At 37.1% G+C, this 288,358-nt stretch overlaps 3 protein-coding genes and 2 long non-coding RNA genes across 6 annotated transcripts; 2 read left to right on the top strand and 3 right to left on the bottom strand.

Moving 5' to 3' along the window:
* The first annotated feature begins 701 nt into the window (after window positions 1-701).
* On the top strand, window positions 702-75,103 carry REEP5 (receptor accessory protein 5). The gene is made up of 5 exons (XM_081289134.1): window positions 702-979; window positions 1,786-1,879; window positions 24,907-25,045; window positions 64,574-64,742; window positions 74,726-75,103. The coding sequence occupies exons 1-5, from the start codon at window positions 862-864 to the stop codon at window positions 74,773-74,775; spliced, it is 570 nt and encodes a 189-aa protein (XP_081145260.1). The 5' UTR covers window positions 702-861; the 3' UTR covers window positions 74,776-75,103.
* Window positions 74,925-77,334, bottom strand: LOC308646361. The gene is made up of 2 exons (XR_014021366.1): window positions 76,311-77,334; window positions 74,925-76,268 (listed from the first exon to the last, which is right to left on the bottom strand). It is a non-coding gene; the product is annotated as an uncharacterized lncRNA (long non-coding RNA).
* Window positions 77,335-100,004: 22,670 nt separating this feature from the next.
* Window positions 100,005-106,512, bottom strand: SRP19 (signal recognition particle 19). The gene is made up of 5 exons (XM_081297786.1): window positions 106,391-106,512; window positions 105,723-105,798; window positions 102,934-103,005; window positions 102,730-102,841; window positions 100,005-100,552 (listed from the first exon to the last, which is right to left on the bottom strand). The coding sequence occupies exons 1-5, from the start codon at window positions 106,429-106,431 to the stop codon at window positions 100,419-100,421; spliced, it is 435 nt and encodes a 144-aa protein (XP_081153912.1). The 5' UTR covers window positions 106,432-106,512; the 3' UTR covers window positions 100,005-100,418.
* Window positions 106,513-106,626: 114 nt separating this feature from the next.
* On the top strand, window positions 106,627-193,589 carry LOC308651072. Of its 2 annotated transcripts, XR_014022482.1 has the most exons (5): window positions 106,627-106,831; window positions 107,595-107,646; window positions 120,012-120,128; window positions 168,944-169,056; window positions 193,388-193,589. It is a non-coding gene; the product is annotated as an uncharacterized lncRNA (long non-coding RNA). The 2 variants fall into 2 exon arrangements; XR_014022483.1 differs by lacking the exon at window positions 120,012-120,128.
* APC (APC regulator of WNT signaling pathway) lies at window positions 111,169-242,652 on the bottom strand. The gene is given in 18 exon segments (XM_081297773.1): window positions 111,169-121,956; window positions 123,478-123,692; window positions 129,188-129,304; window positions 129,845-129,922; window positions 130,487-130,626; window positions 134,175-134,228; window positions 135,483-135,578; window positions 137,990-138,368; window positions 141,050-141,148; window positions 150,194-150,298; window positions 155,237-155,320; window positions 160,747-160,860; window positions 163,396-163,504; window positions 168,862-169,063; window positions 170,265-170,349; window positions 242,242-242,283; window positions 242,285-242,325; window positions 242,328-242,652. Coding segments are annotated over 18 exon segments (8,595 nt in total). The 5' UTR covers window positions 242,389-242,652; the 3' UTR covers window positions 111,169-115,382.
* Between the last annotated feature and the right edge of the window lie 45,706 nt (window positions 242,653-288,358).

Genomic DNA, 288,358 nt, shown 5'->3' on the forward strand with positions numbered 1-288,358 from the left:
AGGTATATCCTAAATAATATGGGTGAGAGACCCCAAGAGCTGAGATGTGGGTAGAATAAGAATATGGCACCACACCATGAAGGAAGCAAAGGAGGTCCTAAAGTTTAGACCTTACAATCTTTTTATTCTTCAGGGTAATTGTGTTTGTAAGAGGTGCAGACTTTTGTTTCCACTGAGAGGGTTTGTAATCATTTCCAGGATATCTGATATCAAGCCAAAGCAAGCCCACCAAGAGGTTTCAGAAGTGTAGTACTTGGGAAAGGGATGCCTTAGAGGAGAGTGTGTTAGCTTTCACCAAAGGTCTTTTCAAGCAGACTAGCAATTGTAGGTGAGAAAACTGTGCCGAATCCTGGCACAGGGAGAGAACAGGCCTGCATCCGGAGTTCTTTCAGGATGGTCTTACATTTCCATTTTTAAATTAAAAATACCTTAGCAGGTTTAGCAGGGCCGTGTAGGTACGCCAAACCAGTCCCACTAAATCACAGGCAGGCTCAACAAGGACCTCTGCCTCCTTTAGGTCTTTTTGTACTAACCGGACTTCAGAAATGAACCCACAAAAGACACAAAATACGCCTCCTTTCCCTCACTCGTTTTATGCCCAGTTGGTTTAAGGCTGTAACAGCTGGGTTCCACCGGGAGAGATGCTGGCCTGGCGTGTCCAGGGCGTGGCGCTTGCGGTCGAGAGCCGGACGGGGGAGGGAGAGGGGCCGTACCGGCCGGGCGGGGCGAGCAGGGCACGCGCCCGGAGACGCGTTTACGCGCAGCGGTTCCCCGCCCGCCGCCGCCCCCGCCCCAGTCTGCTTCGTTCTGCGTCCACCCGGCACTCGGAGCAACCCCGGTGGCTGCGCGACAGTCCCCGCCATGTCTGCAGCCATGAGGGAGAGGTTCGACCGGTTCTTGCATGAGAAGAATTGCATGACCGACCTCCTAGCCAAGTTGGAGGCCAAGACCGGAGTGAACCGGAGCTTCATAGCGCTCGGTGGGTGGTTGGGCCCCCGAGGGTCGCTGCTTCTGGCCTGGCACTGAACTCGCCCTGCACCAGCTGCTGGGAAAAGACGCGGGGCGAGTGCTCCCAAAGGCAGACGGGGCGAGCAGCGTCCTTGGGGACCGAGCTGGTCTAGAAAGCACTGGGCAGCTCGGGCTGCGGGGTCGTGGGCCTTTGCCTGGGACCAGGTAGCGGGGCAGGAAGGGTGGCGTCTGTTCCCGGGGAGCGGGAAAGGGCCAGCGCTGACGTGTCTGTCCCCGCGGCTGGGCGAGTGTCTCGGTGGACCTGCGCGGGTTTCGCGCCGAGCGCCGGGGCCCTGCGAGCTGGCTCGTTATCGGAAGTAAATGGTAGTGTCCAGACCTTAACCAGAGCTCCGCGGTAGGGGCAGTCTCCGGTTTGGGAGGGCGGGACCGCGAGCAGGTGAGGGAAACCCAGTCTCTCGACCCTCCGCAAAGCGGGCTTCTCGCTGCTGCGCAGCGCGGCGGAGCTCCAGCAGGACGGCCGGCGGGGTGCTTCTCCGGGCCCTCTCGGGCCCCCAGGGTGGGTACGCGGAGAGGCAGGAACATCCCGAGGGAGGGAGGAAAGGCACGGAGGTGGGGGTTGCCCGGGATCCCTAGAACCGAGGCAGCGCCCCACGGAGGCGCAGGCCCAACCTTCGTGTGGTTTGTTTTTCTCGTTTAATCGAGTGTGGAGCCAAACGCCTAGAATAGGCCAAGTCCGGTGGTTTGGACAGGGGCTGCCCCGCTTGAACGCGCCTCTTGCCATCCGACCCACTTTTCTTATCGTATGTCTCCCTCAAGGTGTCATCGGGCTGGTGGCCTTGTACCTGGTGTTCGGTTATGGAGCCTCTCTCCTCTGCAACCTGATAGGATTTGGCTACCCAGCTTATGTCTCGTAAGTGGCTCACCCTTGCAAACATCCCTTCCTGTCCACTTCCCTCTCTCCATTTAAGACTGCTGTAGTAGAATACCTATGTATCTCTGTCTGTCTGTCTATCCCCATTTTCCAAGAGAGCAGTAAAAAAGTGCCAGAGGTAGTACCTACTGCTTAAGGTTACACATTTTGGAGCCTTAACTTGGTTCTTGATCAGGCGACTATAGGAAAGGTATTTTTTCATCAGGTTATATTGGGAGGGTGTATACACGCTCATGCATGTACAAATGGGTGTGTTAGATAGATCTCAGACATCCTACTTTTTCTAATGGGGAGATCGAAACAGGTATAGGGAGCTGATTGCTTTTCCCCAACAATTATTTTCATGGACATTTCACCACATGTCTATGTAAATAGACTGCAAAACCCATCAATTAGGACTTTCTTCATAGAGAATTATTAATTCAGACAAGAGGGAGAATTTTAACTTTTTGATTTTATAAAAGGCCAGTATTACCAGTAAACTTGGGAAATGCTTAATCTAACAAACCTTATAAAATGCATCCATAATGTAACTCCTTGATTGTATAAATGACTCATTTTTGTAATTAAACTAAATTAAAAATTAATCTTATAAGGTTGGAAACTAATGAGGTTTTTATTTTATAATGTGTTTATTTTGAAAATGCTCTACATTTCATTATCGCCACTTATTCAAATAGGAATTATTCCTCTCCACAAATGCTTTATTCTGTAAGAAAGCTGGTTGGCTTTTATCTTCATTCAGCTGATTTCTGGAACTTTTCCCTATCTGTAGGGATAAAAGTAAAGAGAAAAAATTTTCAGCTGAGAAGCTGAGACAGATAACACATTATTATACATTGTGTCTATTGTTGGTCAGGCTAGAATTTAATATATGACTAGAAGGGAGGAAACATTTTAGAAATAGGTCTGATTTGAACTAATAAACTGCAGTTGCATAAGTAGTTGTTAGTGTATTAGACTGGTATAGACAATTAGTCATATAATAGAAACTCTTACTTTCAGGACACTGCTTGCTGGTAAAACTAGAGATCCTTAATTTTTAAACTGAGTAGAGCTTTTATCCTCTACAGCATTATCTACTAATGCACAAACCAGGTTTTCCACATATACTGAGTTCCTGAAATCAGATAAGGAAAACTGGTTTTGCTTTCAATTAGGTAAAAGATACAATAATGACAATTTTCCTTAAAAGTTAATCTCCTGTTAGATGGTGTATTGAAAGTGTGTAGGCAACTGATTCAAAATGGCTTGCACGTTGCTATGACTGTAACAGACAAAATAATCCTGTAGTGTACTCCTTTACCACCTTCTTTTTGTTTGTGCTACTTGTAGTTCTTCTGGTTTTATTTTTTGGTACTGGGGATTGAACTCAGTAGCACTCTACCACTGAGTTACATCCCCAGCCCTTTTTATTTTGAGACAGGGTCTCACTAAGTTGCTTAGAACCTTGCTAAATTGCTGACGCTGTCCTTGAATTTTATCCTCTTGCCTCAGCCTCCTGAGTTGCTGGAATTATAGGCTTCAGCCATCAAGTCTGACTTCTACTTGCAGTTCTTTTAAAAAAGATTTTGAAGCATTGTCAGGTGTGTGCTTTAGATGTTATGGATCACATGTGGAACAAATCTTGAGTGGTAGTTTAGTAACTGCCTTTTTGTTTGATATTCAACGAGCAAAGAATGTGAACTTTTAAAAATACTAAATAACATAATAATTTTTTTTCCCTATATCAGTGCCATTTGGTACCTAATTATGTGAGAAACATTAGTTTCTCTTTTGGTGTGATTAGTTTATCTGTGTGAGCTGTAGAAAAATCAAAAATCTCTTTCTATATGGGACATATATATTTGTGGATGTATATTTGTGTCTCAAAATTTAAAAAATGCTGGGGTTGTGGCTCAATGATAGAGTGTCCCTGGGTTCAGTACTCAGTATTGGGGGGGGGGGAAACGTAGTAAAGGGAACTTAGTAATTTAAGAAAATTCAGGAAAAAAATATTTTTTAAGAGAGAGAGAATTTTTTTTAAATATTTATTTTTTAGTTTTTGGTGGACACAACATCTTTATTTATTTTTTTATTTTTATGTGGTGCTGAGGATCGAATCCAGCGCCCCTCGCATGCCAGGTGAGTGTGTTACCACTTGAGCCACATCCCCAGCCCAGGAAATTATATTTAATGAGTATTTTTTGATTGTTATTTATGAATGCCTGAATCATAACCCCTATAGATTCTTGTATCATTAGTCTGAGGTATGTCCTAAGTTTTGGGGGTTTTAAAAGTTCCTCAAGCTTTTATAATTTTTAAAGCATTCTAATATTCAGTCAATGTTGAGAGCCCCTGGCATTCAATGGTGGTAATAACCTGTGCTTTTTGCATGTGAAGAGGAATGGCTTACTGACCCTGTGAATAATCCAGAAGCCTACCTGGGATTCTTTTGTGCAGGAAACTCAAGGAAAACTGGGAGTGTATGCACAATAAGAGTACTCCTAGTTAGTAAATTTTCAGGCCGTTAGAATCATTATAAGTAGCTCTATTCGTTGCTTGTTGCTTAATCAGTGTGATTGTATAATTGTCCAGAAGAAAGAAAGTCCTTGAAAATGGTGGTTTCTAGTAGCACTCAAATCATTGATGCTTAAAACATGACCTGTAATCACTTTCTTAGTCTGGTTGGGCTACTCTAACAAAATACCTTAGTTTGGGTGACTTTAAAAAAAAAATTTTTTTTTTTTTTTAGTTATAGATGGGTACAATACTTTTATTTTATTTATTTATTTATTTTTATGTGGTGCTGAGGATCAAATCCAGTGCTTCACATGTACTAGGCAAATGTTCTACCTCTGAGTTACACCCCAGCCCCAATCTGGGTAATTTTTAGTTTTTTTTTTTTTTTTAAAGAGAGAGTGAGAGAGGGGAGAGAGAATTTTTTTAATATTTATTTTTTAGTTCTCGGCGGACACAACATCTTTGTTTGTATGTGGTGCTGAGGATCGAACCCGGGCCGCACGCATGCCAGGCGAGCGCGCTACCGCTTGAGCCACATCCCCAGCCCCTGGGTAATTTTTAAACAACCGAAATTATTTGCTCACTATTCTGTAGGCTGGGAAGTCAAGACCCATGTTCCCGCTGATTTGGTATCTGTTGAGGGCTTGTTTCCTGTTTCAAAGATGACACTTTCTTGCTGCATCCTCACATGCAGAAGTGGCAAATAGTTCCTTTTATAATGGCACTAATCTCATGAGGGCTCAGCCCTCATGACTTAATCACCTCCTAACAGGCCCATTTCTTCATATGAACACATTGGGTGTTGGATTCCAACATATGAATTGAGAGAGAAAACAACATTCAGACTTTAGCAGTTATCTTTACTCTAATTATATTCTCCGCGCTTTTCATAATTCCCATTATGCTGCCCAGCCAGTTATTTTTGTTCTTTTTTCATTTTAATTTTTTGATGCTAGGAATTGAATCCGGGAGTGCTTTACCACTAACTACATCCCCAGTCCTTTTTATTTTTTTGAGACAGGGTCTTACTAAGTTGCTGAGGGTCTCACTAAATTGCTGAGGCTGTCCTTGAACTTGTGATCTTCCTGCCTGAGCCTCCTGAGTTGCTGGGATTACAGGCATGTGCCACTGTACCCAGTTATTTTAAAAAATACAGTTTATTTATTTAACAAATATCAAGTGCCAGCACCGTAGTAATAGCACTTCAGATGTGGCAGGGAGTGTGCTTTCTCTCTCTCTCTCTCTCTTTTTTTTTTTTTTTGGTGGTGGTGGGGATTGAACTCAAATTTTTATACATGCGAGGCAAGTGCTCTACTACTGAGCTACAGGTTCCCAGCCTCTGTCTTGAATAATCTGCTTGGATAAATAGTGACAATGTGGTAAGCCCCTCAAAGAAAATGAATAGGGAGTTTTGTGGTAGAGGATGACAGGAAGACTCTCTTTGGATATTTATGTGAGGTACTGTTTGAGTTCTAAAGGGGCCAGCTAAGGGGAGAGCCAGGCAGAGGAAGTGAAGTGGGCCAGGCCCTGAGGCAGCAGGTCTATGACTGGGAAGAGTGGGGAGGGAGGTGCCACGGAGATATAGGTGTATCAGTAGGGAGGGCTGGGACAGAGAACCAGGTGTAGCACATTTCATTCCAGATGGTTGTACGGAATTTGCATTTTTCTTGATTGCCTCAGATGGGTATTAAATAGGAGGTAATGTGACATGATTTACATTTTAGGTAAGGTAAAATGTAAGTGACTGCTATAATTTCTGGAAGGAGTTGGTATTCCTGTCAAACTAATTTTTTTTTTTTTTTTTTTAAAGTACAAGGGATTGAACCCAGAGCTTCATGCATGTTAGGCATGTTGGGGGCGTATCACTGAGCTACTCCCCCAGCCCTATCCTGTTAAATTCTTGCCAGAAGTGTATTTCCTTCTTTCCTCACCTTTCATCTTTTATTCTTGCTGTTTCTTCTCTTTGGACCATCATAGGGAGCAGTACACAGATTGTGTACAATGGTTGATACTGGGCCCAGAGCCTGCAGAAATGAAATTCAGAAAAGCTGATTTGACTTCCTAACTTCTCATCACTCACCCTCATGGGAAATGCATGGGTGAGACTCAGGTGTACCTGGCTCCAGGGCAGTCCTCACTCAATATTGGAGCAGGTAGACAGTTAAAGACTTTTTCAGTGATCACTGGGGAAAACAAGTGCCTTATTTGTTTATTTACTTGCTTACTGGGGATTGAACCCAGGAGCACTTTACCACTGGGCTACATCCTCAGTCCTTTTTATTTTTTATTCTGAGACAGGGTCCCACTAAGTTGCCAAGGGTCTCAATAAATTGCTGAGGCTGGTTCAAACTTGCAATTTTTCTGCCTCAGCCTCCTGAGTTGCAGGGATTACAGGCATGTGCCACTGCAGTTGGCCAACCAGGGCCTTATTGTTCATGTCCTTCCTACTGGTTATTCCTATTTTCCATGTATATAATTTCTCTTTGAGCTCCTTGAGTATAGGGCCTTTACTCCCCAACCGCTGTGTTTCCAGACTTCTTGATCATCCTCTATAGGCAATTGGAAATCTAATTCCAGCCTTGTCATTATCAAGAGTTGTTGACAGAAATTACTTTTACTTACTTACTGATAAGAGAAGGCACACTACTGGATAACAATAGGTTCCCTCTGTTGTAAAGATAGACCTGCCCTTTCCCTATTACTGAGCTATAATTTACATACTATCCTTTTAAAGTATACAGTTCATTGGCCATTATGTTTACACAGTTGTGTAAACATCATCACTATTTAATTCTAAAACATTTTCATCACCTTAAAAGGAAACCATCAACAATTTTACCATTTCTCTTATCCCAGGTCCTGGAAACCTCTAGTTTACTTCCTGCTTGTATGGATCTGCCTATTTTCGACATTTCACATAAATGGAATCACATACTTTGTGGCCTTTCAAAAGAGGTGCAGCCCTCTTTTGAATGGCATTGCTCAAATAAGTGTCTTTTATCTGAGATCTCTAGGGAACGTGTTGCTGTGATGTACCTATGTCTACAAAGTCTTTTGCCTAAGACAGAGATAACCCAATGGTAGTCATCTTTCTGTCACAGTGACAAAATGCCTGAGAAAACTAACTTAAAAGTGAAAGGATTTATTTTGCTCAAGAGTTTCAGAGGTTTCAGTCTGTGGTCCCTTGGTAGAACACAGCTACTCACTTGATGGTGGCCAGGAAGCAGAGAGAGAGAAAAGAGAAAAGAAAAAGGGTCCAGGACAAGATACAGCCTTCAAGGACATATGCCCAGGTACCTGCTTCCTCCACCTAGGCCCTATCTCCTGAAGTTTCCACCTTGAATAATCTGCTTGGGTAAATCTCCCAGCTGTGCCACAGCTGGGAACCAAAACTTCAACATATAGCCTTTGGGGGACATTCCAGATCCAAATTGTAATACCCCCCACTCCAGGAGACAGTCCTTGAGTGTGAGTGCCGGATCAACCAGGGAACATTAGTTCTGTCCCTGCTTCTTTGTTCAAGTAAAATTGTGAGGCAGTGTCCACTAATGATTTGATTTTCTATTTTTATTTTTGCCCTGCAATGAGAGGAAAGGGAGATTTGCTTTCTGTATTACCTAGCAACCTTGTTTAAAATTCTGCAAAATCATCTATCGCTCTTCATTTTTTATCTCATATTTTTCTTATGAATCAGATTGCTGCCTTCCTGGGCCTTAGAGGTCAGATGTGTATTTTCATTCCTTTTGTTTTTTTGCTATGATGGAGATTTAACCCAGGGACTTGCACATGCCAGGCAAGTGCTCTACCACTGAGCTACATCCCCAGCCCCCTTTTAGTTTTGAATGACAATAACTGGGACAGAAAGGTGAAGTGTGTTTCCCAAGGTCACTCATAGGCCAGACTTGGTTTGGAGTCCACAGTAACTACACAGGAATGTAGAAGCATATTTCGGCATATTTTATTGAAAATCTTGGAAAAATCACATTTGTTTAGAGTCCAACACTGTAGAATCTACATTTAATTTAATGTTTGGAAACATTTGAAACTCATACCCACTTCAGTGATGAGTTATTTTGTGTGTGCCTTTCACCAGCCCATTTTATTTTTATTATTTTTTGTACCTTTATTTTGTTTATTTTTATGTGGTGCTGAGATAGAACCCAGGGACCTACATGTGCTAGGTGAGCGCTCTACCGCTGAGCCACACCTCAGCTCCTCACCAGCCCATTTTAAACCCAGCCACCAGTACAAAGGATTTTATTGCTTTTAACTCTTTACATGGCTGCTGGACATGTGTGCCAGCATATTATTTAAAAGACACATATATCCTGTGTAAGGACTTTACAACTATAGCTCATTTAGTGTTTGTATCAATCCTATTGTAAGTGCTATGATTATTCCCACTTTTATAGGCAAGGAAACAAGTAAATTGATCAAGATCTCACAGTTAGTTGATGGTGGAACTTGTATTTGAACCCAAGAAGACTGGATCCCAAGTTTTTTTTTTTTTTTTGTATTGGTGATTGAACCCAGGGCACCCTACAAATGAGCTATGTCCCCAGCCCCCTTTATTTTATTTTAAGACCAGGTGTCACTAAATTGCTGAGTCTGGCCTCAAACCTGTATCCTCCTGCCTAATTTCCCAAGTCACTGGGGTGATAGGGGTATACCAGCATGCCGGTTCCAAAGTCAGTATTTTTAGTTTTTAAGTTATATGATTTCCCACATGGCTCTTTGTCTTGCAGATACATGCCATAACCTTTCATAGAGGAGAAAATTAAACTGTTGATGTTAAGTTTTTCTTTTGTCAGATGACTGTGTCAACACATTACCTTCCTGCACCATATTTTCCTCTCAAATGAGGTGTTGCCCTTCCAAATCACATATGTGCCTACAAAAACATATGCAGTGTTTTGTGAACATTAGCAATGTTACTAATAATTTACTTCTGTTGTTGGATGTTATGTAGCTCTGATTTATGATGGCAGCAATCTGTATAGTTATTTGCAGAGACTTGCTCTGATTTACTAGTTCAAGTCTATCTGAAATGAAAATGGCACATGGAGTTGGATTTCTTAAAAGGATGCAGCCTTGCCTTTAGTTTTGTGTCAAGAGGTAACATATGTCAATGGGAGCTATTTGGTCAGATCAGAAAGGGGATTTGAGGGGGTAATTTAAAAAAAACACTGTCAGAATATTTATAAGAGTTATAATGCAAAAATTTTTTAAAAAAGAGTTGTAATATAGTAACCGTAAATAAAAGTTACATCACCTTTTTAGCTAGTGATGCATAGCAGTTAAAGTGAGAATACATTTTAGGGAACATATGTTAAACAGAGTGGCCATCTACTTGTTTATTGTTTGCAATGACAGAGTCCTCAATAGGTTCATTACCCAGAGGAGTGTTTGAGATGGCAGCACCGTGGTGTGACTGACACTTGTGAATCAGACACTTTCTGTTTGCAGCCAGTCCTCTGAAACAGAACTAAGCTTCTTCCTGGTACTGAAGGATGTGCATTTGTAGCTTTTTCTTGGAGTCATTAGTAAGGGGTGTATTTGTTTTTTTGTGTGTGTTTTCTGAGAACCTGTAATGAACTTATGTTTTCTTCTTTTTCACGCATGAGAACTTGGGAACAGATATGTTTTCTACTTAAGTTGCTATGTTCCTTTTACACTAACTTTTCTCTCTGTATGTTCTTTGCTAAAGTGCTTAAGAGCAGAGCAAAGCATGTCCATGTTTTGCCTTAGAGATGACAAAGCACATTATGAAACACAAGCAAACGTGGCCTTCTGGCTGACTGTGTACTTTGATCAAAAATATATTTTGGCATTCTGCAAATTGTACCCTTAAGCAATACTGAAATCCTAAACATTTCACTTTTGTCATTTTCCTCCTGGCTGTATTTTCACTTGGTATTACTGCTAATTATTGCTGAACTATTTTAAGATAAAGGTGTTGTGGAGAAAACTAAAAATAATAAGATGTTCTTATGATAAATAATTTGTGGCCTTTTTTAAAAAAGATTAATTGTAGTCAATAATTTGGGACTTTTTTTCTTCCTGGCCTGTGTCATAAAGAAAAGAAAGTGTTGAGAAGCAAATAAAATGATTTAAATTATTTATTCATGATCTGAGTTTCTGGGTTCTCAAGAAGCTATGGAAAGAATCCCATTTTTTATACTCTGTTCTAGAATGTTCCCTATGAACTTTTTTTTTTTTTAGTTTATTTTTAAATTTTATTTATATGTGGTGCTGAGAATTGAAACCAGTGCCTCACACATGCTAGGCAAGCATTCTACCACTGAGCCCCAGCCCCACTATCAACTTATGGAAATTTGGTTCATTTGTCCTTCCTTCCATCTTCTCATTTCCCCTCTGTCCTGAAGTTATCTTTCTCAGGGCTGACTTTGCATGAGATTTCACTTTTCAACTTAATCTCATCATACAGCATTTGAAACAAGTACAAATATGATCTTAAGGTATTTAAAGACTATTGACAACATTAGCAATGAATTAATTTTGAGGAATAAGGAATTACTGTAACAGAAATTTAAGAACAATTTTAAAATTGCTAATGAAATTAATTTTTGTAGCAGTTAAAAAATAGAAACCTGCCCTGAGTTCATTCTGTCACTAGCTCATTCTTCTGATTCCTGGGTGTAGAGCTTATTATCAGTCCCTCTTAGTCACATGGCAAAAAATAAATAAAAATAAAATAATATATCCTGCAGCTTCTGATAGTTAGGCTGGGTGATCGAGTTAAGGGATCACTTACATGTCAGAAGTAACTCTAGACTGCCTCTTGATGTGGCCCTCTTACCTAGGAAAAGGTAGAATAAATTGTTTCCCACTTAAGTTGTGAGATACTTAAGTTAAATTTTATAATACCATACTTAATATAGATAATATATTTATAGAGCAATTAACTTTATTGACACAGGGTTGTCCTAGTAGAATTCTACTAACTAGGTTGTCTTAGAATTTGTGAATTTAACTTACTGTATAGTATGCTTATTATTTTGTTGGTCATTGGATATTATGGGAAAATACTATATTAAAAAGTAAAGAAGTGGGGCTGGGTTGTAGCTCAGTGGTAGAGTGCTTGCTTAGCATTTGTGAGGCCCTGCGTTCAATCCTCAGCACCACATAAAGATAAATAAATAAAAACAAAGATATTGTATCCATCTACAACTACAAAAATATATTTTTTAAAAAAGGAGGATGGTATGTGCTCCTTGTAGTTACATAATCATCTTAGAAGATATTTTTTATTTATCTTTTTATTTTTCTGTATTGAGAATTAAACCCAGGAGTGCTTAACCACTGAACTGTAACCCCAGTCTTTTTTTTTTTTTAATTTTTAAAATTTTGAGACGGGGTCTTGCTAAATTGGGGAGGCTGGCTTCAAACTTGTGATCTTCTTACCTCAGCTTCCCAAGTCTCTGGAATTACAGGTGTGTGTCACTGTGCCTGGCCATTATTTTCTAGATATTGAAAAATCATATTGACCTCTAGCTGTCTCATGGGTTTGTTTTTGTTTGGTGTGGGAGCCCATGGTATAAACAGTAAATAAGCATTGTTTCAGTATTTTATGATCCGTATTCTTTCCTTTATCTCTCTAGCTCTTTTGGTCTTCTCCCTTGCTTTGAAAGCACACATACTCTACAGTGAAGAAGGTGAAGAAATACACGTAACTTTCAGATTACCCAAAGTTTTCTACCTTTTTTTCTACGAAGAAGAAATTTATTGGCATAGAAGCAAACTAGTTTTTATGTTTTAAAATGTGTGATTCTCCCTCTTCTTATGTGAAGCACTGATAATAGGAAAACCATTTTTAATTATAAAAAATCCCTATATCTGGTAAATTCAGGCAAAAACAGTCCTGTACATGGTGGATATCACAGTGGTTGTGTTACACATCTGCTGTAACGAAAGGATAATAAACATTATGATCCATATACTTCAAAGACTATACCTTGAACTCTGGAATATTTGTTATTTAAACATTACTTATCACATTAAAAATAAAAAAGCAGATGGACCAGAAGTAGATTTCTTTGTTCTTTACCAATCATACATACCTTTCTTTTTCTTCTTTTTTTGTTTGAACTGCTTTTTTGGATACACTGTCAGTCTCTGGCAATATAATTGACTTATTTATATTTTATAATATATACATAGTATATATTATAATATATACAATATATTAAATATATTTTATATAAATATAAATTATATTTATAATTAAAATTAAAATACTTACTGATGGGTACAGTTAGTTTTAATAGTAAAGTCAGTGCTTTGAAGACATATTACTTAGTTTTATGTGAATTACAGGAACTGAGCTGTTGATGAACCACGTCCAGTATGCAAAGTGTCTTGGGTGTGAGTGTTCGGGAGCATATTTTTATGGAGCTGATAATTACTAGTTGTAGCAACCCTTGAACTTAGCTTTTATAAGACTCCATTTCTCATATGTTGAAGCAGGGAGGATTGCATGTTAAACTGCACAGAATCAGGTGTTCTGTAAGTGTTTAATTAAATGTGGTTACTTTTATTAATATATCAAGGACAAAAAAATGAAGTTAATCATAGTCATGATTGTCTAACTTTATGTCATTGAACTCTTAAGAACATAAGGAAAAATTTCTCCAAATAGTATTTTCTTTAATTTATTTTCCCCTCATTCTTTTTTTTCTTTGATTGTTGTTGTTCCTAGTCCTATTGGTTTTTTCTGTATTTAAATTAGTAGTTTAAGGCATTATTATTCAAAGAACAATAAAACAACAAAGTTTTATTCTTCAGAGTTGCAAGTATGTGGTTTTCTTGTTTTGGTACAACAGAGTATATGTTCCTAAGCAATGGGTATAATTCAGACTAATGATTTTTTTAATATTTAATTCTTTTTTAAATTTTTTACTTAGTTTTGTTTCCATCAAGGTTCTAGTTTTCCATGTCTCTGTTAACTCTTCTTTGTAGGACTCCCTCCTCAAGCACACAGGTGCTGGTGAGTTAGGAGTAGAACTATTGTTTTACTTGATTTTAGTTCCTTGAATGTCATTTAGGTCCTTGGACCCACGGGTTAAGTACAGTGTCAAGGGTGTTGAAAATTCTGGGTATGTACCAGCACTGATGTTCTGTAGTGAGTTACCCCGAGTTCCCATTTCTCTCTGGGAAAGAACCTGTTAGGAACTACCTTTCAAGTGTATCAAGGATGTAGGAATTAATATTTACAAAACTTCTGAAGTGAATTTTTTTGATGTATCTTCTGTATTACGGTCACCTTTTCATTATATACAACATATACATATTATATACGTATATATGTATATATTTACACATACACATAACTACTCCATTCTAATGTAGGAAATTGACATTTTCAAATTTAATGACCTGAATGAAAGTGTTGAAATATCTACTAAGCCGAAATAACCTTTTGAGTCGGAGTTAATGCAGCATCAGAAATGCTTAATTTATAGCTGTATTTAAGTAAGACAACGTAATGTCTGTCCTCAAAATACAGCTTAGTTGAATTATCATTGTTGGAAGAAGAAAATCTCAGTTGAAACTAGACAGAAATAGCTTAAAGACAGTTAAGTTTGCCAGGCACAGAGGTGCATATCTGTAATCCCAGCGGCTTGGGACGCTGAGGCAGGAGGATGGTGAGTTCAAAGCCAGCCTCTGCAGCTTAGTGAGTCCTAAGCAACTTAGCAAGACCCTGTCTCTAAATAAAATATATAAAAAAGGGCTGGAGATGTGGTTTGGTTCAGTGATTAAGTGCCCTGGAGTTTAAGTCTTAGTACAAAAAAAAAAAAAAGTTATTTTCTCCCACTGCTTTTCCTATTTGCTAGTTTTCATTTTTCAATGCTATAATAATAGAATACTTACCATAATCAATATAAAAGTTGGGTAGTGTATTTTTTAGCATAGTATTTATCATACTTTGTAAATTACTTAAACAACTTTTTTTTTTTTCTTTTTGTGGAACTGGAGATAGAACCCAGGGCTTTGTGCATGCTGGGCAATTGAGCTCTACCCTACATCTTCAGCCTCTGCTTTTCTTTTGAATGCTGCTGTTACACTTCAGAAACAGAGACTCTGTCCTAAAAAAGACAAAAACTGAGCACAGAAATTTTAAATAGGTTGTATGATACATATATGAAAAACATTTTTATCTCTTGCTTACCAAGAACAAAATAGATCTGAATTAAGAGTATGTAGAAATGGACCATTTCTCAGATGGATCTGTTCTATCTAATCTTTGAAATATGAAGCATTCTTGTCTCTTTCCGGTTCTTTCAGTAGTTGTAAACATCTGGATATCTTAACTGGTAGGTGAAGCCTTAGGAAGAGAAGAGCTGTTCTGAGAACAAGCTGTAGCAAGAAGCAGCAGCTTTTGGTGACACAGCACACCATTTATACCAGGAGTCATTAAGAGTGGCCTAAGTAATAATGACCTTGAATTGTCTAGTGTAGGAAGTCTGGAGGTTGGTATTTTAGGGCTGATGCAGCAGAGATCCAGGCTCTTTTCCAGCAGCAGTGGAATTCTTGCTTTTCTTGGGCTATTTCCTCAGTGCACAACATAGTCCATAATGGTGTAGCTCTTTTTTTTTGGGTACTAGAGATTGAACCCAGGGGTGCTTAAACACTGAACCACATACCCAGCCCTTTTTATTTTTTATTTATTTTTAATTTTTTTAAATTGATTTTGTATTAGTTTTAACCAGTTATATATGACAGCAGAAAGTTTTTCAATTCATTGTACACAAATGGAGCACAACTTTTCTTTTATCTGGTTGTACATGATGTACAGTCGCACCACATGTGCAGTCATACATGTACCTAGGAAAATGACATTAGTCTCATTCTACCATCTTTTCTACCTTCATGCCCCCTCCCCTCCCCTTCCCTTCCTTTCCTCTCCTTGGTCCAATCAACATTCCTCTGTTCTCTCTATACCCCACCCCCCATTATGGATCAGCATCCACTTATCAAAGAAAACATTTGGCCTTTGGTTTTGGGAGATTGGCTAAGGCTTAGCATGATATTCTCCAATTCCATCCATTTACCTACAAATTCCATGATTTTATTCTCTTTTTATGCTGAGTAATATTCAGTTGTGTATATATACTATAGTTTCTTTATACATTCATCTATTGAAGGGCATCTGGGTTTTATTTTTTATTTTGAGACAGAGTCTCGCTAAGTTGCTGAGGTTGACTTTGAACTCACAATCCTGCTTCAGCCTCCTAGCTGCTAGGATTACAGGTGTGCACTACCATGCCCACCCCTCCAAGTCTTTGGCAAGCAGGAAGCTGCAAGATCAAGAACAAAACAACAACAACAGAAAAAGGAAAAACATTTACAAAATATTTTACTTGTAAGCCTTTTTAATATTATCAACAGAGGAAAAATATATACCAAAGTCTTCCTGCCTATTTCCATCTCTGTTTCATTGGAGAACTTTGTCACATTGACATTCCTAACAGCAGAGGAAAAAAAAAAAAGAGCTATACAGTCAGTTAGTAGTAGGCAAAGACATTAGGATTACCAAAACAGGTTTAGACTAACCTAATTCATTGCCTGTGGCAGGAGCCTAGCTTCCCTGAGTCAAGGCATCTCCGATTTGTACACACACACAAAATCAGAGCCCTGAGAGTGAGTAAGAGGAGGAAGAAATGGCTGGTAGTGAACAATGTCTGATACACATATGAAGTGAGCCTTCATTGGGCAATGATATCGATTCACTGCTTTATTAAAGGATGCCTGAAGCAGCAGTGTTACTGCAAAAATCAAATGAGGATGGGGATTGTCATTTAGCAGTGAATACTTAACTGAGCACTTGTGTGCTAAGAAGAGATTTGAGCTGCAGATACAAATTTGGAAGTTATTAGTATATATGTAGTGTCTAGGTTAATGGGAAGACATAAACTCCGTTTCTATCAAAACAGCTGGGCATAATGGTAATATAAGAATAAAAAATCTGGGGCTGGGGTTGTGGCTCAGTGGTAGAGCGCTTGCCTCACATGTGTAAGACACTGGGTTCGATTCTCAGTACCGCATATAAGTAAATGAATAAAATAAAGGCCCATCAACTACTAAAAAAAACAATTTTAAAAAAGTATTAAAAACCTGGTCTTATAAGATGCCTAATTGGTAAGTATTTTTTAAAGTAGATTATTGTTTAAAGCAATTTTAGATTCACAGCAAAATTGAGCAGAAGGTACAAGGTTTCTCATGCCCCTTGCCCCCTTTTGCATGGCCTCTCCTACTATCACCATCCCTACCAGATGTTTGCTCAGTTGATGAACTTGAATATTACTAAAGTCCTTAGGTGAATATTGGTAGCCCAGGACATCTTGACTCAACTTGTGTTTTCTTCACATATGTTTAATGCTATCCTTGGGCTAAAATGATTTTGCCCTGTCAGAAAATAGCAGCCAAGATGTGAACAAGCAGATGGTCAACAAAAGTAGAATCAGCTGGTAACAATTACTGGGGCCCAGTGGCTGGAAGAGGGTTGGCCAATGAGTCATGGGCATATCAGTAACAATTCAGTACCAAAGAAAAGACTTTTTGCCAGTACATCTTTTTGTTTTTTTAATTTTTAATTTTTTTAGTTGAACATGGACACAGTACCTTTGTTTTACTTACTTATTTACTTTATGTGGTGCTGAGGATCAAACCCAGTGCCTCACATGTGCAAGGCAAGCGCTCTGCCACTGAGCCACAACCTCAGCCCCTGCAAGTACATCTTTTAGGGTGGGCCTGAAAAAATGTTTTCACCAGCATCTGAATTTTTTTTCAAACAGGATTTTTTTTTTCCAGCTCTTACTGTTATATCATTTGGGATTTGAAACATTTGAGATTTGGAGTATAATTAAAATCCATGGCTAATGCTCTAATCCCCTTTTAGCCTTATTAACTGATAATGAACCTTCTACCAGCTATGCTTAGCTAGAGGGACTAGAGTCTTCTTGTTTTTAATCTCTTACCTTCCTGTGATAATAATAAATTATTACCATGCTATAATTATTGCCTAATTTTTATGAAGAACAGAGATTTATTTAAATTATTACCTATTAATAGAATAGTTACCGAGTGCTTACTTATGCCATTCAGTGTTTCTAAGTGCTTTTCATGTATTAGCTACTTTAATCTTCATTATCAGCACAATGAGGTTTATAATCCTACTTGACAGATGAGCAAGCTAAGGCTTAGAGAGATTGAACAGCTTGCCCAAGGTTAGTTATTTCTTTTTTTTTTAAATTAAAAAAAATTTTTAAATTATTTACTCTTTTTTGTGTGGTTCTGGGAATTTAACCCAGGGGCGCTCTACCACTGAGCTACCCCCCCCCCCAACCCCTTTTAATTTTTATTTTGTGGCAGGGTTTGGCTAAATGCCCAGTCTGGCCTCAAACTTGCAATTCTCATGTCTCAGGCTCCTGAACATCTGAGGTCTATAGGTGCATGCCACTGCACCTGGCTCTTGAAGGCTTCTACCCACCCACACACCACTCGTGCCCCCTCAGTACTTGGAATGAACCTAGGGCTTCAAATATGCTAGGCAAGTGTTCTACCATTGAGCCACATCCCCAGCCCTTGAAGACCTTTTTTTTATTCTTTTTTTTGTACTGGTTATTGAACCTAGTGGTGCTTGCTTTACCACCAAGTTACATCTCCAGCCCCTTTTTATTTTTTTGAGACAGGTCTTGCTAAGTTACTGAGGCTGGCCTTGAACTTGGATCTTCTTGCCTCAGCCTTTCATTGGGATTACAGGTATCTGTCACAGTTCCCAGCCTTTGAAGACCTTTAAAACTTTGAAACACAAGAGATTCTGTCTGACTGTTGTTAGAGAAGTTTGTTTGTAAGAAAATCACTAGTTGTTTCCTCAAGAGAGAAATTAAATGAAATTGTTTGATGTTCACTTAGTGTTTAATAAAGCCCTAAAGAGATCTAGTCTCATAGGAGGAAGTAGTTATAGAAAGTTTAGTGCCTTTTTTTCTTCCTAAATATAAATCTCCCTTGCTCTTTCATTATTGAAAAATAGTACATACTCATTGCTCAGACCTTTAAAAAAAAAAAAAAGAAAAAGAAAAATTCTATCATCCTACCACTCAGGATTAACTTTGAAGTATATCTTTCCGAATACCTGATGGATCCCTGAGATATCTCCAACTCAGTATTCTATCTTTTTTTCCTTGATCTTTAAAAAAAAAATAGATTCTTTTAAAAAAATGTTTTAGTTGTCAATGTACCTTTATTTTATTTATTTATATGTGGTGCTAAGAATTGAACCCAGTGTCTCTCACATGCTCAGCAAGCGCTCTACCACTGAGTTACAACCCCAGCCCCCATTCTTGATCTTTCAACATAAACACATCTGCTTTCACACAAAATTAGAATCTACTTTTTTTTAATATTTATTTTTTAGTTGTAGTTGGACACAATATCTTTATTTTATTTATTTATTTTTATGTGGTGCTGAGGATCAAACCCAGAGCCTCGCACGTGCTAGGCAAGGGCTGTATTGCTGAGCCACAATCCCTAGAATCTACCTTTCTTTTAAAAAATTTTAATGCATTATAGTTATACATAATAGTAGGGTTCATTTTGGCATTCATAAATGCATATAATGTAGTTTTCTCCATTTCCATGCCTAGTACTATCCACTTCCCTCTCCTCTTTCTCCCTTTTACCCCTGATCCCCTTCTACTGTCTTGGTCTTTATTTATTTGCTTTTAATTGATGCATTATGGTTATATATAAAATTGGAATGCATATATACACCTAGTATGATTTGGTAAACTTTATTTCTTAGTTTTTTTCCCATTCCCTCCCCTCCTCCTTTCCCCTTGGTACAGTGCACTGTTTCTGCTGGTCTGATCTTCTTTCTATTTTCATAAGATTCCCTTAAAATTTTTTTTTTTTAGTTGTAGATGGACACAATACTTTCATTTTATTTATTTATTTATTATTTTTAGAGAGAATTTTTTAATATTTTTTTTTTTAGTTTTCGGTGGACACAACATCTTTATTTTTATGTGGTGCTGAGGATCGAACCCAGGGCCTTGCACATGCTAGGTGAACGCTCTACTGCTGAGCCACAACCCCAGTTCCCCCTTTTTTTAATATTTATTTTTTAATTGTAGTTGGACACAATATTTTATTTATTTATTTTATGTGGTGCTGAGGATAAGACCCAGGGCCTTCACACACTAGTTGAGCACTCTATTGCTGAGCCACAACCCCAGCCCCAAGATTCTCTTTTTTTATTCCTTTTTTTCTATCTTAAGCATATGAAAGAAAATATTTGAGTCTGACTTTTTGGATCTGGCTTATCTCACTTAGCATGATGTTCCCCAGTTCTATCCATTTATCATAATTTCATTCTTTATGGCTGAATAGAACTCCATTGTGTGGGCTGGGGATGTGGCTCAAGTGGTAGCGCGCTCGCCTGGCATACACGAGGCACTGGGTTCAATCCTCAGCACCACATAAAAATAAAATTAAAAAAAAATGTTGTGTCCACCAAAAACTAAAAAATAAATATTAAAATTTTTTTTTAAAATAAAGAACTCCATTGTGTATAAGAATCTACTTTTACACTCAACACTATATCTTGATCATCTTTCCCCGTTATCTTTTTTAAAGGCTTCAGAATATTTAAATAGTACATTGCCCATAAAATGTATAAATATATGGCCTCTATAATCTCTTAGTTTGATGAATTAGAATTTGATACCACTCTTTCTTTGAACTTGTTCATTCCTGAGATATCTCCAACTCAGTATCCTATGATTCCTGATTCTGCTCCATGAAATTTTAGACCTGCTAACCATTTCATAGAGAAGCAAAGCCCTGGTAGGTGGCTTAGGAAAGAGAAAAAGGAAGCCGCAGCACTGAGCCTAGGTGGTCAGGCTTTGGGTCAGTGGTGAGAATATAACAGTAAGGGTCTGCAGAGAAAAATGGACTTGTAAACCATGGTGTTTGTCCAGAGAAGCAGTATGTGATGTGTAGCCCTAGAGTTCAGAGCTAAGGATCAGTGCCTGCCACTTGAGGATGATATGGCCCTAGAGAGAGGGGACCCATATAATGACAGTAGTCCAGGCCTGAGGAGAGCATGGCTGCAGTCTGCCAGCTGGCAGCTCCAGAACTCCTCTGAGGTTTAGCTAGGGACTGAAAGCCCTGGAGAGGTTGATGTTCCAGCAATGCAAGTATAGGGCTTTTAGGTACAGTTTTTGTAAACAACATGTTTTTTAAAAAAATATTTTTTAGTTGTTGATGTACCTTTATTTTTTATTTATTTATACCTGGTGCTGAGGATCAAGCTCAGTGCCTCACACATGCCAGGCGAGTGCTCTGCTACTGAGCCACAACCTCAGCCCCTTTGTTTAAATAAATGTTTTTATCTTGAATTCTTTCACAAATTTGAGAATGTTCAGGTGAATGTTCTAGGTCATATTGACTTATTCTAATTGTAGTAGAGACATTATTCAGTTTGCTTTGTACACATAGCTTTTCTCTCTCCACCTCTCACTCATTGTTGGAAAGGTGTAGCCCGCCTCCAGACTGCAGCCCATTCATCCCATATGGGTCATTTAGATTTTCTTTCCTAGAAATGAGTAGGGTTGGTGCTGTTAAGATTGAAATTTGAGCTGATGGTTCTCAAGTTTTGTTCTGCATTGTTTGTTCTGATCACCTGCACAACTTTCTAAGAGCACAAGCCTGTTGGAGAACTTAGATCATTCACATCCACCTAGGAAACAGTAAAAATATATGATTCAGTATATGTACCAGGTAGTATAATGTGTTGTTGGAGAATCACCTCTGTCCCTTCACTTGGACAAGGAAGTCTGTTCAGAATCTAGATAAATAAATAGCATTTGGGTAACTCCATTTTTAAGCTCTTTATTTCTTTTACCATGACTGTGTTAGAGAACCTTATCCTATTGTGTGTGTGGTAAGGTAAGGTGATGTGATATGATTATTGAATCCAGGATTCACACAGGTAGGCAAGTCCCCCACCCCAGCCTAGCACCTCCCCTTGCTGCATCTCAGGTTCCCGAGTGGCTAGACTATCTCTTAGTGTCTTTCTTCTATTGGCTTATGATGTTAGGATACTGGAGATGCATTTTTAAAACAACTGTTTTGTTTAAAACAATAATTAAATGCTTTAACATTATGAAGTTCTGTGAAACTTTTTTTAGCTTAGTAAGACTTTTTTTCCCCCTTTCTCCTTTCATGTTCCTTGGATTTCAACAAAGTTATGATCAATGTGTGTGTTCAGTTTTGAGTTATTTTACTTCCATTATGGTATTCCTATATAGGGTTCCAATGTACTCACACAGAAACTTTTGAATTCAAATTGTTGATAGTTTAATCATGGAATAGCTTAAGACCTTAAGTGAAATATAATTATGAATCCGATCTGCCCAGGGTGAATATGTAAAAAACACATTTTTATTATAGTCATGACTTAAAACTCCAACTAAGTATAAATAGATAAGCCATACAAAACCAAATAAAGCACAAAGGAAAAATAATCTCACACATGTTCATTCTTTGGTTAACCCACTTGCCTGTGCTTTTCCTTTGGCCTTCTGTTATATTGATTTGGTTCACATGTCACAAGCTACGAACCATGCTATAATCGGCTTTCTTAAGTTCATTTAATGTGATTTTTTTGCTTAAAGTGAATAAAGGGAAAAGTTGGGTGTGTTTTTTTTTTTTTTTTTTTTTTGGTACCAGGGATTGAACCCAGGGGTGCTTAACCACTGAGCCACATTTAATTTTTTTTTTTTTTTTTTTTTTTAGATTTTCAGATCAGGGGCTGGGGATGTGGCTCAAGCGGTAGCGCGCTCGCCTGGCGTGCGTGCGACCCGGGTTCGATCCTCAGCACCACATACCAACAAAGATGTTGTGTCCGCCGAGAACTAAAAAATAAAAAAAATTCTCTCTCACTCTCTCTTAAAAAAAAAAAAAAAGATTTTCAGATCATTTATTTCAGAAATACAATTCCACTGCCCCTTTTTTAAAGTGTGGCCCCTCCCACCACCAAATCACTGGAAGGTTTATTTCTGCCCCACTTACTCTATTAGTAAGAGAGTCTATATTTCTAGCTCAATCCTAAATCATTAGTGTAGTATAAGAGTTCTATTTCCAGGCAGTTTTAAAGCAGAACTATGTCCTTCCTTCTCGTAATTGTAGTGTTCATATTTGAAAATCACTTTAATTGTTGAATAACAGCTGAAAAATAATTATGTTGGTATTTGTCTTTGTCACGTTGGTGAGGATTTGCAGTAAATACAATGTAGATTATTTTTCCTGTAAAACAGTTGCTAGATATTGGAGTACATTAATTAGCTGGGACCATTGTTAGCTAATGGAATGTCCTAATAATTTCTTTGGAGAAGATGTGAGCTGAGTTTGGGTGAGAGGCAAAAACCGGTTTGTTTCTCAGCAGGGAACAACATTTGGAGGACATCAGTTAGGATGGCTTGGGAAGCTCATTTTGGAAACCAGACACATAACTATATAAATTATAACAAGATACAGAATAGAGGTCTTCAAACACTGCTGGGCTAATCAGACATTTTTTCTAAGGAATACAATTAGGATCACATTCCAGAGTAGGCTGGGGATGGGCAACCTATAGATACAGAAATAATTTAAGACCATGCTACAATGCAATGGGAAGAGATTTGTGAATTGCTGTATTGACTTTTGTGTATGTTGTTGGACAAACCACAAAAAGTTCACTGGTTCAGGATGTCTGGAAGGTTTCTTGCTTCTCATCTGAGCAAACTAAAGAGGAAATTATGGATAAACCCTTGTGAAAACTTTCTTATGGGATTTCAGATTCTTACTGTACTCTTCGTGTACAGTAAGAATGTGAAAAGTCCCTTATACTTCTGAGTGAGAATAAGCAGCATTGGAATTGTCTTGGTTAACCAAGGCACATTTATTTTTTAAAATATCTTGAGGAGGAGTCTTGGTAAGTTGCTTAGGATCTTGCTAAATTGTTGAGGCTGGCCTTGAACCTGCCTCAGCCTCCCAAATTGCTGGGATTATAGGCATGCACCACCATGTCTGCTTTTGCACAATCTCTAAGTTCAAAACAGCACTTACTTCATCACTTCTGCCTCTTCATCCATTCCACATTAGCAGTCATCTCATTCAGCTGTAATCTTTCCCCCTTAGGTTACTTTTTAAAAACACAACCATGTACACGGTCACATGCACATGGTCACATGCACATGGTCACATGCACACAGGCACATGCGCACACACAGCTGCTCCTAATTAACTTCACAAGCTCTTTCTTAGTGGATGACTCATCATGATTCAGCAGCCTGTCTTTGGGAAGCTGATTTTTGCAGAGTAACCATATCTTTTTTTTTAGTAGTTAATCTCTCTTAAAGGCTAAACAGAGTTCAGATTTCTTTCAATTTATGATTTTAGTCCAGCTTAGTTATGATAAATGTACAGATATCTGTTAGGATAGTATAAGATGTTTTGGAGCTTCAGGTTTAGAATATGGATATTCCTAGAACTGAAGGAAATTCCTGTGATTCAAAAGTAAAAGAAAATTATTATTTTTTAAATTTTCCCATCCATTCACTGAATTAATTTTGTCTAAGTGGAAATGTTATTAATTGACAAGGGGAGGAGAGTCCACAGCCTGAGAGTCCATAGCCTGAGAACCCAAGGAAGTCTGAACTAAATACTGTGAGGGTGGTTTTCACCTATTTATTAGGCAGTGTGCTGTGGACTTTGAACAGTGCCTAACCTGTGTTCCATGAGTTTGTTTATGAGAAACTCCTACGCCCCCATGATGTACGTCAGCTATTAAAAGTGCATAAGGGGGCTGGGGTTGTAGCTCAGTGGTGGGGTGCTTGTCTAGCATATGTGAGTCACTGGGTTCAATCCTCAGCACCATGTAAAAATAAATAAGAATTGTAATGCATTCCACTGTCATGTATTTAAAAAAATAAAATCAACTAAAAAAAAAAGAAAATGGCTTATGAAATATTAATTTAAAAAAATAAAAATAAATAAGTAAAATAAAGGTATTGTGTCCATCTACAACTAAAATAAATATTTTTTTTAAAAAAGTGCAAAAGAACTTAATTACCATGAGAGAATTCTTCCCGATATATCCTTGGTGGCAGGAGCCAACCTGGGAATGGGGTTGCCTTAGTAGCCTATCACTAGTAGTACATCTTAGGGCATGGTGGCAGCTCTAGCAGGCTGGATATGTGTGGGCAGCAACAGCTAGTGCTGATTTCTCTGGTAACCAAAAGACTGGGAACAAGTGGTGATAACAATTCTCCTGACTTCACATTGTCTTTATATTGTACTCTTGCAGTTGGTGCTGCAGTGCATACATACATTTGCCTGAGTTTCTCATCGGTGCTGGAGAACAAGCTGTGAAAGTATATTTGTAAATGCTTCTTGAGATCTTACTAAATGTTGTTTTCTCTTGTATTACCTTTCAGAATGAAAGCCATAGAGAGTCCTAACAAGGATGATGATACCCAGTGGCTGACCTACTGGGTAGTGTATGGTGTGTTCAGCATTGCTGAATTCTTCTCTGATCTCTTCCTGTCATGGTTCCCCTTCTACTATATGCTTAAGGTATGTTAACTTCTAGATCTGTTTTCTTCCCTAAAGCTTCAGCCTAGGACCTGTAGACGAGGTATAGGAACAAATGCTTTAATGTTGGATATCTGTGGTTATGTCTCAGATTGTAAATAAGAAGATAAAATTCAACGTCTGACTTTCTTTGGATGCTGTCTTGGAAACAGCCAGAGCAGTAATTACAAAGGATGGAAATACTATAACCTAGCACAAGTATTGCTGTTGATTTGCTAAGATCCTGACTTCACGCAGTATTGTCTACGTTCAATGTGGAAGCATTGTAGTTTTTAGCAGGTCATCAATTATTTATATTGGCAAGCAGGAGTCATTTATTTATGGAAGGAAAAATGCTTATTTTTTATATAGGTTTGGAGAAAGAAGATGTGCAGATGGCTGTTTGAGAAAGTCATTTTAATGAGGTGGGCAAGAGCAATAGTCAGGAGTTGGCCCTGCCAAACCTTGTGTGAGACATAGGACTAACCTTAGTTACCAGCAGTTGGGGAATAGGGACATGAAGTCGAAACTTATTCCTGTGAGACTTCTGTGAACTCCTGACTTGCACTAGAGGTGAGTGAAAGTGAAAAAGTTCACACTTTTAATAAGCAGAGTAGTCCTCTTTTCACTAAAAGGGACAGTCTGTCTTCAGTGAATCTTCAGGTGTCTTCCACAAGAAGTTAGTAGATGTGATATGAACAGTGCTTCTGGTCCTCAGAGCCACAGTCACAAACCGAATAAGCAGGAGCGGTGGTATGTCTAGCCCTTAGGATTTCTGGGTTGTCTTCTTTTTATTAGTGTTCATTTTAATAAAAGCTACACATGACATAGTATAAAGGTTCAAATAGTTCTATAAGATTTTGAAGAAAAACACCATTTTTGCACCTTCCAATCACTATCATTTCATTTGTGGCAATTTGTCACTTACCTGTATGTCTCTAAAGAATATGCTTGGTTTAGTTACCTTCTACTGTTTTATACATTAGCTGTTTGGGGTGAGGGTACTGGGAATTCAACTCCGGGATGCTTTACCACTAAGCTACATCCCCATCCCTTTTTATTTTTTAATTTTGAGACAAAGTCTTACCAGGTTAGAGGCTGGCCTGAAACTTGGGACTCCTGCCTCAGCCTCCTAAGTTATTGAGATTATAGGCGTGCACCACCACACCCAACTTTTAGTCTCATTTTATAGTCTCCCTCACCATTATATTGACATTATCTTGATTTTTAATTCTCAGTAGGTGTGTGTGTGTGTACGTCTGTTTTAAATCTATTTGTGCTTTCCTTCTTTCTGGGAGATTTCTCAATCTGACCTTCCAGTTTTCAAATTTATTCCATGGATATACTATAACCATTCTGTAATTGATTCCATATATTCCGATTTTGGTTTCAGCAACTATATTTTTCAAACCTAATTATTTTTGCTTGGTTGTTCTTAGGGTTTTCTTGTTCTTATTTTATGTTGTTAATATTTTCTTTTGTTTCATTTAGTGTAGTTAAAAATCTATTTAAATTATTGGTTAGTTGTTTTTTGCTTCTAACAGAATCTGTAGTTGATTATATTGTTTTTTTTTTTTTGAAATGGTTGTACTCATTAAAATACCATATTATCTTGGACTGCAAACTCATTTTCCTCTAGGGGTTTCAGATGCTGTCAGGCACTGGAGGAAGGCCGCACCCAGTCGATGCTGGTCTTAGCTCTGGGTAAGGGGTGGGTGAGATCTGAGGTTAGGCAGCAGAGGAACCAGTTACTGACTCTTTACCCACAAGGCAGCTCCTCAAGCCTAGGCTTTACCCTCCCTGCTGCCATCCTGAAGCAGCATTAGAGATGGTCCTGAATTGTAATTCACAGGTCCAGAAGCTGGAGTAGGAGGGGTGGCAAAGAAGCGGTTTGTTAGTCTCTTCCTGTTTTCCTCAACACCTCACAGGTCATCTATTCCTGAATACCTCAGAGTTAGAAAAGAGTATAGGAGATGTGTGTGTGTGTGTGTAATTTTTTAAATTTCAAGGTATGGAAGCCAGACAATGCAAAAATCACAAAGAGAAATATTTGATAAATTTGACTAAAATTTAAAAAAATTAAGTTTCTTTATGAAATGGGCAGCATAAATAAAATTAAAATAATGATACATTAGGAGGATGTATTTACAACATTTACACCAAGTAAGGAAACTAATACCCAGAGTATATAAAAATTTCTGCAAGTTAAGGGGCTGGAATATAGCTCAGTTGAAAGAGTGCTTGCCTCGTATGCACAAGGCCCTGGGTTCAATCCCCAGCACCACTAAAAAAAATTTTGCAAATTAAAAAGAACGAATGAAGGTTCTATATAGATATTTATATAAAGAAAAAATATGATTTGCCAAGGGAACATGTAACTAGTGATCTGGGAAGTGATGTCATTTAAAATAGAGAAATCCCATATTTTGTTTATTAAATTAGCAGATTTTTTTTTTTTTTTTTTTTTTTTTTTGGTGCTGGGGTTTGAACCCAAGGCTTTGTGCATGTGAGGTAAGAACTCTACCAACTGAACTATATCAAACTGGCACTTTTTTTTGAATTTTTAATATTTATTTTTTAGTTTTCGGTGGACACAATATCTTTGTTTGTATGTGGTGCTGAGGATCGGGCCGCACGCATGCCAGGCGAGCACGCTACCACTTGAGCCACATCCCCAGCCCCAATTGGCATATATTTTAAAGATTGAAAATACTTGGTATTGATGAATATGTAGGGAAATGGATATGGTTGTGTTATTGTGAAAGCCCGATTTTCTGCTGCTGCCTGAGAGAGCCAATAACTCGAGAGACAGTGGTGGGAGAAGTTTTTAGCAACAAGCTGGCATGTTGGAAGACAACCAGCTAGCTCCTGGGTTGTTCTTGTTGAATACCAAGACAAAGTTTATGTAGATTCTTTTGTGGGGATGTTATCTCAGTCTCAGGCAGGCGGACACCAGAGTAGTTCATTAGTTCTGAGGAATGAGGCAGCTCTAGAATGTGGGTTGTGAGTGAGTGATGTGGTTCTGAGGTCACCGTGTCATCCTGGATCTGTGAATCCAAGACAATAAGGTTGTTTCAAGGTTTGCCACTTGAAGGTCCGTATACCTGCTCTCCGTCACAGCCAGTCTCTTGTATGACTACCTTTTTATTGGAATCATTACTGTAACCTGGGAAGAGGGAGTGTGCATGAAAGGGTAACTCTTTTAACTGTATCAACTGCTAGTCTAGTCGGCTAGTCGTTAAGATGTGGAGCAGGATGTGGGGAAAAAACAGCCACGCTTATAATTTGAAAAGAAGGAAGAGAGGAAAAACACTTTAGCTCAGAGTGCAGCTTCAGTAATAGTGGTTCTGGTTAATAGGTAGTGGTATAAATTAGAATAGTTTTTTGTTTGTTTGTTTGTTTTTGGTATTGAACCCAGTGTAAGCTCCAGCACTTTTTTAAAAATTTTGAGACAGGGTCTCACTTAGTTGCTGAGGGTCTTGCTAAGTTGCTTGCGATCCTCCTTCCTCAGCCTCCCAAGATGCTGGCATTATAAGCATGAGGTACCACTCCTGGCTTAGAATGGCCTTTTTATGGAACCATTTGACAGTTTTTTAAAATAATACTTAATTCAATTCTAAGGAAATATTCACAGTGCATAATGGTTGTGCAGAGATATTAATTGCAGAAACTTGTTAAAACTAAAAATTATGAACTGGTAAGTCTATTGATAGGTATATAATTAATAGAATATCTGTACCATTAAGTGGAATAATGTGGACTGAAATAGATCCATGTGTATAAATAAATAAATTTCTACATAATTCATTCATTTTGAAAAATTATAAAACATTACATATAGTACAACACTGTTTTAAAAAGATAAGGTAAATAAAGTTTAAAAGATTAAATGAAAACATGATCTGTATAGATTGTGTTCATTTTTAATGACATTATCATAGAACACTTGATAAGAATTTCCTCTCAAAAGAAACAGAAGAAAATTGGTCTGTGGAAAGATTTAAGATTTCAAAGATTGCTGGATTTTTGTGTGTTTTTGTTATTCAAAGATATTTAGCATTTGTAAAAATATTTTTATAAACTGAGTGTGATGGCACATGCCTGTAATCTCAGCAGCTTTTGGAGGCTGAGGCAGGAGAATCTCAAGTTCAAAGCCAGCCTCAGCAACTTAGTGAGGCTGTAAGCAACTGTCTCAAAAAATGAAGAAGAAGGGCTGGAGATGTGGCTCAGTAGGTAAGTGCCTCTGAGTTTGAGTTTAATCCCTGATACCAAAAATATATATATGTATATGTATTTATAATCTTTAATTTACATGTGGCATATTTTAAATTTAAGATAATTTTGAAGCCTTCAATAAGATCCATCTCATGGCATTAACCTCACAGTACAATTATCTAATGGAAAGAAACTTTTTTCCAACAACCTTTCTGCTTTCTGCAGCATCTAGGATCCTGTCTGCAAAACCACTTCCAGCAGCAGTATCTGACCTCAAGCTTCCAAATATGAACAAGCATTACTTCTGGTCTGCTCCTGATCACCTTTACTAATGGAAACCACAGAGACAGGGACAAAGTCCAGAATAAGAGATAGTCACTAGAGGCCTATGGAGTAGCTCAGTAGCAGAGTGCTTTCCTAGCATTCACAAGGCCCTGGGTCCAATACTTAGCACCCCCCACTCCCCAAAAGAGAGACAATCACTGAATCATCTATATCTAATTTGGAAGTACATTTAAAAAGTTGCTTTGTAGCAAATTTTCTTTCTTAATAGTAAAATGAATGTGCATCCATTAGTTTCCAGCTGCATGGCATTATGATGTCGATGAGAGTGAATTTACTGTATGTTCCAAATAGATAATATAGTTGAGATGATTAAAAATTGATGCTGGCAATCAAAATGCTTTCTTCCTGAGGTAATGGCATATTCTGAGTGGCTTCAGTGAACAGATTGAGAAAAAGCTTGAATTATAAAGTCTATAGTCGTTTTTGGACAATTTCACATTTTAAGAACTAGCATATACCTTATCTATGCCATACAACAATTACCAGGTGAAAAAGAGATCTTCAAGTGAGGATGTTTAATATTTTATCTTTTGCAAAATTAATGTGGTTGGTTTTTTTTTTTTTAATTTATAAAGCAGCCTTTATAAGATTGGGTGAAAATCGGAGGAACCAGTGGCTAGGCATAAAAGCTTGTTTGAAGAAACTAGCTAAAAACTGGATCATGCATGTCCCAAGCTTTGCTGTGATATTTGTCCTTGAGGAGGGGTGTTGAAAATCCCCCCCCCACCACCACCACATACATGGATGGTGCTGGGGATTGAATCCAAGGCCACTCTTCCACTAAGCTATATCTTTAGCCCTTTTTATTTTTTATTTTGAGACAGGGTCTTGAACTTGCAATCTTCCTGCCTCATCCTCCCAAGTTACTGGGATTACAAGGGTGTCCCACCATGCCCAGTGAAAAATAAATTAAAAGACCTCTTTTCTCTGATTAGGAAATTCATGTTTATTCCTTTATTCAGCAGATATTTATTTAGAACCCATATGTGCCAGATTCTGTTCTAAGTCTAGGGGACACTTGGTGACCTTGCTGCCATATTATTTCATTAAGGCAGGGCATGTTTTAGGGAAGAAAATAACATGTAATCCTATCACTGTTAATATCTCGGGATAGTCCTTTTTTTTTTTTAAGTGTACAAGTGTATTGGTATGGGTATGTAAGTTTATACTCAGAACATATATATTTGTCTTAACCACTTACATGTGATTGAGACCACATATATGTGATTTTGTATCTCTCATTTTCAATTGACACAATATTAAAGAGTTTTTTCATGTTATTCAGTATTCTTTGATATAGCTCTGTAATCTATTATAGCTAATTTACCCATTTCCTTAATGAGAGTCATTTGTCTTGCTATTATAAATAATGTTGCAATAAATATTCTTGTGCCTCATATTTACCCATTACCTTAATTTACCCATTTCTAGATTTATTTCTAGAAACAAGATTGGGTAACATGTTAGTCAGCTCTGTGTGCTGTGACCAAAATACACAACAAGAACAACTTAGAGGAGGAGAATTTTATTTGGGGCTTACAGTTTCAGAGGTCTGGGTCCATAGATGGTTGATTCCATTGCTGTGGGCCCAAGGTAAGGCAGCACATCATGGTGGAAATGTCCAGTGGGGAAAACTCTTCAGCTCATGGCAGGGTCAGGAAGCTGAGAGAGGCAGGGGAAGTGCCAAGGGGAAGAATAAACCTTCTAGGACATATCAGCAATGACCTGTCTCTTCCAGCCACACCCCATCTGCCCACAGTCACCAGTCTATTCAAATTAGGATGGATGAATTAGGCTACAGCTCTCATAGTTCAATCACTTTACCTCTGAACATTGCTGCATTAACACAGGAGTTTTAGGGGATACCTCATATCCAAGTATACTCGGGAAGATTTTTTTTAATATTTTTTAGTTGTAGTTGGACACAATACCTTTATTTATTTTTATGTAGTGCTGAGGATTGAACCCAGGACCTCACATGTGCTAGGCGAGCGCTATATGGCTGAGCCACAACCCCAGCCCAAACTCAGGAAGATTTAAGTCCTAATCCAGATAGTCACCCATGCTATTCCTCCCACTGACAGTATAACATTTCTCATTTATTCTTTGTGAGAGGCCATACAGGGAAAACTTCCCCTTAACATTTTCTTTTTTAGTTTTTGTGCAGCTGAGCAATTTTTCCCCCTTGAGATAGAATTTTGCTATGTTGCCCATGCTGATCTGGAATCTTTTTTTTTCCCCCAATATTTTTTTAGTGGTCAAGTGGACCTTTATTTTATTTATATGTGGTGCTGAGAGTCGAACCCAGTACCCCATACTTGCTATGCAAGCACTGTTCCACTGAGCTATAACTCCACCCCTGGCCTGGAACACTTGAGCTCAATTGGTTTTCTTGCCTTAGCCTTCCGAGTAGCTAGGATTACAGACATGCAGCACCTCACTCATCTTGAGCAATTACTTTTAAATTTAGCCTGTTGCTAGTCTTGTGACAACATTGCAAAGGCTTTCTAAGACTTAGGTTTCTGATCAAGTCATTGCAAAATATTAGGAAATAAGTGTTGTAATATATATATATTTTTTGTGACATGAACTCTGTTCTGACTAGGATAGTCCCTGCATGTGATAAGTATATCTCTATCTTGGATATATCTCTTCTGGAGGAAAACTGGATGGTGCTAGCATTGGAATCACAGACATAATTGTCTGGTGTATTGTACTTTGAGTTCATTGTGCAGTGCTGGTAGTCAAAAGGATCCAGTTAAAATCACATTTGCTCTTTGTCTGAGCTGCAGGCAAGAGTGGGCATGTGGTTGTCCTTGGGAGAATTGAAGGCTGGCATTCTGGGGAAGCTTGGTGAAAAGAACAGCCAGATCTACGTGGGTGATTCTAATAAACTCAGGGTGTTCCTGGGCTGTAGAAGAGTTGTATAGATTAAGAAGAGGGAGTCATAAAAGCTGGCTTCTGAATATCACTTTGAGAGTTTTGTAGTAATTAACTTCATTTTTAATATGATTTCATTTGAGAACTAGAAAATGTTAAGGAGGTAGGTAGAGAGCAGTAATTATTTTACTGTCTCTAGAGAATAGCTAGAGGATACCAGAAAGTACTGAATTAAATCTGGAGTGTGGCCTACAAAGTAATCACAAAGGAGAGGTACAAAAATACAGATTCTTGACTCTGGTGATCTTGCTTTACTTCACTCAGAAAAGATAATCAGCCTCGCTGGATTGCGGAAGGGTTGGCCTCTCCTACAGAGGTTGATAATGTTTCAGAGATACTCAACCATAGTTAAGAACTTTAAGACTTGGTACTACTCCTCCTCTCTAATATACTTTCATCAATTTGTGACTCCCCTGAAACCCTATTGAAGAGAAATTTGACTCAAAAGAAAAAGACCCTGCCTCTCCGATCCTTAAACCAGGGAGTCATTTTCACTTCACCTTGAAGCTGTGGTTCTGATGTGGGCGTAATTCATTCCTGAAAATCTGACATTCTGTGTAGGAATACCATCCAGGAGCCTCTTTTCTGTTTTTGATGTGTCTTCTTGCTATTTTGCCTATGCTGGCTGGTCTTAAACTCCTGGGCTCAAGCAATCCTCTTGCCTTAACCTCTGGAGTAGCTGGAACCACAGGCTCACATCACTCTACCTGACTCCATTATTTTAATTGAGAAAAATTTAAATATATTACATGTCATCTAAAACACTCAACTAGTTTCCAGCATATTAATACAACACAGCAAAATATCTACCTACAAGTAGCAAATACAACATTACAATATTAGATGCTAAAAACAATTCCTATTTTTCAAATAATAAATATAGTTCGTAAGAAACGATTGCTTGGTGTATAATATCGTGTAGCACATCCCCTTTGACACTCTGCATGCACTTCTTTGGGGGGAGAGGGGTTTACAAGGGACTGAACTCGGGGGTACTCAACCACTGAGCCCTATCACCAGCCCTATTTTGTATTTTATTTAGAGACAGAATCTCACTGAGTTGCTTGGTGCTCTGCTTTTGCTGAGGTTGGCTTTGAATTTGTGATCCTCTTGCCTCAGCCTCCAAAGCTACTGTGACTATAGGCATGCGCCAGTGTGCCCAGCTGCAAGCTCTTTTTCATGTTCACAAGAAATTCTAACATTCTGTCAAAAATACAACTCAGGACTTTCATTGTACACCATTTTGTTTAGTTATTGTATTGAGTTTTGCTTATGTATGTACTAGGGTTTTCTGTATAAGCACACAGGAAAACATTATATGAAGCTTGGACATTAAAAATGTAAAGGCTTCCACAGGGAAATGTTAACTGGAGAGATGGTCTGCAGGATCTGCTGTAATTAACCCAGCACTAAGCAGAGGAAACAAAGCTATATATAGCCAGTGAAAAATGCAGTCACTTGCCTGGAGTGATAGCACATGCCTGTAATTCCAGGTATTCAGGAGACTGAGGCAGAAGGATTGCAGGTTCAAGGCCAGTAAGACCCTGTCTCAAAAAAAAAAAAAATGCTGGGGGTGTAGCCCAGTGGTAGAGTGCTTGCCTAGCATATGTGAGGCTGGGAGGGATGGGGGTGGCGGGGAAGTAGTCACTTAGTTCTCCATTTTGGATTAATGTAAATGTGTACTTCAGAAAAATAGTTTTCTCTGGCAGAATTCTTAAAATTCACTGAGATCTGCTGCTGGCCAAGCCTAGGGATACTGGAGCAGAGTTGCTAGAAAAAACAGTGAAGGAACTACCCATGGCTTCATTGGAGTGGTTGGACCTTTAACAAAAGAAAGTCCTAGTTTGGGGGCTGGAATTGTGGCTCAGTGGTGGAGCACTTGCCTGATACGTATGAGGCACTGGGTTCGATTCTCAGCACCACATATAAGTAAATGAATAAAATAGAGGTCTATCAACAACTAAAAAAATATTTAAAAAGAAAGTCCTATTTTGCCATTGAATATCAGGGCGAATTGACATTTTTTTCCTGATATATTTTTTTTCTTTTTTTTAAAATTTTTTTATTGGTTGTTCAAAACATTACATAGTTCTTTTTTTTTAAAATTTTTTTTAATTAAGAAATCCTTGAACATTAGATGTTCACTAAGATCCCTTCTTTCTTTTTTTTTTTTAAAGAGAGTGAGAGAGGAGAGAGAGAGAGAGAGAGAGAGAGAGAGAGAGAATTTTTAATATTTATTTTTTAGTTCTCGGCGGACACAACATCTTTGTTGGTATGTGGTGCTGAGGATCGAACCCGGGCCGCACGCATGCCAGGCGAGCACGCTACCGCTTGAGCCACATCCCCAGCCCCATTACATAGTTCTTGATATATCATATTTCACACTTTGATTCAAGTGGGTTATGAACTCCCACTTTTACCCCGTATACAGATTGCAGAGTCACATCAGTTACACTTCCACTGATTTATATATTGCCATACTAGTGTCTGTTGTATTCTGCTGCCTTTCCTATCCTCTACTATCCCCCCTCCCCTCCACTCTTCTCTCTCTACCCCCTCTACTGTAAAGCATTTCTCCCCCTTGTATAATTTTTCCCTTTCCCCTCACTTCCTCTTGTATATAATTTTGTATAACCCTGAGGGTCTCCTTCCATTTCCAAGCAATTTCCCTTCTCTCTCCCTGTCCCTCCCACCTCTCATCCCTGTTTAATATTAGTCATTTTCTCATGCTCTTCTTCCCTACTCTGTTCTTAGTTACTCTCCTTATATCAAAGAGGACATTTGGCATTTGTTTTTTAGGGATTGGCTAGCTTCACTTAGCATAATCTGCTCTAATGCCATCCATTTCCCTCCAAATTCTATAATTTTGTCATTTTTTAATGCAGAGTAATACTCCATTGTGTATAAATGCCACATTTTTTTTATCCATTCATCTATTGAAGGGCATCTAGGTTGCTTCCACAGTCTTGCTATTGTGAATTGTACTGCTATGAACATCGATGTAGCAGTGTCCCTGTAGCATGCTGTTTTTAGGTCTTCAGGGAATAGACCCAGAAGGGGAATAGCTGGATCAAATGGTGGTTCCATTCCCAGCTTTCCAAGAAATCTCCATACTGCTTTCCAAATTGGTTGCACCAATTTGCAGTCCCACCAACAATGTACAAGTGTACCCTTTTTCCCACATCCTCGCCAGCACTTGTTGTTGTTTGACTTCTTAATGGCTGCCAATCTTACTGGAGTGAGATGATATCTTAGGGTGGTTTTGATTTGCATTTCTCTGACTGCTAGCGATGGTGAGCATTTTTTCATGTACTTGTTGATTGATTGTATGTCCTCCTCTGAGAAGTGTCTGTTCAGGTCCTTGGCCCATTTGTTGATTGGGTTATTTGTTATCTTATTGTCTAATTTTTTGAGTTCTTTGTATACTCTGGATATTAGGGCTCTATCTGAAGTGTGAGGAGTAAAAATTTGTTCCCATGATGTTGGCTCCCTATTTACCTCTCTTATTGTTTCTTTTGCTGAGAAAAAACTTTTTAGTTTGAGCAAGTCCCATTTGTTGATTCTAGATATTAATTCTTGTGCTATGGGTGTCCTATTGAGGAATTTGGAGCCCGACCCCACAGTGTGTAGGTCGTAGCCAACTTTTTCTTCTATCAGATGCCTTGTCTCTGGTTTGATATCAAGCTCCTTGATCCATTTTGAGTTAACTTTTGTGCATGGCGAGAGAAAGGGATTCAGTTTCATTTTGTTGCATATGGATTTCCAGTTTTCCCAGCACCATTTGTTGAAGATGCTATCCTTCCTCCATTGCATGCTTTTAGCCCCTTTATCAAATATAAGAAAGTTGTAGTTTTGTGGGTTGGTTTCTGTGTCCTCTATTCTGTACCATTGGTCCACCCGCCTGTTTTGGTACCAATACCATGCTGTTTTTGTTACTATTGCTCTGTAGTATAGTTTGAAGTCTGGTATCGCTATACCACCTGATTCACACTTCCTGCTTAGCATTGTTTTTGCTATTCTGGGTCTTTTATTTTTCCATATGAATTTCATGATTGCTTTCTCTATTTCTACAAGAAATGCCATTGGGATTTTGATTGGCATTGCATTAAACCTATAGAGAACTTTTGGTAATATCGCCATTTTGATGATGTCAGTTCTGCCTATCCATGAACAGGGTATATTTTTCCATCTTCTAAGATCTTCTTCAATTTCTCTCTTTAGGGTTCTGTAGTTTTCATTGTATAAGTCTTTTACCTCTTTTGTTAGGTTGATTCCCAAGTATTTTATTGTTTTTCAGGATATTGTGAATGGAGTGGTTGTCCTCATTTCCATTTCAGAGGGTTTGTCGCTGATATACAGGAATGCCTTTGATTTATGCGTGTTGATTTTATATCCTGCCACTTTGCTGAATTCATTTATTAGCTCTAATAGTTTCTTTGTAGACCCTTTTGGGTCTGCTAGGTATAGAATCATGTCATCTGCAAATAGTGATAATTTAAGTTCTTCTTTTCCTATTTTTATGCCTTTAATTTCTTTCGTCTAATTGCTCTGGCCAGTGTTTCGAGAACTATGTTGAACAGAAGTGGTGAGAGAGGGCATCCCTGTCTTGTTCCAGAATTTAGAGGGAATGCCTTCAATTTTTCTCCATTCAGAATGATGCTATCCTGGGGCTCAGCGTAGATTGCTTTTACAATGTTGAGGTATGTTCCTGTTATCCCTATTTTTTCGAGAGTTTTGAACAAAAAGGGATGCTGTACTTTGTCGAATGCTTTTTCTGCATCTATTGAGATGATCATATGGTTCTTATTTTTAATTCTATTGATGTGGTGGATAACATTTATTGATTTCCGTATATTGAACCAGCCTTGCATCCCAGGGATGAATCCTACTTGATCATGGTGTACAATTTTTTTGATATGTTTTTGTATCCGATTTGCCAGAATTTTATTGAGGATTTTTGCGTCTAGGTTCATTATAGATATAGGTCTGTAGTTTTCTTTCTTTTCTTTTTTTTTTTTTTTAATTTTTATTTATTTTTTAGTTTTCGGCGGACACAACATCTTTGTTGGTATGTGGTGCTGAGGATCGAACCCAGGCCGCACGCATGCCAGGCGAGCGCGCTACCGCTTGAGCCACATCTCCAGCCCCTGTAGTTTTCTCTCTTTGAAGTATCTTTGTCTGGTTTAGGAATCAGTGTGATGTTGGCCTCGTAGAATGAATTTGGAAGTTCTCCCTCTTTTTCTATTTCCTGAAATAGCTTGAAAAGTATTGGTATTAGTTCCTCTTTAAAGGTTTTGTAAAACTCTGCTGTATACCCATCCGGTCCTGGGCTTTTCTTGGTTGGTAGTCTTTTGATGGTTTCTTCTATTTCCTCAATTGATATTGGTCTGTTTAGGTTGTCTATATCCTCCGGTCTCAATCTGGGCAGATCGTATGACTTAAGAAATTTATCGATGCCTTCACTATCTTCTATTTTATTGGAGTATAAGGATTCAAAATAATTTCTGATTATCTTCTGTATTTCTGAAGTGTCTGTTGTGATATTGCCTTTTTCATCCTGTATGCTAGTAATTTGAGTTCTCTCTCTTCTTCTCTTCGTTAGCATGGCTAAGGGTGTGTCGATCTTATTTATTTTTTCAAAGAACCAACTTTTAGTTTTATCAATTTTTTCAATTGTTTATTTTGTTTTGATTTCATTAATTTCAGCTCTGATTTTAATTATTTCTTGCCTTCTACTTCTTTTGCTGTTATTTTGCTCTTCTTTTTCTAGGATTTTGAGATGAAGTATGAGATCATTTATTTGTTGGTTTTTTCTTTTTTTAAGGAATGAACTCCATGCAATGAATTTTCCTCTTAGAACTGCTTTCAGTGTGTCCCATAGATTCTGATATGTTGTGCCTGTGTTTTCATTTATCTCTAAGAATTTTTTAATTTTCTCCTTAATGTCTTCTATGACCCATTGATCATTCAGTAACCTGTTGTTCATTCTCCAAGTGATGCATGATTTTTCCTTCCTTCTTTTATCGTTGATTTTCAGTTTCATTCCATCATGATCAGATAAGATGCATGGTATTATCTCTACTCGTTTATATTGTCTAAGAGTTGCCTTGTGGCATAATATATGATGTATTTTTGAGAAGGATCCATGTGCTGCTGAGAAAAAAGTGTAACTGCTTGATGTTGGGTGGTATATTCTATATATGTCGATTAAGTCTAGGTTGTTAATTGTGTTATTGAGTTCTATAGTTTCCTTATTCAACTTTTGTTTGGAGGATCTGTCCAGTGGTGAGAGAGGTGTGTTGAAGTCTCCCATGATTATTGTATGGTGGTCTATTAGACTCTTGAACTTGAGAAGAGTTTGTTTGATGAACATAGCTGCACCATTGTTTGGGGCATATATATTTATGATTGTTATGTCTTGTTGGTGTATGGTTCCCTTGAGCAGTATGCAGTGTCCTTCTTTATCCCTTTTGATTAACTTTGGCTTGAAATCTATTTTATTTGATATGAGTATGGACACTCCTGCTTGTTTCCGAAGTCCATATGAGTGGAATGATTTTTCCCAACCTTTCACCTTCAGTCTATGTATGTCTTTTCCTATCAAATGCGTCTCCTCTAGGCAGCATATTGTTGGGTCATGTTTTGTGATCCATTCTACTAGCCCGTGTCTCTTAATTGGTGAGTTTAAGCCATTAACATTTAGGGTTATTATTGAGATATGGGTTATCCTTCCAGCCATATTTGTTTATTTATGTTACTGAATATGGTTTGTTTTCCTCTTTGATTATTTTCCCCCCTTTACTGTCCCACCTCCCACTGTTGGTTTTCATTGTTATTTTCCATTTCCTCTTCCTGTAATGTTTTGCTGAGGATTTTTTGAAGAGATGGTTTTCTAGCTGCAAATTCTTTTAATTTTTGTTTATCATGGAAGGTTTTAATTTCATCTTCCATCTTGAAGCTCAATTTTGCTGGATACACAATTCTTGGTTGGAACCCATTTTCTTTCAGTGTTTGACATATGTTATTCCAGGATCTTCTAGCTTTCAAAGTCTGTGTTGAGAGATCAGCTGTTATCCTGATTGGTTTACCCCTAAATGTAATCTGTTTCCTTTCTCTTGTAGCTTTTAAAATTCTCTCCTTATTCTGTATGTTGGGCATCTTCATTACAATGTGTCTAGGTGTGGATCTCTTATGATTTTGCACATTCGGCGTCCTGTAGGCTTCTAGGATTTGGGATTCTGTCTCATTCTTCACGTCTGGGAAGTTTTCTCGTATTATTTCATTGAATAGATTGTTTATTCCTTTGGTTTGGAGCTCTGTGCCTTCCTGTATCCCAATGACTCTTAAGTTTGGTCTCTTTATGTTATCCCATATCTCTTGGATGTTCTGCTCATGGTTTCTTAACTGTCTTGCTGAGCTGTCTATGTTCTTTTCAAGTTGAAATACTTTGTCTTCATTGTCTGATGTTCTATCTTCTAAGTGTTCTACTCTGGTGGTAGTATTGTCAATTGAGTTTTTAAGTTGGTTTATTGCTTCCTGCCTTTCTAGGATTTCTGTTTGTTATTTATAACTTCTATCTCCTTGTATAATTGATCTTTTGCTTCCTGGATTTGTTTGTGTATTTCATTGTTGAAGAGATCTTTCATTGTCTGATTTTGCTGTCTAATGTCTTCCTTGAGACTCCAGATCATCTGAAGCATGTATCTCCTGAATTATTTATCTGACATTCCATCTGCTGCAGAAATTACCTCTTCTAACGTTTAGTTGACCTGCATTGCTTGTGGTCCTTTCTTTCCTTGTCTCTTCATACTGTTCGCGTTTCTTTCTGCTTACTGAGACTGTTGTGTTGTTGAATTTTCCCCCTATATATTTATATTACTCTTGTATAGTTGCTAAGTCTCCCGCGCAGGCGCGGGCAGGGGCTCTGCTCCTCTTCCAATTGGGGTGCTGTGCCTACCACATCGGCAGGCCGCTGGGCCTGTTCTGCTGGTTGGTAGCAGGTGTGCCTACCTTGCAGGCGCATGGGGCGGCTCTGCCACTCCCAGGTTGCTGGGCCTGACCTGCTGGTGGGTTGCAGGTCCGGCTACCTTGCAGGCACGGGGGAAGGGCGCACACCTATTTGTATTTAGACCGTTATGCGAAATGGATGACGTAATGCTTGGGATGAAAGTTGGGGGGAAGGGGAAGGTAGGTGCTCTTGAAAGGAAAGAAGGAGAGGGAGATAGATAGCATAGAGGAGAATGGAAAGAGCCGTAAGACTTGGAAGGGGAGAGAGAGAGGGAAAAGGGAGAGAAAAAGTTAAAATGAAATAGGAAATAAAATTAGGTCTTAGAGATCCATTTTCTTCTCTTCCCATAGGCAAAGCTGTGCCCTCCGGGCTGAGTTTTGCCCTCAATGTGTCAACAGCAATCCCTGTAAGGCGGTTCCTGGGAGTCTCTCAATCCTGTTGGTCCAGAGCCGTTTCACTTCTACGGCCCCTCCTCCCCTTCCTCCTGCCAGCCAGCCAGGTCCTGCTCACCGGAGGCAGTTCCCCAAGGATTTGGTTACACTTTCAGCCCCACCGAGTGCTCTATTTCCCTAACTACTGAGCACTCTCGGTGTCATTCATCTAAGCCCCAGTGCTGTGGAGCTGTGGTCTGGGAGTCAATTGTTTAATTTTTCCGGACCCCTTTGGTGGGCACACCTTCGGAATCTGGCAGCTAAGACCATTGGTGTCGCTACTGGTGGTAATAGGAGTTGGGGGTCTAGGATCCCCTCTGCTTCCCTCAGCCCCTACAGTCACAACCACACTGCTGGCGGTAGGAGGAGTTGGGGGTCTGGAGTGTCCTCTGTTTCCCTCCACCCCTACCGTCACACCCTCTCAGTTTTCGGTTGGGGGATTTGGGGGTGGGGAGTCTTCTCTGCTTCCCTCTGCCCCTGCAGTCACGCCCACGTCACTGGCAGTAGGGGGAGTTGGGGGTTGAGAGTCCTTTGGCCCTTATGGTCACGCCCACGGAGAGATTTTGAAGTTTCCCGGTTGTTTGTATCTGATGTGGGTGGGAGTCACACACCTGCTAAAGTAGATTCCGCTGGGAAGGAATCTCTTTGGCCGAAATTTGGTGACTTGCCCTCTCTGCTATGGTGGGCCCCTGGCTCCTTGCCGGAGTGTCCGAAGGGACAGGTGGAACTGGCTTGTCTCTGGTCTGACACAATCTCTGGTTTTAGCTCCCAGTTCGCTATCTCGTAAAGGGTTGGTTATATTCCCTTCACGCTGTCTCAGGGTGGGGAGCCGTTCGCCGGGAGGGCATGGGCTATCTGCTGGGCCAGGTGGGGACACTTCTCGCTGCGCCGGGCTGCCGGTAGAGCCGGGCAGCTGCGGCTGCGTGGCTAAGATCCGGGCGGGTGGAGTGGCCGTTCGCTGAGCGAGAGCAGGGCCTCTTGGGACGGCGAGGTGTCGGGTGCTGTCTGCGGGTTCGGGAGGGCCGCGCTGCTCGGGGCCTCCGGCTGCTTTCTGAAGCGGCTGGTGGCTGTGGGACTTGACCTTCGCGCCCACGTGGCCGGTCAAGATCCACTTGTCTGGGACAAACTGACACTTCTAATAAACCTACCAATTCCCGGCAGGTCCCCTCTTCACGGAATTTTGCTAGAAGTTCCTCAGTAGGTAGACTGCCGCTGTTCCAATGGGTCTTTCTGATCCCGTTAATGTGGAGACATTGGAATCGCTGCTTCCTCGCCGGCGGCCATGTTGGATCCCCCTCCTGATATTTTTTTATTGGTGCTTTATAATTATGCTGAATGGGATCATTAGTACATGCACACAATATAATAATATAATTCGGTCCATAACATTCCCAAATATTTCCCCTTTCTCTTTGCTCTTCCCACCCCCTGGTTCCTTTCCCCGATTCTACTGGTCTCCCTTCTATTTTCACACTTTTTCCCCATTTTTTCCTCTCTAGCTTCCACATATAAGAAAAAAACATGCAACCTTGACTTTCTGAGTTTGGCTTATTTTACTTATAGTGTCCTCTAGTTCCATCTATTTATCAGAAAATGACATTTTATTCTTCTTTATGGCTGAATAAAGCTCCAATGTTTATAAAAATGACATTCACTTCTTAATTTTATTTCTTTTTAGATATACATGACAGAGTATATTTACACAAAAGTGGAGTATATCTTATTCTATTTAGGATCCCAGTCTTGTGGTTGTACAGGATGTGGAGATTCATTGTGGTTTATTCACAAACGTACATAGGAAAGTTTTGTCTGATTCATTCCACTCTTTCCTTTTCCTATCCCATTTCCCTTCCCTTCATTCTCCTTTGTCTAATCCAGTGAATTTCCATTCCTCCCACTCACACTTGTTGTGTGTTAACATCCACATATCAGAGAAAACATTCGCCCATTGGTTTTTTTGGGATTGGCTTATTTCACTTATCATGATAGTCTCCAGATCCATTTCTTTATCCAGATGTGTTGAAGTTTTGGCTATTGTGAATTGTGCTGCCATAAACATGGTATAGTATGCTGCCTTTAATTAATTAGAATAATTAATTATTTGGATAATTACCAAGGAGTAATATAGCTGGGTTATATGGTGGTTCCATTCCTAGTCTCTTGAGGAACCTTCATATTGATTTCCATAATGGCTTTAGTAATTTACAATCCCACCAACAATGTAAAAGTGTTCCTATTCCCCCCCCCATCCTTGCCATTATTTATTGTTATTTGTATTGCTGATGGCTGTTCTTATAGGAGTGAGATAAAAAGCTCAATGCAGTTTTGGGTTTTTGGGTTTTCTTTTTGTACTGGGGATTGAACTCGGGGTCACTCAACCACTGAGCCACATTCCTAGTCCTGTTTTGTATTTTATTTAGAGACAGAGTCTCACTGAGTTGCTTAGTGCCTCTCTCCATTGCTGAGGCTGGCTTTGAACTCTAGATCCTCTTGTCTCAGCCTCTGAGCTGCAGGGATGCCACTGCACCTGGCTCTCAGTGCAGTTATGGTGCATTTCCCTAATTGCTAAAGGTATAGAACAGTTTGTCATATATTTGTTGGCTATATCTATTTTCTTCTTTTTTTTTTTTTGGCACCCGGGATTGAACTCACGGGTGCTTAACCACTGAGCCACATCCCCAGCCTATTCTTTTATTATTATTATTTTTTTGTTTTGCGACAAGACCTCTCTAAGTTGCTGAGGCTGGCCTTGAACCTGTGATCCTCCTGCCTCAGCCTCCTGAGTCTCTGGGATTATAGGCGTGTGCCACTATGCCTGGTTCTATTTTTTTTCTTTTTGAGAATTGTATGTTTAGTTCATTTGCCCATTTATTGATTGGGTCATATTTTTTTTTTTTTTGGTGGTGTTTTGACAGTTCTTTATATGTTGTGGATATTAATCCTCTGTCAGAAGAGTAGCTAGCAAGGATTTTTTTTCCCATTCTGTAGGTTCTCTCTTCATACTCCTTTTGCTGTGCAGAAGTTTTCTAATTTGATGACATTTATTAATTCTTAGTGTTATTTCCTGAGGGTTAGTGGTCCTATTGAGGAAGTCATTACTTGTGCCTATATGTTGGAGTGTTGGCTTTACATTTTCTTAGGACTTTGATCCATTTTGCGTTGACATTTGTGAAGAGAGTGTGATAGGAATCTAGTTTCATTCTTCTACATGTGGATGTACAATTTTCTTAGAACCATTTGTTTAAAAGGTTGTCTTTTTTTCCAATATGTATTTTTGGCACGTTTGTCAAGGATCAGATGACTGTGTCTGTGTGGTTTGTCTCTGTGTCTCCTGTTTTGTACGGTTGGTCTATGTATGTTTTTATGCCAGTATCATGCAGTTTGTCTCATATAGCTCTGTAGTATAATTTGAAGTGAGATATTGTAATAACTCCAGCATTAGTTTTTGGCTTAGAATTGTTTTGGGTATTCTGGGTATTTTATTTTCCCCAATGGATTTTAGGACTGTTTTCTAGTTTTATGAAGAATATCATTGGTATCTTGATGGGGATTGCATTGAATCTGTATACTGCTTTCAATAATATAGTCATTCAAATATTAACTTTTACCTATTCGTGAACATGGGAAGCCTTTCCATCTTCTGGTATCTTCTTCAATTTCTTTCCTTTTTTTATTTTTTAAAATTTATTATTTTTTTTAATTGGTTATTCAAAACATTACAAAGATTGCAGAATCACATTGGTTACACATCCACATTTTTACATAATGCCATAATAGTAACTGTTGTATTCTGCTATCTTTCCTATCCTCTACTATCCCCCCTCCCCTCCCCTCCCATCTTCTCTCTCTGCCCCATCTACTGTAATTCATTTCTCTCCTTATTTTTTTCCCATTCCCCTCACAACCTCTTATATGTAATTCTGTATAACAGTGAGGGTCTCCCTCCATTTCCATGCAATTTCCCTTGTGTCTCCCTTTCCCTCCCACCTTATGACTCTATTTAATGTTAATCTTTTCCTCCTGCTCTCATTATATCAAAGAAGACATTTGGCATTTGGATTTTAGGGATTGGCTAGCTTCACTTAGCATAATCTGCTCTAATGCCATCCATTTCCCTGCAAATTCCATGATTTTGGCATTTTTTAGTGCTGCGTAGTACTCCATGGTGTATAAATGCCACATTTTTTTTATCCATTCATCTATTGAGGGGCATCGGGGTTGGTTCCACAGTCTAGCTATTGTGAATTGTGCTGCTATGAACATCGATGTAGCAATATCCCTGTAGTACGCTCTTTTAAGGTCTTCAGGGAATAGTCCGAGAAGGGCGATAGCTGGGTCAAATGGTGGTTCCATTCCCAGCTTTCCCAGGAATCTCCATACTGCTTTCCAAATTGGCCACACCAATTTGCAGTCCCACCAGCAATGTACAAGAGTACCCTTTTCCCCACATCCTCGCCAGCACTTGTTGTTGTTTGACTTCATAATGGCTGCCAATCTTACTGGAGTGAGATGGTATCTTAGGGTGGTTTTGATTTGCATTTCTCTGACTGCTAGAGATGGTGAGCATTTTTTCATGTACTTGTTGATTGATTGTATGTCCTCCTCTGAGAAGTGTCTGTTCAGGTCCTTGGCCCATTTGTTGATTGGGTTATTTGTTATCTTATTGTCTAATTTTTTGAGTTCTTTGTATACTCTGGATATTAGGGCTCTATCTGAAGTGTGAGGGGTAAAAATTTGTTCCCAGGATGTAGGCTCTCTACTTACCTCTCTTATTGTTTCTCTTGCTGAGAAAAAACTTTTTAGTTTAAGTAAGTTCCATTTGTTGATTCTTGTTATTAACTCTTCGGCTATGGGCGTCCTATTAAGGAATTTGGAGCCCGACCCCACAATATGTAGATCGTAGCTAACTTTTTCTTCTATCAGACGCAGTGTCTCTGATTTGATATCAAGCTCCTTGATCCATTTTGAGTTAACTTTTGTGCATAGCGAGAGAAAGGGATTCAGTTTCATTTTGTTGCATATGGATTTCCAGTTTTCCCAGCACCATTTGTTGAAGATGCTATCCTTCCTCCATTGCATGTTTTTAGCCCCTTTATCAAATATAAGATAGTTGTAGTTTTGTGGATTGGTTTCTGTGTCCTCTATTCTGTACCATTGGTCTGCCTGCCTGTTTTGGTACCAGTACCATGCTGTTCTTGTTACTATTGCTCTGTAGTACAGTTTGAAATCTGGTATCGCTACACCTCCTTATTCTTTGGTACCAGTACCATGCTGTTTTTGTTACTATTGCTCTGTAGTACAGTTTGAAATCTGGTATCGCCACACTTCCTGCTTAGAATTGCTTTTGCTATTCTGGGTCTTTTATTTTTCCATATGAATTTCATGATTGCTTTATCTATTTCTACAAGAAATGCCGTTGGGATTTTGGTTGGCATTGCATTAAACCTATAGAGAACTTTTGGTAATATCGCGATTTTGATGATGTTAGTTCTGCCTATCCATGAACAGGGTATATTTTTCCATCTTCTAAGTTCTTCTTCTATTTCTCTCTTTAGGGTTCTGTAGTTTTCATTGTATAAATCTTTCACCTCTTTTGTTAGGTTGATTCCCAAGTATTTTATTTTTTTTGAGGATATTGTGAATGGGGTGGTTTTCCTCATTTCCATTTCAGAGGATTTGTTGCTGATATACAGGAATGCCTTTGATTTATGAGTGTTGATTTTATATCCTGCCATTTTGCTGAATTCATTTATTAGCTCTAGTAGTTTCTTTGTAGACCCTTTTGGGTCTTCTAGGTATAAAATCATATCATCCGCAAATAGTGATAATTTAAGTTCTTCTTTTCCTATCTTAATGCCTTTAACTTCTTTTGTCTGTCTAATTGCTCTGGACAGTATTTCGAGAACTATATTGAATAGAAATGGTGATAGAGGGCGGCATCCCTGTCTTGTTCCAGATTTTAGAGGGAATGCCTTTAGTTTTTTTCCATTTAGAATGATGCTAGCCTGAGGCTTAGCATAGATTGCTTTTACAATGTTGAGGTAAGTTCCTGTTATCCCTAGTTTTTCTAGAGTTTTGAACATAAAGGGATGCTGTACTTTGTCGAATGCTTTTTCTGCATCTATCGAGATGATCATATGGTTCTTATCTTTAAGTCTGTTGATGTGGTGAATAACGTTTATTGATTTCCGTATATTGAACCAGCCTTGCATCCCAGGGATGAATCCTACTTGATCATGGTGCACGATCTTTTTGATATGTTTTTGTATACGATTTGCCAGAATTTTATTGAGGATTTTTGCATCTAAATTCATTAGGGATATTGGTCTGTAGTTTTCTTTCTTTGAGGTGTCTTTATCTGGTTTTGGAATCAGGGTGATATTGGCCTCATAGAATGAATTTGGAAGTTCTCCCTCTTTTTCTATCTCCTGAAATAGATTGTGGAGTATTGGTATTAGTTCTTCTTTAAAGTTCTTGTAAAACTCTGCTGTATACCCATCTGGTCCTGGGCTTTTGTTGGTTTGTAGTCTTTTGATGGCTGCTTCTATTTACTCAGTTGATATTGGTCTGTTTAGGTTCTTTATATCCTCCTGACTCAATCTGGGTAGATCATATGTCTTAAGGAATTTATCGATGCCTTCACTATCTTCTATTTTATTAGAGTATAGGGTTTCAAAATAATTTCTGATTATCTTCTGTATTTCTGAAGTGTCTGTTGTGATGTTGCCTTTTTCATCCCGTAAGCTAGTAATTTGGGTTCTCTCTCTTCTTCTCTTTCTTACAGTGGCTAGTGGTCTATCAATCTTATTTATTTTTTCGAAGAACCAACTTTTAGTTTTGTCAATTTTTTTCAATTGTTTCTTTTGTTTCGATTTCATTGATTTCAGCTCTAATTTTAATTATTTCTTGTCTTCTACTGTATTTGCTGCTGATTTGTTCTTCTTTTTCTAAGGCCTCGAGGTGTAGTGTGAGGTCATTTATTTGTTGGCTTTTCTTTCTTTTAAGGAATGAACTCTATGAAATGAATTTTCCTCTTAGTACTGCTTTCATAGTGTCCCAGAGATTTCGATATGTTGTATTTGAGTTTTCGTTTACCTCTAAGAATTTTTTAATTTCCTCTTTGATGTCTTCTGTAACCCTTTGTTCATTCAGTAGCATATTGTTTAATCTCCATGTGATGTAGGATTTTTCCTTTCTCACGTTATTATTGATTTCCAATTTCATTCCATTATGATCAGATAAAATGCATGGTAGTATTTCAACTCCTTTGTAATTGCTAAGATTTGCCCTGTGACATAATATATGGTCTATTTTTGAGAAGGATCCATGTGCTGCTGAGAAGAAAGTGTATCCGCTTGATGTTGGGTGGTATATTCTGTATGTATCAATTAAGTCTAAGTTATTAATTATATTATTGAGCTCTATGGTTTCTTTATTCAACTTTTGTTTGGAAGATCTGTCCATTGGTGAGAGAGGTGTGTTAAAATCTCTCATGATTATTGTGTTGTGGTCTATTAGACTCTTGAACTTGAGAAGTTTGTTTGATGAACGTAGCTGCACCATTGTTTGGGGCATATATATTAATGATTGTTATGTCTTGTTGATATATGGTTCCCTTGAGCAGTATGTAGTGTCCTTGTTTATCCCTTTTGATTAACTTTGGCTTGAAGTCTATGATACAAGTATGGACACCCTTGCTTGCTTCTGGGGTCCGTATGAGTGATATGATTTTTCCCAACCTTTCACCTTCAGTCTGTGTATGTCTTTTCCTATCAGATGAGTCTCCTATAGGCAGCATATTGTTGGATCTTTTTTTTTAATCCAGTCTACTAGCTTATGTCTTTTGATTGGTGCATTTAAGCCATTAACATTTAGGGTTACTATTGAGATATGGTTTGTATTTCCAGCCATATTTGGTTATGTATGATACTTAACATGATTTGTTTTTCCTCTATGCTTAGTTTTTCCTTTACTGTACTACCTCCCGCTGTTGGTTTTCATTGTTATTTTTCATTTCCTCTTCCTGTAATGTTTTGCCAAGGATGTTTTGAAGAGCTGGTTTTCTAGCTGCAAATTCTTTTAACTTTTGTTTATCGTGTAAGATTTTTATTTCATTTTCAATCCTGAAGCTTAATTTCGCTGGATACATGATTCTTGGTTGGAACCCTTTTTTCTTTCACCGTTTGAAATATGTTGTTCCAGGATCTTCTAGCTTTCAGAGTCTGTGTTGAAAGATCAGCAGTTATCCTGGTTGGTTTACTCCTAAATGTAATCTGCTTCCTCTTGTGACTTTTAAGATTCTCTCCTTATTCTGTATGTTGGGTATCTTCATTATTATGTGTCTTGGTGTGGATCTCTTATGATTTTGTACATTCGGTGTCCTGTAGGCTTCTAGTATTTGGATTTCTTTTTCATTCTTTAAGTCTGGGAAGTTTTCTAGTATTATTTCATTGAATAGATTGCTCATTCCCTTGGTTTGGACCTCTGTACCCTCTTGTATCCCAATAACTCTTAGGTTTGGTTTCTTTTTTTTTTTTTAAGAGAGAGGGGGGAGAGAGAATTTTTTTAATATTTATTTTTTAGTTCTCGGCGGACACAACATCTTTGTTGGTATGTGGTGCTGAGGATCGAACCCGGGCCGCATCCATGCCAGGCGAGCGCGCTACCGCTTGAGCCACATCCCCAGCCCAGGTTTTGTTTCTTGATGTTATCCCATAATTCTTGGATGTTCTGCTCATGATTTCTTAACATTCTCGCTGAGCTGTCTATGTTCTTTTCAAGTTGAAAAACTTTGTCTTCGTTGTCTGAAGTTCTATCTTCTAAGTGTTCTACTCTGCTGGTAATACTCTCATTTGAGTTTTTAATTTGGTTTATTGTTTCCTGTATTTCCAGGATTTCTGTTTGTTTGTTTTTTATATCCTCTATCTCCCTATAGAGTTGATCTTTTGCTTCTTGGATTTGTTTATGTAATTCATTGTCAAAGCTATTTTTCATTGTCTGAATTTGATGTATAATGTCTTCCTTGAGACTCCAGATCATCTGAAGCATGTATATCCTGAACTCTTTGTCTGACATTCCATCAGCTGCAGATATTACCTCATCTAATGTTGAATTGACCTGTATTGTTTGTGGTCCTTTCTTTCCTTGTCTTTTCATACTGCTCATGATTCTTTCTAGCTTTGTGAAACTGTTGTACTGATGTTTTTCCCCTTATATATTTGTATTATTCTTGTATAGCTCCAAAATCCCTCTTTTGCGGAGAAAGACAATGTTAACAGATCCCAGTATCAACAGTACATTATCTAAGCACAAGTTTTCATTGTTAATACATTTATAGTTAGATTCTGAGACTATAGATATTGGTTTTAATTATTACTTCAGAATATATTCATTAGTTTCATAAAAGGTGTACCATATCTGGTGGCATATAGAAAACTTAATTTCAGACGAAGGATGTTATACTTAGAGGGAAAGGAGTGAGGGTATGAGGTTAAACTAACTTAGCACCTTTGGAGAACTCTAACCACTAGACTGGTAATTTATGGAAGAATGTATAGACTGAACCTCCTATCTATTTAGATAGTTACCCTATGTATAGATAGCAAAGGTTAGGAGATTGAAAGTGGGATAGAGAGAATACGAATTGAAAGAAAATAAATAACAAGGTAGAAAAGAGAAATAAGAGAAGGAAAAGGGAAGTAAGATAGAAATAAAGAAAAAAATGGGGGGGAGGCGGGGTATATGCAATTCCTCTATATTATATTACTTTGGTAATTCAGTTGTTCATGCACAGTTCTTGGTTTCACATATGCTGAAGTTGTGGAAGAGAGAGAAGAAAAGAAAGAAAAAAAAAAGAGTCTCTTAGAACACTGTTTTCCTTCTTTCCAGTAGGTGGCGTTGTCTATTCCTAGCTTGAGCCTCTGTATTCAGGGTGGTGGGTATAGCCAGTGTGAAAGGAAATGAGCTTCCACCTGTATCTTCCCTACTCTAGTCTCTGAGGTAGAAACCAGGTGCCTGTACAGTTGTTGTTTTGCGTTGATAGCTACAACCCCCAAAAGCTTGTGGGAAATATTTTGAGTTATCGCAGCTAAGGGTGGGGGAGTTGGAAACCGGGTACCTGGATCAGCTGCAGAACCGTGCTGGTAGCCACACCCTCTTTGATGGGTTTTAAGTGTTGATGGGCTTCCTCTGGACTAGCACTCGGGGCGGGGCCGGACTTCCTCCTCCGGTCTGGCTGGGCGCCTGGCGTCTTCCTCCTCTGGTCTGGCTGGGCACCTGGCACGTCTTCCAATTTCTTTCCTCAGTGTTCTATAATTTTCATTGTAGAGGTCTTTCACCTCCTTGGTAGGATTTATTCCTAGGTATTTTATTTTGGTGGGGGCTATTGTGAATGAAATTATTTTCCTGATTTCTTTTTCAGTAAATATGTTATTGGTTTATAGAAAAACCATTGATTTTTGTATGTTAATTTTATATCTTGACTTCACCAGGTTTTTGTTTGTTGGGGTACCAGGTATTAAATCCAGGGGTGCTTACAATTGATCCACATCCCCAGCCCTTTTTTTTTTTTTAATTTTGAGACAGGGTCTTGCTAAGTAATTTAGGATCTTGTTAAGTTGCTGAGCCTGGCCTCAAACTTAGAATCTTCCTGCCTCAGCCTTCCAAGTTGCTGGGATTACAGGCCTGAAAACCACCTAATCTGACACCACTAGTTTTTTTTTTTTAATAAATCCCTGTGACTCAGTTGCCCTGTCAGTCAGCTCTATGTCCTTTCCCCCCTCCTTTTATCTATTTGTTATTCTTTCTTTCATTCTCTTCCTTTCAAACAGGATTGTTTTCCTGATTTCTTTCCTTAGCTTTCCTATACATCAGTAATGAATCTGCTATTTATTTTTATATGTTGATTTTGCATCCTGCTACTTTGTTCAGTTCATTAGCTCTAGCAGTCTTGAGTGGAACTTTTTGGATCTTCTAGTATAGGATCATACCATCTGTAAAAAGTAATAATTTGACTTCTTTCTTTCCTATTTGTATCCCTTTTACCTTCCTTCTCTTGCCTAATTGTTCTGGCCAGAATTTCTAGGAGTATAATAAATAAAGCTGGTAAGAGTGAACATCCTTGTCTTGTTCCAGATTTTTTTTTAAATTTTATTTATTTTTTAAATTTTTTATTTATTTTTTTATTGTTGGTCGTTCAAAACATTACAAAGTTCTTAATATATCATATTTCACAATTTGATTCAAGTGGGTTATGAACTCCCATTTTTACCCCGTATACCGATTGCTGTATCACATCAGTTACACTTCCATTGATTTACATATTGCCATTCTAGTGACTGATGTATTCTGCTGTTTATCCTATTCTCTACTATTCCCCTTCCCCTCCCCTCCCCTCCCCTCCCCTTTTCTCTCTCTACTGTAAATCATTTCTTCACTTGTATTATTTTTCTCTTACCCCTCCTTTCCTCTTATATGTAATTGTGTATGACCCTGAGGCTCACCTTCCAATTCCATGCGATTTCCCTTCTCTCTCCCTTTCCCTCCCGCCTATCATCCCTGTTTAATGTTAATCTTCTTCTCAAGCTCTTCGTCCCTACCCTGTCATTGGTTACTCCCCTTATATCAAAGAAGTCATTTGGCATTTGTTTTTTAAGGATTGGCCAACTTCGCTTAGCATAATCTGCTATAATGCCATCCATTTCCCTCCAAATTCTATGATTTTGTCATTTTTTAATACAGAGTAATACTCCATTGTGTATAAATGCCACATTTTTTTATCCATTCATCTATTGAAGGGCATCTAGGTTGGTTCCACAATCTTGCTATCATGAATTGTGCTGCTATGAATATCGATGTAGCAGTGTCCCTGTAGCATGCTCTTATTAGGTCTTTAGGGAATAGACCGAGAAGGGGAATAGCTGGGTCAAATGGTGGTTCCGTTCCCAGATTTCCAAGAAATCTCCATACTGCTTTCCAAATTGGTTGCACCAATTTGCAGTCCCACCAACAATGAACAAGTGTACCCTTTTCCCCGCATCCTCTCCAGCACTTGTTGTTGTTGGACTTCATAATGGCTGCCAATCTTACTGGAGTGAGATGGTATCTTAGGGTGGTTTTGATTTGCATTTCTCTGACTGCTAGCGATGGTGAGCATTTTTTCATGTACTTGTTAATTGATTGTATGTCCTCCTCTGAGAAGTGTCTGTTCAGGTCCTTGGCCCATTTGTTGATTGGGTTGTTTGTTATCTTATTGTCTAATTTTTTGAGTTCTTTGTATACTCTGGATATTAGGGCTCTATCTGACGTGTGTGGAGTAAAGATTTGTTCCCAGGATGTAGGCTCCCTGTTTATCTCTCTTATTGTTTCTTTTGCTGAGAAAAAACTTTTTAGTTTGAGTAAGTCCCATTTGTTGATTCTAGTTGTTAACTCTTGCGCTATGGGTGTCCTATTGAGGAATTTGGAGCCCTACCCCACAGTATGTAGATCATAGCCAACTTTTTCTTCTATCAGACCCCGTGTCTCTGATTTAATATCAAGCTCCTTAATCCATTTTGAGTTAACTTTTGTGCATGGCGAGAGAAAGGGATTCAGTTTCATTTTGATGCAAATAGATGTCCAGTTTTCCCAGCACCATTTGTTGAAGATGCTATCCTTTCTCCATTGCATGCTTTTAGCCCCTTTATCAAATATAAGAGAGTTGTAGTTTTGTGGATTGGTTACTGTGTCCTCTATTCTGTACCATTGGTCCACCCGCCTGTTTTGGTACCAGTACCATGCTGTTTTTGTTACTATTGCTCTGTAGTATAGTTTGAAGTCTGGTATCGCTATACCGCCTGATTCACACTTCCTATAGCATTGTTTTTGCTATTCTGGGTCTTTTATTATTCCATATGAATTTCATGATTGTTTTATCTATTTCTACAAGAAATGCTGTTGGGATTTTGATTGGGATAGCATTGAACTTATAGAGAACTTTTGGTAATATCGCCATTTTGATGATGATAGTTCTGCCTATCCATGAACAGGGAATATTTTTCCATCTTCTGAGGTCTTCTTCTATATCTCTTTAGGGTTCTGTAGTTTTCATTGTATAGGTCTTTCACCTCTTTTGTTAGGTTAATTCCCAAGTATTTTATTTTTTTGGAGGATATTGTGAATGGAGTAGTTGTCCTCATTTCCATTTCAGAGGATTTGTCGCTGATATACAAGAATGAATTTGATTTATGCGTGTTGATTTTATATCCTGCCACTTTGCTGAATTCATTTATTAGCTCTAATAGTTTCTTTGTAGACCCTTTTGGGTCTGTTAGGTATAGAATCATATCGTCTGCAAATAGTGATAATTTAAGTTATTCTTTTCCTATTTTTATGCCTTTAATTTCTTTCGTCTGTCTAATTGCTCTGGCCAGAATTTCGAGGACTATGTTGAACAGAAGTGGTGAGAGAGGGCATCCCTGTCTTGCACCAGATCTTAGAGGGAATGCCTTCAATTTTTCTCCATTCAGAATGATGCTGGCCTGTGGCTTATCATAGATTGCTTTTACAATGTTGAGGTATGATCCTGTTATCCCTAATTTTTCTAGAGTTTTGAACATAAAGGGATGCTGTACTTTGTCGAATGCTTTTTCTGCATCTATCAAGATGATCATATGGTTCTTATTTTTAAGTCTATTGATGTGGTGAATAACATTTATTGATTTCCGTATATTGAACCAGCCTTGCATCCCAGGGATGAATCCTACTTGATCATGGTGTATAATTTTTTTGATATGATTTTGAATCTGATTCGCCAGAATTTTATTGAGGATTTTTGCATCTAGGTTCATTAGAGATGTTGGTCTGTAGTTTTCTTTCTTTGAAGTGTCTCTGTCTGGTTTAGGCATCAGCATGATGTTGGCCTCGTAGAATGTATTTGGACGTTCTCCCTCTTTTTCTATTTCCTGAAATAGCTTGAAAAGTATTGGTATTAGTTCTTCTTTAAAGGTTTTGTAAAACTCTGCTGTATACCCATCCGGTCCTGGGCTTTTCTTAGTTGGTAGTCTTTTGATGGTTTCTTCTATTTCCTTTATTGTTATTGGTCTGTTTAGGTTGTCTATATCTTCCTGACTCAATCTGGGCAGATCATATGACTTAAGAAATTTATCGATGCCTTCACTATCTTCTATTTTATTGGAGTATAAGGATTCAAAATAATTTCTGATTATCTTCTGTATTTCTGAAGTGTCTGTTGTGATATTGCCTTTTTCATCCCATATGCTAGTAATTTGGGTTCTCTCTCTTCTTCTCTTCCTTAGCATGGCTAAGGGTCTGTCGATTTTACTTATTTTTTCAAAGAACCAACTTTTGGTTTTGTCAATTTTTTCAATTGTTTCTTTTGTTTCGATTTCATTAATTTCCGCTCTGATTTTAATTATTTCTTGCCTTCTACTTCTTTTGCTATTGTTTTGCTCTTTTTGTAGGATTTTGAGATGAAATATGAGATCATTTATTTGTTGGTTTTTTCTTTTTTTAAGGAATGAGCTCCAAGCAATGAATTTTCCTCTTAGAACTGCTTTCATTGTGTCCCATAGATTCCAATATGTTGTGTCTGTGTTTTCATTTATCTCTAAGAATTTTTTAATTTCCTCCTTAATGTCTTCTATAACCCATTGATCATTCAGTAACCTATTGTTCATTCTCCAAGTGATGCATGATTTTTCCTTCCTTCTTTTATCGTTGATTTTCAGTTTCATTCCATCATGATCAGATAAGATGCATGGTATTATCTCTACTCGTTTATATTGTCTAAGAGTTGCCTTGTGACATCATATATGATCTATTTTTGAGAAGGATCCATGTGCTGCTGAGAAAAAAGTGTAACTGCTTGATGTTGGGTGGTATATTCTATATATGTCGATTAAGTCTAGGTTGTTAATTGTGTTATTGAGTTCTATAGTTTCCTTATTCAACTTTTGTTTGGAGGATCTGTCCAGTGGTGAGAGAGGTGTGTTGAAGTCTCCCATGATTATTGTATGGTGGTCTATTAGACTCTTGAACTTGAGAAGAGTTTGTTTGATGAACATAGCTGCACCATTGTTTGGGGCATATATATTTATGATTGTTATGTCTTGTTGGTGTATGGTTCCCTTGAGCAGTATGCAGTGTCCTTCTTTATCCCTTTTGATTAACTTTGGCTTGAAATCTATTTTATTTGATATGAGTATGGACACTCCTGCTTGTTTCTGCAGTCCCTATGAGTGGAATGATTTTTCCCAGCCTTTCACCTTCAGTCTATGTATATCTTTTCCTATCAGATGCGTCTCCTGTAGGCAGCATATTGTTGGGTCATGTTTTGTGATCCATTCAACTAGCCTGTGTCTCTTAATTAGTGAGTTTAAGCCATTAAAATTTAGGGTTATTATTGAGATATGGTTTGTTCCTCCAGCCATATTTGTTTATTAATGTTACTAAACCTGATTTGTTTTCCTCTTTGATTACTTTCCCCGCTTTACTGTCCTACCTCCCACTGATAGTTTTCCATGTTGTTTTCGATTTCCTCTTCCTGTAATGTTTTGCCAAGGATTTTTTGAAGAGATGGTTTTCTAGCTGCAAATTCTTTTAACTTTTGTTTATCGTGGAAGGTTTTAATTTCATCATCCATCCTGAAGCTTAATTTCGCCGGATACACGATTCTTGGTTGGAACCCATTTTCTTTCAGTGTTTGAAATATGTTATTCCAGGATCTTCTAGCTTTCAGAGTCTGTGTTGAGAGATCAGCTGTTCTCCTGATTGGTTTACCCCTAAATGTAATCTGCTTCCTTTCTCTTGTAGCTTTTAAAATTCTCTCCTTATTCTGTATGTTGGGCATCTTCATTATAATGTGTCTTGGTGTGGATCTCTTATGATTATGCACTTTCGGCGTCCTGTAGGCTTCTAGGATTTGGGATTCTGTCTCATTCTTCACGTCTGGGAAGTTTTCTCGTATTATTTCATTGAATAGATTGTTTATTCCTTTGGTTTGGAGCTCTGTGCCTTCCTGTATCCCAATGACTCTTAAGTTTGGTCTCTTTATGTTATCCCATATCTCTTGGATGTTCTGCTCATGGTTTCTTAACAGTCTTGCTGAGCTGTCTATGTTCTTTTCAAGTTGAAATACTTTGTCTTCATTGTCTGATGTTCTATCTTCTAAGTGATCTACTCTGCTGGTAGTATTGTCAATTGAGGTTTTAAGTTGGTTTTTTGCTTCCTGCATTTCTAGGATTTCTATTTGTTTGTTTTTTATTACCTCTATCTCCCTGTGAAATTGGTCTTTTACTTCCTGGATTTGTTTATGTAGTTCCTTGTCAAAGTGATCTTTCATTGTCTGGTTTTGCTGTCTCATGTCTTCCTTGAGACTCCAGATCATCTGAAGCATGTATATCCTGAACTCTTTATCAGACATTCCATCTGTTGCAGCTATTTCCTCTTCTAGAGTTGAGTTGACCTGCATTGCTTGTGGTCCTTTCTTTCCTTGTCGTTTCATACTGCTCATGTTTCTTTCTGCTTGGTGAAACTGTTGTGTTTTGAAATTTTCCCCATATTTATTTATATTGCTCTTGTATAGTTGGGAGATCTCTCTTGCAGGGCAGGTAGTAGCTGTGCTCCTCCTCTAATTAGGGTGATCTATCTACCACGCTGGTTGGTCGCAGGTCTGCCCACCCTGCGGGTGGCGGCTGTACTCTGTCCCCACTCCAATTGTGGTGACGTACCTACCATGCCCTCGGGTCGTTGGACCTGATCCGGATGTGGGCGGCAGCTTTGCTCCGCCCCTACTCCAATTGGTGTGACGTGTCTACCACGCTGGTCGGCCTCTAAGCCTGTTCTGCCTGTGGGTCGCAGATCTGCCTACCTTGCGGGCTCGGGCGGCATTTTTGCTCAACCCCCACTCCCAGTGGGGGTACCTAACTGCCTCTCCAACGGGTCGCTGGGCCTTTTCCGGACACGGGCGGCGGCTCTGCTCAACTCCCACTCCAACCAGTGTGACTTGACTGCCTCGATGCTACTTGTCCACCACACTGGCAGGCTGCCGGGCCTGTCCTGCCAGTGGGTCGCAGGTCTTCTTACCTTGCAGGCTCAGACGGCGGCTCTTCACAGCCCCCACTCCAAATGGGGTGACTTGGCTACCGCGCAGTCGGGTCACTGGTCCTCTTCCAGGCGTGGGCGGCTACTCTCCTCGGCCTCAGCTGCAGTTGGGGTGTCGTGATACCACGCCGGCGGGTCACTTGGCCTGCTCTGGGCGCAGGTGGCAGTTCCACTCTGCCCCCCAGGCCCCCACAGCACCCAGCAGGACCCGGACCGAGAAGCAGTCCCTGTAGGTTCCCCCGCCCTGGGCCAAAGCAGCTTCGGGAGCCCGAACCCGGCCTCTCCGATCCCAGCCACGCTCTGCTAGGAGCAGGCTCCACAGAGCAACCGCCGCGGATTCCCCAGCCCCAGGCCAAAGCAGCCCGAGCCTGGCCGCTCCAAACTCTCCCAGCTCGGTCCACACTCCGCTAGGAGCAGGGTCAAAGACGCAGTCCCCACGGACTCCACAGCCCCAGGCCAAAACTGTTCCGGGAGTCAGAGCACCGCCGCCCCTCAGCGCACGTTCCACTTGGAGCTGGCGTCCACTCGCAGTCCCCGCAGGTTCCCCAGCCCTGGGCCAAAGCAGCCTGGGGAACCAGAATCCGGCCACTCACAGTCCGGCGCACACCTTGCCAGGAGTGAGCCCCGAAGAGTATTCTCCTCAGGTTCTCCAGTCCCGAGCCTGAGCGATCTGTCTGCGAGACGCAGGCAAATACCAGCCTGGAATCACCTGTTACGTAGTTGAATGAGCTGAGATCAGTAGAAAACAGGGATCATTACATCATCTCTCCAAGATGGCAGCTGCTGTCCTCCTCCGTGGTCTGACCGGTGTCTAGAATCAAACTGGACCGCTTCTCTCCTCTGTCTCAAAGCCGGAACTCAGCACTAAGCACGGCCAGTGCACCGCTGGCAGGAGCCCCCAGAATCCGCATCGCTGTACTCCCGCTCCGGTACCTCGGTACCTCGCCCCTACTCAGTGCGCGCCCCAGACTCCATCCGCGGGGCGGTCCGCTGAGCAGGTTCTGCTACCCTCTGTGCGGAGAAATCGCCCGCGACCGATCCCCCGCAGTCGAATCCCGCACACTGGAAATCCGTCCTTTAGCTTCTGGAGCACCTCAATTTCACTGGAAATTCCCAACAAGGTAGCCTTCAGCCGTTTCACCTCGTCTTTCTCCCGCACAGTGACGTGGCGCACTGGGGTGATGCGCTCCCATCGCCGCCATCTTCTCCCCCCCTTGTTCCAGATTTTAAAGGAAATATTTTCAGTCTTTCCCCTTCACTATGATGTTGGCTTTAGGTTTTTCATATATAACCTTTTTTAAAAAATTCGTGTATTTATTTGTTCTAATTTGTTATACATAACAGCAGAGTGCATTTCAGTTCATAGTATACAAATGGAGCATAATTTTTCATTTCTCTGGTTGTACACAAAGTAGAGTCACATCATTCATATCTTTATACATGTACTTAGGATAATGATGTCCATTTCATTCCATCATCTTTCCTACCCTCATCCCTTCTCCCCTTTGCCCTATTCAAAGTTCCTCCTCCACCCCCATTATGAATCACTATCCACTTATCAGATAAACATTTGACCTTTGGTTTTTTGAGATTGGCTTACTTCACTTAGCATTATATCCTCCAACTTCATCCATTTACCTGCAAATGCCATGATTTTATTCTCTTTTATTGCTGAGTAATATTCCATTGTGTATATGTACCACAGTTTCTTTCTCCATTCATCTACTGAAGGGCATCTAGGTAGGTTGGTTCTACATTTTGGCTATTTTGAATTGTGCTGCTATAATCATTGATGTGGCTGTGTCCCTGTAGTATGCTGTTTTTAAGCCCTTTGGGGCTTAAAATCGAGGAGTGGGATAGCTGAGTCTAATGGTGGTTCCATTGTAAGTTTTCTAAGGAATCTCCATACTGCTTTCCAGCTTGGTTGCACCAATTTGCAGTCCCACCAGCAATGTAAGAGTGTACCTTTCCCCCTACATCCTCGCCAACACTTGTTGTTGCTTGTATTCTTAATAACTGCTCTTCTGACTGGAGTGAGATGAAATCTTAGTGTAGTTTTGATTTGCATTTCTTTAATTACTAGAGATGTTGAAAATTTCATATATTTGTTGATTGATCATATATCTTCTGAGAAGTCTGTTCAGTTCATTGACCCATTTATTGATTGGGTTATTTTTTTAGTGTTAATCTTTTTGCGTTCTATATATATCCTAGAGATTAGTGTTCTGATGTGCATGTGGTAAAAATTTGCTCCCATTCTATAGGCTTTCTATTCACCTCACTGATTGTTTCTTTTGCTAAGAAGCTTTTTATAGTTTGAAACGTATCCCATTTGATTCTTGATTTTATTTCTTGCACTTTAGGGGTCTTATTAAGGAAGTAAGGGCCTACTTTTTCTTCTATTAGGCACAAGGTCTCTGGTCTAATTCCAAAGTCTTTGATCCACTTTGAATTGAGTTTTGTGCATGGTGAGATAGGTGTTTAATTTCATTTTCTACACATGGATTTCCAGTCCTCCCAGTACCATTTGTTGAAGAGGCTGTCTTTTCTCCAAAATGTTTTTGGCACCTTTTTAAAAAAAATGTTTTTATTAGATGTTGATGGAACTTTATTTTATTCATTTATTTATATGCTATACTGAGATTCGAACGCAGTGCCTCACACATGCTAGGGCAGCAGTCTACCATTGAGCCACAACCCCAGCCCTGGCACCTTTGTCTAATATGAGAAAACTGTATTTCTGTGTGTCCTCTATTTAGTACCATTGGTCTACCAATCCATTTTGGTGCCAATACCATGGTGTTTTTGTTACTATTGCTCTGTAGTATAGTTTAAGGTCTTGTATAGTGATGCCACCTGCTTCACTCTTCCTGCTAAGGATTGCTTTAGCTCTTCTGGGTCTCTTATTTTTCCAGATGAATTTCATGACTGCTTTTTCTATTTCTATGAGGAATGTCATTGGGATTTTGATCAGAATTGCATTAAATCTGTGTAGTGCTGTTGGTAGTATGGTCATTGTCATATATACCCTTTATGATGTTGAGGTAAGTCGCATCTGTCCCTAGTTTCTTCAGTATTTTTATCATGAACGGGTGCTGAATTTTGTTGAAGGGTTTTTCTGCAACTATTGATAAACAGATAAACAAAAATCATAGTTATGTGGTGAATTACACTTATTGATTTGCATATGTTATGTTAAATCATCGTGCATCCCTAGAATGAAACCAACTTGGTCAAAATATATATATATATTATATATAAATTTTTTTTTTTTTTTTTTTTTTTTTTTTTTTTGCTACTGGGGATTGAACTCAGGGCTGGGGATGTGGCTGAGTGTACCTATTTTTTATTTAGAGACAGTGTCTCACTGAGTTGCTTAGTACCTTGCTATTACTGATCCTCATGTCTCAGCCTCCTGAGCTGCTGGGATTACAGGCATGTACCACCCTGCCAAGCTCACTTTGTCTTCCAGCTCCGAGATTCCTTCTGCATGGTCTACTCTATTAGAGACTTTTATTTGAACTTTTTGATTTATTATGGCTTTTCTATTCAAGATTTGTTTGGTTCCTTTTCAATATCTCCATCTCCTTATTGAATTTCTCATTCATATCCTATACAAACTTCATTCAGTTGTTTTTCTGTGTTCTCTTGGAATTCATTGGTAACTTATGTAATCATTATTTTGAATTCTTTATCTGGTATTTCATTCAGTTGAGTATCTATGTAGTCAGTTGTTGGTGAATCTTGAGCTTTAGGAGATGTTATGACCTTGTTTCCTCCGTATTTTCTGTATTCCTGTTGATTTCTCTTCCACTCTTACGTGTGGACCATTTTAGGGCACAGTCTTCTCTTGGCAAATTGTTCTGGGATATCAGGTTGTTGTGACTTTTTTCAGTATTGTTTCCCTGCTAGTTCTTTGGTGAAGAGTGGTGTATTTCGATACTGCATATATTGTGTCAGAGCTTGAGGATCTCACTTTTCCTATAGGTCTTGCAAGAGTGGGGTCATTCTCGTAGATCAGTTAGTTTTGTATATAGCAGAGGATGTGTGGTACTCCCTCTGTGATTGCTCTTGTAGACTTAAAAACTCAATATTCTGAAGGGGTATGGCTACAGTCCCAAAAGAGACCCCTCATTGGTGTTATAGACACCGACTCCTTCCGCAAAAATAGAGACATGAGTGGGACCTTGGTGCCTGGTTGTTTGGGGGTTTTTATCTGTTATTTGTACTAAAGTATTGTTTGAGCATCATTAGTTTGGATGTGGAGCAAGGCACACTGTCTCTTGGCTGGGTGCTGTGTAGCTATATACTTAGTGTCACAGTAAAGTCCCAACACGGAGTGGCCTGGAACTGAAGCTGGTTGAAATAGTTCTCAGCTTTCCTTCTCATCAATATAAAGTAAATGGAATGGGAAGCACTGTGGATTGGAGTTTCGTCTGTACAGAGGACATCAGTGCATTCCCGGGTGGGGCTGATACATGGTTCTAACTGGAAAATTCTAGCAGCTGGGGTTTAGCTCTCATCATAGGGACTTCGTTGGGTGGTATCTCACTGAGAAGCAGTACTCCTGCTGCTTGAGTCATGGAACAACTAGAAGATGCAGCTTTCCTCTAATCCACTACCTTGAACCTGTCTGGATTGGCGTTTTTGTGGGCTTGCCTGGTCACATATGTAGTATTATTATGCACGGGTAGAGAATCTTTACCCTTAGCTCACCTATGGCCACACCTTCCTTTGCTTTCTTGACTGAGAACATTCTAGTTTCTATTATCTGTACTCAATAAATGAGCTTTGGAATCTGATGGGGAAGAGGAAGGGAGAACTGACTTAAAATCCTGACTTGGAGAGAATGGTAGTAAATTGCTTTTGTTGAGTGCTCTGATAAGGTAGGCAGTGTAGTTCCTTTAGTCCAGAAATTTCAACCTTTTGGGAATATATGGAGGAAGCTAATTCTACTTATGGTATTGTCATAATTTTGCTTGTATATTTACATTTTTGAAATAGTTTTATTAGATATCTTTTATTTTAATTATGTGTATACATCTAGCATTACTTTGAACTTCATTTCAGGTACTTACAGAACATTTGTTTAAAGATTATTGGTTCTAGGATTTGCTTTTATTCCATTTAAGGCTAACAAATTAAAACACAGGTATTCTTGCAACAGAGACAAAGCTCTTAATATGCTAACACACACCCCAAATGCTTTTTATTTTCTTATAAGAGGTAGATTTTTTAAAAATCTCAATACTTGCTTCATACAGGAAAAAACTGAGTTAAGCAGTTAAGTAATTTGCTCAGGGTTTGCCAGGTGAGTAAGTGGTACAACCAGGATTAGAACTCACTTTGTCTGAGCCTGTCCTCTTATCCACTATATACTACACAACCGTTAGGATCCCTGTTTGTAGCTGGATGCAGTGGTGTGTGCCTATAGTCCTAGCTTCTCGGGAAACTGAGTCAGGAGCATCACTTGAGGCCAGCCTGGGCAACATAGCAAGACCTTAGTGTGAGCTGCCAGTTCTGCATCTCTAGAGCAAACTTAAAACACTATTTTAGAAAGGCATTGTAACTTCTCAATCATTTTAATGCATTCATTGGTTTGGAATAATGATGACTAATCCCATAGAGTTTTGATTTAAGACATAAGAAGTTGAGAGATATTTACTTTAAGAAACTGATAAAAATACAGATTCTGCTATCCCTGGAAGTGATTTCTGTTTTATGATGAGTCATCTGGACTGTGTGGAATATAATTTGGCCAGTATCTTTTAAATAAAAATAACTCAGTATGGTGTTTATTAAACTTTCTAGGGAAATTAGCAAATCTCTGAATATTTCCTCTTAGAGGGATAAATTGCTTAGATGACTTAAAGTGCACAGTTGGTATTTATTTAAATGGTAATTTTTTTAAAGTAATTAGGGTATAAGTCTTATCTTCTTTTATCTCAGTCTAAAGGAATAGGGGTTGGGGCTCAGTGGTGGAGTGCTTGCCTAGCATGTTCGAGACGAGGCCTTGCGTTTGACTGCATATAAATACATACAATAAAGGTCTATCAACAACTGAAACTAAGAGAAGAATCTGAGGTTAGGCAGAATATTTATTCTGTGGTAGAACAAATTACTATAACTAACTTAAGCTTAATATCCATGAAGCTTGTTCTCACTAGGCTTATCTGTACAGGGCTTGACACATGTAGATAAAAATCAGTGTAAGAAAATGTAATGTTTAAGAGTTGTATAATAAAGTCTCTTATAGCTACTGTAAATTAAAATCCTGAATCTGGTGTGTCTTATCCTTCTCTTTCTTTACTACCCCATTAGTGGTCATGTTTTTCCAAGAAGATCCTCCCATTAGTTTGCAGAAAACACTGGGAATACCATTGGAGAAAATGTCGGACGGAGGCAGTACACACCTTGGGAGTGGTGGAGGTGGGGGGTGTCCTCAGAATGCCCTCGCCCTCCTCTTACCATGCTGCTTCTCATTCTGCGCAGTGTGGCTTCCTGTTGTGGTGCATGGCCCCGAGTCCTTCTAATGGGGCTGAATTTCTCTACAAGCGCATCATTCGTCCTTTCTTCCTGAAGCACCAGTCTCAGGTGGACAGTATGGTGAAGGACCTGAAGGACAAAGCCAAAGAGACTGCAGATGCCATCACTAAAGAAGGTAAGAGTCAGGGACAACTTGGTTCAACACATGGAGGAGATGTGATACAATGGGCTTCATGGCCTTCTTGTCCTCTCAGCTTTCCTTAGTTAAATGCAAAGACCACTAAATGGATTTCTTTAGGACAAGTTTGCCCATTGCCCTTTACCTTTTTTTTGGTGGTGGTGGGGGGGGGGACCAGGGATGCTTAGCCAGAGCCACATTCCAAACCCTTTTTGAAACAGATTTTCCCAAAGTTGTTGAGACTGGCCTCCAATTTGCAATCTTTCTGCCTCAGCCTCATGAGTTGCTGGGATTATAGAGACACCACTGTGCCTGGCTTGCCCTTTACTTTTCCCAAGATCCTTTGTGACGCATTCAGTAGCCTTCCATAGGCAAAGATTTTAGACATTCATCTACATGTAGCCTCTTGCACTCGGTTCCTGACCTGTTTAGTGTGCTGTTCAGACTGTTTTTGTTCTTGGTCCCAGAGAATGCCTTTTCTCAGCTCCCCTGATGGAGTTATTCAGATGCTTTTTTGTTGAGATGTTGCATGTGTCCCTAGACTAGTAATGAACCAGTGAACCCAAGAGACTATAATCCTTGAATCTGACAGTTTAATTGAAAGACAATAAAATTAAAAGGTTGTATGATAATGCGGAAGAAAATTAAGCAGCTAGAAAGATAGGGAGTACCAGGCACAGGAGGGATGTTTACAGTTTTAAGTAGGAAAATCAGGAGATCCTTACCAAGAGGGATATATTGAGTCAGACTTGGACATAGTAAAGGAGGGAACCATGGGACTAGTGCTCCAGAAGGAGCTGCATGTGCAAAAGCCCTAAAGTAGGAACAGTAAAGGAGGTGACCTAGAGGGGTAAGGGATAGCAGGAGGGGACACCGTCAGAAATGTCTGCATGGAGACAGGATGACAAATCACAGAATAGCTTTATAGGCCAGTGGGAAGGCTTTGGTTTTTAGTCTGTGTAAGAAAGATAAGGTGCTATTAGAAGATTTTGAGCACAGGATCAACATGATCTCTGGTCTGTGTATTAAGATGACTGTGGCTCTTGCATTAAGAATGGATTAGATGGGGGCCAGGGTTGTGTCTCAGTGGTATATAGCGCTTGCCTAGCATGCATGAAGCACTAGGTTCAATCCCCTGTTCCACATAAAAATAAAAAGGATAAAATGAAGGTATTGTGTCCACATATAACTAAAAAAAAATGAATTGGAGGGAGAAAGGGAAGGAAACTGGGAGACTAGCTAAAAGGTTATTGCAGTGATCTGTTTGAGATGATGGTAGTATCTTGGTTTGTACTAGCAGCAGTAGTGGGTAAGAAGTAACCTACTTCTGAAGTAGAGCCAATAGGATCTGCTTAAAATCAGGCATGAAGACAGAAGTCAAGGCCAAACTTTTCAACCTGATCAGGTGGAAGGAGAGAATTGCCACTGAGCTGGGAAAGACTGGATAGTACAGATTTAGGTGGGGAGAAATAAGATAACTCCAGAAGAAAAGTCCTTCTCAGCCAGTTGGATGCAGATGTTGAGAGTTCAGAAAACAAGTGTGGATTGTGGGTAGAAGGGAGATGAGAAACAATCAACTAAATAGACCAGTAGGGAAAAGGAAGGCAAGGTGGGGTCCTTGGGCCAAGCAAAAAGATGTTTCGGAGGAGGAAATGTGATCCATTGTCACGTGCTGTAGACAAGTTAAACTAGGTGAAGAGGAACCACTGGACTTAGCCATGGGGAAGGCACTAGTGATCTTGAGAAAACAGATTTTTGTAGAATGCTGGGAACGAAACGCTGATTGGAAGAGATGGGGAAAGGCATGAGGAATATGGACAGCTGTTTTGAGACAGTCCCTGTGAAGGGGAGTAGAAGAATGGGCTGTAACTAGAATATGGATCACAGGTCCTGGGAAATTTAAAAGTCTTTAAGGTAGGAGAAATAATACATGTCTGAAAATTAATGAGAATGCTTCAGTAGAGAGCAATTGCTGAGCCCTTGAGTAGACCAGAAATAGGATTGAAAATACAGAGAGGCATTGGGCAGAGGAGCCGCAACATTTTATAACAGAAATCAAGGTTTTTGTTGGTAGAGGTTTTAAGTAGGAAAATTTAGAAGATATTTTCTGATTACTTCAACTTCCTCAGGAAAGAAGGCCAACTGAGAAGTGATGGGAAGGGGACAGGTGTGAGCAGTTGTCTAGGACAGGGTTAACAGACTGTTCCTAAAGGGCCAGATGATACACATTTCAGGTTTTGTGGGCCATCCGGTCTCTGTTGTGATGCTCAACTCTGCCATTATGCTGTGACAGCAGCCCAAAAAAGCAATGAAAGGAGTGTGGCTGTAGTCTCATGGCCTCTCTAGGACACTGCCAGAGTAAATGGACTGAGACACTGTCATGTGATTCCAGGCAGTGTGAAAGGCTCACCTGAGACTTGTGTTTGCTTTTCTACAGCCACACTCACCTGCAGAGTAGGTGGAGAGCTGTGGTTTAAAAAAATTTTTATAGGTGTACACAATACCTTTACTTATTTCTACGTGGGTGCTAAGGATTGAACCCAGTGCCTTCCACATGCTAAGCAAATGCTCTTATCACTAAGCTACAACTCCAGCCCCAAGAGGGGTGATGTTAAGAGTTGCGAGGTCAGAGTGGGACTGTGGCTGATGTTGGTGACAGTTAAGCTGGTGAAGAGGGAAATAACAGGAGGACGCCTCTGAGTGAGGGAGTGAGCTACAGAGGTAAGTTTGTTCTGACTTGCAGCCTTCCTGTTCTCTCACTTGTGGATTGTACCCTGGGGAGCTCTAACACTGAGCTATATACCCTCGGCCCTTTTTAAAAAGTTTTTGGGCCGGCATGGTATCACGTCACCCCAACTGGAGTAGGGGCCGAGCAGAGCCGCTGCCCGCGCCTGGAACAGGCCCAGCGACCCGCTGGCGTGGTACTCACGTCACCCCAATTGGAGTAGGGGCAGAGTAGAGCCGCCACCCGCGCCCAGAACAGGCCCAGCGATCCGCCGGCGTGGTAGACACGTCACCCCAATTGGAGTAGGGGCAGAGCAGAGCCACCACCCGCGCCCGCAAGGTAGGCAGGCCTGCAACTGACCAGCAGCACAGGCCCAGTGGTCTGTGGGCGTGGTAGACACGTCACACCAATTGGAGGAGGGGCAGAGCAGAGCCGCTGCCCGTGCCTGCAAGGTAGGCAGACCTGCGACTGACCGACAGAACAGACCCAGCGGCCCGCCAGCGTGGTAGACAGATCACCCCAATTGGAGGAGGAGCACAGCCGCTGCCCGCCCCTGTAAGGGAGACTTTTCAACTATACAAGAGCAATATAAATATGTAGGGGGAAAATTTCAAAAACACAACAGTTTCACCAAGCAGAAAGAAACGCGAGCAGTATGAAACGACAAGGAAAGAAAGGACCACAAGCAATGCAGGTCAACTCAACTTTAGAAGAGGTAATAGCTGCAGCAGATGGAATGTCAGATAAAGAATTCAGGATATGCATGCTTCAGATGATCTGGAGTCTCAAGGAAGACATTATACAGCAAATTCAGACAATGAAAGATCACTTCGACAATGAATTACATAAACAAATCCAAGAAGCAAAAGATCGACTATACAGGGAGATAGAGGTTATAAAAAACAAACAAATCCTAGAAATGCAGGAAGCAATAAACCAACTTAAAAACTCAATTGAGAATACTACCAGCAGAGTTGAACACTTAGAACATCAGACAATGAAGACAAAGTATTTCGACTTGAAAAGAACATAGACAGCTCAGCAAGACTGTTAAGAAACCATGAGCAGAACATCCAAGAAATATGGGATAACATCAAGAAACCAAACTTAAGAGTCATTGGGATACAGGAAGGTATAGAGGTCCAAACCAAAGGAATGAGCAATCTATTCAATGAAATAATACGAGAAAACTTCCCAGACTTGAAGAATGAGACAGAATCCCAAATCCTGGAAGCCTACAGGACGCCGAATGTGCATAATCATAAGAGATCCACAACAAGACACATTATAATGAAGATGCCCAACATACAGAATAAGGAGAGAATTTTAAAAGCTACAAGAGAAAGGAAACAGATTACATTTAGGGGTAAACCAATCAGGATAACAGCTGATCTCTCAACACAGACTCTGAAAGCAAGAAGATCCTGTAACAACATATTTCAAACACTGAAAGAAAATGGGTTCCAACCAAGAATCGTGTATCCAGTGAAATTAAGCTTCAGGATGGAAGATGAAATTTAAACTTTTGTTTATCATGGAAGGTTTTAAGAATTTGCAGCTAGAAAACCATCTCTTCAAAACATCCTTGGCAAAACATTACAGGAAGAGGAAATGGAAAATAACAATGAAAACCAACAGTGGGAGGTAGGACAGTAAAGCGGGAAAAATAATCAAAGAGGAAAACAAACCATGTTTAGTAACATAAATAAACAAATATGGCTGGAAGAACAAACCATATCTCACTAATAACCCTAAATGTTAATGGCTTAAACTCACCAATAAAGAGACACAGGCTAGTAGAATGGATCACAAAACAAGACCCAACAATATGCTGCCTACAGGAGACACATTTGATAGGAAAAGACATACATAGACTGAAGGTGAAAGGTTGGGAAAAATCATATCACTCATATGGACTTCGGAAACAAGCAGGAGTGTCCATACTCATATCAAATAAAATAGATTTCAAGCCAAAGTTAATCAAAAGGGATAAAGAAGGACACTGCATACTGCTCAAGGGAACCATACACCAACAAGACATAACAATCATAAATATATATGCCCCAAACAATGGTGCAGCTATGTTCATCAAACAAACTCTTCTCAAGTTCAAGAGTCTAATAGACCACCATACAATAATCATGGGAGACTTCAACACACCTCTCTCACCACTGGACAGATCCTCCAAACAAAAGTTGAATAAGGAAACTATAGAACTCAATAACACAATTAACAACCTAGACTTAATCGACATATATAGAATATACCACCCAACATCAAGCAGTTACACTTTTTTCTCAGCAGCACATGGATCCTTCTCAAAAATAGATCATATATGATGTCACAAGGCAACTCTTAGACAATATAAAGGAGTAGAGATAATACCATGCATCTTATCTGATCATAATGGAATGAAACTGAAAATCAATGATATAAGAAGGAAGGAAAAATTATGCATCACTTGGAGAATGAACAATAGGTTACTGAATGATCAGTGGGTTATAGAAGACATCAAGGAGGAAATTAAAAAATTCTTAGAGTTAAATGAAAACACAGACACAACATATCGGAATCTATGGGACACATTGAAAGCAGTTCTAAGAGGAAAATTCATTGCTTGGAGTGCATTCCTTAAAAAAAAAAACTAACAAATAAATGATCTCATACTTCATCTCAAAATCTTAGAAAAAGCAAAATAACAGCAAAAGAAGTAGAAGGCAAGAAATAATTAAAATCAGAGCTGAAATTAATGAAATCGAAACAAAAGAAACAATTGAAAAAATTGACAAAACCAAAAGTTGGTTCTTTGAAAAAATAAATAAAATTGACAGACCCTTAGCCATGCTAACGAAGAGAAGAAGAGAGAGAACTCAAATTACTAGCATACGGGATGAAAAAGGCAATATCACAACAGACACTTCAGAAATACAGAAGATAATCAGAAATTATTTTGAATCCTTATACTCCAATAAAATAGAAGATAGTGAAGGCATCGATAAATTCCTTAAGTCATATGATCTGCCCAGACTGAGTCAGGAGGATATAGACAACCTAAACAGACCAATATCAATTGAGGAAATAGAAGAAACCATCAAAAGACTACCAACTAAGAAAAGCCCAGGACCGGATGGGTATACAGCAGAGTTTTACAAAACCTTTAAAGAGGAACTAATACCAATACTTTTCAAGCTATTTCAGGAAATAGAAAAAGAGGGAGAACTTCCAAATTCATTCTATGAGGCCAACATCACACTGATTCCTAAACCAGACAAAGACACTTCAAAGAAAGAAAACTACAGACCAATATCTCTAATGAACCTAGATGCAAAAACCCTCAATAAAATTCTGGCGAATCGGATTCAAAAACATATCAAAAAAATTGTACATCATGATCAAGTAGGATTCATCCCTGGGATGCAAGGCTGGTTCAATATACGGAAATCAATGTTACTCACCACATCAATAGACTTAAAAATAAGAACCATATGATCATCTCGATAGATGCAGAAAAAGCATTCGACAAAGTACAGCATCCCTTTATGTTCAAAACTCTAGAAAAACTAGGGATAACAGGAACATACCTCAACATTGTAAAAGCAATCTACGCTAAGCCTCAGGCTAGCATCATTCTGAATGGAGAAAAATTGAAGGCATTCCCTCTAAAATCTGGAACAAGACAGGGATGCCCTCTCTCACCACTTCTGTTCAACATAGTCCTCGAAACACTGGCCAGAGCAATTAGACAGACGAAAGAAATTAAAGGCATAAAAATAGGAAAAGAAGAACTTAAATTATCACTATTTGCAGATGACATGATTCTATACCTAGCAGACCCAAAAGGGTCTACAAAGAAACTATTAGAGCTAATAAATGAATTTAGCAAAGTGGCAGGATATAAAATCAACACGCATAAATCGAAGGCATTCCTGTATATCAGCAACAAATCCTCTGAAATGGAAATAAGGACAACCACTCCATTCAAAATATCCTCAAAGAAAATAAGATACTTGGGAATCAACCTAACAAAAGAGGTGAAAGATTTATACAATGAAAACTACAGATCCCTAAAGAGAGAAATAGAAGAAGATCTTAGAAGATGGAAAAATATACCCTGTTCATGGATAGGCAGAACTAACATCAAAATGGCAATATTACCAAAAGTTCTCTATAGGTTTAATGCAATGCCAATCAAAATCCCAACGGCATTTCTTGTAGAAATAGATAAAGCAATCATGAAATTCATATGGAAAAATAAAAGACCCAGAATAGCAAAAACAATGCTAAGCAGGAAGTGTGAATCAGGCGGTATAGTGATACCAGATTTCAAACTATATTACAGAGCAATAGTAACAAAAACAGCATGGTACTGGTACCAAAACGGGGGTGGACCAATGGTACAGAATAGAGGACACAGAAACCAACCCACAAAACTACAACTTTCTTATATTTGATAAAGGGGCTAAAAGCATGCAATGGAGGAAGGATAGCATCTTCAACAAATGGTGCTTGGAAAACTGGAAATCCATATGCAACAAAATGAAACTGACTCCCTTTCTCTTGCCATGCACAAAAGTTAACTCAAAATGGATCAAGGAGCTTGATATCAAATCAGAGACACTGCGTCTGATAGAAGAAAAAGTTGGCTATGATCTACATACTGTGGGGGTGGGCTCCAAATTCCTCAATAGGACACCCATAGCACAAGAGTTAACAACTAGAATCAACAAATGGGACTTACTCAAACTAAAAAGTTTTTTCTCAGCAAAAGAAACAATAAGAGAGGTAAATAGGGAGCCTACATCCTGGGAACAAATCTTTACTCCTCACACTTCAGATAGAGCCCTAATATCCAGAATATACAAAGAACTCAAAAAATTAGACAATAAGATAACAAATAACCCAATCAACAAATGGGCCAAGGACCTGAACAGACACTTCTCAGAGGAGGACATACAATCAATCAACAAGTACATGAAAAAATGCTCACCATCGCTAGCAGTCAGAGAAATGCAAATCAAAACCACCCCAAGATACCATCTCACTCCAGTAAGATTGGCAGCCATTAGGAAGTCAAACAACAACAAGTGCTGGCGAGGATGTGGGGAAAAGGGTACACTTGTTCATTGTTGTTGGGACTGCAAATTGGTGCAACCAATTTGGAAAGCAGTATGGAGATTTCTTGGAAAGCTGGGAATGGAACCACCATTTGACCCAGCTATTCCCCTTCTCGGTCTATTCCCTAAAGACCTAATAAGAGCATGCTACAGGGACACTGCTACATCGATGTTCCTAGCAGCACAATTCACAATAGCAAGACTGTGGAAGCAACCTAGATGCCCTTCAATAGACGAATGGATAAAAAAAATGTGGCATTTATACACAATGGAGTATTACTGTGCATTAAAAAATGACAAAATCATCGAATTTGGAGGGAAATGGATGGCATTAGAGCAGATTATGCTAAGTGAAGCTAGCCAATCCCTAAAAAACAAATGCCAAATGTCTTCTTTGATATAAGGAGAGTAACTAAGAACAGAGTAGGGACGAAGAGCACGAGAAGAAGATTAACATTAAACAGGGATGAGGGGTGGGAGGGAAAGGGAGAGAGAAGGGAAATTGCATGGAAATGGAAGGAGACCCTCAGGGTTATACAAAATTACATAGAAGAGGAAATAAGGGGTAAGGGGAAAATAATACAAGGGGGAGAAATGAATTACAGTAGAGGGGGTAAGAGAGGGGAGGGGAGGGAGGATAGTAGAGGATAAGAAAGGCAGCAGAATACAACAGACACTAGAATGGCAGTATGTAAATCAATGGAAGTGTAACTGATGTGATTCTGCAATCTGTATACGGGGTAAAAATGGGAGTTCATAACCCACTTGAATCAAAGTGTGAAATATGATATATCAAGAACTATGTAATATTTTGAACCAACAATAAAAATTTAAAAAAAAATTTGTTAGTTGTAAATGGACAGAATGCCCCCCCCTTTTTTTAAATGCAGTACTGAGGATCGAACACGTTCTAGGCAAGTTCTCTACCACTGAGCTGCAGCCCCAGCTGACCCTCAGCCCTTTTTACTTCTATTTTTTAAAATTTTGAGACAGTCTGTTAAGGTGCTAAGGCTAGCCTCAAACTCATGATCCTCCTGCTTCAGTCACCTAAGTAGCAGGGAATACAGGCATGCTTTATGGCAATTGGTGCCAGTTTTTTAAGAGCTTTCTTTTCTGCCCTTCCTTGCCCAAGCCTAACTGGCAACCCATGGTAATATCATTTTTGTCTAGTTCACCCACATTTTATTGCCTCTTGGTTTTCATACAGTATATCAATACTCAAATTCAATTTAATTTGATACGACATTCCAAATCAGGGACATAAAAATTACTAATTGTTTGACACCTTTTAGATGTCTCATTCTGGGTTCACTAGTGCTTTTTCATAGGGCTATTGAGAAAGAGGCTGCAGTTTCTCTAACTTTGTTTAGCAACTTGAGTAAATGAGAGCTGCTGCCAGGCAGTTGACGAAGTAGGACTCCGGGCTCCAAGAACAGCTGCAGGGGCTGGGGTTGTGGATCAGTGGTAGAGTGCTCATCTAGCATGCAGGAGGTACTGGGTTCGATTCTCAGCACCACATAAATGTAAAATAAAGATATTGTGTCCATCTAAAAACTTATTAACAAACAAACAGCTGCAGTTTACAACCTGACTGGAGGCTTCTAGACAAGCCTCCCCCACCACCATCTCACACACCACACTGGTTCTTATGACACATTCCAGGCCCCTTCCTGTCATAGGAGGGGTAGCCCAGTTAGTATAAATATTTGTAGTACTGGCACGAGGACTTTCTAGTTTTTGTCACCATGGGACAACACAACTTGGTTCTCATTAGGTTGATGAGTAGTGAAATCTCATAGGAGAGTAGCAAATGCAAATGAGAATTTGAATGTACAAAGAACGCTACTAGGAATCTCTGCCTCTTTTGATGCAGAAAGGAGGACAGATAGTTTGGGAGACACTATTACACAAAGAAGCAAGGCTAGATGAACTTCAAGTATTTCACTATTGTCTTCAGGATTTGTGCTCAGAAGAGGTGCCGGGTCTATTTCACGGAAACCCTCACAGCCCTGACCGCAAACCCATGTGTGCTGTCATCTGCACATGAGTCACCCGAGCTCCGTTATCTAGTAGTTACCTTAGCCACACAGCTTATATTGCCAAAAGTTTTGATAAAATTTTCTTACCCTCTTTCTTAACAGCCAAGAAAGCTACGGTGAATTTACTGGGTGAAGAGAAGAAGAGTACCTAAACCCTTGAACGGATAGAGCCTTCCCGCCCAGCCCCCTGCACCTTCCTCTTAGAGCTTGACATTATTTTAGGGACTGTGGTACAATCATTTTAATGTTGCCTTGGAAACATTTTTTGATATATTAAAAAATGGAATGTGTTGTAAGGGTGTTTTTTTTTTTTTTTGCTTTTACTGTCTGTACATTACATAGGGAGCATTTTAATTTAAATTTAATGCAGTGGCAGTATCTAAATTTTTGAAAATATATTTTGCCTCTAGGTAGGAAAAGACATGTATGTTACTATCCTGAAGGAAATGTAAACTAAAAATAAAATTTGTATATCCCACAGGCTCTGTACTTTACTGGGCTCACTCTGCATGCTTTTTGTCTAAACATTTAGGAAATCTTCATGGTTCTTATTCATATAAATATTTTTAGTGGATTTGTGTGTATACATAGACAGAAGTGTTACTATGACGTGCATAGTGCTTATGGGGAAGAGGCCAGGAGAAGATTGTATATGCCATTTAAAATTTCTGTACAATAAGACCACCTACCTCAAGCTGGTAGGATTTGCTAAACATACTTCAGAAAATGAACACACATCAGTCATATTAAAAAAAAAAAAACTGAGAAATGAGGTTGAATGGAAGTCAGCTTGGTTATTTTCCTAACATGGTAGCCCTGAATGCCAGGACAGCTTTTTAGAGTAGTCAGTCACTTTGGCAACAATTGGGGAAATCTACACACACATAGTAACCTATAACTCCCAATTTTCTGTAGAAATAGTACTACTGTCTTATCTGCCTACTAGCTTTACATTTGTCTGTTTCTAAGATGCTGAAGTGAAAACCATTCCTGTTTTTACTTTTAAAGGTGAGCAGCATGTTGGTTTGGTCTTTTCCTTCCTCCCAGTTGTCATGTGCTTGTTAATATCGTGAGCAGCAATGTGCCTGCCATGACACGCAGCTCTAGGAGCAGCTCTGTGGAATGGAAAGGGAGCATGCAGCTTGTAATCTGGTTGGCAGTGCTTAAGTTTAACTGCCTTTGACCTTTAAGGCCAGAGAAAAAGTTAAACTCACAGAGTCCTCTTCAGTTGACAAGCAGAATTATTTGTTGTCCAATTAAATGCCTTCATGATAAATGACTTATGACTACATAGTTAAAGTATAGAATAAAAAAGTTTAAATGAATGCCTCTAGCTTGAATGGCTAAACAGCTTATAGAGCTCTGGGGTAGACAATCTGAATTTCACATCATTCTGTTAGGATCCTTTTGAATTAGACTAAACTAGACCAAAATACATGTATAACAAAATAAGATTAAATATCCAGCCAGTTGGGCTGGGGTTGTCGCTCAGTGGTAGAGCACTTGCCTAGCGTGTGTGAGGCCCTTGGTTCGATCCTCAGCACCACATAAACCTGAATAAGTAAAACAAAGGTTCTGTGTCTGACTACAACTAAAAAATAAACATTTTTTTAAATGCTTAAAAAAAATCCATCCAGTAAAATACCTTTTTTTTTTTTTTTTTTTTAAATTGAGCTGGGGATAGAACCTAGGGGCATTTTACAACTGAGCTACATTCTCAGCCCTTATTATTTTGAGACAGTCTTACTAAGTTGCTGAGGCTGGCCTTGACCACGCAATTTTCCTGCCTCAGCCTCCCTAGTCACCAGATTATAGGTGTGTACCAGTGCTCCTGGCTCAGTAAATACTTTTAAAGAAAAAAAGATATGAATAGCTTTCATAAGATGATATATCATGATGTAAAAAAAATTTACCCTAATATACATCAGAGCATTTATTTTTCCTGGGAAAACTGATTATTAGGCATCTTATTACTTAAAGGAAAAAAATGAAGTTTTTAGAAAACAAGCAAAATTGTTATTGTAAGAAAAAAAATCAAGCCAACATTAAAAAGAAATTTCAAAGCATTTAAATCCATTTCCCATAAATAAAAACACTTTCCCTGGTGATAGAGGAATGAAAACTAGCAACTTCTAGTATATAGAATATATGATTGGATTGTTAGTATATAAAATATATTATCAGACAAGATGGAGAAGCATAAAATATTGCTCATAATTACAGATTATGTAAAAATATCAATGTAAATGCTATTAAAGTATATTCTAAATGCAATTTTTTTGTTGTCTTGATACTACATCTGTCTCCTATGGTGTACCCTGCAAGAAATTTGTTTTGGGCAGTTGATATGTGTTTTAATGGCAGAAGTTATGAGTCAAGCCATTCTGTCTCTCAATTTCACCAATAAAATATTGCCATGTTTGAAAAACTACTTAAGCCTGTGTCTGGCTAGAAGACAAAGCATTTGTTTGTACATGAATGGTATTTCAGGGATATAGAAAGTAACAGAATTCCTAGTAAACATTTGAAATTCTTCAAGATGAAGAAAATAATTCATTCAGTAATTCCTCCCTTACTGGAAAGCTTCAAGCATTCAGATTAACAAAATAACTGCTCTCCTGGGAGAATCGTCAACCCACAACTACAGACAAGGAACATAGCCTGCTGGATATGGTAGCGCACACCTGTAATCACAACAACTCGGGAGGCTGCAGCAGGAAGATCATAAGTTCAAGGTCAGCCTGGACAATTTAGCAAGACCCTGTCTCAAAATAAATAAGGGCTTGGATTCTACTCAGTGGCGAAGTGCCCCTGGGTCCAATCCTTGGTACCAAAAAATAAATAAGTAAACAACAATAACAAAAAAAAAATCCTTTAAATAAGTCATCACCTATCCTGAAGGTGTGACACACAGAATAGAAGTGGGTGTACAATATTCCCCTCCTCTTATCCAAGGGGGATATGTTCCAAGACCCCAAGTGGTTGTCTGAAACCTCAGATAGTACTGAATCCTATATATACATACCTATGATAAAAGTTTATAAATTAGGTAAATAACAAAATAGGACAATTATACCATAATAAAAGTTATGTGAATGTGGTATCTTAAAATATCTTATTTTGATGTACTGTGTCTTTAGATTGGTTGATCTTGAATAACAAACTAAGGGAACCATGGGTAAGGGGGGACTGCTGTACATAATGTTCATTTGTGTGTGTTAAATTTTTGCTCAAGTGGGGTTAGAGTTGAAAAGCCCCACAAAATAAATTGAATTATAATAGTTAAATGAGAACTGAATTTTATTAACCTCATTCCTCATCTAGCTTGCAATTGTCCACTGGTGATTACTGATCAGAGGAATACTTTCTCCAAAGAAATCATGCCAGCCAAAAAAGTTTATACCTATAATTAGCACTAGATCTAAAGAATACTCAAGCTACTGCTTTCTTCCTGCATATAGCACTTAATAATATGTGCCTCCAAATCATTCTGTCTTAAGATAAAGAGACCAAGTTAGGGCTGGGAGCTGTACACACCTGTAATTCCAGCAGCTTGGGAGGCTGAGACAGGAGAATCACAAGTTCAAAGCCAGCCTCACTGGGGATGTGGCTCCGTAGTCAAGTGCCCCGAGTTCAATCCTTGGTATACTCCCCCCCGAAAAAAAAAGTTGGGGAGGGGCTTAAAATTTTATTAAAAACACCTACTGGTGGGCTGGGGGTGTAGCTCTAGCATGTGTGAGACCCTGGGCTTAATTCCTAGCATCCCAAACAACCTACTTCTGGAGGCTGTGCTTGAATCAGTGGTCTCCTACATCACATCTGTTTTTAATTGGTAATTTTTTACTATATTATAATCATGGTTTTTAGGATAACAGAAGTATAATTCAGATCCTTAGCCGTCAAATTTTATAGTTCTATATAGTATCACAGGAAAATAAATATATTTGAATATTTAAGTTTTTTTCTGGCTCCTGACTATAATATGAATTCAACATCTTTTATAGCACACAACTCACAAAGAGCAGAGAACAAGATGACTAAGTAGAGGGGTTCAGCACTCGCCTCCTCCACAAAGAAAAGCCAAATTAACAGATGTATAGCTGCATTTTGAGATGAGTGACCATGGGAGAATACTGGGAATCAGCAAGAGAAAGACAGGAACAGCAGCAAAGAAAGAAAAAATACTATAGCATGTTCCACCTTGGCTCCGCAGTTGGGGAGAGGGGAGGTAGATAAGGGCAAAAAACTGATGCTAGCAATCCTACGCATTGGAAAGTTTCACAATCTTCACAGACTTGCAGCCCACTTAGATAAGTAATTTGCACAGTATTGTGGCTTTGGAAAAGGACTTCACATCTAGCAAACCACCCAGGGTGCTGGAGCCAGGAACCATATTAAAAAGGGAAATAGTATCTAAATTTAAACCGTCCTAGGAGCCAGGAGGAAGCTGCCTCTTGAATCCAATTTGGTCCAGCAGAGTGACAGCCACCCAAGGCCACTGGGTGCTCTGCAGGATCGGAGACAGGTTGTTGTAGGAGGAAAACAGAGGACATGGCCCTTAAGAATCAGAAGACCAGGACTGGGGTTGCCACTCAGTGGTACAGCGCTTGCCTGGCATGTATAAGGCCCTGTGTCGATCCTCAGCACCACATATGAATAAATAAAAGATCCATTGACAACTAAAAAAAATATTAAAAATCATGAGACCAGGGAACTTGCCCTTCGAGACAAAGGGTGTGGCCAGCCCTATGTAAACTCATCCCAGTGCCAGGACTGAGGGCAAAGATCCATAGGTTCCTCCAGCCTTTCGGCTCCCAGCTCAGGAGCCTATTACTAAAAGGGAAGGAAGGAAACACTGACTCCCGTTACTGCCCAAGGGCGAGGAGAGGCTCCTGAGCAACTGTACCTTCTGCTGTCTCCCTGCCCACAGGTGCGCACAGGGGGCTCCAAGGGAACTTTGCTTAGTTCTGGTTGAGGTCTTGTTCCAGGTCAAGCACTGCTGCCACCCTACATATGTGGTTCCCATCACAGTCCTACCTATGCATTTTGTCTGACCATACACTGCTGCAGACTGGGTGTCACTGTCACTGAAGGGGTGCTGAAGTAACCAACACTGCCTCTCCCTTTGCAACATCTGGGCCCATACGGTGGTAATAGCCCTCCCAGAATAAAGGGCTCTCCTAAGATAAAGGACAAGGCAACATGGCACAGTGAATATCTGTGCACATGTGTAACCGTTGCAACTTTGCAACTCTATAGCCTAGGATACCTAATCAAACTGTGTTACCTATGTGGGAGACTAAGGAGGGGCTACAAGTCAAAGAAACTAACAAAGGGTATATAAGGAAATGCCCCAGCTGTGCTTGGGGCTCAGCCTTTGGATGCAAATCTGCTGAGCCAGTGCCAGCCCTAATAAACACTGCTTCCTGCTAAAAGCCTGTGTCCTGTTTCTCTGTGCAAGAATCCTGCAACATTTCTTGAGGGTTTGCGTTTTGGGATTCAGAGCGTGACTTCACCTCCCTTGTCACCAGAGTGCAGGCCCTGGGATGCCAGGAGAAGTGACCTCATCTGGCACCAGCAGACTAATGGATCCATAGGAGACTAGCCCTCTTGGCATGCCAGGGTGAGGACCCCAGGATACAAAGGAACACCATGGGGTTCTGGAACCAGTGCAGGGAGCACCTACTGCCCTTTGGACAGGTAGAAACCCAGGTTCAAGAGGTAGACCTACCCCTAAGTGGCAGAAGGGGAGCCTGATCACTTCCTAGAGTTGCCCTAAGTAGTCTTGATAGCACAAGATGAAGCCACAACTCTAAAGGTACTGGGTGGGCTGGAGACGCAGTTTGAATGTGAGTGAATGGTGACTGAATAAGACTGGCTGAGCCCAAAGTGAAGGCAGAGTCCTGATTCGTAGGTCCATGGTGATCCTCCTATGGCTTAGGGCAGCACAAGTCTTTCCTTTAGGTCTCTGAACCTAGTCCAGGTTGGGGGGTCTATACCAACCTGCAATGTTGAGGTGCCTGAAATCTCTCCATGAGGAAAGCGGCTGGAGACATACAAAGAGATTACTTACCCCTTCCCTTTTTCCTTCTTCTGCATGTGATTATCATGGACATGGGTGGCAAACAGAGTAAACTTACTCCTCCCCCAAGATTGTATGATTTAAAAAAAAAAAAAAAGATTTCTTTTAATGGGATATGCTAGAGACTATGGAGTTGACTCCTGAAAAACCCCAGACTGCCTTCATTCAGAGTAAGTTGGCCCTCTAAGGGGTCACTAGGCAAAGAACTACATGAGCAGGTGCCCAATTAATTTGAGACCAGAGAAGAAAAGTGTCACTTTTAAATCTAAACTGCTATGGGGCACAAATGTTTATTTTTATCTGTTGTACTCTGGGATTCTGCTAAGTGCCTCCCTAATGCTAGAAAACAGGAGAGGTAGATAGAGGGGATCTGGAAAGGCCAGCTAGACCGGGTCCTGGACCTTTTAAAGATGCTTAAGAGGTATGCACTGTGCCTTGGGACAATACAGACTTTGCCCCAAGCTGTAGGGGTCAGCTCTGCAATTTTCTGCAAATGCCTGATAAAAGAGTGAGGGACCTGGCAATACCAGGGGACACCCCACTTCTTACAATTTTACTCTTCTTTCCAGTTGGGCATAAGGGAGGAAAATGGAAAGATTCCATAAGTACAAGTTTTCTTTAAAAAATTTTTTTTTCTGAGGACTTCACAGGTTCCCACATTCTTTAAATATCTGGGCTGACTCTAATCTGATCCAAGAGTACACTGTGGTCTGCTAAGGTTTTTCTGTGTACTCCTTTTGTAGAATAATTAAGACCATATCATTTTTTTCAATCTTTCTGAGCTCAAATTTTTTTTATGATAAATTCACTTTGGCTTCCATACCAATTAGTCTTGCTTTGTCTAACTGAAGTTTATTGCCCTCAGTTTCTCTTTCTGCTATCTTTATTCACAGGCCAGTTGTTCAGGGTTAACTCTCAAATACACCAGAAAAAGAAAGATCTTCTCTTTTGAGGAGTCCTAAGCAGCAAAAAAATCAACAGTGATGGAGGGAGTAAATCTGCCCCATGAAGAATGACTGGAACCTTTGACTTCAGGGTTTGCTATGGCTGGAAGACTCTATTCCTAATGTTCCCAACTGCACAGGCCCCTTTCCTTTCTGGGTCATACTGTAAAAATCTGTGATAGTCTATTTTTAATTTCTAAAGGGTTAAATCTAATAGATTTTTAATAAACATCTATAGCTCTTGTCTCCTACCTGTCTAGGTCTAGTACCTACAAAAAAACTACAAGATATTTTTTTTCCTGTTTTATGTGTGTATACACACCTGTATAATGTATGTCATGTGTCTGTATACGTGCTTGTGTCTATCATGTGCATGGTATCAAAATTGGTTTATAGATAAATGGGTGCTCATAAATTTAATAAATGGATTCAAATACTTTTTAGTTCGCTTGACTTAAACATCTAAGAAAAAGTTTATTTAAATTGGTTAAACAGATAAGAATAAAGATGTCTTTAACATTACTAACACGTTTTTCTAGGTAGTGAGTCAATCAAAAGAATGTACACAATATTTAAAGTGTATCATCATTGCTTCTATTAACTAAAACTTGTCTCATATCTTGATTTTTTTTTTTTATGGGTAACCTAAAGTTAACAGTTAAGAATGAATAAATTAGGGCTGGGGTTGTGGCTCAGTGGTAGAGCACTTGCCTAGCCCATACGAGGCCCTGGGTTCGATCCTCAGCACCACATATAAATAAATAAAATAAAGTTATTGTGTCCAACTACAGCTAAAAAATAAACTTAAAAAATAGATTAAACATAAATGCGATTAGTTTTAATAAATGTTTTTAAAGGAAATATGATTAATTTACAAAGTTAAAATACAAAAACGTCAACTGCTAAATATAAATTCAAGTACTCTTGACTTCTTGAATTCCATAAGGTAATATATATTTGAGTATTGAATGTTTTTAGAAACTATTAAATGGGGAAAAAAAAAAGGACTTTAAGATTGCTTTGTTTCTAGGTCTTCATTAAAGCAAGATTACTAAAAGTTAAGATTCTAATAAGTGTAATTTTATATGCAAAGAATACAAAAGGTTTTAGCTGTGGTTAAAGTATTGCAAAAAGCATAAAGTATTTCATCTTATTAAAATGGAGTAATTTGTCTAAGTTCAGAAATTTTATAAGGATTATTTCAAAAATATAAATTTCAAAAAGTCAACTAGAAAAGATATAAAAGATTATAGGTTTAGAAATATATTTTAGCATAAAAATTAAAAAGCAATGTCTCTGGAAGAGAAGTATTTTATATGGTAAAGTAAACAAGCTGTAGAGTAAGTTTCACAAGATTTTTGGAGGGTAAATCTCAAAACATTTGTGTGTAAGTTAGCTATAATTAGCACAATCAGTTAAGGTTATTTAAGGGGTTTTCCCCCCCATAAGGTCAAATATTAATGTACTGATATAAATTAGAATTTAATTATCCATGTGCTAAAGTAATAAGGGTTTCTTAAAACATTGATCTTATATCAAGATAATTTCTTATGTCTGTTTGGTTCTGGTAAATAATAAAACCTATCTTAAAGAAATTAGAGTTTGTCCAACTCTGGTTAAACAACTAAATTTTAGGCTATTCCACTACACTATGAATTCTAAATTTTTCTTTAAAAGTTAAACTTGGTTAATAGAAGGACATCAGTGTAATAGTGGTTCTGTTACTGGCCTCTTTTATATTAGATGTATTCATGTCTTCCAAGTATACAAGTATTTTTAGAGCACTTACCAAACTGGTGTTTCTCTAAAGTTGTCTGTAGCAATAGTCTCTTTCAGACTTATGTAGAGATAAATAAATCCCTAATTAAATTTGTTACATTTAATATTTTGTAATTTGATAAATCTGTCAATAACTTATATAAAAATTTTTAAATGTCGATGGATTCTTTTTTATTCATTTATATGTGGTACTGAGAATCAAATCCAGTGCCTCACACATGCTAAGCAAGTGTTCTACCACTGAGCCACAATCCCAGCCCAATAACTTGTATATAAAATTTTGTGTTACTCTTTACACTGGGATAGGAATTTAAATGTATTTTGGTAAAGTAATAAGAAAAACCTGGTTTGTTTAAAAGAAGACAATGTGGAACATAAAAAACATTTTTCCACAAAAAGAAAGTTGGGAGCTCTCTTGCTTTCATTTGATTCCTGTTCCCAGTGAAATGGTGTATTGTGTTGATATTCATATAGACTCAGGAAATAATATATGAGAACTTTGTAAAATAGTATTCAAGAGGCAAAGATCAGGGCTGGGGCTCAGTGGTGGAGCACGTGGCTTGCACCTGGGAGGCACTGTGTGCCATCCTCAGAACCATACAAATTAAATAAAATAAAGGTATTATGTCCATTAAAAAAAAAAAAGGCAAAGATCAGTTTCAAAAATAAAACACTTTACTTAAGATGTGTCAAGAGGCCACCTCACCTGAGTCAAGACTGCCCCTCACCTTATTCCATGAGGGACCAACTCCAAGTAGGCTAGACCTAAATTCATTTAAATTTCAAAAGGTAGATTTTTGTTGTAAAAATTACGGTGATCTCAAAATAGGGGATATACTATACAACCAAATAAAGTTTTGGGGCTTATAAAAATTTTGTTTCTTGGTTTATAGCTATTATACAAACTGAATATGTTTCTGCTCTTGTTAATTCCATTTTGTATTTTCCTTTTAAACTTTATAACTGCCGTTAGTGGTTTGCAGAAGTAAAACTTCTAATATAACAACCTGAGTTAATTTGAGATAATAAGCCTTTACCTATAAGATAGACAGGATATTCAAAGCCAGCCTCAGCAACTTATCAAGGCCGTAAGCCACTCAGCAAGGCTCTATCTCTAAATGAAATAAATAAAAGGGCTGGGATGTGATTCAGGGCTGGGATGTGGCTCAGTGGTTAAGTCCCCTTGGGTTCAGAAACAAAAGATATAAGGCTGACCTCCAGGACTCATACTAACCCCAATTAAATGGAAGGGTTAAGTAACTGTAAAATATAGACATTAAAGTTAAAACCCAGTACTTCTGCTCCAAGACTGGTGAAACTGACCTACCTGCTGGATGTTTACAACCCAAACGTGGAGACTAAAGTTAAAGAAGTAAAAGAGCCAAGGAAAAAAAGCAGCCAATATTTTGGCACTTGCCCTTTAAAGTCAGCTAGAACCCAGGGAATATTGGGCCCCCTCTTTGGGCCTTGCACCTCTGATAAGTCACTTTGAACTCCTGCTCAGGGAGAGGACCCTAGAGAACCGGAAGCCAACCATTGCACATGCTGCAAAGAGGAGGGTCACTGAGAGGGAAGTGTCCCTAATGCTTCCAAGGGAAGCCACACGTGGTCAGCAAGACTCTGCCCCATCTTGACAGATGGCACAACTGATAGAAGAGGCTAGAGGAGCTAAGGGGCATCTCACAAGTCCCCAAGAGTAACCCCTGAGGAATCTCAGCTGACATTTAACAGTAGATAGGAACCAGGTCAATTCTGACCAACTTGATCTTAAAACACCTGGCAGGAGAGTTGTAACAAAAGCCCAGCCGTACGTGGGCCAGTGTTCATGGCTGAGGTGGTGCAATTGATGACAAAGGGGTTAAAGATCACCTGGAAGTTACACCAAGTAAACTGTCAGGAAACCCACCTACACTGGGACCAAGTATTGCCAATTGCTTTCTTAAGAATTAGGTCTCGTCTTACTAAACACACAGGCTTCTGCCCTTATGAGATTCTTCATGAATGCCCTCCTCCCGTTATAAGGGGTATATGAGAAGATCTAAAAGAATTGGGAAATATTACTCTGGGACAACAGATGCAGGCTCTTGGTATGACCCTGACCACTACACACTATTGGGTTAGGGAATGGCTACCTGTGACCCCGAACACAGATGCCCACCCCTTTCAACCAGGAAATGCTATTTGGGTAAAAGAATAAAATGTCCAACTCTCTAAAGCCTCTTTGGGGGGCTCCACTATCATTTTATTTACCCCTACTTCAGTGAAGGTGGCCGAGGTGGTCCCCTGGATTCACCACAGCAGAGCAAAACTAGCTTCTTGTGACTGTGTTCCCCATCCAGTCACACCATGCAAGCAGGCCATTCAAAACAAGCGAGCTCTACCCTAAGAGACCGAGGACAACAGCCCTGCTTCAGTCATTCTGAAAGTGGACTAATCTACCCATGGCAGAAGCTTGAGGAATCGACCACCTGCCAAGATAAATGGCTCCTGACTGTAATGTCTTGGTACTGTTGCTCCTCACCGCTCTCTATTGTCACGGTCTTCACCTGGATTTTTGCCATAGGATTAACAAAAACTACTTCAGCTGACTGGCACTAGGTTAAAAAGCTTCTATCAGCAGTCTTTCCCTCCTTCTTGGCAGGATGCTTCATTACTTTTGGTTGTGTTTGATCTGGACTTCAGCCCCTCACCTGTGGCCCATCTCTCCACAGGATTCAATCAGGCCAAGGTATCCCCACAACCCTACTTTATCACACCCATCTCTCCTACCAGAGAGTAGTCTCAGGAACCTACAGGTTGGATAAAAAGGTCACCCATGTCTGGGACCAGACCTGAATATTGGAACACTGGGGAATTATTTGGAGGATGGTTTTCAACTTTTGGAGAATTCAAAACTCTTAGGTGTTGTGGGTTTTTGTTTTTAATTTTTTTTTAAGTTGTAGATGTATACAATACCTTTATTTATTTTATTTGGTGCTGAGGATCAAACCCAGTACCTCACATGTGCTAAGCAAGAGCTTTACCACTGAGCTACAACCCTCGGTGTTGTGGTTTTAATGCTACGGGCTGTTTACCTTGCCCGTTACCCTTGGTTGTAAGATCTCCAGTCTCATGGAGGTTATAGTTTAAAAGAGGATGGCCACAAATGTCATGATGTTATGGAAATATAAGCCACTGAATCAGGATGATGCTCTTTGATCCAGAGAGGATCCCAGCATCAAAGGAGGAATGTCCCAGACTTAGGGGCTCTCCTAAAATAAAGCACAAGGCAACCACGGTCAGTATCTATGTGTGCATGTGAACTCTGTCACAACTTGTTGCAACTCTGTAGCCTAGGATACCTGATTAAACTGTATGTCACTGGGCTGGGGATGTGGCTCAAGTGGCAGCGCGCTCGCCTGGCATGCGTGCGGCCCGGGTTCCATCCTCAGCACCACATACAAAGATGTTGCATCTGCCAAAAACTAAAAAATAAATATTAAAATTCTCTCTCAAAAAAAATTAAAAAAATAAACTGTATGTCACCGTATATGGGAGACAAAGGGGCTAACATGTAAAAGAAACTAACAAAGGGTATATGAGGCAATGCCCCAGCTGTGCTCAGGGCTCAGCCTTTGGATGTAAATCCGCTGAGTCAGTGGGGGCACAAATAAACGCTGCTTCCTGCTAAAAAGTCTGTGTCCCGTCTCTGCCACAATACCACTGGTCAAAGGACGAATGCTTTAGCACTTCTGGGTTTGTCAGTGCTAGAACTTGCTGAGCTAACATTAACAGTGTCTGAGGAAACCTGTATCTTCCAGTTGGGACAGCCATTCCCACTGTAGAAGTAGTCACACACATACTGTCATCTACACCACACCTGCCTGAACTTCTAGTTTCCTCACTCTTGTGTGGCCCACAGTTTGTCCTGTGCCCAAAGTCATTAAAGCCAAAGAGGCTACAGGCAGACTATACTACAGTGTCCAGCTAGCGTCAAAGCCAACATGTGTGACAAACCAACATTCCAAGCTCATCTTCAGGAGAAAGCTGCCTTCTAAGAAAGCCACCCCATAAGAGTGGTAGAGATATCTGATCCACCAAATTGTAAATCTCTATATAGGAGCACAAGGAATATGAAAAAATTAAGGTTACATGTCATTTGAAAAAGACATAGTAACTCTATAGCAACAGATGCAAAGGAATGAAAATGGATGAAAAGTCTGACACAGAATTTAGAAGAATGAAGCTGGGTGCAGTGGCACACACCTATAATCCCAGCTACTCTGGAGGCTGAGGTAGGAGGATAGTGAGTTCAAAGTCAGTCTGGGCAACATAGTGAGATCCTGTCTTAAAAAAATAAAAGAATTTAAAAGAATGATTATAAATGAAAAAACACAACTCAATGAAATCCAAGATAATACAGATAAACAGTTAAATGAAATTAGGAAGATAATACAGGATATGTCTGGGAAATTCAGCAAGGACCTAGGGACTTGGAAAAAGAATGAAAAATCTTGGAAGTGAAAGGCTCAAGTCAAAAAATATAAAGGACCAGGGTTATAGCTCAGTGGTAGAGCACTTGCCTATGATATGTAAGACCTAGGGTTTGATCCCAAGCACCTTAAACACCACCAAAATACAGATGACAGCCTAAACAAAAAGAATGGACTGTGGGGACACGGAGTACTGCATACATGACATATGTTAAGGGCCTCTGAGTGGCAAACCACTCCCCTTGTGCTAGGCGAGTGAGTGGCAAACCGCTGACCCTATAGGCACAGCCCTGGGTGTGAGGCCACTTGGTGCTGTAGTCCCTGTGCTTGCTCCACAGCCCACTCCTCGATTGGTCGCTGCAAGGACAGTTAGCAGAAACTGCATTGGTGGCTGCCTGTAATCTGTTTAGCTACTGCCTGAGTATACATATATGGTAACTGTGCAATAAAAATCAGACCTGCTTCCTGCTTGGTCTCTGGAGGTCTTGAATAGCGACTCCGCAGCCACTCTCTCCTCTACCCTGTTCCGTGGACCTCCTCGCTGGACAAGAGAGAACCCACACAATAGATCAAGCAAAGATAGACTATCTGAACTTGAAGACAGGTCTTCTGAAATATCCCAGGAATTAAACAAAGTGGGGAGAGGAAGGAATAGATGGAAAGGACAGAAAGAGAAGAGAGCATTCAAGACCTTTGGGATACCAGGAAAAAATTGTTAAGGGCACAGAAAACCTCTTCAATGACAGAATAGCAGAAAACTTCCCTAATCTTGGGAAAGATATGGATATGCAATGTATAGAAGGCTTATCTAATCTCAAGTAAAACTGACCAGAAAAGATCTTCACCACAACTGTCAAAAGTACAAGATAGCTGGGTGCAGTGGTGCATGCCTGTAATCCCAAGAACTCGGGAGGCTGAGGAAGAAGGATCATTGCTAGGAGCCACAACCAAATAATATGATGCCTGGCACTTTTGGTTGTAAGGTGACGCCAGCTAGCCATTGAGATGATATGATTATGTTAAGATTTACATTCATATGGAAATTGGACTCCTGCTGTTCACCTTGGCCTGCTATGGGACTCATGTTACGGGACTCCTGGAGAGTTCCCATTGGTTGGGGAAGGATAGTAGGAGGGAATTCCGGGGGAGGTCCTGGGCTCCGGTTCCGGTAGACGCGACCGCGTGGGTGGACCGGCTTGCTTGCTTGCGGACGGATGTGTACTTGGTATTGGCGGCATTTTCAAAAATAAAGTTTTGTTCCTGCTTGAGTGGCTCGTGATTCTGTGCCCAGCCAGACTGCGGCAGATCATGAGTTCAAAGCCAGCCTCAGCAAAAAAGCAAGGTGCTAAGCAACTCAGTAAGACCCTATTTCTAAATAAAATACAAGAAAAGGGCTGGGATGTAACTCAGTGGCTGAGTACCCCCGAGTTTAATCCCTGGTACCAAAAAAAAAAAAAAAAAGTATAAGATAGGTTGAGTGTGGTGGCACATGCCTCTTATCCTCTGGCAGCTGAGGCAGGAGGATCACAAGTTTAAGACCAACCTCAGCAATTTAGCAAGACCCTGTCTCAAAAAAATATATAAATAAATTTAAAAAAATTAAAAGGGCTGGGGATACAGCTCAGTGGTAGAGCATGTGATTAGCATACACGAAGCCCTGGGCCCAACCCCTAGCACAAAAATATAAAATATACACCGACTAGGCATGTTGGCACATGACTTTAATCCCAACAATTCGGGAGGTTGAGGCAGGAAGATTGCAAGTACAAGGCTAGCCTCGGCAACTTAGTGAGACCCTGTATCAAACAAACCAATCAACTTCAAAACAAAAAAGGACTGGGGATGTAAGCTCAGTGGTAGAGCACCCTTGGGTTCAATCCACAGTACTGAAAAGAAAAAAAACAAATCAGATTTCAAATAAGCTAAGAATATACCTCAGGGACTTTAAATGAAATTGAGACTAAGACAAAACAAAAGTAAAAAAAGATCAATGAAACCAAGTTTTTTTTTAAAAGATAAATAAAATTAACAAATCTAGAGAGAGAGAGAGAGAGAACCAACTAATAAAATTAGAGATAAAAGGGCTGGAAGAAACCTCAGTGTTGAGTGCTCGCCTAGCACATGCCAGGCCTTGGGTTCAATCCTTAAAAAAAAAAAAAAAATGATGAAAGGATACCACCAGAAATACAGAGGATCATTAAAGATTATGATGAAAAATTATATGATAACAAGAAGAAAGGGACAAATTTCTGGACCCATATGACTTAACAGTCATCAGTCATATGGTTTGGATGTGAGGTGTCCCCAAGTGTGAGATAATACAAGAAGGTTCAGAGGAGAGATGATTGGGTTGTGAGAGTCTTAACCCAATCAGTGAATTAATGCCCTGATAAGGATTAGCTGAGAGGTAACTGAAGTGGTAGGGTGTGGCTGGAAGAGGTGGGAATTGGGGTGTCGCTTTGGGTATATATCCTTTTTTTTTTTTTATATATGTATTTTTTTTAGTTTTCGGCGGACACATCTTTGTATGTGGTGCTGAGGATCAAACCCGGGCTGCACACATGCCAGGCGAGCCTGCTACCACTTGAGCTGTATCCCCAGCCCTGGGTATGTATCTTTATCTGGGGAGTGGAGTCTCTCTCTGCTTTCTGATCACCATGATGTGAGCTGCTTCCTTCTGCCATTCTCTCCTGCCATGATGTTCAGCCTCACCTCAAGCCCTGAGAAATGGAGCCAGCCTTCCATGAACTACAACCTCTGAAACTGTGAGCCCTTAAACAAACCTTTCCTCCTTTGCGATTGTACTGGCCAGGTCCTTTAGTCACAGTGGTCAGCAGTGAAAAAGCTGACTAAAACAATGACCTAATAAAATGGAAACTGTGAGGACATAAAAAACCTAAATACCAATGATAAGTAATGAAGTTGAATTAGTAATAAAATTCTCCCAGTAAAGAAAAGCCTGGGTGTAGATGGGTTTACTGATAAATTTTATCAAATTAAAAAAAAAAGTTTTTTTTAAGTCGTAGATGAGCATAATACCTTTATTTTATTTATTTATTTTTATGTGATGCTGAGAATCAAACCCAGTGCTTTACACGTGCTAGGCAAGTGCTCTGCCACTGAGCTACAACCCTAGACCAAATTTTATCAAATTCTTAAAGAACTAATGCCAGTTCTCAAACTATTCCAAAGTAATGAAAAGGAGGGATACCTTTCAAACTTAATCCTAGGAGGCCAGCATTACCTTAATAACAAAATCAGACAATGACCCAACCAAAAAAGAAAGCGTATATTAATGTCCCCAATGAACATAAACAGAAAAAATTCAACAAAATACAAGTAAGTTGATTTCAACAACACATTCAAAAGGTCATTCATCATGATCAAGTTGGTTTCATCCCAGGGACTCAAGGAGGGTCCAACATGTGCAAGTCAATAAACACAATACATCGTATCAGTGGAATGAAGGATAAAAATAAGAAAACCTCAATAGATAAAGAACATTTGATAAAATTGAACATCCCTTCATGATACAAATCCTTGAACCAATTAGGTATGGAAAGATCATACTTCAAATTAAAAAAGCCTATGTGAGACAAGCCCACTGCCAACCCATGGAATGGGGAAAAGCCGACAGGTTTCCTCTAATATCAGGAATAAGACAAGCGTGTCCCTTGCACTGCTGTTAATCAATGTAGTAATGTAAGTTTTATCCAGAGTAATTAGGCAAGAGAAGGAAAATAAAAGGCATACAAACAGGAGGAAGGAAATCAATGCCTTTTATTTTATTATCTGTTTGCAGAAAATAGAACTCTATGTAGGAAAACCTGAAACTCCATGGAAAGACTATTAGAACTAATAAATTTAGAAAAGTAGCAGCATACAGAATCAACATATAAAAACCATCAGCCTTGACTGAGCATAGTGGCACAGGCCTGTAATCCCAAGGATTTGGGAGGCTGTGACAGGTGAGTTCAAAGCCAGCCTCAGAAGTTTAAGGAGACCCTAGGTAATTTAGTGAGACCCTGACTCAAAATTAAAAGGCCTGGGGATGTGACTCAGTGGTAAAGCACCCCTGTGTTTAATCCTCTATATAAAAACAAAAACAAAAAAGCCACCGGCTTTACCAAGCTCTGTGGCAAAAACAAAAAACCCAGCAGCTTTCTATACACCAATTTGCTGAGGAAGAAATCATGAAAGCAATATGAGGTCATTCTGAATAGCTACAATCAAAAATCAAGACAAAACAACCCTAGAAATAAACTTAACCAAGGAAGTGAAAGACCCTTACGATGAAAATTATGAAACAGATAAAAGAAATTGAAGTCACAAAAATGAAAAATAACTAAAAAAAGATAATAAAAAAAGAAAAGAAAAATCACTGTAAAGGCCAAGAATCCCATGGTAGACTTCGTCCCAGCTAGTTAGTTCACCTGGTTTATCAGTTTCCTATTACTGCCACTAAATACCACACATTTAATGGCTTAAGACAATACAAATTTGTTACCTTAGAGTTCTGGAGGTCCCAAGTGGGCTGCCTGGGCTGCATTCCTTCCAGAGACAGCAGAGGAGAATGTATTTCCTTTTTCCAGATACTAGATGTTGCTCCTTGGCTCATGAATCCCTGTTACTGTGACTTCTGCTTCTGACATCACTGCTGCTTTTTTTGCGGGGTCGGGGAGACTGGAGAGTTAACCCACGGGAGTTCTACCACTGAGCTACATCTCCAGTCCCCCTCCACGCCCCTTTAAAAAATATATTTTTTTTGAAACAGTGTCTAAACTCCTGAAGGTGGCTTCGAAATTGCAATCCTCCTGCCTGCCCCCAGCCCCAGCCCCAGCCCCAGCCCCAGCCCCAGCCCCAGCCCCAGCCCCAGCCCCAGCCCCAGCCCCAGCCCCAGCCCCAGCCCCAGCCCCAGCCCCCAGAGTCACTAGAATTACAGGCATGCACTCGGTTTCACTGCTGCTTCTTAACTGATGATCCTGCCTCCCTCTTATAAGCACCCTTATAACATTAGGTCCACCTGAATACCACGGTATAGTCTCTTCAAGATTCTTAATTTAAATCATATTTGCAAAGCCTGTTTTGCCAAGTACACCAGCCTATTTACAGGTTTTGGTGATTAGGATGTTAATATGTTTGGAGAGAGGCATTAGTTTGTCTACCATATCTTGTCTCAGGACATACAAGGTCACCCTCAATATCAGAAAATAACTACTCCTAACAAGTACCAGGTTAAGGAGGCGAGTGTGCTGGCCGGCAGTTGAGAGAAGGTGTTGATGGGACAAATGAGGCAAGGCACCGAAGATAGCAGGAAACCATTTTATTTGGCTGCAGCCAGGTTCAGAGGGCCCAGCTTTTGCTGTAATCAGTCAATCCTCTGAACTTTCAGGTAGTTTCAGAGTTTTATACCCAGCATGTAAGGGGAGGGGCTCAGAAGTTCACAGTCTGCAGAAGTTCACACAAAAGAAGGCTTTACTTTCACTGTTCTGGGCAAGTTAACCCTTCAAGGACAACCCCTGAGAAGGGGAGAGCTTCTTCTCCCCTTTCTTTCCTCCCCCTGCCGGCTGTTACCATGGAGCCCAATTGGTAACTTATCTTGGAAATGTAGACATCTCTGTGAAACCCAGCTCAAGGCCAGAGGCCTTGTTTACACATTTCTACAAACTACTATACTGGATAAGTTTGTGAAAAACTAGTAAGGGAGTGCCCAGCACCTGGAGTGCTGGTATCTTCTTGGCCAGTGGCCAAGTAAAACAGGGAAACACGAAAATGGGAAGATTATCTACATTGAACTCTTTTGCAGAGACTCTTTTGCTGACAGTCCTAAAATCAGCCATGGTGAAGATATCTGGAGAAGCCCAGTTAAGACTTCTGTGGAGAAAGGGGGTGCCACTTCAAAGGGAGCGCAGCCGGGCCAGAGGAGAGCACAGGAAGGTCAATTAGCTGACTGCACACCACGCTGCAGCCTCACCTCATCTCGGTGGAGGATGCACATGTCCCCATCTGCACACAGATGGCCTGTGGCAGATCAGAGCGAGAGGGCCAAAGACCCACCCCACACAGCACGGCAGGAGTTCCTGGTGTGGCCCTCTGCTTCCCATGAAGCCTCAACACAGGAACTGATTAGAAAAGAGTGGGTTATTCTAATCCACTCACTGATGAGATTCCTAATATGACACTACAGACAGCTGGGACAACACATTTTCAATTCTGTCTACCTTTTTAAGCAGGAGGTGGCCACTAGTAAATGGGGAAGAATATTTCTGCCCCTTTCTACGTTAACTGTTTGGATTCTTTTTTCTTTTTTTTTTTTCTTTCAGGGATTTAACTCAGGGGCACTTTACCACTGAGCTACAACCCCAGCCATTAATTTGGAATCCTCCTGCTTCAGCCTCTGGAGTCGCTAGGACTATAGGCATGCGCTGTCACACCTGGTTGCACTCATCTTTTTAGCAGGACTGTTCTACTTGACTCTGGGAGAACTTTCCACAAGGCTGCACTAGTACAGCTAGTCTTTGCTTTTACATTCTTGTAAATGTATTGCTCTTACAGATAACCACACAGATGTAAGCAAGCGGTCTTTTACCTTTCACTTGAAGTGGGTGTTAAAACTCTTGAAGCCTAATTAATGCAACCACAGCTAAGATGGTAAACATTAATAATGGTAGGTCTGGGGCTGGGGATGTGGCTCAAGCGGTAGCGCGCTCGCCTGGCATGCGTGTGGCCCGGGTTCAATCCTCAGCACCACATACCAACAAAGATGTTGTGTCCTCCGAGAACTAAAAAATAAATATAAAAAAAAAATAATAATGGTAGGTCTTAGGTATCTATCTCTGAAAGCTCAACAGATGCAAACACTGGAGACTCATTTAGTTTGCAGGAAAGTTGCTTTACCTTGCATCTTTTGGGTTTAGGACTATGGCTGGGTTGAGCTGCATACGCTTCTTTGTATTTTTGTTCTGCCCTTGTTTTTTTTTTTTTTTTTTTTTTTTAAGATTCTGACTTGATGGAGATCACCACCCCTAATTATCTGTGGACTCTTTCTTATTCCATTCATTTAAAAGTTTAGCCATTTGGAATTTTATTTGTTTAGCTTCAAGGTCAATGATAAAGCTACATGTTAGGGATGACTCAAAAAATCCCAAAAGATCTATTAGAATAATTGTAGAAAAAGTCATTTGAACTAGTGTGATATAAAATTCTCTAATAACATGGAAATTTCATGTACTTAATAAAAATAACTGCACGGAGCAATATTAATGGTAGGAGGGAGCTAAAATAAGGAGGATTGGTGAAAATCTACTCTTTCCTCTCCAGGTAAAAGAATGGAGGTTTATCCTCTGGAGACAATAAAAACGGGAGACACAGGCAGAGCTGAGGGAGGGCTATTGTATTAAACCAATGGTTAAAAGCTGAGACTGACTTTCCCTATCCAACTTTCATTCACTAGGCTCCAAGCAGAACTTTATCTTACTGGAATATTTTAAGACTCCTCTTTAAGGAAGTTGATTATGATTCTGATATTGGAAATTCTTCCAACCACGAAGGAATATTTATCTCCCTTCCCTTTAGTGAAACTTATAGACTTCAAACCCTGCGTATGTGCTCAGAACTTCCTTTTTCTTCTGGCCACTTTCTCCACCCCACCGCCCTCCCCTTACTGGGGATAGAACCCAGAGCTTCACAAATTCTAGACAAGTGCTCTACCACTGAGTTCCATCCCCAGACCTTTTTGAGACATGCTCTCACTAAGTTGTCCAGGCTGGCCTCAAACCTGCAATCCTCCTGCTTCAATCTTCCAAATGGTCTTTCACTCTTAAAATTACCCCTGCAATCCAAGGAAAATCACTTAATGTAAAAGGGATCAAAATAAAAATAACAACAACAAAAAGGAATTTGATAAGGCTATAAATTTTACCCTCTGAGAAATAAGAAATTACATACATAAGAATAAAATGCTTGAAAAAGGAAACTTGCAGATGCCAAAAAAGCTTAGAGAAATTGAAAAGATAAATGAAAAATTTGATAGAAAGGTTGAAAGATGGCTGAGAAAATCTAGATACTAGAACTTAAAAGCAAAGAAAAGGGGCTGGAGTTGTGGCTCAGTGCCAGAGCACTTGCCTAGCATGTATGAGGCACTGGGTTTGATTCTCAGCACCACGTATCAATAAATAAAATAAAAGTCCATTGACAACTAAAAAAATATTAAAAAATAAAAAAGCAAAGAAATGGGAAGAGGGGGAAAAAAAAGAGAAAATTTGAGGACTAGTCCAGCAGGCCTAATGTTTCAAATAAGTTACAAAAAAGGTCAGATATCAGAGAAAAATCATCAGTGAAATTTTCAAGATTTCCCAGAACTGAAGAGCCCAAGTTTCCAAATTCAAAGGGCCAACTCACTCAGAATAATGGTCAAAAAATAACCCAAAGCACACTGTTGCAATATTTTAGAATACTGAGACCCAGATGTGAGTTTTGTGGGTCACAAAAGGTCATGAACTAGAATGGCTTGAACTTCCCTTTAGCTACAACAGAGGTCAGAAGAGCATAAAGAAATTCCCTTGACTTTCTGAAAAAAAATGATTTTCAAGTGTAATCCTATACCTAGCCAGTGTAAAGGCAGAAGGATGCCATTTTTAGACATGCAAGGTCTAGGAATATTTACCTCCCTCGAATTTTTTCCACCTCAGGAAGATCAAGAAGATAAGCAACACACACAGTAATGTAAACAGAATCCATGGGATATACTGAGCTCCACAACAGCAGTGACATGAGTCGTATTCCAGAAGATGGCTGAGAGTGAAACCTGAGTGCAGCTGTGCACTAGGTCGGAAGGGACCAGAGCCAGGCACAGGGTCCTGAAGTTTTCTTTCCAAAGATGAAATAAACTGATGCAAACAAACTTTTTGAAAAGACATTTTTATAACTGAAAATTTGTAATAGAATTAGTGACAAATATTTTAAAAACTAATCAAATGAAAGAACAAAACAATAACTAGTTCAAAAGAAAAGTCCAGGAAACAAACCTACCATACTTCTGATTTTTTTTTAATATTTATTTTTTGGTTGTAGGGCCTCCCATGTGCTAGGCAAGTGCTCAACTACTGAGCCACAACCCCAGACCTCGTCTAACTTTTTAAAAAATTTTTTTTTCAGTTGTAGATGGACACAATACCTTTATTTTTTTATGTGGTGCTGAGACTCGAACCCAGTGCCTCACACATTAGGTGAGCACTCTACCATTGAGCCACAGTTCTAGCCCCTCTTCTAACTTTAATGTGCCTAAGAATCATCTGCAGTCCCAGTACATATATCTGAATTGTGGACTGGCCCAGAGATATTGCATTTTTTGCAAGTACCCAAGGGAGCCCAGTCCTGCTGGACCCATGACCATCTTTTTTTTTTTTTTGGTGGTGTTAGGGATCAAACCTAGGGCTTTATGAATGCTAGGCTAGTGCTCTATGACTCACTGAGCTACATCCCCAGCCCTTAACATACCTTTGAGTAGCAAAGGTACCACATGGCTCTGCTATTAATGAAATGTATGATAATAAACTATGAATAGTAATTAAAATTATGAAATATATAGGTAAGATGGGAAACACATGTGTGATTAGAGAGAAGAAAGGAAAACTAAATCCCCTCTCTGCACAGATGGAACTCAATACCTAAAACTGAAAACTAGCTGGCTTATCAAATTCTGTATAATTTTCATAATAAAGTCCTTAAAAAGAAGGTGGGCCAAGGATATGAACACAATTCCATGAAATAAATATAAATAGCATCTCACATATGAACAAATGTTCAGCCTTGCTCACTGGAAAAAAGATTCCAATTTTTCAATAACTATTGGCAAATGAGAAAAATTCCTCTCTGTGCCAATTGCTTTAGAAACAGCAATATATTGCGATAGTAGTTTTAAAACCTTGGCAATCCTTATTGCTCCACAAGTTTAGATTCCAGTCATCTTTCTGTGACAAAATTTTCAAGTTTGTTGCCTCAGTATCCATTCTTAACTACTTTCTTCCTTTGATGCCTCTACTGATAAGTGTTGAAAAAGCTACATATTCACTTTCCCAGCCTCTCTTGAAGCTAGGTAGATGTGTGCCACACCTCTTACTGAGACTTAAGTCTTCTGGGAAGGATTTTAAGAATTTTTTTGCTTTTTATTTATTTGGTACTGGGGTTGATTCCAGGTGCACTTCACCACTGAGCTATGTCTGCAGCCCACCATTTTTTTTTTTTTTTCTTTGAGACAGGGTCTCGCTAAGTTGATGAGGCTGGCCTTGAACTTGCTATCCTTTTGACTCATCTTCCCGAGTTGCTAGGATTATAAATATGTGCCATGGCACCTGGCTTCATTTATTTATGGTACTGGGGACTGAAACCAGGAGAGCCTTACCTACATCTCCAGCTCTTTTTATTTTTTGAGACAGGGTCTTGCTAACTTGCTGAGACTGGCCTTGAATTTGCTATTCTCCTGCCTCAGTCTCCCACATCGCTGGAATTACAGGTGTGGACCATTGTTTCTGGCTTGCTTTGTAGCTAGCATAGCAATCTTTTTTTCCTGCCTTGCACTCTTATGTAATAAGTTTGGTGCCATGTCAGCCCTTTCTTATAATAAATATAATAATCTTAGGAACATGCCATGGACAGTAAAGTAGAAAGACACAAAGGGCATCAATAAGAGCTGAACCAACAACTAGAATAATCTCCTTTGGGTTTCATGTTATTAAAAAAACAATAAAGTCATAGATGGGTGTGGTGCTACATGCCTGTAATCCTGGCAACCTGAGAGGCTGAGGCAGGATAGCAAGTTTGAGGCCAGCCTCAGCAACTTTAGCGAGATTCTGTCTCAAAATAATAAAAAGGGGGGCTGGGGCTGTAGCCCAGTGGTAAAGCACTCGCCTCACATGTGTGAGGCACTGGGTTTGATCCTCAGCACCACACAAAAATAAAGATATTGTGTGTTCATCTACAAGTAATAATAATAGTAATAAAGAGGGCTGGGGATGTACCTCAGTGATTACGCCTCCCTCCCCCCAGCCAAAAAAAAAAAAAAAAAGGTCCTGCCTATATTACTCATTGTTTTCTATTTCACAGCCAACCATATTCCTAAGAGATCTACTTTTCCAAAAAGGGAAGTCCTGAATCATGTTTTACACATACTTCCCCAACTCCAGTACTTATGTTTATATAATTTGCTATATTATCTTCACCAAAAAATTTTCAAGGAGCAAAATATTAAACAAATGGAAATATTTAAAAAAAAATGTTTATTTTTTAGTTGTAGTTGGACACAATATCTTTATTTTATTTATTTTTGTGTGGAGCTGAGGATCGAACCCAGGGCCTCACATGTGCTAGGCAAGTGCTCTTCCGCTGAGCCACACTCCTAGCCCCCATATTCTTGTTTTTTAGACAGAATCTCTTTATATAATAGCCCAGATTCAAGTGATCTTCCCACCTCAGGTTTCTGAGTAGCTAGAATCTTGGGGTTTGCTTGTTTGGAATCAGGATTGTTTGATCACAAGTAATAAAAATTACAGAAAATGGGATTTTCTGGAGTATATGAAGTAGCTCATAGAATTCAAGGAAGAGCTAAATCAGTCCTTAGGAAGAATAGGAACTCGCATAACTTAAAATCACCACTTTTAGAAAGTACTCTGAAATTCTAAAGGTCTTTTCCAATTCAGTTCAAGATAATTTTTATTTATTTTTTAAAAATACTTTTTAGTTGTAGATGGACACAATATCTTTATTTACTTATTTTTATGTGGTGCTGAGGATCAAACCCAGTGCCTCACACATGCAAGACAGGTGCTCTACCACTAAGCTATAACCCCAGCCCTTAAGATAACATAAAATCAGCAAATTTAAAGCGTAAGGACTTTCTATATTACAGAAAAAACAAACAAAACCCCCAGAAACTGAACGATTACTGTAAAGTATTAAAAGAATGATTTACAGACTGTTCATTGATCTCCCCCTATAAGAAGAGTTACCATTTTCTTCTCTTGTAGGGTCGCATTGTCCAAGTTTACACTACCTATTTACTCTCTTAATGCCTCCTCTACTGGCATTAATTGCTTCATAAGCAAAAGTCATAGGCAGTTTGAAAATTTTATTTCATTAACTTAAAAGATGGACAAAATGTGTATTTAAAATCTTATTAAACATTTATCTGACATACATAGAGGACAAACAGGATTTCAAGTAACTTATGAGACAGTCTACTGCCATTTAAAAATATTCTTTTATCCACAAAATCTCTTAATTGAAAGACAAAACAAAACCTCCAAAGCAACAAATATCTTGTCTTTTACACTGTACAAATGTTAGATGCAAACTTCTGATTTATTTATTTCATTGTCAACTCTGATGATGAAGATGGGAGGTATAAATGTTCCCAGTTCAGTCAAATGATGAAAACAAAAAGCTGTTTCCCTCAGATACAAAGAAGTCTTCTTCATTCATGTCTCTTACAGCAGGATCACATACTTGATGCTCATACCAGATCACTTCTTCTTCTTTCCTTTCCCTTTTTTACTTCCCTCTCCTTGCTGAAGACTTGGGTCACCACCTCCTGTTTTTTGTGTCCTTGTTTTTAGCTTAGGTATCATTTCTGCTGCATACAACATTACTGATTTACCTAGGAACCAGAAGTTAGGTTTAGTGTATAATCTAAGACATAAAAGATCATTAACTTGAATATCGTAAAGTCTAAGAAACTGCCACATCAAGAAAATGGGAAGACATTTTAAATAATCAAATGATCATAAAGACAGTAACTTGCTCAAATCAGTGCTTTTGCTGGAGAAAATACTGAGAACAAGAAAAAAATATTTACGTGTACAAAGTGAAAATACAAAACATTAAGTTTGAAACAAAAATTCTGTTTTGTTGGGTGTGATAATGCATATCTGTAGTCCCAGCAACCTGAGAGGCTGAGGCAAGAGGATTACTAGTTTGAGACCAGCCTCAGAAACTTAGTGAGACCCTGTTTCAATATAAAAATAAAAAATTAAAAGGGCTGGAGATGTAGCTCAGTGGTAAAGTGCCCCTAGGTTCAATCCCCAGAACCAACAAAACAAAACAAAAAACAAAAAAAAATTATGGTCTTGGTTCTAGTAATTGGCTGAAAGATCAATGAAGAATATATCTAAATACAACAAACTAAAAACAAGAGTCAGACTATCATTATAACTTAACCTTCTGAAACACAGGGTCTCTCAGCCTTTTAACAACAACAAAAAAGTCATTAAGCTAAACAGATCTTATTCATATGCCCAGACAATCTATACATACATGCACCCCTGCTATGCCCACCCCAACGAGTTACTTTCCGTACTCCAATAAACGAAGCTCCTCAGCTTTGCTCTTTTTTAGTGACTATTATCTAATTAGAAACAAGAAGCAACCTTTTTTTCAAACACAATTTTTACTTCTATTTTCTTTTTCTTTTTAATATTTATTTTTTAGTTTTCGGTAGACACAACATCTTTATTTTTTATTTTTATGTGGTGCTGAGGATCGAACCCAGCGCCCCGCACATGCCAGGCAAGCACGCTATCGCTTGAGCCACATCCCCAGCCCTTACTTCCATTTTCAAATCAAAAGCTCTTTTTGCTTGTTTTTGGTCTTTTGAGAGAGTATAAGAAAATGTCAAAGAGAAGAAAAAAATACATTGGAATGTATTATCTGTCACATTTGAGTCAGAATCTTAATATATAACAATACCTACCAATCCGGATAGAATTTGGTATATAAGAACCAATCAATCTGAATTTGACTAAAAACAATCACATTGTCAAATTTCCTGTCAGATTGTTTTTAGTTGAATTAAACAGAAGAGTTTAATTAAATTGAAGGAAAAAAATTAAATAGCTTCATTTCTTAAAAATAAAACAAAATTTCAGAAAAATAAATAACATATAAACACTTACCTTACCAATACTCAGAACTAACAGTTTGTTATACTGGTGTCTAGCTTTGTTTTGATTTTTTTTGTCCCCCCCCCAAAAAATAAAATATTAGAGATGATGCTAAGAGTTCCCTAAACTCTCCGCTCCCCACCCCCACCCCACTGCTTTAAAAAAAAATTACAAAAAAAAACATTTCTACAAATAATATACCTATTCATCTTCAATAAATAGCAATATTTTATCTTTAAATTTACCTAAGTGGTACTTACTATGAACATTTTTTTGTTCACTCAATTTTGTTCTTTAGATTTATTAACAAGAGAAATTATTATTAACAGACTTCAAAGGTCTCTAGGATCTGAAAGAGCAACTAACATTCACTGATTTATTAACTATACTTTTTTTGCGGGGGGTGGGGTGGGGTGTTTACCAGGGATTGAACTCAGGGGCACTCAACCACTGAGCCACATCCTCAGCCCTATTTTGCATTTTATTTAGAGACAGGGTCTCACTGAGTTGCTTAGCACCTCGCTTTTGCTGAGGCTGGCTTTAAACTCATGATTTTCCTCCTGCCTCAGCCTCCTGAGCTACTGGGATTATAGGCATGTGCTACCACACCTGGCTAACTTTATACTTTTAATCTGGGAACAATGACAGTCTTCTAGAAGTTTATAAAATGCTCATCACACAATTAGTAAGTTTCATCACATTCTCAGAGATTCTTAACCTAAAAGAAATTAAAACTACTGTTTACCTCTTTCCATAAGCAATAGTCTTTTCTCTAAATTAATATGTAGAATGTAAATTCATTTATACCTTTCAAAAGGTCAGTTTTAGAACCTCTGTTGTGTCACAGAAGAAAAACATATTCCTAAAGTTTATTTATTCATTAAAAAAAGCTTACGTGATGGGAACTGTACAAGACAGAGGCTGCCATCTTCCTGTCTGAGCTGGACCCGGACTCTGCCTCTGTATTGAACATCACGATTCCATTCTCTAGAGTACATTTTATTTTTCTAATGTAAATAAAACAAAACAAAAACAGGCTTTTAAGAAAGTCATCATATCAATGAGTACAGAAAATAGTGAAGGAAGAATCACATCATACCTCAACAAACACATTAAGTCCAACTGCTGAGCATACATCTTGAATCTCTGTAGCTGTAGGATTTTCAACAGCCTGAACAGTTAAAAACAAAAACATTAAATAGCTTAGCTTTAAGAGAATACTGTTATACAGTTGTATAAATCACTTTAAATACTATGATCAAAACATGTACCTAGGGGCTGGGGCTGTAGCTCAGTGGCAGAGCACTTGCCTAGCATGTATGAGGCACTGGGTTCAATCCACATCACCACATAAAAATAAACAAATAAAATAAAGGCACTCTGGCCATCTACAACAAAACAAAGATTTACCTAAACCCTATCTTTTCTTACTAGGTACAGTGTTTTCAATTTTAATTTTAAAAATTCCTGGGAATTACACTGATTCATACTTGTGTGTCTTTTTTCCAACCAGAACATAAATTTAATGAGGGCAATGACTTTGTTTTATTCACCAGTATTTTCTCTAACATCTAGATTGGTACTTTGACTATAGTAGGTGCTTAATGAATATTGACTGGTTGAACACATATAACCACTTAAGAAGCAGTATCTAATAAAGTTTAATTTATGTTTCCCTATGGCCTTGAAATTTCATCCTATGTGTGTGTGTGTGTGTGTATTTTTCCCCCCAATGGAAATAAAAAAAAATATATTCATCAAACACAAGCTCAAGAGTGCTCACAGCATTATTTGTAATGGCCCCCAAATTAGAAACAATCTAATTAATCCATCAAGAGAACAAAGGAATGTAGTATTCTTTTTTTTTTTTTTTTTAATATTTATTTATTTTTTTAGTTTTCGGAGGATACAACATCTTTGTTTGTATGTGGTGCTGAGGATCGAACCCGGGCCGCACGCATGCCAGGCGAGCGCGCTACCACTTGAGCCACATCCCCAGCCCAGGAATGTAGTATTCTGCTGCTAGTGGTTTCCAGCAAGGGAATTTTACTTTCCTCCCCACTTTTCAGACATTTGGCAATGCTTGGTGATAACTAGAAAAGATGGATATTTATCATCTAGTTGGCAGAGGCCAGGGATGTTGCTAAACATTATAAAATGCACAGGACATACCATTATATAAAGAATTATCTGGCTCAAAATGTCAATGATGTTGTTGTTGGGAAACTGCTACAGAGCAATGGGAATTAAACTACACTCAAAGGGTTTAGGGGTTAGCTCAGGGGGACAGCACATACTTAAGCATGCACAAGGCACTGGGTTCAATCACCAGCAAAAAAACATAAAATAAACAAAAACCTACACTCAAAAATGTGGACCAGTGAAAAGAAGACATAAAAGTACACAGCAAATAATCCTATTTATATAAAATTCAAGAACAAGCAAGTATAATGTATGGTGCTGGAAATCAGGATAGTGTTATCCTTATATAAGAGAACATATGTGGAGGGGACACTGACTGGGAAAAGACATAAGAAATCTTCCTATAGCTGATAATGTTTTTAAAATTTGTGGGCTGGTTACCCAGATGTACTCCCATTGTGAAAATTGCTTGAATTATTACATTTATATATGTTATATATAAAGTTTAAAAAATTCAGCCATTCTTCTGACAGAATCTGTCACAGTGGCTTGACAGGGCATTATTCCAGAACAAGTGCTTTGATATCTCTTTTCACCTGAGGCAGCAAAGTAGACTGTACACACTGAAAAAGCAGCAAAATAAGAGACATTAAATAATACAAAAATATTTAATTCATTGCTTCAGACCAATTTGCCTTAAACTTGTCATTAGATTATACAATGTAAATGACTCTTTAAATGTAGAATATGGCTGGTAGTGGCATGTAATCCCAGCAGCTCGGGAGGCTGAGGCAGGAGGGGGATCACGAGTTCAAAGCCAGCCTCAGCAAAAGTGAGGCACTAAGCAACTCAGTGGCCAAGTGCCCTTGAGTTCAATCCCTGGTACCCACCCCCAAAATAAAAATAAAAATAAAAATATACTATGACACACTGGGCATGGTGGTGCAGGCCTGTAATTTCAGTGATTGGAGAGGTTGAAGCAGGAGGATCCCAAGTTTGAGGCCAGCCTTAGCAACTAAGCAACACCCTGCCTCAAAAATTAAAAATAATTTCTTAAAAAAATAATTTTTACTAGTGGCAAAGCACCCCTGGGTTCAATCCACATTACAAACAACAAAACAAAACAAGTAAGAATGTCTTTAATTTTGCATTGGGCAGTTTCCAAACTGAAGCCAACAGACCACCTGAAAACTTGAGTTTTCCTATCCCAAATCCCCCTTTTTCCTGATGCAAGCACTCTACCACTGAGCTACATCCCCAGGACCTGATTCTTCCCTTTTAAAAAGTACTAAAGTAAATTTACCTCTTTAAACTGCAGAGCTGGGTGGCACATGCCTGTAATCCCAGCCACTAGGGAGCCTGAAGCAGGAGGACTGCAGCCTCAGCAACTGAGGGAGGCCGTAAACAACTTAGACCTGTCTCAAAAAATAAATAGAGGGCTGGGCATGTGGCTCAGTGGTTAAGCACCCCTGGGTTCAATTCTTGGTGAAGACTGTCATAATTATGGTTAAAACAGACACTACCCCACCCCATTTTATTCTTTACAAACACAGGTTCATTAAGAACTGTTTCAAAAATTCCCTTCAACCTATGCAACAGCGTCTTTCCGGTTTCATCAACATTAAGGAAAGCACTCTAATCTTGGCTGCTGTTCTCCTCAGGCCTTAAAGAAATGCAGTGAAGTAAAAGGAACCTTTGTGACCTGTTAGGACAACCTCCCTGTCCTAGATACCAGTCACCACTCACCTTACTTATGGGGATCCTCCTTCCCTCCGCGATGGTCTTCTTATTATTTAAATAAGCAGGATAGATACAAATAAACCTGACACAGAAAAAGCACAGCTGTTATAACGAGAGCAGTGTTCCAGTCACCATCTTCGTGGTATGGGCATCTACACTATTAATTGCTTAATTAATAGTTTTTCTTTAAATTGCCTTTTACTTAATTCACTTAAAAAGAAAACTATTCATTACCTTATGGAAAAATAGAACACTACTGTTAGAGAAGGTTAAAAAGAACAACGAAAACAAAAACCGATACGGTAACTGTTAACGTTAAGCAAAGCTGCCCGTCAAAAGTTCCCGAGGGTGGAGTCCACCTTTCTGCACGAAAGCACAGCGTAGGGAGTATTAAAAACTTTGTTATTCTAACTTATGACCTCGTAGCACCTCAAATCCTCTTTTTCTGATACAAAGACTGAGATACCTAGGCTCGGGAATTTAGCGACCCTGCGAAAAGCTAGGTACTGCAGGCTTCCCGGCCGGGGAAAGACGACGTGGAGTCCGAGGCTCCACGTCGAGAGCAGGGGGCCAAGCCCTTCTCAAGACCTGGGGGTGGGGAATTGCGGCCCAGCATCTGCGGCATCGCAGCAAGGCCCCCTAGCCCTTTTTTTGGCCCCCAGCTCAGGATTCACCTGTCTTGGTCCGCCGGGGACCGTGAGGCGGCGCAAGCCATGTCCACAGACAGCACAGACTCCGCCCACAGAAAATCAGCCGGAAGTTACGAAACCACCCGCTCTTCCGGCGGAACTCCGGCCCACCAAAGTGGCCCTGCGTTCGCTGCTTTTCAATGCCGGTTTGTTCCAGCACCTGTCGCTCGGAGCCGTGACGTCTGGATTGACGTGGGCTTGTTAACCTTTCTTCTCGCGAGAAGACTGAGAACGTTTCCTTTCCACTTTTCTCCCATTGGAGTGCTTTAGGGGCGTGGATTATCACTTATTTTTTATTAATTAAACGTTTCCTCGTTCACCGCTTCACACCAAAGTTAGGTGATACTATTTACGTTCGCCCGTGGGTGAAGGCTGTAAGCTGATGGGAGTCTGTGTAGTATGAAGCGGAAATACAAGTTAGAGCAGGCAAGGAAATGTTTTTTATGTTTAATTTTGTTTCCACTCCTACTTCCCGCAGATTGAACTTTTTTTGTGCTAGGTATTGAACCCAAGGCCTTGTGCATGCCAGGCAAGCACTCTACCAACTGAGCTATACCCCCAGTCCAAGATTGAACTTTTTAAAGTGAAGGAATTAGCAAAATTTTTGGCAGTTGCGTTTCAACGTACTATATGTTAGAAACTTTACTATTCACCTTTTAAAACGTCTGAAGGACGTCTTATAGACTAAAATTAATCATGATTTTGTATGCTTTGTTGATGTGTAGGGAGAGGAACACTCCACCTCCATCTTCTTAAGAGTTTCAGCTGGCTCCTAGAATTAAAGTGACATAAGGTGGATTAAAAGGAGAAACGGATAGTGCAAATTTAATGTCGTACTGTAGATTTAACAAAAAAATAAAGATCCAAAGAAGCAGGGCCAGTTATTTATATACTGCATTACACAAATAATAGTGTGAAGAAGCAACTAAATCATTTGGGTAGGCGTAAAAGATGAGTTATTATCAAAATCTGTACGGAATCCTCGAGAATAAGGACAGTGTCTTTTACAGGGGAATTTCATTTAAAAGAAAATGGCAGAAATGTGGAAGTGATCGTTTTGAACCTGCTGTTTTTCAAGTGTCTGGTTTACTTAATATGTCACTGAATAGCATATTTTAACCTCTTCAATTGCAAAGCATTACTTCACAGCATTTCTGTTCAACTAAACATACCTTCATTCCTATATTAGCAGTGGCTGTTTATTCCATATTTACAATGGAACTTTTCAAAGAAACAGGCAGGTAAGACATTTACTTTATTTATAGATTAAAAAAAAAAAAGACTAAAGACCAACTAAACAAAAATCTCTCCAAAAGCTGAGTCTCAGTGAGTTTGGATAATTTGCCCATTTGCAGTAATAATGGCTTGAGCTCAGGGCATCAGTCTCTCTCCCTCTCTGTATATATCTATATGGTGATATAGATATGGTGATATAGATATGTAGAGCTCACACACACACACACACACACACACACGTGAAATTAAGGAGATGGTCTGAAGTTTAATGCAGTAACCTGGTTACCATGGAGTTGTTTTTTTAGAGCCATTTAATTGGGGACAAAAGGGCAGTATTGGTGGTTACTTTTTCTGGCTTATACACATTAAGGGAATTAATGACACAGATGATGGAGCTAATATTACTTAGTGCCATTTCTTTTTCTTTTTTAAATTTTTTTTTTTCAGTTTTCAGTGGACACACATCATGATTTTATTTTATGTGGTGCTGAGGATCGAACCCAGCACCCTGCACATGCCAGGCGAGCACGTTACTGCTTGAGCCACATCCCCAGCCCTACTTAGTGCCATTTCTATGCCACTCTCGTATTTAACTCTACACTATTTCTGAAATACTGTTCAAGGAGAGAGGCTTGATTTGTGATATTGCAAAGTGAGAGAAAGAAAGTGATGGAGGAGCAGCCATAATAAGAGATAAAACATCTGTTGAAGGCTTAAGATTAAAAGTATTTAATAATAAAAGACAAGGTTGTGGGTAAAAAAAAAAACCAGACAGTAAAATTTCTTTTTTACAAAGATAAAAACAAAACCCTATAAACAGGGGTGGGGCTTTAGCTCAGTGGCAGAGTGCTTGCCTAGCATGTGAAGCACTGGGTTTGATCCTTAGCACCACATAAAAATGAGCAAAGGCATTTTATCCATTTACAACTACAAAAATAAAAAATATTAAAACCATATAAACATACAAATAGGAAACAAAAGTTTATATATAATTTAAAAACCCAGATCAGTGTTGAAACATTTCAGCAGTAGTAAACATCAGAAGCTAAGAGTTCTGTGGAAAAAGAATTGTGACCAAAATTATACTTTGTGTGAAGGCAAAAAAAAAAAAAAAAAAACAATTTTAAACTAAGAGTAGAATTAGAAAGCATATCCCTAATTTAGCTTTTCTGGAAAAAAACCAGGAAATATTTCAGCCAAGTTAAATTAATGTAAAGAACTAAAGAAAATCAAAGACATGAAATATAAACAATGATGAATACTGAAAACTGATACTTAGATTTAATTACTGATAATAATAGTGAAGTTAATTTTAATGATTAGTCTGAAAATTTAAAACAAGTGAATAAATACTAGGAAGGACAAAAGAATGAGGGTGCCAACTGAAATAGCAAACATCTCTTTCTAAAATCATCGTAGTCACTGCACTGCCAGGGTCTTCACTGGCCATGCTACCCCAGCTGGGACCTTGGACTCAAACAATGTTGCTATGTTTCTCTTTCCTTTTGTTCTCTCCATCTCTTCTCCTCAGCCCCCAATTCCTGGACCACCCCAAGAATTTCAAATTCTTGTCTTTCTTAAGCAAACTTACTAAAGTCCCCCTATCCAAATTCCAGGTTTATCTTTATAGATCCCCAAATCAAGGTCCTCAGCTAAAGGAAAGTACCTTCTGAGAACTTTTCTTTAACAGGATTCATTCTTACAAGAGGATGCTATAGTTTCAGGTAACTGTTCTTTTGTACAGATTAATTCCTGTTTCCAACATTGACAGTCTCACTGTTCCCATGATAATCTTCATTTTCTCTTTGTATGTCTAAATTTTCCCCTTCATTTGGTGATATATTATTTGGCACTTAAAGATTATTTCATGACTGATGTTTATCTTGTTTTCTTCATCGTATTTAATGCCTTTTCTTCAGAATTATGTTTTGGCATATATCTGCCATAACTGGCTTCTTTGCATTTGCCTGTATAAGTGAGGTTATACGTTTGGTTTTATTCATTTGGGATCATTTAAAAATCATTTGGTAATGCAGTATTTAATTTTTTTTTTAGTTGTAGATGGACACAATATTTTTATTTATTTTCATGTGGTATTGAGGATTGAGTCCAGCGCGTCACATGTGCGAGGCAAGCTGAGCTACAACCCTAGCCCGATAGTGTTTATTTTATTATATGTGATCAGTATTTGGTACTGTTCCTCTACTTTATGCTTTGTTTTGATTAACCCTTCCTCAATTCCCCTTTGTTCTTTAGCATCTTATTCAAGTATCTTTAGTTATTTTAATGATTTACTAGCTAAAACCTGGAAAAACTGACTTAATTTTTTTTTGTTGTTGTAGATGGACACAACGTCTTTATTTTTATGGGGTTCTGAGGGTTGAACTCAGTTCCTCACATGTGCTAGGCAAGCATTCTACCACTGAGCCACAACCCCAGCCCAACTTCTTTTTTAACACTGGGGTTTCCACTAAATTAAAAAAATTAAAATCATGTTCTTCCAAGTTAAAAATAACATAGTATCTGTTGACATTACTTATTTAGCATGTTTTTACCTCTTCCCTACCTTCTAACTCTTGTTTCCCTATTTGTGTTGGAATAATCTTGAATTTAAAATCATTAAAATTATTAAGCATTTAATTTTTTGTTTATCTGGACATTTACACTGAGATTCATTGTCAGAGTAACCACAATTATTTATACTACTACTTTTTTTGGCAGGGGTAGGGTACCAGGGATTGAACTTGGGGGCTTCTGAATGCTGCATGTTGTTCTGTGGTGTTTTTCTTCTTTGCCATTTGGTGTTGTAGAAATCTGATGCTAATCTTTTTTTTAGGCAACTATTTCTCTCCTCACTAATGTTTTTAGAACATCTTCCTCTTTCTGGGCATGGTGACACATATCTGTAATCCCAGTGACTTGGGAAGCTGAGGCAGGAGGACTGCAAGTTTTGAGGCCAGCCTCAGCAACTTTTACAAGGCACTAAACTACTTAATGAGACCCTCTCTTGCCCCCCTCCCCCAATAAGAAAACAAAAAGGGCAAAAGGTGCCTAGGATGTAGCTCAGTGGTCCTTGAGTTCAATCCTTACTTCCAAACAAAATCACTACCAAAAGTAAACAAAACAAAAAAAAAAACACAAAGTTATCTTCTATCTTGAAATTTAAAAACTAAAGACACACCTAATGAGGGTTTCTGTTAGTTTCAGGTTACTCCAGGAACAAATTGAGTTTTATTCACAAGTGCCCCCATTTGGGGGAAAGCAGAACTAGGTCTCAGAAATGGCAGGGACTGCCAGGCATGGTGGTGCATGCATGTAATCCCAGTGACTTGGAAGGCTGAAGCAGGATCGCCAAGTTCAAAGCCAGAACCAGCGAGGCATTAAGCAACTTGGGAGACCCCGTCTCAAAATTTAAAAAAAGGGCTGGATTCCCCCTTCTCCCGCCCCCCCCCCCCAGAAAAACAAAAACAAAGCAAAACACCTGTAGGGACTGTGGTGGCTCCTGACTTGCCTCTTACATGCTTTATATGCCTCCCCGCCCCCACCAATCTGTTCCCATTTCCTCTTTTTCTACTGTCTGCTTCCTCTTCTATTAGGCTCCATGATGTCAATTGCAGTAATCAGCCTCTGGGACCTTTCAGTTCCCACCAGCCAGAAATTTTCTTTGTGACAACTTATTTCAAATTGATTAGCCAAGTCTTTTTTTTTTTTTTTTTTTTTTAAAGCTAGACCAAACAAGTCTTTGGATCCTAATAGGTAGTGTAAGTAGGGCACTTAATGTCTGGCATTTCTTTCAATAGCCATTTCTCACTAGTGTTGTTTTATATTCAGTGATCACTTTTGCTACTATACATTGAACATTTTCAATAAAAAAGTAACAGATAACTTTAAGAGTAAGTGAACAGTCATAAATGTAGAAAAAAAAATTACCCTGAATATCAGAGGAAAGAAAGTATATTTAGCACCAAGAACAGTATTATACATATAGAACATACAGGTTAAAAGAAGCATCAATGGCCTAACAAAAAGCAGAATATACTTACAGACCACAGAATTGAGAACAGAAGGAAAATAACCTGGGGTATACAGAAGCCACATAGGCTTCAACATTACAAAGTAGTATTTTAAACTCAGCATAATATTAGGGAAATATGGTTAGTGGAAATGAAAAAAATTATACTATTTCAGCCACAGTGACTTTTGAAAAATCATTTTTGTTTGGTAAATTTTACCCATCTGACTACTCTTCAGCTCTGGGCAATTTACTTTTGCATTGCTGGCACTCCATTCTTTCTCTTAGATGAAAAGAAACCCCACCTGATTATATGAATTCAGATATAGTGCAACTGGCTCCCATCAGCAATGGACTCATCATTTTACTTAATTAATTTTGTGTAACATGATCCATATTATACATAATCAAGAAAAATATGTACTATTTGCTCTTTACAGCATTTATCTTTCATTATTTCCCTCATTAACTTCCAGTGCCCTGGTAATTTATAAAGTTTATCCTCAATTATCAGACTGATTTGACCACATTCATTAAATATTAATAAATTGGATACATTTTCCTTTCATCTGAAACCAATCTTCCCTCACCTCCAAGTTCCCATTTCCAGTCTCTTCTAATCTTATTGCCATTTCAAATTAAGATACTTTGGCTTTTACAATAATTGTTTCAAAGGGAATATTAGCTGATCCTTCAGACATAATAACGTAAAAATTACTTGTTCATTCATGTCTGGTAAGTTTGTTTCTTATCGAGAGTTGAGATGGATTATAACAGATTGAACAGCTCAATATTCAAGTCTTAGGTCTACAGAAAGGAGAATCTGTTGGTAGATTAAAAGTTCAGTTGTTGAATTCATCTGGAGCCCAAGGCAATCACTCAGAGAGCCTCATTGTGGTAACTGAGGGCAGTAATTCCCAAAGTGTGGTCCTCAGGACCAGCAGCACCAGCAGCATGTTTGAACTTGTTAAAATGCAAATTCTTGGGGCCCACTCTAAACCTACTCAGTCCAATTACCAGGGTGTGACCTGGCTGTGTCATAAGCACTAAGATTCAAATGCACCCTTGTTTCAAAAACCACTGCCTTAGGATTTCTCTGTTGCAGTCCACAGCTAAATAGGGCACAGTCAATCCCATATCCCTTCCTTTAAATAGCCATCACAATTACTGACTTATCTTAAACCCAACACTGGGCTTAGTATGCCATTTTTAACAAGCATCAACTTGGAGTATTTGGCTTGCTATCAGTTTTGGTAACATCTTGCCAATGTCTCAAAGTAGACTTTACTCATTCAGAGCCATTATCTCTAACTAGAGGTTCTCATCCAGTGACCTTTTCCTCAAGGGACAACATACACTGGTTCTTCTCCCAGTAATGTTGCCCATAGGAATTCCAGTCTTTTTGTAAGTAGGACTCTTCTTTCATTTCCAACACAATAATACTTTTTTTTAAAAAAAACTTGAATTAAAAGGCAACTTTATTCTAATTAACTAACACTTTTATCTCTTCCCACAAAAATACTTGGAAGTAGTTTATAAAAACTGGCATGCAAAAATTCAGACAAAAACATATATGACCTAGATAACATTGTATCCCTATTGTTTATGGCAGCCTTGGAGAACAATATAGAATATTATTCATAAACAATTTCAGAGAAGTTTTGAAAAAAATTTAAATAGATTCCAAAGATAAATAAATTGAGGTGTTTATAAAGTGGAGCAGTGGAAAGAGTACGGGCTTTGGAGTAATATGCTTTAGTTCAAATCGTGGTACTTAATTTTCTGGCACTTTAGCTTTTAAAAAAACAGCCTCATTACCTGCAAGTTATAAACACAAGTAAAAACACAAGTTAGATAATTAACTAAATGATGTGATTTCAAGGGCACCAGGTAGGTATGCATACTCCCTGTCACCTCCTCTTCCCAGTGCCTCACCACGCCTAAAAATCCTTTATCTTCTCCAAATGCAGAGTGCATGAATTTTATCATTAAAAATAAACCTTTCATTTATTCAACAAATATATGAGCATTTATCATCATAGTCACTTTTGATCTTTTAGAACAAACTCAGGGAAGATATATTAAGTAAATTATCTTTGCTATTATCAGTGTATTTTCCTTCATGAAAGAGGGCTCCCCCTGAGGTTAGTATAAGGAAGTGGGTACTTCACCCCAACCCCCTAACCAACTGTACACATCAAAAATAAAGTTTTTCTTAACAGGTAAGGATATTTAAATACTCCTCTGATTTTTTTCTTTTTCCCAATGCCAGGGCCTCTTTTTGAGTATCTTAATGGCATTGTATCTACTTTTAAAGTTTCATGTGATTTGTATTTTCTGAATATGGCAGAGTACTGATTATATTTGGCTGTAGAAAATATGCCTTAACAGGTAGGGTGATATAAGGTGTTGCATGTTAGACCCAGTAGCAACAGGGAAAAGATGAGGAGGAAAGACAGTTACATTATAGAACATGGAAGAAACTACTTGTACTAAGAATAATCAAAATTTCAAGTATAGAATTCTTTTTAAGAAAAAGTGAATACTTATGTGGTCCTGTTATTTCAATGCCTAGACCTGTGCTAGGCAGACACTGATATATATGCCTCTGTTTTAACTGAGTTCCAGTGGAGTAAGGGGGGAAAAAGGGTGGAAAAATATTGAAAAGTGAAGAAGTACTAATCACATAAAGAAAAATTAAAATTTAGGAATGGTTAAGTGCCAACAGTCTTCTTCAATTGTTTTTATTACAGTAGGAGAAATTTTACTCTTAATGCATAGAATTTGAAGAAAAAAATTTATATAAGCTTTTAAAGAGGCCCTTTTGACAATTATTAATACAAATGTGAAATAAGACCCTTCAAACAAATACCAATTTCAGTAATAGTTTACATACAGCAATAATTTATTCTGAAATGTTCATTTAGTTTCTGTTGAGACACAATTCATGTCTCATTAATAAAAGAGCAGCCATCTCACCTTAAATACCAGAATGTACAACAGTTACAGCATAGCAAAAATTCTACCTACTTTCAGATAAAATCTAGTTCAGGTAAAATAATTTCATTCAATGTTTTACAGTTACACAGATTTTTTTTTGAGCACAAAATAGTGTAAATTGTTACACTGTAGCTATCTCTATGCACATCATATGACCACAGAACTGTTAATCATAACTTCTGAAATTGAACCGTCATTTCATTCATGCAGTAAAGCAAAGCAGGCTGGGTAAACTTATTCATTGGGAACCATATTACTGTGAATTTCACAGCCACATGATTAATTATGAAGTTAGATGGACTCACAGGACTAAAACAATTTTTTTGCATAAATACCAATTTCTCCCTGATGTAAGTTTAATTAGTTTATAATCTAGAAATGATTGATAACAGCAATATATCATATTTTCTATCTGTAGTGTTCATTATTTTACGATGAGCGATAACTGAAGTATGATGGGATGGATGCTACTTAAATATATGTAAAAACATACTGTACAAATATACTTGGCTTTACCACTTTTTTCCCTATTAAGAGTGCCTCCCAAAATATGACCAGTGAAGACAAAGTATACTCTATCAAATATGGCTTCCTGAACAAAAACCCTCTAACAAGAATCAAACCTATTTACAAAAACTTTCAATCCTTTAAACTTTCATTTAGAACAAAATTTCTATATAGCAGTTGTAATTAACACCTAATTTTCTTAGTTTTGTCCTTCCAGCTCTTTTAAACAGATGTCACAAGGTAAGACCCAGAATGGCGCTTAGGACTTTGAGTTCCACTGGATTCTGTGCTGTCAGTTTTTGAGTCTCGTTTCTTGGTGTTATTCACTGGTGTTGGGATCTGAGATGGGCGAGCTGAAGTGCTATCTGCGCTGCTTTTCCTAGGACTTGGGTTGTAATTAAAAGGAGTCACTCTGGCAGCAACAGTTCCACTAGGTGAACTGTGTTTGCTTGAGCTGCTTGAACTGAAAGGGGTACGCTCTGCTATAGAGCTTTCACTAGACTCTGCTGCAGGAACAGGATTACTCTGTCCCTGTTTTGTCTCAGTTCCTTTTTGGTCTGGGGCATCTACCTGAATAAAGGAGTTCAGGCGGTTTTCCAAACCCATGGTGTGCATGGGGACACTGCCATTACCCCCATTTTGTTTTCCCTGATTATCCTTTAAATCTTTCACATTTGGATTTCCCTTTTCTGAAACACTGTCAATCACTGGGGGAGTATTACCTGTGGGAGATCTTCCAGATCTAGGGTTGTTAATGGGACAGTCCTCAATTCTCACCCAAACATCCTCTGTTTTAGAAACAGCAGGTGCCATTTGATAAATTAGAGTTTTTGATTCAGCACCATTTGTAGCACCCGAAGAAGTGTTCTGAGAAGTAATATTTGTGGGAGAAATTTCACTTTCTTTTATTTTTCTCCATGTTCCTTTTGTGGATACTTGGTTTTCTTTAGTTTGTTTTGTTCCTGAAACAGAGTTTACATGTTTTTCATCCTCACTTTTTGCTTTTTCACTGGACTCTGATGAGGCAGAAAGAATTGAAGACGAGCTTCCAGTTCTTCTCCAAGTGCTTACTCGAGGAAGGGATGATGAATGTTTGCTATGCTCACGCTTCCAGGTTCCTGATCTGTTGATTGGAAGTCTGGAAGGACTTTCAGAATGGGAGCGTGCTATATCATGACGCTTTACTGGTCTTCCATCATTATATTCTATAGTGGGACTGAGATTGGGTGGAAGTTTTCGCCATCCACCAGCCTGAACAGATGAATGTGTGGACAGAGACATATCAGGAAGGGAAGGGCTTAAAACTGGTGTTTGTGCCTGAGACCTAGTGGGAGAATCTGGTCTAGAAGATGGAGAAAGAGATTCAAATGAAGCAGATTCCTCCAATTTTCTCCTTAGTGTTGGGCTTGGAGCTTCTTTGATGAAAGTAGACTGACGTACTAATACAGGTCTCTCTGATCGATCAGATTCACTTCCACTTGATTTAGTTGAAGACATTCTAGAAAGTTCTACCTTTTTACTGGACCCATTGCTATTATTCATCTGATTTAGTCCTTTGGAGGCAGACTCACTTCTTGGGATACTACTGGTATTCTTGGATAAGCCTGTTTGTTTGGTAAGGTTTTGTTGGTTCATCTGTCTGCCTGGAGATGTATATGACATTTTCCCAGAGCCTGAAGACTTAGTTGAAGCAGTACTAGGGGATGATGTTCTGGGCAGTTGAGATAATTTGTTAGGAGGACTTATTCCATTTCTACCAGGTGAAATTGAGTTTCGCCCTGGAGACTGCATAGGTCTAGTTAATGGTTGCTGGGCAGGTCTTGAAGGAGTAGAATCTCTAGATCCTGACCTAGAAGGCCCTTTATTTGACCCACCTATTTGTGAAGTCTGCCTGGTAACAGGGCTTAATTCTGATTTCACTGAAGGCTTGGCTCCTCTAGGGGAAGTGGTGGCTGCTTGACCTTCACTAGGGCTTTTGGAGGCTGGAGTCTTAAGGGGTGGGCCTTTTTTAGAAACAGGGCTTGTACTTGAGGAGCTATTTCGAACTCCCGGAATATGAATCATTGTCCTACCTCGAGAGATTGAAGGCATGTTTGTTTGAAGGGACTGTTTCATTTGGCTGGAAATTTCTGAATTAGATCGAACTTTTCCAGTAATCAAGCTTTTATAAACTTTTTTTCCTCCTTTGATTCCTTTATTTTCAGATTCCATTTTTTTAGTTTCCAATGTACTTTTCTCCCCAGGCTTGAGAATTCGTGGTCCTTTATTACCTGTGAAGGGTTTTTCCTCTTGATCAGGTGTAAGATGAAAAGGTGATCCCAGAGAGATTCCTGATTTCAGTGAAAGAATGGAATCTGAATCAGATGAAGCTTGTCTAGATAAACATGCAGCAGCAGCAGCTTGATGCAAACTACTCACTATGGAATTTGCACCTTCTTGAATAGCTTTCCAATCAAAATTTTCTGAGTCAGGGGATAAACCATGCTCTGAATCTGGTTTCTGTATATCTTTCAAATCAAGTGTCAAATCTTCAGCTAATATACCACCCATATTTCTGGGACTATGTTTTTCATTATCACCCTTGAGTCTTGAAGGCCTTTTCTTTTTTGGCATTGCAGAACTTATACATTCCTGCAACAGGTCATCTTCAGAATCAATACTAAGAGAACTGAGAGAACTGTTTCTTGAGAAACAAACAGGAGTATCCTCAACATGAAATGATTTAGGAGCATAACCTGATGCCTGGGGTTTACTTGGTTCTCCTTGTGAAGCAGGTGGCGTAGTCTCTTTAATAGGTTCATTTTCTTTGTTATTGTTGTTTTCTTGGTCAATGTCACTAAGAGAACTCAGAGAAGAATTACGAGAAAAGCAAACTGGTGTATTTTCAATAGCAAAATTCTGTAATTTTTCATCAGTTGCTGCCCCTCTATCTGGTATGTCTTTGGATGACTGAGGAAAAGTGGGTTGCTTCTGTAGTATGGGTTTAGACTGGCCTCGACTTATTGGATGTTTTGTAATAGCTTGTGACTTATTAGATGATTGTTGGCTTGATGTTAGTTCTGTGTGGCTGGTAACTTTAGCTTCTGAATCCTTACTGTCTTTCCCCTTTCTTAATTCTGCCTTTTCCCTGGAAAGGTCAACATCATCATCATCAAAGTCTAAAGAACTTAAAGAATCATTTCGTGAAAAACAATAAGGAGTTCCTTCAATAGGGGTGTAATGATGAGGTGAATCAAAAGTAAAACTTCCTCTAACTCTATCTTCATTATTTGGTAGCTTATCATTGAAGTCCTTGGAATTAGTCTTCAAGTTTTGTTTCTTTGAATCTTTGTTGTCTGAGAAAGCTGGTTCAGTATTTAAGTTATTCTTTGAGTCTGTGTTCTTTTTCACACGTGTCCTATACTCAGTATTTTGTGGCATAGGTTTTACTGGTGAAGTAGGCTTCTTTTTCTTACTATCTATTTGATTTTTGTTAGTTCCAGATGAAGACACAGATGCTTGCTGGACCTGGTCCATTATCTTTTTCACACGGAAAGGCTTGTGACTTTTCCCTTTGGGCATAGCAGAATTAATGCATTCTGCAAGAATATCACCTTCTTCTGTTTTACTGTCATCCAATTCAGGCATAGTTACAGATGAGGTTTTTCCTCTTTGAGCCTCATCTGTACTTCTGCCTTCTGTAGGAATGGTATCTCTTTTTTCAAATTCACCTGACTGTGCCCCTGCTCTAATCCCTTCTCCAGCAGCTAACTCATTTGGAGGGGATTCTATTGTAAGATCACTTAGAGATGTAGCTGTGGAAAAGTTTATAGGTGTCCCTTCTACACAATACACCCGTGGCATGTCATCTCCTGGTGTAAAACTAACATGCTTTTGTGCCTGTAACCTGTTTTGTGATGGAAGAAGTTTGTACACAGGCAGTTGACTTGGTTTCCTTGCCACAGGTGGAGGTAATTTTGAAGCAGTCTGGGCTAGCTTTTTGGCTTTCCGTGATGACTTTGTTGGCATCGCAGAAATAATACATTCTTCTAATATTTCAATATCATCATCATCTGAATCATCTAGTAGATCTTTTTCAGAATCAACAGGTTTTTCTGCCTCTTTGTCCTGGTTTTCATTTGATTCTTCAGGCTGCTCTGGTTCTGTTTCATTCCCATTGTCATTTTCATGAACTGGAGGCATTATTCTTAGCTCTACATCTTTCTGTATAAATGGTTCATCGAGGCTTAGGGCACTCAGGCTAGATGAACAAGAAAATCCATCTGGAGTACTCTCTGTGGCAAAATGTAACAAAGTATCAGCATCTGGAAGAACCTGGACCCTCTGAACTGCAGCATTTACAGCAGCTTGCTTAGGTCCACTCTCTCTTTTTTCAGTAGTAGGTACTTTATTTTTAGGTACCTCTCGCTTGGTTTGAACTGTCTGAGGAGGTGGTGGAGGGGTTTTACTTCTGCTTGGTGGCATGGTTTGTCCAGGGCTATCTGGAAGGTCACTGGGGCTTATAATGCCACTTACCATTCCACTGCATGGTTCACTCTGAACAGAGCTGGCAATGGAACGACTCTCAAAACTATCAAGTGAACTGACAGAAGTACATCTGCTAAACATGAGTGGAGTCTCCTGAACATAGTGCTCTGGTGGACTTTTGGGTGTTTGAGCACCACTTTTGGAGGGAGACTTGGCCCCTGAAGAAAATTCAACAGCTTTGTGTCTGGTTGATTCTGAAGATAGACTGGAAGCTTGGAGTCGACTGGGTTTGGTTCTAACATGCTGTGATACTGCTGGAACTTCACTTACAGGATCTTCAGTTGATCTAGTTACATTGTTCTCTTTTATTTCTGCTATCTGCAGAGTATTAGAAGAATCTGCTTCCTGTGTTGTCTGATCACATCCTATTTCATCTTCAGCTGATGACAAAGATGATAATGAACTGCACCTTGAAAAACATATTGGGGTGTCTTCTACACAGTAAGTCTGAATTGTTTCTTGGTTGATAGAGGGGACTTTGCAAGTGGTAGTTTTTTGAGTCTGACTGTTTCTATTCTGTGCTGAACTTGGATGTAACTGAGTTTGCCTCTTTGCATTGGATGAAGGTGTGGATGCCTTCTCACTATTTGAAGAGATGTGTTCAGTTTTAGTGTTTTGTGCAGATGAACTCTTTGAAAATGGAAATGATGGTTTCTGTGAGGAAGAAATGTCAGTGGCATATTTTAAACTATAATCAATAGGCTGATCCACATGATGCTTTTCTTCATTATATTTTATGCTATAATTTGTTGGTCTCTCCTCTTCCTCATGCTGTTCTTCTTCAGAATAGCGTTCACTATAGTTGGTTGGCTTATCATCTTCATAGTCATCTTCCTGACACAAAGACTGGTTTACATTTTGATTAATTCCATGACCAGAACCCACTCGATTTGTTTCTGAACCATTGGTTCCCCTTGACCTATATGGGGAAACACATTCTTGCTGTCCAAAATGTGGCTGGAACTTAAGGTGTTTATCATCAGTACTCTCAGTATATACAGGGTAAGTGGTATTTTGACTCCTTGATTGTCTCTGCTCATTTTGTTTTATTTCATCTTCTATTATGTGTTTTGGTCTTGCCCATCTTTCATTCTGTGAAGGACTTTGCCTTCCAGAGTTCAATTGCTCATCTGAATATTTAAGACTATAATTTATTGGTGTATCCAGTTCTCCATCATTATCATCCATATGATTTGCACTATGTATTTTATGGGCTAGGTCAGCTGGATACTGACCGTAACTGCAAAATTTACTTTCATCATCTTCAGAATAGGATTCAACTGAAGGTTTCATTTGACCTCTTTTACCATAACCATCACTACTACTGACACTATTTAAACTATCATTTGAAGATCTTTTATATTCCAATTTACCATAAGGCATAGAGCATGTCCTATTTGAATTTTCTGACTTAGTAAAATTGTATGTGTTTGAATGTGTGTGGGCAGTGGAACTTCTTCTTATTGCATTCCTTTCATCTGTCACACAATGTAATTCGGTGGTAGAACCAGAACTTCTGTCTTCCTGGGAGGTATGAATGGCTGATACTTCTTCCATGACTTTGGCAATTTGGGCTGCAGTGGTTGAGATTGGCAAACCTCGCTTTGAAGAGGTTCCTGGATTTTCTGTAGTTGGGTGGTAGCTGCTTAGGCCAATTCCTCGCTCCCTCTCCAAACTTCTATCTTTTTCAGAACGAGAACTATCTAAACTCCCCCTTGATGAAGAGGAGCTGGGCAATACTGTAGTATTCAAATATGGTGAAAGAACAGTCATATTTCCAGTATTAAAATTGTCTGATCTATTATCATCATGTCGATTGGTGTCGAAAACGTAGTCACCATAAAGATTTTGCTTGTGTCTTTGCTTACTACGATGAGATGCCTTAGGACTTAAATTGTCAATATTGTCAAAAGTTTCAGATAAATGCTGAGCATCTAATTCTGCTTCTAGGGCTTTCTGTTTCCTAACATGAAGAGATGGCAAGCTTGAACCAGGAGACATAATATTGGCGTCCTTATATTTTGCAGGTCGATTTGCCATGAGATTCCTTAAAGCTGCAGCACTTCCCATAGCAATCATTTTGTGCTTTGAATGAATGAGATTCTTGAGCATGCTAACAGCCCCCATATCCCATAATGCTTCCTGGTCTTTAGGATTTCTTGCCGAGAGATTCCACAAAGTTCCACATGCATTACTGACTATTGTCAAACTGTGAGATTTCAAGTGTTGTAACAAAGTTTGTAGGCAGTTGTTCTCTCTTAGGATTTGCCTGGAGTAAAAACAAGAAATCACAGAGTAAAAAAAAAAAAAAAAAAAATCTGTAAGATAGAAAACAAGTAAATCTAAAGATAATTTTACTAAAAGTTAATAATAGGCATGTTAAAAATTATACCAATTATTCTATAAATTTCAAGCATTCACATCTTTTGTTCTTAGTTCATTCAATGTTTATTGATTAAAAATACTCATCTGTCAGACTAAAAGAAGTGAAAATGTGATTTTCTATCTATTCTACATTTCCTATTCTCATCCAATAGTTTAAAATACTCTTGGCGGGGGGCAGGTACCAAATACATTTATTCTTTTCATATGGTAACAGTTTTACAATTTAAGTGTCATAAATATATCATGAAATCTTAAACTGAACAGGAACTTTGTGGTAATTTAGCCTACACATGCAAGCCACAATGCTGACTACTAATATCTTGGAAGAGGTAAACAGAACTGATTTTTTTTTATGTAGTCAGGGAGCATACTTTATGTACATATCAGCAAACCTACTTTTTAGAGTAATCTCTATGTCTCCAGTTTAATTTTCTGACATGTTATCTTTCTTACAAGTACTCTTTGGCAGATTGTGTGTGTTGTCATTATTTTGAAAAATAATGTGAAGTAAAGGTTTTCAAAATATTTAAAGCATGTAAATACAAGGGCTAAGAATTAGCATAATGAACTCTGAGACTTGAAAGAGCAATAGCTAGTTTAATGCATGGAAGTTCATTAACAGCATATTCAGCTTTAATAGGCCTTAAAATAGACTGGCAAGGGTGCACAATAAACTTTAATGTGGTGGTCTTTTCTCAATAGTCCAGTAGTCAACTGAGTACTTACTGAGTTTACGAAATACTTTTTGCGTAGCAGGAAGGATTATAAAAAGCTTGAAGTTTTACATCAAAAACTTAAATAAAAAGATGTTTATATTCTCTATTAAAAGAACCTGATGCTCTTTTTGAAAACAACAGGAATAACACTGGATACATTAAAAAAATGAATAAGCTCTGAAAATACTCATATTTTTGTTCACATATTATAGATCCCAAGTTTTAAAAATGTGTGCTCTGACTCTGATCTTTCAGATTTTAGAGACCTAGTAGATTGGCTGGTACTTAAATAATATGATAAGTGATGTTAAGACACCACTGGAAAAATGAGAGCCTTTATACTTTCAGAATCATGCTCATCATTTTGCTGTTTTTAAAATAAGCTTCATATTCCTTTATGCCATAGTAATAAACAAGAAAGAATTTTGTTCTAATATTTATGACTTTTATTTATTCCACACATGGGTTATATCTCTTAACATTTGTTTGTCTAATCTCCTTTATGGTACTAGAAACTTTATTAGAATAGATACACTAATGAGTAAAACTGGGATTAACATTTATCTTTTCACTGTACTAAGTGTATTTTGGTTTTGAACTTATTAATAATTATACAAAACACTGCTCACGATTAGGTCTTTTCAAAGAAATGAATTCATGTAGAAAGTAATATAGAACTCTGTATATACCTGTGGTCCTCATTTGTAGCTATCAAGCTGGATACATTCCGTAATATCCCACCTCCACTTTCAATAATGGCTAAAGTATTTGTCTGGCTCCGGTAAGTGAGAGTGCCAACCAAAAACGCAAGCGCACCATCTACAGCACATATATCAGCTTTATTCTCAGTGCAATGTGCTGACAAATTCCATAAGGCACTCAGTACGCTTTTGAGGGTTGATTCCTATTAAAAAACAGAATATGTGTCATCTAATTAGAACTGGAATTTGTTTTTCATAACTTTTATGTTGACTTCTACTGAACAAAGTTTGTTTTTTGATTTCCCCAGTTTTCCAACTCTGACTAGTAAAATTTTTAAATTTTTTGGCACCAGAGATTGAACCACGGGTACTCTACCACTGAGCCACATCCCAGCCCTTTTTATTTTTTTATTTTGAGACAGGGTCTTGCTAAGTTGCTGAGGCTGGCTTTAAACCTTGATCCTCCCAAGTCATTCACTGGTAAACTATTAAGAAATTTTCATTTAGAAAAACTTTCATAAAATATCAAATAAAATTTAAGCAATATCCAAAATTAAGCATAACACAATATGAAATTAATGGTCTTCCCTGTTTAAATGATATACATATCTTACAGAACTTACAGTGTGTGTGTGTGTATGTGTATACACACACACATAATTCATGTACATTATGAAAAGATAACATTTTCAAATCAATGGAAACTAAATTTAAAAAAGCCTCTATTACTATACATGGATAAGGAAAATCATCCCCCTCCTTCCTCGCCTTCCCTGCACCGTAGTACTAGGAATTGAACCCAGGGCATTCTACCACTGAGTTACATCCCTAGCCCTTTTAATTTGTAGATAGGGTCTCACTAAGTTTCCCAGGTTGGAACTTGCCATCTTCCTGCTTCAGCTTCCTGAGTTGTTGGGGAAATAGGGAAAGATATCTTAGAAGTACTGTTAAATGACAAGAGCAATTTGCAAAGCAGTATATACAGTATTACATTTGTATTAAAAACATACATAAATGTCTATATGTGGTTGATCCAAAAGTAACAATGTAACTTATGGAAAGAAGAAAGGATACTGGAAAAATGTCTCAAAAATGCAAACTAATTACAAAAAGCCAAAACTCCCTAATATACAATATTATAGTAAAATGTCAAACTGCACTTGCCATAGAAACATTTTGATATGCAATTGGTCACAATCTCCCATGATCCTGGTGTCAGTCTTTGTACTTATCTCACAAAAAACATTCATTAGAAATTTACTATCTGTTGGGGCTGGGGTTGTGGCTCAGTGGTAGAGTGCTTGCCTAGCATGTATGAGGCACTGGGTTAGATCCTCAGTATCACATGAAAATAAAATAAAGATATTATGTCCACATAAAACTAAAAAATAAATATTAAAAAAAGAAATCTATCATGTGCCTATCATACAGGCACTTCAAACAATTAACAAAACAAAACAAGGTGCTCTAAAAGATTATTGCAGCCTGAATTTTAATAAAATATTCCAGAGAAGACTGTTCTGTAGGAGGATAAGACCTGTACCTTCATAGAGAAGACAGTAGCTCCTCGCAGGGGAAGCAGAATGATAAAAGGTATGTAATCCCAGTGGCTTGTGGAGGCAGGAGGACCATGAGCTCAAAGATAGCCTCAACAAAAAGAGAGGCACTAAGCAACTCAGTGAACTCAGTGAGACCCTGTCTCTGGATACAATATAGGGCTGGCTTTATGGCTCAGTGGTCGAGTGCCCCTGAGTTCAATCTCGGTTACTACCCCTGCCCCCCACCCCCCCAAAAGGTATGGAAGTAGCCAGGTGCAGTGGTGCACACCTGTAATCCCAGTGGCTCAGGAGACTAAGGCAAGAGGATTGTGAGTTCAAAGCCAGCCCAGCAACTCATCGAGGTCCTAAGCAACTCAGTGAGCCCCTGAATCTAAATTAAATACAAAAAGAGCCGGGGATGTATCACAATGATTCAGCACAAAATCCTCAGTACAAAATCCTCAGTTCAATCCTCAGTACAAAAACCAACCAACCAACCAACCAACCAAACAAACAAATAAATAAAGTATGGAAACAGAAATCAGGAAGAAGGGCTAGGTGCAGTGGCATACAACTGTAACTCTGGGTTTAATACCAGTACCAAAAACAAAAACAAATCAGGAAGGAAGGACTGTAGAATAGAAAGACACAAAGGAGACCAAGGCCCATGCTGGGAACAGTAGAAAGTAAGTTCAGAGAGTTAAAATATAGGCTTTGAATGCCACAGGAAACATTATGGGCCTAAATAAAAAAGTAGTTAACTACCCATTCTCTTTATCAAGAAATTAATTAAATGAAACAGTATTAGAGTAGGTTTAGACACTGCTTATCAGAGAGCTAGAAAGAGGCAGGAAGGAAATGCTTCCACAATCAAGATGTGAGAAAAGCTCAATTTTAATTGCAATGTGATTGAAGTAAAGGCAGAGCATTTTAAGCTTCTGAGAATAAGAAAGATAGCAAGTCTTTAGAGCAGTGAGTCAAACTGCAATTTGCCCAGAAGAGCTAAAGTTAGAAAAACAAAAGTTGCTCTCTGTGTTACTATATGTCAAAGGCCAAGAGTTTTGATTCAATAAAGTTTTACAGTTCAAAACAGAGGAGAAAAGAAATGATTAGGAGTTAGGGATGTGGTGTAGTGGTAGAATGCGTGCTTAGTATATACTAGGCCCTAGGCTCCATCCTCAGTGTGTATGTGTGCATGCATATACACGTACGCTCACACACAAAATGACAAGGACAAAATGATTAGCAGTTGGAAATACAGGGCTGCGGCTCAGCAGTAGCGCACTTGCCTGGCATGTGCGAGGCACTGGGTTCGATTCTCAGCACCACATATAAACAAACAAATGTCTATCAACAACTTAAAAAAATATATATACATAAAAAAGTTGGAAATACAGGTGAAAGCAAAGGGAGGAGTTTTAGTAAGTTGCATGATCATAAAGTATAAAATACAGGTGAAGGTAGAAAAGAAAAACCAAAGTGAATCTATAAATCCAGATTTTGCAACCTGGAAAAGAGCTGTATCAGAAGCAAAATCAGGAGAGACTGAAGATGGTATGACTAATTAAATGAAGCAAGTAACTTGTTCAAGGCTTTGGATGTTACAGGAAAGAAAAACACTGTAGTAGTTAGAAGCCACAGAACATTTTTATTTTCATTTTCAAAAGACTGGGTTTCTTATGTAGTTGAAACATAAGAAAAGAAGGATCCATTAGAGAAGATGTAGAGGACAAGAGTAAAGTACTCACATTTTTAAGTAAACAGTAAAAACTGGGGCACAGAACACATTAAAGACAAGGCTCTATTGTGTGGAAGGTGTAAGCTAGCTGAACAGAGTTAAAGTGCTGCCATACATGCAGGGGAAATAGGAAGAAGTCCTGATTCTTGATCATGAGTAGTAGTAAATAAAGCTGAAAGGCAATCAATGACTAATTATAGAAAAAGCATGTTCACAATGACTACTGCACTGAATATAGACAAAGAGGAAACCAACAAACTCTTAATATTGTTAACCAGGAAGCCCAAATCAGAATTGTATAATAGCAATTTCTGATCGGCTAGTTTTTCCAAGATTGGCCTTACATTAAAAATTTATAGATGAAACTGGACATGGTTTTGCACATTCTTTAAGTCCCAGCTACTTGGGAAGCTGAGGCAAGAGCATTACTTAAGGTCATCAGCCTGGGTATCACAACATAATTTAAAAAAAAAAATACAGATAAATTTAGGGTAAAATGGCCTTTTCCAAGCAAAGGACAAGTCTTTCCATTTATTCTGGTCTTCTGTGTTTTTCAGTAGGATGTATCTTTTAATCTAGCTTTTTAAGTCTGTATCAATTAAATCTGTATGTAGATCTTTAGGTCTGTATTGTCCAGGCTGGTCTTGAACAACTGGACTCAAGTGATCCTCCCACTTCAGCCTCCCTAGTGGCTTAGACTATATGCATGTGCTACCATGCCTGCCTAGTTAATTCTTTTTTATAGCTGAGTTGAATTTTATTGTACAGATATCCCACAATTTGTTTACCATTTACCTGCTGACAGACATCAGAGTTATTTCTAATTTATGTTATCACAAACAAAATTACTACGAACATTCATGTGTAATTCTGTGTGTGAACATCAGTTTTTGTTCCTCTTGGGTAAAATACTTAGAAGTGCAATGGCTGGGTCATATGGCAGGTGTATGTTTAACTTAAAAACACTGTAAAGTGTTTGTTTTTTTTTTAGTTGTAGTTGGACACAATACCTTTATTTTATTTATTTATTTTTATGTGGTGTTGAGAATCGAACCCAGTGCCCTGAATATGCTAGGCAAGTGCTCTACCACTGAGCCACAACCCCAGTCCCTGCCAAATGTTTTAAAGTGGTTACACCATTTCACATTCTCACCAGAAGTGTATAAGATCTCTACTGCTCAACATCCTTATAATACTTGACCAATTTTTAAACTTTAAGTAATATGATCTGTGTAATGGTATCTCACTGTATTTTTGATTTGCATTTCCCTTAGAACTAAGGATGTCATTTATCTTTTCTAGTGCTTAATGGTCATTAATATAACTTCTTTTCTGAAGTGTTAGTTTTCCGCTCAATTTTATTTTACTTTTCTGTAGTACAGGGAATTGAACACAGGGGGCACTCTACCACTAAGGTACATCCCTAGTCCTTTTTATTTTGAGACAGCTTCTCATTAAGTTGCCCAGGCTGGCCTTGAACTGTGATTGTCCTGCTTCAGCCTCTCAAGTTGCTGGAATTAGAGGCATGCACCACTATGACCAGCTCCATTCAGTAGCTTTAAAGGTATCTTTATGCATACCCCAAGCATATTTGAATATTATCTTTATAACTAGTAATTTAGTTGAATACTTTTCTCCTAATAAATTTTCAAGTGTCTTCCAGGTATAAAAAATAGACTTCACTAAAAATACACAACTAAATAAACAGTGAAAAACAAAAAAACTCTTCACTCTCTCTGAAAATAAAAGTTTTTAAGAAGAAAATTTAGGCTACAGGTCTCGGCCAGTTGGGTCAAGGAAGCCCAGTTTGGCTAAGATAACTTGCTTGGTTGCTCCCTGATTTCAAGTTTACTTTTTTTTTTTTTTTTTTTTTAAAGTAGCTTAGTTTTTGAACTAGATACCCTACCTGAAGATATGTCCTAGAAAGAAATTATTACTTGGAGTTTCCTATTGATCATTAAATTTTTAGGACTTTGGGGAACTGAAATTTGGAGAGCTCACAAGTAATACAACAGAGATTCTCAAGAGTGACTTTGTACCTTTTTCTTGAGAGACATTTGGCAATATCTGGAAATCTTTTGGATTATCACACCTGTTGGGGGCAAGGGGATGGTGTGCTGTCAGCTAGTGAGCAAAGGCTATGGATGCTGCAAAATATCCTACAATGCATAGGTCAGCCCCCTAAAACAAATAATTATCTGCGTCAAAAATGTTTACAATGTCAGAGCTGAGAAACCCTGACTAAACTACCATATACAAATTCTTTCCCCTTTAATACTCCTAGAGATTGAACTAAAACAATGAAGATAAATAGGTCAGAAATTAGGAAATCTCCTGGCAAGGTGAGGGGAGAAGTATGGAGAAGGTGGCAAAAAAAGGTAGCTAACATGAATCCATATTACAGTACTATTTTCAAGGGTACCTTTTTAACTTCCAAAGCACATTCCATCAATGCTTTTACACTTCCAACTTCCCGCAGTGTCTTTTTACTATTTACATCTGCTCGCCAAGACAGATTCCTCAAAACACTTGCAATAACCTGCAAATGAATCAATTTTAGAAAAATTTGTATAAAAATGCTTAATACTAGCTTCCTTTTATTTCTAATGCTAGAGGTTAAGAGTAAAATCTATTCAGGTTGAGAAAACCTTATCCAAAATGCTTGGGACCAGAAGTGTTTTGGGTTTCAGATTTTGTTTGCTTTTGGAATGTGCATATATACAGTATGCAATAACCTGGACATAGCACCCAAGTTTAAATATAAAATTCATGTTTCATACACATCTTATATATATATAACCTGAAAGTAACTTTAATATAGCATTTTAATAATTTTGTGCATGAAGTTTCATGGTGTGTAATTTTCTACTTGTGCTGTCATGTTCAACACTCAAAAAGTTTCAGATTTTGGATTAGGAATGCTCTACCTGTAGCAAAGAAATTCCTATAATTATTTTCCTTTATTCTAATGTTACAGGAACTTTACTCTAAAACATGAGGTACTAAATACTGAGCTATGACTTAAGTCAGAATATTAACCTGCTAATATCCAAGAAACATTTGAGATTCTAAGTGGTACCTGCTGTAAGTCTTCACTTTCAGATTTTAGTTGGGCCACAAGTGCTCTCATGCAGCCTTTCATAGAGCATAGTGTAGCCTGTAAAATTAGATATTAAACAGAGTGTCATCAAAAGGTAGCTTGAAGTTGTGCTTACTAAATGTCAAACCTAGTTTTCACTGTTCATAACAGATATTTCACCTGTAAAAGATGTAGAACAAGATTATCTAGAAGAAAGACAGATGCCCTCCCAATTCTCTGCTATCCTTGTAAAACTGAAAAAAATAAAGTGAATAGATAAGAAATATAAGCAAAGGATTTTAAAGTAAGATCTTTTACCTGGATGGAATTAGTATGTGCCTCACACTTGCCTTGGTCATCGGGATTTTCAGATTCATAATAACAATTTTTGTAATATAACTGTATAAATTCACTATGGTGTTTCACCTGTATATGTACTTTTGCCTTTATTTAGGCAAAGCCCAATGAAATGAGTAAGGATATGCAGTGGACTTGAAGTACAGGTTTTTATTAGTCATTGTTTAATTAGAAGGGAGACAAATAAAGTAAGTGAAAAGTAGTTTGTGTATGTGAAAGTAAACTAACCTGACCTAACTTATGCACCTGAGCCGTCTTTAAGAAACAGATCTTAAGAAAACATACCTTGTTGGCTACATCTCCAAAAGTCAAGTTTGTCAAAGCCATTCCAGCATATCGTCTTAAAGTAATACTGTAGTGGTCATTAGTAAGCCCATACATTTCACAGTCCACTTGCAATAATTCTGCAATGGCCTGTAGTCCCCCTAATTTAAAAAGGGCAAGAGGAAAAAGATAATAATCTAAAATAAAACAAATTATCATCAAATTGATAATTAAATATTAGGAAAAAGAAACCTCAAAGAATAAGTATATATGGTTTAAATGTGCCTTTAGATTTATAAGCCACAAAAGCTATTATAAAGGACTTTAGTGTAACATATTTATAAAGTACAACTGACAGCTATTCCATTTTCTGCAAGTTACTCCACCCTCCAGCCCCTTGCTTTACTGAATGAGTGTATTTTCTACTTACTGCACATATACTACATGCTGCCAACCATGAAGATGACCGTTTTCTATTACTAGGTCTTTCAAAACATCAATAGAAAAAGGCAACTTATTTTTACTATTAGGGCTTAAAAAAACACTCTTCATCGTCGCACATTGTTGCCTAATTACTTTAATATTTTTTATTTGTCAAAATAATTACCCTTAGGAATAATGAAACTTTTAAAAGAAACTGTGCATTAAGCAATGATTATTTTTTCATCAAAAGAATGTCTGATCAACTTCTAAGTTCTATAAAACTATTTGTGCTTAAAAAAATCTCTTTACTTTTCTTTAATAGTATTGAATACCATCTATACTAGGATTTTGTATTTTCTTTCCCCCTGATTCTTACTACTGGGTATGCTCAACAATGCCCACAGTGGCCAACAGTAGGAGGGCAAGGAGGAAAACAAAGTGAAAGGAAAAGACAACAAAAGAAGGGCTTTAAAAAAAAAGTGAAGCAAAATGGTGAGGAAATGAACAAAAGAAAGATAAAAATGCACATGGAGCTATGAAAAATATTATTCATCATCAAACATTAATAATCATGGGACTTGGAATATTGTTTTGTTACAGAGAAGTGGCTAACACAGAAAAAAAAGGAAAAAAAGATGAATATAGACAAGCAATTCTGGGATAATGTAAGCCTAAATAGGTCATTAATCTGAAAGAAGGCCAGTATATTATGGTTTTATAAATGATCTGGAACTTTGTTTGCAAACAAAGTTCTATCTTGGGCAAGAATTCCAGGCCAAAGGATTTAACTGTAGAAAGATTCACGAAAATCTTTATGACTAGCAGAAATGACAGACAACTTTGACTATAGGTAAATAAAAATTAATTTGTTCAAAGAAAATCTAACTGTATTTAGAAAGATTTTTCTTGAATTTACCTGTGATAGTAGAAAAATATATAATCAGTGAACCAAAACTAGTCACTTTCTTTAAAAAGCTTACAAACTAGAGCAAAGACAGACATTTCAAGCCCAGGGTTAATAAGTGGATTTAACCTAGACCCAGGGTTGGGGGGAGGTCCCAGAAAAAGGCTAAGAAAATAATGTTTAAGGCAAATCTTTAAGGAAGAATGAGTACTTAACAATGGTGGAGAAAGTATGAGAAAGACGCATTCTGGAAGAGGAAACAGTATGTGTAGAGGCCCTTGAGTTTGAAATATGAATCAACAAGGAAAGGGACACAAGATGAGGCTACAAAAATGGGTAAGATCATGTAAGACTTTCTGTGCCACATTAAGGATTTTAGGCAGAGGAAAGTATAATGAGATGGGCATTCTAAATAGACTACTATATCTGCAATGTGTGGAATGGATTATGACTGGAACAGGGAGTGGCATAAGATAAAGTATTATAGAACAAGAGAGACAATGGTGGCTTGAACTGGGGAAGAAAAAAATATTGATTTGAAATATAATTAAGAAGTGGAATTAAAGTACTCAGTTATTAGATGAAGGGAATAAAAACGAAACCATGTATGACTTTAAAAAATTTTGGCTTAAGCAAGTGGATTGATTTTGCCAAGAGAAATCCTGGAAGAAACAGAGATTTAAGGGTGGGGGAATTAAGAATTTAAGTTTGTGATAGTTCAGTTAGAATCTTTGAAATATCACCTAAAGGAAGATGTCAATTAGGAAGTATGATGTGTGTTTAAAACTCAGGAGAGAGAACTTGAACTAAGATGTAAATTTGAAAAACACTGAACACTAACACTAACGTGGTAACTGAAGCCTTGGGAGTAGATGATACTGCAGTTGGATAAAGGAGAAGTATAATAACAGAATTCTAACCCAGGATATTATCAGAGTCACTACAGACCTGAAGTCTGTGGCTCAGGATATTAATGAGATCCCCCAAATGTCGAGTATTATGAAGCAGAATATCAACAGTGAAGTTAGATAAACTATGTCTTGTTTTTTCATAAAATCCTGCCTGGTATATATAGCAATACCTGGAATGCTTTCTTAAAAAAGATAAAAGTACATCAAAAGAAGGTCCCAAGAAGGCATTAAATTGTCAAAGACTTGAAACCTCTTGTATGGAAAAACTAAACATTTTAGGATTTGATTCTGAGAAAAAAGATTAAAGAAAGATATGATGGGTGTCAACAAAACCATGAACAACATGGCTAATGAAAAAAAGGAACATTCAATAAAAATCTGGCACATCAGATACAAGACAAAATCATTTACAATGCCAGGCAAATAAGAAGAAAAGATTTCAGTGAATTTTGAGGCAAAGAATATAATTCATAGGCTAAAACTATAAATGGATTCAGTAAAATATGCAAATTTTTGGTTGATAGAATAAAAATTGGCTGCCCTAAAAAAAGTTAGGATGTTTCAAGGTAATAAGCACATCCTTATACATTTTATTTGATGTCTAAGTTAGAAAATAGTGGTGTGGATGGATATAATTATTGTCCAATATGGTATCTTATAACCTTACAAATAATGGAGGACCAACTGCCTCAGGTGACATTAAATAGAATCCTTAAATTCAGTTTCTTAAAAAAAAAAAAAAAAAAAAAAGAACCGAGAGATGATGTTTAATTTTTAAAAGTATGTTATTTTTGTTTTACTTAGTTTAGATAGCCACTATTAGCATGAAATGCTCCATTCTAAAATAAGTATCAGGAGCTCAGCATCAATATTCTATAGAGATCAATGTTCCACAAAGTTTCCTGATCATAAGCATCATCTGAGTTGCTTGTTAAATATGATTCTTAGTCTCCTCCCTGGAGAGTCTGTTTGCTACAGGGCTAGAGTATCTATATGTTCTGACAAGCATCTCTGGTGATGTTATGATCTAGAAACTTTGTAAAACACTAAGGCAAATAAATCATAAGTTCTTTGGAAGACAGGGCCATGTCTTATTAAAAATTTCTAGTGCCTAGCACAGTTTCTGGGACAGATTAATATCATATATATGTATGTATGTGTGTGTATATATATATATAGTCTAAATATATATATTTATATAGGTTAAATGACCATGATCTTCATATATGCACATATGACAGTCCCAATGGACTGAGCTTCAGGATTTCCCTTCATCTAATTGGGATTTATTTCTTCCCTAATTCCTTACTGCCAGATGCCTGTACTATCTTATACTATCTCCCCCCAATTTACAAACCTTAATTCTCCTTTTGCCCCAGTGTAAATTTGGAGACTAGGAGTGAGAGGAAGGTAATCCCTGTGGCTATGTCCCCAGCAGTCACACCCCCAGAGGCCCCATCCTGCTCCTCACCTGAAAGCCCCTGCCCTAGCTCCTGTGATGAAATGCCCCGGGTAGCCTTCCTACCTGAAGAAGGAAGAGGAACAAATACTGAGTCTAAGTTTTATTTTGAAATTCAGATGATTAATGTGTCAGTCCTAGTCTACAGTCCATTGGAACATAGGAACATTTATAATAGAAAAATATCTTAAAACTGGATTTTCTGTTTATTATTATTATTCCTTTCCCGTTATTATTAGCATTAAAAAAAAGTTAAAATAATGAGGGAAGAACTCAAGATAAACTGAGATTCCACAGGACACTAGGGGAGAAAAGAGAATCAGGTGGGACTGTGGGGAAGAAAGCATGGCTGAGGGTAGGCCTGAAATTTCAAAAGTACAGAGCCTCCCAAAGTGATGACTCTGAAGGAGACAACACTCATTTTTTGGCTGTACGAGTTCTCTGCGTTTAAGAGTCTCATGACTTTAATCACTTTTAAGATAAACGATGAATGACAATGATGAGGGTGACAGGAATACAAAGTGGAGGCTGGAATGTAATGTAACGTAAACAGCACAAAAAGCAAGGGCACAGCTACACTAAGATGGAAACTCAGTGTATGGATCTTGCTGTGGCATGAAAAACTACAGCTCACATGAGATGGCTCAGCATCATGCAATATATAAATATCACATGTGCAAAATGAACCTAGAAATCAAAAACCATTTCATGAAAAATGGGGTGCACAAATGCAGGTTATATAAGGTTTAGAGCGTGTGATAACACATACCTAAAGGACTAATTGTTACAAAATTAATGAAATGTTTCTAGCATAATGTTTTTCTATATTAATCAGTTTCAAAGACACCATGCCGCTTATGATGAAAATTGAGTAAAATACTGAAAACTGTGAAGATAAATGAAATGCTTAATAATATTTCTTCTTGGTGTTTATCAGAAGTGACTAACAGATCTCAAGGAAAATGAAACCTCTATATTTCGAAATAATTCAGATTACTCTTAAATAAACTGTTACACAGGTTAACCCTGGTACAGGAACAGGAGGGGTCTGTTCAATAATTTTTTTAATCATTGGCTAAGATTCTGAAAATCTAAGTTAGTTTATAACAGGGTAGCAGTTTCTGTTGACTCAGGAAAACCAGGGAAACCAGGGTACAGTATTTTGCTACAAGAAGGAAGTACCTGGTAATAGAAGTTAGCATCCTTATATTTCAACTTATCAATGATTGAATATCTTCATGTAGTGTATTAAATTTCTACCATGATTTAAAAAAATCCACAAGTATTTGTCTATGGCATTAGGAAACATTTCTGTCTTACCAAGTTCATTCATTGCATGTCTATGCTCTTCATCAAATGAAAGTTTCATTAGAACACAAACAGCAGGACAGATCTGATGTTCAACAGGAGCTGGCACTGGAAAATACAATTGATGTAAACCATAATGTTTTGTTACCTGAAAAACAATGATTATACTTTAAAAATATGTAATATATTAGCATATCCCTAATGCATATAAATTTAATGGATTGACAAATATTTGCTGAGTGGATGAGAATAAAGACTACAAATGTGGAACAGAAAATGAATAAAAGCTTTTCTTGGTTCCATAAAAATGTTTACCACTCATCTATCCTTTACCAGTTCTATTAATCTAATATCCAGGTAACTTAATCTAATTCAGGGAACTTAATTTAAGTTCCCTGAATGTTTATGGTATAATTAACATATCTAATAATTTAAAATTATCTTCACATGGTGGGATATGTCTATAATCCAAGTGAATTGGGAGGCTGAGGCAGGAGGATTCCAAGTTTGAGGGCAGCCTCAGCAATTTAGCAAGGCCCTAAGCAACTTATTGAGATTCTATCTCAAAATAAAAAATAAAAAGTGGTAAGGATATAGCGCACTAGCTCACTGGTTAAGCGCCCCTGGGTTAATTCCCAAGTACCTCCTCTCCCTCTAATTATGTTCACTATGTGAAAGAATAAAAATACTTTGGAATAAATGTTTAATTGTGTTTATAACTTTAGCTATTTTCATAAATGTGGGTTAAAAGCCCATGGCTGAGGCCCAACATGGTGGCAAAGGCTTATAATCCCAGCAACTCAGGAGGCTGAGGCAGTAGAATGAAAGTTCAAGGTCAGCCTAGGCAAGTCAGTGAGACCATCATTTCAAAAAAATAAATGAAAGGGTCTGGTGAAGTAGCTCAGTGGTAGAGCACCCCTGGGTTTGAGTCTCACTATTACAAACAACAGAAACATAAAAAAAAAGAAAGAAAGAAAGAAAGAAAAAGAATGAAAGAAAATGGAAAATGTGTATGTACCAATATAATACCTAGTGGATAAAATTTAATAGACTGATACATACATACATATAATAGATAGTAAAAAATTTAAAGAAAAAGATGTCCCACTAAGCTACATTCCCAGTCCTTTGAGATGGTCTCACTGGGACTGAGAGTAGCCTTGAACTTGAGATTCTCCTATTTTAAGTCTCCTGGATCACTGGGATTACAGATGTGTGCCACTATACCTGGCTTATGTACAAGGTTTCAAAACTTATTACTTGACATAAGTATTTGTTTGGAAGTAATAATGTGGTGCTGGGGATGTGGCTTAGTGGTAGAGCACTTGCCTGGCATACTTGAGGCCCTGGTTCAATCTCTAGTACCATGAGCCCCCCACCCCCCAAAAAAAATCTGGACCATTTCATTATTGTGGTTAGCCAAGAATCAATTCAGAAAGGCAATATTCTCTCAATAATATATCTTATTAGCTCTCCTCATTCCTAGGATAGCAGATATAAAGAATCAGCTCTACTTTTTTCTTATCTTAAAACATTTTAGATTTAAAATAATGTTTATATTTAAGCTTGGAAAAAAATCTGCTATGGTTTCCTAAATCATATTTTTACCACAATTCCTTTTACTGCTCCCCAAATCAATAGGTTGATATGAAAAAAATCATCTCCTTATCCTGTGTGTGTGTGTGCATGCATGTGCACACATGCATTAATTCTTACTGGGTGAAGGAAGGTCTTACCTTATATACTTACTGCTGTTGGTTCTTGGCTACAGGAATGAAGTTACGTCCCCAAGGGACCCAACTTCTATGTTCCCTGCTCCTGAGGGAGAAGGGCTAGTGAACAAGGGTCTCTTCCTGAGCAAAGAGCTGGGGGGGCTTATTATTACCAGAAACTGGGGCCCACTGCCTGGAGCAAGGTGGTACAGTAGGAAGAGTAAAGAGCTAACAGCACATTCAACCTGTTTGTGTTTCTGGCTCTGTTACTTACTAGCTGTAGGCCATAACAAGTCTTTTAGCCTCTCTGAGTCTCAGTTTCTACATCTGTAAAATGGAGATGATGATGCTTTCCCTTTCCCTTTTTGTTGGAGGATCACATAACACTAACAGAAATACAGTGTCCACTGAACAGACTGATACGAATATATGAAAGAGTACAGCTTGGTCACTAGTAGCTGGAGGAACTAATATAAAGTTGCTTTTCTGAGCTTCCCCTATGGAATAAAAGAGAAGGGCAACCAACAATTGTTCAAGTTCTTTCTAGCTCTACTAAGCTTTGACTATATAAATTTCTTTTGATTTGCTGTTCTTTTTTGATTACTGAGTAGTGTACATAACGTATTCCTTTGTTAATTTTTTTAAGGAAAATACAGACTTAAGCTATGTATGTTAATGGCATAGACAGCTAATATGAATTAACTCCTTCATTCATAAAGATAACATATTAACTACAAAGTTTTCTAATCTAAAACTTTTACATTTGCTTTCAAACATGCACTATGACGTACATTATAAAGCACATACTTGGATTTTTGTCCTGGTCCATGCCTTGTTCATGGGCTTCCTGCCACTCCCAACAGGTTTCACAGTAAGCTCGTATCTGTTCCAAAAGATGAAGGACTCGGATTTCACGCCTGCCTCTCTTGTCGTCAGGCTGTGAGTGAATGATGTTGTGGAGTGCTGCACTGGCCCTGGCCCGAGCCTCTTTACTGCCCCGGGAATTTCCCAACAATACAGAGTCTTTGTCATTGCCATGTAAAAGCTGGATGAGGAGAGGAAGACATCCAGACTGTCGCATGGATATACAGCTGTCTTGGGAGCTAGACATGGCTAGCAAAGTTCGTGACATATCATCCTTATCATGAGTACCAAGCATTGACAACAATGAATACACCATTTCCACCTGTGGGCCAAATGAGTTTAGAAATAAAATTATGACTTTAATATCTAAAAGCCAAGACTAATGAAGTGATGAATGGGATATCTATTGTAACTTAGTAAAAAAACAAAACAAAACAAAATCTTTAGGATGAAGTAATGGTATTTTATCAAAATCTAGACAATAATCAATAATTTGTTTATGTGAATAAATAGTAGCAGTGGTATTATACAGTGTGAAATAAGAAAGTAGGTTCTATCATACTTAAATGCTATTTGTCTGGATTAGGGGTGGGGTAATCTACTAACTATGAGTGAAAATCAACTGATGTCTATATCATGCACACACACAACAAGGAATGTGGTTTAAAAAAAAAAGGAATGTGGTTTATCTAAATCCATTATGTAATTAAAAATTTTATTTTTTAATCTACAACTACAATCATGAGAAAACATTTTTGTAATAATTGTTATTTACTAAATACTAATTCAAGATAATCACTAATTCTGATCAGATTATGATATTTTAAAATTAATAATTTCTCTCTTTTTAAAAAATATTTATTTTTTTAGTTGTAGTTGGACACAATACCTTTATTTTATTCATTTATTTTTATGTGGAGCTGAAGATCGAACCCAGGGTCTCGCACGTGCGAGGCAAGCACTCTACCACTGAGCCACAACCCCAGTCCAATAATTTCTCTCTTATAAATGCAAAATATTTGTCATAAAAATGAAAATGCCATGATCACATAAGGAGTGATAAAGCCAGGACATATAGTCATTTTCTTTTTTTAAAGCCATCTGGTAAGCATTAATTACTTTGACAATACATTCTAAGAATTTATTTAGAAATAGATTAGAAACAGGAAAATAGTACCTAATTATCCTGGACTGTCATCAGCTTCATTTCAAAGCTAGAGGCTATTACATAAAAGTATAGAGTGTTATCTCTTTAACTCAGTTGTTCTCAATCAGGGCCAATTTTGCCCCCATCAGGACACATTTAGCTATATCTTGGAGACATTTTTGGTTATAACAATTGGGAGGCAGAAGTAAGGGAATCCAGTGGGTAGAGACCAAGGATGCTGTAAAAATCCCATAATGCAACAAAGAATTATCTAGCTAATAGTTCTGAGGTTGAGAAACGCTGCTCTGAATGTGTAAACATACCTACTTTTAGATACGAAATTTTAGGAAGATAATATAGGACTATGAATAAATCAGATTTAGGTTCAAATTTTGGCTCCACCACTTACAAACAAGCTGGTTGATGCTAGTTAATTTATTTAATTTCTCTGAGATTTAGTTTTCTAAGTTCCAAACAGTAATTTGTGAAGACTAAATAAAATAATACATATGGGACAGTGGCTGGCATTCAAAATACATAGTAAAGTCTTAACATTATCATTTTTTTTTACTTCAGTTTTCTCATTAGAGGGATAAGAATATCTCACAGGGCATTTGAGAGGATTAGCAATAATGTACATACAATACCTTGGCACACAAGAGATCTCAAGTAGTTAACTATTGTGAATTATAAAAAGGATTAAGCTTCATATTGATCATATCATTGATTACCCTAAAATGCATTCCTTAAGTCAACATTAGTTATTTCAATGTGTTTCTTAAGAGTTGTTATATTATTTAGAAAAAATGGAATATTTAGTTTTTATTGAAAATGTATTATTTGGTAACATTAAATTTCATCTCAGTTAATATTCTATTAAAGCTTCTGGCTTTATTTTGTAATACTGGGATTGAACCTAGGGATACTCTATCATAGAACTACATCCTCAGCTCTTTTAATTTTTTATTTTGAGGCAGGATCTCTATAAGTTTCCCAGGCTGATAATAAACTTGCAATCCTCCTGCCTTAGCCTACCAAGTTGCTGGGGTTATAGGCATGTGTCACTGTACCCATCAGAGCTTTGGCTTTAAAACAAATATTTTCTTTCTAACATTTTCCCACAATCCTAAAAGATTTACTAACATCTGAGCTACCCTAAGAAAGCTCACTTATCAGCCCTGGGTAACATTCAACCTCAATAATTTTTCCATGCATCTCAATAAATATTAAACACTCATTATGTACAGACACTGTGCTAGATGCTGAAAAAGATAAATAAAAAATAGTCCCTGTTTTCCAAAAGAGAGCTTCATTCCAATTGTTAGTGATACAAATCAGGTAAGTGGATCACTTGGGGAGCTTAAGGGGACCCTGAGAATTAGAAAAACAAAGCCTAAGAAGAATTTTGGAGGCTGGCTAATATTGTTACAACCATTTGTGGTGGGGTAGAAAGTGGCGTATGCCACAGCAGACAAGGTATGGAGGCAGAAAATTACAGGCAATTCAGGAAGTAAGCTAGTCTGGCTGGAGTTTAGGATACCTGCAGACAAATACAAGATGAGGCTGAAAAAGAATGAACAATTACATAATTTGCCAGTTTTTTAATGATCCTTTTCTCCTTTGTTTATGCTTTTTTTGTATAAAAACATGGTAGAAAGCTGGGAATGTAGTTCAGTGGTAGAGTGCTTGCCTAGCATGCATAGGGCCTTGGGTTCAATCCTCAGTCGCAGAAGAAAGAAAAAAAAAATTGACGTTACGGAGACCTAGTAAGAATTCTCTTCTAGAAAATATATGTGAACAATGTCTTAACAAAGTATTAATAGCATTAGGAACCAGAGTTTGTAATCTTCTGTTACCTTGGTTCCCAAATGACTTGTCAGTCTTCGAGGAGCAGAGTGTGTGCTACCAGAACTCAAAACACTGGCTGTTTCATGGTCCATTCGTGTAGTTAAACCCTAGAAAGTAAGCAAATTATAGAACAGTAAAATTTATATTATAAATATGGATAACTTTATATGAAGGTACTCCAAACGAGCCATATATAAACAACTAAATATATCATTAAAAGTATGACCACTGTAAGTCTCAAAACGAATATATATTTGACATTTGTTAAAATTCATTCAACTATATGTATTTTATTTTATGGTAATCTTTCCTCAATAAAGTTAATTTAAAAAAATTCCAGTGAGAGGTTTTTAAAATATCCCTCCAAATAAAAATCTACTTATACCCATGAAGGGAAATCTCAGGTTGGATTAAGAACACTAGAGTCCAGAGTGACTCTCCTTTCTAGACTTAACTCCCTTCATGTGTCTGTATTATTTATGCTGGTTAGACTTGTAGAAATACTTCCCAACTTGTAAAAGTTGTTAGCACTCTCCAGAGTAGACAGACAGCAGAGAAGATTATCTTATTCTTCTTACTTTCTGGCATTCAACTTTCGATAAGATATTGCTTCTTTGAAATGACTAGAACAATAATCCACTTGAATCAAATGTATGAAATATGATATGTCAAGAGCTTTGTAATGTTTTGAACAACTAATAATAATAATAATAAATGAGAAAAAAAAAAAAAGAAATGACTAGAACATCCAGTGTCTGGATCTTTCTATATACTCCAGCTTAGATTTCTTGTGGTTCATCACTTCCATAATTCTCTTGCTAGTTTTTAATAGCTTAAAGCTATAGTTATTCCATCTCACCTATCTGGAAATGGTGGATATTATTAACTATTTCCTCTTTTATGGAACACTATTCTATTGCTTTGGGATTTCATTCTAAGTTTTCATATTCCCACATTTATTCATTAGGGATGCAAAGATCTTCCACACCTTCAATGATCACATTGTTCACTTTTCTTAATTCCAACTTAAGACCTGCAAACTTAACATTTTCAGAACTAAACATTATTTTCCCTCACTAACCTCCTCTTCATCTTGTGTTATCACTAAATTGCACCACTATCCTTCCAGCTGCCTACAACAGAAATCTGGAAGTCATTCTTGACTTCTCCTTCTCTTAGTCCTCAAACCCAACCTCTAATAAAAGCCTGAAAGAGTCTATTTCCTAAATATTTTGAGATATTCAGATTATCTGTTGACGAAACGACTCTCAAATTTGAGGGTCACAGAAGAAACTCTCAGACCACCATCATCTTTCACCAAGATTATGTCTACTTTGCCTTATGATCTTTCAGGTGTCATATAAAGTTAATTTATATCTTTCTCCAGGAACAACTTTACCTTAAAATTAGGTTTAATTTTAGTTTTCTTTCTTTTATTTTGGTACTGGGGTTTGAACTCATGGGCACAAGCCACTGAGCCACATCTTCAGCCCTGTTTTGTACTTTATTTAGAGATAGGATCTCATTGAGTTGCTTAGCACCTCACTTTTGCTAAGGCTGGCTTTGAACTTGCAATCATCCTGCCTCAGCCTCCTGAGCTGCTGGTATTATAAGCGTGTGCCATTGTACGTGGCACAATTTTAGTTTTCTAATACATATTCCTGTAGCTCTATGTACTTGCCCTCTTGTAGTATTTAACACACTTTTGGAAACTGCTTGACTTGTCTTCTAGTTTATAAGCTTCTTGAAGAAAAGGGAGCATATATATTGCTCACTACTATATGGCAGGGTACATTATTGATATAACATAGATGCTTAGTAAATGTATGTTGAAAATTGATAATATAAAATTGAGTTTTATATTATCTTTTATGTGGAAGGGGTAGGGAAAAGATTAATAGTGAAGTGAAAAAATAAGCTGGGAAGTAATGAAGTGGGGATTAGAAAAATGACTAAAGGGAACCTCTCCAAATATATATCAGAATTTCTCTTTGTCTATTTTTTGGTTTCCTTTTATTCATCTTTAAATACACACTGCTATGAAAGCTATTCAAATATTTGTTGAGGAGGAATAGAGTGATTGTGTCTGATAGTTACACTGAGCAAATTGGGATACAATCTATTTTGATTGCACCTAATAAGTTAATTAGGCCTCATTAAATTGCTAAGCCTGGCCTTGAACTTGCAATCCTCCTGCCTTAGCCCCCTGAGTTGCTGGGATTATAGGCATGAACCACTGTGCCCAGTTTAACTTTTTTTTTTTTTTTTTTTTTTAATGTTTGTTCTTTTTGCCTAGGCTCACCTCAAAACTCCTGAGCTTAAGTTATCCTCTAGTGTCAGCCTCCCAAGTAGCTGGGACCACAAGTGTGAGGCACCATATCTGGCTTCTGTTTACTCACTTTAGAAAGTAACTCAAAAAGGTTCTACTTCAAACATAATTTTGGCTTCCAACTTGTGAAACCAGGCAGATGAGCAGAAAGATACAAACATTTTCTTTGATTTTCTGGGTACAAACTGCATCGAAAAGTAATCAAGTAGGAGATGCAGTTTCTCTTAACACAAGTATTTCAATTAATTCTGTAATTAATTCCTAATGAATTAATGGAGCTAGGTGTTATTAATGACTGTTAATATGGTAATATGATCTTCCATCAGAATATTATGTGCTTCCTGATAGAAGACCATCATGTTACCTCTATAAATGTAGTACCCCTAAAAAGACTGAACCCAAATCTGATCAAATTTCTGGATCCAACTACCAATTCATAGGAAATACAGAAGAAAAAAGAATATGTTAAACTATATCATGTGAATGTTATCAATAAAGTTTATAGTATGGAAAACTGTAAGAAAAACAACTTCAGTTCTTCAAAGAGACAAAAGAGATGTCACCTATAAATCAGATTCAGAGATTCAATAATAAATCCAAATTTATGGACCTTATCTGGGCCCAAAGTAAAAAAAAACAAAAAACAAAACAAACAAACAAACAACAACAACAAAAAACCCCAAACAACCCCCCCCAAAAAAAAAAAACCTAGGAAAAAGACATTTATGAAAAAATTATGAATTTGAATATTGACAGAATGTCTGATGCTATTAAGGAATTACTATTAGCTTCTATGGGGATATGATAATGATACTAGGTATGTATTCTGAAAAGTGTTCTTATCTTTTGGAAATATACAGTGAAATATTTATGGGAATAAATGATGCTGCTTGGATGTTCTTAAAAAATATTACAGGAAGTCAAAGTGAATCATAAAATGTTTTTAAACTAGAAGCAGAATGTGCTGATTCACTTGATCTTTTCCCCATTTTTGTTTTGAATTTTATCACTATCTACTAGCTATTATCAGAGATCTGACTCTAAATTATTTAGATACATAGCTATACACTAAACAAGTAAGGATTTGGCCTGTATAATTTACTTCTAGCTTTTCCTTCCATTCAATTTCTTAAGGAGATTAACAACTGATCAAGAGATGCTATTATATTACTAGCAAGAGTATCAGTCCTTCCTTCCAACCACCATTTTTTTTTTTTAAAGAGAGAGAGAGAAAATTTAATATTTATTTTTTAGTTTTCAGCAGACACAACATCTTTGTATGTGGTGCTGAGGATCGAACCCGGGCCGCACGCACGCCAGGCGAGCGCGCTACCGCTTGAGCCACATCCCCAGCCCCAACCACCAATTTTTTTAAAAAATATATTTTTTAGTTATTGATGCACCTTTATTTTATTCATTTATTTATATGTAGTGCTGAGAAATGAATCCAGTGCCTCACACATGTGAGGCAAGCACTCTACCAGTGAGCCACAACCTCAACCCCCCACAACCACCAATTTTTTACTATTTATCAGGGACTGTGGGACATGAAAAGGAACAAAATTAGACTTTTCCCTTCTGGATCCTGTAGTCTAGTGTGGGAACACAAATATCAAATAATTAAACAAATAAATATAAAGCTGCAAATGTGTTAGTCTTCAATGAAGAAAAAGATACTATGAAAACCTATCACAGCAAGATTTGATCTATTCAAGGCTGTCTGAGAAACTGATGCTTAAGATTAGATATCCATGAACTGGAGTTAACTGAGCAAAAGGGGATGAGAAGAACACTATATGGAAAAGGAACAGAGGTGCACAGGCTGCAGTACACCAAAGAGGCTATTTGAGCTAGTGGGGAGATTTTTAAAAAAGCTGACAAGATAGAAATTATAGCAGTTATAATAAAAGGTTATCTTTATTCTAAGAACCAAGTGAAGCCAACAAAGGATTTTACAAAGAGTAGTTTAGACTTTGTAAGGATCATTCTTGCAAAGTAAATGTGGGCAGGAAGCATGGTAAAAGAGGGGGCAGAATGAACTTTCACATGTTGGGAGACATAAATGCACCAGGACAGGTGCTTCGGTGGAGCATCCTACCTTGATCTGGAAAAATTCAAAGACTGATTTCCATTTTCAGTTGAGTGTCAATGTTTATTAACTCTGGGGCAAACAATAGAACAAAAGAATAAACCTCAAAATGTCTTGTGTATAGATTCTATTAAGACAGGTTAAAGGAATTTTTTTTTTTTTTTTTTTTTGAGATGAGGTTTCACTGTGTTGTCCTGGCTGGTCTTGAACTTATGGGCTCAAGCAATCCTCCTGCCTCAGCCTCCAAAGTAGCTGGGACTAGGGTGAAAGGACTCTTGGCATAAAAAATTGCAGATCCAAATATAGATTGCTCATTTACATTAGGATTTGAGAGTGGCTATTGTGCTGTTTTGAAACAGTGATTAAAAAGTAACCCAATACATAGTATTAGTAGACTTAGTGGCATACAAACCACTGATTTAGTAGGCAAGTCTATAATGGACATTGCCAAACAAACGTGCTTGTAAATTCCAATTAAGTCAATGGCACTATCAGAATTCATCCTTTGAAAAAGGATTGAATACTGGGCCCTAATTTATTGTTTCCCATAGATCCTCACCTCTGCCATTCTTACACTAAAATAAAAACATGTTTCATAAAAGGAACCTAGTGATCAAGCAATGGAAACAAAGGCAGTACTTTCTTCTATTTTTCCAAAAGAAAAATGGTTTTAGAGTTGTTATGAATTATAAAAACTTTTCATGTTCATTAAAAAACAATTTAAACAATACATAAAAATATAAACAAGAAAGTAAAACAAAAAAAAAATCCCAACATTTAGCAATAACTATTTGCAACATTTTCCCAGACATTTTGCATATGTATAAGTATGTATACTGAATTTTTAAAAGTTAAAAGTTACAATTAATTTCCTAAGTCAGTATTTATTAATATCTAATATGCATGTACTAACTGCTTACTCTGTCAAGCTATCAGGCTGTCTATCTGGAGTATAATGGTGAGCAAGACCAGTGTAGTATGACTTTAAGAACTTTAAAAAGGAAGGCAAACAATTAAAATAACAAAAATAGTACCAAGTGCTATGATAGCAGAAATAGGATAGCTGAGAGCACTTTATTTTAGGGAGATGAAGACAAGGAAAATATTCAGGAAGAAGTTACATTTAGGGGCTGGGGATGTGGCTCAAGCGGTAGTGCGATCGCCTGGCATGCGTGCGACCCAGGTTCGATCCTCAGCACCACATACAAAGATGTTGTATCTGCCAAAAAATAAAATAAAAATTCTCTCTCTCTTAAAAAAAAAAAAAGAAGTTACATTTAAACTTAGGGGAAAGATGAGTAAAGCATAAAGAACTGAAGCAGAAGAGATTTTCTAGGCAAAGGAAATATTACTTGGAATGCCTAGTGTGTGTCACTGTGACCAAAATACTTGACAAGAATAGATTAGAGGAGGAAAAGTTGTCTGTGGTTCAGTTCAAGGTGGGCCAGCCAATCCATTGCTTTGGACCTGAGATGAGGCATAACATCATGGAGAAAGGCTATGGTAGAGGAAAGCTTCTCAGCTCATGGCAACCAGAAAGCAGAGATATAGAGTGAGGAACCAGGGACAAAATAAAGTACAAGGCCACACACTCAGTGATCTACTAATTCTAGTCATACCCCATCTGTCTACAGGTATCAGCCAGTAGTCATTCAAATTATTAATCCATAAAACAAACTAATCCACTAATGACGGCTTAACTCTTAATAATCCAATCTTTTCACCTCTGAACATTGCTCCACTGACTAATACAGGAGCTCTTTGGGGGACATTTTTAGATCTCAAACCATAATACCCATTCATACTCAAGGAACCAAAGAAGTTTTACTGGAGGCAAATGAGAAATGGGGGCAAACAATGGAAGATATTGCTGGAAGAGTAAGTAATATAAAGAATCTGGATTCTATTCTATGGGCAGTTGAATAGTCACTAAAAGGTTCTAAGTAGTAAGTGATACAATCAGATTTGTATTTAGAAGGATCATTCTTGATTATAATGTGGAGGATACACTATAAAAGGCTGAAGACTGAAACAAAAGTTAGATATCTCCATAAACAGATGTAATTTATCATTTTTAATATTTGCAGAGTACTAAATAGGTTCCATGAGGCTACAGTCTGTCTTTTTCAATTCTCAATTCTAGAGTCCAACACATTTCATTATTTGGTACATAATAAATATTTGTTAATTTAAAAATAATCATCAAGCTGGGTGCAGTGGCGCACACCTGTAATCCTGGCAACCTGTGAGCTAAGGCAGGAGAATTTTAAGTTCAAAGCCAGTCCCAATAACTTAGTGAGACTCTGTCTGGGGAAAAAAAAAAAAGGAGACTGAGGTTGTGGCTCAGCGGTAGTGCACTTGCCTGCCATGCGTGAGGCACTGTGTTCAATTCTCAGCACCACATATAAATAAATAAATAAACAAAGGTCTATCAACAACGAAACAACAACAACAACAACAAATAAAAGGATGTAGTTCAGTAATTAAGCACTCCTGGGTTCAATCCTGGGTACCTTCCCCGAAAACTAAAAAACGATAAAAAGTAATTATCAATAGTTGTTAATAAGAACCACAACTTTTTTTTTTTTGGTAGTTGTAGATGAACAGAGTGCCTTTATTTTATTTGTTAATTTTTGTGTGGTGCTGAGGATCAAACCCAGTGCCTCACACATACTAGGCAAGCGCTTTGCCACTGAGCTACAGCCCCAGCCCCCAAACCATAACTTATCTTTCACTGAATACTAACTATATGTCAGGAACTGTGTTAAGCCTATATTGCATTTAATTCTCACAATTATTTTATAGAGGAAAAAAAAGCTCAGAGAGTTAGTTATAAGATCTATGCTAGTTAGTGAAGGAGTGAAATTTCCCACATTTGCCAACTCCAAAGCCATTTAACCATAGCTGGCTAACTGATAAATTAGCCAATTATTAATTGCTTAATGTACATTTAGGTTATTTCTAAATTTTCTTGCTACTATACATAGCATAAAGATGAATTTGTTCAAATATGTCCAACCACTCTTGATTGATTACCACATCAGCACTTGGATACTGCTATAATAAGCTATACAGCAGGGCATTATAAACTTCAATCAATTTATAAAGTTGCTCCCCAGAAAGGTTATTTCATGAAATTAATACCAATACATGAAAATGCCTGTTTACTTCCTAGTGTATCAATACTGAGTGCCACTGATTTGTGATAACTCAATGACTTGCCTACAAAAACTCATTTTAGTTGTAATTTATACTTATGTATAATTATTAGTAAAAGCTGATAATCTTTACACATGTTTATCGTTTTAATTTTCCCTGCTTATTTACTGTTCATGTTCTTTGCCCATTTTTGTTGTTGTTGATGGACGTTTATTTTATTCATTTATTTATATGCAGTGCTAAGAATCGAACCCAGTGCTTCATACATGTGAAGCCACAACTGCAGCCCTCTTTGCCCATTTTTAAAGACTCATTTTTAAATAGATGACTGGTAAATACTCTATGTATTTTGAATTTTAAGTTTTTGCTTGTCATAAATGTTTGCAAATAATGTGATCTTGGCTTTTGTTGCCTTACAATTTTGTTATGATTTTCTGCATCCTGAAGTGTCACATTTTACATAAAACCTATTGTTCCTTCCAGTACGGTTTTGCTAACCACCTCATGCTTATGAAAATTCTACCCACATTTTCATCTAACCTTTTACAAATTTTAATTGTTTTAATCCATGACATTAATTCTAATCTTAGAATGATTTTGATGTAGTGTCATATAGATCTCATAATATACTCTGCTGGATATATAAAGGTTTTCAAAATATACAAAAATTGGAATATGATCTAAGACTAAGTAGGTCTAATTCTAAGCAAATCACTTTTTTTCCTGTTGGTAAGACTGAACTTTTCTTCCTTTTATCTATGTGTAGAAACATAAACTTTCCAATAGTTACCTAAATAATAGAGAAATAATGCAAATGTGCTATTTAAAAATAATTGCTTTTGAGCTGGGGTGGTAGCTCAGTGGTAGAGCACCAACTTAATAAAATTAAAGTCCTATTTTTTTAAAAAAAAATCACTTGTTTACATTGTAAATGTATTCACTGAAGAAAATTTGGGGAATATAGAATATCCCAATGAAACATTTTGTTAATATTAGACTGCATTTCAATAAAATTCAAATAGAAATTCATGGCAATTTCTATTGATGCTAAAAATACTATGGTGATAAGTTAAACATGATATGGCTATCTTTAGTTTTCTGAGTATCAAAATCTTTTTTTTTCAATAAGATTTGAATTTCTACATTAATGTAATCTTGAAGTATAACAGAAAATAAGAACTCTAACAAAGTTCTTAGGATAATTTAAAAAACCCACATTAAAATGTCTTTGCACAGAATGCCCCCAAGAAGGAACAAATCTATCCAATACAAGCAATAATGAGGTTAAATCACATATATAAACAAAGTCTTTCAAAAAAACTCTACTCACACCAATCATTTAAGACTAACAATGAAACATGACCTAAAGCTATAGAAGTATACTTAGAAATTGATAGCATTATTGTTAAATGTAATAAGGAAAATGACAGCATTTTGATACTAAATGCTTCTAGAGATATCCTTTCTAAGGAAATAGATAAGATTTATAGATCATTTTGAAAACCATCCCAGTTTATACTTCTTTTTGAATATTCAAATATTTCATTTAAAAATATAATAGAATAATTTATTTACCTGACCACCACCAGAAGTTGCCATGTTGATTTCTGCCACTCCTTGACCTTCATTCTGCCGCTCAGCTTCATGTGAGCCAGCTTCATGCTTGTTCTGAGATGATCTCTGTTAACATGGAGTTAACATCATTACATACAAAAATGGTGTATGCTTTCTCAGTCCACAGCTTCTTTTTTGTTTTGAAGTTCTGAATGCATTAATTATATAGCTTGACAAAGGCATGGATACTGCACATTACACTTCATAACCTCCAGCATGGCTAGCAGTCGGCTACCTCGGTAGAAGGAAAGTGAAATGTGTCCCTTGAGCATTAGAACTGCACAAGACAAAGGATTTTCTGAGATTCACAGAAACACCATCCTCCACCAGCTGTGCTCACATCACTATCAGGAATATAACCCAACTAGAAAATAACTGTCTTTTCTGCAAGGTCAGAGCTGTAAATACAACAATTAAACTATCACCTTTTATGCAGGCCTATTTATACATATTTTCTTACAAATACCTTTTGTGTAGGCATATTTATACATATTTTCTGGCAAAGTTATATGAAACTGACAAGTTCTTAGATTTTGATAATGAATGAATAAAACAGAAAACCTTGCTAATGCAACCACCATCTGTTACATGAAATAAAAATGACAGATTATATCCAGTAAGAGCAGTCATTTCAAAAAAGATTATATCTAGTATAAAGCAGTCACTTTATAAAAACACCACTGCAGAGTCAAAGAAAAAAAAACAATTTCCCATCATCTTCTAGAGAAGTGCCTAGTGCTTGCTCTGGGAAAATGATACTCTAAAATAAAAATTATTCTTTAAAAATCTGACACAATAGTGGATATTATAAAATGGCTTCCACAGGAGTTTTTAACCTTAAGCTTTCCTAGATCATTTAAAAATGTGACTTAGAAAATAATTTATAAGTAACATTTCCATTGATGAACTAGTATTAGTTATATGTAAGCAACAGACAGGAGAAAAACAGTACTATCTGAAAAATCACTCTATAAATTTCATCAAAATTACAAGAGTAGAAATACACAAAGTTAACCTCGAGACAAAATGAATCAAAGACCACTAAGACCACAAAAATGTGACCCTAATGAGTAAAGGTGTCATATATTTAAAGAAAATATAATTACTGACTATCTTCTATGGTCAGTTACTTATACTATGTGTTCCAGAATACAGTGCTAACAAAATTAGACATTATTCTCTTGAAGCTTATAGACTATTCAGACGCACTCAAATAATGAAAACAATGAAGTTAAAACTTTGACAAGGTGGTATGACAAAGGAATGTGACATGGGCTGAGGGTTTGGGGAAGAGTTGTTTCAGGGAGTGCTGTTTGAATGGAGAAGTGAAGAATAAATAGTTAATTGGAAAGGAGTAGAGAATAAGCATTCTAATCAAATATGATCATACACAAAGGATTGGAAGGAGGAGGAAATGTGGCTTGTTCTAGTGCATTAAAGAATCAGTGTGGTTGAAACACCAAAAACAAGAAACAAAGTAGAATAACAACAACAACAACAACAAAAGATGGCAAAAACAAAAAATAATACTGAGGCTACCTCATTAATATATTAATGGACACGTAAATTGATTTTTTAAATCAAATTTTAAGTGGTGTAAATAGGTAGGAAACAAAGTAGTTAGGAGGCTAATGAATTAATTTAAGTAGGTGAGAGATGATGGTACTTTACAAAAAGAAAGCAGCAACAGAAATTCAACAAGTATAGTAACAGGTAAATCTGATGATAACTGAAGCTCTAAGCACATAAATAAGATTGCCTTAGACAGGAAAGATACAGAGAAAAAAGGAATAAGCCTTAAAGAATGCCTATGACTAATGAGCTATAAAGGCCAGAGAGGTAGGAAAAAACAACAACAACAAAAAGTGATTACGCTGTGATGATGAATACAACAATAATCTTAAAAAAAAAAACTAATGTATACTATGCACTAGTCAACTATTGCATACCATACCAACTCTATGTAGTACTATTATTAATCTTCATACCAACTCTATGTAGTACTATTATTATCTCCATTTTACAAATAAAGAAACTGAGGCATAGAGAATGTAAACAACCCGCTTTCATTAGATACTTAGTAAATGGTAGAGTCAGAGCTGGAATTACCATCCAGGCAGTCTCACTTCACAGCTCAATATAATATTTAAAACTTAGAGCTTTCATTTTCTTTCTTCCTTCTCTTTCCTTAATTATTTTCCTTTGACCCTGGGCTTTAGGCCCCCACTACATTTTTGAATCAGTGTCCAAAATCACCACTGACAGAGGAGACAAAAGAGGCTGCTGCTGATTCTCATGAAAGAATAAAAATCCTCATTTTCATAGTTGTAAAACTTTCCTAAGGTTTTCTGCACTAGGTTAAAGGGGTGAAAAACAATCTTTGAAACAATTTTTGTTGAGGTTATTTACAAAGCAAAAAATACACACTCACATAATACAACTAAATGATTATCAGTAAAATTTATTAAGCATCACCATAATCCTATTTTAGAATATTTCTATTCTATTATTCTAATAAGATATCTCTGCCATTTTTACTAATTCTAATCCTAGGTAAATTTGCATCAAATTCAATTGTAGGACATAGTGATATTAAAAGAACTGGTATCAAAATTGCTGAAAATAATGTTCTTTCAAAAGTTTTAAAAAACTGCTACCCTCTTTCCCAGTGTTAGCTGACTATAAATCAAAGGCATTTATATTCTCATTCTTTTATGAGAAATCTGTTTTCCATTCATCTAAGTTTTAGGAAAAAGCTTTCCTATTATCTGAAATTTCTTTTATCCCATTATCTGAAATTTCATCACAATGTGTATTAGTAAAAGATTATTTTCATCTTTGGTTGTCCGATTTTGGAGAGACTGTTTCATTTGCAAAACTATGGCCCTTGATTTTGGGAAATTTTAATTTATTTTCTCAGATCTTTCTAGTTTTCTCCAGTTCTTTGTGGAACTCCTCTTATTTAGATATTGAATCCTCTTAGAATGATTCTCTTTTATTTTTTCTGTTTTCTACCTCATTGTCTTTTTGTTCTACTTTCTAAATTTTTTTTTTTGTTGTTGTTTGTGTTTTAGACAGGGTCTGGCTAATTTGCTTAGGGCCTTGTTAAGCAGCTAAGGCTAGTCTCAAACTTGTTGTTCTCCTGCCTCAGCCTCCTGAGTCACTGGGATTACAGGCATACACCACTGTGTCCAGAGACAAAGTTATCTTTTAAACTTGCTATTAAATTTTTTGTATCTGATATCATATATACACACACACACATACCAGGGGTGTGTTAGCAATGAGCTACATCCTTACTGAGCCCTTTTTATTTTGTATTTTGAGACAGGGTCTCACTAAGTTGCTGAGGTTCTCATTGAATTACTGAGTCTGGCCTTAAACTTGTGATTCTCCTGACTTAGTCTTCTGATTTGCTGGGATTACAGAGATGTGCCACTGTGCCCATCTTTGCTATCAAAATTTTAACTCCCACAAACTTCTTTTTTATTCTCTAAATGTTTTGTTCTTGCTAAATGTCCTTTTCTTGCTTTATTTTTTTAATACTAATGTTAGTTTTCTAAAAAATTTTCTTTTTCTTTTAGTTGTCAATGGACCTTTACTTTATTTATTTATATGCAGTGCTGAGAATCAAATCCAGTGCCTCACACATGCTAGGCAAGCACTCTACCACTGAGCCACAACCCCAGCCTTTAATGTTAGTTTTATTTTTTAAGTTTTCTTCTTCTTCCTATAAGAAGAAATTATCTATTTTCTTTTTCTTTTTTTAAAAATATTTATTATAGATGGACACAACACAATGCCTTTATTTTTATGTGGTGCTGAGGATTGAACCTGGGTCCCGCCCGTGCCAGGCAAGCGCTCTACTGCTAGCCACAATTCCAGCCTGAAATTATCTATTTTCATAATCTTTGTTATTAGAAACTTTCTTAAAATGTCTTGTGGTCAGTAGTGTCCACCCATGTTTAAGAGTGTGTGAGTTATAAAAAAGTTAAATGAAGCTCTATGCCTACAGGATAGAGTCTATAAAGTAGAGTGACCTTATAATGCTGTTAAGCTGAAATATTTTCTTTAGTGAATTTTCCAACATTAGGTAACTTTAGCTCTCTTTTCTTGAGTTAGTGATGTTTTTTAAAGAAGTTCTTTCCAGAAACTTGTCTAGAGATGACAAACTTGGATATAAGTGGGAATTCCAGCATTAAGTAAGTAAATTTTCACTTAACTCAATTTTTTTAATATGGTATCCCCAATTTCAGTTACTCTAAGCTTATCCTCACCCAAAGATTGTCATTCTTTGGGGCGGAGGATCACTCATCTTTTGTTAGAACTGGAAAAGAGCAGTCACTCAGCTCTGTAGAGCTGAAAAGTACTGGCGGCTACAATTACTTCCTAAAAGATTTTCAATCCTCCTGCTTTTTGCCCTTTTTAAAACCCTTACATCCTAGGGATAACTAGTGTAGCCAGTTTTAGAACCTATTAGACTTCACAGTATACACTGGGTTGCTTCATGGCTTTTCTTAACACTTACTTAGGGGGTCACTTCTCCACAACATGGTTACAATTTGTTTATTTGTTTTCTAGCTCCCCAAAGTTTATTGTCATCAACTCCCCTGGTCTTTGTGTCTTTCATTTTATCCTTTGACCATCAGTTTAATGGGGTTTGTGGAGTAGACATAGGTAAATGTATAAAATCAGTTTATACTATGGATTACAAATAAGGAAAAAGTTTACTTACAGGATAATAGCTAAGTTAATTATCTGATTATATGTAAATGGACAGCTGATGTAAAATATCTATATTGATGTTTCTATAAATCTTAAGTGCCTAAAAGTTATAAAGAAATCAAAACAGTCAAAGGTTTTTGAAAATTCAATTTCATGAAAAAAAACAGTCAATTCTTTAGAAGAATATCCATATTTCAATGATACCACATTAATTACACATATTTTCTTAGAAAACCTACCTATTTTTTAATATGCAAACAAAAAAGACAATTTACTAACCTCTGCTTCTGTTGCTTGGGACTGTAAAAGCTGTCGTATACGCAGTATGTCCTTTTCTATTTGCTGAATTCTAGCTATTCTTCGCTAAAATGAGACCAAATTAAACATGATTTTATTTAAAAATATTAGTGCAAACAGTATTACTGTGGCTATCAATGAACAGATCAGGATTATGTCAAACCATTTTTATGCAAGCAGTTAGAAATGTATATATTTTCACATTAATGACAAATTCGGTTAATTCAGTTTTTTTAATACACTGAAATTTATGCAACAGATCTACAGATTTGTTTAGTAAAACTGTATAAATACAAATCACATATCAAATTGCATGGTTTATGTATTGTGCAACTTGGTGTTGAATGGGAGTGGAGTTTAGAGGTAGAAAACATGTTAAGCTTATTCAAGGCTCTTCTTATTTAATTTCAAACACCATTCTCCCCCCAAAAAGTTATTTTCAAAAAATTTCAAGAAAGAAAATTACACCTGGATTTAATCATTTATATTAATCTAGGCATTAATATTATGTAATGGATGTATATAAAGCATAGTATATCTATAAAGGAAAATAATATCTGATTTATTTTCATAAACATTGGGGTAAAACAATAGAACTAACACTCCTAAAGTTACCCCTGTTCCACGTCAGTAGTATTTTTCAGACTTCCAAAATACCTACCACAGCTAAACATTATTTTTATTTCCAATAAAAGGACCACATAGGGTTGGGGTTGTGGCTCAGGAGTAGAGTGCTCGCCTAGTGTGTGCAAGGCCCTGGGTTCAATCCTCAGCACCACATAAAAATAAATAAATAAAACAAAGGTGTTGTTAAAAAAATAAATAATAAAAGGACCACAAAGATGGCATAGCTTTGCTACCTACCACGATGGGACTACCCAGTGACCACAAAGCAGTAACTACATATTGAACTACATGGAACTGTAGTTATTTTGTTTTATTATTACTATTATTTTCTTTAGTGCTGGGGATCAAACCTAGGCCTCAATCGTGATAGGAAAGTGTTCTACCACTGAGCTATACCCTCTCCCCCTTGGTTTTGTTTTATTCATCCATTCATTCATTTATGTATCTGGGGTACTGGGGATTTAATCCAGTGGTATTCTGCTACTGAGCTTCATCTCTTTTCATTTTTTTATTCTGAAAAGGTGCTAAGGTGCTAGGTCGCCCTCAGACTTGTAATCTTCCTATCTTGGCCTCCTGAGTAGTTGGATTTACTGATGTGTACCACTGTACTCAGCTTCTTTTAATTTTTATGAGTACTAGTAGAAGTGAGAAAAACCAAATTACTTAAATATAATGACCTTGCAAATTCAAGTTATTTTTAAAAATCTACATTACAATAGAGACAATACATAGGTTTTAAAAATAAATACTGATAATTTTGTACCATTCATTTTCTGCAATAATATGATAGGTAACATCTTAATACTGAAGTATTAAAATCTGTGTTATAAAAGTAACCTTTTTCTTTTTTGGTAGGATTCTAGAGATGGAACCCAGGGCCTCACACATACCAGGCAAACAATGAGCAACATCCCCAGCCCCTTTATTTTGAGACAGGTCATGCTAAGTTATCAGGTTGGGCCTTGAATTTGAAATCCTCCTGACTCAGCCTCCTGGGGAGCCGGGATTATAGACATGCACCACCATGCCTGGCTAAAAGTAATTGTTTCAATAAGGAAAAACAATATTAGAAGCTAAATAATTTCCATACTTTTTGGTTACTTGCCCCATCAATGAAACATTTCTGAGCATATATCTCTAATAGATAAATTTAAAAATGCTTATTGCAGCAATTACCCAATGTTATGATATACAAAGAACAGAAAAACTCCAAGTAGCTATGCTAGTTACCCAATCCCCTGCTTCAAACACCCATCTATTTTCCTTCCTTCCTTCCTTTTTAATATAACTGTGCTGATTCTCTGTCATGATTCTGCAAGTAGTAAACTTATTAAATAACATCCTCTAATTAACAAATTTTATCACGATTAATGCATACCATGAAAACAGACTGAAGAAGAAATGCCTGTACTTTTGGTAAGCATTCTAAAGGTACTGTACAGATAAGTGAATACTTCTAAAACCAGATAGTGAATATCTTCTGTTTTTAGAAACTACCAAACTATTCTAAATTTGATTGTTTCTCTTCTTTCTATAAGTAATCAGCTCTTCCCCATCAATAAAGTCCTAGATCAAAAATTTTAATAAAGGATGAAAACAGGAAATTATATCTAAATTCCTCTCTGATACCGTATTTATTAGTACATTTTAATTATATAGAATAATGAATGTTATTGTGGCATAATTGTACATGCACATAATACACTTAAATTATAACCTACTCCCTCACCCTCAGTCAACCTTTCCCCCCTCCCCCACCCACTTCCCTCTTCTCCAAAATCTTTCTTTTTTTTCCTTTTTTTTGTGTGGTGCTAAAATTTGAACTCTGGACCTTGCACAACAGGGAAAAAAAAAAGCCTCAAGGACTAGAAAGGACAAAAAAAATTATTATTATTTGCACATGCTACGCAAGCACTCTATCACTGAGCAACATCCCCAGCCCTCTACAATCTTTCTACTTTCATATTATGTTTTGTTTTTCCCCTGGATTCCACATGAGAGAAAACATGCAATACTTGACTTTCTGAGTCTGTCTTATTTCACTTAACATGATATCCAATTCACCCATTTTTTTGTAAAATGACATGATTGCATTTTCTTTTTAATATTTTTTTTAGTTGTAGATGGACACAATACCTTTATTTATTTGTTTATTTTATGTTGTGTCTTAATTTTAATATAGTAAACTTTATCAGTCTTTTATTTTTATAATGAGTTTCATGTCTTATTTAAGAAACATTTGCCTAGCATGTGTGAGGCACCACATTAAAAAAAAATTAAGTTAAATTGGCACCAAAATAGACCTGGAGACCAATAGTACAGAATAGAGGACACAAAGACTAACCCATATAACTACAGTTATCTTATATTAGACAAAGGCACCAAAACCATATATTGGAGAAAAGACAGCCTCTTCATCATATGGTGCTGGGAAAACTGGAAATCCACATGTAACAAAATGAAATTAAACCTCTCTCTCACACCATGCACAAAATTCAATTCAAAGTGGATCAAGGATCTAGGAATTAAACCAGAGACCCTGTGCCTAATGGAAGAAAAAGTAGGCCCAAATCTCCATCACGTCGGAGTAGGCCCCAACTTCCTTAATAAGATTCCTATAGTGCAAGAATTAAAACCAAGAATCAATAAAAGGGATGGATTCAAACTAAAAAGTTTCTTCTCAGCAAAAGAAACAATCAGTGAGGTGAATAGAGAGCCTACTAATTGAGAACAAATTTTTACTACCTGCATGTCAGATAAAGCATTAATCTCTAGGGTATATAAAGAACTCAAAAATCTTAACACCAAAAAACCCCACAAATAACCCAATCAATAAATGGGCCAAGGAACTAATGACACTTTTCAGAAGAAGATATAAAATCAATCAACATATGAAAAAATGTTCAACATTTCTAGGAATTAGAGAAATGCAAATCAAAACTACACTAAGATTTCATCTCATTCCAGTCAGAATGGCAGCTATTAAGAAAACAAACAACAATAAGTGTTAGCAAGGATGTTGGGGGAAAGGCACACTCATACATTGCTGGTGGGACTGCAAATTGGTACAACCAAGATGGAAAGCAGTATGGAGATTCCTTGGAAAATTTGGAATGGAACCACCATTTGACCAGTTATCCCACTCCTTGGATTATACTCAAAGGACTTAAAATCAGCATACTACAGGGACACAGCCACATCAATGTTTATAGCAGCACAATTCACAACAGGTAAACTGTGGAACCAACCTACCTAGATGCCCTTCAGTAGATGAGTGGATAAAGAAACTGGTAAATATACACAATGGAATGTTTCTCAGTAATAAAAGAGAATAAAATCATGGCGTTTGCAGGTAAATGGATGGAGCTGGAGAATATAATGCTAAGTGAAGTAAGCTAATCCCCCATACCAAAGGCCAAATGTTTTCTTTGATATGAGGATGATGACTCATAATGGCGATGGTGGGGGGGAGCATGGGAAGAATGGAGGAACTTTAGATAGAGCAAAGGGGAGGGAGGGGAAGGGAGGGGGTAAGGGGGTAGAAATGAAGGTGGAATGAGTTAGACATTACTACCCTAAGTACATCTATGAAGACACAATGGTGTGAAAATACTTTGTGTACAATTAGTGACTTGAAAAATTGTGCTCTATATGTGTAATATGAAATGAATTGTATTCTGCCATCATGTAATTACATATTAGAATAAATAATTTAATTAAAAAAGATATTATGTCTGTCTATAACTAAAACAAAAAAGTTAAAAAGAAAAGAAATTCATTCCTACTCAGTTTCATAAACATAATTATGTATATTTTTAACTAAAAAGTTTAAAGTTTTACTTTTGATACTTAAGTCAATCTATCTGAATGAAAGAAGCAAAAAAGGGGGTGAGAAAAAAACTAACATTATAACACATATATATATATGCATGTGTCAGCATGCGCGCGCACACACACACACAATTTATACCCCCAACTAGTTGTGAAACTAACAGGCATGGACTACAAAATGCATGATAATACTAGTGTTAAGGATAATCTGAAGTCTACATTAGTTTATAATTACATCTAACAAAAATAGAATACACTTTATGTTTAGGAAGTTACCACATAAGATAAACCCTATGTTTTGGGAAATACAAAATGTCCTAATAAAAATATTCCCAAGCTTATTATGGAACAGAAAAGGCAGTCAAGAAAACCTCTCTATAGAGATTAAAAACATTAGTCAGTTGTGTTTGTATGAACACAGAAAGCTATACTGAATAGTATGTGAAAATGCTTAATATGCTTTCTTCACATCAGTTAAGGGTAGAAATATGGGAATGTTCTCTATCCAACTCATCTCATCGCCTATAATGTTTTCTTTATGTTTCCTTCTTACCATCCTTGAATGAGCATTTTCTTTATTTTTAAGTGCAAAACTTGGAAGAGCAATGACACATTCTGGATGTCATACTTAGATAATAAGAAGAAAAAATCTCATATGAGAGCTGAAGGTAGCTATCAGATACTAATCAGAATCTTTTGCTCTTCCTTATAAAGCAGAACAGAATGATACTGGGGAAAATGAAATATGGTAGACAGAATTATGTGAACAGTATTTAAATTAACCAGCAGCCATGATAAATTGTTATCTTAAAATAGTGCCAAAAAAAAAAAGATAAGACTTATAAATTTATTTCTCTTCCCCCTCTTCTTTTTTTTTTTTTTTTTTTTAATGATGCTGGGGATCAGATCCAAGGCTTTCCATACGCTAGGTAAGGGAACTGTCAATGAACTATATATGCCTGGCCCCATAAATATCTCTAAAAACAAAATTTAATCAATATTAACAGAATTGTAGTAGCTTAAAAACAAGTTACCTGTGCTCGTTTTTCCATATCCTGGCAAGTACCCAGTTGTTCTTCCATTGCAACTCTGATTTGCCTTGCTTCATATTCCAATTGCCTTCTGGTCATATCTGTTTGTAAGGAAAACTAAAACCACAATAATATAAAAATATCAATATCTAGCATTTTCAACTTATAAATCAAAAGCATATAAGTACCAATAAAATAAACGTAAATCCTTGTACATGGAAAATTATTTTTTTATTCCAAGGAGTCCTAAAACTTGATGATAGGTACTACACTCAATCTGGGTCCCTGAGGTGATATGTAGTTAAAGCACTGCCTTGAATTCACAAATGGCTTTGAGTATAATACAATTAATTTGTATTGTTTCATTTAAAATATGTAACTGGTTCAGTTGGGTGAGCCTAACTTTAGTTCCCCTATGATTCTCTCCTCTGAAAAGGCACTACTTTTAATTACTGTAAACTAGCATATTAACATGAAAAAAAAAATCAAGAAACAGGTTCATTGCTCTTAAGTTTGGATCTCAATTTAAGGTAAGGATTACCACTATACACATAAACAAAATAGAACTTTTCCTTTTGTAAAATGAAGAAAATGAGGTAAGAAAAACCCTACATGTAATAAAACATAGATGGTCATAAATAAATGAGACAAAGTCAACACAAACTTTGGTAAGTAAGTATCTAAAAGTGAAGCAAAGTTGAAAAATTATCAGAGTGGGTATTAACTCATTCAAAAATCTACTAACCCTCTAATTAAAATTCCAGACACTATGATAATTGCCAGGCATATAAAGAGATGCAAAGAAAAAGGTAGAATATGATTAGATAAAATAGCAGGTAATAGTTATAATGGGCCACCAAAGGGAATGAAGAAATGCTATGGATTTTTCATGTTCTATGTGCTTATAGAAAACTGCACATGCCATATGTCTGATTCAAAATAGCATTCCTGCCTAAGAACTCCAAATTGCATTTTAAGAGAAGTTCTCACCCTCTTCCCTTGCAACATATACAACACATTTACATGCAGAATATAGTTCTATAGGCAGACACAAATTATGGCTACAATATAGATGAAATAGCCTGTATGTTATTTCTTATTCTCACTGAGCCAGTTGTCATTTCATTCATTTGTCTTTCACTTTTCAACCACCCCATGCAAATAAATATATACAGAACATGACACAATATGTTGCAATGTGTTTGAAGTTGTTTTAAGAAATGTCTAATACTTTGAAAAGTACGTAAGTATTTTCACATGAAAATTTTCATTAGTTTCGTACCCCAATATGAAAAAAAAACTTGGGTAATTAAAGAAAAATAGTTATAAAACACAAGCAAGTTTAAATGTGTTATGTTGTCAGTGGTCCATAATAATGTCTTGGATATTCTATTAAAGATGATTATTTAATAAATAGGGAATAATTAGACAGGTGATCTTTATTTCAGATAGTAACCAGTTGCTCTTGAGTTTCATATATATATCTAAGTCCTTTCCTGAATCTGACTGCATGTCTCAAATACACTGGGTTTTGTATTCTTATTACCAAAGATAATAGCAAAACTATGTTTTTTTTTTTTTTGGTCCATTAAAAAAAATCCCATGAAACCCTTTTAATTCCTAATCCTTATCTGGTAACAATTCTCCAGTAACTGTCTTTTGCTACTTGTGTACTTGATTCCCAGGAAGATTTTAAGGGCATTTGTCAGAAAGAGGGATCCCTGAATGACTTTTCTAAGAAAGTGAACATTTAAGCCTCTAGTTTTAGCTCCTGCCCCTCAACCTCCACTCAGGAAGTCTTGCTAATAACTACACATCCTAAAAAAGTTTTTCCTTATTTCTACTTTTACTTTTTTGCCTATCATGTTCTTAAAAATGCTATTGTAACATGAAAAAGCTAAGCTATGAAAGCCAGTTATATTTTAATTAGTCTATTTTTTTCTTTTAAAAATTATATAAAGTATTTATGGACAACAGTTAAAATACAGTCTTTTGAGATTAGTAATATACTTCAGAAGATTTCTTAAAATATGTGCCATTCCATGAATAAAAACAGTTAACAGAGAGGTAGGATGAATAGGCGGCTTACAGGATTTTTTTTAACATAGCTATATTTGCAAAATAAACTGTAGAACTTGCAAAAATATTAAGATCTATGCCTATAGCTATTGTCATTTATACCTGTAATAGGATTCAAATAATCTTCAAATGTCATATAGAAATAAAAAATTAATAATAGAAAAAATCTTCAAAGCTATTTTTGTTCTAAAAACTATCTGGCATGATTTCTACAATATGGTACCAAAAAATTCGCAGGTGTTAACAAACATTTCTAGAGAGTATGTTTGGAAATTCAATATACAGAATTAAAAAAAAACAGTTGTCAAGTGGAATCCTGAGTCCTTTAGGAGTTAAATATTTTCTCAACTCAGGGCTTGAAATAAATACTTGTTGGAACATGATTAAATTTAATTATCTTTATAAATAAAAATTTATTACTTCCAATATATTCAGGTTTAAAGTTCATAAAACATATTACATTCTACAAGTTATTATAATTTCAGTTATCCTGAATTTGTAATAGATTACCTAGGTACTTCTAAAGATCAAGTTATTAAAGTCTAAAATAAGTTGTACTGCCATGTTACTTACATTTTCAGTTAAAGGAAGGCTATCTATTCTTTTAGTGAGATTCTGAAGTTGAGCATAATACCAGTCTTTTTCTTTTTCTTCTTTGTCAAGATCAGCAAGGAGTAATGATCTATTTTTTAAAGAAAGGTAAGTTTACATAATGCTAATACAGACTGCAAAGAGTAATCTTTACCAGCTGTTATTGTAAAGTTCTCTAATTAAAATATTAACAATGAAAAAATTACTTATTTGGATTCTTGAAGGCAGTCTTAAAGAGTATTGTAATCATTAAAATTTGAATACTAAAAAGTTTGCTACTTTCCCCCTAAGTAAATTGGTACTCATCTTTACTAATATACTTACATTCCAAAGGCTTTCTTCTGATTTATTTACAGTTAAGGATATGATGAGAATAAAAAGTACAGATAACAAAATTCAAAATTAATACAAGAATAAAAAGTACACTAAAAAAGTTTAGAAAAGTAGCAATTTTGCTAGAAAACAAATTTGCTAGAATATAGGAAGCTACTACCTTGGACACAATTGTAGTTTCAGCTTCTTAGCAGCCAAAATAATAAGAAATATACTGTCTCTGTGTAATAGAAGAAATTATTTGGAGGTAGAGAAACTTCTTGGTTTGAAATTTGAAGATGAATTTATGCAATTCCTGAATAAACCAATCAATGGTGTCTTCAATAGTAATCTACATTGAGATACTGCATACTTGGATCATTATAAACATAAATGCCCAATAAGAATGTTACTGGGCTAACACTCAATAGGTACAAAAAGTACATGGTCTATCTCTTTTTATGTAGTTCTTTCCCAAAGCAATGACTACTATCATTTTCTTGTGCATATTTCCACAGATATACTATAATGATACAAAAGTATGTATGCATGACATGTACACATTTTAAATAGCAGCATATTATAATACATGTTGTTCTATAAATATTTTTCACTTAAAAATCTTATTTTGGAGATTGTTTCCAAGAGAACATAAAGAAGTATTATATATTTTTTGCTAGCCGTGTAATACCCAATATATCCCACAATATTCATGCATACATGAAAAGATATACTATAACCACTTCTTCGTTGGTGGGCACTTATGGCCTTTCCAAAATCTTTTGTTATTACAAATATTGTTACATTGAGTGACTTCATATATACCTCATTTCATACAAGATAAATTCCTAGCATACAGTACTAAGAACTTACTGTTCTTGTTAGATGTATACCAATTTAAACTCCTATCATTTTTCACCAATGTGTGTAACCCAACATTTTAATTTTTGCATATCTAATTTTTTAAAAAAACAGTGTATCATGGTTTTAATTTGATGTCTCTTAATGTGAATGAGGCTTTTTTTTTTCAAGTTTAAAAACCATCTGGGTCCTTTTCTATGACTTTTTCTTCATCATTTAGAGGGCCTCTTCTATATTAAGAATGATAGTACTTTGTCAGTTACTGGACTGCATATATATTTATCAGTATAACACTTGTCTTCAAACTTTATTTATAATCTCTAAATTTTGGGAAATTTTGATTTTCATGAATTCCTATTTGTAGATACTTTTTACTAAGATTTCTGGAATTTGGTCATACACAGAAATGTTCTTCACTCCAATATTACTGTTATTTAAAAAAAGTCTTGTTTGATATTTTCTCAGGAAATATGGGAATAAATGAATCTTGGTAGTGAGTATAAGTGTAAGTGTAAGGAAAGTTCTGTTCTTGCTAAAATTTCCTTTCCTTTATTGGGAAGCAATTTTAAAAATAAGCAACTTTAATAATGAGAGAATACACAGGAAGGAAGCCCTGTTTATGATATAGCAATCTTGGGGGAGCACAGACCAATGAGAAGCTGCTCTCACATTTCTGACAACAAGAACAGGGGCAGTGTAAAAGCCTAAACTCCTTCCACATCTGTATATCACAAGGAAGGAAGGAAGGAAGGAAGGAAGGAAGGAAGGAAGGAAGGAAGGAAGGAAGGAAGGGGGGGAGAAAATCATCAAAGAAATAACAGTTTTTAAACCTGAAGAAAAACAAATTGTCAGATTAAAAGGGTCCAATAAATATTCAGCATGATGAAGAAAACACGCATACCAATGCATTTGAAAGCTTCAAGAGGAAAAATAGCTACTACAAAGGAATGAGAATCCAATTCATATCATCCGATTGCTATCAAACATCTCATCAGCTACTTTGATAATGAAGAAGAAAACTGAGTTTGAGCCTGTATCTATCCAAACTACAAGTCAAGTATGAAAGCAAAATAAAGATTTGTTCCACGAGCAAGAACTCAATCTATTTCTTTCCAACATAGAAATAATCAAGAAGACATAAATTATATCAAGATTACATGGGAAGTGTAATGACAAGAAATTCTACCATTAGAGTCTTGTGGCACATAAAACAAACGGTCCAAATCAGAATAGAAAAGTTAATGGGCACCAATAAAAATTTTCTTAAGAAGAAAACAAAACCAGAAGATCCTAGTAGTATGGTAAAACACAAATTTCTGCTTCTAACAACATAAGACACTCTGAAATTCTAGAAAAGACAATTATAGAGAAAGACATACTCTAAATAGGACCATCTTCTGCAAATAGCAGAGGTGTATGATATTCTATTAATAGAGAGAAAAAAATTAATTCGGGCATACTAACTCCATAGTGACCAAAAACTATAGAGCCATAATGAGACACTTGATTTCAACATCTATAATTAACTTAAAAAAAATCAAATACACTGAACAAATTGTTACTAGTGTCAACAAAATGAAAGTAAATATACAGTTGACATATATAGTGCAGCTTAAAACATACAGTCGCAAGACAGAACAAAAATTAATGTTACTTAAGGGCTGGGTTGTGGCTCAGTGGTAGAGCACTCACCTAGCATGTGTGAGGCACTGAGTTAGATTCTCATCATGGAATATTACTAATTAATTAATTAATAATTAATGGTCCATTGATAACTAAAAAAATAAAAAAGAATGTTAAATTTAAAATATAAGAATTAATAAAGTAATAAGTATGCCAGGTGCTGTGGCACATGCCTGTAATCCCAGCAACTGGGGAAGCTGGGGTAGGAGTATGGCAGGTTCAAGGCCAGTGGTAGCAACTTAGCAAGACTGTGTCTGAAAATATATAGTAAAAAAGACTAGCAATGTAGTTCAGTGGAAAAGCATTCCATGGGTTCAATCACTGGTACCAAATAAAATAAAATAAAATAAAATAAATCAAGAACTAGTAATGTAAATATATTATATAGAATTATGAAAAGTAACTCTTCCATGGGAAGCAAGACTGGGGTTAGGAAAGGGTGAAGTGGAATATGAATTTTTTTTAATGATGATGCTTTTTAAAGCACACTTAGTGATGCTAATGATCAGTTGGTCTGGGTTGAGAACCTTTGAGCAAAAGCATCTAATAATTCTTTCTTCTCAGATAAAATAACTCTTTATAATATAATGTGTAATAATGTCTGAATCAAAAGCTGGTGAGAGGATGTCTTTTCTATAGTAATATTAGAAAGGGCTAATATTTTAACAAGAAATATATTCTTCACTTGAAGTTAAAAAGTCAGAATATAGGGCTGGGGGTATAGCTCAGTTGGTAGAGTGCTTGTCTCTCAAGCACAAGGCCCCTCGGTTCAACCCCCAGCACCAAAAAAAAAAAAAAAAAAAAAAAAAAGAAAAAAAAAAAAAGTCAGAATACTAGCTTGAAGTTATTTAGTGTGGTATTATATAGGAATAAAAGATATCAAAATCATTGAATTTAAGATTTTAAACAGAGAAATAAAGTTTTTATGGATTTAAATTTAAAGAATGTGGGAAGACTGGAAATAAATAAATAATGGCAAGGTAGAAAATAAGAACTTTTAAAAAACATATCAGAGAGGTTGAGACAAAGGAACATTTTTATTACCAGTATTCCTCACTACTTATGGCTCCATTTGTTAGGTACTAGTATTCACAGTATACATCTACTTTAAAAATTAATCTTTTTCCAAAATTCTTTCTGCTGATGAAACTGAGACATTACCTACATGAAGCAAAATAAACTCTTAGGAAAGAATATTCATACATCCTTTCTCCTTAACAGATTCAAAGGGCACAAATAAAAGGAAGACCATGAACCCTCTTTTCCTGCTTATTTTTTAGAATAGTGTTTTGATAGTTTAAGTTCAGGGTACGAAAAAAAGACCCATGTGTTATGGTTTGGATGTGAGGTGTCCTCCAAAAGCTCATGTGAAATAGTGTAAGAAGGTTTGAAGAAGAAATGATTGGGTCCTGAAGAGTTTAAACCCAATCAGTGAATTAATCTCCTGATAGGCTCCTCCCCTACAATTGTTCTGATTGGTTCCTTTTAGTCACAGTAGTCAAAAAGCTGACTAAAACACCATGTAAAATTAAAGATGAAACCAAGCTTAACATCACTTCTGGTCCAGATGATTATCATTATTTTTATAGATAGGCATACCTAAAATCAGAAAGTAATGAAAGATCTTTTGCCTTGATGAGATATGCTGGGCATTTTCTATATATGGTATAAGAATACTTAATATTCACAACTTCACAATATTGAACCATTCCCTGTTTTACAGAAGAATTTGACCCCAAAATTTAGTCACCTGACCAAGGTCACAAAGCTAACATGTAATATATATTTTACCATCTTGAATGTCTAACAAAGCTTTTAGGAATTCGAAGATAATACGGTACCATCTGTACGTTAAAGAATATTTTAGGTGACATAAAACACTTGAAAAAAATTTTTGGTAATGATCTATATTCTGATATCTATAGTGAGATAATTTTAACTTCAGGAAAAGAATTAATATGATAGCTGTTGAGAAACCAGTACTCATTCTATATGACAAGCAATGTATTTTAGATGGGGAAAGTGATAAATTAAGAAAAGTTTTATTTGTGATCAGGTGTAACAGGCCTTCTATAATGGAAAGAGACATCATTCCCTGGATCTATCAGTCATTGAATTTAGTTTAAAAGATAACCAAAAAGTCAAAATAAATAAATAAATAAATAAATAATCCAGCTATAAATATTGTGATGTGTATTACTCAATGTACAGAATATTCAAAGTATTTAATTGATAAAATAGAAGTCTTTAGAATCCCAAGAAACTGCATTCTTTACATTTTTAGACTTATTGTAAGTGCAATCAGAAAAATGTTATTTTTGTGTTAAAAAATGTAAATGCAGGGCTTGTAGCTCCATGGTAGAGCACTTGCCTTGCATGTGTGAGGCACTGGGTTCAATTCTCAGTACCATATATAGATAAATAAAAATAAAGGTCCATCAACAACTTAAAAAAACCCAAAAACCTAAAAAAAAAAAAAGTAAATGCTCTTCACCCACCATAAATCCATAATGTATATTCTATATTACAAAATACCAATAATAAACTTGGAGTGTATAAGTTAATATGTACTGTGTAATGAATAAAAGTTACCTCTCTTTTTCAAGTTCTTCTAAATATCCAGTACTTTCTCTGCTTCCATTTACAAACCCTCTTCTTGGAAATGACCCCATAGGAACTGGACTGCACTCTCCTGAACGACTTGATACAGATCCTTCCCGGCTTCCATAAGAACGGAGGGACATTTTTGACCGTAGTTTTACTCCAGGAAAATTGCTGCTATCTAAGGTAAGTTCTAAATAAAACAGAGACAAGTTTTTATATAACAACTGCTTTTGTCATGCAAAATATTCCTAATATTGTTTTTTTTTAAACCAACAATAGCTGAGAGAGGATTTTTTTTAATGTTATCATGGATTTGATTTTTTTAATATTTATTTTTTAGGTGTAGATGGACACAACACAATGCCTTTATTTTTATGTGGTGCTGAGAATCAAACTCGGGTCCCACCCGTGCTAGGCGAGTGCTCTACCGCTGAGCCACAATCCCAGCCCTAATATTGTTTTAAAAGTAAAATCTTACATTCATATTTTAGCTACAAATATACATGGCTGAATAAACAATTATTTAGATTCAGAATGGCTCGACTTTCCCTGGAAAATCAGCTTGAGTCTCAGAGAAAAACAGGTAGAATTAAAAAGGAAATCAGACAAAATGTTCTTCCTTAGATTCTCTTCAGACAATATTTCAAAACCCAAAAGTAATTTCTGTAACTAGTTTCAGTTATTACTAAGCACTTTCCCTATTTTGTCACTGGAATTTTCAGACAAAATGTCCTTAAAGATTTTTATTTTATTTATTTCTTTAATGTGGTGCTGAAGCTTAAACCTAGGGCCTCACTGGTGCCAGGCAAGTGCTTTACCCCTGAGCTACAACCCGGGCCCCTCCTTAGATTCTCTTTAGATAATATTTCAAAATCTAAAAGTAATTTCTCTGACTAGTTTCAATTAATACTAAGTCCTTTCCCTATTTTGTCACTGGAATTTTCCAGCAACAAAATGAGAAAAGCATTTTTAAAACAAATTTTGCTAAAAATGGCATTGAATTAGCTTACATATTAGGAAAACAAAGCACTATCCTGGATGGAACAGAGAAAGACAATACTTCTTCAGATATATTTACCACTTAGTCTGTGGCACACAGCATACTAAAATCCTATTTTGTGACTGGCATAATAGCAATGAGCTTTAAAAAGAGCTGGAAAGTATCAAAGAAGAGATTTTAAATAGTTTATTTTAAAAGTCAGTTAAACGTTTAAAGAAAGACAAGCAAATACTTTGTACTTTAAATATTACATTGTAATGGGTAAGTTTGATAAACCAAGAAAACTGATATCACTACCCAAGTCAAAAGAAAGTGTACTTGGATTTACATACCAAATGTTACCAACTTGGGCTTAAAAAAATTACTTTAAAACATCTTTTAAAAAATCTACCTTTAAGACGCTCTAAAAAATCAATCTGTCCAGAAGAAGCCATAGCTTCATCTTCAATACTTCCTTGTAGTTGTTTAAGTACTTCCTGTGAAAAAAGAACACACAATATTAACATGATAAATTGTTTTTGCTTATGGTTTTGGGGATTGAACCCAGCACTCTTCCACATTTCCAGCCCTAACACGATGAAATTCTAAAAACTTCTTAAAGACATGAAGTGTTTCATGGCATTCAGGTATGCCAAGGGGAAAAATGTCATCTTGGATCACTCTGTGTATATTACCTATTATTCATTATCATTAATATATTATATCTCAATAACAATAAGTGATAATTTGTGATAGTGGTGATTATGAGGAGTCCCTGTGGAAGATACTGTACGGACAATTAAAAGGCATTATCTCTTAACTTTTTAAACAATAAACAATATCATTTTTTAGATAGACCAAATAAGACTTGTTGAAGCTGATTAAAAAAAAGTTGTTTAGAATCCATGTCTCTTAAACCTGTATCAACATGACCACAAAAAAACCACCCAAATTAATGTTATTATCTGTTATTTAACAATTTAATATTTAAGCTTTTATATGCCACATTTAAGTACAATCTGCTAAAATACTGATTTACACTTAGTAGATATTCAAATGACTAATGCTCTGCCTCCTGACTTTTGATGCCATTATTTTCTTTCTTAGGTAAATCCACTCTTAGAATAAACCCTTAAAGCACAGCTCTGATCAGACCTCTCTTTACAAGATTCTTTTCCAAAGCCTAGAGGTGGTTCTCAATCCTCAACATGGATCAGAATCACCCAAAGATCTTATTAAAACATAGATTGCTGATTCAATAATTTGGGATGGAGGTTGAGAATCTGCATTTTGAACAAGTTCTCAACTACTGGTGATGCTAAATAGAGAACATCAAGACATTGCCAATGTTATTCTATGAAGGTTAGGACTGCAAGTGAATTTTTCTTTGCTTGTTTTTTCCCCAATTCTTAAACATTATATATTAGAAAAAGTATGAAGATCTAAAAAATTCAAAAATATAATAATAATAAAGATCAAATAAACCACAGCATTAGCTACATGATGGAAAACTATGCAACTATGAAAAACACAAACTCTTTAATGACAAGATTATGATAATCTATCATGTAAGAAAAAAAGTATGATGTAAAATAAAGATACCATCAAATATGTTTGTAGAGAATGTACAAAAATAAAGAAAAAGGTCACCTCCGTTTCTGGAGATGGGATTATGAATTAAAAGGGGGAAAAAAGGAAGGAGGCAAGGGGAGATGGTGCTTGTGTAGCTCAGTGGTACAGTGCTTGCCTAGCATGTGTAAGGCCCTGGGTTTGATCCCAAGTACCACAAAAGAAAAAAAAAAAAGCACATAAAAATGGGTGACGTGATACTTCTGCTTGAACAATTTCCTAAGTTTTAAAAATAGTGAATCTGCACAACTTGTAAATAAAGTTATTTTTAAAAATTTTCTGTATTATTAGAAATCTACTAAGATAAGGTATTATGAATAAAAGCAAAAGCAAATAAGATCACTGAAATTTAAAATTAAAAAATAATAAAAAAAAGAGTTTCATGGTAGCCACCTTGGAAAGTTACTAATTTACCCCAATGATGTGTACCTTAAATTATTTTTGTTAAGTGCTTTGAGTTTCATATGAACCTTACCAACAAAAGCTGGACTCATAAACTTATAGACATTCAGTTACTTTGCCTTTAAGGTGATACCATCAGTATGACCTGATAAAGAAAAGAAACCTCAAGATCTTTTTCCACTTTTATTGAGGTATATCATATGTAGGTAAAAATACACACTCATTTTAAGTACCCAATGAATTTTCACATCTATAATCACCACCTATGTGAAAACACAGAACATTTTCAACACTCCAGAGGATTCCCTCAATGCCTTACCAATCCGTCTTCATTTCCAGAAATAACTACTATGACTTCAGAATATTATTTCAAATGGAACCATACAGTATATGGTCTTTTGTGCCTTCTGTTTTTTGCTTAACATAGTTACCTGTGAGATACATCCATACAGTCGCATTATCAGTTTTTTTTTTTTTTTTTTGATGACAGGGATTGAGTGAGCCCAGGGGCACTTTACCACTGAGCATGTCACATCCCTAGCCCCTTTTCGTATTTTATTTAGAGACAGGATCTCATTGAGTTGTTTAGGGCCTAAGTTCTTGAGGCTGGCTTTGAACTTGGCCTCCTGCCTCAGTCTCCTCAGCTGCTGGGATTACAAGCATGTGCCACAGTGCTGGCTCATAATTTTTTAAATGCTGCATAGTAGTCTACTATATGAATATCCTCCAGTTTATTTATTATTTTTCCTCTTGATGTGACATATATGTGGTTATCAGTTTGGAGGCTATTATAAATGTTATTGCACTCATCTTTTAGTGGACATTTCTAGGAGTTCAAATGTTGAGTCACAAGGCTTAACTATAAAAGAATATGCTGAAGTGGTTTTTTACACCATTGATGGCAATGTCTCAACATTCCAATGCTCCACATTTGGGGTGACCGGTCTTAAGTTATCTGAGTAGGAGTGAAACAATCTTTTTATTTCCTGATGACAGATGATGTTGAACCACTTTTCATGTGCTTAATGGCTACTTATCATCCTTTCTGAATTGTCTTTTCAAATTTTGGACCATATTTTAAAAACCATGTTTCCTTTTTTTGGGATACTGTTTATAAGAATTTTTAATATATTCTGAACCAAGCCCTTCTGTCATGTATGTTAGTAAATATTTGATAAATGTGTAACAAATATTTTCTCTTATGGTTTACCTTTTCATTTTTTTTCCTTTCCTTCTCTTCCTTCCTTTTGGTAGTGCTGGGAATAGAACCCAGGGACTTATACTCACTAGGCAAGTGGTCTAATACTGAGCTACGTCCAGCCCTGCCTCTTCAATTTCTTAATGAAATCTTTTGGAAAACAGATTTTTAATTTTGATGAAGTCAAATTTTAAATTTTTTCTTTTACGTTTAGTCTGCTACATGTCCTAAGAAATCTTGTCTCTTCCAAGCTATTATTCTATGTTTTCTATTAGAAGCATAACAAGAGTCTACAGATGATATCATCTTTTCCCTTTTATTGTTAAGGCTTTGATAATCCTGTTTGAGAAATCTTTGCCTCCTTCCTAGACATGAAGCTATTCCCTATATTCTCTTCTAAAAGCCACTGTTTTGACTGTAACATATAGGTCTATAATCTGTCTTGACTGATTTTAGTACAGGATGAGATCAGGTTCTGTGTTGTTTTTTTTTTTTTTTTCTTTTTCCCCATACAGATAATTCAATTACTCCTGCACCACATAACAAAAAAGGACGCTTTCCTCACTGATTTATAAAGGATGCTTGGTCATAAATCAGATTACCATATGTATAGATATTTTTATGAACTCTATTCCTGTTAGTCTTTTAGTCTCCTACATTTACCACATTGTCTTAATAACCCTACATCAATTAATTCTCAGCAACTATCTCTTCAAATATTGCTTTTGTTCCATTCTTTCTCCTGAGACTTCAATTACATTTGAAGTCTCTAACTATAATTTGTCTACTTGCTTATGTGCCTCATAATACAATTAAAAAAACTTTAAATTTGTTTTAGTTATTAATGGAACTTTATTTATTTATATGTGGTGCTAGGCAAGCACTCAACAACTGAGCTACAACTCTAACCCCATCATTTTTTTTTTTTTTTGCTTTGTGCTCAGTTGGGTGTTTTCTATTGATTTTTAAGTTCACTAATGCTGTCTTCTCATTAGTTTACTAATTCTGTGTTCATCATTCTGTCAAGCCAATTTAATAAGTTAATATCAAACATATTTTTCAGTTCTAGAAATCTATTTGATCTTTATTAGATTCAATTCTCTGTCAAAGTTTCATTGGCTGGTTGGGGTGGTGCATGCCTGAAATCCCAGCAGCTCTGGAGGCTGAGGCAGGAGGGTTTTGAGTTCAAAGCCAGCTTTAGCAATTCAGCGAGGCTTTAACCAACTCAGTGAGACCTTGTCTCTAAATCTATTAAAAAAAAAAAAAAAAGTCTTGGGATGTACTCAGTGGAAAAGTGCCCCAAGTTCAATCCCTGGTACAAAAAAACAAAAAACCAACCCACAACAGTGTTTTCCATTTTTAGCCATTTTGTCCATTTTTCTTTCTTTCTCCTCCCCTGACAAAGACACAATACTTATGTTAAAAATCTTGACTATTAATGTGAACATATGGTTCATCTCTGGGTTTGCTTCTATTATTTTAGATGTTTGGTCTTTAATCTCCTATACCACAAAGTTCAAAATCTGTCAAATGTCTTGCGGAGACCCGTTGTGTAAAGTAATGTCTTTCCTTTCAGCAAGACTTTTCCTCCTAGCATTCCTCCTTCCTAGTCTATCCCCAGCCTCCTTCATTACAAGTAGACTCAGCCAACGTCCCACAGTAAGAATCAACCATGTGTCTGCAGCTCCTGAGTGCCAACACTGATATCTTGCCGTCATGTTTACCAAGATCTCCAACAGTTTTTATATTTTACCCCTAGCCGAGACTTTCTGCTTGTGCCAATGATAAACATCCCTCTGTACCCAGAATCAACATCTCTGCAGAAGACAATCACCAATAATCTCAGCTCATCTTGATCGGGCTCAAGCATGGTTTTTATATTTCATCCAGAGTTTTCTAGTAAGATTGTCTGAGGTTGCATACTGCATACAATCTTGAAGAGGTACTCAATTTCCAAGAATTTTTAGAAGAAAACATAGGGTGTGGTTGGGCAGTGCAAACACTATGTAACATTAACAAATTCAATAAAAAGTAAATATATAGATTAAAAAAAAGAAGAAGAAATGTGGCAACTATATAGCAATTCCAAACACAATGTTTGAAAAAGATTTGAGAAATGGTAGCTTTTAAAATGCTGTGTATGTGAAGAGACCTACAAAAATTAAAATAGAGTAACATCATACACTACCGGGGTAACTAAGTTGATATAACATTTTTGGGTATCAAAGTGATCAATCCATCGTGAAGAAATTAGAAACGAATAAACTAAACGTCCTTTGAAAAAAAAATAAAAATACATGTAATTTTGAAGAAGGATATAGTTATTTGAATTTATAAATTCTGAAAAATAGTTTTAAAATTAGTTAATAAGATTATATACTCATTTTTAAAATATTTTAAGCTTTTAGAAATGTTGCAGAATTAATCATTTCAAACAAAATATGCTGTGGTCTGATTAGTAATACCATTTATCAATGAGCAACTATATCATTTCAGGGAAGATGCTACTTGATCCATTTCTGTTTCCCAGTATATCATAGCTATAGGTTTTTTTCTGAAAGTACACTTCATATTTTTTGATCTCTGAAAAGATATACTTCATATGTATACTGTTTTACACTTTATACAGCAATTTACAAATATATAGTTTTGTGAAAACACAACAAAGATGCAAATACTTCATTAATAATTTGCTTATAATTAGACAATTCTAATATTGTGCCATCTCTCAGTTTAAATGCTTCACATCTCTACATGACCATATTTACCCTGTTGTTATGCTTAAAAATTTTTAAATCAATCAAATTGAGTTCTAGTCCTGAAGTATACAGGATGCAGAGATTCATGTCTGTAGCCCCAGCTTTTTTGGAAGCTGAGGCAGGAGGATCACTTGAGCCCAGTCTGGGCATCATAACAAGATCTCAACTCAAAAGAAGAATATAGACCAGGTGTGGTAGTGAATGCCTGTAATCCCAGAGGCTCAGGAGGCTGAGGCAGGAGGATCACGAGTTCAAAGCCAGTCTGAGCAACAGTGAGGTGCTTTAGCCACTCAGTGACACTCTGTACTCTAAATAAAATACAAAATAGGGCTGGGGATGTGGCTCAGTGGTCGAGTATCCCTGAGCTCAATCCCTGGTAACCCTCACCCCCCAAAAGAAGAATATAGCAAATAACTTTTCTTTTAAAAAAATGTAATTAAAAATTTGCATGTAGCTGATTCCAGGTCATTGAAATCCCATGCAATTTGTGTGATTTATTATGTTTCTATTACAGAGAATTTTAAGCACATTCATAAGTATATAAAATATTATAACAAACCCCTATGTAACCCCTATGTAACAACTCATTCCAATAATCACTGATTCATGGTCAATCTTGTTTCATCTATTCCCACACCAAACCTTTTCCATTTCTACCTCTCCACCCCAGATTTATTTTGAAAACAAATCTTAGACATCATACTTGAAATATTTGTAAATATTTCAATGTATATTTAAATGGGGACCTTTCCTAGCAAGTCATGATGCCAACATTATGCCTAAAAAACAACCACTTGTTAATATCTTCAAATATATAGTCAGTGCTCTCATTTCCCCAAATATTCCCCTGGATGACACACACACACACTCAATGAAAACATTTATAGTTTGCATAAATGTTTTGTAATCAGCAGCAAGGCAATAACCTCTTTTGCCACCAGATGGTACTACTGCATAAATTTAAGACTCAGGTCACCTGCTTGGAAGAGACATACTTGGTTTGTAGTAAATAGGCTAATAATGATCAGAAAACATGATTCAATGTTATATAATGTATTACAAAGTATAATAAGCATTTTTTTTTTTGTGGAGGAGGGAAACAACCATTGTGTTTCACTAAATTTAACCCAACTACAAAAGTATCTTTTTACAAATTGGGATGTGGCTCAGTGGTAAAGTACTTGCCTAGCACAGGCAAAGCCCTGTGCGTATCAATACCTCTAAGACAAATAAATAGGTCCTATTTATTGCATAAATAATTTTACTGTAAAAGTGGTAACTGTTGATACCAGATGTCTAATCCTAATGAAACATACGGATAGATTTGCAAGAATGTCTGCAGAGGCTTGAATCAACTCATGGCTGCATTCAGACATTGTTTCAAGTGCTTGATAGCTACACCACAGGGATAACTGGTCAACATGATATTTCACCATAGAGATTTAAGAGTGTGACTTGTATTACCACTCTCTGAGACTTTCCATTTTAGCATGGAGATAGATCTAAGGGTAAGTTAAAATGTTTCCCTCCATTCCCCCTTCCCCACTTTCTTTGTCAGTTTTGGATATTTAATCTAGGGCCAAAAATAAATTCTGTTTGCTGAAGTAGTTAAAAACTTTAAAAAACAGATTATTTACCATCCATCTAGGTCGGCTTGGAGTTCTCTGCAAAATACACCACACTGAGGTAGATGAAATTCTGTATCTTTAAAACTCTGCACTGTGTTGATCAGGATTAAGATACCAAATAGCTCTTTTATCCTATTAGGTAACTGACTCGGGTGTTTTTAAAGTGACTGATACATAATTTGTGGTAAGGAAAAAAAAATATTTGTTTATAGTCTATCCATTTCCAAAAGGACAGAAGCAAAGTAGATATTTTAGAGATCTGTCATTGTTGGGAAGTTTTACCATATAAATAGGCAATTAGAATAGAAGAAAATCAATAGAAAGATAGGTAGACAGGAAGAACAGTATGCAAAAGCAACAGATTGAACTGTTATGATATTGAATACAAAAGGTAAAAGAGGAGCAAGAATAGTTACTTCAGTGATACACAAAAGCCTACAGAACAAAGGAGACTTTGAAGTATGTAGAAAAAGTACTGGATAGACTAAGAAATGAGTAAGGAATAAAAGTAGTGAGCAGACAGGAAGAATAGTCAGGAATTCAGATGTTAAAATAGCCAAGCAGCAGAAACAACACAAAGAAGGAAGAATTAAAAAAAAATTAAAGAAAAAGAATTTAATTTTTTAAAAAAAAAGATTGTTAATAATCTCCAATTCTATAAAGTTATTAAATTCAGTAAGAAGAGATTCTACCTGAGTAACTAGAAATAAAATGTTTTAACCTTGATTATTTTAAAATTAAAATGTTTTCCTCATTACAGTCTGCATACTTTATATAACATTTTCTGGAGGTTCTCAGTTTTTCAATGCTTGAAGGTGCCATGGAAATCACCTATGCTTGTATGATGCCTGTACTTTCCAAATAAGACAATTTAAGTCCTTAAGGGTAACCAGAGGTTATATAGCTCAGTTTGTGGCAAAGTCAGGAATAGGAACAGGTACTGACTTTCAGTTAATGGCTCCTTCCACTAGGGCATCCTGATCATCTATCACTGCAGCACTTAAGAGCTGACAAGATCTGAGGAAGTAGAGAAGGAAGAGTATTTTTCATATTTGAGATAAATTCTAAAATCCTGAGGCTAGTTTTTATGAACTACACAGAAAACCTTGCTTCACTGTAATGATGATGAAGTTGGTCTCTTATTTTTAAGTTTAAAAATAACTAAGAACTAACTAGTCTCTTTTAGCTACATTATATGATTCATTCCAAGAATTCAGTATATCTTATTTAAAAGTATAAGTGTTAGATTTTACAGGAGTTTACATATTATTGCTTACCTTAAAATACATTTTGGGGGTAAGTATCTTACCTATCATCAAGTCTACAAGAGAGAATATTGAATAAAAAGGGATAAACTAAAATTAAAAGTCACAGTCTTGATACCTTCATATTAGATGCCTCAGTTTCCAGTTTTGTAAGATGATTGGAATTATCTTCTAGCTCTTGTCGAAGATTTGAGTTCTCCATCTTCAGTGCCTCAACTTGCTTTAACAACTGATCATATGAAGCTGCAGCCATCCTTGGCTACCCTTGGACCTATAAGGTTAAAAAGGATTTTGAAATTCACTACTAAAAATATAGTGGCTGCGTGTTTTTAAAGAAAGGGATAAAAGAAATAAAACTCTCGAGACATGTAAAAGAAGAATTGTTAATGTTCTGGTTTGATCTCAAAACAATGTAGTTCAAGCAGTAGCATCTTTCTAGGAGGATGAAACACTGGGTCTTAACTGAAGACAAATGGGATTAAAATAGAAGAAGAGAACTTTTAATAATGTTCGTAATCACTGATAAGAGATTTATTTATATTAGTAGTGCTAATTTTTGGATTTTGTTTGTAACAGATTTTTAGAGCCAGAATGAATTAATGAGATCATATACTCCATTCTATCACTTTCATTCAAAAAAAGGCTAGTCGTAAACATCACCCTTGGTGAAGTAGTTCTGAGGTTCTCTTAAGATCTCATTAAACACAGTCATTTATAACATGGTTATAAAAGAAAGCATTAGATGAGACTTTAAATCTTTTTGATAGGAAGATGATACATAAGAATTTCTAATATAAATTTATATTAAATTTACTCAAAAGAATGAAGGTAATAGGCTATCCTACGGCATATGTGGTCTTGGGGCCCACTGTACTCAAACTGAGGCTAAAAGACAAAGAAAATGGATGATCTTAGTAATAGACTGCCCAAGAGAAGTGAGGCACAGTATGACTGCTAGTATATGACTGTGAAAGAAGAGGGAGACTAGGAAGATAGAAAAGATAGCCAGGTAATAGAGATCCTTGATGTGAAGAATCATAGAATGCTAGGAATTATGTTAGGATTAACCAAGTAAGATTTAGGACACCAGTTCCTCGTTTAAAAAGGTTTAATGTCACCCAGCTTGGTGGCATGTGCCTATAATCCCACTACTGAGGAGGCTAAGGCAGGAGGATTCCAAGATTGAGGATATCCTGGGCATTTAGTGAGACACTGTCTTAAAAAGGGGAGGGGACTGAGGCTGTAGCCCCTAGATTTAATTCACAGTACCACCTGCTCCTCAAGAGTTTAATGTCAAACTCATTTTGGAATAAATTCCTGCTGTCTTAATTATCTGATAGTTAAAAGATCTTTACAAGGTTTAAAGATCTTGACATTAAAAAATGATTCTGAAAAAGAAAATTCATTATTTAGGATAAGGCAGACAGGTTATGGCATTGGTTAGTCACAACAATACTGGAGTTCTATAACAAGTCAAAACACTTGGATCTAGAGAGTTCTACAATGGTCAGAGTCACTGATAACCCTGGTAACAACCTGATGGCACATGAGGAGGAAGGGGACTCCTGGTGGGTAGGAATCATCTGCAAAAGTCTTTATGGTTTTCAAAAAATGAGCACTAGACTTGTATCTGAAGACTTGGGTCTCAATTGCAGGCAAGGTCAATGAAAAGCCTTTGACCTTTTATTTAAATTCATTTTGATTTGTAAATAGATATTTACCACCTGCTTTAATGTAATTTATAGGGACATTGTTAGGATTAAGTAACAAATGGCAGAGTGAAAAATAAAAGTGCTAAGTTAACATATAAGTTATAATATAAAAATACACACTTAATTTTTCTTATAAGACCTAATGTTGATCTACAGTTAAAAACAAACAAAAAACTCCCTTGCCCTACTGAGAAACAAGAGATAAAAAAAGTAATTCAGCTTCTTAAAGACAGAGAAGACATCTCAAAAATGAAGAAGAAATTCATAAGTGCATTCATTTTTCTGTTTAACATTATACTATTAATAAGTAGGTCTGGAAATATACAGCACATTAAAAACTGTGGCAGAGGTAAAGATTTGACACTTTAACAATGTAAACATTAACATTCTTTATTTCAAACAACATTACAGACAATTTTACATTAAAATAATAAGGGAAAAAACAAGTACACACAGGTAGGTTGAGGCAGGTCATAACTTTACACAATCACAATAAGAGCAAAAAGGCAAGATAAGCAGAAATTACTAAAAGTGCTCTTTATTAGAGAAAAAAAATTCAGCTCTTCAAAAGGACAATTAAAATTTTGATCATCTCCAGAATCCCAGTCGTTAAAAGTTCTTTCTGTTCCAGAAGGCAGGATGCTTCATCTAATTTTACAGAAAACATAGATACTTCATGGGGGAATATCCTACGTTATAGTCCCTTCAAGAATGCAGCAGCTATCTCACCCTAACCCCAAACTGCTTTATACAAAATTTGTGAAATTATAAATTTACTTTGGAATGCTTTTTATGCAGTTGTAAGAATTTGTGCCAAATATATCTTAGCTACAAATCATTTGGCAAAAAAATTTTTTTTTAAATTTAGGGGATGAGGGTAGTGACCCAGTGGTGGAGTACTTGACCTAGCATGAGGGAGGCTGTGGGTTTGAGATACTAGGGAGTACCTCAAAAAACAAACAAACAAACCAAAACAAAATAAAAAACTTGTGCCAACACATTATAGCGGCCATGTCCTGTGAAACAGGGAAAATCTCTTAATCTTTAACTTTATTGAGAAAATGCAAACATCTGAATTTATTTCTCTGCAGTTAAGTTGTCCACTAATGAGATCCCTCATCCTGTAAGTGTGGGTGGGGGAAAAGAAAGGAAAAAGACTGTATTCTAGACTTTGATCCAAATGTCTATGTATATCCTAAGAAGGCAAGAAGTGTGGTGTGGTGGTACATACCTGTAATCCCAGCAACTCAGGAGGCTGAGGCAGGAGGATCACAAGTTCAAGGCTAGTATCCACATTTAGCAAGATCTTGTCTCAAATAAATAAAAAGGGATGGGGATGTAGTTCAACGGTGGTATGGTATTCCTGCATTCAATCTCCCAGTACCACAATAAATAAATAAATAGCTGGGTGCAATGGTGCACACCTATAATCCCAGTGGTCTGGAGGCCGAGGCAGGAGGATAGCAAGTTCAAAGCCAGCATCAGCAGTGAGGTCCAAAGCAGCTCATCAAGACCCTGTCTTGGTGCTGGGGTTGTGGCTCAGCAGTAGAGCACTCACCTAGCACGTGAGAGGCACTGGGCACCTCAGCACCACATAAAAATAAATAAAATAAAGATATAAAAAATAAAGGTATATATATATAAAGACCCTGCTTCTAAATAAAATATAAAAATGGGCTAGGGATGTGGCTCAGTGGGTAAGCACCCCTGGGTTCAATCCCCAGTACCAAAAAATAAAAATAAATTGAAAATATTTGTGGTACTAAATTAAAAGCAAGTAAGCAGGTTGGGGTTGTGGCTCAGAGTCTAGCACTTGCCTAGCATGCATGAGGCACTGGGTTCAATCCCCAGCACCACATAAAAAAAAATAAATAAATAAACAAAAAAAAGCAAGCAAGCAAGGAGGGAGAAAAGTATCAGGCAAAAGATACCCAATGAAATGTGGAGGACTCAACTACTAATTAATTTAAGAAGTTTGGGAAAACTTTTTTAATATATTTAAAATGGAACTGCTTTATTATTTTATTTTAGTAAAAAAACAAAAACAAAGATATACTTGTCAGCACTTAGGTTGTAATGAAACAAGAATACAACACAACACAAAGATAGGAAACCAGAAGTAATAAAAGCCCCTTTAACTTAACTCTAAGCAAAATAAAATTGAAAACCTGAATAAAATAGATAATTTACTAGAAAAATATAGTTTGTCAAAATTGACCCCAGAAGTGATGGAAAATCTAATAAGATTTCAAGGATAAAGCTGTTAGTATTGTAAAATCAATATCATTTGACATATTAATAGTTGTGCACAGAAAAGTATTATATGATTACACCAAAGATGATAAAAAGACATTTTACAAATGTAATACTCCATTCATAAAACTAGCAAAAATAGGGAAATATGAAAAAAAGAACAGAATAAACCTACCATATACTAAAATACTGCACAAACCCTTTATAATTAAAGTAGTATATATAGCTAACTTTATTGTACAAATGGGTTAATTTCTGTTTTGAAAATTACAGTAAGAATATGTAAGATGTTAATATCAGAAAAAGCTAAGTGAAGGGCATATAGGAACAAACTCTGTGCTATTTTTCTACCTCTTCTGTAAGTCCAAAGTTATTTAAAAGTAAAGGGTTTTTTTTTTTGTTTGTTTGTTTGCCATGCTAGGGATTGAACCTGGGGCCTTGCACATGCTAGGCAAGTAAGTATTCTACCACTGAGCTACACGTCCAGCCCTAAAAATAAAGTTTTTAAGAAGAAGTAAAATGCAAAATGAATAGATTAACCACTAGAACACCAATTTAAAAATCTAGAAGTAAATATGCAAATTTGGTACATGATAAAGGTGATGTCTCAAATACTTGTGAAAAGATCCTGACTTTTAAAATAATAGATACCAAAAAATAGGAGTCATGAGGAAAAAGCAAAAATGCATCGCTTCCTCATACTGCCCACTGGGATAAGTTGCAAACAGAACAGTTTTTTGTTTGTTTCTTTGATGCTAGTGATACGTTTTTTTTTTAAACAGATTTTTTTGTTTGTTTGTTTTAATATTTATTTTTTAGTTCTGGGCGGACACAACATCTTCGTTGGTATGTGGTGCTGAGGATCGAACCCGGGCCGCACGCATGCCAGGCGAGCGTGCTACCGCTTGAGCCACATCCCCAGCCCTAGTGATATGTTTTAGTCAGCTTTTTTGTTGCTGTGACCAAAAGACTTGACAAGAACAACTGGAGGAGAAAAAGTTCATTTGGAGGCTCAAAACTTCAGAGGTCTTTGTCCACAGATAGCCAACTCTATTCCTTGGGGCCTTGAGATGAGGCAGAACATCATGGCAGAAGTGAATGGTGAAAGAAAGCAGCTAAGATCATGATAATCAGAAAGCAGAGAAAGCTCTGCTCAACAAGGACAAAATATAAACCCCAACAACATGCATCCAATCACCCACCTCCTCCAGCTACACTCTATCTGCTTATCGTTACCTTATAATTAATCCCTACCAACAGATTAGGTCAAGGCTCTCATTACCCAATCATTTTACCTCTAAACTCCTTTGAAAGGACACTCACAGAGTCCACGCAAAGTCCAAAGACCATGCCACATACAGGAATCTCACACAAGAGATTTATTGTCAATAGGACGAGATAAACCAACACAAGGCTGTCCCTCTAAGAGCAGCAGCGGGTTGGGTTGGCACTCACAGAGCAGCTTTATAGCCTGCAAGAGGAATTTCGTAAGCTGCTTAGGAACTGCATCATAAGCTGGGGTGGGGTAGATGGTTTAGCATGCAAATGTGCTTATGGGAAGTTAAGCAGCATTGCCTCAGAATCCAAACTTTGGAGCCGCTAGATAAAATGGCTTCCGACCTAAAATGGCAAATCTGATGCCAATATTGATCTGATGTCAAATACCTTTGGCATTGACTCACACATGCGCTTCTGGGGGGAGCACCTCATATCTAAAACTTAGTGGGACCGAATTTACATACTACCACTGAGCTACAGCCTTAGCCCCAGGAACCGATTTAAATATTTTTAAAAAATATATATTTTTATAACTTTATTTTATTTTTATCTGGTGCTGAGGATTGAACCCAGTGCCTCACCCATGTCAGGCAAATGCTCCACCACTGAGCTCCAACCCCCAGATTTAAACATTCTGAAACATTTCACTATACTTAAATTATGAAAATAGTATTTTTTTTTAAACTAAAGACATTTAAATGGCATATACTCTTTTCCAAGGACACAGTTATGGTGGTGAGGGACATTATTTTAATTAATTTGTTAACTGGATGTAAAATCTTTAGAGACTCAAGATCTCTGAAGTGAGGATGTCTGTTACCAGATTAGAAGTAGTAGACTTGGCTTTTAGGGTACTTCATAAGAGAAAGTTTATATTTTGTATAAAAGCACAACTACTTTTAAATAGGATATCGATCTATACAGTAGAGTATACATTGGCATTAAAAATATGAAGTGAGGGCTGGAGATGTAGCTCAATGATAGAATACTTGTGTAGCATGCACAAGGGCCCTGGGTTTGCTTCTCAGCATGGCCAAAATAGAAAAAGGCATGGGGTGCAACCACTAATGTCTTACATGGCATCTATCCTGCTCTAATAAAAAGGAAAGAACTGCACAAGAAAAAAAAATCCACTGAAAGAATACACTAAAATTCAGTGCTGCCCCTAGAAGGAATGTCTAAGATACTGTGAGAAGAAGTCTTCCTTTTCATTGTGTATACCCTTTTATAGACTATGAAGAGCAAAAATGGTGGTTCTTTAAAGACTAAATATGATTAGAAAGAGAAAGGAGCTCCCATACAGAAAACAAATAAAATTCTAAGGAGGAAAAACTGATTCAAGAAGAAACAGAAAATCTTAATAGTTTAGTGATTAAACATTTTCTCCCTTCTTTCTCCCAACCTCAAAAATATGAGATCCAGAGGCTTCTAGACACTTTCACCAAACTTTTAAGAAACAAGTCATTCCTATCCCAAACTCTTTCAGGAATAGAAGAATAGCAACTATTCTTCAATGCATTTCATAAGTCAATATAACCATAATATAAAATTCAAAGATTATGTGAAAAAAATTATAATAATTTATGAACACCGATTCAAAATAATATTTTGGTTCTAAACAAAATTATCAGAAAAGCTACACAGTGCATAGTAAAGAATCTACAACAGAATCCAGTTGAGTTTATTTTAAGAATAGAATTATAGGATAACATTGGTATCATTATCTGCAATAAAATATTAAAGAAAAAAGGTGTGGTGGTATTATAGGTCTATAATCCCAGTGACCCAGGAGGCTGAGGCAGGAGGAACACAAACAAATTCAAGGTCAGTTTAGGCAATTTAGGGAGATACTGTGTAGAAAATAAAGCTGGGTGTGGTGGCATACACCTGCAATACCAGCAACTCAGTAGGCTAAGAATAGAGGATCACAAGGGCAGCCTGGGCAATTTAGTGAGACCCTGTCTCAAAAGATAAATGGGGCTGAGGATGCAGTTCAGTGATAAGAGTAACCTTGGGCTCAGTCCCCAGTTACCACCCGTCCCTAAGAGAGAGAGAGAAAAAAAATTAAAACAGCTTGGGATTTAGTTAAATGGTAGAGTGCTTGTCTAGCATGTGTGAGGCAGTGGGTTCAATATGCAGAACTGCTAAATACATTAATTAATTTTTCAAAACCTACATAATCATCACACAAGACAAGAAAAAAAAAACCCCAGAATCTATTCATTATAAAATACTCTTAATAAACAAGAAACAGGAGGGGAAGCTGCCAAACCTGCAATAAACACCTTTCTTAATACCGAAATTTAAGTTAGAGGTATTCTCGTTAAAAATCAGGAAAAACGTGTCTATTACCAGTTTTGTTCATCATAATCCTTGAAGTCCCCTAAAGCACAATAAATTTTGAAAAAGAAAAACTAAATGTTAGAAAAGGAAAAAAGGGAACAAATTTTGAGAAATATGAAAATCTAACAACTTTGTTAGATTAAAAAATCAATATTAATAGATTTTTTTAAAATTCTAAGCAGAATATAGCACATTCACTTTAATTCTTTTCACTTGACACAATGCAAGTTTTTATCCTCCATTCTCTTTCTACTAAGACCCCATATTTGACTAGCCTCCTGTCTGCTACATTCTTCTTTTACTTCTCCTTACATTCTGTAAATGACTACATATATTGGTTGGACCCACTGAAGACCATACCAAATATAGGCAGGCTCCAAGACAGCCATCACAATTATCAGGAGCAGGGGTTGGCAAACATTTTTTGTAAGTGCGGAGAATAAACATTATAAGGTTTTGTGGGCCATAAGGCTGTGTCACAATGACTTGACTTTGTAGCTAACACACAAAAGCAGCCCAGAAGATACATAAATGGACGGGCATGTCTGTGTGCCAATAAATCTTAACGTATAAAAATAGGTAGCAGTTTGCCAAACCCTGGCCTAGTGTATAAATTCCTAATTCTGGTCTTTAAATATCCAAAGGCAACCCAAATAATTTCAAAGGTTATTGAGAAATTCCTAAAATTAGTGTTTTACTTTTAAATAATAAGAGGTAGTCTACTATGTTGGAAAGAGAACCAGAGTCTTAAAGTCTTAAGGTCCTTTTTTCAATAATCATTTTTTTCTATTTCCTCATCTTCTAGAAGTCTGTTAAAATTTCAATTTGTCTGCTTTTTATTTTTTTGGCACTGTAAGCTCACACTTCAATTTTTCTTTTTTTACCATTACTTTAATAGGGTGTTAGGAGAAAGAGGTAGGAAATGTGATTCATTGATTTACTAGCTTGAAGCAGGTTTTTTTTTTTTTAAGAGAAAGAGAGAATTTTTAAAAATCTTCTTTTATTTATTTTTTGAAGTCACTGATTATGCATTGTCAGATTCAGTTTAATACAAAATCTTAAAGTTTTCACTGGATATTCCCCTAGACTCATATTGACTTTCTAGACTAGTAAAGGCAGATAGCTAATCATAAATCCACTAATAAATACTTTGTTAACACTGGAGTTCATTATTTTGTTCACAATTATATCATGAGAAACAGTCATATGTTTTCCTGAAATCATAATATTCAACATTCATTTATTTGTTTAACAAGAATGTACTTAACTCTTACTATGAATTAGGTACCAAGAGGACTATGACAGTCTATGTCTGTTTTGAACAGTCTAGAAGAGAAGGCACATAAACAAATCATTTTGACAGTTCAATTAGTGGAATAAAAAAGTTTTATAAGGTGTCAGGGATAGTTTCATGGCAAAGAACATATTTGAACTGAGACTTGAAAAATAAGTAGGAGTTTGACAGGCACTCAGAGGAATAAAGAACTTACAAGCAGAAAAAGCATCAAGCAAAACGACAGTTGATGCTGGAATTAGGAAACTAAGTAATTTCGTATGGCATAGGCCTGGGGAAGACTGGAGGGAGATGTATAAACCAACTGATATCTTAGGATAGCTGAACAGCATTTCCATTAGAGTTTTTTCTGTGTTACAGTCATGATAACTTCTTTTCCAATCTGGCCTCCTCTCAAGAATCATTTTAAAGGAGAGATTTTTTTTTACTATTTATTTTTTAGTTTTTGGTGGACACAACATCTTTATTTTTATGTGGTGCTGAGGATCGAACCCAGCACCCCGCGCATGCCAGGCGAGTGTGCTTCCGCTTGAGGCAGGTTTTATATTAAAACCTTTAACTCACTGAATTTTTATTTTTATGTATGACATGAGTATAGTGGTCTAACTGTACTATCTTCCATATGGATAACCAACGATGTTTGTCTTATTAAAACATTTCTTTTCCACTAAACAGAAATGTATTATCTATCATATGCTTAATTCTCCTATATATTTAGAACTGTAACTACAATTCCTTTTTATTAATTTGAGAGATTCCCATTTCTATGAAATTCTTACCCTGTATCAGGAATGAATAATTCAGGTTCTTCAATAAGATTTTCTAGTCCCTCTTCTGCCGTGGCAAGAAAAAGTTCTATGCTTTTAAGATCAAATTTATCACTGGACATTTGGGTTTTATTTTTTTGTTTGAATCTCCACAAATAAACACCACCATACAAGATTGAATCCTGGTAGTACAGAAAAAAAACTACTGATTTTAGTTAATACAAATCCCTTACTTGGCCACTTAAAAATATTATATGAACTCTAAGAATCTTATAATCTACAAATATAGATACTTTGCCTCTACTTTTCCAATATTTATACCTCATTTCTTTTTCTTATTATTAGCTTGAAATTCAATATAATGCTGAAAAAACTATCTATCTTATTCTTTATTTTAATAGGAATGATCCAATATCTCACCATTTAATATTCTTTTTGTATGTGTGTGTGAGGGGGAGTACAAGGGATTGAACTCAGAGGTATTCAACCACTGAGCCACATCCCCAGCCCTATTTTGTATTTTATTTAGAGAGAGGGTCTCACTGAGTTGCTTAGTGCCTTCCTTGCTTTTGCTGAGGCTGTCTTTGAACTCACAATCCTTCTGCCTCAGCTTTCTCAGCCACTGGGATTATAGGCATGGGCCACCGAGCCTGCCCACCATTTAATATTCTTGCTCTAAGATTTCAGTAAACATTTTTAAAACATATTTAGGCATTTTTCTTTCATCTTTAATAGAGTGGCTTCTGAATATTTTTGCAGCACTTTTTTTGGTATAATCAGATAGTTTATTTCTTTTAATTTGTTGATGCATTCCATTATAAGTTTTTCTAATGTTGGTCCACCCTCTATTCCTGAAATAAACCTTCATGCTCATATTTTAATCTTTAACATAATCTACCAAATTTCAGTATTTCACAGAGAATTTTTATTTAAAAAACCTAGTATACAATTTTTAATTTTTATAACATTTAAAAATAAAGTTTTAAAATAAGCTTATGCTAAGTTCATAAAATGAGTTGGTAGGTATCTCATCTTTTTATATGGTCTGGAATATTCTGAATATCTATTTTTTGAAAGCTATTCAAATAAGAAGGTACCTTTTTAGAAGATTCTTTAATGTATTTTAAAATGTCTTCTGTGGCTAAGTATTTTCATGTTTACTTCATCTTGTATCACTCTTATTGATTAATAGTTCACCAGTAAATTATTAATTTCCTCTAGCTTTACAAGTGTGTCTTAGTGTTGTATATACCTTTTCATTTAAAAATTCTTCATATGATGATATCTCTTCTTGTTCATGTTCTTTTTATCTTGTGTTCCTTTAAACTTTATAGGGTTTTATCTACTTTGTAGATGTTTGGGGGAAAAAAATCAACTTTTGGTGTTATTTATCTTTTCCAGTATATTATTTTCTATTTTATTCATTTCTTTATTAATTATAACCTCTTATTTTCTATTGATTTTGTTCTTTTTTTGTTAAAGTGGATTTAATTCATTTATTCACTTACTTTACTAACATTCATTTATTTTCTTCCTTAATAAATAAATGTTGGGGCTGGGATGTGGCTCAAGCAGTAGCGCGCTCACCTGGCATGTGCGGGGCGCTGGGTTCGATCTTCAGCACAACATAAAAAAAATAAAGATGTTGTGTCCACCGAAAATTAAAAAATGAATATTAAAAAAAGTTCTCTTTCTCTCTCTTTAAAAAACAAATAAATAAATAAATGTTAAGAATATCAATTTTTCTTTTGCATCTAGTCTTACAGATGTTCCACAGGTTTCAGTGTGTAGTTTTCTCCTCTAATTTTTGGATAACTCATAATTTATCTTTTTTAAAAAAATATATGTATATTTTAGTTGTAGACACAATATCTTTATTTACTTTTATGTGGTGCTGAGGATTGAACTCAGTGCCTCACAAATGCTAGGCAAGCAATCTACAACTGAGTCACAATCACAACCCATAATTTATCTTTTGATTTCCTCCTTTATCTTGGTGATATTTGAAAAATGAGCCTTTCCCAACTGCTAAGTGTATAAGGCTTTTTAAGTAATCTTTTTATTGTTAGATATATTGATTGATAGATAAGAGATTGTTGTTTATAAAATTGCAACTATTTGGATTTTAAAAAAATTTAAGCTTTGCCTTGTAGTCAAGAACATGACACATTTTCATAAACATCCAACTGAGCTTTTTAAAAAAGAAAAGGTATACAAACCCCCAAACTTCAATATCTGTTTGACTGTAGCATAATATTGTTTAAATACTCTTATATATGCTCTTATTTTTATGTATTTGATTGGACTGGACCCTAAATTCCATGACTGATACCCCCTATAAGAATACAATGGGAATTTACAGACACAGAGACACAATGGGAATGCCATGTAACAACTGAAGCAGAGACTGGAAAAATGCAACTGCAAGCTATCAAAACAAGGAGAAGAAAAACAAAACAAAAACAACTAGGAAAAGAAGCAAGGAATGGATTTTTCCTAGAGTTTCCAGAAGGACTTTTACCCTCCAGGATTGTAAGAGAATAAATTTCTCATTTAATCCACCAGTTTGTAGTACTTTGTTATAAAAGCCCTGGGAAAATAATAAACAGGTAAAAGATAAGATGATATGTTCCTTGTTATCAAGTAGCTTATGATCAGATGTAAGCTGATGGTACATCAGAAGCACAAGGTATCTTTGTTTTCTGTCCTAGGGCACCTTTGATAACACGCCCAGTGTGGGGTCCCAACACTCATGAATATACAACCTTAAAAAAGTGAATGTTTAATGGAACAATCACTGAGCAAAGGGGAAAAGGGTATAGTATGTAGTTCTTTCCCTTCTATAGATAGTTCTGAGGTATATTCTATATGGTTCTCCAGAAAGTCCTGGCAGATCAAACCACTGTTGTCCAAAGTAATGATCAACTTAAGAACTAGCTGTCCTTTTCCTGTTTCATTCTTTCCTATATTTCTATTCCTTGGATCACTTTCTGATGGAAAGTATCCACACTAGGGAGTATCTCAAGGTCTGGTTGACCAGGGACTCAGTCTAAGACAGAAATTACTTACAATCTGAAGACAGATTTCAGTTCAAAAGCATCAAATTATAGTGCTATAGGAGTCATAATCTTCAACAACAACAACAACAAAAAGTGAAGGAAGTATTCAGGACGTAAAAGCAATTTTATAAGAGACTTGAGAGATGACACAATTTTAATGAAATAAATGTGAGAGGGTAGTATTCCAGGAAAAGGAATAGCATGATCAAAGCTCAGAGACTGGAAAAATGACATATATGTAAGAGAACAGAGGATCATCTAATTTAGTTGAAGTTTACTGTGGCAGGATTAGGGAGGTGAAGGCATAAATGTGAACTGGAATAACACTGCGGCTAAGTGACTAGAAAGTGTAAGCGGTTTGGGGTTTGCATAGAATACCTAGAGAAATGGTATTGTAACAAGCCTAAAATATACAAAGGGAAACTTACCAGGGACATGTTGCTTTAACATGTCTCAGTTTTCTGTCAAAAATAGTTAATACATTGACATAAGTGATGATAAAAGCAAGAATCTAAAAAGTTATACTAGAAAATATATTTTAACACTGCTCACTGACTATTATCTGCTTACCATATTAGTGGTTGTTATATTCTTTAAACAAATCTGGTAAATGAAAACCTGAACTTTCCCTCCTCTCCCCAGTAACACTAATTCACTGAAATATATTTTTTAATATTTATTTTTTAGTTGTAGTTGGATACAATATTTTTAAAAAAATTTTTTTAGATGTTGATGGACCTTTATTTTATTCATTTATTTGTATGTGGTGCTGAGAATCAAACCCAGGGCCTCACACATGTTAGGCAAGCACTCTACCACTGAGCCACAACTCCAGCCCGGATATAATATCTTTAATTAATTAATTTACCTTTTTTATGTGGTGCTGAGGATTGAACCCAGGGCCTTGCCCATGCTAGGCGAGTGCTCTACCTCTGAGCCACAACCCCAACCCCGTGAAATATAATTTTAGAAAATAGCTTTAAGGGCTGGGGTTGTGGTTCAGTGGTAGAGCACTTGCCCAGCCCGTGAGAGGCACTGGGTTCAATCCCCAGCATCACATAAAAAAACTAAGTAAACAAAATAAAGATATTGTGTCCATCTATAATGAAAAATATTTTTTTAAAAAAAGCTTGTTTAAAAAGTAATTTTTTAAAATAAAATAAAGAACTATGTACATATACCTGTGGTAGACAGAATAATGGTCCCACAAAGGTGCCCACATCCTAATCTCTATAACCTATGGAATGTATTACCTTACATGGCTAAAGGGGCTTTGCAGATATGATTAAACCTTTAGGCAGATTCCCCTGGATTATGTGGGTGGACCCAATGTTATCACAAGGTTTTTATAAGAAGGAGGCCGAAGGGTCAGTCGGGGAAGAATGTGTAACCAACAAAGGCAGAGGTTCAGATTCAGAAAGAGATTTAGTACCCTGCTGGTACTGAAGATGGAGAAACTGACCCTAACCTGGGGAAAACAAGCAGCTTCTAGAAAGTGGGGAGAAGGAAAAAAAAAAAAAAAGCACGGAAATGCTTCTTCTTTAGATACTCTGGAGAAAGCAAAGTGTTACTGATACCTTGATTATAGTTCAGTGAAAACCATTTTAGACTCCTTACTTTCAGTACTGTGTGAGATAATAAATTTGTGTTATTTTAAACCACTACATTTGCAGTAATCTCTTACAACAGCAATAGGAAATAATGTTCTAAATACAGTGATCCTTCTCCTAGGGCTAAATTCCAGTGAAATCCATATGATCTTCAAATATATCAACAAATTCTTTGACTCTATTCTTTGAAGGGGTAGGGTCTCTTGTATGGGCTAGATTTACTGACTACTAATAAAAATAATATGGTAGAAATGATGGTTATGCAGCTTCTGAGAACATGTTGGTCACGAATGGCTTTCTTCTTGCTCTTTCTTGCTGTGTTTCTTGGGGGATGCCAGTTGCCATGTCATGAAGACAAGACAGACTCTTGAGAAGCCCAACTGAAGAAACTGAGGCCTCTTGCTAATAAATAGCCTAAGAGAAACAGACTACATGAGTGAGCCATCTTGGAATTAGATTCTCTAGTTTAGTCAACTCTCAAATGACTGTGGCCTTGGCTGATGTCTTGACCATGTGTCAGACCACCCAAATAAGACATTCCTAAATTCCTGCCTCACAGAAACTCTGAAATAAAAAATGTTTATTATTTAAGACACTATGTTGTTTAAGCCACTAAGTTTCTCTGATATGTTATGTAATGATATGTAACTAACATAGTTCATAAAGACTCATTCATAAGGACATATACCATAGCATTGTCTGTGTAAGGAAATTTGAAAAGTCTAATAGAATAGCAGAAGGAGAGGTAGGAGAGAGGACAGGAGGGAAAAGCAGGGGATTACAAACTGAAATAGATTTCCATGCATGTGTAAGTTTGTCAGGATGAATCTAACTACTATGTATAATCACAAAGTTCTAATAATAATTAAAAATCTAGAGCTTTCACTAGAGGTAAAAACAAATATTATGGGATTCTCTGCAGCAGAGTTGGCACCACATGCTTGCTTGACATAAAGTAAAATGAGTAGATATTAAAAATGGTATTGAGTTAAAACTATTCAAGAGCTGGGATTGTGGTTCAGCGGTTGAGTGCTCGCCTAGCACGGGCCGGACCCGAGTTCGATTCTCAGCACCATATAAAAATAAAGGCATTGTGTTGTGTCCATCTACCAAAAAAAAAAAAAAAAAAAGAAAGAAAGAAAGAAAGAAAGAAGATTATCTCTCTCTCTTTAAAAAGAAATTCAAAAATTATATAAATTAAAAACATTAATCGGCATATGTACAAGAGAACTGAAAGCAGGGACTCAAACAATAATTTGTACACCCGTGTTCATAGCAGCATCATTCTTAATAGACAAAAGATGAAAGCAACCCAAGTGTACACTGACAAATCAATGAACAAAATGTGGTATACATATATAAAAAAATATTATCCGGTTTTACAAATGAAGGAATTCTGGCCAGGCACAGAAGCACACACGTGTAATACCAGCAACTTGGAAGGCTGAGGTAGGAGGATTCAGAGCGAGTTTAAAGCCAGCCTTAGCAACTTACCAAGACTCTGTTTCAAAATAGAAAGGGTTGGGGAGGTGGTTCAGAGGTTAAGCACCCCTGGGTTCAATCCTCAGTACCAAACAAAAAGAAGGAATTCTAATTCATGCTACAGCATAAATGAACTTTGAAGACATTATGCTAAGTAAAATAAACTAGTCCCCAAAGGACAAATATTATGATTCTACTTATATGAAGTTCCTGTACTAGTCAAATTCAGAGACATAAAGTGGAATGGTGATTGCCAAGGTTTGAAAGGAGGGGAAAACTGGGAGTTGGGGTTCTCAGAGTTTCAACTGGAGAAGATGAAAAAGTTCTGGACATCTATGTTGATTACGGCTGTACTACAATGTAAATGTACTTAATGTCACAGAACTATACACTTAAAAATGGCTAAGATGGCTAAGTGCCATGGTGCATGCCTGAAACCACAGCTACTCAGAAGGCTGAAGCAGAAAGACTGCAAATTTGAGGCCAGACAGAACAACGGAGTAAGACCACTGTCTCAAAAAATAAAAAATAGAAAGAAAAATTAGGATAGTAAATTTTGTGTTGTTTTGTTGGGGGGTATAGCACAGTGCTAGTGCACCTGCTTAGCCTGCCCAAAGCCCTGGAACAAAACAAAACAAACAAGAACACATTTGAATGAGTTCCTATAAGAGGAGTGGGATACCGGTATGAATAAAGGGGAGAGGCTGACCTTGTAAATATTGATAGTGCCATGGTCTGATTTTTACAAAGGCAATTTTGGGAACATATCTATTATATAACATTGAAATGTCATCTGTGCCAAAATGAGCATTGGTATTCCTTTCCTCATTAACACTACAGAGATCAAAAATCACATATATTATGATAGTTAGTACTAAAAGATCAAGAAATTCCTTCATCTAACCTTCTCATTGCATATCCAAGATACTTAGTACTTCAAAAATAATTTAATTTTCAAAATTATCTAGGATTCCAAGCAGATTTTACAAAAAGGGAGTGTTTCAATGAGTGATCCTACCCTTTCCTTTAAATTAGAAGATATTTCGGATTATATGAACCTTTAAAGATCCTAGGAATATCTCTAGATAGGGCAAAGGGATGGGAGGGGAAGGGAAGTGGCATGGGGGTAGAAAAGGTGGTGAATGAGATGGACATCATTACCCTAAGTATATGTATGAAGACATGAATGGTGTGAATATACTTTGTATACAATCAGAGATATGAAAAATTGTGCTCTATTTGTGTAATATGAATTGTAATGCATTCCGCTGTCATATATAACAAATTAGAATTAAAAAGATCCTAGGAATGACAATAAAATTTCACATACTTCTGTTATGAGTTCCTTACAGGTTAGTTCTCATGCCTTATATCATTCTTCAACATCTTTCGTAGGTTTGGCATTTAGTAGGTACACTTAATAAATATGTAGTGAATATATTTACCCAAGTGTTACTCATCTTTTTACAAGCTCTACTCCATCCTATGTGCTTGGACTCTAATTCAAAAAAAGGAAGGTGAGATCAAAATTGAAGAAAACATTTAAACATATAAAACTATAAAAGACTGGTTAAATTGGTGGGCAGGGTGGCGCATGCCTGTGATCCCAGCAGTTCAGGAGGCTGAGGAGCTAAACAACACAGTGAGACCCTGTCTCTAAATAAAAAATACAAAAAAGGATTGGGGATGTTGCTCAGTACTTGAGTGCCCAAGTTCAATCACTGGTATCCCCAACCCTTCCAAAAAGGATTGGTTAAATTATGTGACATAACAGTATAAAATATAAAAATGGTAAAATAAAAATCTATATGATAATTAGTGCAAATAAAAATGATAGTTTTCAGTTCATAAAACATGAATATTTACTTTAAATATTTGCCTAATTAATTGTGCTATTTCTTAATAGCACAATTATGATATTAACAATGAATAATTTCAAAGACCTACTAAGTATTTTATAAGGTATTCTTATATTGTGGTTAAAACCCCACAATCATGTGGGATTCCTTTTCACTGATGAATGATTTGTCAGTGATATATGCTTTTCAAATCATTTCTGTTATGTATTATTTTGTGTTATATATTAACGTACACTATTAAGTAGTTTTATAGAACTTGATAAAAGAGAAGATTTAAGTTCTTTAAGTCCTCATACAATTCATGACCTTGGTTAAAGTCACAACATACCTGATTAAGAGTACTCTAACATTTTAAGTGAAAATAATACTACACTGAGTCAATCAAACAATAAAATGAGAAAATTCATGTAAAAATATTATAAACTTTCAAGGAATACATAAATTGAGATTCAAAGAATTGAATAATATTAGCTATTACATTTCATTTGCAATTTCAATGTGACATTTTAAATTCTAGTCACTTTCCATCAAATTTAAAGATTCCCTTAGTACTATTAAGCCTGATCAAGTACTTTTTAAAGCAAAAAATGATTTTTAAAGAATAGTTTTAATTTATTGATGAAAAGCATATAATTTTTTTAAGTCTAATTTCTTATTATCTTGGAAAAAATTATAAATCAAATTATAAGTTCTGTTAAGACTTTCTATTACATAAACCTATCTAAGAGCCACAGTTACTGATCTGGAGGGCGCGTTAACAAAGCCATTCTTGTTCAGGGAGTGAGGAGGTGTGGCAGGCAGGTTACCTTAAATATGCATAAAGATAAGGCATTTAAAATTATTCAATCTGAAAACATAATTTTAGACATTAAAGTAATGGAAAAAATAAAAACAACACAAAACACTTTGTATCAAGAGTATAATATGAATATTCGCTAAATATATCTTTAAAAAAAGCCATGGTGCTTTAACTTTAAATATTTGCCTGTAGACTTTATTCAATGATATCTAAAAGTGACCAAAGAGAAATATGAGATTACTTAATAAATACAGATCTTAAATTTAGGCCTATGAAAAAATTATCGCAATTTACATTAAAAAGTAACTTGCTCTTGAATGACCTAATTAATGACATAAAAGCTACACTAACAAAAGATCCACTGTTTCATACATAATTTATTAAGATTTCCTGCAGGATTTCTGTTAAATCAAAGAATTTGAGCATCTCTTTTGTGATGTAGGATCTAAGTATCTGATAAATGTCAAAACATTAATAACCTAATATTTTTCCTACTTTAACGAACAATATTTTTTTCTCCCATTTAGGCTCCATTTATAAGAAACCACAGTTGGTTTCTAATAAATGAATTCTACCCCTGGCATTTGCTGCAAGGTTTCTTATTCCTCTGCAGTTGTCCTTTCAGCCTAACAGAGAGAAAAGCAGTGCTGCAGTCATCCACAAAAAGCCTCTACCACTGCATTTTGTAACTAACAAAGACACTGGTATCTTTTTACCACTCTATTCACAGAGAGTTAACTTAGAAGCTATATAAAAGCAGGCATTTTACTATTGCTCAATATTTCACCAGTCAACCAAAAACATCACTAAATCTCTGTATTACCTGCCTCTTCCTCTTCCTCCCATTCCCGTTACCCCTTTATACTATATTCCACATCAGCCAGCTCTGTATTCCCTCTTTTGGCTACCACTGCATGTGTCCTTGTGGCCAAGGAGGAAAAAGCCTTTCAATGGGTTAGAGCTTTTGCTCCTCGCCATGAATATGCTCCATTCTTTGTTGTCCTCTACCCGTTTCCTTAGATACTGTTATTCCACTCCACTCTGTCAACAGGCATTATAAAAACAAAACCCCCTTCTAGCTTCAAAATCAGCTCTCTCACCAGACTCCCTTAACACTTCTACCCCTCCCCCTTCTTCCTCTTCTGTCAAAAACCCTGGATCAAAAGCACAGGAAATCCATCTCTGGTGCTGCAGTGGGGGGTGGGGGAGAGAAGGGGGCCGACGCCCCTGCCTCCTCTTTTGGCATATGGCAGCGGACCCTGTGCCAAGGGAAGGCCACCGGGTTAAGACCGTCAAAGGGAAAATCGCCTCCTCCCTCCCCCCGCAAGCAGCCTGGCCATCGGGGCTCCAGCACCTACCCCATTTCCGAGCCCGGCAGCACCTCCATTCCGTCTCCAGTGACACCCCAGCGGGCTGCGCCAATACAGCCACATGTCGGTCACGTGTCCCCAGGCCCAGCCAATCCGCGGGTACCGGACTGAGCAGGGGAGCGCCCTGGTCCGCATCCAGTGGATTACACAGCTGCTTTACGCTCGGCTTCCGATCCCGCACTCTGCAGCAGCACACAGGGACCCGCCCCGCAGCACAGCCAGTATGGGCCCCAGCCTGCACTGAGCCTCGTGAGCCTCCAGGGTATGCCCTCACTGCCCCTACCCAGGCAATCCAGGGAAGCTGATGGTGGCTGACGTGCGGAACAGGGTGAGGTGGGAAGGTCCACAGGGCAGAGATTAGCGTGAGATGCTAGAGATGGGTGGGGGAGTAATAAATTACATCTCATTGGCTATGATTCACATGCTTACAGCAAAGACAGAACTAATTCTATTAAATGTATCACCACAAATAATTTTATATTACAAATCAAGGACTTGTTAGGTAAATCACTCCATTACATTTGAATTTAAAACAATTAACAGAAAAGCTATGATGCAGCACAGCACAGTGGTTGAGACCAGGACCTAAGAGTCACAGTGCCCGGGTTTTATCTTTTTGCCCTTGTCATTCTACCTCTGTAATTTTAGTCCCTTAATCTCAGTGCTTCAATTTTTTCCTCTACAAAACGAAAATAGAAATATAGAGAAGTTAATAAATACAGAGTAGTATTTATAGCAGTCCCTGAAACAGGGTAAGTGCTTAGCTACTACTGAGGTGCATATGTAATATTTTAATGCAAATTCTACATTCTATTTAAATCTAACCACGTGGAGCTTAAATCACTAACTTTATTAGTGAGAAAGGCAGGTTCAAAAACTGTCAAGAATTTAAAGTTCGATTTAAGTTCTGGTTTGAAGCGGGGAAGGGTGTATGTGTTCCATTGTCTATTTAAATTTAACAGGATTCTATACTTCAGGTACTAAGTGAAATATTTTTACTATAGTATTTTTTTAGCTTTTAAAATATATGAAGAGTACACCATTTTATTAACATAGTTATATATATCAAAAGGGGGACACACTCACGATGTAATCCCAAATATTGGGGAAGTGAGGCAGGAAGATTCAAAGTTTGAGGCCAGCCTCCACCAATTTAAAGAGACTCTCTCTGTTACACACATATACACACTACATATAAACATACATACATATAGACTGAGAGAATATCCTTTATAAGACAGAATTATGGGGTGATTTTTACGTTTCCTTTGTGCTTCTGAATTTCTTCATTCTATTATAATGTCTGATATATATCTAAAATGCCCTATGTATATGTTGAACAAATAAATCAATGACTTCTACACTACCACATTATTACTCTAACTAGGATTACATATTAAAAGTTTAAATATATTCAGAAAAAGTTTCCCTTCATATTTGAAATAAAGGAAATATGTAAATCAATTTGATTCTAGCCTAAATATCTCTTATGAAAATGACTTCATTTTACAAAAGGCTTTCAAGATGCTATTACTGAAAGTGCATGATTCATTGCCCAGGACTTCCATAGTCATCATTTGTGACAAATTCGGAATTTTTCATGAGGCCTACTAGAACTTCCAGAAAGAAAAAGTATCTTTTGAAATAAAGAACATACTTCAAAAGCTCCCCAAAATAACTTCTTAGTACCTTAGGAAACAATTTTAAGTCTCTTACTTTTGATTCAGACTATGAGTCAAGAATAATTCAAGCTTTTACTTAGTAAACCAGTTTGTAGCCAAAATTTGTCTAAATTTTTACCACAAGTATTGTAGAAATGACAAATGACAAAAGTTTTATTATTTTTACTTTAAATAGTTTTTGCAGTGCTAGAGACTGAACCCAGGGCCTTGCATATACATTCTAAGCAAGCACTCTATCACTGAGTTATACCTCAAATCCCATCAAATGATAGTTTTAAACAAAGTTGTGACAATTACATGTTCATTATATACTATGCTTTAAATTTGAAAAAAACAAGCCCATCCAAAAATTTCACATTTTGCAATGTTGCCAAATAATTATTTAGTAAAAGACTTTTCAAAATAGTTTCCCCAGGGATTCTAAAACTGAATTAAATTTCATTTTAAAAATATATTCTACTATCTTTGAAACTATAATTTTTACATAGACAATCAAAATATATTAGGCCAAAGGAGATCAATGAAGCACTAATTATTTACCAGGTTATATGTAGGAATAAAGCTCCTGCCATCACTACTTAATTGAATTAGTTATATTACCCATATGCTATGTTAAAATAACTTCTGATCAAAATGTAAAACAGAAATAAATTTTACGTTAAGACTGTTTTCTATACTTTTAAGCGTATTTTTTATTTGTTTGTTTTAGTTATACACAACAATAGAATGTATTTTGACATATACATACATGGAGTATAACTTCCCATTCTTGTGGTTGTACATAATTTGGAGTTACACTGATTGTGTATATGAACACAGGAAAGTTATGGGCAATTCTTTCTGTCTCTCCTATTCCCATTCCCCATCCCTTCCCTTCTTTCCCCTTTTTCTAATCCAATGCACTTCTATTCTTTCCTCCCCATGCCCCACCCTATTATGTGTTAGCATTCGCATATCAGAGAATATTGGACCTTTGGTCAAACATAGTAATTTAAAAAAATGACCAATCATTGTTTTTAGTAAAAGGTTTCATAAGTAAAGGTTATAAAAATGAACACGTAATTCACTTTTTTTTTTTTTTTGGCAGTATTGGTGGGTGATTAAACACAGAAGTGCTGTACCACTGAGCTACAGCCCCAACCCTTTTATTCATTTTTTTGTTTGTTTTGGGGCCGGGTCTCACTAAATTGCTGGGGCTGGCTCAAGTTTGTGTTTCTCCTGCCTCAGCCTCCTGAGTAGCTTGGATTACAGGTCTGTGAAACTGTGCCAGTGCAACAAGATTAACAAGAGTCTTAATGTCTTAAATTTTGTGTTCTATTTTTACATACACATTTGGCCTAATTTAAATATTGTGGTTTAAAAAACTGACAAGAATAGTATTGGTAACAATATTAACTAGTGTAAAATAAGTTAAAAATAGTGCTCCTTTCTGATGCTTTAGTTGACTCCTGTGCTTTTATTAATAAACTCAAGTCTTTCTCTTTATTGGAGGCCTCAGACAGAATAGATTTCTGCCTATAAAAAGATAATTTTTTTAAAAATTTAAAAAGTCATTGTAGTGTAAATATAACTTCTACAACTAAACCTCCAGTTCATTTAGAAACTTTTCAGTCTTTGGATTTATAACTGTGGTTTGATGGGAAAACATCAGAAAATAGATTTTTAGGGTCAAAATGGTTGGGAAATCCTTTCAATATTTTTCATGGGATACAGGAGGGAAGTGAAATGTAATGTCAATGAGATTTTTAGTGATGTATAAGATATGTGGAAGATACAGTCAGTCGTATTTAAAAAAAATTAAAATATTTTTTAAAGTTGTGGATGGACATAATACCTTTTTTAAAAAAATTTATTTTTATGTGGTGCTGAGGATCAAAACCAGTGCCTCACAGGTGCTAGGCAAGCACTCAACCATTAAGCTACAATCCCAGCCCAGTCACAGTCTTTTAACAAGCTAGATTTACTTATTTGTTCTTTGAAGGATAAAAGTCTCAAAAGAAGTATTCCTAGCCCCAATAATAGATTCTTCAGTTTTTCTTCTTATCAGCAGACATCAAAATAGTTTATACTCCAGCTCCCTAGGCTTTCCACTGCTGACAATGGATTTAAGAAGTTTAGTCATGGAGTGCCTGAAGGGATGTTAATTAGTCTTCCCACACTAAATGCTTCCAAGGTGCATCAGGTTTCCTATGGCTGCCACAACAAATTACCACAAATTTAGTGGTTTAAAACAATACAGATTTAAAACCTTATAGTTTTATTTTATAGTTCAGAAGTCCAAAATGTGCTGAGCTAAAATTAAGGTGTTTGCAGAGCAGTATTCACTTCTGGAAATTCTCAAGGAGACTGTTTCCTTGACCTTTCCAGCTTTTTGACTGAATACAATCCTTGCTTCATAGTCCCCTTCTTCCATTTCACAAGGGTAGTAAGTCCTCACTCAGCAGTCTCTGACCTTGCTTCTGTCATATTCCTTCTCTCTCATTTTCCCACCAGCCTCTTCAACCCTTAAGGAAACACTTTTAAGGACCTTGTGTTGAGTCTTCCTCAGTAATCCACAAAAATCTACCAGTTTTCAGATTACCTTAATTCCCCTATGCTACATAATCTAGTAAATTCAGAGTCTGGGAATTAGAAAGAAAGTGGACATCTTTGAGAAGCCATTATTCTGCTGACCTCATTACAACTTTATTTCTATTTCAGGACTTGCATCCTTATAATAATTAAGTTATCTAAACAATTAGCCATTTCTAAAATTTATAGCTTCTTACAGATATTTGCTTCTCTTATTGATACATCAGAAGGTTCCATGTGGAGATTGAAGATTAGGTTCACAGTCTGAATCTTTCATTTTGTAGTTCTATAATGCTGGAAGTCACTTAATTTTTCTAGGATTTCATTACTTCATCTGTAAAATGGGAATAAATATCTGTTTGACTTATTTTGCAGAACTGTTATTAGGATCAAATATGCTATTGTGAGCAAGCTTTATAAACTGTGAAATGCTTTCTTAAAATAAAGGATTCTTAATTGCTCTGCTGGTGCAAATCAAGGTTCACCTCAAACATATTTCCATGAAATGATCTACAATCCTGGCCAGAATCAATTTACCCTCCTTTTCAAAACCTCGAATGTTTGTACCTTTTTTTATGGCACATACACTTTTTTACAATCTTATCCTATGTGTACAATATTATCCTATACCTGACTAAAAATCTCAAGGGAAAAGCTGGGCATAGTGGTGCACGCCTGCAATCCCAGTGGCTCGGGAGGCTGAGGCAGGAGAATCACAAACTCAAAGTCAGCCTCAGCAATTTAGTGAGACCTTAAGCAACTTAGCTAGATCCTGTCTCAAAATAAAATACAAAAAGGCTAGAGATGTGGCTCTGCAGTTAAATGCCCCTGGGCTCAACCACTGGTACCAAAACAAAAATGAACTCAAGGAAAAAACCCAAAATATCACAATATTTTGTGCATAGTAGGTATTTATTAAATACTGGTTTAAGGAATGATTTAAAATTAATATCTAAAGGACATCTAATGAAGATGCCCTTATAATAACATTAGAGCAACTGCTAAATAATATTACCACAAAATACAACTTTCTTTTTCTTTTTCTTTTATTGGTTGTTCAAAACATTACAAAGCTCTTGACATATCATATTTCATACATTAGATTCAAGTGGGTTATGAATCAAAATACAACTTTCTACAGAGAAAATGAAATAATTTAGGTTAAAACTCTGGCCCTTGTAGGTGAAAAAAATTTGTTGTGACACAGCCATGCAACTAAGTTTATGAGCTCAGGGAGCTGCACTACAGAATCTCTGTAGTAGTGTGAGATTTTTTAAAAAAATATTTTAAATTTTTTTCTCCACATTTTAAAATTTGTGCATTACAGTTCAACCAACGCCTTTGCTCCAGGGTCATGAAAGTAGGGAGGCAGGACAGACCTGAATAAAAGCTACACACTAAGAACTAATCAATAGCTACTTATTTATTTATTTAAGTTGTAGTTGGACACAATACCTTTATTTTATTTTTATTTTTAAAAAAATTTTAAAAATCTTTATCTTTTGTAGTTGTAATTGGACACAATAATTTTATTTTACTTATTTATTTATGTGGTGCTGAGGATCGAACCCAGGGCCTTGCACATGGGAGGTGAGCGCTCTACTGCTAAGCCATAACCTTAGTCCTAATCAATAACTCTTAACACTTTCCCAATACTTGTTTAACATACACTTGACTAATAGCCTTGGCATTTTTCCAATGCTTGCTTAGCATGGATTTTGATCCTGCCTACCCAGAAGCCATAAGCCCCTAGACTAGTACATTTAAATGGTAACTGCTATGAGGTCCCCTCTTGCCTTGTGGGAGTTCTATCTTTTCTTCTCACTTAAATAAATCCTATTCTTTTATGCTCACTCTTCCTCATCTATGGATTTCTTCTTTGAATTTATTAGACTAGGACCCAGAAAGAAATTGGTGATGATCTCCTAGAGTCTACTATTAAGAGCTGCAACAGCCACTTGATAGTAGTGGAAGAGAACAAAGCTTTGATGGCTGTGATCCCCTGAGCTGGCAGGCATCCTCTCCTGTGATTAACAGCTAACACTACAATGGGCTTTCTCAACTTATGAGCTTCTATAGCTTATGCAGACCCCACCTACCAGAAGCAAAGAATCTAGTTTCCCCCAAAATTGTGATTTCAGTTGTACATAATGGTGGGATTTGTTGTTACATATTAGTATGTGCATATAATGTAACAATATTATTTGGTCAATATCCCTTCCCAGAAATTCTCCCCTCACTTCCCTCCTTCCACCTCCTTGTGAGGAGATTTGAAAAACCAGTAGGTCACTATCTCTGAACTTAAGGTGGAGGCAGTGGTATGTGCTGCCAGGGGTGAGAAGCATAAGTACTCTCTAGATTGTGCTGTCAAAGCTCCTCACCCCAATATAGAGGGAGACCATCTGGAAATTTAGAGCACTACACAGGCCTTGCTTAGATGTGTGTGTGGGGGGGATGGAAAACGTGGGGGGGGGGGACGAGGGGTGGGGACGGGAAGGGGACAGGGACTTCTTCCTGTAACAAAGCTTTCTAGGCACCTTGTAAATATACTGGCAATTAACATGACAAAAACATGCAGAGAAATAGACATTAAAATGCTTTTATCACATTAAGAAATCAAAGAAATAGCAATAAAAAGTACCATTTTCATCTATTAAATGGGCAATAATATTTTAAAATAATATTATATGATCAGGGAGAATACATGAAAATAAGCAGTATCTATCTTTCAAAAGTTTTCTTAAAATGCTTATACCCAAACAAGATCAGTTAAAAGAAATGATCCTATGTACAATTCGATACATGCACAAAGACAGTCAGCATTATTTATACTATGAAATGTTTGAAAGAACCTCAATGAGTAGCACATACCTCCAATCCCAGTTATTTGTGAGGCTGAGGCAGAAGAATCAGGAGTTCCAGGACAGCCTGGACAATAAATACTGAGACCACATATCAAAAAAAAAAAACCCAAAATCATGTTGTCAGCAAATAATGATAGTTTGAGTTCTTCTTTTCCTATTTGTATCCCTTTAATTTCTTTTGTCTAATTGCTCTAGCTATAGTGTCAAGGACTGTGTTGAATAGAAGTGGTAAAAGAGGGCATCCCTTTAGTTTTTAGAGGGAATGCTTCTAATTTTTCGTCATTTAGAATGATGTTGGCCTGAGGCTTAGCATAGATTGCTTTTACAATGTTGAGGCATGTTCCTACTATCCCGAGTTTTTCCTAGTGTTTTGAACATGAAAGGGTTCTGTATTTTGTCTGCCTCAATTGATATAATCATATGATTTTTATTTTTAAGTCTATTGATGTGATGAATTATATTCATTGATTTCTGAACCAACCTGGCATCCCTGGAATGAACCCCATTTGATCATGGTATATTTTTAATATGCTTTTGTATGTGATTTGCCAGAATTTTGAGAATTTTTGCATCAATGTTCATCAGGGATATTGGTGTGAAATTTTCTTTCCTTGATGTGTCTCTTCCTGGTTTTGGTATCAGGATGATATTAGCTTCGTAGAATGAGTTTGGAAGGGTTTCTTCCTTTTCTGTTTCATGGAATAATTTGAGGAGTGTTGGTATTAATTCTTCTTTGTAGGTCTTGTAGAACTCAGCTGTGAATCCATTTGGTCCCAGGCTTTTCTTGGTTAGTAGGCTTTTGATGGCGTCTTCTATTGCTTGCTTGAAATTGATCTGTTTAAATTGTGTATGTCTTCTTGACTCAGTTTGGGTTGATCATATGCCTCTAGAAATTTGTTGGTGTTTTTGAGGTTTTCTATTTTACTGGAGTATAAATTTTCAAAATAGTTTCTAATTGTCTTCTGTGTTTCACTAGTGTCTGTCGTGATATTTCCTTTTTTATCACAAATTATAGTAATTTGAGTTTTCTCCCTCCTTCTTTTCATTAGGGTAGCTAAGGTTTGTCAAATTTATTTATTTTTTTCAAAGAACCAGCTTTCTGTTTTGTCAATTTTTTGAATTGTTTCTTTTGTTTCATTGATTTCCATCCTGATTTTAATTATTTACTGTCTTCTACTACTTTTGGTGTTGGTTTGTTTTTCTTTTTCTAGGGCTTTGACGTGTAATGTTAGGTCATTTATTTGTTGACTTTTTCTTCTTTTAATCAATGAACTTAATGCAATAAGCTTTCCTCTTAGCACTGCCTTTATAACATCCCAGACACTGGAAATCCATATGCAGCAAAATGAAAATAAACCCCTATCTCTCACCATGCACAAAACTCAACTTAATGTGGATCAAGGACCTAGGATTTAGACCAGAGACCCTGTGCCTAATAGAGGAAAAAGTAGGCCTAAATCTTTATCACGTTGGATTGGGCCCTGACTTCCTAAAGAAGACTCTGAAAGTGTGAGAAATAAAATCAAGAAATAAAATCATGGGATGAACTCAAAGCTTCTTCTCAGCAAAAGAAACAATGAGGTGAAGAGAGAGCCCACATTTTGGAAGCAAATTTTTGCCACACGCACATCAGACAGAGTACTAATCTCCAGGATATATAAAAACCAACATTCTTAATACCCCAAAACAAAACAAACAACCTAATCAATACATGGGCTAAGGAGCTGAACAGATACTTCTCAGAAGATATATATTCAATCAACAAATAAATGAAAAAAATGTTCATCAACTCTAATAATTAGAGAAATGCAAATCAAAACTACTCTTAAGTTTTATCTCATGCCAGTTAAAATGGCAGTTATCAAGAATACAGACAACAATAAATGTTGGTGAGGATGTGGGGGGAAAAGCAAACTTGTACTTTGCTGGTGGGACTGCAAATTGATGCAACCAGTCTGGAAAGCAGTATGGAGAGTCCTTAGAAAACTTGGAATGGAACATCTGACCCAGCTATCCCACTTCTTGGTCTATATATACCCAAAGGACTTAAAATCAGCATACTATAGTAACGCAGCCACATCAATATTTATAGTGGCTCAATTCACAATAGCTAAACTGTGGAAGCAATCTAGACACCCTTCAATAGATGCATGGATAAAGAAACTGGTACATATACACAATGGAATATTACTCAGCATTAAAAGAGAATAAAACTATGGCATTTGCAGGTAAAACTGCAAATGGATGGAGTTGGAGAAGATCATGCTAAGTGAGGTAAGCCAATCCTAAAAAAAACAAAGGCCAAATGTTTTCTATGGTAAGTGGATACTGATCCATAATGGGGGTGCAGATGGGGATGGAGAAAATGGAGGAACTTTGATGGGACAAAAGGGAAGGAGGGATGGGGAGGGGGTATGGGGGCAGGAAAGATGGTGGAATGAGATGGATATCATTACCCTAAGTACATGTATGACTGCACATAGGTGCGATGCTACATTGTGTACAACCAGAGAAATGAAAAGTTGTGCTGCAGTTGTATACAAAGAATCAATATGAATTCTACTGTCATATATACCTAATTAAATAATTAATTAATTTAAAGAACAAACAAAGAACCTCAATAATTGCTAACAACTACTTGATTAACTATACTTTTGGTACATTCACAAATATGTGACATAATTATATAATTCATGATATAAGGTGTAAATGTAGAATATTTTGTTTTATACATGATACCAAGTAACTTTGGAGGAAGGAGTCCTGGGAATTGAAACTAGGGCTCCTAGTACTCTACCACAGAAATACACCCTAATCTTCTGCTTTTGTTGTTGATTTTTAAACTAATTATACATGTACACAGAGAAGAGCAGAAAGAGATAAACAAAATATCAAGTGTTCTTCCCTGGTGCTTGATTACAAGAATTTTAGTTTTTTTCTGAATTTTATAAAATTCCCACAACCTAACACACATAATTTCTCTATTTTTTTTTCAAATCCTAAGTATTTCTAGGTTGGATACAAATCCAAGTCATAACATTTGAAGGAGAGAAAGAGATTAATGTTTATTTCCCAACCTATGGTCAAAGGCAGAGTCAGATTTAGTAGAGGACAAGAATGTGTATACATTGTGTGAGAGGGTGTCTTTGTTTCTATTTGTCTTATCTCCTTTTCTGGATTTATGCCTCTTTCTTATGCCTCAGCACTTTCCTTCAACTCATAAACTCTGCTCCCAAATCGTATGACTACTCCTTCATATCCTTCAGGTATTGGCATAACTGTTACATTTTCAAAGAGACCTTTCATGATCACTTTATCAAGGCTGGTATCATCCCAAATACAAATGCGTATTCAAAACACTTGAAATCTGAAAAGTTCTGTCTGCCTATGTATTCATTTTTCTTTCTCTGTCATCACTGTTTAACAACTGCAATATAAATTCCACGAGGACAGTAACCTAGATTCACCTGCACTATTGTCTTTCTTGATTCTAGCATTTAGTTCATTTTGATCAATATATAAATGTAGATGATATAATAATGAATAAAATTAAATTTATAAATAGGGAAGTAAGATATGTACAACAAAATTTTTAATACAAGGTAATATACTGCTAAAGGATGAGAGACTAGATCATTTCTAGCTAGGTAATCAAGAAAATACTTAGAATGACATTTAGGAATTTTCAGGTCAGAAATTGAATCTTAGGTTAAAAACCTCAAACTTCATCCTATAGGCAACAGAAAAATGTTTCAAAAAAGGATACATGATTAGAGCAAGATCTATAAAAATTAACAGTACTAGTATCTAGTTCCTCAAAGAAGAAATGATTATAAATTAAATGCCTATTATTAGTAATTTACAGCTAAATTTAGTGGTAAAAGTGTTTATAACTGGAAAATATGTTTGCGAGGGAAAAACCTACAGATGCATAGTTTATAAGGAATTTTACTTTATGTCATTCTAGAAATTTTGAGTTATTTATTAATTCTATATTGTTAATGAAACCATAAAAAGGCCACCTTTAGAAACCATTTACCCAATAAATAAAATACTCAAATATTTGTGAATAAGCAAGGAAAAATTTTCTCTAAATTCTTAACATATCCTAATCTGGTAAAGCTCCAGTTTCATGGCATGCAAATCCTCATTAAGTTTTTTAAATTAAAAGTTTAAAAAAGACTTTGCTGGTTTTTATTAAAAGGTATATCTTGTATAATATTTTCAAACTTTAAACTTAAAACAGTTACAAAATTACTCCCAGAACTACAAGTTTACAATATAAACCTATAAAATACATTCAAAGATACCAGTGACTTAAGGTCACCAAATCAACTTTAAATGGGAGGTTATGGTATACTATGAATTTGAGAGAATAAGTGCTTTTTTTAGGAAAACTTTCCTTCTGGGAAAACAGTATTAACATTACTTTAACATTTAATATATAAAATGCCTATATTATTTGATGAACCACTTATCAATTTATAACACATAAATTATCTCCTTATTATTCATTCAATAAGTAGATAAATCAATCAGAACTGATAAGAGAAACCCCGATTTTAACTGATGTTAAAACAAACATAGGACTGGGGTTGTGGCTCAGTGGTAGAGCCCTTGCCTGGCATGCGTGAAGCACTGGGTTTGATCCTCAATACCACATAAAAATAAAATAAAGGTATTGTGTTCACCTACAACTAAAAAATAAATGTTAAAAAAAAAACATAGGGCCTAATAAGAGTGTTTATTTATTAAAACCAAACAATAGTATTATTTATTAAACCAAATCCTTGGGTTGAAAGACTTATTTTCATACCAATATCCCCAAATTCTTGCCTTGAGTAGGCAACCCTAATAAATACAATTTCCTCTTTAGATATAGATTATCTTTTTTTCCCTTCTTTTTTGGTGCTGTTGATTTAACACAGGGCCCTTCAAATGCTAACTATATGTTGTGCCACTGAGTTACACCCCCAGCCCAGATTAACATTTTTAAAACCCAAACTTCATATTTACTTTTATAAGTCTTTTTAAGCTTTTTTTTGCCAAGTACTCCAAGGTAAGGGTAGAATTATCTGATGGGTCACATAGCTTTTATAGATGCAAAAAGATTAAAGAATTGGACTAAATTTCATTTCACAAATACCTTTCTCAATTGACACCAACCATGAATAAACGTCTTTATCTTATACTATTCTATAGTTCATAAAATAGAATAAAAAGCTTTTTCTCTTTTTTTTTTTCAAAGATCTGTTATTTAATTTAAACCAATAAAACACTTGGGACTCTCACAGAAAAGGTTGGATACATGTTCTCTTACAATAGTGATCAAAGTTCTTTTTTTAAAGGTCTCCTACGCATTGATAAGACAATTTGGTAGGATTTGTTAACTATTTTACAGAAACAGTCTATATAAAATCTTACTTGCCTAAAAGCTAGAAGGGTTCCTCCTCCTCTTGAAATATTTTTTTCCTAACACTTTTCTGGCATTAAACAACATATGTTGCTTAAAAAAAAATTTTTTTTTTTTAATACTCAGGAAACCTGATTTCCACTGAGAAATAGAAATGAGTGGCATTTTCTTTTACTGTTTAAATCTTTAACTGTTGCATAGACAGCACTATTTTTAGGGTGTCACCATGATCAACAATAACAACAAAAAAATATATAAACTACCCTTACCCAAAAATAATACATAATTATCTACTACTAGAAAGACCCCTCAAAAATTAGTATTCTCTGGACTGTGGTTGTAGCTAAGTGGTAGAACGCTTGCCTAGCACATGTGAGGTATTGGGTTTGTTCTTCATTACCACATAAAAACAAACAAACAAAAAAAGCAGTTAAAAAATTAGTATTTTCTATCTTTTGCAGTATTCAAATGCTGACAAAATAGAAATCCAAACTCATTAGCACTGCATGTAAGGTCCTTTCTGATCTGGCCCTTCATACCTCTTCTTCCTTACTACTCCAGCTATATTTCAACCATTTGGACTCCTATGCACTTATCAACAATTTACTCAGTATTTCATCTACTGGAAGATATTTTTCCTGCTTTTCACCAGGCTAACGCTGACCCAGTTTTTAAGATCCAGTGTAGATGTCATCGCCCCAAAGCCTTCCCTAACACCTCCTGCCTGAGTTTAGATCTTCTCCTCCAAGCCCCAATATGCTTCCAGACAGTTTACCACTTACCTCACACTTAGGATTATCTACTTATTGATCTTTCTCAGTAGCCTGTTTAAGGTCAAGACTCTTTTTGTCTTATAAGTAATCATTATATTCTCAATAGTATTTTAGTATTCTGCCTGGTCCAGAGTAGATCCTCAAATACTTATAAATTTCCAATGAACTACCTCTCTCCTACTTTGAGACCCAAACCTGTGAAGCGGTCTCTATCCCAAGCAGTCCAGTACTTCTCCCTTTATTCTCTGAAATCAGTGATGGACCCAACTTATACCTATTTCCCCCATTAGACTGTGAAATTCTGAACAAGGAGCTCTGTATTCATCTTCACAACTTGTAACAGCATTGTCCCAGGAACCTAGTAGAAATTAAATATTTGTTGAATGAATAAAGAGCACACCTTAAAAAATACAGGTAAAAAAAGAACAAGCATAGGACAAACTGCTAGTTTCTTTTTTATTTTTCCATATTTACTAATAATGGGACCATAAAACTCTAGAAACATTTTGTACATGCTTTAGGATTAGGGATAGGGAGGGAGCCATTAAAAGATCAAATACTGCAACTTGGGAGGCTGAGGCAGGAAGGATCATGAGTTTAAGGCCAGCCTCAGCAATTTAGTGAGGCTCTAAGCAATTTAGTGAGACTCTGTCCAAAATAAAATGTGCTGAGCATGTGGCTCAGCACTTAAAGCACCTCTGGGTTCAATCCCTAGTACCCACACCATACATCAATAAATTGGTCAATCAGTCAATCAAATACTCCTGAGACAGGTCCTTATCACCTCAATTCCTGAAATGCTGTTTATTCTCATCTGCATTTGATACTTATTTCTAACCATTAAGCTCTTGGTTCCCACAAAATTGCCAGTACCTTAAAAACAGGGAGGTACTACTTTAATTGCCTGGCAAAATAGAGGAGGGGCTGTAATGGTAAGAAGGAAAACCTACTCTAGAACAATAAGGAGAGATGAAATGTTTCTGAGATCCCAAATTCAAAAGGTGAAAGAATTTTCCTCTAGAAATAGTGTTATCCAATCTTATATGGGGCTCTTATGGCAGTTAATGCCGCACATGAATTAAATGGCCTTTTATGGGAAGAGCTTGGGATATAAAATCATCATGATCAACGATGTTATTCTTATGGGACCATGCCAGATGTTTGGAGTTTTGAACTCCAATTCCTTCTCCTCCATGTTTTCCCGCTCCCACAAAAGAAAACCCAAATTTCACAACAGGCTTGACATGGTGCTTAATACATTTACTAAAATAACACAAATTTATGTAACTCACAAAATCGGACTGTATACTTTAGTACTACATATTAAAAATGCAAGATTAACGTACCAATAAAATAATCAACTTTTCTGTAACTTCAAGCTCTTCAATTTGATTAAAACCTGATGACATCACTTTCTTTTCAGCTTTCTCAAGGGGAGATTTTTTTTCACTTACATCTCCTATACTTTAAGTCAGGAGGCAGGAAGAGTAAGATACTGAAGAGGTCCAAGAAAGCAAAAGATGTGCTCCCCGAGTCCAGTTACCACCTCCAAACCATTTCTTTTACTTCATTAAACACCCAAGATCTTCTACTATATTACTCAAGTCTATATCCTCTATTGTAACAAGAATTCTCCTTTTTTCCCCTTGGTACGAGGGATTGAACCCAAGGACTCTTAACCACAGAGCCACATCCCCAGGCCTTTTTATATTTTATTTTGAGACAGGTCTCACTAAGTCATTTAGGCCCTCACTAAATTTCTGAGGCTGTGAACTTGTGATCCTCCTACTTCAGCCTCCTGAGCTCTGGGATTACAGGTGTGCGCCACAGGCTGTATTCTCCATTCTTATCTGCATTATCAATCTCAGTAATTTCAAAGTCTGTATCTACTTCTCTGGCTTCACAGTTCATTAATTACTTCCCAATACTTACTGCCTTGATCCACTCAAAGACTCCTGTCATCATCAATAATGGCATCAACTCCAAAATCTTAAACAAAATCTCAATAACTAAATCTCCCATCTTTGAAATATCCTTTTCTTGCCCTCTATCTAGTTCATTCTACTATTTCCAAATTCTACACTCTTTTACCTTATTGAGTTCTCCAATCCAATAAAATATGTTCTTATAATTTTCCACTATTCATTACCTTCATCTTTCCTTTCCTCTTTAAAGTCAACAATAACCACTCCTTTCAAACTTCCAAATCTCTTATTCCTCTTTCCCTTTATTATATTTACCTGGTAAAATCACAGCTTTGGTTGAACTGAGCTAATTCACTTTTGCATGTCTTCACTACAGCAACTTATTACACAGCAAGAGGGATAACAGGGCTGGCTGTTTCAGAGTTATAAACTAGAAAGGACAGTCAACACTGCTTAGAGGAGTACTCTAGTTCCAAGAAAGTTTTCTTTCCCACACTCTAAATAAATTCTTCATGTCTTCTTTGTCTCCTCAAACCTGTAACAGACCTATTTTACTACCTATTCCTTTCTAAGTTAAAGGACTACTACACTGAGAATACAGAAGCATTGAAGAGAAATTCCCTTACATTTCTCCTATATACTTACTTCCTTACTGTATACGTATACGTACTTCTTTACTGTTTAAGTTCCCTGCTCCCATCAATGGTTAATACCTCCATTTGTGGATTTCAATTACTCTTGTCTTCTTTAAGAAATCAACTTTTATTAAGTCCCTCTCTCTGCTATAATAATTTTCTTCTTTTACTGTATTATTCTTATGAACACACAAACATGATCTAGTATTACTCATCTTTACAAATTCTTCCTTGACCTTAAACTCTTCACTAGATAGGATCCCATTTTTTTTTTTTTTGCTTCAATATCACACCAATATTTCTTCATCTAGTGGCTTTCATTTTCTCTCTTTAGTTATCCTAAGCCTAAACAATTTCCTTAAGTGCAACTGTGAGGGACACCAATAATCACCAACATGACCAAATTCCATTATCTTAATATTCTTAGTAAAATTTGATAAAGCTAATTATTCTCTTCTTCCTTAAATATATTTTTTATTTTGGCTTCCATTACACATTCTCCTGGTTTTCCTCCTTCCTCCATTTTCATTTAATGGCTCTGTTTCTTCACTAGTCTAATAGATGGGAGTACCCCAGAGCTTGTTCTAGGATTGCCTTCTCTCTTCATTGTTTTCTCACCTAATCTCATGGATTTAAATGTCAACTAGATGGTGTTAAATCTCAAATTTATATCTTCTTTCTCATACTCTCTTCTGGATACGCAACTATCTCTCTGATATTTTATGTTGAAGTCTAAATGAGACATTTAATCTAAACATACATTCAATCCACACATCTCCATGCTCCCGTATCACTCCACACAAACACCTTATAGAATTAAATTTTTCAAATTCTTTTGCAGGGAAATGGACAGCACTAGAGCAGATTATGCTTAGTGAAGCTAGCCAATCCCTAAAAAACAAATACCAAATGTCTTCTTTGATATAATGAGAGCAACTAAGAACAGAGCAGGGAGGAAGAGCAGGAAGAAAAGATTAACATTAAACAGAGACATGAGGTGGGAGGGAAAGGGAGAGAAAAGGGAAATTGCATGGAAATGGAGGGAGACCCTCATTGTTATACAAAATTACATATAAGAGGTTGTGAGGGGAATGGGAAAATAAACAAGGAGAGAAATGAATTACAGTAGATGGGGTAGAGAGAGAAGATGGGAGGGGAGGGGAGGAAGGATAGTAGAGGATAGGAAAGGTAGCAGGCATTATAGGGCATTATGTAAAAATGTGGATGTGTAACCGATGTGATTCTGCAATCTGTATTTGGGGTAAAAATGGGAGTTCATAACCCACTTGAATCTAATGTATGAAATATGATATGTCAAGAGCTTTGTAATGTTTTGAACAACCAATAAAAAAGAAAAAAAAACCCAAAAAACAAAACAAAAAAAAAAAGAATTAAATTTTTCAAATTCTTACTCCTCTGAAGATTACCATCATACGTAACAAATGGTTAATTTTTTTCTCAGTTACATCTTACAATTCACACTATTCTAGCAACACAAATATTCTATTCTTAAACTTATAAACAGAATTCACAACTTTGTGAATGAAAGATACCCTATATCCACTAAGATCTGGATGACACTTGGATCCAATGGCTAGACTGAAGTAATAATATCTACAGTAGAGGGAACTAAGATTTTTGTGTATTTGTGATGGCTAATTTTCTGAATCAACCTGACTGGGTTAAAGGATATCCAAATAGTTGGTAAGCATTATTTCTGGATATATCTATGAGAGTGTTTCCAGAAAAGATTAGCATTTGAATTAGAAGAATGAGTTAAACAAGACTTGTCCTAAGCAATGTGGGCATGCATTATCCAACCTACCGAAAGTGCAGACCCAAAGAAAAAAGGAAGAGGAAGGGTGAATTCTATATTTTCCCTTGGGCCGGGACATCTATTCTACTCTAGGATAGTAAGAACTGGTTCTCAGGGCTTCCAATTCCAGGACATTCATCAGCCCTCTCATTACTCCCCACTTCATTCTCAGGCTTTTAGACTCATGAATTACACCTGCATTTTCCTGGGTCTTCAGCTTACAGATAGTACTTTTTGTGGGGGTAAGGGTGAGTTACTGGGGATTTAACCTAGGAGCAATTTGTCTAAGCTTCATCCACAGCCCTTTGCTTAGGGTCTTTCTAAATTGCTGAGGCTAGCCTTGAACTTGTGATTTTTCTGTTTCAGTCTCCTGAGCCCCTGAAATTACAGGCATGAGCCACTGTGCCTTGCCAGACAGCTCTTATGAGGGACTTCTGGGCTTCCATAACCCCATAAACTCATTCTCACAATAATCTCTTCTCTAAATGCCTCTCATGCATTCCCCCCTCCTTCCTATGGGTTCTGTTTCTCTGAAGAACAGTCTAATAAAGGGTTAAAGCTAGAAAATGTGTATTGCAGTATCTAAGAGAAGCTGGGTGTGGTGGTGCATGACTGTAATCCCAGCAATTCCAGGGGCTGAGGCAGGAGGAATTAAAAGTTTGAGGCTTAGGAAGACACTGTCTCAAAATAAAATAAGGGCTGGGGGCTCAATTCCAGAAAAAGAAAAGGAAGGAAGGAAAGAAGGAAGGAAGGAAGACTAACATTCAAATACTTAAGTTGTTTTAGGCCACATCCACTTTAAACATAAAATTCAGCTTTGTCAGGAAAACAGACTTTTAAAATACCATATCTTGCAGCAGATATTACATGAATATGGTACACATTTTTAAAAGTACAAGAAAACATGTATGAAACTAAAGTAAATCTATACCTGTTCCTCAACCATCTATAGAGGCAGAGGTAGTCACTATTACCAGTTTCTTTTCTGTCTTTTCAAACTCTAGTCCTCAGAAACCCCAAATTTTAAAAACAATGCTATAGACAGTCTGGACAAAAAATGTATATTATTATAGTAGAATCTAATTTGTGCTTTCATTAAATATTAGTATTATAAAACATGACATACTTAGGAATTTTGAATGATAATTAAGCTATATTTCTAATTTCAAAACTTTATTATAAAGCAGATACTAGATGAGGATAAACAACCTTCTATTTAAATCTGATCATATAATAATACTTCAGTGTGGAAATCCAACAGAAGTGAGCCTATAGTAAGAGGTAATTAGGAACGAGCAGGTTAGGTGTGTCAGATTACAGCCATATAAGCAGATGGGTTGTATGGAATTTCCATTATGGATTACCAGTGTAAGGTGAGAGAATCTAGATATTTTACTAATTCCCTGTTTACATAAGCAACTTTTATTGACTTTACTGGGGCTAGAGGATTCACTTTCACGTTCACTTGCTCACTCACATGGCTGGCTGGCAAGTTGGCAATGGTTCGGACCCCAAGTTGGTCTCTCCACAGGGTAATTTAAATATTCTCATGACAATGTGCTAGCTGGTTTGAGAGTGAGCAATATATAGAGACCAAGGTAGAAGCTACTATGTCTTTTATGATCTATCCTTATAAGTAGTATTCTATTACTGTCCTGTAATATCTTACTGGTCACCCACATAGGCTCTATTCAACATAGGCGAGAACTAGGAAAGCCATGAAAAACCAGAACTCCCCCATTTAAGTAAGGATTAAAGCAGCATTCTTGTTTTTAGTGTCTTGGTAATCTCAAGGTGAGTTTGTACAAAAAGGTCTATGGCTTTTACAATGCTATACAACCTTTTTATTATCTATGCCCTACTTAGGAAAATGCTTGTTTGATTATCAAGCTTTTTGCAGTAATTTTTAAAACTATGTTTACTCTCTGATGAGAAAACATATTACGTAAAGATACTAATACTAGCTTTCTCTTTGATGGAGGCGGGGTATAGTATTGGGGATTTAACCCAGGGGTGCTCTACCACTGAGCAACATCCCCAATCCTTTTTATTTTTTATTTTGAGATGAGATCTCACTAAGTTGCCCAGACTGGACTCAAACTTGAGGTCAATCCCCAGTGCTGGGAACTGAACCCATGCCTGTTAGTAAGTGCTCTACCATTGAGCTGTATCTTTACCTTATTACATTTTTTAGCCTGCCAAATAAGATGCTATCCTGATATTTTATTAATACCTACTCTTAAATTTAAGGCCAAGAAGCAAATTAAGTGTTACAACTCTAGTAACAACCAAGATGACATGACAAGAAACAAACTGGCTTTGATAACATAAAAGTAGAATATGGTTTTCTAAATTTTGTGTACAGGTGAGTTTTAGAAAAGTTACCTGATAGAAGCTCCCTGTATCACTTCAGAAAATATATTTTAAAAATACACTGTTAAAACAGTTTGTTTTCATTCTGTAAACATAAAAACTAAATCACAAGAAGATTAAATGATTTGTCCTAATTTAGTTAAAGACAGAGCCAAACACTTGAATCCAGTTTTCTTTTTCTATTGATCCATGGTCAACAATTCTTTTTTCCCCCCTTCAGATGTTTCTTTCTATTGAATTGACTATTACACTTCTAAAGTTCTGAAGTAGCCAACAGACCATAAAAAGACATTACTTTAGGCTCCTGCTTGAAACCAACAGCTTCAACAAACTTCTGGCCTTGATTCAGGGCCAATCAACTAATTCCTACATACAAATCTGAATATATTTACCATTAACAGAAAGATATCAACCACGATAGCAGTGACTGGTCCTTAATTTCAATAAAAATAGTCTACTCTGGACAAATAACAAATGAGAATAAATGTATTAAGTATGAAAAAATTTGCATGCCTTAATTAAAGTAAATGATGATTATGGATAACATAAATAATGAACGAGAAGCCACAACTACTAGGTTTACATAGGGCCTTCAACAACTTCATTAAAAATAGATTAAAAAGCCAAGTAAAAGATTTTAATCTGCAACTCAGTAAAACTGAAATAAATTTAAAAAAACAAAAAACCATTATAGTCGGGCACACCTATAATCCCAGTGATTCAGGAAGCTGAGACAGAAGGATAACAGTAATTTAGTGAGGCCTTAAACAACTTAGTGAGACAAATAAAAATAAAAAAGGGCTAGAGATGTAGCTCAGTAGTAAAGCACCCCTGGGTTAAATCCCTGGTACAAATAAAACATACATACACACACACACACACACACACACACACACACACATAAACATACACACAACAATCTATTTACCAGGCATATATAAGTAATATATATCAAACATAGATGAAAGGGACCCTTTTCCCATCTAGCTATTCTTATCAATTCCTTACATCTAACATTTTGTCAAGAGAATTTTCATGGTTTAAGTCTAGTTCTTAGGGTCTTAAGAATAATAATATTTAATTAACAGGCTGTCACCTGAATTGAGATGTAAATTTTCTGTCAAAGATCTAATTCTATGCTAAGTCAAGAATCTCATCAGTCCAATATAAACTAATAGGAAACCAAAACACATAATAACTTATCATCAAATATTATTAAGTTGTGGGAAATTTTTTTAACAATATATAATTCCAGAAAGTACGACAGTGAAGGAATAACTGAATTTTGAAGCTACCATGATATGTTATATTGATAAAACACACCTGATTTTTCTACCATATCACTTGGTTTTTAAGTATTACATTTCTGTGAAAATTCCTACTAGTTTCAACTGAGACCGAACTTAATAGTTAGTTAGAATTCATGTGTTCTCAGTGAATATTCAACCAAATTAGTACAATAATTAAAATAAATTTGTAGATTTTATCCATAGTGACACTTTTCCAATCTGTAAGTTTACTTATGGCTGACACATCTTCAAGTGCTGTTGATATATAAACTGATGTATGTTAGAGAAGGCAAAGGAAAAACTCTTGTGTTAAAACTAAGAAACTCTTGAAGAAGTGCTATTGAAATACTTTAAATTATATCAGTCTCTGAAATTAAACTATGGCAAAGACAAGATAAAAGATGACTTAGAAAACATGGATAGAATGTCATAAAACCTAATTAAAGATACCAATTATCAAGATCTAATAAACACCAAAGAACACAATAGGGAAAATGTGTGTTATAGTAGTAAGGCAACAATGACAAAATTTTGGAAACGAGATAATAAGAACATTGGCTAAATATGTAAAATGCTATTATAGCAGCAGCACAGTATCATTCATACACTGTCTGAGGTACTTACTCTAGAATAACTACTGCTTTACAGAGGGTATTATTGAAGTAAAAATCTTCAGAAAATGCATACAAGTTGTGTAGTCCTAATCTGAAAAATCCCAAATACTCCAAAATTCAAAACTTTTGGAGTGTTGACATGATGTTATAAATGGCAAATTCCACACTTGACCTCATATGACAGCTCACAGTCAAAATGCAGACACACTAAAAATACCACATAGGAGCAGAGAATGTAGTCAGTGGTAAAGTGTGTGCTTAACATATGCAAATCCCAGAGTTTGATCCCTAGCACCACAAAAAGAATTTTAAAAAACTATATAAGATTACCCAAGACATGCATACATATATATTCCAAATTTTAAAAAATTCAAAATCCTAAATACTTTTAGTCTCAAGTATTTTTTGGTAAAGGATACTCAACCCATATGACAGTCTACTCAGGAATAGCACAGACATTAATAAATGCTGAGACTGAAGGCCAAAACAGTTTTACATCTGAATTTAGTCACAGATAGCAAACTTAAAGAAATTAAAATACTAGACTAATGAATTTAACTTAGGAAGTCTAAACTTAATTGTTTGTAATGAATACATGATTAATCAAGATGCATTAATAAATCTCAGTATATTATTATTGATAAATCATCAGCTATACCTAGTAGAATGATACAGCTGAAAAAACCTTAAGGAATTACTAATAAGGGGGAAAGTCTGAATTTTTAATCTACTATAACTTAAGCAAGTTCCCACCTCCCTCAGGTTTCTGATTTCACATTCCTAAGACAAGATGAGTGGGATTGGAAGGCACAAGAGAGATTTTACCAAATCTAGAGTTACTTTTAATTCTAAAATTCTCTCTCCTCCTCATTTCATCCCTCAGTTTTCTAAAGCCAAGTGAGCAAATCTAAAACATAGAGTTATTTCAATCTAACAAAGCAGGGAAGTAAAGAAACTATAATTAACATGAATCATCAACTTAGTGTCTTCTTTTAGCAGAGAAAAAACAAACAAGTAAACAAATTCAGAAGTTCTAGGCTTCCTTATAAGAGGTGTTTTGCATTTTGTTGATATATCAATTTAAACGCAAAGAGAGATGGTATTTCATACTAATAGCTATGACTTATAACAAGTCAAATCGTTATTAAATTTTCATCACCATCGTCCCACTCAAGAACTGCCCTCAAATGAATGCCCATTAATGTAAAGACCACTATAGTTTAGTTTGCCTAGAATTTCTAATCTCTATGTTTGACTTCCATTTTTATTTTTTTTATTTATATATAATAGCGGAATGCATTACAATTCTTATTACATATATAGAGCACAATTTTTCATATCTCTGGTTGTATACAGAGTATATTCACACCAATTCGTGTCTTCATACATGTATCTTGGATAATAATGATCATCATATTCAACCATCATTAATTACTCCACACCTCCTCACTTCCCCTTCTAACCCTTCTGCCCTATCTAGAGTTCATCTATTCCTCCCATGCTCCCTCTCCCTATTCCACTATGAATCAGCTTCCTTATATCAAAGAAAACATTTGGCATTTTGTTTTTTTGGATTGGCTAACTTCACTTAGCATTATCTTCTCTAACTCCATCCATTTACCTGTAAATGCTATGATTTTATTCTTTTTTATTGCTGAGTAATATTCCATTGTGTTATATATGCCACATTTTTTTTTATCCATTCATCTATTGAAGGGCATCTAGATTGGTTCTACAATTTACCTATTGTGAATTGTGCTGCTATAAACATTGATGTGGCTGTGTCCCTGTAGTATGCTGTTTTTAATTGACTTCCATTTTTAATGGATTTAACGCGGAATTAAAATTTAAATTACATATGTAATATTTTAATAGTTCTTTATTTAATTAAGCCTATGGCATTCTACCCATCTCTTTCTTGTCATTCTTTTCATTTCTTCTGATATCATTTTTAGTGTTTCAATAGCATTCAATTTACATTAATGTAAAGACTACTATAGCTTAGTTTGCCTAGAATTTCTAATATATATATTTGACATCCATATTTAATGGATTTAATTCTAAATTTAAATTTAAATTACACAGGTAATATTTTAAAGATATATGGGTAAGAGTAAAAAAATCATATTTTGTCCCTGAAATGTGAAAGAATACAAAATAAAAATCAGGACATCCACATAGCACAAAAAGAATGCTAATCTTAATTATGAAAAATAAACTCCAGGGGCTGGGGATGTGGCTCAAGCAGTAGCGCACTCGCCTAGCATGCGTGTGGCCTAGGTTCGATCCTCAGCACCACATACAAACAAAGATGTTGTGTCCGCCAAAAACTAAAAAATAAATATTAAAAAATAAAAAATAAAATAAACTCAACTTCCAAAAAAAAATACTACAGGACAAACTTGTTTATAGTTCCTTCTCAGCTCAGTGTATTCTCCCTCTAACCCCACATAATCCTACTCCAAAATGTTTATATCATGTTCTGTTTGCTTACAAAAAGGACAATTCCTGCCCCAATGTGCTATTCACAATATCAAATATTTTGATTTCTCTAATGAAATAAAATATCTTCTGCCTCTTTCCCTTGGGAGTTTTGCAAATAATAAGAACTAGTCTGAGGCTGGGAATGTGGCTCAGGCGGTAGCGCGCTCGTCTGGCATGCGTGCGGCCCGGGTTCGATCCTCAGCACCACATACCAACAAAGATGTTGTGTCCGCCGAGAACTAAAAAATAAATATTAAATATTCTCTCTCTCTCTCTCTCTCTCCTCTCTCTCTCTTAAAAAAAAAAACTAGTCTGATCTAAAAAAAAAAAAAAGTTAAACCACAGCTTTCCCAGGTATTCCTATTTATACTATAAAAGGGCATTAACAAAAGGAATACTTCATTTATTCCTCTTGTAGAAACAGCATATCAGGCAATTTGTACCTACTATCCCTTCAAAAGCAATTTAAAGATTGATAAGATATCAATCTTCTTAAAAGTAACAAATAACTACTAATGTAGTGAGAAATGACTAACCAGCTCAAATCCATTAGAAGTCAGGAACCCAGAAAGATGATCTCAGCTTTTGCCTTTTGAGTTTGCAAACAAGCATTTAAACTTTGATGTTTGTTGCCTGTAATACAGAACAGGGGAGATGAAGGGTGAAAACACTGTTGGCTGTAGGCTGAGATTCTCAAGGGCTACACTCCTAGAATAAAAAGGAACCAAGAGACTAAACAGTGTTTTCCACTAGTATAATAAAACACATGCGATAATCAACCTACAAAGAGAAAAGTTTTGTTTTGGCTTCCAGTTGTAAAAAATTTCTAATCCATAATCTAGAGGCTTCATTGCTTTGGATCTCTGGCAAGGTAGCACATAAGAGCAGCAATGCATGGCAGAGCAAACTTTCACCTCAGAAACCAGGAAGTAAAGCAAAAAATGAGAAAACTTGGACCCCAAAATTATCTTCTATGGGACGCTAACAATGCTAACAATCTCCCACCAGGACGCACCTTCTAAAGGTTCTACTACCTCCCACAGCACAACGCTGGGACTAAGTGCTTAACACATGGACCTCTGAGGAGGCTACCCATATTCTAACCATAACAAAAACTATGCAGTTAGGTCATATTTAAGTTTCCAGGTGGCCCAGGAAAGTTAAGATATGAAATTTGATTAAGATGGTTTTATACCCTCAGGCACTTGACAATAGCAAGTAAATATCTTCTTTAGAGAAACATTAACTTTATCATATATCAGATTAGTTCTACAACAGACAAGTAATCCAGATTCACAGAGACTGGGAAACACTGGCATTAAGAAATAGCAAAATAACTATGTTATTATACTCAAGAAAATAAAAGTCAAACTTTCTTAAATTTTTATTTTTTACTATTGCTTGGACTGAAAAATATAAAACATACATATAAAACTATAATATAGATAAAAAATAAAAATTCTAGTACTGTAAAATAAAATAACCTAAATCAAGTACTTACTAGATGAATAAGCAATAGGTAAAACAGGTGAAAAACGAACTTTGAAAATAAAAAAATTCAAAATAAAGCCTCGAGGAAAAAACAAAGGGAAAAAAATCATAAAAGAGGGTTAAAGACAGATAAGATGGTCTTAACATACTAACTTGGAATCCCAAAAGTATGAGAGAGAAAATGAGGCAAAGGTAATATCTTTTTTCTTTTTATTTATTTATTTTGTAGCATTGGAGATTGAACCCAGGGTTGCTTTACTGAGCTACATTGCCAGATCATTTTATTTTTTATTTTGAGACAGTGTCTTGTCTTGCTAAGTTGCCAAGGCTAGTCTCAAATTTGGAATTCTCCTGCCTCAGCCTCTGCAGTAGCTGGAATTACAGGCATGCACCACTGAGCCCAGGAGGTAAAGGTACTATCTGAAGAAACTATGGCTAAAGAATTTCCAGGACTGATAAGACACCAATTCACACATTCCTGAAGTCCAAAGATTAAATGTGTATGTACAGCATGGTGAAAACAACAGAAAAGAAAGATAAAGTAAAAAATCTTGAAACCAAAATGATAGGTACTTTAAAAGGAGAAATATAATTTAAATGGAGAAACACAAAGAGCTAATAATTAGGGAATGGGATAGAATGAAGTAAGCATCAACCTAGAATGTGCTGAAAGAATATAAACTGTTATCCTAGAAATCTATATCTAGAAAAAAATATCCTTCAAGAATGAGATAAAATAGCTGGGCTCAGTGGCACACACCTGTAATCCCAGCTACTTGAAAGGCTGAGGCAGGATTACAAATTCAACCTGAGCATTTTAGGGAGACCTTGTCTTAAAAAAAAAAAAAAAAAAAGTGTAGGTAGCTCAACGGAAGAAGTGTTTGCCAAGCAAGCAGGAGGCAAAAACAAACAAGTGAACAAAATCAAATGAGGTAAAATAGACATTTTCAGGCAGACTAAATAAAATTTTAAATGAAAATGATTCGAAGTGGAAGAGTACAGGAAATGTAAAATATGGTAATACAGTTAACTGAGTTAACTGACACAGAATACTGATAGTGCAAAAGAATAGTGAGGGAAAAGAAAAATAGGAATGAACTAAAATGCACAACAACAATATTATATGATTAGTGTTGCAAGTAAATAGAATTCACTTGCATCATCTTGGAAGAAAATAAAGTTATTGGTTAATATTAAACTTTATGGGGCTGGGGATGTGGCTCAACCGGTAACGCGCTTGCCTGGCATGCGGGGGGCTCTGGGTTCAATCCTCAGCACCACATAAAAATAATAAAAAATAAAGATGTTGTGTCCACCGAAAACTGAAAAATAAATATTAAAAACTTCTCTCTCTCTTCTTCTCTCTCTCTCTTTAAAAAAAATTAGACTTTATAAGAAGTATATTGTGATTTCTAGAGTCACTAGTAAGAAAAGAGGGAAAAAAAGGTCATAACCTCCAAATAATGAGGGGAAAAATCTGAATGATGAAATGGCCAGTTAATCTAAATAACTATATATATATATATATATATATATATATATATATATATGGAAGGAAAGAATTAGGGAGGGGTGGGGGCATGGGGATAGGAAAGATGGTGGAGTGAGACAGACATCATTACCCTAGGTACATGTTCGATTACATGAATGCTGTGACCCTACTTTGTGTACAACCAGAAGTGAAAAATTGTGCTCCATTTGTGTACAATACCCCAAACAGCATTCTGCTGTCATATATAACTGATTAGAACAAATAAATTAAAAAATTTAAAAAAGAGAGATACGAAGATGGCGGCGAAGGGAGTGCATCACCCCCCCCCCCCCCCCCCCCCCCCCCGTGTGCAGTCACTGTGCGGGAGAATGACGAGTTAAAACAGCTGAAGGCTGTCTTGTTGGGAATTTCCAGCGAAATTGAGGTGCTCCAGAATCTAGCGGAGGGATTTTCATAGCGCGAGGATCGGCTGCGGGGGCTCGGTCACGGGCAATTTCTCCGCACGGAGGGTCGCACTGCTTGTTCGGCTGATCACCCCGCGGCTGGAGTCTGTGGCGCGCGCTGGGAAGCGGCGAGGAGGTGCAGTGCTGCGGATTCTGTGGGCTCCAGCCAGCGGTGCAATGGCTGTGCTCAGTGCTGAGTTCTGGGTTTGAGACGGAGGAGAGAAGCGGTCCAGTTCGGTTCTCCACACCGGTCGGACCACAGAGGAGGCCAGCGGCTGCCATCTTGGATTGCTGACGTAATCATCCCTGTTTTCTACTGATCTCAGCAAATTCAGCTACGGAACAGGTGATTTCAGGCTGTTACTTGCCTGTGTCTCGCAGACAGATTGCTCAGGCTCAGGGCTAGAGAACCCGCGGAGACTGCTTCTTGGAGCTTGCTCCTAGCGGACCGTGCACCGAGCTCTGAGCAGCCGGGTTCTGGCTCCCAGAGCTGCTTTCGCCCAGGGCTGGGGAACCCGCGGAGACTGCTTCTTGGAGCCTGCTCCTAGCGGTCCGTGCACCGAGCTCGGGGTGGCCGGGTGCTGACTCCCGGAACTGTTTTGGCCCAGGGCTGGGGAACCCGCGGAGACTGCTTCTTGGAGCCTGCTCCTAGCGGAGCGTGCACCGAGCTCGGGGCAGCCGGGTTCTGGCTCCCGGAGCTGCTTTGGCCCAGGGCTGGGGAACCCGCGGAGACTGATTCTCGGAGCCTGCTCCTACAGAGCGTGCACCGAGCTCGGGGAGGCCGGGTTCTGGCTCCCGGAGCTGCTTTGGCCCAGGGCTGGGGAACCCGCGGAGACTGATTCCAGAGCCTGCTCCTAGCAGAGCGTGCACCGAGCTCAGAGCGGCCGGGTTCTGGCTCCCGGAGCTGTTTTGGCTCAGGACTGGGGAACCTGCGGAGACTGCTTCTTGGAGCCTGCTCCTAGCAGAGAGTGCACCGAGCTCGGAGCGGCCGGGTTCAGGCTCCCGGAGCTGCTTTGGCCCAGGGCTGGGGAACCCGCGGAAACTGCTTCTCGGTCCAGGTCCTGCTGGGTGCTGTGAGGGCCAGAGGGGCAGAGTGGAGCTGCCGCCTGCGCCCGGAACAGGCCAAGTGACCCGCTGGCGAGGTATCACGTCACCCCAACTGCAGCTGGGGCCGAAGAGAGCAGCCGCCCATGCCTGGAACAGGACCAGCGACCCGATGGCGTGGTAGTCAAGTCACCCCATTTGGAGTAGGGGCCAAGCAAAGCCACCGCCCCAGCCTGCAAGGTAGGCAGACCTGCGACCCACTGGAGGGACAGGCCTGGTGGCCTGCCAGCGTGGTGGACACGTCGCGCCGATTGGAGTGGGGCCTGAGCGGGGCCGCTGCCTGTGCCCGGAAAAGGTCCAGCGACCCACCGGCGTGGCAGTCAAGTCACCCCATTTGGAGTGGGGGCCGAGCAGAGCCGCCGCCCGAGCTCGCAAGGTAGGCAGACTGGTGGCCCACCGGTGGAATGGGTTTAGCAGCCGGCCGGCGAGGCAGACACGTCACACTGGTTGGAGTGGGGGCGGAGCGGAGCCGCCGTCCGTGTCAAGAAAAGGCCCAGCAACCCGCTGGAGTGGCAGTCAGGTAACCCCATTTGGAGTGGGGGCCGAGCAGAGCTGCTGCCCGAGCCCGCAAGGTAGGCAGACCTGCGACCCACTGGCGGAATAGGCCCAGAGGCCTGCCAGCGTGGTAGACACGTCACACCAATTGGAGTAGGGGCCAAGCAGAGCCGCCGCCCACATTCGGATCAGGACCAACAACCTGAGGGCGTGGTAGTTACGTCACCACAATTGGAGTGCAGGAAGAGCAGAGCCGCCACCCACGCCCGCAGGGTGGGCAGACCTGCGACCGACCAGAGTGGTAGACAGATCACCCTAATTAGAGGAGGAGCACAGCCACTACCCGCCCTGCAAGGGAGATTTTCCAACTATACAAGAGCAATATAAATACATAGGGGGAAATTTTAAAAACACAACAGTTTCACCAAGCAGAAAGAAACGCGAGCAGTATGAAAAGACAAGGAAAGAAAGGACCACAAGCAATGCAGGTCAACTCAACTTTAGAAGAGGTAATAGCTGCAACAGATGGAATGTCAGATAAAGAATTCAGGATATACATGCTTCAGATGATCTGGAGTCTCAAGGAAGACATGAGACAGCAAAATCAAACAATGAAAGATCACTTTGACAAGGAATTACATAAACAAATCCAAGAAGCAAAGGATCAATTATACAGGGAGATAGAGGTAATAAAAAACAAACAAATAGAAATCCTAGAAATGCAGGAAGCAATAAACCAACTTAAAAACTCAATTGAGAATACTACCAGCAGAGTAGAACACTTAGAAGATAGAACATCAGACAATGAAGACAAAGTATTTCAACTTGAAAAGAACATAGACAGCTCAGCAAGACTGTTAAGAAACCATGAGCAGAACATCCAAGAGATATGGGATAACATAAAGAGACCAAACTTAAGAGTCATTGGGATACAGGAAGGCATAGGGGTCCAAACCAAAGGAATAAACAATCTATTCAATGAAATAATACGAGAAAACTTCCCAGACTTGAAGAATGAGACAGAATCCCAAATCCTAGAAGCCTACAGGACGCCGAATGTGCAAAATCATAAGAGATCCACACCTAGACACATTATAATGAAGATGCCCAACATACAGAATAAGGAGAGAATTTTAAAAGCTACAAGAGAAAGGAAGCAGATTACATTTAGGGGTAAACCAATCAGGATAACAGCTGATCTCTCAACACAGACTCTGAAAGCTAGAAGATCCTGGAATAACATATTTCAAACACTGAAAGAAAATGGGTTCCAACCAAGAATCGTGTATCTGGTGAAATTAAGCTTCAGGATGGAAGATGAAATCAAAACCTTCCACGATAAACAAAAGTTAAAAGAATTTGCAGCTAGAAAACCGTCTCTTCAAAAAATCCTTGGCAAAACATTACAGGAAGAGGAAATGGAAAATAACAATGAAAACCAACAGTGGGAGGTAGGACAGTAAAGGGGGGAAAATAATCAAAGAAGAAAACAAATCATGTTTAGTAACATTAATAAACAAATATGGCTGGAAGAACAAACCATATCTCAATAATAACCCTAAATGTTAATGGCTTAAACTCACCAATAAAGAGACACAGGCTAGTTGAATGGATTACAAAACAAGACCCAACAATATGCTGCCTGCAGGAGACGCATTTGATAGGAAAAGATATACATAGACTGAAGGTGAAAGGTTGGGAAAAATCATATCACTCATATGGACTGCGGAAACAAGCAGGAGTGTCCTTACTCATATCAAATAAAATAGATTTCAAGCCAAAGTTAATCAAAAGGGATAAAGAGGGACACTGCATACTGCTCAAGGGAACCATACATCAACAAGACATAACAATCATAAATATATATGCCCCAAACAATGGAGCAGCTATGTTCGTCAAGCAAACTCTTCTCAAGTTCAAGAGTCTAATAGACCACCATACAATAATCATGGGAGACTTCAGCACACCTTTCTCACCACTGGACAGATCTTCCAAACAAAAGTTGAATAAGGAAACTATAGAACTCAATAACACAATTAACAACCTAGACTTAATTGACATATATAGAATATACCACCCAACATCAAGCAGTTACACTTTTTTCTCAGCAGCACATGGATCCTTCTCAAAAATAGATCATATATTATGTCACAGGGCAACTCTTAGACAATATAAAGGAGTAGAGATAATACCATGCATCTTATCTGATCATAATGGAATGAAACTGAAAATCAACGATAAAAGAAGGAAGGAAAAATCATGCATCACTTGGAGAATGAACAATAGGTTACTGAATGATCAATGGGTTTTAGAAGACATCAAGGAGGAAATTAAAAAATTCTTAGAGTTAAATGAAAACACAGACACAACATATCAGAATCTATGGGACACATTGAAAGCAGTTCTAAGAGGAAAATTCATTGCTTGGAGTGCATTCCTTAAAAAAAAAAAAATATGATCTCATACTTCATCTCAAAATCTTAGAAAAAGAAGAGCAAAACAACAGCAAAAGAAGTAGAAGGCAAGAAGTAATTAAAATCAGAGCTGAAATTAATGAAATCGAAACAAAAGAAACAATTGAAAAAATTGACAAAACTAAAAGTTGGTTCTTTGAAAAAATAAATAAAATTGACAGACCCTTAGCCATGCTAACGAAGAGAAGGAGAGAGAGAACTCAAATTACGAGCATATGGGATGAAAAAGGCAATATCACAACAGACACTTCAGAAATACAGAAGATAATCAGAAATTATTTTGAATCCTTATACTCCAATAAAATAGAAGATACTGAAGGCATCGATAAATTTCTTAAGTCATATGATCTGCCCAGACTGAGTCAGGAGGATATAGACAACCTAAACAGACCAATAAGAATTGAGGAAATAGAAGAAACCATCAAAAGACTACCAACTAAGAAAAGCCCAGGACCGGATGGGTATACAGCAGAGTTTTACAAAACCTTTAAAGAAGAACTAATACCAATACTTTTCAAGCTATTTCAGGAAATAGAAAAAGAGGGAGAACTTCCAAATTCATTCTATGAGGCCAACATCACCCTGATGCCTAAACCAGACAAAGACACTTCAAAGAAAGAAAACTACAGACCAATATCTCTAATGAACCTAGATGCAAAAATCCTCAATAAAATTCTGGCGAATCGGATTCAAAAACATATCAAAAAAATTGTACATCATGATCAAGTAGGATTCATCCCTGGGATGCAAGGCTGGTTCAATATACGGAAATCAATAAATGTTACTCACCACATCAATAGACTTAAAAATAAGAACCATATGATCATCTCGATAGATGCAGAAAAAGCATTCGACAAAGTACAGCATCCCTATATGTTCAAAAGTCTAGAAAAATTAGGGATAACAGGATCATACCTCAACACGGAAAAAGCAATCTATGCTAAGCCACAGGCTAGCATCATCCTGAATGGAGAAAAATTGAAGGCATTCCCTCTAAAATCTGGAACAAGACAGGGATGCCCTCTCTTACCACTTCTGTTCAACATAGTCATCAAAACACTGGCCAGAGCAATTAGACAGACGAAAGAAATTAAAGGCATAAAAATAGGAAAAGAAGAACTTAAATTATCACTATTTGCAGATGACATGATTCTATACCTAGCAGACCCAAAAGGGTCTACAAAGAAACTATTAGAGCTAATAAATGAATTCAGCAAAGTGGCAGGATATAAAATCAATACGCATAAACCAAAGGCATTCCTGTATATCAGTGACAAATCCTCTGAAATGGAAATGACGACAACTACTCCATTCACAATATCCTCAAAAAAAAAAAATAAATAAAATACTTGGGAATCAACCTAACAAAAGAGGTGAAAGACTTATACAATGAAAACTACAGAACCCTAAAGAGAGATATAGAAGAAGATCTTAGAAGATGGAAAAATATACCCTGTTCATGGATAGGCAGAACTAACATCATCAAAATGGCGATATTACCAAAAGTTCTCTGTAAGTTCAATGCAATGCCAATCAAAATCCCAATGGCATTTCTTGTAGAAATAGATAAAGCAATCATGAAATTCATATGGAAAAATAAAAGACCCAGAATAGCAAAAACAATGCTAAGCAGGAAGTGTGAATCAGGCGGTATAGTGATACCAGACTTCAAACTATACTACAGAGCAATAGTAACAAAAACAGCATGGTACTGGTACCAAAACAGGCGGGTGGCCCAATGGTACAGAATAGAGGACAGAGAAACCAATCCACAAAACTACAACTATCTTATATTTGATAAAGGGGCTAAAAGCATTCAATGGAGGAAGGATAGCATCTTCAACAAATGGTGCTGGGAATACTGGAAATCCATTTGCATCAAAATGAAACTGAATCTCTTTCTCTCGCCATGCACAAAAGTTAAATCAAAATGGATCAAGGAGGTTGATATCAAATCAGAGACACTGCGTCTGATAGAAGAAAAAGTTGGCTATGATCTACATACTGTGGGGGTGGGCTCCAAATTCCTCAATAGGACACCCATAGCGCAAGAGTTAATAACTAGAATCAACAAATGGGACTTACTCAAACTAAAAAGTTTTTTCTCAGCAAAAGAAACAATAAGAGAGGTAAATAGGGAGCCTACATCCTGGGAACAAATCTTTACTCCTCACACTTCAGATAGAGCCCTAATATCCAGAATATACAAAGAACTCAAAAAATTAGATAATAAGATAACAAATAACCCAATCAACAAATGGGCCAAGGACCTGAACAGACACTTCTCAGAGGAGGACATACAATCAATTAATAAGTACATGAAAAAATGCTCACCATCGCTAGCAGTCAGAGAAATGCAAATCAAAACCACCCTAAGATACCATCTCACTCCAGTAAGATTGGCAGCCATTATGAAGTCCAACAACAACAAGTGCTGGTGAGGATGCAGGGAAAAAGTTACACTCATACATTGCTGGTGGGACTGCAAATTGGTGCAGCCAATTTGGAAAGCAGTATGGAGATTTCTTGGAAAGTTGGGAATGGAACCACCATTTGACCCAGCTATTCCCTTTCTCGGTCTATTCCCTAAAGACCTAATACGAGCATGCTACAGGGACACTGCTACATCGATGTTCATAGCAGCACAATTCACGATAGCAAGATTGTGGAACCAACCTAGATGCCCTTCAATAGATGAATGGATAAAAAAAATGTGGCATTTATACACAATGGAGTATTACTGTGCATTAAAAAATGACAAAATCATAGAATTTGGAGGGAAATGGATGGCATTAGAGCAGATTATGCTAAGTGAAGCTAGCCAATCCCTAAAAAACAAATGCCAAATGTCTTCTTTGATATAAGGGGAGTAACTAAGGACAGAGTAGGGACGAAGAGCATGAGAAGAAGATTAACATTAAACAGAGATGAGAGGTGCGAGGGAAAGGGAGAGAGAAGGGAAATTGCATGGAAATGGAAGGTGATCCTTAGGGTTATACAAAATTACATACAAGAGGAAGTGAGGGGTAAGGGAAGAATAATACAAGTGGAAGAAAAGATTTACAAGTAGAGGGGGTAGAGAGAGTAGAGGGGAGGGGAGGGGAGGGGAGGGGAGGGGAGGGGGGATAGTAGAGGATAGGAAAGGCAGCAGAATACAACACACACTAGAATGGCAATGTGTAAATCAATGGAAGTGTAAATGATGTGATTCAGCAATCTGTATACGAGGTAAAAATGGGAGTGCATAACCCACTTGAATCAAACTGTGAAATATGATATATCAAGAACTATGTAATGTTTTGAACGACCAAAAATAAAAAAATAAAATAAAAAATAAAAAAATTTTAAAAAGAAAGAATTAGCAGATATCACAAATGTAAAGTATATAATATGATTTAAATCCAAATATGTCACATAAAAGACATCTAAAACAAAAAAATATAGGAAGTCTGGAGGTAAAAGAATGGAAAAAGACATGCTCATGCAAACAGTAATAAAGAGAAAGCTGGAGTTATATACTAATCCCAAACTAGATTCTAATGCAAAAAGTACTACTTAAATAAAAGAGGAATGCTTCATAATATAAATTCACCGAGAAGACATCATTATTATGCATTTCTATGCAACCACTAGCACAGCCTCAACTGTATAAGTTGACAGAAACTACAAGGGAAAATCAAATCTTAATGAAATATTTTCACATACTCTTCTGTAATCAATAGGAGCAAACAAAAGATCACTAATGATATTAAGAGCTGAAATACAGGGTTAACAAACATGACTTACTGAAAAAACAACATTACACACACTAACTACAGAGAAGAAAAGACAATAAATAATTGGCCTTTTGTATCCATGGAGTCTGCATCCCATCAATCAAAAATATATATAAACAACTGTACTGAACATGTACAGAATTATTTCCCTTGTCATTATTCCCTAAACAATTCAGTATAACTATTGACATAAAAATTACATTGTATTATGTATTCTAAGTAATCTACAGATGATTTAATGTATACAGAGGTTGTGCATGTTAAAGGAGAATGTGTCTTAAAGGAGAATGAAATTATGGCATTTGCAAGTAAATGGATGGAGCTAGAGAATATTATGCTAAGTGAAATAAGCCAATCCCAAAGAACCAAAGGCCAAATGTTCTCTCTGATATGTGGATACTAATTCATAATAAGTGGGGAGGGGAAGAATAGAAGTATTTTGAACTAGACAGAGGGTAGTGAAGGGAAGGGAGGAGGCATGTGGGTCAGAATGATAGTAGAATGAATCATACATTATTACCCTATGTGCATATATGATTACATGAACTGTGTAATTCTACGTCATGTACAACAAGACAAATGAGAAGTTATACTCCATTTATGTATGATATGTCAAAATGCATTCTTCTGTTGTGTATAAATAGAACAAATTTTAAAAAATGAGAAACTGTGGGCTGGGGATATAGCTCAGTGGTAGACAGATTGCTTAGCACATGTGAAGCACTGGGTTCAATCTCTAGTATTGCAAAAAATAAAAATAAAAGAATAAAAGAAGGGGGTATCAAATTATAAAAACTTTCCACTAAGAAAACTCCCATTCCAGATGGTTTCTCTGCTGAATTATTAACAAATATTGATAAAGGAATAATTCCAATCATACATAAATTCTTCCAGAACAAAAATGAGTATCATTTCATTTTTTAAGGCTAGCACAATGTTGATTTCAAATCCTGACAAGGATAATGTAGGCTCTTTCACATGTACATCATTTCATGACTTAGCCCATTACTTCATTCATTCAGATCTCTTAGCTCAAAAGCTTCTCAAAAATCCCTTTGCTTGGGCTGGGGATGTGGCTCAAGTGGTAGCGTGCTTGCCTGGCATGTGTGCGGCCCGGGTTCAATCCTCAGCACCACATACAAAGATGTTGTGTCTGCCGAAAACTAAAAAATAAATATTAAAAAAAAATTCTCTCTCTCTCTCTTTAAAAAAAAAAAAAGAAAAAGAAAAAAAGCCCTTTGCTTACCAGCCCATCTAAACTAGCATCCCATTAGGCTTTCTCCCCTGAGCCTACTAAACTAGCATCCCATTATTAGGCTTTCTCCCCTGAGCCTATTAATTTCAAAGTTTACATACTACCTGATATTATTTGTGTGTATGTGTGTGTGTGTGTGGGGGGGGGGGGTCCATGTATAATGTTTTTTGACTATATGCTTTCCACTGAGATTTAAGCTCAAAGAGAGTACAGACTCTGTTTTGTTCACTATTCTTGCCATACTACCTGCACATAGCAGACTCAAAAAATCTGGGATTTGTTTGTTTGCTCAGTTAGTTTTATACTACCTAGGGTCTTGCATATACTAGGCAAGCACTCTACCACTGAACTGTAACACCAGCCTCTAAAAATCTTTGTTAAATAAATGACACCTGTGTTCAGCTTTATTGACTGAGAAAAACAGACAATCCTCCATATCCATGGGCTCTTGAGTTCAACCAACAGTATAAAATAAATATTTGGGGAAAAATGTGTCTAAATTTAACTTGCAGTCTTATTCCCCCTCTTGTCATTATTCCCTAAACAATATAGTTTACTATTTACATAGCATTTACATTGTATTTGGTACATGCTGAGTATCCCTTATCCAAAATGCTTGGGACCAGAAATGTTTGGGATTTTGAATTTTTTAATATTTGCATGTGCACAAGGATGAGACCTAAGTCTAAAAATGAAATAACTTATGTCTTATATACACCTTAAACACAGTCTAAAGGTAATTTTATGCAATATTTTTAGTGCACCTCTTGAGTACAACCTATCACATGAGGTCAGATGTAAATATTCCACTTGCGGTGTCATGTCAGTGCTCAAAAAGCTTTGGACTTTGGAGCATTTCAGATTTTAAATGTTTGCATTAGTGATGCTGAACCTGAATTATAAGCAATCTAGAGGTGATTTAAAGTATATGGAAGAATATGATAGGTTATATGCAAATACTATGCCACATTATACAAGAGATTTGAGCATTCACAGTGGACCCTGGAACCAATCTCCTGAGGGTGCCAAGGGATGACTCTAATGGCAAAAACACTCCTAAAATTCAGAAAGGCTTTCAAATGAATTCATACTCTATTAATTATCAGAACATTGCATATAGGCTTTGGTGGTAGGGGTACCTAATGTACATAATTCAGGGTTCAACAACAACTGTTGTATTAGGCACAAAATCATTCATAATTCTTTCTATAAATGATTGTACCATAAGTCAGAATATTCTACACATTTAGACTTTAAGAACATAAAGATAATTAAGACAAGGTGAATTAATGCATGAGATAAGGAATAATACAGTCTGTTATATATAATAGAGACATAGAATATAAAATATGGCATAATAGAGGAAAATAGGTGTTTAGAAATGGTTTCAAGAGTGGTGATATTGAACAAATACTTGAAAAATCAAATACAAAAAAATTCTTCATTTTTCTGGGTGTGGTGGCATATACCCATAATCCCAGCTAACTTGGGAGGCTGGGCAAGAAGACAGCAAATGCAAGGCCAGTCTGGGCAACTTTGCAGGACCTATCTCAAAATCAAATAAAAAAGAGCTAGGGATATAGCTTAGGGGTAAAGTACTTTCCTAGAATGCTTGAGAGCATGGGTTTAATTCCCAGGACTTGGCGGGGGGATATATTTTTCATTTTACTTTGTATGTGAAATAAGGGTGCTGTCTGAAAGTACTACAGTAATTTGCTATCATGAGACAGGGTGGCCTGAGAATAAAACCAAAACAAGGGAAATGACAGAGCAGACCAATTAGAGAAATTGGGCCAAGTCCTTCATTTCACGTGAGCCACTGGATTATATCTTAGCTAAAGTTTAACTACAAGGAAGTAACACTTCCTTTTTTGTTTAAGCCAGTTTGAATTTGGTTTTCTGCAACTAAGAATATAATACAGATGAATCCCAGTGAATTCTTTCAAAAGGCACACTATTTCAGTGTGTGGTGGCATTTTTGAAGGGTTACTATGACAACCAAAAATGTTCCCTACATGTCTCTCATTCCTAAAGGGAACCACAAATAATAGTTGTTACATATCACTGTTTCTCATAGTGGCTTTACTGGGTATGCTTAATGTACTTAACATCGATCTTTAAAGAACCCAGATATTCTAATATATCATTCAAATTTATTATAATTTTACATATTAATCCATTTTAAACAGTCAGTTATGATTATATGAATATTCGGTCAAAATTCTTTGTTTAGCGTACATCAACTCTTGGGCAAAAGTTTACTATTGCTGTCTGAGAATTCTTATTAAACCTTACTTCTCAATTCAATACTATAAAAAGTATGTCACTGATACTGTTACCTTCTCTTCAGTCATTTGCCTTTTTCCTAGACTGAAATGCCACATATTGATTTTCCTAGCTTCTCTGCAACCAGGTGATAGACATGCTAGGATGGACGTCAGATACAGACTTTCTGTTGTAGGTTTTCTTGCCTAATCAAGAGATGAGAGGGCAAACTCCCATTTGTCTTTGTTAGCTGTCTGACAACTATGATGCCTGAGTAGAAAGAGCCATCGGCAACTATGATGGGACAAGTACAAAGGTCAGCACACTATAAGGATGGTCAAATTTAAAGATGGAAAACATCTGGATCCTTGATAACATCACTGTTCAGTTGACTAACCATGGACTCCTTCAACTCTAAACTTCTTTTTATGTGAGACACTGTTTAAATCATGGTTAACTGAGTATTCTATAACTTGGGGCATAATATAAGACATATGCAAGATCTGACCACTGATTGACAATGGAAGAACCACTAAGATGACTGCAAGGTTTTTAAACTAGGTGGCTGAGAGACAGGTGGTTACAAAAGAGAAGTCAGGAAGAGGAGGAACACGAACACAAACACACACACACACACACACACACACACACACACGTATAAACACAGGAAGTGAGGGTAAGTGTAGGATATAGATAAAACTGATCCAGTTTGGCTGAGTTAGACTTATAGCAGTAATCTTAAGAGATACATGCCAAATAGTAAAAACGGGAAGTAGAGTTACAGAAGCGAAAAATAACCACACAGACATAATTTATAATCATAAAGACAAAAAGGATATGATCACCAAGAAAACACAGTGAAAAGCATACATTCCACCTCTCTGCACTATGCTGTACTCCTTATTTTTAGAAAGGATTCATTCCATTGGCAAGGCCAATTAGAATTCCGTCCCTCTTAACAAAGATATTGTTACAGGCTTGGCGGCATAATCTTCTGTTTGTTCAGAGTAGAGCTAAGGATTTTGAGGAAAGGTTAGGAGAGAAGCAGCCTCTCTCCCTTTGAAAGTAAATGGAAAAAGCTATAACGTGAACACTGCTGGTGGCCATCTTTTTGAAGCCAATGTGAGCATAAAGCCCAAATGAGAGAACAAAATTGAGAGAGTAGAGGAGACAGGGGACTTTAGCTCCAATGACATGATCTCTGAACAAACAACACTTCAAGTCATTTCTATCTACGTACTTACACTTACATGAGCCAATATATTACTTCTGCTCTTAAATCCTGTTTGCAGCCTAATTGATAGAGGGAACAGCTGTGTTTAGGGGTAAGAACAAAGTCAAGAGAGTGTAGGAAATGTGAAGAAACTTTCAGAGAAATAGGGAATCAAGAAGTACAATGTAGCCAGGTGCGGTGAAACATCCCTGTAATACAAGTGGCTTGGGAGGCTGAAGCAGGAGGATCATGAATTCAAAGCCAGCCTCAGCAACAGTGAAGCCCTAAGCAACTCAGTGACACCCTGTCTTAAATAAAATACAAAACAGGGCTGGGGATATGGCTCAGTGGTCAAGTTCAAACCCCAGTAGTCCCCACCAAAAAAAGTAGTACGATGTAGAAGAACCAAGAAATTAAATCATCTTACTACCATAGAATGTATTTCACAAATGGTCTAAAGAAATCAAAGATAATGGAAGAAAAGCTGTTGGATTTGGTAATTAGAAGGCCACAGGTGACTTTTAAATACACCAATTTCAAGAGTAATGGAAGTCATGATGAAAAGGAAGGATGAATTTATTAAGAACTCCACAATGTACTAAACAATTGGATGGACATTTAACAGGTATTAACTTCTTCCATACTCACTGGGTGAACTTAGGTACTTTATAAACACAGAATAGTTTGAGTAGCAATATGACGACAGCCACAAACTACTAAGTGGTTTTAACAGACTTCAAACACAAGATTAAAAGATTTATCTGGCTCAAAGTCAATCTTTGTCCCACTATATCAGGGTTCTGGAATGAAAAAAAAAACGAGTTGTTAGGGAAAAAAATAAAAATTTAGTGGCATAGCAGATTCAAAATTCAGAATGGTCTGCTAGAGTTGAGAAGCATACAGCACTTGCATCTGGTATCCCTGGAAAAGGCATAAGCATGTATGTAGTTTAGAGAGGGAGAGACTGAAGGTGGGTAAGAAGTGATATAAAGGCAGTTCTAGAGAGATGGGAAGGGATGATCATGAATACATCTGGAGGGGGTTGCTGTTGAAAAGAAGAAAAGACATTTCCTCTTCTAAGATATGAATAAACAAGGGGATAATATTAAGAAGAAAACTGGGTAGTAGAAGATGTTTTTTTCTTAATGCAGGAAGAGATCAAGTTATTTGCTAGACAAAATGGAACACAACACTAAAGACCCAGCAGAGTACCCAAGTTGGTATGAAAACTAATCAGTATTCTTTATGTAATTGCTTTTTGGAAACCCTCAGGATTTCAGGGATCAAACTGATAAAGATGATGAGACTTATTCAGGACTGGGGACTAGAAAGATTAAAACTACGGAAAGTGAAGAATTCTACGCCATCAATAAAAACTTGGTAAAAACTGATTATCCTGGTTACATAGGGAAGCAAATGGCATCATCAGTAGGCAAACGGATTGGATGAACAGACAAAGAGGTTTCATAAAGAGAATGAAAGGGAAAACAGCTTCTTTAAGAGTGGAATAGTGAGAAGTTTTAATGAAAGTTTGTGGTCAGAGAAGTTTTGACACAGAGCTTCAAATCATTTTTCCAGAAGCAGCCAGCCATTGATTGGAGCACAGCAGTTTCAACTTCCCTACTGTCCGTTCAAATGAAAGAACAAAACTGAGAGACAAGGTCTAAAATGCAGTCTTTGGATGTGGAAAAGTGAAGGTTGCCAATAAACAAATGAACTACAAGAATCAAACAAAAATATTTCATATTAGAAATGGAACAATTCTGTCTCTAAAATTATAAAAGCCCACGTATTTGCAATCTTAAAGGGCATACTATCTCATATATATGTACATATTATACATATATATATGTTGGTTTTTTTGATACCAGGGATTGAACTCAAGGGCACTTAACCACTGAGCCACATTCCCAGCCCTATTTTGTATTTCATTAGAGATAGAGTCTCACTGAGTTGCTTAGTGCTTTGCTTTTGCTAAGACTGGCTTTGAACTCCTGATCCTCTTGCTTCAGCCTCCCAAGCCACTGGTATTACAGGTATGCACCACGGTACCCAGCATTATTTATATTTTTAAGCACATGTCTGTTTTCCGGGCTCAATACCTAATCCAATTACAGGAAAAGATGAAATAATCAGTCACAGCAACTTCATCTACTATCACTTTGATTCTACAGTTTGTACTTATAAACCCTGGCAAGGTACCACATAATTTATTTAGGACAGTTTCTTATATCAATAAATTGCGATGAGCCTTGCCATAGTAATAAAGAAGGGAGAGAAGAGACTGGCACAAACCTAAATTTTACAGAAAATATTAAGCATTATAGGAATTGTCAAGCAGTAGCAACAATTGAGAATACAAGCAATTTGAGAAGTTTTGAGCTTAAAAAAAGTTTTTTTTTTCTATTTTAGTCCTTCTAAATGTAACAAAGGGTCTGTACAAAACAGGATTCTAAAGCTTCAGTGTGCCATCTAAGCCAACAGTGAATAAAAGAATGAATCACATATCTTTTCTCGGGTCGTTATGTGATATCTTACATTTATAAGGTCTTCTTTTTTAAAGGGAACATAACAAGTACCAATTCTTTCACTGGATCTACAAAACCCAGCCTCAAAAGTCCAGAGACCCCAAAATTTACTACGCCGAAAAAGATTAATTATTTAGATGAACAACCACTTGCCATTACCAGCTCCATTTCCCTACTCTGCATGAGTTCTAGGAGTCAGTCTTTCCTAAACCATCCCAGTCTCCGGTAGACTTGATTTCCCTAAGGTGAACAGAATTCGCCGGCCTCTGGAATACAAGCCTTTTTCTTTGTGACTCCAAATGCCGGGCTTTCCAATAATCTTCCTAGATAGAGAGCTAAAAACTTTGAAAAGAAGCGATAAGGTCGAAACGAGGAAGATCGGGAAGCGACTGAAACTGGAGGGGAGGGCGACCCATCCTCCTAACGCGAACCCGGCACAGTTCTCAGGGACGAAGCTTGCTCAGCAGACAGGAAAGGTGAGGAGGGCAGAGGGCGTCACAACCGTGGCCCACCATATGAGAATGAAGAACCTGTGAAGCCAGAGGCCAAGCGGAGGCCTAAAAGGGGGCGCGGGAGGGAAGGGGGTGGGACGTGGAGACAAGGGAGCCGCAGAGCCCGCCGAGCCCCACAGGGTCCGTAGCGCTGCGGGGCATAGTAGAGGGAGCTTTGCCAGGGCGGGAGACGCCAAAGCTCACAGCCTCACTCACCTGCCAGACGTTCGCCCGGCGGCCAGAAGCCTGGGCTCTTCTGCCGGTCACAGTCCCTGCCGCCGCCGGAGCTCCAGGACCGAGAGTCGAGGATGGTACAGAAGCAGGCAAAGCGGCTGCGGGACCGGAGCCCAGGGAGACGTACATAGGGGGAGCTGGGGGCCCGGGAAGGCAACTCCGTGCTTCACCTTCCTCACCGGCAGCCAACAGCGCTTCCCGGGAACAGCATCGCGCCAGCCTCAGTCCGCTGCTCCCGGGCCTTCGCCCGAAGCTCCCCCCAAGCAGCGGCGGGGTTTCCGGCGGCCACACTCCGCCCCCTCGCTACTTGGCTTCCGCCATCTTGTTGGAGGCGGGAAGAATGCAATGCGCACGCGCGAATGCTGGCGGGAGTCCCGCTGTCCCCGGGCCCAGGAGCCTTAGTGCGCAGCCGCGTGGGCCGCTGGGTTCCTTCTGCGACGTCCAGTTTCTCGTAGTTGGCTTGTGCTCTTTGGCTGCTGGGGGACCGGACTCATGAGTTGACAGACCTGTTCACCTTTCCTGAAGTGTATTGCAACCAAATGAATAGAATATTCTGCGCACACTGCACTCAGTTATTCTGCAGTCATCTACCGACCTCCCACCATATACCAAGCCCTGGCTAGCCCCTGATGAGAGATTGGTAAAGCATGGCTCTAGCGTGCCAAAGGAGCACCTATTCTAGTGGAGAAGACTGAGATGAACAAGTTCTTGTTTTGTAACTGCCCCCCCCAACTCCCTCCCTAGTTCTGTTTCAAAACATACCTCTTCAGGAAGTCCTCCCAGCTTGTCTCTGTTTGATCAGTGTTCTACCTTGCTTTACCCTTCCAGCTTAATTTCATTCGGCATTAACAATGTCACTAGGGTTTCTGTTACATACTAAATATCTGTTCCAGGCTCTAGGTTTACAGCAATAAGGAATATAAATGTATGGGACCCATAAGTATTGGGGATATACTAGGGCAGAGTCTTTAAGACAGAGGGAACAACAAAACAGGCAGTTGGGAATGAGTCTAGTGGGTAAGAGACAAAAAAGGTAGACCTTGTGGACATTGCTAGGAGGTATGGTCAGGAGGAAGTGGGGACCAAATCAAGCAGGGGCTTGAGGCCTGGTAAGAAGTTGGGATTAATTACAAGTGTGCCCTCTAACTTGTTGCTGCTGCAACCTGCTACTCCTTTTCAATCATTTCTAGTTCCTAACTTCCTCTGCTTTGTACACGTTGATTTGACTTTTTAGAAGACTTTTTTCTTGTTGTTATTTTTATGTTAAATGTGTTATCTTCTAGAATACTGTTTCAATTTCACTTCAGAAACACCAGCATTCCTAAGTAAATATCCCTCCTACCTTCCCTGTTATTCTCTTTCATTATACCTTATTTCTTCCATGGCACTCAGGATGTTTTAAAATTATGTACTTATTGTTTCTTTACTGTCTACCCACTAAACAGTTAACTCATTAAGAGGGGAAGATGCTTCGTTTACCAGTGAATACCCAATGCCTAGCACCATGCCTGGCATTGGGTCAGTTAGTAAATGTCTGTTGAATTAATGAATGTAAAAGTTTGTCAGTATCTTTTGACCCAGCTATCCCACTCCTTGGTCTATACCCAAAGAACTTAAAAACAGCATACTATAGGGACACAGTCACATCAATGTTTATAGCAGCACAATTCACAATGGCTATACTGTGGAACCAACCTAGATGCCCTTCAGTAGATGAATGGATAAAGAAAATGTGTATAAATACACAAATGGAATATTATTCAGCAGTAAAAGAGAATAAAATCATGGCATTTGCAGGTAAATGGATAGAGTTGGAGAAGATAATGCTAAGTGAAGTTAGCCAATCCCAAAAAACCAAATGCTGAATGTTTTCTCTGATTTAAGGAGGCTAATTGATAGTGGGGTTGGGAGGAGGCACATGGGAAGATTAGACAAACTCTAGATAGGGCAAAGGAGAGGGAGGTGGGGAGGCAGTAAGGGGGTAAAAACAAGATGGTGGAATGAGATGGGCATCACTACCCTAAGTACATGTATGATGAAGACATGAATGGTGTGAATGTACATTGTATACAAGCAGAGATATGAAAAATTGTGCTCTATATATGAAATAAGAATTGTAATGCATTCTGCTATCATATATAACAAATTAGAATAAAAAATTTAAAAAACATTCTTTAAAGTTTGTCAGTATCTAAGTAGAGGTGTGCTACGTTGGTTCGTCTTGGTTTTTTAAAATTAAATGTAAGTCACTTTCTATTCATATGTCTTCTCAATTACATTTTAAATAGAAACATGAAAGAGAAAAAGAATGGGATAGAGAAGGGTGGGTAAGGCAGTGGGCAGAGATTATATTGCATATGTTTGTAGGTATGGGAGAAAGTAAGCTTTAAATTAATGGATACATCCATCACATGTGCTATGTACTGTGCTAGATACTTTTAAAAAAATTTTATACTTTTATTTTATTTATTGATTTTTATGTGGTGCTGAGGATCGAACCCAGGGACTCGCATGTGCTAGGTGAGTGCTCTACTGCTGAGCCACAACCCCAGCCCCATGCTAGATACTTAATTCTCACCATAACCCTGTTAGATAGTTTTAATTTGTTTCTAAAAGAGAAACATAATTTTGTATTAATTTGATAAATAAGAGTAATGTCTAATACTTATTGCCTTATTTTCACAAAAATAAAATAAATTTGATTTGTTTTTACAGAAATATGGTAGGACTATTGTTAAAAGACTTTCAGATAGTTCCATTTCCTGACAACATGGAGTAGATAAATACCAGATACACCCTAATGCTTTAAACAATTAAAAAAAAAAAACCTTGACAAAATATGTCAAACAATGTTTTTGAAGATGTGGACAACTGGCAATGAAGAATAGTGACAAAGACAGGTACAAATATCTTGAGTTTCTCTCGCTCTTTTACTCTGAGGGACGCCAGCTATTATCAGGATCTGAATCCTGCCAATAATGTCATGTGAGAACTGAGAAGTGGATTTCCCCTGTCAAGCCTTCAGATGATATCACAGTCTTAGCCAGCAACTTCATGTCAGAACTTTATTTATTTATTTATTTAGTTTTACATTTACAATTTTATTTCTTAAAATTGTGTTTCTGTATTTTTAAAATTCTTTTATTTCTTACATGACAATAGTGGAATGCATTACATTCATAATTATCCATTCACAGCACAATTTTTCGTGACTTTGTATATAAAGTATGTTCACACCAAATTATGTCATTATACATGAGCTCTTTTTTTTGCATTACAATTCTTAATACACCTTTATACCATAATTTATCATATCTCTGTTTCATGTCAGAACTTTAGGCAGCTACATTTTGGCATAATTTTAGAGAAATAAATTAATATTCGAAGGCAGTTATGAGGAGGTATGAATTCCATTTCTAATCAATTCCATTTCTGGTCATAGAAAAGGCTTGAAGATCTTCTATCATGAAGTCAGTTATACATTTTTATTCCTTTTCTTTTTTCTCTTTAGCCTGTATTAATTGTGTGTGTGTGTGTGTGTGTGTGTGTGTGTGTGTATGTGTTGGAGATAAAACCCAGGACTTCATGCATGTCAAGCATGTGCTGTATCACTGAGCCACCCCCCCATCCCATATCAGCTTTTCATTCATAATACAATGAATTGCTTTTATTTGTTTGTTTATTTTTTGGTACTGGGGACTGAACCCAGGAATGCTTAACCAATGAGCTACACCTCCAGCACTTTTTATGTTTTATTTTGAGACGGTCTTGCTAAGTTACCTATGGCTTCACTAAGTTGCTGAGGCTGGGTTTGAACTTCCAATCCTCCTGCCTCAGCCTCCTGAGTCACTGGAATTATAGACATGTACCACTGCACATGGCAAATTGTCCTTTTAAAAACTACCTATTTCTTAAAGTTTTACAACTAAAGCAACTGAATATAATAAAGTAAGCAGCGAGAGATGCTGTGCTTTTCTATTTAATGATAGAAAAGAAAGAGAGAGAGAGAGAAAAAACAAGACAAAACTCCATCTGTATAGAATTTGATAATTAGCCACATCCAATTCCTGGATATCTGGCTTTAAGTGAAATTGAGCATAGTGATATTTATTTCCCTTGACTTTCTTTTACTGAAAATGCTATTTATCCTTCTAGTATTAAAAGGAATGACACCAATGCAATTTGAATATTAAGTTACTGAAGGTTTGTTTCTATTTTATTTTCTATTACCAAAGTGTGGTGTATATTTAGTAACAAATTTAGAAATTCCAGAAAATACCAAGAAGAAAATAACTCACCAGGGCCTGGGGCTGGGGCTCAGCGGTAGTGCACTTGCCTGGCATGTGTGAGGCACTGGGTTCGATTCTCAGCACCACATATAAATACATAAATAAAATAAAGGTCTATCAACAACTAAAAAAAATATTAAAAACAAAAAAATCCCTCACCATTTAAGATAGCTGTTAACATTTTGATTAATGCCATTCCAGATTTACATTAAAGTAATTTTACAATAAATAGTTTTTTAAAAATAGAATCTTTTTTTAAATATATTTTTTAAGAGAGAGTGAGAGAGGAGAGAGAGAGAGAGAGAGAATTTTTAATATTTATTTTTTAGTTCTCGGCGGACACAACATCTTTGTTGGTATGTGGTGCTGAGGATCGAACCCGGGCCGCACGCATGCCAGGCGAGCGCGCTACCACTTGAGCCACATCCCCAGCCCTAAAAATAGAATCTTAATGAATGAAATTTAATGAAGAAAATCAAACTTTTATTAAAATTTACTTGTATTTCCTTGTACAGTTTATGGTTTGGCTGATAACATCAACAATTCAGCCCTAACAACCAGTCTGAATAACTCAGAGGAACACCCCACAAGACCAAAACGTCCCAGCAGCATGTTGAGAATAATGAGGTTCAAGGGAAACAGCATATGTTTGCACCCCCTCTCCCTTTATGCTGCCATGCTGCTCTAGAATTTGTGGTAAAGGAGTGATTCATAGATTTGTACCAGGATCTTTTTTATTATTATTAGTTCTAATCAGTTATACATGACAGTAGAAAGCTTTTTGATTTATTGTACACAAATGGAACAGAATTTTTCACTTCACTGGTTGTGCATGAATCACACCATTCATGGAATCATACATGTAAAGATGTTCATCTCATTCCACCATCTTTCCTACCCCCTTATCTGCCCCCCTCCCCTTTGCTCCATCCAAAATTCCTCCACTCATCTCATGCCCTCCCCCGCTTATGGATTAGCATCTACTTATCAGAAAAAAACAGTAGGTCCCTGTTTGTTGGGGATTAGCTTATTTCGCTTAGCATGATGATCTCCAATTCCATCCATTTACCTGCAAATGCCATAATTTTATTCTCTTTTAATGCTGAGTAATATTCCATTGTATATATGTACCAGTTTCTTTATCCATTCATCTACTGAAGGGCATCTAGGTTGGTTCCACAGTTAATAATTGTGAATCGTGCTGCTATAAATACTAAAGTGGTTGCGTCACTGTAGTATGCTGTTTTTAAGATCCTTGGGTATAGACAAAGGAGTGGAATAGCTGGGTCAAATGGTGGTTCCATTCCAGTTTTCTAAGGAATCTCCATATTGCTTCCCAAATTGGTTGCACCAATTTGCAGTCCCTTCTGGCAATTGTACTAGGATCTTTAGTGGGCTGAAGCCATCTCAAAGAAGTGAGAGTCTATTGTGAAATATCAGAAATTTTATAAGTTGACTATTAAACCATTACTAAAAATCAAGTGATATAAAATTAATCCAATGGGATATAAAAATGATAATAATTACTCAAAACCTATCATTTTAAAAATTTTTATTGCATTTTGCTATTTCCCATGCTCCTGATGTTTCTCCATCTATTGTATCTGTATGGTAGAAATATTGTGAAGTGTGCTGGGGCTCATCTTTTCATAACTTGGTTCAGTGATATGAGAGTTTGAAACTGGCCAGGGTGAAATTATTTACACCAGAGAAATCAACAAATGCTCCAAATTTGGGCTTGACTTATTATTTTCTTAATTATCTAGTTATGGATAAAATGTTAATACTATAGATTAAACTTAAAAGTGTGTCATATCTATAACTGTTATGCTATGAATAGTGCAAAGATTGAGGCAATATACTTCTGGTATTCAAACATTATCAAATTCATTCAAATCACTCACATCATTGACAAATGAGTGAAGTTCCAGTACATATCTTTGTTGTTTCATTTTTATTTTACTCATTAATGTCAGTGAAAATATCATACAAGATTCTTGTTGAAACTATACTTGGGATTTACAATGATAGGTTGGTCATAGTTACGAAAGCTTAGCAAAAATCAGTGAAACATTCTAAGAGAATCAATTGACTATATGAAATCCACATGAAAGAATATTGTATATTTTACTATTTATAAACTATGTACTATAGATTTTTTCTTTTTTCTTTTTTTTTTTTTTTTTTTTTTTGGTATGTGTGCCACAGATTGAACTCAGGGGCTAACACATGCTAATCTCATGCTTTTCCACTGATGGTAGCTGTAAAATTTGAAAGAAACTGTGTGTGTGTGCGCGCGGGCGCACGTTTCAAAGAGCTGGCTGCTAATCATTTGTCAGTACACTATTGATTAGGAACAAATGCTTCTTTTTGCCCCACTCGCCATAGCTCCTAGCTAATCCTTTTCAGTTAAGCATCTGCAGATGAATAAATAGGGAAAAGAACTGATAGAAAAACAAGAAATTTGGGGGAAAGGCAAAAGAATATAGAAGGAAAGGAAAAGGAAAAGAAAGTTGTCCAGGCCCATCTTGTGTATCCTATTTCCCTTCTGTCTTTTATCATTTTTTTTTATCATCAACTTATCATCTTTTACCATCAATAAACATTTAACCTCTGAGGCGGAAGATCATTGCCCAACATTTTAGGACTGGGGGCAGGGGTCACAAATGTATCAGAGATTAGCTGGTGTTAGAAGCCAGGACTCTCCACCAACAATGACCATGCTGACTTTTGGTCAGGTTTTTTTTTGGGGGGGAGGGGGGGAGTATTTGTTTTTTGTATTGAACATTAAAAAATTAAGTTATAACTTACATACAGTAAAATTTGCCATGTTATAGTTCTATGAGCTTTGACAGATGTATCTAGATATGTAACTATCACCACAGTCAAGATAAAAAAACAATTGCACCATCCCCAAAGGTTCACATGTGCCTGGGGTTTAATTCCCCTCCCCATCTCCAGCTGCTGACAACCACTTATTTTTTTTTTACCCCAGAATGTCATATAAAAGGAATTATGTAGTAGGTAGTCTTTTGAATCTAGTTTCTTTGACGTACCATAAGGCATTAGAACTGCCCACACACTATTGCCTGCGTTGATAGTTCGGTTCTTTTTACTGCATTATATGAATATACCACAGTTTGTTAGCCTTTCACTGATTGAAAAACATTCGGATTATTTTCAGTGTGAGGTAATAATAAATAAATCCACTATAAACATTTGTGTATAGGATTTTGTTTCTTTTGAGTAAAAACTTCCAAGAGTGAGCTTATGGGGTTAATGGTAAGTATATGTTTGATTTTATAATAAATTATTAATAATACAAATTAATAAAATAATGCTGAGCATCTTTTCATGTGCTTCTTTGCCACTAATGTATTTTTTGTTGAGATTTCTGTTCAAATTATTTTGCCTGTTTTTAAATGGAATTTTGAGTTTAGAGATCTCTTTATGTATTCTGGATATGTCTTTCAATGGATATGCATTTTAAAAATCTTTTCTCCTAGTCTATACTTTGTATTTTTATTTTAACAATGCCTTTTTTTTAACGGTTCATGTTTTTGGTGTCCTATATAAGGTTCTTTGCCTAACTCAAGGTCACAAAATTTTCTTCTATGATTTCTTTGATAATTTTTACAATTACAGAGTATACATTTATGCCTGTCATCTACATTTAAATTAATTTTGTGTATAGTACAAGGGTCAAATTTCCTTTTCTTTGCACATAGATAGCCCATGATCATTTTTGAAAAGACTTACCTTTCTCCATTGACTTGCCTTTGCACCTCTGCTGAAAATCAGTGGACCATATGGATGTATATGGGTTGTGTTTGAATTTTAAAATGAGACTTTCTATGCCAGGGGCTCTCAACTATACTTCTCTGGGGAGGTAAAGGGTATCTCAGGGGCCACAGATACCTAACTCCCTAGTTCCCAGGGATGAGTAAATTCTCACACAAGAACCCTGGAGGAGTGCTTAAGATTAGGCTTATTCTACTTTGAACTGGAGGAGACAAACTATTGTCTGATCACTAGCTACTCTGCTCATTCTAATCCTCATATGCCTGAAAACAAGACAATATTGAATATAAGGACACCCTTCATTTTTTTCTTCAATAAACTGATTTGAAAAAAGTTTTAAGGCCATTTTGAACATAATGTACACATCAAAAGATACAGATAACAGTCAAATGTCTCTTTTTAAATTTTTTGTTATGATTGGTAATTATTTATCAAAAACCTCATTATATAAAATGATACATATATTTAAGAATGTTGCAGAGTTGGTTTTTTTCATGCATATCCTGATGCAAGTTCCTCACATGCATCTTTGACAGTAGAATCTTTGCTAGCACTAGGACCACTCCTGTATCATTTATCCCAGTTTTTTCAGAACACATCAGCTTTGCTGCGTCCAATGCATGTTATTTGAAATATCTGAATGAAGCTATCTTCAGCAATTTTATCACAACCCACAAGTACCTATTTCACATATTAAAGTAGTTGGCATTTTTATTCATTGTGAACCCATGCATTTGTGATTTCTACATCATAATTATTTACAATGTTGTTGCTGTTGTTTTAAAAACAAACATACTTTGGAATTATTCTGTGCCTCTTTCAATCGCTCCATCAAGGGGGATGAGAGGAGAAAAGAGAGGAACGTAAGGCTATAAAAATCCTAAGACTTGGGGCTGGGGTTGTGGTTCAAGCAGTAGAGTGTTCACCTAGCATGTGTGAGGCACTGGGTTCGATCCTCAGTACCATATAAAAATAAATAAAATAAAGGTATTGTGTCCATCTATAACTAAAAAGTATTAAAAGAAAAAACCCTAAGCCTCAAAGTGCAGGAGATTGTGCAAAAGGGAATTGAAAGATAAGGATTGATAGAAGTAGTTTGGATTAGGCAGAGAGGAATAAAGGGGGGGAGTATGGGGAGAGGAAGAATAGTAGAATGAATCAGACATTATTAGCCTATGTATACATATGATTGCACGATCAGTGTGATTCTACAACATGTACAACCAGAAGAATTAGAAGTTATACTCCATTTATGTATGATATGTCAAAATGCATTCTACTGTCATGTATAACTAATTAGAACAAATTTTAAAAATTAAGGAGTAAAAATTAAAAAAAAGAAAAATAAGGATTGAAAAATGGGATAGAGTCCACTCCCAGGAATGCCTTCTTAGGACAAGATAGTGAGCCCTGGAGGTTGACTAAATCATGATTGGCTACCTGGTTACCACAGTCTGAGATCCTAGTCCCCAAAACCCCCAGAATTTTTTTTCTTAATGAGATAGAGTTGAATTAGATATTTCACCAATATTCCTGTTTCCCCTTGAATTGGGTCTATACAATATTTTACTTGATCATCTGTAAATCTCTGGCTTTATTCCTGCCTTCTGGAGACCTTCTAATAATTTTTTGACATTCAAAGTAGTGTTTCCTCTTTCTTATGTCTGTATGAAAGGCAAGTTATTACCTCTCTTAATATTCTTGGTCAGGAAGTCTTCTTTGTAGACTAAATTACACTTTGCTGTCTGAGGTCCTTTTTACTTTTGTTTGGAAGATTTCCTTTTGTGGATAGCTCAATTGTTATGGGTTCCTCTGAGTCTCTCTGCCCTATTCCACTGCCTGTGTTTTGTACAAAGTGTGTGTGTGTGTGTGTGTGTGTGTGTGTGTGTGTGTGTATTGAGATGGATACGGAGCTGGTGTGAATGTTTGCATTTGGACATATGAATTAGAATCCAATCAGGAGACAGATACCACATGGTAATTTGCAGAGCAAAAGTTGAAATAAAGAATCATTAACTATAATAAGGGATTGCAATAACAGAAGATTGGCTACTCAAAGGTAAAAGTAACTCAAGAATAGAGTTCATATAAAGAACAGATGTTATTCAAGGGCTGAGACAGGGCACTCAAGGAAGAGACAGACCCCTTTGCTCTGGGCTAAGATCCAGATCTACACCTTGTTGGAGAGGGTGCAGACATGGCTAACTGGGTGGGGAAGCAGTCATTGCAATTCAGCCGAAGAGGTGATGGGAAATATTTGTCCGTGGAGTGGTGCCCTTTACTTCTAGATACTGAACGCTGCTATCCTCTTTCCTCTGCTGGAGCCAGGTGCCAAGGGAGCCACACTCCACAGGAGCCCAGTGTTGGAGAACCCAGTGATACACTCTACAGTAGCCTGATAAGAGGAGCATACCAGTACAAGAGAAGAAGTCCCTTCTCCCCCCAGATCTCCTCTAGCATCCTCCTCTACTGACAAACTTGGCATCATGCTAGCTGGCAGAGGAGAAATACTAAGTCTAACTCCATTATCACAGAGCAGACAATGAAAGGTGAATTTAGAGCTGAGAGGTGATGAATTGATAACTGGCACAGCATTTCCTGACTGAAATGTTCAAGCTTCCTTCTCATTCGCATCTGAGGTCAATATACATGGAGATGGAGATTTTTTTTTTTTCAGTACACATGGGGGGGGGGAATCCCTACTCCAAGCCAAAAGAGAACTGTGGCATGGGGCTGGGGATAACAAAAGTCCCCCTGCTAAAAGAGAAAGCAGCAGTAGCTTCACTAGATGCTGTTCAGGTTCTGGGTGGAGGTTAGATACTGGCGTGGATCCCATTGCCATATGAGACCAAAGATTCTTGTATCTGGGTAGAGGTAGGAGACCATCCTCCAGCTCTTCTTTGTGTGTAATGAACCCATTCAGCCAGATGGATGTTGATGATTTCATCCCTGAGCTGCTCAGTGAGAGTTATTCAGGGTACATTTAACAGCCTCTAACTGTCCTTGCAGTACTAATCTCTCTAAGGCCTGTTCTATGTTGCCAAATGCCACAAATATGATAGTGAAATCCTAGTAACATGTAAGTGGTAAATCAGGCTGTCAGTGCTATGGCCAGTTATCTGCATAACATCACACAGCACTGAATAGGAGGGTGGGCACTCAAAAGAAGGGGCACTCACAGCGAATGGTGTCTCTGGCTGTGGAGAACAGAGATACTTCATTGAGTCTCCACAGAAGTCCAAGGTGACTAAAGCTGGTTGCCCCAGGTCATCACTCCCAAGAAACACAGTTCCTGGTGACACCTGAGGTTCTTCCAGACCAAGGGCTGTATTCCTCCAGTATAAGCAATTTATTCACTGTTGAGGAAAGGGGATCTTCTTGGCCTCAATATCCCCTGTCCTCAACCCCAGCAATTCCATGCTGAAAACATCCTGGCCTAGTTTCCAATATTGATTTTCTTCTTGAGGGATACCTCCCATTTGCTTCAGACTGATAGGTTAGAGTGGTGAAATTATCAGTATCAGAGAGGTGTATGTTGCATAGGAAATGAGAGCAGCAAGAATAAAGGACATGTATCATAAAATCCTAGTGAAACAACAACAACAACAAACAAAAAAGTGATAGAATTTGAAGGCTTAAAGTAATCTATAAGAAAATACTAAATTTTTCTAGGGATAATGTTAAAATTTAAAATTAAGTTATTATTATGAGGAAGAATAATAGTACTTTAAAATAAAGCACTGACCACACTAGGTCTTTGTTTTCTTTGTAAGAATCCTCTAAAATCTATTTGTTGCCAATGTTTGAAGGAGTCTTTAAAAAGTTACTTGGTTTTTGTTGTTGTTTTCTGGTGCCGAGGTTTGAAGCCAGAACCTCAGGAATGCTAAGCATGATGTGTTCTACCACAGATCTACATCCCTAGGCTCTGCTGCTTGGTTTTGAAATAAAGAGTACAAAGATACTTTTTAGTATCTTTCCAAATCCTAGATAAGAGGTGAAAGTCAGGAAAAAGGACTTGGCAAGAGAATGAAGAAAGCAAGAATTTAGCTGAGAATATTTGTATTACTTCTGGGTCCACCTCTCAATGCAATTTAAAACACCTCACCCTTTTCTCTGTAGCAGATTGAGACTCCCAGAGGCAGGGGGACTTCTGACCCTCCTCTCTGGAGCTCTGGGAGGAAAGCACCCATCAGGGTGCTCCTCGCCAACACTGAGTAGAAATGGAAAATTAAGTAGAGAGAAGGCTGGAGACATGTTCACAACCTGAACATGAAGGAAGGACACTGTGCTTTCCAATAGGTCCAGCAGCTGGCAAGACAGGAACCATCTCAGATTGGGGCATAGTGGCTATAGCCCAGGCTCTAGCGTGAGCAGCACAAAGGGTCAGTGGGAGGTTGAATCTTCAAGTTTCACTTGAACCAGGATGGGGGTAAAGGGGGTTGGAGGTGGTGGGGTCTTTATCACATTGAGACAGGAGTCTGTAAGTTATTCATCTGTATTAACTTTAGTTAAAGCAACGACAGAGGCCCTTGGGGCACTGCCAGACATGCTCCTTATGTTTTTCCCTTGCATCCAAAATATCTTGAGGCGGGGAAGAGAAGAGGAGAATTCTCGAGAGTAAAGGACAGCTTTTGTATTGAATTTGAGCTTCAAGTGGGCTGAATTTAAATCCCTAATTTGACTGAATATTTAAGAGAACTTTGAAACTGCAATGGTATGGTTACCTTGTGAATGACAAGACTTGAGTTTCCTCCTGTCATTGAAGATAGAGATTTTAGAGTTAAGTTAAGTTCTCTATAAAGAGAAATAAACTAAAACACATTTCTTTCCACTTGAGTTGTAGATTGTGAATTTAAACTTCATTACACTATCCTATTCTCCCATTGAAGTCTTAAATCATTTGAGTGGTATGCATAGCAGTGCAACTTGGGCGGGAGTAAGTTCAACAGTACAGTATGGGCAGTGACTGTGGGGTTCTGGAGCCAACGCTTTGTGCCCCTGCCCCCCCCCCCACCGGTGGATTTCTTCACCTGAGCATCCGTCTTGGAGGCTATGGTACTTTCTAACTTCAATGATGACTTCAATGAAGCCCAGTGATGACACAGCCTTTTCAGAGACCAGGACACATCATGCATTCCATTAATTTATCTTCATATCTCACACACACACACACACACACACACACACACGCAAAAAAAACCATTTATTAAGTGCTTAGGATATGCTAAGTGCTATCCTGTAAATAACATGTTGGATTGGAAAATAGGAGCTTATTTCCAGGAGCTCACTGAGGGAAACGAGATAAGAAACTGACAAATGCATTCTGATAAAAGCATTTGCCAAATAATTTAGGCCAAATCTCTCAAATAATAGATTCTTTCTCCCCCGCACCTTTGATGACTGAGAGGGCCAAATGACAAAGGGTAGCAAAGAGGCAGTATGGAAGGTTGGGGCAAGAGCAAGAAAACGAGTAGAGTTGATGTATCAAAGCAGAATGAGTTCAGGATGATAGAACAGAAGTTGTGCAAACATTAGCTTACTGCAATGGTATGGTTGCAGTAACAAGGGAAGCTTGTTGTTGGAGACTTCCCTTCTCCATCCAGTTTCTTCTTTTACCCTTAGTGAAGTATCACATTATTGCCAATGGGAAGTCTCCTCTGAAACCTTCTCATTTGACTTGTGGGGAAGTGCAATGGGGCAAAAGCCCTGGTGTTATTGTGGGAGAGGGTTGTTCTCTGGTGTAAGGAGGTGGTGGTGTTAGTATGGTTCACTATCCAGAAGAAGAAGGAGTTGTGAGCTGCTACTTGATGGATCTGGAAGTCAGGGAGATGACGAGAAAGACCTTATTTACTCTACTGGCAGGAATATAGGTTTTAAGAAAATTATTATTTTAGGTAGAAGAGTGTTCTATTATAGGAAACTTCCTTTCCTTCCATATTAATTCCCCACTCCCAAAACACAAACACACATTCACACACATACACACACACACACACACACACACACACACACAGAGAGAGAGAGAGAGAGAGAGAGAGAGAGAGAGAGAGAGAGAGATTATGTTACCAATCTAGTATTCCAAGGAGGGAAAGATGTCATTTATCTTCATAAGAATTCTTTATGCTGGAACATGCAATGGAGGTTACTTTAAAATATGAAAGTATGTTCTCTTCATTTGTACATCATTTCATTTCCAAGTAATAGATGTTTTCAAATAGAATTTGGCCTCATATTTTAAAATGCACCTGCAGCTGAGCAATAGGTAGATACAAAGTTAAGTGTGTACTAATTCTGAAATTGATTCCATTTACTTTTTAAAAATTCTATTTCTTAGATGTTTTACTTTTAAAAATCTTCATTGTGGCCTGGAGATACAGTTCAGTGGTAGAGTGCTTTCCTAGCATGGGGGAAGCCATGGGTTCAATCCCTGGTACTGTTAAAAAAATGTTTATTGTGGGGCTGGGGTTGTGGCTCAGTGGTAGAGTGCTTGCCTAGCATGTTTGAGGCACTGGGTTAGATCCTCGGCACCACCTAAAAAAAAAAAAATAAATAAAATAAAGGAATTTTGTTTATCTACACCTAAAATAATAATAATAAAAGTTTATTGTGACTTACTACTGGTGTTTCAAATCCCTTTACTGACCCATACTATGTTAGTAAAGCATTGATACCATAGCATTAAATTAATTTCCATAGTAACTTGTATCATAAACATCAAGACTATGGTTTTGTTACAAAATGTAGCAGATGGGAGACAGAGATAAGAAAAACAAAGCTTTCTTTAAACATGGTATTTTAAAAACAGTTATTAAAATAGAGATTGAAAGGACTACAGAGTGATAGCTTCAAAGTAACTTGTATAATATTTATCCAATTGCTTACTTCTAAGAAATGTGCTTAGGGACAAATTTTTATTTCAAAAATTAGTTCACAGGAGTTACATAGAATAAAGCAGAAGGTTTTGGCAAGATCTCACCATAAGGATGTGTCTGATACATTGTTTCTAGGTGCATTGCTCAAGAATCCCAACAGGTACCTGCTTCTTAGGTGCTAAACAAAGATGACCCTGCATTTGTCTTTAGTGAGAGGACAAAATGATCCCTTTGGAACCAGAATTTAATCTGTTTGTGGTTGTGTTTAGAGATATGTGATGCCTAGCAATCATGCTGACAGGGAACAGAAAAGACCAGGGAAGGGGAAGAATAAACAGCAAATCTTGATAATGGGAATTTAGGAGATGCAATCACACTGAGTACGGAATTTCTCACTCTCTGGGCTTTCTGAAACAAACACAAAAAGCTAGATCTTGGAAGGATACTGGTTCTGGAGTGAAAAGCTTGTAGAACAAAAGGGTAGCAGAAAGATACTGAGTGTTCAATAGCTTAGTTCTTCCTTTAGGTCCTCAGCTGAGTACTTTTCTTTTGGACTTACAGGACTAAAAACCTCTGGGAACCTTAAGCATTTAGATAGGGACCCACATAGTCGCCACCCAGAGCAGCATTTGGCTACAACAGAGCCTTAACTAGATCAAACTGATTATGAATATTGAAGTAAAAGGTCTAAGTAATTCTAGCAAAGTGAGCTTTTGTTCAAATACACCTATGGCTGATGCAAAAATTGTCTTTTGGATTTTTAGTCTTTTTGGATAACAATAAAAGTTATTTACATCGTTTTTGTAAATATAGATGACAGTCTATATGCATATATTTATATACATGTGGGTATATATATGAAAAAGTATATTAATGTAGATGAAACTATTGGAATACATTCTCCCACAGCATTTACTAGGGACAGATAATAATGTTTTAAAAAATTATTTTTTGTTTCATTTTGTTTGTGGTACCAGGGATTGAACTCAGGGGCACTTAACCACTGAGTGATGTCCCCAGCCCTGTTTATATTTTATTTAGAGTAAAGGTCTCACTAAGTTGCTTAGGTTCTGGCTAAATTTCTGAGGCTGCATTTGAACTCGTGATCTTCCTACCTCAGCCTCTGGAGTTGCTGGGATTACAGGTGTGTGTCACCACGCCTGACTAAAAATTCTTATGAAAAAATTATAGAATCAAGTGTGAAAACTACATACACCTTAACTTCAGGGGTAATAGTTATATTAGGAACCTACTTCTTGGGGTTGTTAGGAGAAACACAGTATTCTGGATAAAAGGGGCCTCTTATTACCAATCAGATGTCTAACTTTCTCAGAATCCCACAATATCTTTCTTTAATTTTCTTTCTTGGTTTATTGGGCTGAAATTAATGTTGAAATAAGATATAGTCCTCCCTCTGCATTCATGATTCAACCAATTGCAGGTTAAAAATATTATGGAAAAAAAGAGATTATGTCTATACTGACTATGCAGTCTCTTCTTCCTTATTATCATTCCCTGAACAGTACAGTGTAACAACTATTTACATAGATATTATAAGAAATCTAGAGATGATTTAAAATATACGGAGAGGATGTGTGTAGACTTTATGCAAATGCCATTTTATATAAGGGACTTGAGTATCTGCAAATTTTGGTATCTTGCAGGGGCTCCTGGAAAGAATTTTTCACAGTTATTGAGGGGCAACTTAAATATTAGATATTAGATATATATTATAATCCAACTTATTTCAAAAGAGTATAAACTGAGGGGTTTAGAGCTTATGCTAATGAAAGTCACCCACATTCTTCTCTTATTCCATGAAGTACTAGAGTGATAGAAGCTTTTGCACTGGGGCAGTCAAAGCTTCCAGATAACTGGCAAGAAAATGAAGGGCCTGACCAAAGGATGCTGTGCTTCTGGCTCCACCAAGGACAAACTCTTCAGTGGAGTTTATCAGTTGCCATAGGAAAGCAGAAGCAAAGAGTCTATGTGAGTGAGCCTAGAACCTGTACTCTCCTATGCACGGGTATTTGTTGAAAACCTCATGGTAGAGCTGGAGTTGTGGCTCAGTGGTAGTGTGTATGAGGCACTGGATTCAATCCTAAGCACCACATAAAAATAAATAAATAAATAAATAAAGGGAAAAGTAAAAAGATGCAGTCATTGCCTTGAAAGAAAGGAAGGAAGGAAGGAAGGAAGGAAGGAAGGAAGGAAGAAAGAAAGAAAGAAAACCTCATTGTAGAACTGGCTATGATCAAGTTTTCACAGTTTAATTTTTTTTGTCAGAAAAAAATGTTCACAATAAATATGACATGTGGAAAATAGACTTTAAAACCGAAAACTGAAAAATAAATATTAAAAAGTATAGCATTATATTAAATTTATTTATATGTCTATAAAACAAGCCTCTTCATTAGTACATTCAATGACTCTAGCTGATTTTCCCAAAATATGTCACATAGTCAAACATTCCCACCAAGCTAAGAATAGGAACAAACTGTTAGTAAAAGGAGAGATGGGTGAGAAGTAGACCTTCCAAGACTGAATGATTAAAAATGATCCCAAGTTGAAAAAAGCAGAGATCCACACACCCCCACACCCATATGCTACAACGTTTTACAACAGAAGCACAAAAGCTTCTGTAATTTACAACAAAAATGGAAGATTCCTTACACATGGGGACATAAAGTATAAATTCTCTTCCCACATCCTATACTAGGGCCATTGTAAGGCAGATACAGCTCTTTTGCCTTGTAGCTTTTTCAAAAGCAGACAATTGATTTTTTAAATTGTCATATTCTTATTTCCTTTTTAAAAAATACTTATTTATTGGTTTTAGGTGGACAGAATATCTTTATTTTATTTTTATGCAGTGCTGAGGATTGAACCTAGTGCCCCAGCATGCCAGGTGAGCGCTCTACCACTGAGCTCCAGTCCCAGCCCCAGTCCAGTCACATTCTTATTTCTAATAATGCAAAATAAAAGCTATTGTAAAAAGAATGTTGCTTTAGTTTTTTCCCATGTCTAGTGAAGATGGAGAGCTAGGAATGGTATTCATCTTTGTCAGAAGTCAGGATGGACACAGAAAGGATTTCCTGCATCTAGGAGTTATGGAGCACAAAGCAGGTCTTGATGGATGTGCATTTCCTGTCCCTGGAGAACTTACAGATGACGGACGATATGGCATACATTTGAGGGTGGGGTGGGGTGGTGAGTATAGTAATGGAATCAGGAATGCAAAATATTAGTTACAGAATAACTGGTTGCTGCATTGCTAAGGAATCCTAAAAATAGGGTATGAATGAATGACTGAGAGGGGCGAGGGGCGAGAGGAGTGGATGGTTCTGTGGTTTTTATTAGGTAGCCCAAACCTGACAAAGGCAGTGCAGAGCTGCTTTCATAGCTGCAGAGCCGAAACAAGCTTGGGCAGCCAAGTCTGAATCCCAACCATCTTGCAGAGTTATTCTTAACAACAGCCTAGCATTTTTTTTCAGTGCAGGCCAGCCCCAAGATAACAGCCCTCCAGATTCACAGTAAAGGCTCAAGCCTAGGTTCCTAATGGACAGAATATAGGTCCCCAGTATCTCCAGCAAATGTGCCCATGTGCACATCTCTGCTCCCACTTCCCACCTACTTTTCAGTCTAAGTGCCTAAAACTACCACCCATCATGTCACAGTGTGCAAATAGAAATCTAAATGATGAGGGAAGGGCAGGTGATTCTAATTTGGAGCAGAGCTGTTTTTGTTTTCATCCTGGACAAGTTTGACTTCTATGGAACTTTTTAGTATGATGATTCCCTGAAAATATTTTAAGAAGAGTTCACTGCTTATCAAACAAATAGAGAAACTCTGCAGGGAATAATATGTTGGAAAATTTGCCTGCACATTTGCCACACTATCTACCTGATAGCCTATCAATGGCATGTTCGTTGTTTCCTCTGAGAGAGGCCCCATTAGAGATTATGGCTTTCATCTGTCATGGCCTGCTTGATGGAGTTAACAATTTTTTTTTTGTGTGTGTGTGTGTGTGTGTTGCTATAACAAAGGGCTTTGCTCACCAGTTTATTTTTCTTTTGGTCAATGGTAAAATATGATAGAAATGATAATAGATTGCTGTGTGGACACTGGGCAGATAACAGGAAAATGAGAGCAGGGACTGAGCACATGACAGGAAAATGGAGAGAGGGAAGGAGAGGTGGAGGGAAATGTCAGCTGAAGAGAGGAAACTTAGCTCTCCTCCCCTGAGCAGGTGTGTTACTGTAGACCACAGCAGGTAGGGTTCATGTTCTCTGGGTCCCTTTGATGCCTTTGTCCATTCTTTTAAAAAGCTGCTTAAAGGAAGGAAGCTCAGGGCTGTGTTTCCTAAGGTTTCTACTTTACCCTTGCTAGTAATATTATTAGTTTGTGGGTTTAGAGGCTTAGTCAGTAATTTTCGGTTTGTGGGATTACACAAAGGACATCCCAATTGAAGGGAAAAAAAAATCTTTCTTTAAACTTTTCAATGTGTTTCACTGCTTCTTCATTAAGTCATTATCTTTTCCTGGTGGGTTCTGTTAACTTTAAAAAGCAAAAATTGAAAAAAAAAAACCCTTGGTAGAGGTATTATTGCCAGATATTATTACCTTTTAATATGATGACTATCTGATAATAGCATAGGCTACAGAATAGATTTTTTAATTTTTAAAATTAAATATAACTTGGGTATACTAAATTTTACCTCCCTTAGTGTATACTTTTTCAAATGTTGTTAAACACATTGTAGTCATGTGAATACCACTACAGTCAAGACATGGTGAGGTTTCAATGCATTAAAATTTTTTTCTGCATCATATCAAGATAATGTCAGATAGTATCCATATCTTTATTGGTCAAACCCTTCTTTTCCCAAGCCCCAGCAATCACTGATCTGTGTTTTCATCCTTTTCCAGGCAATGTCATGTAAATAGGTTCATATGGTAGCCCTTTTAATCTGGCATTTTGTCACTTGACATAATACCTTTGAGATTCATTTATTTTGTTTTGTGTATCAACAGCTTGTTTCTTTTTACTGCTGAGCTGTGTGCCACACAGTAGGGGTGTACCAGAGTTTGTTTATTCATTTTATAGCTGAGGGACTGCTATGGACTGAATTGTGTCCCTCTAAGTTCATATGATAAAAACCTAAACACAATATAACTGTTTTTGCATAAAGCCAGAAGAAGGTAATGAATGTTAAATGAGGTTATAAGAGTGGGACCCTAATCTGATGGGGTTGAGTTTTCTTTCTCCAAGTACACACTGAGGAAAATTTCTATGAGCATGGTGTGAGAAAGTGGTTGTCTGTAAGTCAGGAAGAGAGTTATTGAACTGGTTAGCACTCTAATTTTGGACTTCTGCGTTCCAGAACTGTGAGGAAATAAATTACTGTTGTTTAAGCCACCTACTCTGTGGCATTTTGTTAAAGCAGTCTAAGCAGCCACTAGTCAGAAGGAAAAATCTAGATAGAATTTTAGTCATTCACTATTAGATACTAACAAAGGAATAATCATATGATAAATGAATCATTCCCTAAATAGAGTGGCCATGGTGGGTAGTTTCTGGTCGCTAGTGAGCTAGATTAAAAATTCATGAAAATAACTGAGAACTCATAGCTGGAGTACAAGCGTTCATTTCATTGTGGAGAAAAATGGAAGAAAAACCAGAATGAGACAAGAAGATGACTAAGTTGACAGTCAAAATAATGTTTTTAATTACTTTTTGTGAGTAGCTCTGCCTAAAATAAATTAGCAGGATAAGTGTTCATTTCCTTTTTTTCCACCAAGGAGAAGAGAACTGTCCTTCTGAGGAGGACTTTGTGTACTTTTAATTTTTTGTCTTTTATTGATTTTATTTTTTAAAATACACGACAGCAGTGGAATGCATTACAATTCTTTTTTTAAAATATTTTATTTTTTAGTTGTAGTTGGACCCAATACCTTTGTTTTTATGTGGTGCTGAGGATTGAACCCAGGGTGCACACATGATAGATAACACTTTACCTCTGAGCCACAACCCTAGCCCTACAATTCTTATTACACATATAGAGCACAATTTTCCATATCTCTGTATATAAAGTGTGTTCATGAAAATTCATGCCTTTATACATGTACTTGTTTTTTCTTAATATACCTATACACCACAATTTTCATATCTCTGTTTGTATATAAAGTATGTTGACACCCAATTCAAGTCTTCATACATGTACTTTGTATAATGATGTCCATCACATTCCACCATCCTTGCTAATCCCCTGCCCCCTCCCTTTCCCTCCCACCCCTCTTCCCTATCTAGAATTTATCTAATCCTCCTATGCTCTCCCTCCCTACCCCACTATGAGTCAGCCTCCTTATATCAGAGAAAACATTCGACATTTGTTTTTTTGGGATTGGCTAACTTCACCTAGCATTATCTTCTCCAACTGCATCCATTTACCTGCAAATGCCATGATTTTATTCTCTTTTATTGCTGAGTAATATTCCATTGTGTCTATATACCACATTTTCTTTATCCATTCATCTACTGAAGGGCATCTAGGTTGGTTCCACAGTTCAGCTATTGTGAATTGTGCTGCTATAAACATTGATGTGGCTGTGTCCCTGTAATATGCTGTTTTTAAGTCCTTTGGGTATAGTCCAAGGAGACGAATAGCTGGGTCAAATGGGGGTTCAATTCCCAGATTTCCAAAGAATCTCTATACTGCTTTCCATATTGGCTGCACCAATTTGCAGTCCCGCCAGCAATGTATGAGTGTACCTTTTTCCCCACATCCTCACCAACACTTATTGTTGTTTGTCTTCATAATAGCTGCCATTCTGACCGGAGTGAGATGAGTGTGTACTTTTTAGACAAAAGATGTCTAAAAAAGGGGCCACCTCCTGGAGTATTTGCTAAAGAGAGGTTCCCAGGCCCTACTTGCGGACCTCACTTTCAAAAATGGTTCCTTAGAGATAAATTCTTCACTGTATCATTTGAACACATTAAGCGAAATGACTTGTTTTAAAATCATCATTGCTTAGACTCAGGTCCTGCCTCTCCAAAAGATGTGCACATACCAACTCTGGTACATTTATATGTACATAGACAAAAGCCTGTGATATTTTATTTCAGAGTTTTATTATTTATTGCAGGAGAGCCAGACAAGTTGATATTACTGAGAAGATTGCTCCTAAAGGCAGATGATGGACTTTCCACAATCCCTGGTTTTCTGTGCATAAAATCCTTCAGTCAAATACTGGATGCCAGGACTGCAATGATGCCTATCCTTTCACACATTTTAGTATGTTGAACCCTGGAGGGAGAAAGTTCCTATGGGCGTCACCATGGGGCATCAGAGGAAAACAGCTGTCCCTGGCTTCTAGTCAACAATCTGCAATGACAAAATGACTGTTTCAGTATTTCTGAATAGTCTGCTTAATAATTTGGAAAGCAGAATGCATTTCTCTGATGCTCACTAAGCATTTTTGGCAAGTAATTTGGGCACATTTATCTTCTCTGACACTGCCTAATGGTGTTATCTACTTCCCTGGAGCATGTAGAATATGACTGGCTAAAATGTGTACATTCTGCACTTTACAATAAGGTGTGTGTGTGTCCCACAGATGAAAGCCACCACCATGGGCACCCAGCCTGAAAAGCTAAACTAACAAGTTCTCCAGTAGCTGTTTAGCAGGGTGTTTGTGTTATTTTAACCTTTGATAGCTGAGTAAGGTCTCAGATCTTTTAGGGCTGGACTCAGGAAGTTAAGAAAAGTTTTTTTTTTTTTTTTTTTTTTTTTTTTTTTTTAAAGAGAGAGTGAGAGAGAGAGAGAATTTTTTTTTAATATATATTTTTTTTTAGTTATTGGTGGACACAACATCTTTGTTGGTATGTGGTGCTGAGGATCGAACCCGGCCGCACGCATGCCAGGCGAGCGCGCTACCGCTTGAGCCACATCCCCAGCCCAAGAAAAGTTTTAATCAAGACTGTCAAATATATTCCATTTAAAAACAGTTTAAACTGAGTGGGAAACAAACGGAAGCTAATTAAAAGGAATATTGTGAATACTTTACCCATATTTCAATTCCTGAATCCCAAGAAAGTGATGACAGTAGGAAAATATGGCTTATTGAGACAGTTGTATAAATACTTTAAAATTAGAATAATATCATAGGATGATGATGATGAAGAAGAAGAAGATGATGATGATGACGACGACGACCACAAAGAAGAAGAAGGAGACTTGTGGGAATTTTTTGTCTATGATATCTTAAAAATTTCTGCAGAAAAACATGGTCTCCAAGTTAAGAAAAAGCAGGGAGGGTAGCCAGAGAAAGAAGGAATCTAAGACTGGTGCTTACATTTCATCTGTCTATAAATTCATACAAGGAATGACAAGCTCTTGTAAAGGAAGGGTGAAGCTGTGGGTTAAGTATGTGTAAGTTCCTTGTAACTACTAGAGAAAGAGAATTCTAAGAGACAGACTGCTGTCACTATACGGGGCATGTGCACTAGTGTGGCTCTAAATCTTGGGGTGGCACATCTTCCCAAACCTGTCTATACCAACCCATCCTCCCAGTTCAACACCTAACACTGTCAGCTTAGCTTTTCAGTTTGGGATAGGTGATAAAATATTTCTAAGATGGTTCTTCATATATAAACTATTTACATTTAATCAAGTTTCATAGCATTTCTGACCAGCAATTGAAAATGCTGAGCAACTGAAAGTTACAGATAGATAGAAATATACCAGTCACTCACTGTGAAAAGCAAAGCAGATAAATGTTCTGGATACCTTGGGACTCTTGTCTTTCAAGATGGATTTCAAATGTTAAATGATACATTTTAGAGTTAGGGTTAGAGAAGATTCCAAAGTGGCAGAGGTCAAACCAGTAATATACTTGAATAGTGTCTGTTTTCATCCAAGGGCCAAAACAGGCTTCCCAATCTTTAAGTCTCTTGTTTTCATTTTTGCTTAGAAAGTATTTATTTCCACTACTTAGGAGAGAGAGAGAGAGAGAGAAAGAGAGAGAGAGAGAGAGAGAGAGAGAGAGAAATGGAGAGGGAGAGAGAGAGATTGATTTCCATCTCTATTCCCCTGCTATGCCCCCACACATAAGCCTAGACCAGGGCTATCTTTTCCCCTCCCGGGATGTCCCACTATTGGACTAAAAATCTGTTAATGTGACTATGTGACAACATGAATAAAAATCAGTAGGATATAATAATAATAATAATAATAATAATAATAATAATAATAAGTAGTAGTAGTAGTAGTAAAGAAGCCCAGGTTCAAAATTGCGTTCATAAAATTGTTACAATTATGTTAAAATTATATATGAGATTCCACACATCCAGAGTTACCTCTTTATTTCAGAATCTTTGGTGGTGCAAAAACAAAGCACTTGAGAGATTAACTTCATATTTGGGTACCAAGTTTCATCCTTTGTCGGACAGAAAGAAAGGTTTGGATTCTTTCCTCTAGGATGAAATAGACACGTAGATAAGACTCAAAGGAGAGAGACATATAGAAAATGAGGTCAAATAAGTTATTGAAAAAACATTTGAGATGAATAATTTTTTATTTCATAATTTCCAATATTATTGTTACTATATTGTTTGCAATAAATAAGATTCTTTTAAAAAAGAATCTAGTGGAGCTAGGACCTGTGGTGAACATCTGTAATCCCAGAGACTAGGGGGGCTGTAGCAGAAGGAGCACTAGTTTGAGGCCAGCATGATCAATTTAGCAAGATCCTATCTCAAAATGAGAAAAAGAAAATAAAAGAAAAAAAAAAAGAGTTGGGGAGCTGGGAACATAGCTAGGTGGTAAAGTACCCCTGGCCTTCAATACCCAGTGCCGGGGGAAAAAAAAATCTTTGGGAGGTTTTTTTACTGTGAAATCATAAAATTTTGCTGAAAGAAATAAAAGAAGGCAAAATGAATAGGAAAATATCCAGTTTTCACAAATTGGAAGAGTTAATTGTTGTCAGTATTGTCCAATGTGTTCCATAGATGCAATCAAATCTCTATTTGATTAACTTCTAACATTTTTTTTTAGGAACAGAAATATTCATCTTATAATTCATGTAGAATCTCAAAGGAGTCCAAATAGCCAAGCCAACCTTGAACAAGAAAAAGTTGGAGATCTCTCACTTCTTGTTTTCAAAACTTACTACAAAAAAAAAAAAAAAAAACAGTAAAAAAATCAATGTGATACTGGCATAAGTACCTACATATAGACCAATGGTATAGAATAGAGTGCTCAGAAATAAACCTTCTCAACATTTATTTTTTTTCCAAATTATGAAAAGGTTGTATAGCAAGTAGTCAAGTTGAACATGGAATCACTTGTAGGTAAAGGAAGTAACAAAATTTAGATTTTCTTTAGTCTTCTCACGAAAAGGAAAAAGAATATAAGAAGAGAAAAGCATGCACATTTTTTTTTTTTTGCTCACTCAGTAACTAACATCCATTTGAGATCTAAAAATGAATAATCTCTGATTTGAGATTCTGAAATCTGCATTTGGAACACAGCATGTCCCTTTAAAAGCCCTAAGAGAATAAAAGACTTCCTTCTGTAAAATTTCTAAGCTATTTCCCCATTTTTCATGGAGGAAATACAGACAAAGCAAGGGCAAAATTTCAGCATGAGGGCCTCCCCCTGGCTCACAGCTTTGGATGTTGTTAAGCTGGTGAGCATCCTATTGTCATTTGAGAAAGCCAGCTGCAGAGCTAGATAGAGTGAGCCTGTCTCTTCAACTCTAAGACTGTAATTATGCTAAAATGGGATCTTGCAGCAGTGAATATAAAGAGAAGCCTTGGAATATCTCTCCTACACTAAACAACTTTATGGTTGAAAGGAAGCAATTACAGAGAACAAGATGAGGCTAAGTAAAAACAGCCTAACTCTTCAACTTTTTCAGCTTGGGTATTGACAGTGTTGTGCTGACCTCAAACAGGCTACTCCTACCCGCAAAGCCATAATAATTCCGGTTTTCTTCCTGATTTTTAGATCAAGCAGAAATAATTTTTTAAGTTAGCCTTCCCCTCACTCAATTCAAAGCAACTTCCTAGGTTGGCTTATTACTATCAGTAATTCTATCCAAGTCTCTATGTTTAGTTATCTCTGCCACCAAGACATGGTGAGATACTGGCTATCCAACTAAGCTGATGAATCACCTCGACTTTCTGAAGTTTGTCTGGGGATGTATGAGGTATGAAAATAGCAGAATCTGAGGGTGCTTAATTATTTTTCTTTTCCTGTGATAGAAAGTGCCAGAAACAGGAAATTAGAGACAGAACAGGATTATGACTGAGATGAGAAACTGCAAATGGGAGTGCATCACCCCAGTTCGCCGCGTCACTGTGCGGGAGAAAGACGAGGTGAAACAGCTAAAGGCTATCTTGTTGGGAATTTCCAGTGAAATTGAGGTGCTCCAGAATCTAGTGGACGGATTTCCATTGCGCGAGGTTCGGCTGCAGGGGCTCGGATGCGGGCGACTTCTCCGCACGGAGGGTCGCGCCCCGCAGCTGGAGTCTGCGGCGCACGCTGGGAAGCGGCGAGGTGCCGGAGCCAGGGTGCAGCGATGCGGATTCTGGGGGCTCCTGCCAGTGGTGCAATGGCCGTGCTTAGTGCTGAGTTCCGGCTTTGAGACAGAGGAGAGAAGCGGTCCAGTTCGGTTCTCGACACCGGTCGGACCACGGAGGAGGACAGCAGCTGCCATCTTGTAGAAAACTACAGACCAATATCTCTAATGAACCTAGATGCAAAAATCCTCAATAAAATTCTGGCGAATCGAATACAAAAACACATCAAAAAAATTGTACATCATGATCAAGTAGGATTCATCCCTGGGATGCAAGGCTGGTTCAATATACGGAAATCAATAAATGTTACTCACCACATCAATAGACTTAAAAATAAGAACCATATGATCATCTCGATAGATGCAGAAAAAGCATTCAACAAAGTACAGCATCCCTTTATGTTCAAAACTCTAGAAAAATTAGGGATAACAGGATCATACCTCAACATTGTAAAAGCAATCTATGATAAGCCACAGGCCAGCATCATTCTGAATGGAGAAAAATTGAAGGCATTCCCTCTAAGATCTGGTACAAGACAGGGTGCCCTCTCTCACCACTTCTGTTCAACATAGTCCTCGAAACACTGGCCAGAGCAAATAGACAGACGAAAGAAATTAAAGGCATAAAAACAGGAAAAGAAGAACTTAAATTATCACTATTTGCAGATGACATGATTCTATACCTAGCAGACCCAAAAGGGTCTACAAAGAAACTATTAGAGCTAATAAATGAATTCAGCAAAGTGGCAGGATATAAAATCAACACGCATAAATCAAATGCATTCCTGTATATCAGCGACAAATCCTCTGAAACGGAAATGAGGACAACAACTCCATTCACAATATCCCCCCCAAAAATAAAATACTTGGGAATCAACCTAACAAAAGAGGTGAAAGACTTATACAATGAAAACTACAGAACCCTAAAGAGAGATATAGAAGAAGACCTTAGAAGATGGAAAAATATACCCTGTTCATGGATAGGCAGAACTAACATCATCAAAATGGCGATATTACCAAAAGTTCTCTATAAGTTCAATGCAATGCCAATCAAAATCCCAACAGCATTTCTTGTAGAAATAGATAAAGCAATCATGAAACTCATATGGAATAATAAAAGACCCAGAATAGCAAAAACAATGCTAAGCAGGAAGTGTGAATCAGGTGGTATAGTGATACCAGACTTCAAACTATACTACAGAGCAATAGTAACAAAAACAGCATGGTACTGGTACCAAAACAGGCGGGTGGACCAATGGTACAGAATAGAGGACACAGTAACCAGTCCACAAAACTACAACTATCTTATATTTGATAAAGGGTCTAAAAGCATGCAATGGAGGAAGGATAGCATCTTCAACAAATGGTGCTGGGAATACTGGAAATCCATTTGCATCAAAATGAAACTGAATCCCTTTCTCTCCCATGCACAAAAGTTAACTCAAAATGGATCAAGGAGCTTGATATTAAATCAGAGACATGGCGTCTGATAGAAGAAAAAGTTGGCTATGATCTACATACTGTGGGGTCGGGCTCCAAATTCCTCAATAGGACACCCATAGCACAAGAGTTAACAACTAGAATCAACAAATGGGACTTACTCAAACTAAAAAGTTTTTTCTCAGCAAAAGAAACAATAGGAGAGGTAAACAGGGAGCCTACATCCTGGGAACAAATCTTTACTCCACACACTTCAGATAGAGCCCTAATATCCAGAGTATACAAAGAACTCAAAAAATTAGACAATAAGATAACAAATAACCCAATCAACAAATGGGCCAAGGACCTGAACAGACACTTCTCAGAGGAGGACATACAATCAATTAATAAGTACATGAAAAAATGCTCACCATCGCTAGCAGTCAGAGAAATGCAAATCAAAACCACCCTAAGATACCATCTCACTCCAGTAAGATTGGCAGCCATTATGAAGTCCAACAACAACAAGTGCTGGCGAGGATGCGGGGAAAAGGGTACACTTGTTCATTGTTGGTGGGACTGCAAATTGGTGCAGCCAATTTGGAAAGCAGTATGGAGATTTCTTGGAAAGCTGGGAATGGAACACCATTTGACCCTGCTATTCCCCTTCTCGGTCTATTCCCTAAAGACCTAAAAAGAGCATGCTACAGGGACACTGCTACATCGATGTTCATAGCAGCACAATTCACCGTAGCAAGATCGTGGAACTAACCTAGATGCCCTTCAATAGATGAATGGATAAAAAAAATGTGGCATTTATACACAATGGAGTATTACTCTGCATTAAAAAATGACAAAATCATAGAATTTGGAGGGAAATGGATGGCATTAGAGCAGATTATGCTAAGTGAAGCTAGCCAATCCTTAAAAAACAAATGCCAAATGACTGCTTTGATATAAGGGGAGTAACCAAGGACAGGGTAGGGACGAAGAGCTTGAGAAGAAGATTAACATTAAACAGGGATGAGAGGTGGGAGGGAAAGGGAGTGAGAAGGGAAATCGCATGGAAATGGAAGGTGATCCTCAGGGTTTTACAAAATTACATATAAGAGGAAATGAGGGGTAAGAGAAGAATAATACAAGTGGAAGAAATGATTTACAGTAGAGGGGGTAGAGAGAGAAATGGGGAGGGTAGGGGAGGGGAGGGGGGATAGTAGAGAATAGGATAGACAGCAGAATACATCAGACACTAGAATGGCAATATGTAAATCAATGGAAGTGTAACTGATGTGATAAAGCAATCTGTATACGGGGTAAAAATGGGAGTTCATAACCCACTTGAATCAAACTGTGAAATATGATATATTAAGAACTATGTAATGTTTTGAATGACCAACAATAAAAAAAAAGAAACAACAAAAAGAAACTGCAAATTAGTAGAATTTATAACAATACAGCTAAAACCTTTTCATTCTGACTTTACTGTCTGCAATTAAATATGTGCACCCTGAAAACCCTATCTGTGGTGTGTATTGTATTGTTAAGTAAAGAGGAGGTGGCGTTTGAAAACAAGCACTCAGGCTAGGTCTGCACAAGCTAATTAGATAACACTTCTCTCAATCATTCTGGAACTCCCCAAATCAACTTTTATCTAAATTATACAGATGGCCATGAAAAGTAATGTATATTACTCTTTTATGGAGGTCTTAGCCAAGACTGAAGTCAGCACAAGGAATCAGGATGGAAAATACAGTGAAGAAAGAGTAAAAAAGTCATGATCTCTAAATGATGTGATTGTCCCTTGAAAATTTAAGACAAAGATAAGAACAATGAGGTCAAATGAGAGATATCAATAAGGAAGTCAGGAATAATTATAAACATGCCAAAATCAATAAGTTTCTTACAAATAAGAATGATCAGTTATAAAATATGCTAAGTAAATGAGAAGAATTCTTTAAATAAATCGAGGTATTTCAATCTAATGTCATTACAAAGATGAGGTGAATCTCTGTAAAATGACATGGAAAGGTAACTAAGATATTGTTAAGAAGAAATAGCAAGGTCCAAAACAGTAATGTAAAGTATTAAAATAAATAAAATTATATGTATATGCATATATATAAAAAGCAGATGTATAGTACATATGTATGATATAAAATTTATTTATTTATTATTTGTAAAGAAAAATCATGTAGAAGACCATAACCAAACCCTTTAAAGTTGTTTTCTTAGGAAGGAGGAAAAGCTAGAATTATGACTACTTTTTACTTTCTATATTCTATGTTTCTCTAATATTTGTACATGACAATTATGTTTTATATTTGAAATCCACAAAAGCAATAAAAAATAAAAATCTGAGGGAAAAATACTAAGACTCTCGAGCTTTCCTTTCATAGAGAATTTGAAAGCTTACCTACTTGAGACTGAAATGACACATGAATAGCTTCCAAAATGGATTAGAGCTCTCAGGTTTATTTCAGAAATAAAAGTAATCACATGCTAATATTAAATCAAAACATATTTTAAAAGATAGACATAGCATTGGAAATTCTCATTTCCCTGGTGTTTAAATCAACTTTTTCAAACAGTATGTTTTTTTTTCCTGGCTTATGTCAGTAATTTATGTTTTTCTAGGAATTTAGAAAATACCAAAAAGAACAAAGAAGAAAATAGAAATAATCTATAATTATGCTTTCCAGAGATAAACTAATTTAATATTTTTGTGACTGTGTTTCCCTTTAGTCTTTTTATCAAAGCATATGTATATTTTAAAAAGAGGAATAATAGCTATTTTCATCTGACAACACATGGTGAGCAGCTTCCTATGTCATGCTTTGAAAGATCATCGCAATTTTCCATTACTTTTAAATTTTATCACAAATAATACAGTAACAAACTTATTTATATAAAATGTTCAAGTTAAAAAAAAAAGGCTACACAAGCACAAAGACTTTTTCTGTGTTATTTATGGGTGTATCCCTAGTTCAGGGAACAGAGCCTGACTCTTGGTAGGGAATAAACATTAATAAATGAATCTCTCATTTCCCAGTAGGGCCAGTAGGGCTTAACTTTTGGTGCATGTAAGGATTGTCAGGAGAACTTGTTAATGCACACTTCCCAGATATTGATATTGATTCAGAGATGTCTTTGGAGGCCTAGGTGATTCTGATGCTGGGACCAAGCTCTGGGAAACATGCCTTAGGCTAAATATATAGAAGCAGAATTACTGGATCAAACGTATAGAGATTCTGAAGGCCTCTGATTTATATCATTAATTTACCCTCCTGAAAGATTTTGCCAAGTTTCTCTTTTAAAGTGTTCTCCTCTCCACCTTGAATTATGTAAAACTGCCTATTTTGCTGTCTTTCATCAACACTATATATTATTAACTTTAAAAATTATTACTGATTTAATAGGAATAAGAAAAAAACAGTTTTTCATTAAAATGCAAAAAGTTATAATAGAAAATCATATTCACCTATATTCTCATCATCTAGAACAAAGTTCTCATGTTCACTTCTTGGCATAGTTGTTCCTCATCTTTATCTTTAATTTTTGTTTGTTTAATGTTTATTTTTACCTGCTTCATTAAGATATAATTGATAAATATTTTAAATATTCAAGGTATACAATGTGATGATTTGATATATGCTTTACCACAGAGGGACATCCCCAGATCTTTTTTTTTTTTTTTTTTTTTTTGAGATAAAGTCTCAGTTGCTGAGGCTGGCCTCAAATTTTCTATCCTTCTGCTTCAGCCTCCCTAGTAGTTGAGATTACAAGCATGTACTTGGTTCACTACTGTTTTTTTTTAAAGTGGCACATACTTGTTATAAAGAATATATAGTAGATAAGGACAAATATGAAGACTAAAAATGCCCCCAGATTGTAAGATGTAGACATAATTAGGCCTAACATTGGGAGTGACTTTAGACATCTTTCTACACTTGTCTATTGATGAATGAGAGATGGATGGATAGACTGGTTGGAGAATAAGAGAGGAATACTTCGAGAAAAATGCAACTGTACCATAGATAATGATGGGTTTGCTATCTTGGACACTGTCTGGAATCTCCTCTTTATTTTGGAATTTTGTTAACTGTTCTATCCCAGGATTCATCATCTTTTTTTAGGTGTGTGTTACATTCTTTTCATTGATTGTTAGGTTGTGCTACGAACTAGATTATTCTTTTTATTTATTTTTTCATATTTTTTATTGGTGATTATAGTTGTATATATTAATGGGTTTTGTTGTTACATATTTATACACACACAATATATATAAAAATATAATTTGGCTAATATCACTCCAAGCATCACCTCTCCCTCTTTACCCCAACCCCTTGGTCCCTGTCCTCTGCTGATCTCCCTTTTATTTTTATGAGACCCACCCCCATAGCTTCTTTTTCCTCACAGCTTCCAAATATGAAATAAAACATATGACCCTTGACCTTCTGAATTTGACTTATTTTGCTTAACATGATGGTCTCAAGTTCCATCCATTTTCCTGCAAATGACATAATTTCATCTTTCTTTATGGCTGAATAAAATTCCATTGTGTGTGTGTGTGTGTGTGTGTGTGTGTGTGTGTGTGTGTATACACCACGTTTTCAGGACTAGGTTATTTTTGTGGGCAATAAGAGCTCAATCCCATCAGATAACTTGGGGGTGGGGTGGGGGTAGGCAGTATAGAAGACACACCAGAGTTTACCATGCTTGAGGGTGGAGGAATTGAGTAGTCAACCCAGTTGTGGGCGAAGCTTGCTGGAAGGAGGCTTTAACTCTCCAGTTCTTCCTACTTGCCCTAGGAGAGACGAAATGGGTTCTGCTGGTCAAAAGAACCTACTTGGTCAAAAGAACCCTCAACAAATTGTAGATGGTGGCAACTGGAAGCTCAAGAAGCATATGAGGGAATTGTGGATGCTGAGGAGTATGGGAGAGCTCCCAAAATGTTGGTATTACCCTTGGGCTTTGGATTGTTTCTGCAGCCATCCTGGAACCCTAGAGCATAACACACTTTGAGAAGAGTCAATGCCATGGCTTGTTCCTCTATTGTGTTCTCTCCAGGTTCCATTTCCATTATTCCTTAGTCAGAAGATGAAGAAGTTATACCTAGTATGCAATATATTTGGAGGTATTGGTGAGAATCCTCAGGATTTTGTCTACTATCTTGCACAGTTTCTGAGGTGGTAGTGATATTAGGAGCTTAACGTTCTTGTACATTGAAACCCTCTGCTCTGTTCTAGAAGCTGGTGCCCCCCCCCATTTCCCCTCTGTGCCACGCCCTTTAAAGTTTTTAAAGTTTATTGTATGGTGGTTTAAAAATGTGTCCACAAATTCTTTGGCATCTTCCTTCTAAAGGGCAGAGGCTGATTCCCTCCTCTTCAGTGTGGACTGGACTTGGTGGTTGTCTTCTACTGGCTTTAAGCTGGTGGAGGTGAAGAGATGTGATCAGGTCATAAAAGGTATCTTGACTCCCCCAGCTCTCTTGCTGTTGGATCACTGTGAGGGAAGCCATCTACCCTATTGTGAGGATACTCACTGGTCCGTTGAGAGATCCATGAGAGTTTGTGAGCTGTCGCAAAACAGTTACAACCTCCACACAAGGGCCACATGGGTGAGTTTGGAAAAATACCCTGAAGCACCTGTTAGTTCTTTAAATGAAAAACATTGAGCTAGAACAACCCAGCTAAGCTTTGCTCAGATTCTTGCCTCATAAAAGCTGTGAAAATAGATTTTTTTTTTAATGTGGCACTGGGGATCAAACCCAGGGCCTCAAGAATACTGGGTAAATGCTCTACCACTGAGCTACATCCCAGCCCATGTTCGTTCTTTTAAGTTACGAATCTGGGGGAATTTGTTAAACTCCAGTAGGATTAAAAATTGCATAACTTGTTCCATTTTCTAGCTTTGCTCTTTTTAGTAAATTTGAGGCCAGTTTTTAAGCTATATTTGATTTCAGTTTGTAAAAATTTGTAGTTTAACTCACCAAATTAAACAAGAAATTTGATATTAACTCTTGAACATGGTATAATTGGACAACCTTTGCTTTTCACTCCTTTCTGTTGATATACACAGCCATTGGGGACTTACGACATTTTTGGTCATTTTATTTCTAGAACAACCTCAGTATGTTCTTCCCCCTTACATTTTACTATAAAGAGAATACTATGGGGTGGTGAATATTTTTAATTAGTAGAGATACTTTAACATAGTCTAGGCCAAAAAAGGCTTTAGTGCTCCCCTCAAGAACCTCTTTATCTTACATAGTTTTGTCCCACCTACTTCTAAAAATCCTCTGGAATTCTCGGGCTTGTCAATGCCCTCAGTCACCATCACCACCTCAGTTCTCCCCTGGTTGATATGGATCAGAAGTGGTTGTGCCTCCATATCACCAGATATTCACACTTTCATAGGTTCATAATTTCAATATTCTCTTTTTGAAATCCCTTAAGTAATGCTTTTCTTCTATAAAGTTCATCGGCATTTCATCTTTAGAAATATTGCATGAATCAAATAGAGCAAAGGGAAGAATCAAATGGCTGAGTAGATTATGACCTCATGAAGTTAGAGTCTATAACCTAGAAATTAGATTAAAGCAGACATTCTACTTATAGCAACTCTTACAACTCAGTTTTTATAGTAACTAAAACCACTGTAAAGTAAAAATCTTCTATTTTGAAATGTAAGCATTAGAGAACAGGATTTCCATCCATACTTGATGACTTGGAGAAAAAAGTCTCCAGCAGAAACAAGTTTAAAACGTAGAACACAGTTGGGTAGTGTTGATGCACACCTTATAATTCCAGAGACTTAGGAGGTAGGAGGCTCACAAGTTCAAGGTCAACTTGGGCAACTTAGCAAGACCTGGCACAAAAAAGGCAGGGCGAGGGTTTGCTGGGAGTGAGCTTCATCCTCGATGCTGCAAAAATAAATAAATAAATACATAAATAAAAGTTATTAATTAATTTTAAAATTGTAGAACAAGAATCTCACATACTCTATGTTAAGAATATGTGGAGAACTAAAGAATGCAAATAGTTATTTCATTTAGGCCTAGATATCACAGATACACTTTTGAAACCATAAATTCAAAACCTTTCTGGAAGAAAGAAACATAGCTACCTATGCCTGAGTGGATTTCTGTAAACATATCAAGCGAGCGGCAGAATTTTTTAAAGTAGATTGGGCTGGGGTTATTAGGGAGAGAGAAAAAAAATGTTCTTCTGGCTGAAGTGAGGCTTCTGAGCTAAGAGTTTGCTTGTATTGGCTGAGAAGTTTTCTTAGGTTTCTTTTCCTTTCCTGCTGGTCCCCATTTTATTGTACTCTGCTTTTCTTCTCTCTTGTAGAAAATTAGTTTATGGTAGCTTATTTTGCCTGAGCAAAAGTAATGATAATAAATTTCTAAAAACAGAAGTGCCGGAAGTTCTAATATTAAAATCAGACCAACAAGGTGGTGTGTCAAGAACTCTCCTTGAGTTCTTGAGAAAAGACCACCTTCCTCAGTCTCCTATGTTTGCAGCTTTCTGAGTATGGAGATTATCTAAGGGAGGACAGCAAAGAAGATTGTGGAGCAGTCCTACAACTTGAAAACTAAGTAGGCCTGCGATTTAGGTCTCTCCATGAAACTAATTATGATCTGTTATTCCCTGTTCATTAAATAACATAATAATCACCACAGGTTACATTACAGATGTGCTGTGGTTAACTTTAAAAATGTGGCATCTCCAGAAGGAATTGCACTTGGAGAAGGGCAAGTTGCATTGCCATGTCAAACTGTTTCTATCTGCCCTGTGGCTGGTTGAACAGGGATCAATTATGCCTGTTCTTATGTATTCTTTCCCCCACTCTTGGCAAGCAGAGAGAGGAGTGGAGGTACACATAAGGCCAAGGCAGATCTTTACAGAAAGGACTCTAGTGTTTTGGTGGAGGTGACCTTGTAGGAGGCCGGGGGGGGGGGTGCATTCAGGAACCTGCATTCATTATAATGAATAAGGAGACAAGAGTAAAGACCCGTGTGGTATACAATGGCAAACTCAGGGATTCTTGTGCAGTTTTTCTGTGGCATTATCAATCCCTGGGTTGGCATCTTAGGGAAATGTGTTTTTCAAAATGTTCCATTTCTTTTTCAAAAACATTTTTAGTTGTAGATGGACACCATACCTTAATTTTATTTATTTATTTTTATGTGGTGCTGAGGATCAGACCCAGTGCCTAACATGTGTTAGGCAAGCACTCTACCACTGAGCCATAACCCCAGCCCTCAAAATGTCCCATTTCGTCCTACGACCTGACCTCATACAACATGGACATCTCTGTCTGTTTTTTTTTTTTTTAACCAATACAGAATATCAGAGACTGAGTAATTTGTGAAGTCTTAAAAATGCAGGTGATTTCTTTAAGTGATTTTAGTGTTAAAACTTCTAGAACGTGCCTGAAACATAAATCTACATCTCTCTTTATCATTCACTATTCATTTTTTCATTTCTTTCTTACGAGTATCTGTGTTTTTTGTTTGTGCCTTTCTCAACTTTGGGTCTTGTGACCCTCACTCCATCCCCATTAGATATTCTACTTCTTACCTAAAATTCTTCCCACTCCCGTGTCTGTGGGCATAGTCTCTATCTTTTTTCAAAAATTCTCTAGAGATTTTATACTCAGTCAGACATTTACTATTGGTAGGACAAACTCCGTCCCTGAAGTCACATTTGGTGGAAGAGACTGACAGCTTCTAATATGTCAACCTCAAAAGATGAGGGATTGAGGGTAAGACCATAATAGGTAACTTTTATTCTTTTTGTTCTATACTTTTCCCCAAATGTTCAATAACAAAAATTTAGTACTTTTATTTAGAATTTGAGAAGATGGATATTTATAATAAACACCACTGGAATCCTTTTATTACTTTATATAAATACTTTTTGAAAATATTTTATCTTTTAAACTATAAGTTTAAAAGCATTGTAAATTGACTACCTATGAGAAATTAGAGACGAATGTCTAAGCTTTTCTTTTTAGAGAATTGTATATACTAGATTGTTTTTAGTCTAACATTGAATATTAGTAATGATCCTCATAAATCTTGCAAATGAACATAAAACATCTAAGTGCTATTTTACTTCAATTTTTGTGTCTCTGTGGCAAACAGTAAAATGAATTATGGCAAAATAATTGATGTCCATTTAGCAGATGTCTGTTGGGTGTGTCTGTATGGTAGGCTGTCTGCTCAGTCGGGACCACGGGCCTTGAAGTCAGCAAAAGCTGGGTTTGTGTCCTCATTTACTACTTCCGATGTCACCTTAAGCAAAATTTTCACCATTCGGAGTCATGTTTTTCTGACTTGCAAAATGGGATCATGAGATTAAGCATCTGATTGCTATGAGGATTATACAGCCTACAAAATCCAGAGTAGAGGAAACTACAAAATGAGTGTCCCAGTTTCTTCAGTGAATAAACTGAAGGAAAATAAGGATGTTTTGCCCTGGAGGAGTAGGGGAGAGAGTAAGAAAGAGACTGAGTAGACAATACATTTAGTATAGGACCTAGCAGTAAAAATTGTATATCATTATTATTATATGTCTTCCAAATTAAACTATCCAACAGTTTACTTAAATCAAGTAAATGTTCATGCCATCCCAATAAGTGTACTTCTAGGTCTTACTGTAATTCATGATCATTATGCTGTCCCTGCTTGGTTATGCAGGGTTATAGAGAGGGTTAATGACAGATCTCACTCTTGTCCTGGCTTTGATGTTTATTAGATGTGACATCCTGAGCAAATAATGTTTCTACTTCCCCATTTCCTCATCTATAAATCATGATGAATATAAAGATATCTGTCTCTTAAGGCTGTTGTGAAGATTATTACACTGTCAGGTGTGAATACCTAGCACCCTACCTTACACTCAATAAGTATTCAATACATAGTGCTTCCTTTTATTGTGATCACAGTAACAAACATGCTCTCGGTAAGCCTATGATCCAGTAGAAGAGACAGGAGACATCTGAAATGTCCACAGAGAACATAACCCAAGGACCAAGGTGACAAATAATGTAAGACACCTAAAGGTGTTGTGGGTGCACAGGAGTGGGGTGGGGGCGGTGCTTGGAAAGAGAGAAGATGTAAAAGCAGGAGGTCTGTGCCTTTGACCATCAACGGTGTTTTAAGATCCTCCCCTCTGACAGTAGGAGCTGCAATCTCTTGTTGCTGAGCCTTCTTTTTGGAGCAACTCAGGGGATGCTGCTGTGAATGCAAACTCCAGATCCCCTCAGATGGCATCCCCTGCATGTGCTGGTGTGTTGGTTCTGACCCCATTAACACTCTCCCTTCTCCCTTTCACGTTCCTGCCATGCAGCAGCCACTTGATGAAAGTCTTGGAAGAGAGAAGAACCCTCACTAAGGGAAAGGTGGCAGGTAAATAGAGCTCACTTAGGCCCTGGGAGAGGGGGATCAAGGACCTCTTAAGCAGAGGGACTCAGAGGCCTCATTGGATGGAAGAACTTGAAGCTGTATAAGATAGTTCTCTGAGGTCCCTGACCTCTTTGCCCTACTGTCTTATCTTTCTCAGGCAACCTTCATATTCCATTAACAATGCTCAGGGCACTAGGGCTGAGAGAAGTGGTGAGGTGAGTGGGAGGAGCCCTGGATTTGAATCAGATGATCAGTTTGAGTCCTGACTCTACCACTTACATAGTGGCCTCTGACAAGTTGCATAACCACACTGGGTTGCAATTTCCTCAACCATAAAACAGATTTAGTAATACCTGCCCCGAGTATCTCCTGGGAGAACAGGGAGGACTGAGTGAGTTAACGTACATAAAACCGGATTTTTTTTTATTGTTAGCGACTTTGCTCTCTTTATTCTTGACTTTGAATGTGCTTGAGCATCTTGAAATGAACCATTGACCTTGACCAGGACATAGAAGCAGACTTGTTTCTGTAAAGGTCATTTACATTTAGGTATGCTTCAAACATTTTCTTCATTTTTTTTCCTCCCCTCAGGGAAATCCTGCTTTCTGTGTGATAGAATACTTACTCATCTTTTTTATAATTTAACATAAATACTGTAATCACTTTAATGTCATGGGTAGGCAAAGCAGATTTCTTCAAGACTCCACTATTTGCTATAAAGGGTAAAAGATGACCTTGTCTGAAATACAGGATGTAATTATTTCAGGTTCTGAGAAAAACTGTTCTTTGAACAGACCATGCCTTTCCTTTGCAAGTTTCTTTAAAAAATCTGCAAGCTCTAGCAAGAAATATGTCACAAAAATAGAAATGCCAATCTCTAAAGATCTTGAGGCGCTTTCAAAATGATAAATAATTTATTTTCAAGCATCCCTAATATAATTATCTTATTTTAGAGATGAGGCAATGGAGGCTGACAGAAGTTAAGGGACCTGCTCAAGGTTATAAACAGCCAAGCCTGGAATAGAAGCCAGGCTGGAATTTGGAGCTTTGTCTAACAAAAGATTTTTGGTTTAGTGCATTTATTAAAGATAAACTGCAATGTTATATGTGCTCTGGGAGCCTTATCATCTAGGAACTCTCATTCTAGTGGGGACTTCTCTCTAATACACATTCACACACTCATACAAGCACACAACTACACACACACACACACACACACACACACACACACCCCTAATGTAAAGCAAACAACAATGAAAACTATCACATCAAAATTCTATGAAAGAAGAGGATGGAGAGATTAATTATCACTAAAGCAGAAGGTAAGTCTGGGAATATTTTTATAGAGGAGATGGGATTTGAGCTGAGGCTTGGCAACATTGATTGGATATTGAAAGTGAGATAGAAGGGGGAACAAAGCTAGGTAACCCCAGGTTGAGTATTCTGGTTGAAATCAATAACTAGGGTTTGGAAAGCATAGGAGAAACTCACACAAACAGCCAGTAGAACTGGTTGTGCAAAGAGTAAGGGTCAGTTTGCTGAGGATCTTAGATTACGAACTGAAGAGGCTGACTTTTGTTAACCAGGAAGAAATGTCTGTGGTGTTTGGGTAGGGAAGATATAAGATACCTGTTCAAATAGGAAGGATGCTATGGTACCAAGTTAGAAGGAGGAGCAATAGGAGGCAAGAAATCAATAATTCATTAATTAATTCAATTACTTAACATATTTGTGGACTATTTTGTTATTATTACATATTAGGTGCAATTCTGGCACTACATATACCAATATAAAAAGACATAGTTCTAGCTCCTGAAGTGAACAAGTGCTTCCCAAAGAGGCCAAGGAGTGAAAGGAATAAAATACTTTGCAGGGATAGATGAGGTATATCTAAACCAGGGAAGATTTCCTAGAGAAGGAACAGTTTGTTACACCTCTCATAATTATAATAGAATACTTACTCATCTTTTTACAATTCATCATAAATACTAAGAACTGTTTGTTATACCTCTCATAATCTAATCATTTCACCTCTGAAAATTCTTGCATTGCTTTACACATGAGCTTTTGGGAGTCACATACTAAATCATAACTGGAGATTTACCACTGAGCCACATGACCAATCCTTTTTTATTTTTTCATTTTGAGACAGAGTCTTGCTAAGTTGCTAGGGCTGGCCTCTAACTTGCAATCCTTCTGCCTCAGGCTCCTAACTTGCTGGTATTACAGGTGTGTATCACTGTGCCTGGCTGAGTTAGGAAAGATTTTAAAAGGAGTAAGACACAATGAAGTAAACAAGGAAGAAACACTGGAAAATTTTGAAGAGAGGATTGACCTTTGTTCTTTAAATGATGTAACTCAGAGCAACTTGTTTAGAGGCAGGAGTTTAGGTGGCTTAGGAAATGGAGAGTGCCTCTGACTATCCTGAAAATCTGGCTACAAGATGCGGATCCTTTCAAATTCTCTAACAACATAATCTTAACTTCTCAGGGGATAGCCATGAAATAAACACCCCCCCACACACCATACTCAGATACCATTGAAGAGTATTTGCTATCACCAGCTAAATTGTAGAGCTGCTGAAACAGAAGGACTACTTCTAGAAAGCAAACCGTCTGTGGCATTAGGGTACTGAGAAGTATTTCAGGGGATAGCTTTCTTGATGTCAGTGAGAAAGGCCCTGTATATCCCAGTGAATTCACCTGGGACCAGGCTGGGTATTCCTGATGAGTTACTGTGCAAAGAAGCCAAAAGTGGGCCACCTCAGACCCCAAAGGTTGTGCTAAGGCTCTCATGGGATTAACAGTGAAACAAGGAAAGCCAAAAGCATGTGTGAAAGAAAGAGCATTGAGTAAAAGAGAGATAGTCAAGAGGGGCAGTTTAGAAATTGAGTAATTGTATCAATCCATGACCAAGGGACCCTGAAAAGATAGACCAGGAATGGAAGGATTTTAAAATTATGGTACAGCCGAAGGAAAGAATAATATTCCCTACCCCTTAACTGCTTCCATGGGGTTAGATGTGCTCAAAGACTTGAACCAGAGTAGAAGACGGTGGAATAGAAAGGAAACATGGACTTATTGGAGAGATAGGAAGAGAGGGCCCCTAGAAGAGGGTAGATCTCTATGGAAGTGATTTCTTAAGCCAGAGCCAGTATTTAGTGACTGCCCTCAACTTCTCTGTGTGTGTTTTGAAGTAGCTTTGTTGCACTCAGGATGACTGGACAGAGGATATGAGCCTTTTGAGATTTAATACTTGAGAAAGTTCTGAGAGATGATGATATTTCAAATTGCCGCATCTCTGGACAGTATTCACAATAGTCAACCACCCCTTCATTCTTGAAACGCTTTCCTCTCTTGCTTTGTGTGACACCAAAGCCTTGTATATTCCCAGTGGCTCCTTTTAATTTATTTGCTGCCCATTCTTTCTTATTTATTCTACAAATGTTGGTGCTCCTTAGAGGTCTATCACAGGTCCTTGCCTCTGCTCCAGCTATCTGATCTCTCCAGGTGAACTCTCCAGGTGGACTCATGTAGTTCCTTGGTTTAAACATCATATATACACAGATGATCCCCAAATCTGCAGTTCTGGCCACTCCTTGAATTCCTGACTCATGTATCTAAACGTGTACTTGATGTTTCCATTTGGATAACAGACGTCTCAGATTTTATGAGGGCAAAATTGCAATCTTGATTTTCCTGCCCAATCTTGTTCTTTCTGTTACCACCATCCACCCAGTTGTTCCAGCAAGACTATTCTTGATCCCTTCCTTTGTTTCAATGAATCCATTTGCAAGTACAGACCATTCTACTTTTAAAATATATTCCAATCTATCCATTTCTTTTCATCACCTCGGCTAACCTCATGATATGAGTCTCCATCTTCTGTGGCCTGGACTACTGTTAGAGATGCCTGCAGTGCACACCCGCCCCGTCTCTACCAACAAGCATAGAGTATAGCATTTGTATTATGACCTGCAACTCTCCAGAGTCTAGTCACCATCTGAAAATTCAGTTCCATCTGGCTTTACTTTCCTCCTTGTTTATTGCCTTTTCAGTTCCTTTAACATGTGAATTCTACATTGAGTTATATTGAAATGATATAGGTACAAGTTGGGAGGAATTTAGAAAGAGGAGGGCATGAATGAGAAAAAAGAAGGGGGTAAAACAAAACAAAACAAAACAAAAAAAACAAAGTGAGCACATTTTTTTTTTTTTTTTGAGATAGCTGTTCTGGGCCTCAGGGTTCTGTTCTGCTGACATCTCCTGGAAAGTACACAGAATTATCTCCCAAAGATGTTAACTTAAAGGAGGGGAGGCTGGAACATTTGTCTACCAGATCCTGTCCCCCATAATTGAGGGTTTCCTGGAGAACATTAACACCCTGCCTATCAGAGAAAGCAGAAATATACTCAGATGCTTAAGAGGGGGTGGCTGATAGTTGGGGTGTATTTGAACTTTCAGGGAACTGTTCACCACAGCTGAGGCTGAAAACAGAGGAGGCTAAGGGGATGCAGTCAGGGGCACCAAAAGTGTCTCCTGCTCCAAGCGCTTTCTTATGTTGGTGGCTTCATACATGTGGTTCTTGTGGCCTCAGCTTCTCTTTTTCCCAACTCTGTAAGTAGCTAGAACCCTTCCATCTTTTAGACCTAAGCTTAAATATAATTTCCTTGGAGATGCCTCTCCTCATCTCTAAGTTATAGCTCCCTTATTAATCTCCATTATAATACTTTCAGTGTGTCTGTCAGGATTTGTGATTATATAGTTATATGTTCCATGTTGTTTCTGTTATCTGCATGAGACTGTAACTCTCTGTCTCTCTGTTTATCTCTTCATATCCAATGCCTAACATTGTGTCTGGCACATAATAGATACACAACTAATGAACAAAGTTGAAAAAGTTGTAAACCTAATCATGTATCCCAGAAATCTATCTCTAATCCTTCTTTTGGCAGGAAAGACAAGAGCCCTGGTTCTCTATCAAGCCTGTGTCACCGCTGGAAGAGTTCAGGTTTCCTGGGAAAGAATTAGGATAATAGTGGGGAGGGGGAGGACACCCTATGAACAGGGCAGGACTTGACAAACATTGGTGGAGCTTCTACAGTGGTCCTATCTAAGTGAAGAGGGTACAAAAATTGTGAGGACATAGTATCTGCTCCCATGGAAGTCAAAGAAAGTTATAAATAGTAAAGTGACTAGAAGACTATAAAGCACTAGGCAATGTGAGACCTTGTGATGGTTGGTGAAAGATTGATCTAGATGGTTCTAATGAGCCTTCTGGCCTTTGAATTTAAGGCATTTATATCAAATGGGGCAAGGATGAGAGGTATTTGGGGATCTGAAGGAGATTCTTGAACTATTTAAACTAAGAGGGTGCTTGAAAATAGTTCTTCTCCCAACTTTCAAGGGCTGCCCAGCCCTTTGGGAAGACAGTTTCAGATATAGAGCACAGCTGTGCAATTCCCAAGCCAGGGAAAGGAGGTTGGTTCTGTGCCACTTTATGGTAAATGAGTAATTATGCAGGATTCAATTTGGAATACTTTCTGTAGTTTAAACTTTGAGCTCATGACACATTTTCTTTGGGGTAATGATCCCAAATGGAATGGTCACATTGAACACAATCTGGTATAATTTAAGTCCAGAATTTCAGCTCAAAAAGTATATTTTTACATTAAAGATATTCTGCAGTAACATCTGCTTCAACAACATTAACCACTAGTGCACAATCTGCGTATTAGAAAGATCCTGAGAAATAAATTTGTTTGTTGCTCCATGTCTCTGAAAGACTCCCCTTCACCACTGCTCAATGTAGACTCTCCATCCATGTGTAAGTGTTCAGAACTTCCCAGGAATTCAGAGGGATGACATTCTGGAGGCACTGGTATGTCACCAAGGGGCAGTGGAATGAGCAGGTTCTGGGATTAGGAGGGCTGGTTTCCAGTTCCATTCTTCCACCACCAGAATGGATAACCATGGGCAGAAACTCCTCTGGCCCCAGTTTCTTCAGCCACAAAGTCCTACCTGTTTTTTTCAGAACTAATAACTTTTGAAAGCATGGAGGCAAAACAGTATGTTTGTGAAGAACTTGGATTCTAGAGCCAGACTATCTGAATTCAAATCCATGTTCTACCACTTACTAGCTGTGAGAATCTGGGTAAATTACTTAAGCACAAATTTAGATAGCTTTAGATTTAGATAGCTTTGTGCTAGTGTGTATATAACAAATTTTGAAAGACCATAGAGACTCCTTTCTTCAGTCGTGGTTATGTCTCTGGAGGAGACTTGAGGGGTAGGGAGGGAAGGTTAAAAGAGACAACTTTCTATTTTGTCCTTTTTACCATGTGCATGAGTGTATTTTTCAAGAAATAAGCTGGTTAAAAACAAAACCAAGGGCTAGGGTTGTGGCTCAGTGGTAGAGCGCTTGCCTAGCATGTATGAGGCACTGGGTTCGAACCTCAGCACCTTATATAAATAAATGAATAAAATAAGGGTCCATCAACATCTAAAAATATATTTAAAAAAAAAACAAAACTAAACAAAGATAATGATAATGCTTGGTTTGTCTCAGAAGACATTTGAAGAATGAATGTGAGATAATGTATCTAAAAGCACTTTGAAAAACTGGAAAATGCTATGTCAGTGTATTGCATGATTAAAATAAGAGTGTTTGACCAGAAGATCTAGAAGCCCTAACTGTACATGATTGCTGAAATTTCTGGCTTTACAGTATCTGTATTATGATTAATAGTAATTTAACAATAGTATCAGTGGATATATTGAGTATTGATGATAAGTAATGTTGGAGTAATAATGAAAATCAAAAAACTTTTCTGAGAATTGACTTATTTTCCCTTTAAGTAAAGGGTAAAGGATCCCTCCCCAAGATTGTTTGCTTGGAGTCCTAATTATTTTAAAACATTAAAAAAAAACAAATCTAATATTGAAATTTCCAGTGTTTCAAGTATTTTCCCTTTTTCTAAAGCAGACAACTATTAAGAAAATATTCCCAAATTAGATCCCTTGCAGCCTTCATCAGAAACCCCGTCAGTGAAAAAGATTTATCCAAATGGAAACTTAAAAAAATTAAAATCAGTAAGAAATTAAAAATTAGTCAGGCATAGTGATGCACACCTATAATCCCAGCAACTAGGGAGATTGAGGCAGGAGGATCACAAGTTTGAGGCCAGCTCAGTCAATTTAGTAAGAACCTACCTCAAAATAAAAAAAAAAAAAATTGAAAAAGGGGCTCAGATGTAGATCAGTGGTGGATTATTCCCAAGTTCAATCAATCTCCTGTACAATTTCTTCTCCTGTACATTTATTCAGAACAATAGTAAAATTTTAAAAATATAAGAAGTGTTCAGAGAGCACTTACTTAGTGCATGTGAAATGTGAAGCCCTGGGTTCAATCCTCAGTCTCTCTCTCTCTCTCTCTCTCTCTCTCTCACTTACACACACACACACACACACACACACACACACAGAAATTAAAAAGCAGACTAATTTGAAAGATGAAGATTATATAAATGGTTTGATGGTTTGAACTCAGGCCTAATAAAAAGAAACCTGGTGAGGAGGAAAGTTCTTCCTCACCCAGGGGAGGGAAAACATCTTTTCTGCACCCAGTCCTGGCTCATGGCTGAGATTTCTATAACAAAAGACAAAGTAATTCATACAAACGTACTTAATATAGGTTTTACAAGACACTGGAACCTTCATAAAGAAA

This window comes from Spermophilus citellus (genome assembly GCF_964194105.1).
Source record: "Spermophilus citellus genome assembly, chromosome: 1".
Lineage (NCBI taxonomy): Eukaryota > Metazoa > Chordata > Mammalia > Rodentia > Sciuridae > Spermophilus > Spermophilus citellus.

Coding starts and splice junctions, on each gene's coding strand:
- REEP5 (XM_081289134.1), top strand. CDS start 862: ATGTCTGCAGCCATGAGGGAGAGGTTCGACCGGTTCTTGCATGAGAAG. Junction 980..1,785: donor CCGGAGCTTCATAGCGCTCG/GTGGGTGGTTGG, acceptor GTCTCCCTCAAG/GTGTCATCGGGCTGGTGGCC. Junction 64,743..74,725: donor AGATGCCATCACTAAAGAAG/GTAAGAGTCAGG, acceptor CTTTCTTAACAG/CCAAGAAAGCTACGGTGAAT.
- SRP19 (XM_081297786.1), bottom strand. CDS start 106,431: ATGGCTTGCGCCGCCTCACGGTCCCCGGCGGACCAAGACAG. Junction 103,006..105,722: donor GGAGGATCCCCATAAGTAAG/GTGAGTGGTGAC, acceptor TTAACTGTTCAG/GCTGTTGAAAATCCTACAGC. Junction 102,842..102,933: donor GACTTAATGTGTTTGTTGAG/GTATGATGTGAT, acceptor TATTTACATTAG/AAAAATAAAATGTACTCTAG.